This window comes from Phoxinus phoxinus (genome assembly GCF_949152265.1).
Source record: "Phoxinus phoxinus genome assembly, chromosome: 17".
NCBI classification, from domain to species: Eukaryota; Metazoa; Chordata; class Actinopteri; order Cypriniformes; family Leuciscidae; genus Phoxinus; species Phoxinus phoxinus.
This window is the reverse complement of record NC_136892.1, coordinates 20,191,547-20,477,327: the sequence shown is the minus strand read 5'-3', so window position 1 is coordinate 20,477,327 and position 285,781 is coordinate 20,191,547. Positions and strand designations below refer to the sequence as shown.

The 285,781-nt window shown below is 38.7% G+C and overlaps 20 protein-coding genes and 4 long non-coding RNA genes across 48 annotated transcripts in view; 12 read left to right on the top strand and 12 right to left on the bottom strand.

Moving 5' to 3' along the window:
• The window catches only part of rictorb (RPTOR independent companion of MTOR, complex 2b), a 23,969-nt gene extending 9,685 nt beyond the window's left edge, over positions 1–14,284 (top strand). The window contains exons 15-39 of one of the 4 annotated variants that reach the window (XM_079586237.1): positions 258–338; positions 431–531; positions 642–807; positions 888–989; positions 1,401–1,447; positions 1,540–1,675; positions 1,875–2,074; positions 2,161–2,287; positions 2,426–2,590; positions 2,887–2,963; positions 3,405–3,483; positions 3,669–3,778; positions 3,878–3,965; positions 4,035–4,127; positions 4,396–4,502; positions 5,230–5,495; positions 6,390–7,425; positions 7,893–7,964; positions 9,436–9,613; positions 9,894–9,978; positions 10,054–10,257; positions 10,479–10,622; positions 10,728–10,851; positions 11,082–11,220; positions 11,493–14,284. In XM_079586237.1, coding sequence (XP_079442363.1) covers positions 258–338; positions 431–531; positions 642–807; positions 888–989; positions 1,401–1,447; positions 1,540–1,675; positions 1,875–2,074; positions 2,161–2,287; positions 2,426–2,590; positions 2,887–2,963; positions 3,405–3,483; positions 3,669–3,778; positions 3,878–3,965; positions 4,035–4,127; positions 4,396–4,502; positions 5,230–5,495; positions 6,390–7,425; positions 7,893–7,964; positions 9,436–9,613; positions 9,894–9,978; positions 10,054–10,257; positions 10,479–10,622; positions 10,728–10,851; positions 11,082–11,220; positions 11,493–11,567 — 4,002 coding nt within the window. In that variant the 3' untranslated portion in view covers positions 11,568–14,284. Of the gene's footprint in view, positions 1–257; positions 339–430; positions 532–641; positions 808–887; positions 990–1,400; positions 1,448–1,539; positions 1,676–1,874; positions 2,075–2,160; positions 2,288–2,425; positions 2,591–2,886; positions 2,964–3,404; positions 3,484–3,668; positions 3,779–3,877; positions 3,966–4,034; positions 4,128–4,395; positions 4,503–5,229; positions 5,496–6,389; positions 7,426–7,892; positions 7,965–9,435; positions 9,614–9,893; positions 9,979–10,053; positions 10,258–10,478; positions 10,852–11,081; positions 11,221–11,492 lie in introns of all 4 variants that reach the window. The other 3 variants (XM_079586238.1, XM_079586235.1, XM_079586236.1) reach the window with 3 other exon arrangements.
• A 423-nt stretch (positions 14,285–14,707) lies between these two features.
• On the top strand, positions 14,708–22,426 carry lifrb (LIF receptor subunit alpha b). Of its 5 annotated transcripts, none has more exons than XM_079586247.1 (18): positions 14,708–14,931; positions 16,434–16,531; positions 16,657–16,832; positions 16,917–17,067; positions 17,177–17,425; positions 18,109–18,235; positions 18,351–18,472; positions 18,572–18,702; positions 18,817–18,970; positions 19,337–19,398; positions 19,489–19,696; positions 19,776–19,967; positions 20,131–20,232; positions 20,586–20,753; positions 20,847–20,960; positions 21,068–21,161; positions 21,276–21,339; positions 21,784–22,426. In XM_079586247.1, exons 2-18 carry the CDS (start codon positions 16,471–16,473, stop codon positions 22,177–22,179), a joined length of 2,571 nt encoding a protein of 856 aa, XP_079442373.1. In that variant the 5' UTR covers positions 14,708–14,931; positions 16,434–16,470; the 3' UTR covers positions 22,180–22,426. The 5 variants fall into 5 exon arrangements, with proteins under 5 accessions (XP_079442373.1, XP_079442374.1, XP_079442375.1 ...); XM_079586248.1 differs by having other exon boundaries at positions 14,711–14,931; positions 16,431–16,531; XM_079586249.1 differs by having other exon boundaries at positions 14,771–14,926.
• A 2,159-nt stretch (positions 22,427–24,585) lies between these two features.
• ccdc61 (coiled-coil domain containing 61) lies at positions 24,586–30,331 on the top strand. 5 transcript variants are annotated; one of them, XM_079585709.1, is made up of 14 exons: positions 24,643–24,861; positions 25,510–25,680; positions 25,780–25,862; positions 26,222–26,382; positions 26,474–26,626; positions 27,392–27,593; positions 27,724–27,806; positions 27,911–28,134; positions 28,245–28,323; positions 28,413–28,451; positions 28,680–28,886; positions 29,570–29,603; positions 29,700–29,766; positions 29,858–30,331. In XM_079585709.1, exons 2-14 carry the CDS (start codon positions 25,527–25,529, stop codon positions 29,950–29,952), a joined length of 1,581 nt encoding a protein of 526 aa, XP_079441835.1. In that variant the 5' UTR covers positions 24,643–24,861; positions 25,510–25,526; the 3' UTR covers positions 29,953–30,331. The 5 variants fall into 5 exon arrangements, 3 of the variants coding, with proteins under 3 accessions (XP_079441836.1, XP_079441835.1, XP_079441834.1); XR_013794531.1 differs by having other exon boundaries at positions 24,647–24,861; positions 28,621–28,886; XR_013794532.1 differs by having other exon boundaries at positions 24,647–24,861; positions 28,410–28,451; positions 28,621–28,886.
• A 4,043-nt stretch (positions 30,332–34,374) lies between these two features.
• itpkca (inositol-trisphosphate 3-kinase Ca) lies at positions 34,375–44,216 on the top strand. Its single transcript, XM_079585166.1, has 7 exons — positions 34,375–34,939; positions 37,789–37,888; positions 38,193–38,406; positions 41,162–41,366; positions 41,486–41,587; positions 42,121–42,192; positions 42,287–44,216. The coding sequence occupies exons 1-7, from the start codon at positions 34,580–34,582 to the stop codon at positions 42,491–42,493; spliced, it is 1,260 nt and encodes a 419-aa protein (XP_079441292.1). The 5' UTR covers positions 34,375–34,579; the 3' UTR covers positions 42,494–44,216.
• Positions 44,217–46,412: 2,196 nt separating this feature from the next.
• Positions 46,413–52,960, top strand: LOC306985005 (uncharacterized protein; the record flags this gene model as incomplete). Of its 2 annotated transcripts, none has more annotated exons than XM_079586847.1 (11): positions 46,413–46,703; positions 46,778–46,878; positions 46,981–47,090; positions 47,563–47,858; positions 48,390–48,923; positions 50,450–50,612; positions 50,765–50,903; positions 51,035–51,175; positions 52,384–52,504; positions 52,625–52,706; positions 52,814–52,960. In XM_079586847.1, exons 1-11 carry the CDS (start codon positions 46,606–46,608, stop codon positions 52,958–52,960), a joined length of 1,932 nt encoding a protein of 643 aa, XP_079442973.1. In that variant the 5' UTR covers positions 46,413–46,605. The 2 variants fall into 2 exon arrangements, with proteins under 2 accessions (XP_079442973.1, XP_079442972.1); XM_079586846.1 differs by having other exon boundaries at positions 51,035–51,184.
• A 34-nt stretch (positions 52,961–52,994) lies between these two features.
• meiosin (meiosis initiator) lies at positions 52,995–60,264 on the bottom strand. Its single transcript, XM_079586848.1, has 10 exons — positions 60,166–60,264; positions 59,168–59,273; positions 58,961–59,056; positions 58,633–58,851; positions 58,442–58,541; positions 57,821–58,038; positions 57,017–57,099; positions 55,873–56,105; positions 55,696–55,785; positions 52,995–55,615 (listed from the first exon to the last, which is right to left on the bottom strand). Exons 2-10 carry the CDS (start codon positions 59,256–59,258, stop codon positions 55,471–55,473), a joined length of 1,275 nt encoding a protein of 424 aa, XP_079442974.1. The 5' UTR covers positions 59,259–59,273; positions 60,166–60,264; the 3' UTR covers positions 52,995–55,470.
• Positions 60,265–60,395: 131 nt separating this feature from the next.
• Positions 60,396–74,067, top strand: qpctlb (glutaminyl-peptide cyclotransferase-like b). 4 transcript variants are annotated; one of them, XM_079586851.1, is made up of 13 exons: positions 60,397–60,601; positions 60,846–61,139; positions 61,407–61,656; positions 63,350–63,496; positions 63,688–63,981; positions 65,048–65,209; positions 65,546–65,645; positions 66,008–66,124; positions 66,228–67,743; positions 68,928–70,944; positions 71,057–71,102; positions 71,255–71,386; positions 73,576–74,067. In XM_079586851.1, exons 3-9 carry the CDS (start codon positions 61,444–61,446, stop codon positions 66,371–66,373), a joined length of 1,179 nt encoding a protein of 392 aa, XP_079442977.1. In that variant the 5' UTR covers positions 60,397–60,601; positions 60,846–61,139; positions 61,407–61,443; the 3' UTR covers positions 66,374–67,743; positions 68,928–70,944; positions 71,057–71,102; positions 71,255–71,386; positions 73,576–74,067. The 4 variants fall into 4 exon arrangements, with proteins under 4 accessions (XP_079442978.1, XP_079442977.1, XP_079442976.1 ...); XM_079586852.1 differs by having other exon boundaries at positions 60,396–60,601; positions 63,353–63,496; positions 68,928–71,102; XM_079586850.1 differs by having other exon boundaries at positions 66,228–67,657; positions 68,928–71,102.
• A 2,286-nt stretch (positions 74,068–76,353) lies between these two features.
• Positions 76,354–79,970, top strand: kcnk12l (potassium channel, subfamily K, member 12 like). Its single transcript, XM_079587207.1, has 3 exons — positions 76,354–76,527; positions 76,907–77,705; positions 78,701–79,970. Exons 2-3 carry the CDS (start codon positions 77,360–77,362, stop codon positions 79,708–79,710), a joined length of 1,356 nt encoding a protein of 451 aa, XP_079443333.1. The 5' UTR covers positions 76,354–76,527; positions 76,907–77,359; the 3' UTR covers positions 79,711–79,970.
• A 2,500-nt stretch (positions 79,971–82,470) lies between these two features.
• Positions 82,471–88,950, bottom strand: ppm1nb (protein phosphatase, Mg2+/Mn2+ dependent, 1Nb (putative)). Its single transcript, XM_079585903.1, has 6 exons — positions 88,025–88,950; positions 87,084–87,655; positions 85,909–86,026; positions 85,631–85,745; positions 83,640–83,703; positions 82,471–83,506 (listed from the first exon to the last, which is right to left on the bottom strand). The coding sequence occupies exons 1-6, from the start codon at positions 88,434–88,436 to the stop codon at positions 83,480–83,482; spliced, it is 1,308 nt and encodes a 435-aa protein (XP_079442029.1). The 5' UTR covers positions 88,437–88,950; the 3' UTR covers positions 82,471–83,479.
• A 3,178-nt stretch (positions 88,951–92,128) lies between these two features.
• Positions 92,129–101,649, top strand: rtn2b (reticulon 2b). Of its 2 annotated transcripts, XM_079585905.1 has the most exons (8): positions 92,138–92,226; positions 92,490–92,563; positions 94,440–94,647; positions 95,370–95,508; positions 95,934–96,003; positions 96,149–96,195; positions 100,046–100,104; positions 100,288–101,006. In XM_079585905.1, the coding sequence occupies exons 3-8, from the start codon at positions 94,502–94,504 to the stop codon at positions 100,376–100,378; spliced, it is 552 nt and encodes a 183-aa protein (XP_079442031.1). In that variant the 5' UTR covers positions 92,138–92,226; positions 92,490–92,563; positions 94,440–94,501; the 3' UTR covers positions 100,379–101,006. The 2 variants fall into 2 exon arrangements, with proteins under 2 accessions (XP_079442030.1, XP_079442031.1); XM_079585904.1 differs by lacking the exon at positions 92,490–92,563 and having other exon boundaries at positions 92,129–92,226; positions 100,288–101,649.
• An 8,276-nt stretch (positions 101,650–109,925) lies between these two features.
• nectin3b (nectin cell adhesion molecule 3b) lies at positions 109,926–162,181 on the bottom strand. 5 transcript variants are annotated; one of them, XM_079586666.1, is made up of 8 exons: positions 161,723–161,907; positions 136,808–137,158; positions 133,753–134,052; positions 131,887–132,004; positions 130,557–130,708; positions 117,141–117,285; positions 111,442–111,544; positions 109,926–110,875 (listed from the first exon to the last, which is right to left on the bottom strand). In XM_079586666.1, the coding sequence occupies exons 1-8, from the start codon at positions 161,814–161,816 to the stop codon at positions 110,708–110,710; spliced, it is 1,431 nt and encodes a 476-aa protein (XP_079442792.1). In that variant the 5' UTR covers positions 161,817–161,907; the 3' UTR covers positions 109,926–110,707. The 5 variants fall into 5 exon arrangements, with proteins under 5 accessions (XP_079442792.1, XP_079442789.1, XP_079442790.1 ...); XM_079586663.1 differs by lacking the exons at positions 109,926–110,875; positions 111,442–111,544; positions 117,141–117,285 and adding exons at positions 124,765–125,946; positions 126,739–127,441; XM_079586664.1 differs by lacking the exons at positions 109,926–110,875; positions 111,442–111,544; positions 117,141–117,285 and adding exons at positions 124,765–127,441; positions 141,887–142,066 and having other exon boundaries at positions 161,723–161,855.
• Positions 162,182–167,327: 5,146 nt separating this feature from the next.
• Positions 167,328–173,068, bottom strand: diablob (diablo, IAP-binding mitochondrial protein b). Its single transcript, XM_079587065.1, has 6 exons — positions 172,762–173,068; positions 172,285–172,417; positions 170,335–170,460; positions 170,129–170,239; positions 169,877–169,973; positions 167,328–168,166 (listed from the first exon to the last, which is right to left on the bottom strand). Exons 1-6 carry the CDS (start codon positions 172,800–172,802, stop codon positions 167,964–167,966), a joined length of 711 nt encoding a protein of 236 aa, XP_079443191.1. The 5' UTR covers positions 172,803–173,068; the 3' UTR covers positions 167,328–167,963.
• Positions 173,069–175,299: 2,231 nt separating this feature from the next.
• Positions 175,300–176,286, bottom strand: LOC306984501 (odorant receptor 131-2-like). The gene has a single exon (XM_079585946.1). It carries the CDS (start codon positions 176,267–176,269, stop codon positions 175,313–175,315), a length of 957 nt encoding a protein of 318 aa, XP_079442072.1. The 5' UTR covers positions 176,270–176,286; the 3' UTR covers positions 175,300–175,312.
• A 14,696-nt stretch (positions 176,287–190,982) lies between these two features.
• Positions 190,983–193,546, top strand: LOC306985040. Of its 2 annotated transcripts, none has more exons than XR_013794731.1 (4): positions 190,983–191,055; positions 191,820–191,945; positions 192,089–192,201; positions 193,151–193,546. It is a non-coding gene; the product is annotated as an uncharacterized lncRNA (long non-coding RNA). The 2 variants fall into 2 exon arrangements; XR_013794732.1 differs by having other exon boundaries at positions 192,086–192,201.
• Positions 193,547–195,862: 2,316 nt separating this feature from the next.
• Positions 195,863–198,927, bottom strand: LOC306984970. 2 transcript variants are annotated; one of them, XR_013794703.1, is made up of 4 exons: positions 198,457–198,927; positions 198,096–198,171; positions 197,299–197,402; positions 195,863–196,608 (listed from the first exon to the last, which is right to left on the bottom strand). It is a non-coding gene; the product is annotated as an uncharacterized lncRNA (long non-coding RNA). The 2 variants fall into 2 exon arrangements; XR_013794704.1 differs by lacking the exon at positions 198,457–198,927 and having other exon boundaries at positions 198,096–198,418.
• A 3,380-nt stretch (positions 198,928–202,307) lies between these two features.
• Positions 202,308–203,755, bottom strand: LOC306984839 (odorant receptor 131-2-like). The gene has a single exon (XM_079586544.1). The coding sequence runs from the start codon at positions 203,331–203,333 to the stop codon at positions 202,377–202,379; it is 957 nt and encodes a 318-aa protein (XP_079442670.1). The 5' UTR covers positions 203,334–203,755; the 3' UTR covers positions 202,308–202,376.
• An 8,012-nt stretch (positions 203,756–211,767) lies between these two features.
• Positions 211,768–215,224, bottom strand: LOC306985136 (odorant receptor 131-2-like). Its single transcript, XM_079587064.1, has 2 exons — positions 215,104–215,224; positions 211,768–213,475 (listed from the first exon to the last, which is right to left on the bottom strand). The coding sequence occupies exons 1-2, from the start codon at positions 215,107–215,109 to the stop codon at positions 212,543–212,545; spliced, it is 939 nt and encodes a 312-aa protein (XP_079443190.1). The 5' UTR covers positions 215,110–215,224; the 3' UTR covers positions 211,768–212,542.
• A 2,492-nt stretch (positions 215,225–217,716) lies between these two features.
• On the bottom strand, positions 217,717–218,829 carry LOC306985217 (odorant receptor 131-2-like; the record flags this gene model as incomplete). The annotated part of the gene is made up of 1 exon (XM_079587206.1): positions 217,717–218,829. One exon carries the CDS (start codon positions 218,827–218,829, stop codon positions 217,870–217,872), a length of 960 nt encoding a protein of 319 aa, XP_079443332.1. The 3' UTR covers positions 217,717–217,869.
• A 6,818-nt stretch (positions 218,830–225,647) lies between these two features.
• Positions 225,648–227,234, bottom strand: LOC306984473. The gene is made up of 3 exons (XR_013794549.1): positions 227,132–227,234; positions 226,246–226,417; positions 225,648–226,158 (listed from the first exon to the last, which is right to left on the bottom strand). It is a non-coding gene; the product is annotated as an uncharacterized lncRNA (long non-coding RNA).
• Positions 227,207–239,101, top strand: tgfb1b (transforming growth factor, beta 1b). 3 transcript variants are annotated; one of them, XM_079585902.1, is made up of 8 exons: positions 232,158–234,446; positions 234,529–235,031; positions 235,756–236,022; positions 237,106–237,177; positions 237,254–237,398; positions 237,511–237,661; positions 237,747–237,857; positions 237,937–239,101. In XM_079585902.1, exons 2-8 carry the CDS (start codon positions 234,689–234,691, stop codon positions 237,982–237,984), a joined length of 1,137 nt encoding a protein of 378 aa, XP_079442028.1. In that variant the 5' UTR covers positions 232,158–234,446; positions 234,529–234,688; the 3' UTR covers positions 237,985–239,101. The 3 variants fall into 3 exon arrangements, 1 of the variants encoding a protein (XP_079442028.1); XR_013794547.1 differs by lacking the exons at positions 235,756–236,022; positions 237,106–237,177; positions 237,254–237,398; ... (1 more) ...; positions 237,747–237,857; positions 237,937–239,101 and adding exons at positions 227,207–227,273; positions 228,177–228,201; positions 229,153–229,247; positions 229,438–229,563 and having other exon boundaries at positions 231,839–234,446; positions 234,529–234,688; XR_013794548.1 differs by lacking the exons at positions 235,756–236,022; positions 237,106–237,177; positions 237,254–237,398; ... (1 more) ...; positions 237,747–237,857; positions 237,937–239,101 and adding exons at positions 228,396–228,664; positions 229,153–229,247; positions 229,438–229,563 and having other exon boundaries at positions 231,839–234,446; positions 234,529–234,688.
• Positions 239,102–240,147: 1,046 nt separating this feature from the next.
• Positions 240,148–243,144, bottom strand: cbr1l (carbonyl reductase 1-like). The gene is made up of 4 exons (XM_079585752.1): positions 242,680–243,144; positions 241,837–242,017; positions 241,628–241,751; positions 240,148–241,017 (listed from the first exon to the last, which is right to left on the bottom strand). Exons 1-4 carry the CDS (start codon positions 242,966–242,968, stop codon positions 240,778–240,780), a joined length of 834 nt encoding a protein of 277 aa, XP_079441878.1. The 5' UTR covers positions 242,969–243,144; the 3' UTR covers positions 240,148–240,777.
• Positions 240,297–243,045, top strand: LOC306984416. The gene is made up of 2 exons (XR_013794539.1): positions 240,297–242,235; positions 242,301–243,045. It is a non-coding gene; the product is annotated as an uncharacterized lncRNA (long non-coding RNA).
• Positions 243,145–244,694: 1,550 nt separating the features above from the next.
• LOC306984531 (olfactory receptor 52Z1P-like) lies at positions 244,695–245,519 on the bottom strand (the record flags this gene model as incomplete). Its single annotated transcript, XM_079586005.1, has 1 exon — positions 244,695–245,519. One exon carries the CDS (start codon positions 245,517–245,519, stop codon positions 244,695–244,697), a length of 825 nt encoding a protein of 274 aa, XP_079442131.1.
• A 15,193-nt stretch (positions 245,520–260,712) lies between these two features.
• On the top strand, positions 260,713–261,636 carry LOC306984654 (olfactory receptor 2A12-like; the record flags this gene model as incomplete). Its single annotated transcript, XM_079586156.1, has 1 exon — positions 260,713–261,636. The coding sequence occupies one exon, from the start codon at positions 260,713–260,715 to the stop codon at positions 261,634–261,636; it is 924 nt and encodes a 307-aa protein (XP_079442282.1).
• Between the last annotated feature and the right edge of the window lie 24,145 nt (positions 261,637–285,781).

Sequence of the window (285,781 nt, the reverse complement as noted above, 5' to 3'; positions counted from 1 at the left end):
AAAACAGGCTTTTAAAGCAGTAGTCCATTTTATCAGTCGTTATTTATTCACCCTAATGTCTTAACTTAATTTCTGACATGTAACACAAAAGGAGATATTTTGAACAATGTTCATGCTGCTCTTTTCCATGCAATACAAGCATATATAACCAGAGACTGTCAGCCTCCGAAAAGGACTAAACAAAAAACCCTGAAAGTAGTCCATGTTGCACTTTTTGCAAGGCTTCTGAAGTCATAATGTTTTTATTTTTCTTCCAGGGCCTGGTTGAAGTGATCACTAGCAGTGATGATAGCATTTCAGTGCGTGCAACCATCCTCTTAGGGGAACTCCTGCATATGGTATTACTGAAATGAATGAAAGAAACACTAAATACAGCTTAATCTTGTACTATACCTCAAATGACCTTGAGTGATCTTCATTTTATTTTCAGGCAAACACCATTCTCCCTCACTCTCATAGTCACCACCTGCACTGCCTGCCCACACTTATGAACATGGCTGCTTCTTTTGACATTCCTCAGGAGAAAAGACTGTGAGTTAGCTGTCTTGTCCTTCATAGCCAACAGCACAAATAGTACAGTGTCAGAGTTACGTGATTATTATTTCTGCAGTTTGAGGGGGTTGTTTTTGGTTGTTCCTTAGGCGGGCCAGTGCTGCGATCAATTACTTGAAGCGATTTCATGAGAAGAAGAAACGAGGCCCCAAACCCAATAGTCTTTACTTGGACCTAATTATTCGCAAATCGCTGGCTGCCCATTGTAGTCGGGACCAGCACCTCAGGCCCCAGAGAGACATTTTTATCATTAAGGTATGTGCCGGTGACTGGAAGAAAGCAGTTCTTGGATATTTTGGCTTGGATGTGATCTACATATTTGTTGTGTTCTTTAGGACACTGAGGAGGCCCTGATGATGAACCTCAGAGACAGTCAGATACTTAATCATAAACAGAATTTGGACTGGAACTGGGTCCTGATCAGTACCATACTCAAGGTATGAGATTTTGGATTAAAATATTTATTTATTTATTTCTAAATGGACAAATGGCTTGACTTCATGGACTGAATTTTCAGCAGTCATTACTCCATGTCACATGGTTCTTCAGAAATCGTTCTAAAATGTTGCTTTGTGCCCAAGATTTTTTTTTTTTTTAATGAATAGAAAGTACCGCATTTATTTGAAAAAAACATTTTTTGTCTTTACCGTCACATTTGATCATTTAATGCATCTTTGCTGAATAACAAAACGAATTACCGGTACTTTCAACAAAAGAAATCTTACTGACCTCAAATCTTTGAATGGTAGTATATTATATTTTGTCAACTTGGCAAAAAGCATCTCTCACATTTTCTCAATTAAATACAGTGTGGTATCTCTTCTAATTTGTTTCTAATCACGATGCAGTGGCCAAATGTCAACCTTCGAAACAACAAAGATGAACAGATGCACAAGTAAGTAGAGTTTAGTTTACTATTCTTAGAAATTTTCTTAGGACTTTTTCGTCCACCATTCATTGCTGTAAATCCTACGTTTTCTTACTCAGGTTTGTACGAAGGCTGCTGTTCTTCTACAAGCCTAGCAGCAAGCTGTATGCTAGCCTGGAGCTGGACCACAGCAAGGCCAGGCAATTAACGGTGGTGGGCTGTCAGTTCATTGAGTTCCTGCTGGAGTCAGATGAAGTGAGAGAAAATTAAGTTACCAAAGAATTGAGCCTATTATCACCCATTATTTACTCACTATCATGTTGTTTCATAACTTTCTTCCTTCCTATTTCTCCTATTGTGTTTCACAGAAGAAAGAATGACATGATGATAGATGACAGTATTTTGAGCTATTCCTCTAACTTAACGTTCATTTTCCACATTGGTGTCTTCTCAGGATGGGCAGGGGTATCTTGAGGACCTGGTAAAGGATATTGTGCAGTGGTTGTCCTCATCCTCTGGGCTAAAACCAGATCGTAGTCTGCAGAGCAACGGCCTCCTCACCACCGTCAGCCAACACTACTTCCTCTTCCTTGGCACCCTCTCAGCCCACCCACAGGGTGTTAAGATGCTTGAGAAGTGCAGTGTCTTCCAATGGTTAGCCTAGAACTTATCAGCAAACTAGGGATATACAATATAAGGAATCTGCCAATGTTAACCTTCTTTTTTCGTCGTTTTGACAGCCTCCTGAACTTGTGCTCCCTGAAGAACCAGGACCATCTTCTCAAGCTGATCATTTCCACACTGGACTACAGCCGGGATGGTTTAGCTCGAGTCATCCTCTCAAAGATCCTCACTGCTGCCACTGACGTAAGAAAAAGACCTACTACCCTTTGAGCGTGTTTGTCTTGGTGCCATACATTTCAACTCGGCTGTGCTTAGCAAAGCATGCTGGTAAAAGCATTCCCCTATGGATCAGTAATATAATTCTTGAACGTTTTGGCACAGAACTGCAGGCTGTACGCCACCAAGCATCTGCGGGTGTTACTCCGAGCTAACGTAGAGTTCTTCAGCAACTGGGGTATTGAACTGCTGGTGACTCAGCTACATGACCGCAACAAGGCCATCTCGGTGGAGGCTTTGGACATACTCGATGAGGCCTGTGAGGACAAGGTGAAGTCTATTTACCCATAAGGGCATAAGGGAGAGATGTTCAACTTGGCAGAAAATTGTTTAGCTGAGGCTGATCTAGGTAAAATGATAAAACATGTATTGATGTTGGAGAGACTTGTGTGATTTGATTGGGCTGTGCCGGTGTAGCTTTGCTCCAGAAATCTGTCATGAAGATCTGTAAACAGTTAGCATATACAACAAGTTCTGTGCCAGAATATCAATGATGGACCGTTATATCATGGCTTGTGAATACATGCCTATTTTCATGCTGTTTTCTCATGATCGTGTTGTCTTAGGCAAACTTACACGCTCTGATTCAGATGAAGCCCGCACTAACTCACCTGGGAGACAAGGGTGTGCTGTTGCTGCTACGGTAAAGCTCAGATATTCCCTGTATAACTACACTATATAACCCAGAGGTCTGACTTTAAAGGTGCACTACATATTTGTTCCACATAAAATATGTACACCTAAATTGTTAGCATTTTTTCAGAAAAGTATGTAAAATTATGTGCTCTCAGATGAAGACATGAGTCTTTGTGTCTTAGAAAAAAACACATGATCCTTCAGAAATCATCAGTCTTCAGTAATCTGTATCTCAAATATACCATCTTTGACCAAACACAGAGATTTTAAAGATTTCCTGAAAATAGCATTGGTCAATGCATTATTGAATTGTTCCACTTTAATCTTTTGAAGCACATTGTGTATAAAAATGTATGTTTAATTGGCTTACAGTAATATTGAAAAGGGTCTATTTTGCATAAGAAACTAACTGCTTCTTTTCATGTGATGATGTGGCATCCATTTCCAGGTTCTTGTCCATTCCAAAAGGGTTCTCCTATCTAAATGAAAGGGGATATGTCACTAAACAGCTGGAAAAGTGGCAGAAGGTACTGTATCTTTACCATTGTTTTGCACTATTAAAAGTGTTGGATTGTTAGATACACCAAAAAATGATATTCTACATGTTATTTATTATTTGTCCATAGATTTGTAGTGTACTTGAATTAGAATAAAGTATTCAAACTCAAACTTACTTTAACCATTCTGTCAAACTACTTTTGTTCCCCTGAAGGAATACAACCTCAAGTATGTGGACCTCATAGAGGAACAGCTAAATGAAGCACTCACTACTTACCGTAAACCAGTGGATGGGGATAACTATGTGCGACGGAGCAACCAAAGGTTTCCTGGGAACTTTATCTTTTTTAATTTCAGTAGTTCATATCATGATTTAAAATGTCATCCATATCTTCTTCAGCCTCTAATACATTTTTCTTACAGGTTACAAAGACCAAATGTTTTTCTTCCTGTGCATTTGTATGGGCAACTTGTACATGATAAGACAGGCTGTCATTTGCTGGAAGCTCAGGTATGTGGTTTTTTTTTAAATAATTTATTGACACATTTCTTCATATAATGCCTTTTCTCTCTCTGACAGAATGTAGTTTCAGATCTGAGCTACACAGTGCGCTGCCCAGCTCTGGACAAATGGGAGGGCATCAAACAGCTTAAAGCTGCTCTTTGGGCCCTGGTGAGCTGCTGTGTGTGTATGTGTGGTCCTGGTAAACCCTACATTGTGTGGACCAAATGTAAAAAAATAAATGTATAATTTACAAAAAAATCATTACGTCTATGGAAAGTCCCCATAAAGCATGGAAACCCAACGTGTGTGTGAGGTTTTGGTATTTGTCTTGTGAGAATAAGACATGTTGAAGCTTGTTTTCACTACTGTCTTTGTAGTAATAATTGTCAATTAGTAAATATTATTTAAAGTCTAAACTCACTCTGTTTACTTCCAGGGAAACATTGGCACGTCTAACTGGGGACTGAACCTCTTACAGGAAGAGAATGTGATTCCAGATATCGTCGCTCTTGCCCATGACTGTGAGGTTCTGTCTATTAGGGGGTATGTATTCTTGATTACTGGATATGTCTGGCTGCATACTGCCAATAATGGCAAAATTAAGAAATGGCATTAAAGTCAGATGCACAATTGTGGATCTGTGCATCTGATCTAAAATTGCACAGTGTCTTCCAAAAACAGCTCAAAACAAAGGACATTCGGTTTAGCTCCAAGTTTCGTTTTGGGACTATTTGGTTCTGTAATTGCTTGGGAAAAACAAAAAAATAAACAAGTGGAGGAAAAGATGTCTGACAATATAATGCAAACATATTAAATAGCCAATGTTTCTTTTTTAGAAAGTGTTGTATTGGAGTGGAAATGGTGCATTTTTCATTGTATGTGTGGTTCCTGTTATCAGAAGTGAAATATACAAAAAAGACACTGGCATTGCAACATTCTCTTGTTGCTCGCTTGTGATTATGCAATAAAGTGAAGCTATTGCACAGCTTACCAATCTGGGTGAGAGTAGACGTGAGGTGACCGAAAGTTAACAGTGTACCCTTCCACATTTTTCCATAGTTTCAAAATGAACTTCTTAGAAACTATCATGAGAGGGTTTTTTGTGTGGAAGGGGGGGGGGGGGGAGGGGTGACTCATTGAATTGTCATTCTTCCTCCCCTACTATTTGGCAATCTTGCATTTTATTGTTTTTACACACTCTCTAGTCTTTTTGTTTCTTTTTTGCCTTACTCACAATCTTTGCCTCTCTTTTTTTTTTTTTTTTTCTCAGGACGTGTCTTTATGTTCTGGGACTCATTTGTAAAACTAAGCAGGGCTGTGAGCTGCTCAAACTGCAGGGTTGGGATGCAGTCAGACACAATCGCAGACAACTTTGGCCTGTGGTGCCGGATGAGGTTGATCAGCACCAGAACCTACAGCAGCAGCAGCAACAACAGCAACCCCTCATCCACCTGTCTTCAGCGCCCAGCACCCTTAGCCTGAACTCTGAGTCTACCAGTTCTAGACACAACAGCGAGAGTGACTCCACTCAGCCTAGTGAGTGCCGCTCCCATCCACTCATCCATGACTTATAATCTTTAGTGCAACACTGTGTTTTAACCACATTTCAGATGGGCTCCATTTCTGCTTATTTCAAGCCTGTTTATATCATTAGTGTTAGCTTGGAATCCACCTGCATTATGTTGTTGGATTGTGTCTTTAGACATGATTTCATTTTTAGATTTTTATTCATCTTTATTTCAACTATATTGATAGAATAAGTTAGTTCAATGTACCAAAACAGGATAGCACATACCACACATGGTGCTTACTTAGCACCACTAATGCTTTTCAATCATTTGTGCTACAAAATTGCTTCTTCCTTCCTGTTCTTGCCTTACGGGCAAAGTTGTGTCATTTCTTTCACATGCATTATTTCTTTTTTATGCTGACTTTTAGTCTGCTTTTCACTGAATTTGATTGGAAACCTGGTACAGATTAACTGCTCGTGATATGATTTATTTTGTATAAATTATTTTTTGAATGTAGGAGTGATTTACTTCAAATCATTAGTAATATCTTTAAAGACATTCCCAGACTTGTAGGCATCAACAAATTAGTACTCTTCTCAATTGCACTTTCTTATCTTAATATGCCAGATTGAGCTATAAAAGCTTTCTTTTTCTACTTAATGGAAAGGTTGGGCCTGCATTTATACACATTGGTGTTCCAAATACATCTTAGTAAGGCTTAGAAAGCCACAAATCATGATCTACCCTCAAGACTGGGTTTAGATGACTAAGCTCAGTCAGTAATTCTGACTCGCATAGAAACCGGTAAAGGGGATAAACAAACCACACACTATACTTGTGCACACACTGTGAAAATGTATTCAGTGGTTCCTTTAATAAACATCTAAAAGTAAAATTGCCTAAATGACTTACTTTTCAGGCATGTACATCCTGGATGATGATAAGTTGGAAAGTTCTGAGCTTTCAGAGGACCAGCCACTGTACTTCAGGCCCAAACTCCTAAAGGACCGCAGCCCCTTCACCATATTGGCCTCCAGCCGACTTGTCCGAAACCGCTTCCTCATTTCCCTCTCCGGAAAGAAAGTCCGCAGTACCAGTGACCCCAAAGGCACTGGCAGCAGCAGTAAACTCCATGGCGAGACCACGCTAGGAGGCCTCAGGAGGATACGCACAGTCACGGAGCCCTCTATATTCTCTCCAGGTCAGGGAGATGTTTTCAGTCCTGTATTTACCGACGGGCATTTGCCGAAAAGCCCAAGCATTAGTCTGGAGACCTCTTTTGTGGGCAGCAAAACTTCGGACACTCAGGGCAGTACATCTAGTATTGGGGAGCAGGAGGTACGTCAGAACAGAACTGCAGAACGGAGCTCAGGGGTTGGAGATACCCAACGAGAGCAGACCAGTCGGGAAAGGCTGGCCGGTGATGGCTCAACCTCTGGGGGTGGGTCCCAGTTTAAAAGCCGTAGCCAGAGTTTCAACACGGACACGACCACCAGCGGCATCAGCTCCATGAGTTCCAGCCCATCCCGAGAGACTGTGGGTGGCGTGGACTCGTCCACCATTGACACGGACTGCGTTAGCCTCAATACGGTCATTAGCACTCAAACTATCAAAACACTTAACTCTCTCACGCCCCAGTCTAACCACCTGCCCCTATCCAAATCAAACTCAGTACTGCTGATGCCCCCAGGTTCTTCTCATACTTTACCCCGCAGGGCTCAGTCTCTTAAATCGCCCTCTGTCACGACCATCTCAAGCCTGACTGACTGTAGCTTCATGTACACCAGCCCTCGGGATGCACTAGGCTACGCTACCCTCAAACGATTGCAGCAACAGCGCATCCATCCTTCACTTTCTCATAGCGAGGCGCTCTCCTCGCCTGCCAAAGACGTGCTCTTCACTGATGCCATCACCATGAAAACTGGCAGCCTGGACTCCAGACTCACACCACGCAGGTAAAGCAGATGGACCCTGAGATGTTGCGAATCTTTTCCCCTTTCCTGTCTTTACGTCACCTTTCTTTTACTGTTTCTTTTGCTTACAATTTTAGACTTTACACCACTTATGTGACACAACATTCACAGAATTCATCCACAGACGTTATCGTCCTGCTCCAAAGTTTCTAGGTTTGATGACTCGAAAATTTCTCCGAAAAATCATTAGGACTAAAGATATGACAGCGGAAGTTTATATTGTTCCTTTTTGTGATGCGGCTGTGAAGGATATCAGACTGATAGGATCATAATGTTATCAATTCTAGAAATATCTGTGTTAATCAGACAAAAAAATGAGCACTAGAATTCCCCATTAATGTTGTTGTGTTACCATCCATGTAATAGGGAAACGGCACCCCCAAAAGCCCATTTAATATCACTGCTCCCCTCTGGAAATAATGTGATCTGTTTCTGATGGTCCCTCTCAGGTTTACTAAAAAGCACTTCAGATGTCTGGGCCAAGGTTCGAGCAAGCCCCATCGCAGATCACTGCTTCCACGGTGCGTGGACCATCCCAAGCGCTAACGTTCCTCTCTTTCTGTTTGAGCGTCCACTTTTAAGCCTGGTTTATACTCTCCGCACGACGCAAATTATGTCGTCATGGAGTTTGCCAAAGTTGGTTTTGACTTCTCTAGTTCGCGCCGCGTTGTGCATGCCATTTTTTGTAACTTGAGCGAACAGTGCACGCAGCACGTATTCAGCAATGAACAACTCAAGGCAACATTTTCTTGTATTTTTAACATCATATGCTGTTTATACATTACTAAAAGAGTATGTATGGAAGTATATAAGCATTTCAAAGAATATTGCATATGCATTGATGTGAATTCCCTACACTACCTTAAATTTTGTACTTTTTAAGTGATGTGTTAAATATATACCATAGAAATATTTTTACTATTGGATGCTGATTCCAATAATAATCAAAACCTTTTATATGTTTTTATTATTCAGTCCCATTAGAATATTAAAATTGGTTTTGCAAGAGATAATAAACGTATAAATTGCAAAACCCGCTATATGTTCCTTAACATGTTTTTAGAGCTTTTATGCAAAATGTTTTACTTAAATTAAGCTTATATATTTTCTATCTTTAAAATAAAAAATATGAAACGCATATCATTTTATTAATACGTTTCAACATTCCTTCTAAAACAATCTTTAAATCTTTCCAAGAAATGTTTGACAAAAACAAAACCTAGATTGAAGTTTGATTGTTCAGCCAAACTACAACGCTACTTTTTTTGATGGTTTAGAGGATTTTTTTTCTCCAATATGCTCCCTTTCGTTTCAGTGACCGTGTTGACTATAAACCCCTCTGAAGTGCGCATGCAGTCAGTGGATGTTTGCGGTGCGGTGCAAGGCAAAAGTATAAACAAGGCTTTACAATACAAAAACCTAGCCTTTAGCCTTTTTTTCATCGTACTTTGCCCCCTTTTTTCCATTTCACATTAGCACTCCCACAGCCCATACCTTAACCCGATTCTCTTCAACCATGACTCCTCAGTCTTTGAAATGACCTTCCCACAGTAGGACAAATTAAACTCTCTTCATTCCCCATTGATGGTAGTTCTAAAAATACTTTCTAACCTATGCCCTGTCTCCATTGTCGCAGAATTCCCTCAAGTAGTTTGCTGATGTGAACAGACTAGTCGGTCAGACCGATTCCCACACTAGCCGCATTCCTGCATTTGTTCCAAGAAGCATGTAGAAGTTTTTGACCTACAGTACTTGCATGATGCAGCTAATGACAAACAGCTGCTCACTTTCTGAAGTGTGAATGCACTTCTTCACCAACCTGTTCCCACATTGACAAACCTACCAATCATCTGCTAGCAAGACTGCATTTTTGCAGAATCAGTACAAGTAGTTTCCAAAATGTCCAAACCTCCTTTCTCACTGTTCTCTCTGCCAATCTTGTGCTTCTTTCAAATGCTTCTCTCTAATTTCTTCCCTCCTGTATGAGTACAGGTTTCTCAAGGCTCTGAGTTTTGCATCCCTGGATAAAGAGGATCTTCTGAGCCCTATCAGTCAGACCTCCCTGCAGCGCTCCTCCTCAGTGCGCTCCATGGTGTCCAGTGCCACATATGGCAACTCCGATGACTACATTGGCCTTGCTCTGCCAATGGACATCAACAGCATGTTCCAGGTCACTAACTACTCTATGATCCTGTTTACACCTGGTACTAAAATCAATCTGGTTATCCGATCCCATTTTTTCAACTGGGGAAAATTGCTCTTTACACATGCCTATTAAATATGTCTCGGTCGAATGTCTCAAAGTGAAGTCTGCAAGTTCAAGCGTATGGCCATGTGAATCCTTTGACCACACGCAAAAGGTGGATCATCCGAGAAGGATGTTACTATACAAAAATATCTTTTAAACTCGTATCTGAAACTTGCTTCCCTTGTTTTTGGTTGCTACCTAGATTAAAGACATACCATACTTCCAGAAGAGGACGAGTCCACCATCAGAGGACCGATCAGCAAAGTTTTTCTTGGGAGATTCAGATGGTAAAGACATGGTTATGTTGTTTAATCAGCTCCCTTCACTACTCTTTCAGCTACTTAATGCTGTTCTTTTCTCAGGTTCCAGCGAAGGATCCAGGCACTCTGTTCTGCGGTCTCAGCTTAGCATCACAGAGCTGATTGCAGTGAGCCGTGCGGACCAGCATCAGCTGCTGGGTGCAGAGGAGACTGGCCTGCAGGAGCACAATGAGGAGAACTGCCTTTACTGTGCAGGGCTATGTGTGCTTGGCTGCAATTCAAACTCTCCCGCACAAAGCCGAACAGGTAAGCTGCATGTTCCTGTAGTTTATCCAAATTAATTTAGGAAATAGGCAACATCATTTTGGTGCCTCACTAACCCCATATAAGTGGTGACCAGACGTGATTTTACGAGACACGTCCCATTATTCATTGTAATCATGGTCGTCTGGTTACCATATATTAGTAAATAATTTGTTATTTATATGGTTTCCTCGTGTTCTTATACACCCTCAACCCCGTTTTAGACTATCCCGATGCTCCATTCACGGAATGGTCCATACACAACCTGGAAGTCATGCCTCAGTCGAAGTTCTCAGGAGTGTCTGGCTGCAGCGACGCCGTCTCTCAAGGCTCTGTTGGAAGCACACGCAGCACAGAGCTTGTTCTTGGTGAGAAATTCTTGCAAAAGTCAGATGAGAAATTCAATATTAAGCCTTTTGTATTGTACAAGTTGAGTTTATTTTTTTTGTCTGTGCATGCTGTATTTCTACCAGGGGTGAAAAACATTCCAGAGGATGCTCCAGCCTGCCGTGTTCTTCTGAGGAAGGAGGTGCTTCGGCTTGTCATCAACCTGAGCTCCTCAGTGGGGACTAAAGGGAATGAAACTGGACTCCTCACGTAAGGAGACTATTCATTCACAAGGATTTCAGTTTAACAAATGTTTTCCTAATTAATTTCCCAAAAAGGTCGCTGTAACTGTTTGGCTGAACATTTTTTTGATTTGATTCTTTTGATTATTTTCATGAGGCAATGTGAAGTGAAAAATGGGAAGGGAGAGAAAAGTAAAGCTGAGCTTAGTTTTTTTTTTCTTCCCTGTTCTCTGTCAAATGAACTTGTTTACCTCGCAGAATCAAGGAAAAGTTTCCTTATGCGTTTGATGACATCTGCCTGTATTCTGAAGTTTCTTACTTGCTGGGGCATTGCATGTTCAGACTGGCTTCACGACGCTTCATCCAGGAACTCTTCCAAGATGTTCAATTCATTCCGGTAAAGACATTTTTGTCTCAATAGACCAAACAGGATGTTTTTCTGACACTTAACAATCTAGTTTTTAACAATCTAGATTACACAAGTAAGGTGGAAAGGTTCCAGAACCTAGATTCTCTTTCTGTAATAATAATATTTTCTTGGTGATTTTCATTACAAATGGTCTGTCAATCAAAGCTGAAGTGTGTAACTTCTCTTCCAGTAGTGTAAACGGAATTGCTTTTATTCAGTACTGTTTTACTAAGCAGTCATGTAACCTTTTTTATTTGTAGATGTACGAGGAGGCCGAGAGCATTCTGGCAATGCCCAAGAAGTCTACCACCGTAGATCTTCCATCAGAGCCGTGATCCTCGACGTTTTTCAGCCAATTCTCTTCCCCAAGCAGCAAGCTGTCAATCCATTTCCTTGGCCTGACCATGCGCTTAAGATTAATACGCAATAATAACAGATTAGGGCTATGGGACAGACATGGGTGGATGTTTCCACAGAGAGAAAAGGCGGTACGTTAAGTGAACAAACTCTTTTTATCTGAACAAATACACTACACAGATGCTCTGTAGACATCTATATTGGATGTTGTAACCAAAAAAAACATGTGACTGAAGTTATAAACTGTATAGCATTGAACGGAAAGTGAAATGCGCAAATATTTGAACTGAGTGATGCAAATTGTATTTCAAACACAAGCGAGCAAAATCATTCAAGACTCTCCAGGAAGTTTATTAACTTCCCTCAATTCCGTTCAGTCAATATTGCCTTTTTTTTAAGGGCCAATGCGTCTGATTGCACGTACAAAAGCATTTTTTCCCTCAACACTACAACATTCCGGCTGTTTTTCTTTGAAATCCTCTGTTATTAATTCTGGTTGTTTAAAGAATATGAAGAAGTGGCTTTTGCAACTAGGATGAGCAAACACTCTGGTTTAGTCTTGGTGTGATTTGCTATGTAAGACAATCATCGTTAATAATAATGAGCAACTGCCAGTTTTTATTTCCCTTTTGTACTCATGAAAGAGTCGTTCCTGATTATTTGAATCAATTTCTAGAACATAGCAATCCCTGAGTAAATGTATGTAACATGTTTTTGATGGTGTTGTTACACAATCATGCAGTAGTGACTATTGTATTATTGTGTAACTTTGTTAACTGATCTCTGCAACATCATCCAAAAAAAATTCAATTTTAAAACAGTAAGATATTTATTTATTTATTTACTTATTTATTGTTTGGTCCAAGCAGTTTCTCGGTCCTTTTCACGCCATTTTAGCGCATTAGCCAGGATAAAACTCTCTGTATATTAATCATGTCTGACAGTCAATGTAAATGTAGACAATGGGCTCAAAAGAGGATGTTAAAGTGCATTTCACCACTGCTATTTTGAAATTGTATTTCTCTATTTCAAGTTATTCGTGATTAGAAGTAACTTTTTGCAGAGAATTAATAAATCTAAGACTCGCCAAACATATTTCACAAAATTTGTTATGAAAAAATACTTTTGTACTTGATTCTCTCATTGGGATTGCTATTAACGCTTTTTAACTTGAATGTGGTCAGGATATTTTAAACCGATAAGAAATGATTGATGCTGATCTTCAATCCATTGAGAAAATAACATTTGACATGTTCTGCTCAAATTCAAGTGGTCGGCACCCATAAAATACTATGCTTTATTATCATCAATATTTATAACAGAAATTCTTAGTTTTGTGCATTGCCTTTTTGGTTTAATGAGGTAACAAAATGTTGTTTAGGGTTTGGATGCATCTAGTTTAATATTGCATAAAAAAACATGACCAAAAATGGTCAGATCCCCATTTGTAAGTATCAATTGAGGTTCATATTTAAATTATTTCTATGCAATGTGCCTGTTAATTCTATATGCACAATTGACTTATTGATGATAGGACGATCAATTCATTCTCTTGGCTGGACCTTTTTTTATTTAGGCAGCTTTAATTATTTTGCCTTAATTGTATTAGCTTTAACCCTATTATAATGAATGAATTTGCCCTTTTTCTTTTTATATTTATTATAGAAACTAATAAATCTGCCTTTTTCTGCCTTGGATTTTGAATTGAGCATCAGGTTTCAAAATCCATTATTTTTTGTATTGAGTCTGTATTGAGTCTGATATGGCCAGCAATACTAGTAATTGTTACAGCATTTCCTTTTAGGCTTCTGGAGAAAACTTAAGTGCATGAGCATTCTAATCCTATCTGCAGTATAATGGAGAGAAATAAAAGAAATATGAGAGCTGCACTGAGAGCATTGAGTGGTACATATATATGATGCTGTTTAAGCTAAATAATAGGTTTTATACTATAGCCGGACATTAGACAAATATCACTGATAAAACAAGTCACTGATAAAAATATGCTTTCTGAACAAAAAACATCCCCTAATATATTCTGAACTGTTCTCAGAAAAATAATTTCAGCAAAGTCATTAGTATCAGAATGTGTGGTGAAAATATCCAGATTCTTTTCCACTTTTAAATTTTTGTAATTTTCTTGCTGCTTTTTTTTCACCATGTGACCAGAAGCCAGTGTTAAATTGTTTGTAAAAGAATTTTGAATTGGTAATGTACTGGTGTTTATAAAACCTTTGAGATGATAACAAAAGCGCCAGTTATTGCAACAATTTGTGGAACAAGTTTTTCAAGTATTTTAAAGGGGTTGTTTTTGTTTTTTCCATTACTATTAATGCTAAAAGTGTAAAGGAAATGCATATATTTTAAGTGTACATTTGTTCATTGTACAACTAAAATTAATTGCACCTTTCAGTGATTGTTTTCTTTTTCTCTTTTTTTTTAAAGTGCACTCATGATTTTGCAGAGCACTGTATGAAATGTAAGCACCATTTAATAATGAAATTGCAGAGACTGATGCAAGAAGTGTTATTTATATTTGTTTCCTGAGGGGAAAAACATCTAAAACTGTTGTACATATTTACAATATTTCTGTAATTATGAGCTATAATTTAATGTGTTGTGGGGGGCATTTATTGGCCTTGAAAATCTAATGGAAGGGATGCATCTGTGATAAAATGAACCTTGATTTTCTTGACTACGTCTTTCATTTATGTTGCTTTGTGTTCCTCCTGAGGTTTTTATCAATCCAAATCAGTAAGCATAAATAAAAAAAATTATAGGCTATACACATTTGCAGAATTCCACAGAAAAGTGTCTGGGGCTTTCCACAGAACTGCCGGTCATTGTATCTCTCTTGGCCGTTTTTATTTTTTTTATAAATCTACTTTCATCTACGAATGTATTCTCTTTTAACCACTAAATCCATGCTTAGGATGTGAAATGGGTAGTTTATTTCACATTAAAACAGTAGGCTACTTATCTTCTGTCTGGTGGTGATATTGGAAGTTGGCCTATACGCAGGAAAATATCGATTTTACAGTCTAAAAACTTCGGGATGGAACTGACAAAAAAAAAACTAGGGAATCGTTTTGCCGTGCATTAAGGGGTTAATAAACGTGTTATTCTTGATTCCTTCAAATGACGCTCGTAACTTCCAGCACGCTTCCACAGAGATCCTCCCACTAACGTTATGTTCTCACACTTCTGCTCATGTACTCCGGTGTGAACTACGAGTGAACTTTATTGCTCTAAATAACTCCGCTTTAAGTTTTCCCTGTTTGCTTTCGGATGAAAAAATATAAGGAAAACCGAAGCTGATTCTTCTGCCTACAGTGAGGTTAGGTGGGTGTTTATTCTCGTTTATAACTGCTCATGAAGAGGCTTACTTTTCTCAGTAACCATAATCAATAAGTAAGTTTGCCATGTTAACTAGTTGAATGTGTTTTATCGCGTAGCCTACCTGATTATTACTGAAACTGTTCATACTAATGGATGAGCAGTGCGCATGCGCAGTTTGTCTTTGCCTCACTTATGCGATTAGTTCTATTTTGTTTGATGTAGCCTATATATTCTTCAGCCCATTGGATCTGTAGCATATTCAACTCTTTCAAATATTCCTAAAATAAATTATTAATTATTAGTAATAATTAACGACACATGGTCCTGACCTAACTTCCAAGAGTCAACTGATTTAGCAACTCTCACCTGAGTGCAAATTATTTAAATGTTTAGATATTTAGTTTTGTTAAGATATGGTGTCTGAAATCCTCCAAATGTGAAAGCAAAAATATATAAAGAAAGTTATACAATACAATTGATCGAAAATATATATATATATTTTTTTAACATTAAATGATCTTGCCGTGATCTTTTCATTCCCTTTGTTATTTTTGTGTGCATTAATTTAATCCGAATGGGTGACATTTGCTTATAACTCTTCAAAATGAAACTTTTATCTTTTTTTCAACACTGAATCTAATACATACTTAACTATTCAAAATGTGTATTGGTCAATCTCTGGCAACTTTTATTAAAAAAAAAAAATGGCATGGTTTCTAAGCAGAAGATGGAAGCATGTTTTCTCAGTCCTGTTACCGAAACTCATGTGCCATTTAAAAAGCATGTTTAAAATGATGTCAATTTATTCCTTTGTTTTCCCCACAAGAAAGTGTTTATTTTGTTGGTTATATGTTCAAATAATTGATATTTACAAACTTTTTTTGTAGAAGAAAATAAATAGTAACAGGAATGAGCATTGGGTAACAGGAATGAGTGTCTGCATGTTTGTGCTTGTGTGTGTATGAGAGAGAGATGCATGACTGTGTGTGCATACGATTTCTGTGTAATGGACATACATTTGTGCCTGTTGTTCAGTCACCATCTGTGGTGTGTTTTCCGTTTACAAATTTTCATAGCTGCAGATCATATCTGATGATAATCTCATACAATAGACACTGAGCGTCTATAGCTTTCCAGTAGTAATGCACCAATGATCAGTATTGCTTCACTTAATGGCCGGATAAATTAGATGTTCGAATAGATAATTTATTCATTGCTTATCCATTTCTAGTCATATAAGGAAAACATTTTGTGGGTTATACTGTATAAACACACTATTTGTACCCACAAACGATTTGGAGGGTTAAAGTCCAAATAACTCTTTTATAAACTGCACTCTACAATCTACTGCACATATAATGCAGGTTTGTCATGTCATGATCACTCCATTTTCTGTCTCTCTCCAGTTTACATTCTCCCGTAAATGTCCTTTTTTTTATATACCTTTTTAGAAGATGTTATTCAGCCATGGTTAATTAATAAGAGCCATTTTGTTTCCTTAGCAGATTTGATTGCTAGCGGAGACGACACGTGAGTTCTAGTATGTCAGTCTGGCTTTTGTGTGCTTTGCTTTCTTCTTTGATTTGCCAAACGGAACAGGATGGTGAGTCTTAAATGCATTCAACTATCACTAAACTCTTAATAATACAATACCCTTCCATTTCAAATGTTATCTGAGACCCTTACTGGAAGAATCGAATAAATGATGTTCAAATTGTGTATCAACAGGGCATCCACTTTCTATAAAAGAGGTGAACGTGTATGCAGAAACAGACATCCCTGATAATGGTGCATGGGTGTTGAATGTTGAATGGAGAGATGAGTTTGCTGAGAATAATGAATCCAGGAAAGTCAGCTATGATGTGCAGGTTTTTCATACTGAACAGATGAGTCTTGTTCACAATGTAAGTTGATCTTTTGAGATTCTTTGCTGGAGCAATGGAAGATATGTCTAAGGCTATTTTTTCAATGAGAAATAACTGTTTTAGGAAACCGTACGTGTGACGCCAGACAATACAACCCATCATCACTGGAATTGGACCTCGCCAATACCATTGCAGTGCACTTCCCATTCGGTCAGACTTAGGCGTCGAGATCGGGATCACACTGGTGAATGGACACCATTATACACGTACAAAGGTTTGTAGCCACAGGTTGTTCTCGTCCATATGCACATATTATGCAAAAGAGAATTACAACTGAACGTCAGACTGAATTTAACTGAACTGTTTTGCCTTTAAAATAACAGGACAAGATCTTATTGCCACAAAAGTAGTTGTCTATCCTCGTGATCATGTTTTCATGGTTGGGAGTAACATCACATTTTGTTGCATCTTCAAGACCGTTCCATCGCCCGATTCTGAATTTCTAATTGGCATCAGCAACAGGACGTACATCACAAAACCAGTTCACTTTCTCATCCCCTCGAAAACAACTTCAGACATACCTTGTGTTGACAAAGGAGGCAATGAAGGAGGCTCTTCAGTATTTATTGGCTGTAAGTGTAAACATCCTACTCAATGTGAATTGATTAATTTAAATGCTACCCATCATTTTTTAATGTGTTATAGTGTTAGACAGCTAGACTTTGTTTTCCATTAGGTGAGGATTAGGCAGAGCTTCTTTGGATATTTTTTTCCCACATATGGGGTTATGGCCACAATCTGGGATCTTCCCACTATTTTAACTGCTGTAAAACTTGCATTCATAACATTATGAACAAAATGATGCCATTATATATTGCTTAGACCAGATCATTAGTGTCAGTAAACATAAACTAACACTTATATAATTCAAAAGTCTCTTACGATCACCAAGGCTGCATTTTATTTGATCAGAAAATACAGTAAAACCAGTGATATTGTGAAATATTATTATGATTTAAAATAACAGTTTTCTAGCTTAATATATTTCAAAATGTAATTTATTCCTGAGATGGCAAAAGAACAGCATTTATATTTGAAATATAAATTAGCTTTAACATGCTTTAATGTTTTTACTGTCACCTTTGATCAATTTAATTGAGTAAAAGTATTTTGCTAAATTAAAGTATTAATTTATTTGAAAAATAAAGAAAAATGACTGGCCCCAAACTTTTGAACTGTAGTGTATACCAAATTTGTTAATTGGCTTTTAAATTGAGTCCTGGCCTTAAATGTTTCGTTTCACTGGCCGCTGTAGATCCTCCAGATGACCAGAATCTTACATGTGTGACACGGGATCTCAGCTCTGTAGAATGTCACTGGAATCGTGGTCGAAAAACGTACCTGGACGGTAATAAAAAGACAATCTACACACTTAATGGAAGGTAAATATAGCCAACAATATATCATCCATCTTAATGTACAGTGCAAATCATGGTTACTCTTATCGTCCGATTCATACTGAGTCTTCACTGATTCGAAGTGTTTTGTATTTGTCAGAGATTGTGATTTCGATAACTGTGTCCTGCCTGCGGTGCCAAAGATGACAAACTGGACTCTAGTTGCCAAAAATCTCCTTGGTGTGAAGATTCTCACGGATACAGCTGACCCCACACATCGGGGTAAAACAGATTATTTATTTGAATATTGATGAATCTCTTATAATACTGCATGCCACAGTGTTTATTTATGAATTGAATCTTCTGTTTCTACTTCCATAGTATGGTTTAGAGCACCCAGTAACATATTCCATGCTGCTTATGCAAGAAATGTCACTCTGAGTTGGAACGTGACAAATTATACTTCATTTCCGATGATTTGTCAAGCGATGCTCAACGGAAGCATTTACAATGTTAGTGTCATCGGTTGTTATCTTGCATTAAAAATTGATAACTGTGCTGTTTTAGCTCTCGTGCTGTTAAACTGGCAAGGCCTTGCATTCTCACAAATGTCTACATATTTTCAGAAAACCTTCAATGGACTGGGACTTTCATCAATTGTCCTTGTCCATCTTCAGCCCTTTGCTAAATACACAGTGAAAGTGAGATGTGGGTCTGATGAACACTTCTACAAATGGGGTGACTGGAGTGAAATGACTGAGTTCTCCACTGAAGAGGACAGTAAGTATACAGAGAATGAACCTATTAGAAAATATAGTCATTAATTTATATAATATATATATATATGATTTTGGTTTTATAGTTCTACATAATTTTGTGAGTGTGATATTGCTTTTATACAACACTTCAATATGCAAGATCAGAAGTTCATATTGAGTAACTTACATTTAACTTCGTCAATTTTTTTTTTCTCCGCCAACGTGAATAGTTCCTTACGAAGCCACAGCAAATTACACCATTGCACTTTGAGCAACTGAGCAACACGCAGTTAAATTTCTGTTTTTTAACTAGTCGGGCGAGTGATGAGTCAATGACTGCCACTCGGCCAATCAAATTTGAGGAATCGCACTAATAATCTCTCTTCAGTTCCAGAAGCAGTAGATGTTTGGATTCAGTATTTTGAACAAAATGCATATGTTCTGTGGAAGGTATGTGCAGTTTATAGGATTTGGCTCTGTTGTCTTTGTCTTTAGGCTACAATCAAACAAATAAACAGAAGTCTTTTTCATGTTTTAAAGCCTCTAACTCGACAACAAAGCCATGGGATAATTACGCAATATAGCCTTACCAAAGGCAAGTGGAGAGAAATCATTGACATAACACCAAACACGCAGTGCTTCAATATCACCCCTGAGAATGAAAGAAGTGATCGAAAAATCACAGTCTCAGCAAAAAACTCTGCTGGTCTTTCTCCTCCTTCTACGATCATCGTCCCCGGTTATCCTGGTCAGTATTCAAAAGGCTGTTTAAATGGGTTGAAAAGACTGTGTTTAAATTAATGACGTTTTTAACATACTCTTCACAGACAATGCAGTCAATATAAGCCGAATCAGTGATGGTAATGGTGGCTTTGAAATGGCTTGGGACGGATACTTTAATTCCACTTGTGGCTATGTTGTTGAATGGTTTCCAACCTACTATGAGACTCAATGTGCTGTAGAATGGAAGAAGATCACAGAATGTGACCATGCCACCTTTTGCAACTGGAAACAGTATGGTCAGTTGGGAACATAAAGAGGAGTCATTTGTCTGTTGTTGTTTTGATGCAGAATTTGTGCACATTTGTAATTGTTCATCAGTGATAAAGAGCTGTAACCTGTGGCTATGTAATTAGATTTGTTGGTGTTGGTGAACAAATGATTTCAGTCTATCTTTCGCAGGTATTTTTGAGGCTGGAGTGAAATATACTGTCTCAGTCTATGCCTGCATTGATGATAAACCAATGCTTCTGCGCAGGAGGGAGGAATATGCTATAGAGCAACGTAAGCATTCTGTATTCAATAACTTGTGATGGATTAATTGCTCTTAAAAATAAAGGTTCCAAAAGGGGGTTTTCGCATCAATGCCATTTAAAAAGAACCATTTTTGGTTCCCTAAAGAACCTTTCAGTTCTTAATTCCTGTTGTGGAATGGAAAGGTTCCATGGATGTTAAAGTTTCTTCAAGGTAACATAGATGCTGATAAATAACTTGTATTTTCAAGAGTGTAGTTTCAAAATGCAGGAAATGTTATTAAGGTCTGTGCAAACTAAATGTTTATTGTAGTTTTGCTGACATTTATTTCATGTTTACCTCACATTGTCTCTCTTATTGTCCTTTCTGATATCTGTTCTCAGGACCATCGGGGACAGTTCAGAATTTGAGAGGTAAACCGAATGGCAGACACTTTGAACTTTCCTGGGACGAAGTGCCCTTACAACAGCAAAAAGGCTTCATAGAGGGCTACATGGTGATAGCGTTTCATCATGATTCCAAAACACCTATTAGCACATCAGTGACAAATGGTGAGTTCACTCCATAATAAGCATCCACTTTGTGCCCCTCCTTAAAACATTACACATTGTACATTGCAAATTAACTTTGTTTTTCCATTTTAGGGCCTAAAGTTAGTTTGCCCTTAGAACCAGGCTCCTACACCTTCAATGTTAGTGCCTTTACATCTGGAGGAGAAGGTGGTAACGCTACACTCAGAATGACCATCGAAAAAAACAGTATGGCTGAAGACATTTAATTATACAATATAATTGAAACCATTGATGATTGAACTATTTTATTTTGTATAGTAAGCATTGTGTGCAATGTGACAAATTCTTCATAGTTGAGCAGATGATTGTGGCCAGTGTTGTGGGTTTCAGTGCAGCTATTCTTGTCTTCATTATCGTCACAGTCCTTTGCTACAAGAAGAGAAAATGGTATGGAAGATTCTCCAGCATCACGTCATACATGTATTTCAAAAACCCAGTATTTTCTGTCGATTTTTAAAATTTTCAGCTGCAATTAAAATGTCACTCTTAAAAATCCTTCAGGTTAAAGAATTTATTGTATCCAGATATTCCTAAACCAAAACTTGAAGGGAAATGGAATTCAAAGGTGAGCTATCAGTGCTGATTATAATTTATAATTTTCCTGACAGACTTTGCGTCCTAATAAAATCCTATAATAAACTGCAACAAATATACATAGTCATCATAGCAAATTAAACGTCACTTGGTATAACAAAAAATTAGGCAGATCCAACATGAACAGGTTGCATGCCATGACCTTGACCTTATGCTCAAAAACTATGCAAGGTCAAACTAAATTATGACCCAGACCACATTCAATATTGGGTCACTTGCAATACAAAAACTTTTTTGTGGTACATTATTAGCTTAATAAATAGGCTGATTAATAATAAAAAATTGGAATGTCATTTATGTTTACTTTTATATGGAAAGCAGTTTACTGTGTTGATTGGCCACTTGATCCGTATCTGTGGCACACCAGTTAAAAATCATTGTCCTAAGACTTTTAACAAACGTTTGCTGTTTGCAGGGCTTTTACTGTCCCCAGATGACTGAGGGGTATATGAAGTGTGAGATCCAAGAAGTCCACAGTTCAGAGCGTCCTGCGACAGCGGAAAGTCTGCATGGCCTTGACCTGATCCGCTCCAACTCCACAGTGTTTCCTGCACAACATTCCTTTATGTCTAAATCTCCAGTTCTCTATCCTCCTCTATGGCGCTGTGCTGAGAAACTTACCTCAATTATTGAAAACCCTTCCTATAATATGTCCATTCTAGAACCAGTCGATGTTGCCCAGATATCTGAGCTTCCTCTGGAAATGGAGGATAGTTACATCCCTGCTCCTAACTGTTTTCAGGAAAATGTTGTTGTTACCGGTACCTCCCCAAGCTACAAGCCCCAGCATAGCCTACAAATGTATAGCTAATAGATAGACCTCAGTGTTGCACACCATGTATGTGAATTATGCCTAGTAAATGCCAGTGAATTGATGTGATATATATTGTATATGTTTTGTTTTCTCAGCAATGTCTCAACACTGTCTCTCAACACTGTAAAATGAGTAGTGAAAAGGCATTTATTTTACTGTGAGGGAAAAAAAGCTGTGACCTTCTTTAGAACTGCCTGTAAATTTTCATTGTATTTCACTATTATTAAAACTATATTACACACTCTTTTAAAGTATATGTGTGTCCCTTGTGAATTTAACCCATGACTATGTTGCTAGAGTTATGCTCCAATAGAGTAATAGTTCCCTCTTGTGGACTAAAGACTATCAATTTAAATTTTAGTTAGCTTTTAATTGGGATGAGAAATATTTGACAGTTTTTCCATCAAAATAACAATGAAAGTAATGCAACTTTACACAAATATAACAAGATTATATAGTGTAGATTACATAAAGAATGATGTTAAAGAATGGAAAAAGAAGTAATAAATAAATAGAAACAAGAACAATAGCAAAACTGTGATGGAGAAACAGGCCATATTTATGCCAAAACACTTTTAAAAAAAATATTAATGCAAATTTACACACAAGAAGAAATAAACAACACACTTATTCCTATATTTAACTATCAAAGACAAAGTACATGGGAAGAATTACATTAGAAATGAATAAGAGTAACAACAAGGTATTAATTTAAAGGGCACCTATTATGACATTTAAAATGTTCCTAATGTTGTTGTGGGAGTCCCCAACAACAGTTTTAAATGCATGCAATGACAAAAAACACTTTTGTTTTCGTATAATATGCATTTATTTTTACCTGATTTGCTCACCGACTCCCAAATGATTCGTTCAACGACTCGTTTTTCAAACCCCTCCTCTGCGCGACGCTAATCTGCATTGATTGGTCAGATGACCCAGCAGTGTTTACAGAGATAATACTTATTTTTAACACGGAGTGCAATGATGCTTTTATCAATTAAATTGTATTATAATAATGATTATAGTCCACTGCTTTAAAGTTTGTTGTAAAAAACGAAAAATAAGATAAATAATTTAATGTTATGTTAGCGAGCATAGCCCAGAGTTCATATTGTAAAAGCACAATCAGTCTTTGTTTGCGTTAGCCCGATGCATAAACGTTTTTACAAAAAAAAAAAAATGCAGTTATGTTACTAGTACGAGGTATTACTCTATTCTTTAAGACAACTCCGAAAACAACGACAAACACTTCACATAAGACCTAGAAGCTAAACGGTGCTTACACAACAAACAAAATAATTATTAAGCATGCTACATAAAACATAAAAGCAAAAATTATTAATAACACTTACAGGTTGTGATACGGAGGAGGAAGCTGATGCAAATACACTTGGAACTGAACCTTCCTTCAATATCAGCCGGCTCGCGAATCCAAGTTTGATTGCATTTAAAAAGCAATCGTCTTCAAAATGACGCGAACAAAGCACAAGGCTCGGACTACACTTCTGTGGTATAGTGAATTGTAGCCACTTATTCGTCTTCAAATGCTCCTCCTTGGGCAGATGAAAAAAGTTTGCTTTTGAGTCGCACTTCAGAACACAGCGTCTCGTCGCCATGATATTTTCCCTGGCCTTGGAGCGCAATAAGTGGGCGTATCGTATTCAAATAACTTGACAAGTTGACGTCATCTAGTCAGAGAAAAAGCTTCGGTCTTCTAACGATTCATAAAAATGACTCAGAGTCGACTCTCACTTTTGAAAGACAATAACTTTATATACGGTGCACTTTCATATTTCAAACTTTGCAGGATGTTTTTGTTCACTTAGATCTATGTTACACACTACATGAAAGGTAAATTTCAAAATTCCATAATAGGTGCCCTTTAACAAAAGATAAACATAAAGGGGGAAAGGGAGATCGGTACACAAGAAATCATGAAGATATATTAAGAATGTATGTCAATCATGGTAAATACGTTTTTTGGACTATTATATATTTTTTATTATTAATATGTTGAAATTGTTATAAAATACAAATGTATTTCTTGCTTAAAGAAAGTGTGTTTTACATTTAGTGTATTTATAATTATGACTTTAGAAATGTGTTGTCCCTATTTTTGTCATTAATGTAAAAACCCAAAAGAATATGTCCATAAGATAAAGAAAAGTCAGATAAAACATTCTTACTCCAAAAATATTGAACAAAAGGACAATCCCAAAGCTCCACAAAAATAACAGGATGTCAATGTTATTTTTTATTTATTTATTTGTATTTATTATTATTTTTTAAATGTTTGACAGTTTTTAATGTTTTATAAGCTATGCTTAAAAATATATTTTATGGGCGTTAAGAGTTATCCGAAGGCGTTGCCAAAATTAAACGTATCCTTTTTGATTGACAAGCAGAACACCCAATAGAATATCAACCTTCATACAAGTTGACCAATGTAAACAGTTGTGGGCGGGAGTTTTAAATTCCCGGTCATTGAGCCGCTGTTTTCAGTTGTTCGAGCTCTCAGCTCACTAACGAGTCAACGACCTGTTTTCTGAACATGCGCTAGCTAAATTAGCATAGAAAATATATTAATCTGCTTTCAGTTTTTTCCATTCATCGACGTTATAAATGTAGGGTTTTAATCGTATAGCTCGTCCCTGCTTAAAGCATTTCCATCAATAACGGGTATGTTGCTAATGTGCTAGTTGTGTGTGGACTAAGATGCATCTATCGTAACATGAACTTATGCACATTTATCATCCTATGTAGTCGCATGTTCCTCTGTAGCCTCCAAACCATGACGTATGATGTCTTTATTATTCCTGCGATTGATTTGATAGTGTTATTATTGTGCGACTAGCCCTACGTTGGTAACGTTAGTCTTTTGGTAAATCTTTAGGGTTAGCAAGTCCTCCGTCATTTTTAACTGACATGCTGAGTTATTTATTAGTTTGCAACTTATGTTGCGAAATAACTCTTGAATAAATGAGATTACAACCTCTATTTATCTAAGATACAAAGAAATTCAGTGAAGTGTAAAGATATAAGAGTGTCATTCATTGAAATGTTTCATGACCTAAATCCTGCCTGTCATGGCAGTGATGACGTTGACATTTGTAATGGACAGGTTGGTGTGTATTAGACATTAACAGCACTAATATGAAGAATTCTGACAATCTTAATGAAAACTGTATGCTTAATATGAATGTTTTCGTATAATAAGATCTATCTATCTTATCTATCTATCTATCTATCTATCTATAACTGTAATCAAGAAATTCTGATCAGAGCATTATTATGAACTCCAACGACCTTGTGCAATGATTCCTTTAGGCTGTCAGTGGCAAGCAATGGAGGTTGGCAGTGGCACAGTTGTGCAGGACGAAATGAAATTTCGGGGGGCTGAATTTGCTGTCAAGGTCGAGTTGGCGGAGCGGTTACTTATCGTAGAGATTTCAGATGTTGTTACATCGGACCAGTGGAGAGGAGAGTTCGATCCTGCCTGTAAGTTAAGCTTTTAATTAAAAACTGACAATCCCAGTTTGCTTGCTTGGAAATTTGTTTTATATCATTCTAAAAAATGATTTTTTCCCCTATAATTAGATATTGAGGATCTTACCCGGAAAACTGGGAATTTTAAACAGTTTCCAGTATTCTGTAGCATGCTTGAGTCTGCCGTCAACAAGGTGGGTCCATAAAAAAAAATAAAAAAAATCATATTTACTGTAATGGTGTCTTAATTCGTAATGCTTGTCATGACAGTAAATGCACTAGGGCTGCACAATTTGGGCTGCACAATTTGACAAGCATTTTTGCTCAACCTCAAAAAGTGACAACTTTTACATGCTATATAAAAATATCTGTGGGGTATTTTGAGCTAAAACTTCACATACACACTCTGGGGACATACATCTTGTGAAAAGGGCATTATACCAGCCCTTTATTGTGCCACCCTACGTTGCACTTATTGAATTATTGGCAACAGAAAACAATGGCTATGAAATTACTAAAAATAAATCTAATTTGCTTTAATTATCTTTTGCAGTCCAGTGAATCAGTGACCCTTGACCTCTTGACCTATTCCGACCTTGAGCTTTTGCGGAACAGAAAGGCAGGTGTTGTTGGCCGACCTCGTGCTCAGCCGCAGTCTCCTGCTCTCAGTGCAAAACGATACCTCATCCTCATCTACACTGTGGAGTTTGACAGGTCTGTGTAGTTGAATTACTCGGTCTACTTTGATCACTTTTCGTATCACTTTTAAAACAGAGCAGTTTTCAATTTATTTGTTTTCGTTTAGGATACACTATCCTCTTCCACTTCCATTTCTTGGCAAACCTGATCCTGCAGAGCTTCAGAAAGAGATAAGAGCTCTGAGGGCCGAGCTGAAAACACTGGGGCTGAGAGGAGACCACAAAGTGTCAGACCAAGAAACACGCAGGCTCCGTGCAGAGTCAGTTATTTATTTATGCATTATGTTAATTAAAACCCCTTGCGCACCTGGGTAGTTGCAGCCAGGTGCACAGGACAGAGTCAGCACAATATAAGATAAAATTCCTGTACACTGTTGTAGCTTGTAAATCTTTTAGTTAAAGACCTCAAAGTGGTATTTCAGTCATGACAACTCCCGGAGTGGATACATTTCAACCAGCATTTATTGGCATGGGGCATGAAATATACATGGGCTTGATTTTGGTGGATGAGATCTGCTACGCTGCTGCTGAGAAAATACAATACTTTGTTCAGTTTAGTAAAAAAAAAAGAAAAAAAAGTTAAGGCTGCTGCAAAAAATGATAGAGCCTCCATAGCAGATCTCTACAGGTGGTGCTGGGGAGGAGGAAGGTTTGAATTAACATGAGATTGAGTAGATGATTACATAATTTATATTTGGGTGAACTATCCTTTCAAAGCATCTTAAAATGTTACTTTAATATAAAGATTTTTTACTTTTTGCTTTTAAATGATTGTCACAAATAACATAATATCTAAAAAACTACATTTTAAACTACATTTCAAAACGTTCAGTTTAGTAAAATACTGGGAAAACAAAAACTATTAAAAATCTGCATAATTTAGCATTTTATATGTTTCAGTTAAACTAGGGTTTCTTCATTTAAACTCACAACCAAAAAAAAAGTATTTCAACATTTTACCCACAAACTGAATGTTGTGCTTACAATTCCTTTTCTCATGTTTTATGTGGTTTATGTTTTATCAGGTTGGCTTTGGTGAGAGACGAAAAGGAGGCCTTGGCCAAAGCTTTGGATCGTCTACAGATGGCAGGGGCCGGCTCCACTCCTGGGGCTCGTGGGTTCAGAGAGGCAGTGCACAGTCTGGAGGAACAGCTGCTGAAGGAAAGGGCAAAAAGCCAACGGTCTGCAAGCAAGAGGAGCCAGGAACAACGCCTCCTACTGGAACAGGTGTGTCTAATGAGATTATTATTGTTGTGTGCTAATGAGATAGACAAGCTGACAATATGAAACACTCATGCAAAGTCCCCACTCATGCATTAGCACCCACTTGTATATTCAAATTCATTCTCGTTGGTAGTTGGAGGAACTCAGGGCTTCCGAACGGTCTCTTCGGATACGTGTTAAAAGTTTGACAACTGAGTTGGCCTTGTTACGACGTGGGTAAGCTTAATCATTTGCCATCTGTGCCCTTTTTATTGCATATATTTTATTATAATTTTATTTTGTGGAGCACGTTAATCGTCTCACTCTTCCTATTTTGACAGTCGGGCGACTCCGGTCATGTCTGGTCGAAGTGGGCTCAGGGGTGATGGGGAGATTCATCGGTCTTTATCCAGAGAGCGCAGTTTGACCCGTGTAGGGTTAAGAGCGCGCTCAGGGTCGAGGGAGAGGATGGAGGACAGGGGTCGGAGGTCAGAGGAGAGAGTTAGGAGGGCAGACTCTTCAGGGGCTCGGAATTGTATCACAAGACCCTCACCATCTCCAACAGGTACATGTGTGAAGATGGACACAATATCCTTATGTTCAAAGTCTAGAAACAAATGTAGAGGCTCTTATCAGGCCCAATTTGATTTAAGTCTTGTTTTTTTTTCACGACAGGGTCGCGGGGGTCTCGGTTTGACCCTACAGCCTACATCCAGGACCGACAACGGCGCCAAAAAGAGTCCGATCTGAAGAAGTAAGACTCTTTCACCTTTTAATTTTAAAGTTTTTGCTATCTTTTCTGCTGTTTTGTGTTTTATTTGTCGTCTTTTTCCCTACAAGCAGTGCCCTGTCTGTGAGCAGGAATATGGTTTACTTTAAAAGGTGTGAACCGTAAACTCTTTTTGTCCCTTGCATGAATCCATTTTATCAAATTTTTATCCTCAGTCATGAATCTGGCACATCAATGCAAGAAAAAAAGTCTGTAGAATTTCATCAGAATCAGATCGGACTGATAAGAGAATGAAAGTTATCTGGTTGAATATTTTTGTAGGCAACTGAACCCGTTACCTACCTTTAAAGATCTACATGAGGAGATTTTGTTTCCTACAGTCAGAGGAAGATTAGAAGGGACATGTTGGCTTCACCGTCTCTGATGGAAAGAGGGCGTTCACGCTCCAGAGAGCCCGTTCCTCAGCTGATGCGAGCAGGAAGTGCTGGCAGGGGGAGGAGTGTGTCTGTGGAGAGCAGGAGGAGTCGGTGTTCTTCTGAAGGATCAGTAGCTGAGTTTGAAGAGCTTGCTAAGCCTCTAAATAGCAGGCAAGTCAATAAACAAAGCACGTTGCTTATCCAAGTACATGTTGGCCAGGTTAAATGTGACGTCAGCGATCAGGTCAAACAAGGTGCAGAGAGGCCTACACTTTTATTGCATTTTTTCCAGTTGGCCTATAATATTAGTCAAGATTATCTTCAAAATATAATTTTAAGTGACAAGTTTCTACCCTCTCTCTGAACCTAAGAGTATACCGTACATATTAAGACTAAGTAATGGGTCAGTAAGGCTTTTTGTGAGAGAAAAAAAAAATTCAGCAAGGATGCATTACATTTATTAAAAGTGATAGTAAAAACTTGTACATTTTCACAAAATGTTTTATTTCTAATAAATGCTGTTTTCTACTCGGAATCCTGCAAAAAATGTATCACAGTTTCTACGGAAATATTAAGCAGCACTACTGTTTTCAACTGATAAAAAAAGAGAAATGTTTCTTGAGCAGCAAATCGGCATATTAGAATAATTTCTGAAGATCATGTGACACTGAAGACTGGAGTAATGAGGCTGCTGAATAAATAAATAAACATTTTAAATGTAATTATATTTCACTATTACTGTTTTGATGTATTTTTAATCAAATAAAGCGTAAGTTTCCTTTTAAAAAAAAATCATAATGTATGATCATGTATAATGTTGTCTGATATTATTACTATTATTTTCTTTTTTGCAGAGGAAGGAAACTGGGGTATAATGGTCCAGCTGTGGTGAGTAACAATGTGAAATGTCTGTGTAAGATTGTGTAAAGATTAGGCCTCAAATAATTCTAATTGCTTTTTCTTTTTTTGCATTGCTTCATCTAGTCCAGAGGAAGACACACAAACAAAAAACCAATGTGTAGCACCCCTGCACAAAGGATGAGAGCGGCAGGTACCACATAATTTCCCCCTTTTTTTTCCATGTATATGCATCTATAGCCAATAGTATATACATGTAAGCCATTTATATTTTTCCTACTCAGACACTTCTATTGACACGGGTGCTGACTTGTCAGAGATTGACGCTCGACTCCAAGCCCTGCAGGACTACATGCGGGACCTTGACACAGGACACTAACTAATCCCAGTGGATTTAGATGTCAATCTAGGCATTTTGCACAAAGACTGAGACTGAAAACCTTGGACAATCATTTCTTTGAAACACTGTTTGTTTTTTAATCCCTGATGTAGCTTTTGGGCTTGACTCAAAATGCTGTTATACTGGCTTTGTCAAGGGGGTTCTTAACACTGTTGCCATATCAGACTTGTCCAGAAGTATGACCTCAGGATATACTGTTTTTTTAAAACACATTCCTGTGTACATTTTATGAATTAGTGATTGTTGACCATTGTTGTTTTTATATGATTACTGTGTATGTTTTTATGTCTGTTTTAGATGCTTTCACATTTTGTTTTTGTGAGATTCTGACAAACAAAGCTTTTTATATATAAAATGATTTTGCAGTTTGTCTATTCTTGAGAGACAGTCTGGAATTATATCTTACACATTAGAGCACAACAGAATGCGATATCCATTTTATTTATATTACATATATATATATTTATTAAGTTATTGTTCCCATAACTAATGCATGGCATGGCGCTAGCAACATTATGGTTATAGGTTTGATTCCCAGGAAACACATATAGTGATAAAATGTATGTCTTAAGGTGCGTTGCTTTAGATAAGCATCTGCCAAATGTATAAATGTAAAGATGTACATGCAGCAGATATTTTGTCTTTTGGCCTCTAATATGTTTGCTTCAATTGTGGCCATTTTTGCCATTTCTCCCAAAGTCATATTTTTAATTTGATTCCATCAAAATATTGTATGTAGAATAACAAAAAACATTAAATTTGTCTTTAGATGTGATCATGAGACCAGAATTTTTAAACCTTTCTTGATATAATAAAATGGCATGGTTGTCTACTACAGACCAATATCTGATCTGCTATGATGTACAGTCGATTTAAGCAGGTATAAAAGCTGTCATGAATATAGGCACAGCTAAACTAAGTATTTAGGGGCGTTGTGCTTCAGTCTGACTCAAATGAGTTAGTTCAGGAATCAAACTTGCATTCTCATAAATGCAGAGAGTAGAACTTGAGTGTATAGTATTTCAAGATCGTCATTGAATAACGACTTGCATTTCGGTCTGTTCTTCACACGGTTGACTCCAGAACACTGGACAACTGATTTTGCGTCCTTTTTATGTAGCTAATAATACGACAAAATGATTTTGAACTTCAATTGTGTAAATTGGAATTATTTACAAGTGTAATCTAACAAATTAGAATTTTATGTGGTATTTTAAATAGTTCTGACTTTGATTTCTTTAAAAGAATATCGAACATTTGAAATGTAACGAATTGAAATGTTTTTATGGCTGAATTTTATAGACGCATTGTCAAAAAGCAATTTTTTTGTACCACATAAAATTCAAATTTGTTAGATTACACTTGTAAATAATTCAAATTTACCCAATTCAAATTCAAATCATTTTATATTATTAGCTCCATACCTTTTTGAGGCTTGACATAAACATCCTAAAAAAAAGTTGATTTGAGTGAACTGTTCCTTTAAGTACTTTATTCTACTGCAAACGTGTCTTCTTTAAAAACATATTGTTCGAATGTGTTGAATGCCTTTTAATTTGACCAGAAACAAACTGTTTCATCCTGTACTGTGGACGTTACCTACCGCAGGTTAGGTGGCGCTGTAAATCTGATTTAATGTTTTTTGTTTTTTGCTCTGTTGCTTTAAAGAAAAGAGGGCGGGGCAAAGCAGTGCAGTCTGTTAAAGCGACGATTTGAGCATGAGCAAATAATACTATGACACTGTCGCTGAAATACGCATCTACGTTGTTTATACGTTAATACTTGTGTGTTCTTTAAATCTTTCAGGTGATTATTATTATTATTAATTTCCAGAGGCTAAAAGGATGTGATCACAGCCACTTTAACGTTAATAGTGGCCCAATATTGCTTTTATTGTGCAGCTGCGCGACGCGCCACACGCATAAAAGGTGCGGCAGCCCGTCAGCGCGAGCCGGTGTTACAATATATTCGGTTCCTGAAATATTTGGTTCCAATGGGTGGAGCTACCATGAATATTCACGAGACCATCGCGGGGGCGGGGTGACCAATTCAAGCGAGTGGAACAGAAATTATTAGCGTGAGCGCCTCTGATCGCGTTTTGCCCTAAACTACTCATAACTGTTCGTTTCTCACGAATGACTGAGATTAAGCTTTTTGAATGTGTATTATTGCATGTTTAAATAAATATTTACAAATATATTCTTGTGTTTTTATTCTGTCTCCCAAAGTTGTCTGTAGCCTATTTTAAATTAGATAGCTCAAGACAACATAATTGGAGTTGCATGCTTTGAATGCTGCTTTACACTCAACTGAAAATCTTTTTGATACACAACTGTCAAAGGTTATCATAAATGTTAAGTTTCAGTTGCTTTAACAGTTGTTTTCTCTAGTAATGCTTCAGAACGTTGGTCAAATCAAGTGATAATTATTTAAATTGTATTGATACAAAGCAAGGTCCAACTAAAGTATACTTAGTTTGTGCAATTTGTAGTTTTGATAGTAGCTAGTTTATTATTTGCATTTCCTGCTGTAGTAATGGTCTATTTCCCTCGTCTGACCTCAGTAACAGCCAAGTTTGGTGACAAAATGGTTACTATATGATGGGTCAGCATTTGCTCCATGAATGTAACTCTAAATTCAAACTGAGCTGTACATATTTCCCCATCTGGCTATATAGGAAGTTGTGGTTCAACATGTTTTCCAGGAGTCTGTGAGAGAAGTTCTTTACTCTGTACTTAATGCTCTGTGCATGAACAGCAATCAAAAACAAGGAAGAGCCCACTTTTATGTTTTAGGCTATAATTTAAAACAATATGTACCATTCCAAAGGTAAGTGCACTTAATTGTAATAAAACAGACAAAACTCTAGAAAATGTATTCATTTAATTTTGTTTTTATTTGGCACTGTCAAATTTCTAATTTTCTTTCATTGATATCATGCTGTGGGTGGGAGTAGCTACTAAATTAAGGGCCTTGGCACCTTGGGCAAATAAAAAGCTCACTGTATAATATAGTATAAGACCTCATCTAAAAGTAGAACATTTTGATCATGAAGAGACTATCAGAGAAATCACTCCCTCACCTCTGATTGTGAAGTTCTGTGCCCTTTATTTTTCATGTTTTAGAAACACCATGAGGAACCTTTCCAGATTTTATATACAGTATATTGACAGCCAAAATGACAAATTCAACAAAGATATTTATATGAATTGTGGTTGAGACTCATTATTCTTTTAAAACATCACCATAGTTAATTGGATGTTGAATGCTTCACAAACTATATGTAATGAACCAATACTTGATTGGCCAAAGCTGTGTACAATAGTAAATTGCATAGAAATGCAAGTCAGAAAATAAGTTTCTCAGGTGTGGTGGGTCATGGACATATTAAAAAGTATTTTCATTTAAAGAAGAGCATAGAAACCATTTTTACAATATAAAACAATATATATAAATTTACCTATCCATTTGATAAACAAAAGCATCTGCCTCAACATATTTCTGTGTGAAATTTATAGAGTTTTTTTTTTAAAGCATTCAATCATTAACTTGAAATTACTTTTATAGTAAGATAAAGTGTCTGAAAATGACATATTTTATTCATATTCATCTGTAAAAAATGTAATGTTAGACAAGAGAAAACATGGGATCAAGGACTAAATTACTACAGCAGGACTAATACAATTACAATAGTATTCAAATACGTATTTATAAATATATCTTTGCTTAATTTTTTGGTATACCCATGCCTTCTACACCAGTGTAATTTTGTGTTCACTTTTTAACAAAAAAGATTACATAAGAATGATAACATTACTAAACTGATAAGATGTAACTTAGGCCTAATTTTTATGATTAATGGTTAGTCATTATTATCAATTAATTTGACCAACGTTCTAAAGCATTGCTAGAGAAAACTTATAATTTATAATTTATGATAACCTTTGATAAAGTAAAGATTGTGTATCAAAAAGATTCAGTAGGCTATAAAGCAACATTCAAAGCATGCAACTCCAAGTATGTTGTCTTGAGCTATCAGCCTATAATTTAAAGGCTATTTTAATAATATGCAGACAACTTTGGGAGACAGAATAAAACACAAGAATATATTTGTAAATATTTATTTAAACAGCAATCATACACATTTAAAAAGCTTAATCTCAGCCATTCACGAGAAACGAACAGTTCTATCATAGAATGTCAACAACAACTAATCCGGGAGAGATTTGGAGAAATGCCTTTATTGTAGGTCTTCCAACGCTTACAAGATCAGGTCTGTAATAGTTCAGGTAAACTCAGAGTACTGAGTAAAAATATATATAGTTTAAGCTTAACTTCGTTCAACTTTATTACCTGTTTGAAATGAATAATCCATAAAGCAAAACTTGATCAGAGGCGCTCACGCTAATAATTTCTGTTCCACTCGCTTGTAATGGTCACCCCGCCCCCGCGATGGTCTCGTGAATATTCATGATAGCTCCACCCATTGGAACCAAATATTTCAGGAACCGAATATATTGTAACACCGGTTACGCGTTTGGGTTTGGCCCTAATCTGGATAAACCCATCAACAACCTCAATGATTTTATAGATCAGAAGCAGCGTGATGACTAAAACGCCCGATACCCCGGCACCCTGCGCGGGTATGGGTGACGTCCACCACAGCCACCCAGAGGAGCCCATGGAGCAGCTCTCCAGACGCGCTCGTGTTGCTGTCCCTGAGCTGGTTGTAACCTGCGAGTGTGACCAGAGCCCCCGCGGACCCTGCTCGGGCTCACATCAGCCCGACGAAGAGTCCATCTGCTCGGACAGCGGGCTCAGCGGCTCTCCTGCCTCGTCCCTGGCGCTGAGAAAGCTGTCCAACTCTTCCTCCACCGGCCTCTCGCCAGCCTCGTCTTTTGAGGAATGCGAAGAGGATTTAATGGGTTACAGTGACTATAATCAGTCTCCAGGTGAACCACTCACGGTAAGAATAAGTTTTGAACTTTTAATATTATAATATATGCATTAGTACGTATTTCATTGATAGTCAATGCTATCCCAATACACCAAATATTCCATTGTTACTGGTAACAAAGGTGTAAAGTAGGCTATACGAGTACTTAATTAGCCTACAATGCTTGAGTAGCCTATTATTTTGGCAATTTGTACTTTACTTTAGAGTTCTGTTTTCTGCTTTTACTCTTTTTATAAGGGGACAAAATACTTTTTACTTCACTACAATTTCATGTAAACTTTAATGTACAAAGTACGTTATACAATCTGGCCTTAAATGTTTCCTCAATGATAAAAAAAAAAAAAAATCAATATTGTCCACAAGTTTAATTTTCCTTTTTTTAAATAACAGCCTCTGGACTTTATTTGATTGTAAATACTACTAAAAGGGCAGTATTATTATTATATATAGATATATATATTTTTGTAAGAATAATTCACCAAAATATAAACATGTCATTATTGTCCCTCTGTCAGTGAGAGAATAGTGGCTTTTGACCGGGTTCCTTACAAAGTTTTTGCATCAAAAATACGAGAATAAGAAAATCGAATGTCTCTTGTCAAAAGTCAATTAAAAAAGCTAAAAAATGGTGTTTACCTTTGTACAATACTTGCAACTAGATACTATACTGTACTTCTCTGCTATCCTGATACAACTACAAACCATGGAACTTTTTGTAATTGTAAAATGTTTCCAAATAAAAAATTATTTGTATGACTAAGTTACATTTTATTAAACTATAGTTGTCATGGTAACTTTTTAAGTGCAGATGCATTGAATGCCAAGTGTACACAGGTGTATGCTGTAGATCAAAATATGCAGTTGTTGAGTAATTGTCATAACTCATTAACATCTTCAGGTCATGAGATCATGGTTGTAAATGGTGGAAAAAATTCCATGTGTATTACTTTTTTTGGGGGGGTAAATAAGTCCATTAGAGTATGACAAATGTCTCTTACGAAGGTATTCGTGTGACTGTAAAGCAGCCACCATCATTATAATCACATGATAACAATAAATCAAATGTAAACTTTGTGATTATTAAGTCAACAAGGATTCATCATTGCAACCATAAAGGTGTTTGAATATAATCTGCATTGTTCTGTTGTAGGAGCTGTACTGTCTCCAATCATTTTGATGGTGATATTGAATGGGATTTGTTTTTATGGATCATGAGGGGGGGGGAAGTGGCCCATTGAGAAACTCACAATAGTGAGTCAAATGCTCTATTGAAACTGAACTTCTAAGGTCAGCAAATGATGCACCTCCAGCTCTGTATGGTGGGCCTCTCTCGCTTTGTTCTGGAGAACGTCATTCTCGTCTGACTGGTTTTCCACTAGCCGAGAGTGAGTGAGCGTTTGAGCTTGGAGATCAGCGAGAACTGTACAGGTCAATTGGCTTCATTCGGAAGGCTGACGCTTGGAGGATAGATACACACGATAGAAAGATTTTCACATTGCCTACAGTCGTTACAGCGGCATAGGGTCCTGTATAGAGTAGGATAGAAAGGTTGATGGCACATCAGCTCAAAGGGATCTTGTAGACGGTTTTCTGACAACATCAAAACGGCGGAGAGGAAGGAATCAACAGATCAAGTCGGTCGGGAAGAGGTGTGGGTGAGCAGCAGAACGAAATACTTAAGAGTCAATGATGTGACACACTACTACTTTTTATTTTATTTTTTTATTATGTCCAGATCTTTTATTTATTAAAAATACGTCAAATAATTTCACACACATGCATTGACTTGAATACACCTCGTATGATGGGCATGTGATGCAACTGAGTGTCCTGGAATCAGGATTAAAAATAAAGGATTATGGCTAAGTTTTCAATAATTTTAAGTTCTAGTATTTTATATATATATTTATTTTTTAAATCAAAACTGCTACACTGCTTATTAATATTTGGAAAACAAATTGTCTGCCACAATAAAATTATGAGTGACCAACATGCAGGAAAAAGAAAAAACATTAAGGAATGTATTGACACTTAAGCAAAGGGTTTTCAAACTGGCGTCGCAAGGGAGTGCTTAAAAAAAGAATTAAAAAGTGTACAAATAAATAATTAAAATAAAATGTTATTTAAAATTTTAATTAAATTAATTAATAAATATTAAAATGTATTAAAATAAAGATATCATAAATAATACATCTAACAGTATTCTATTGAAAAAAATACATTATATTTACATTATTCATATTTGGTCCATGGCATCTAACAAAATAAAAACTTGCAATTACTTTAGGTTTTGAAATGTCACGTGCTGTGAATCCACAACTCAATGGCATATATTAATATTAATAACACTAAAATGCTTTTTTTTTTTTTTTTTTTACCTTAAACCCTTTTTATTTATTTAATCACTGACCTTCACAAGTTGTAAAGTAATGCTATTCTTGTTGGCACTGTCCACACTGGCTCCTCCATTTTATCTGGCAGCATAACAAGTGCCGTCTGTAAATGTTTTATGAACATCCTTCTAAGATTAGCTATTTCTTAATCACAGCCTCTTGGTATTGCTTGATGACTTTGTTTAGTTCGAGATTGTCGTCAATGATTTGCCACATGGGGAAAAACTCGACCTATGGTTAATGGAGGAGATTGAGTTGCACGTTGGAGCCTGAGGTCGACTGAATGCACTCAGTGCCCCAGAGCGGCTCGCTGTGTAAGAAAAAGAGAACCAGAGGCAAGAAAAGCCTCTATCAACAAATGACCCTTGTACAGATCCTTTGCGTACTGCTCAGTCGAAGTCGTAGGGTGTTAATGACATGTCAGTCTCATCTATGTTTGTTTCAATCATATCTTTTCGTTCAAAGGCTGATCTGTGGAAGAAGTCAAAGAATATGGTGAACTGGTCTCCCACTCCAGTGGCGGTGAAAAAGCGCTCTCCTTGGGTACAGGTGGTCGGCCATGCAGGTTTGCTTGTTCATCTATGTTCATAAGTGTTTTTTGCAATAAATGTTATTGTGTGTGTATATATTTTAATCTACAGGCTATATATATATCTCAATCTATCATAATCAAGAGACTTTAGCCGTCAAAGTAAATAAATAAATGTATATATGGCTAAAGTCTCTTGAAACTTTCATGTTTGAGCCTTGATTTTTGTTAGTTTTATGGTCATGTGAATTTGCTGTATAGCTAATGATTTTTTTTTTCTTGCTGTGTCCGGTGATTCCCTTTTTGTCTGACGTCTGCATGTTTTTGTTTGGTTCTCCAGGAAACTTTCAGATGGGCAGTGACGGAAGGCTGCTGAAGAAGTTCTGCGAGTGCGAGCAGCAGTGTTTTCTGCAGCTCATGAGCGACTCGCTGCATCCCTTCGTTCCTGGATACTACGGCGTGACTCAGCGTGACGAGCAGGATTACAACCTCATGGACGACCTGCTCGCTGACTTTGACTCTCCCTGCATCATGGACTGCAAAATGGGAAGCCGGTGAGGACGTTGTGCTTTGTAAATTCAGCACTTATCTTAGTAAACTGCAGCATATTCTAGAGAATAACCTTCACTTAAACCGGAAGAGACAATCTGACCAGCATGCAGTGACCAACCAAATTTCTTTAAATTGATGATTTATGGGTAGATGATGCCACAATAATGGACTGGCTCACAAATGAAATAATTTCATGGCTTTACGGATGACTACATGAAAACACCATTAAGAAATTAAGTGACGCTTCGAAATTAAGTTTCTTTTTCTTTCCTCCTCCTTTTTTTTATCGAAACTGAAATGAATGTTTTCATTTAGCCAAAAACTGAATCTTAAAATGAAGTTTGTGTAATTAAATGGATAATTCACCAAAAAATGATTACTCGCCTAATGTAGTTCCAAACCTTTCGTTCATCTCTGGAACACAAATTAAGATCTTTGTAATGAAATCCGAGAGCTTTCTGTCTCTCCAATAACAGCTTCACAACTACCACTTTGGCGCTTCAAAAAGGTCATAAAGAGACTGTAAAACTAATCCATATGAATGGAGCGGTTTAGTCCAAATTTTCTAACAAGACGTGCTTAATTTAATATAATGAAAATTTAGAATTTTAGTCTTTTATTTACATATAAACTCTGATCAGAAGCTCAACCGAACCTCTTGCAGAAGCTTAAACGTGGTGCGTAACACACAAGAACAAACCTCATTGGTTCTTGTGGAAGCTCAAACGTGCTGCGTAACACGAGAATGAACCTCATAGGTTCTTGCTGAAACTCAAACGTGCTGCGTAACACGTGAATGAACCTCATTGGTTCTTGCTGAACCTCAAACGTGATGCGTAACATGAGAATGAACATCATTGGTTCTTGCTGAAGCTCAACCGTGCTGCGTAACACGAGAATGAACATCATTGGTTCTTGCACGTCAAGCGAACATGCTTAAGCTTCCTTTTACCACAACTGATGTGAGAGTTGATGACTGTTTATATGTGAATAAAAGGCTAAATTCAATCATTTAAATCGATCAAGTCTCTTCAGTACATTTGGACTAAACCGCTCGATTCATACGGATTCGTTTTACGATCTCTTTATGAACTTTTTGAAGTGTCAAAGTGGTAATTGACTATCAATGGAGGGACAGAATTCCAAATTCCAATTTCATTCCAAAAATGAACAAAAATCGTACAGGTTTGGAGCGACGTGAGGGTAAGTAAATGATGACAGAATTTTCATTTTTGGGTGAACTAACCCTTTAAACACTTTATTCTCTTCATGCGGTCGTGTTCTGGCATTGTTTCTTCAGTAACGAGCCGTGTCTTGATATTTCAGTCAAACAAAATTGTCCATATTGCTACTCCAGCATAATTTTTGGTCACTGTGAAGTGTGTCCACACTGCTGACATGTTTAGCTTATCCACATCGTGTTAATGAAATAAGTGCTGATGCAGTCAAAATGCATCATCGGAAAAGCACAAATTAAACGTCACTATTCCGGTAGAGGATTCCGGCCCTGTCCAAACAGTTTTGTCCAAAATCGGAAATGCATGTTTCTGCTAAAGATCACTAGAAATTAAGCGCTTTTTCTTCCAAACTTGGTGACAAGTACTAATTATTAAACATATAGAAAACAAAGTGGGATCTACAGTTATGCTTTTGGGTATCTTTTAAAAAAAATTTTTTATCCAAAATTCAATTAGTAAGTACTAATTATTAAACAAATAGAAAACTAAGTGGGATTTACAGTTTTGCTTTTGGGTATCTAGTTGCATAACAACTTGTTCTTCCTCATAACCATGATTTATTGGTGTCATATCAGTTACTGGCTAATATTAGAGATTTGGTTAACGTATCAGTATCTGCTGATTATTGTATATTCAATTGTTCATGCTCTTTTCCCCTTTTTTTACATTTACTGTATATTTCCTTTGCTATCATCTAACACTCACTCAATCTATAAAATCTGCGTGAACTGAAAATTACACTATCCCTTTTTCAAATGCATTTTAGATGTTATTGTGAACAATTCATCCCTGCATTTGTTTAATTTAAAAATTTTTTTTTGACATTGTAGTGTTTAAACAAAATCAAAACTAACTCCTAACTGGACCCTCTAGTGAAAATAACCGACTTCTCCAATCATTTAGTCCACTCAAACCTGCCTCTGCAAGCTCACGTTCATCTGTCTCCACTTTTGAGTGCCACGGCCACATCGCAAAATCTAATCAACTGATGGATGGGACCAAATCCCATTTTTTTCTCTGATAATCTGTTACACTCAGATGTACGTCATAATTACACTGTTAAATCTTTAAAAACAGGAATATTGTTTTATTTCATGTTGTGATGTCTAAATACAAATGAATTAATATTGGATATTTATAAAGGGTCGTGTATTGTTTATCAGGCCACAACATGAGAATAGTTAGCAGTTTATCGATATCAGACAGCATTAAAAAATCGGACTATTTGTGTTGCTGTTAGGCAATGGGTTGGAGCTTGTGATGGTTTTTTTTTTCACTAGTGCTTCCCACTTACGCTGACAATTATATAGGGACTTGTACATGGGTGTGCCAGCTGAAGCCAAGACTGCAACACAGTAGATGGTGGTGTCCAAACAACAGGATGAAATATGATCATTGGTGGTCAGCATCTCTAAGAACTGGCATAATTCTGTTAGGCCAGTTCTCAAATACAAACGACAATGTTTCCATACTAAATAATTATTCCTGTGCTGATGTTGACCGGTATACATGCTTTTAGGACTTACCTGGAGGAAGAGTTGGAGAAGGCCCGGGAGTGTCCTCAGCCTCGCAGAGACATGTATTTAAAAATGATCGCAGTGGACCCGAACGCCCCCACTGCGGATGAGCGGGCCAGGCAAGCAGTACTCAAAACCAGATACATGCAGTGGAGAGAAACCCTCAGCTCAACGGCTACGCTGGGCTTTCGCATCGAGGGCATCAAGGTAGATGTGATTCAGGACCACTCTGAATTTATGTTTGGAAATGCTTAGTGTTTCTTGTGATGGCTTAGTTTTGTTTTAGTCTTCATTATATTGTCTTGACCAATTTGATCTGTCTTCAGAAATCGGATGGCACTTGTAACACTAACTTCAAGAGAACAAAGTACAAAGATGAGGTGATCCAAACCCTTGAGGACTTTGTGGACAGCAACATGCTAATTTTGGTATGAGTTTATGAATAAAATATTTACAATATATTCAATATTATGTATCAATTTATCAGTATATGTCAATGTATCTTTAATTGCTCGTTCTCATTTTCTGATTTTTACATTTGCCATCATCTAATGATCACTTAAAGTTCATTTGTTAGAACACTAATATTTTAATAACATTGTTAAATGTATTATTTTCATACTGTGCGCATGTACACTATCTACATATATGTGTGTATATATATATATGTGTGTGTGTGTGTACATGCGTACAGTATTCTTTTGAATAAAATGCATAGATTTTTTTCATGTTAAAATTATTTTGGTAAAAATATAAGCAGGTAAATGTAATTGTTATATTTGTGCATTTAAATTTAATTGTAGTATTTTACTTCTTGCTTTTAAACATTTCAAATCTAGTTTTTATCAATTATTGCTGTATGGTTAAAATAATGGTTCCTCTGCCTGTGGGTCTTTTAAACATTAATCCATTTAAAAAAACGTATGTAAACAAGTTCATTGTTAGGCTCTTCTGTTCACAGAGAAGCTACCAACAACGGTTGAAGGAACTACGAGGCGTGCTGGAAAAATCCGATTTCTTCAAAGCACACGAGGTGAGATGCATCTTCATTTGGCGGTTCTTCATTCTACTCTGCTGATGTAAAATACAGGCTCTAATACGGACGGTCTTGCTGTGTTTGCCTGTAGGTGGTGGGCAGCTCCTTGTTATTTGTCCATGACCTCACTGGCAAGGCTGGAATCTGGATGATAGACTTTGGAAAGACTGTGCCCTTGCCGCCCCCTCTCACCCTGGACCATCGCAGCCCGTGGGTGGAGGGCAACAGAGAGGACGGGTACCTCTGGGGCCTGGACAATTTTATTGACATTCTGACAAACATCCTTCCACAGAAATGAAGGGCATTGTGGATCTTCAGAATTGTCATTTTCTGCACAGACGGTCTAATTCCACTCTGTTTTGTCTACGTGGAGAATAGGTGAAGAGAATATAACGATGGACTGGCCTCAACATTTAATACAAGTCCTACACTAAAGAACATCTAAGCCTGTGAATTTACCTGCTGATGTTGTAAGCCCCTCGCTATTTAGTCGTTTTCACTATTTTGGAACCGCTGTACTGTATGTATTTTGACACTGTAAATAGTTTTATTTAAGCAGTTTGCCCTGACGGGTTGGTGAGTAAAAGATTAGCTTAGTTTTAGGAACATTAACCTTGCAGATGAAAATCATTACAGTAATGTTGTTTTGACAGGTGTGTGAAGATCCATAAAACAGGAGTGCTTTTGATTACTAATCAACCACCATAGTCTGTTTGTGATAGTTGCCAGATATTTTCCCTCCGTTTTATTTTATATCTGTGACCAAATGGCTCTATTTTGGGTTGGGGATGAACTGAATTTAAGTGCACACTACTAACAGTCTGATAAACTGAAGCTAAAACGAATCGCAGAACAACAAAGACCTCCTATGCATCGTTGCATAGCTCCCAAAGTAATGAACGTGTGGAAAAGTTTTTTATTTATTTCTTTGTCTTGATCAAACACTATTATAATTCACATCACGCACGGTGGGTTAAGCTAATGTTATGCCTCACATTCCAATGTTGTGTTTTATTTGCATGCACACATGAGCTGCAAAAGGGGAATACAGTATGTCATTCTTTAAGTGGCTAAATTGCCCATGTTAATATATCAAATAGATGACTGCCAATTCCACTTGAGAATGGTGTCTGGGATATTTGAGCCAGTACTCCTTATGCACAAATTCACTGTTTGCACTGTTCATTTGATCTCACGATATTGAGATTTTGTACTGTATAATAAGTACACGACTTGTTGTCATTATGTTGGGAGCTTTGTTAACTTGGCTGTATCGGTTTTGCAGTTCTGTTTTCTGGGTTGCTGTGATAACTACAGAATCTTTTTTTTTTTCCATGCCGGGTAATTTTGTAAAGGTTTTTAAATGTCAGCACAATAAACATGAACATGATTTGATTGTTTTTTTCCACCCTCATCTTTCAAAATCATACAAAATCCTTGATCAGATGACTCGTAATGTTGCGCCTATGCGCGCACACACACAATGATACATTTTAGTTAGGATTGTTTTTTGTTGCTTTTCTGGTTATTTTATCTATTATAGTTTATTACCTTTTATAGATGTTTGACTCCGCTGTGAAATGTTCCAATGGACTCCCAACCCTCCACAAATTGACAACTTTATGCTTTGTTTTATAGACCTGCTCTATTCCTAAGAATATTATGTGCCAACCTTTCAAATAGATGTTTACCTTGGCTGTTGTTGGTAGAGGACTTTTGGCAAACTTGGAGCAGAAACCATAGATGCGGATGGATTACTCTAACTAGAGATGCAGCACAGGACAATGCACCTCATGCTTTCTGGGTCTGCAGCAGCAATTATGCAATCCATACAGTGCATCCGAAATGTATTCACAGCGCTACACTTTTTCCCAAGTTTTTGTTATGTTACAGCCTTATTCCAAAATGGATTCAATTAGTTATTTTCCTCAAATCTACAAACAATACCCCATAATGAAAATGTGAAAAGTTTGTTTGAAATCTTTGCAAATTTTTAAATAAAAAATCACATGTACATAAGTATTCACAGCCTTTGCTCAATACTTTGCTGAAGCACCTTTGGCACTAATTACAGCCTCAAGTCTTTTTGAGTATGATGTTACAAGCTTGGCACACCTATTTTTGGTCAGTTTCTTCTTTGCAGAATTTCTCAAGCTCCATCAAGTTGGATGGGGATTGTCGGTGCACAGCCATTTTCAGAGACGTTCAAGTCTGGGCACTGGCTGGGTCCACTCAAGGACATTCACAGAGTTGCCCTGTAGCCACTCCTTTGTCATCTTGGCTGTGTGCTTAGGGTCGTTGTCCTGGTGGAAGATGAACCGTCGTCCTGGTGGAAGATGAACCGTCGCCCCAGTCTGATGTCCAGAACCCTCTAGAGCACGTTTTCATCAAGGATGTTTCTGTACATTGATGCGTTCATCTTTCCCTCGATCCTGACTAGTCAGTTCCTGCCTCTGAAAAACATCCCCACAGCATGCTGCTGCCACCACCATGCCTCACTGTTGGGATGATATTAACCAGGTGATGAGCGTTGCCTGGTTTCCTCCAGACATGATGCTTGCCATTCAGGCCAAAGCGTTCAATCTTTGTTTAATAAGAGCAGAGAATTATGTTTCTCATGGTCTAAGACTCCTTCAGGTGCCTTTTGGCAAACTCTAGGTGGGCTGTCATGTGCCTTTTACTGAGGATTGGCTTCCTTCTGGCCACTCGACCATACAGGCCTGATTGGTGGAGTGCTACAGAGATGGTTGTTCTCCTGGAAGGTTCTCCTCTCTCCACAGAGAAACACTGGAGCTCTGTCAGAGTGACCATCGGGTTCTTGGTCATCTCCCTGACTAAGGCCCTTCTCCCCCAATCGCTCAGTTTGGCCGGGCGGCCAGCTCTAGGAAGAGTCCTGGTGGTTCCAAACTTCTTCCATTTACGGATGATGGAAGCCACTGTGCTCATTGGGACTTTGAGCAGACAAAGGCTCATTGGGACCTTGTCTACAGACAATTCCTTGACTCATGTCATGGCAAAGGCTGTGAATACTTATGTACATGTGATTCTTTTTTCCGTTTATTTATTTATTTATAGGCTATAAATTTGCAAAGATTTCAAACAAACTTCTTTCACGTTGTCATTATGGGGTATTGCTTGTAGAATTTTGAGGAAAATAATTAATTTAATCCATTTTGGAATAAGGCTGTAATATAACAAAATGTGTAAAAAGTGAGGCGCTGTGAATACTTTCCAGATGCAGTGTACATGTACAGGCTACAAGGTAACTGGTACATGAGTCATTACGGTGAATGTAATTTCACCAAGTACAACATTCTCCTGGATCAACATTTCAACCAACCAATCAGATTTGAGGGACAAGTTTACAGTTTGTTAAGTTTAGGCCTACTCTGAAGTTTAGGCTTGTTTTCATAACTAAATTTAGGGGCCATTCACAGCAGCTTTTTCAACAAACGTTTTTTTTAAATCGTTTTGGCTGTTCATTTACACAACAATGGCGTTTTGGGGGCCTGAAAACGCAAGCTTTTGAAAACAATACCATTATCGTGCCCATGTAAACATCAAAAATGCGAAGTTGTGAAACCGGGGTGACGTCATGTGCATACATATTACATGTTCAGTCTACTTGCCCGGCATGAATATTTTTTGTCATTTTGACAACGTTGTCATCTGTACGCGAAAAACACAAACTTTTCATTTTAGTTTTTAGTATGTATAGTTGTAGTGTAAACCCTTAATATGCCTACGCGTGTCTAAATTGGCAAAATCATGGGCGACCGTAACTAAATTTAGTTATTTTTATTAAATATGCAAATGTTCATAGCAATTGTATTATTGAATCGTCTAAATGAGCAATTTCTGCTTGGACACTGATGCTGCGTACACATTTATTATTAATGTAAATAGGATAAAATGTTTATTAGGAAATAAGACACTTAACAAATACAGTGGGGCTCAAAAGTCTAGTAGGCCTAGTGAAATACTGCTATTTAGATTTTTTGTTTATTTAGATACGTGTTCAGTATGATTTGTATATGCTGGAGCTGAAGCCGCATACTGAATGTTAATCTTTTTTTCTTAATTTATTGCAGTGCACACAGCAGCATCATGTTGCCTGGAGCAAACAAGCACAGTGCTAACAACCAACAGACCAGGCAACACAATCCCATCCTCTGTTCCATTCAGCTGCTGAAGAGCCCACACAGCTCTTTCCCTGCTCTCTCCGCTAGCTCAGTTGAATTGGAGCGGTCTGTACCATCATTTGACCCTCCCAATCTATAAACACATTTCAGATGACTTCAGGAAGGGTGTCTTAAATGAAAATTATTATGTTTGGACATCATCTTGGCTGCTGCATATATCTTGGTTTCATTTATAAGAATAGTGAGGAAAAACTTGGAATCCAGGAAGATGGCTGCATTGTTCTGGGACTCCGATTGCACCACAACTCCTCCACAGACACCACCTCTACACTTCAGTTCTGAGTTCAGGCATACCAGCCTTGTGCGGTGAGATGTAATCTTTTACCATATTTGATAATCATTACACTTTGAACTGGTGAAAATGACCTCATCTTTTTCAGTTCCTATGATCGTTCACCCATGCAAAACAGCTTAGATTGGCCTTCAAGTGAGCAAGTGGAGTTCACAAGATTAAACCGCTCCAGAACTAAAGACAATACAGGTCTGATAGCTGGTTCTCAGTGCTTTTATTAGTGATAAGATTCAGTCAGTATTTCATTTCACTTAGGGCAACTTGCCTCTGCAATTTCATCATATATTTCAGAAGGAGAATGGCATATGGTAACAGCCACTCGCTCATTGCTTGGCAGGGAAAGAGGCCAGAGGGATTGTCTGCAGGACCAGCAGAAAGCCACTTACAACAGCTTGCCAAGAGTGAGTTTCAATTCGTTTTTTTTTTGTTATGTTATGTTGTTTTTTGTTATGCTATATGTTTGTTGTTTTATGTTATGTTTTTATTTTGTTAAATTGTTTTTGTTTTGTTTTATGTTGTTGTTTTTTGTTATATGTTGTTTGTTTTGTTATATGTAGTTGTGTTGTGTTATTTTATGTTTTTGTTGTTATGTTACGTTTTTGTTATGTTTTTTGTTTTATGTTGTGTTTTTTGTTATGTTATGTCATATGTTTTGGAATTAAGTAAAAATTCCCATAAAATGTAAATGTTATAAAGTAAAGATGACCTACTTGAAAAATGTGTGAGTGAAATTACTTTATTACTGTGTACCATTACTTTTGAATCTTGACAATCAAAGGAAACAGCACTTGAAATATAAGTAACAAATAAGTTCATTTGGGCCATTTTTTAATGGCAATTTATCATTGACAAATACTTTTTTTTGTTTCGTAGGCGCATTTTCTCCAGCCAAATAGAGAATCAAGTGCTTTTTCACCCTATGCTAATGACTTCTGGTTGAATGGTAAAGATGCCAAGAACAATGCTGAGCCCCTCAGAAACAGCCGTAAGCAGCACCCGCTGACACAGCCGGGCTTCTACAGTCCAAAAATCCAACGATCAAAGCACTGGGAAGCTGCACAATCCACAAAAAAGTCTTTAAAAGCATCTGCTTCTACAAACAACTTGAAGGACTTCTGTGCTCTCACGTTGCCTCTTCCATGCTCCAAAACTTCTATTCTCAAACCCAGGTGAGATGCATAAATCTTGTCAAAATTAATGATTATATAATGTTTTATACAATTCCTGATGAAAAGGCAAGAGTAAACCAGTATGAATTCCTATGATGGCTCACAATGGGTTTTTAATCCAGGACAGGACACAACTATTGATTCAATACTTGTATAATATTCGTGCGCCTCCGGACCCCTCCTTCCCAGCTTCCACCCATGAGATCCCACGGGGGAGGGGTGGGACAGTCAGTAAAAAGTGGGACATTCCCACCACATTGTATAGAGTTGTTCTCTGACCCTAAATTCAGTCTACACCTTCCAGTCACCATCTGTCAGTTTAGTTCTGAGTCTGATTTTCTGTAGAATGAACAATGTCACAGAGAAAAAAAGGACATTCGAAATAGAATGAAATGACTTTTACATTTTTAAAATGGCTCTGTCTTTATGCGTGCAGTCCTTTTGTAATGTATGCACCGCTTACCTCATTCTTTGTTTTTATGTTTCTACAATATGTGTGTGTCTGTGGTCTTTTTGTTTTATTTCTGCTAGCCCTTTGTTTTCCAAACCGCAAGAGGTTAAAACTTCCGTGGTGAAAAAGCCTCCTTTGATGAGAGCTGTGGTTTCTCAATCTTCACCGACCTCAAATCAACCCAGCAAAGAGCACTTCAGCCAACTCCAGCTAAGAGAGGACCATCTCATCAAGAACCAGGACTGCATTTTGTTCAATCTGCAGGAACCCAATATAAAACCTCCCGGAAATGACCAACTTGCGTGGAGGGAGAGCCAGAATTCATTCACTGAGGATACTAAGGATTATTATTCTATTAACACACTACATCTCTTCCCTGGACGACTGTCTAGAGACCAGCCTGCAACGTTTTTTCCAAAACTGAAAAAGCCAAGTCATGAGGGTGTTGACACTGGTATTAAAGCATCTCAAGGTGACCCTGACCGGTCATGTCAACTTCAAGCCAGCCAGACTCAACCTGACTGCAGCTCAAAACAAAAGAAGATACAGTACGAGTACACACTGCATAGAGAACCCGGTGGTGTCAGAAACGGTGACCACAACCATATAAAAAGGTAAGCAGGTATCTTTATGGGATATACTTAATATTTTATACCATTATCATAACAATAGCTTATAGTATTGTATAATAGTATAGCAATACGCTTTACAATAAGGTTTATTTCTCAACATACGCAGTTCAATTATTACACAGTTCTCTGAAATACTTGATTTTAATTGGTCAATCGCACCATACAGTGGTCAGATATTTCCCAATATCCATGCCGTCTGTGACAACCAGAGGTGGACCGTAACGAATAACATTTACTTGAGTTCCCTTTTTGAAGATCTGTACTTTACTTGAGTATTTTATCTGGAAACGTTTGACTTTAACTTCACTACATTTGAAAGACAAATATCATATTTTTCACTCCAATACATTTCTACCAAGGTCCTCCAAAGTCGTTATATGTAGCCGCTTTGAAAGTCAGTGGAGGATTTTTTGAACACTGATCGGTTGATGGCAAAAGGTAAGAAGACGGTTCCTCTGCGCAGTGCTATGCCATGGCCATACTTTAAAAAGTATGTTTCTGTTTTTTGAAAAGATTAAAGATTAATTTTGTTTAAAATGTCTGCTTTGCTTGCCTAAAACGAACCAAATCACAGCCTTCTGAGTATTTAAATCAGTTCAAGGTAGTCGTACGCTAGCATGTAAGATGGAGCATCACTGACTGGCTTAAACCAACATGATGGCACGGCGTGCATTTATACAAAAATGCAACAATATTAATATAAATATATACTTAACAAAAAGTTATATATACTTAACTTAAAAAGAACAACAACAAAAAAATCTGCACACCAAACCGTCTGATGAAGAGTCTGCGTGCTTGAAACAGTATCTGTGTGAGAGAGACATTATTAATTTTTTGCATTTTTGGAGCTCTCTGGTGTGCTGACTTCTCATCAAACATCCAGGGAGGCCCCAATAAATCTTATAATGATTTACATTTTGTTATATGAACATAATCTTAATTAAAATGCAAACAAATAAATAAACAATAAAAATAAAGATGCACAACATTAAACTGACATAATACTTTTATATGTATTTATTTTTGTGACAATGAATTGCCAGAGGTACATATCAGCTTTGCCAGGATCACTGGTCTAGAGGCACATTTTTTAAAAGTTACACTTATTTTCACTTGAGTGCTGCTTTTTTAGAACAATGTATCATGTGTGAGACTGCAAAATATGCAAGCACAATAGTCAAAGATGTCCACATGTGCGTGTTTACACAGAAAAAACTAAGAAAATGCAGCGCAGTGGAATGCAATAACAAATTCTGTGTGACTAGCCCCTTATTTTTAGACGTTGTATGGAAGATACACAGGTAAAATTATAAAATAATTTCAACTCAGATCAATATTTAATGTCCAAGGTGTGCATTATCTCTTAATTAATTAATGCTGTAAAAAAATGTATTGTACCTAATTCTTTGACTAATGATAAACCTTATTGTAAAGTGTTGCCCACAAAACAAAAAGAATCAATAATTATCTGAATTTTATTAGTTGGCTTAACATATATTTCTCAGTCAGGTGGATGTGAACTCAAAGAATGTGTTTGGTAAGCCTCGAGTGATCGCATCACTGCGAGCAGCATGTTCCCCGCGACCCGTTCGCAAGAGCACAGTGGTGGAGGACTTGAAAAAACTCATTGTGATGGATGACACAGAGGACAGCGCTCAGGGTGATTCAGTACGTGATGTATTCGACTCACATTCAGCAGTATGACCCTAAACAACCCGACAGCATAGGATAATAATGTGGAAAAAGCAGGTATTGTTCTGCTGAGCATTGGCATGTGAGCAGTGTTGTAATGTTGCAATGTGTTTACTGTCTCTTTCTAGTCATCACCTCAACAAAATGAGGCAGGGCTTTGCAGAAGCTTATGCGCCAGTCCGTCGCTATTCGGTCCTGCTCAGCGATCATACCCAGAAACTCCCACGCACACACCTGTCCATTTCCACCTGCAAACACATCAAACAGGCAAGATTAAAATAATATTTATTGTACTGTTGCGATTTATCAATTGCTCTTCAACTAGTATTACCTTGTCTTGACGGGATTTTTGGAGGATATTTATGGTATACACTAGCTCTCCCTGGTTGTCTTGTCAGAATGTGGGGAATTGCCTGAACAGACTGAAACTGACTTTTGGGACAGAGACCAACATCCTGATCCTCAACTCATGCCCCTGCCAAGCACGGCTTATGATCTTGACTGGAATAGTCTAGTTCAAGCAGCCCAAGAGTATGAGAGTAAGTATCGTAAGTAGGCTATATAAGTATACTTGAATATGTTGAGTTAAGATTGTTCAACATACAGTGGTCCCAAACGTTTTTTAAACTTATAAATGTATAAATGCCATTGCATTAGATATAAAAGATCAAATCACTTGTCATGTGCAAACAAATAATGCTAAAGCTTTTCTCAGTGTTAACTACTTTTTTGACTACACCCATAGCATTAGTGGATGTGTGAAGTAAGATTACTTCAAGTGATATTTTAATTTGTGATATTACTTCAATCCAACAGTTCAGTAAACAAGAAGTTAAATACGGAGTATTGTGATGTATATCGGCATGAAACGGCTTCTCGAACAAGAGAAAATGTATAGGGCGAGACTTGATTTTGTCCATCGGTAATTGATTAGATGGTTCCCACACAGCAACAGTGTCGCCCAGATCTAGCCCACATCTGGTACGCGTGGAATCCACATGTACCAGATGTGGCCCGGATCTGGGCCGACACTGTTGCTGTGTGGGTTGGATCATTGTGGTTTGCTAAAGAGTGCAACAGCCCTTTTTCAGCGGAGCTGGTTCCCGAAGTTCATTCATTTTTCCCCATAAGGATTTAAAAATAGTCTTTGCTAAAGAGTCAAACGCTATGAACCAAGCCAATCAGCTACGAGGTGAATCGCAACACTACAAACTTTGATTTGAAGCAAAAAAAGTTTTAAAAAATCCGACAAAAAGACAAGGGTACAAGACTGTGTACTTAACGGTGTTTAAGTGACGGAAAGAACTACAATCCCACGAATCACAGCATAATCGGATAAAAAATGATGGAGAAATATAAAACTAATCATTTACAATTGATATATATATATATATATAAACATTTGTAATAATGTAATAATGTGGGCTGACAGCTTCAGCAGAAGTAAATACAATGGATTAACAACCTATGGATTAACAACCAGAGAGAAGAGATAAGATGATGTCGTGGCAAGGGTGGGGAAAATATTTTGATTAAAGTTTACGATCAATAATTTATAATAAATACTGCACCATTCCTGCTCAAAACAAAATAATTATTTTAATTCATAATTATTATATATAATAATTATATATAATATAATAATAATTAATAACTCATAATTTTCATAATTTGTTTAATGCAATGACATGCTATTATTAGTATGTGCATTCAAATGAATGACCCCATTGTAATGATATTTTTACAGCACAAAGGATGGCAAGCCTTTTGTCAGAAATGAGTCCTGTATCAAGCAGGCCGGATACACCATCCAATGAAACCTACAAGATCCACCATTCCAGTGCTTATTGCAGTGGAGAAGATATGGAGTGAGTGGAGCATCTTTTCTAATCTTAATTTTAAAACCAGTTAACGGCTAATGACGTGTAAGTTCTTTCTTTGATTAATACACTGCATGAGTATTAATGGACTTGCATGGTTATTTTTAGCAGTGACGTATTCATTGACTTCCCCGACCAACTCTCTCACCTGGAAGGGATGCTTAGGCGCCTGAGTAGTGACCTGCTGAAGGTGAGGCTTATTTAGCGGTTAATAAATGAGAAATGTGTGAAATATGTGCTCTCATAGAGGACAAACTGGCTCATTAGCACGATGTGTTCCTCTGTCCTCTGATTCAGGAGAAGAGAGACAAGGTGGGACTACTGGCAGAAGTGTTGAAGCTTCGTATTAGCAACCAGCATCTGAGAGAAGAGTCCTTCAGTGCAGTTGCACAATTACACAAAATCAGCAATATTTTAAACACAACACCTGAAGAGGAGGAGTAATTCAGGGTTGGAAGCAAAGACTACAAATCTGGATATTGGCAGACTTTTTTTCTTATTGATTTCGGAGGTAAAATCTGCAGAATGAATTTAAAATGTTAAAATGCATTAAATGGAGCCACTGATAAGTTGATAACTCAGGGTTTCTGCCGGTTTTATGAATGCAAATTCAAGATCTTTTTAAGACTAAGTAAAGGAAATTTAAGAGAACACAAAACGTCAACATGAGAAACGCAATGATCAACACCTCTGAGTTTGAAAGACTATACATTACTTTTTTATTTCTTTTGCAAAAAAGGTAGTTTGAATACCATTGTTTTCAACCACTAGAATGGACATAACTTTTACTGTATCTTCTCATCACACTGCAAAAAAGTGGTGTTCTTCCTTAGTATATTTGTCTTGTTTTCCAGTGCAATTGTCTAAAGATTCTTAAATCATGATGCATTAACTGGAGACAGAAAATGAAGTCTTGTTTTCTGTCAAATGTATCAAATTAAGTGAGTTTTGCTTAAAACAAGAACACATATCTGCCAACGGGTTTAAAAAAAACAACTTAATTCAAAGGGAAACTCATTGACAGATATTTGTTCTTGGTTTAAGCACAATTTCAATTAAGTTTTTTCAAGACTTTCAAGACATTTTACATTTGCACCTCAAGTAAATGTATCAAAGATGTTTCGATATTTGTATTGGAAAACAGGACAAAAATTGAATATATAATCATTTTTGCAATGCATGCAACATTTAATGCCATAACTTAACACTGTAAAAGTGATTGCTGTGATTAATTATCATAACTTAATATTCAACATTAGAATAAGAAATAGGGTTATTTCAACTTAAAAAAGTATGTGTTCATGCTTGACTTAAAAAGTTAAGTTTAGTTAACTTTAGTTTGGTTAGGATATATAGTTATCTCAACACATTTTAAGTTGTTATATCTAATTGCAGCAACATTTTGTACAGTGTGAATTTTAGGGCCCTATCATACACCTGGTGCAATGCAGCGCCAAGCAAGTGTCTTTTGCTAGTTTCAGTCCGACGCAGTCCTGCGCCACGTTGTTTAAATAGCAAATGCATTTGCGCCCATGGGCTTGCTGGTCTGAAAATGAGGTGTGTTCAGGCGCATTGTTGGTGTGTTGCTATTTTGAGGCAACTGAAATAGACTTCGCCAATGACCAACAAAAACCTGGTCTATAGTCAATGGCACAATATTTTTTTGTTATTTAAAGACTGCGTTAGTAATGTGCACCTATGGGCGGGTGTACAACGTGTGTACACTCTGCTTATTACACACACAGGGACACGCAGCAGCACAAACACGTCAAATAAAAAGGATTACAACTTAAAATATGAATATTGTGTACATAAAGATATAGTGGAATCCGGCTTGTCCGGTAGATGGTCTGCTTGCACGCTTTAATCTTGCGCACGAGCAGATCCGTTTGCGCTCTGGAGACTTCAGTTTTTCCATGTAAATAGCAATCCGCCATGGCGTGAGCGCAACTGGCTTTTAAAGGGAATGGTAGATGAGATTCTGGTTGGTTTATTTTACGTTACTCCCAAGACACAGTAATTTCTCATTAAGAGAATAGGGACAATCCTTTTAGACCATGCGCCGCACGCGCTGACCATTTTTCCCGTCGTTAAACTAGCAAAAGTAGATTTGGACACGCGTCCTAAGTGCACTTGCGCCATGCGCTTAGATCCTTAAAATAGGGCCCTAAGTCTTTCTGCTCTGATTTAAGAACTTTTTAAGGCCTTAATTTGTGTAAAGGCGAATGAAGACCTGCAGAAATCCTGTAACTGAAAGCTTAATCAAATTAGCCAGAATATTTAATAAACACACACATTAAGGGGAGAGGTTATGTAGAAATGAACATTGAAGGACAATGTTCCAGTTCTTCTGATGCAGGTTTTATGAGTTTGAAAGCCACAGAAAAGCCAGACAAACTGAACTCAGTCCAGGTTTAATAACAGCACAGTATGTACAAACCAGAACAACTTTCATAAGGTTGATAACTCTCTTGGGAAACATTACAGCTCCCCTAAGGCTTCTTAGAGAATAATTAGTTTAAGGCTGTAAAAAAAAGCTATAAAACAGTTTGATATAAACATTATAATAAATATATAAATATATATATATACAAAGATAGATACTTAACAATTGTCATTTATTATAAATAAGTAATAAAAGTCAGAATATGCTTTATCAAACAATGTAAAGTCACAATGAAAAATGCTGAAAACAGCATATAAAAAATACTGAAAATGTAAATATGCTCTGTGATGGTTAAAAACATTAGAACAATAAAAAATATACTAAACACAATAAATAAGTTATTTTAAAATGCCTGAGATGTAATTGTGTTTAATCACAACAGTGATTAACCTTTAAAAAAACTGTATCGAACTATAAAACGCAGTTGTTTAAAGACCAGTTTGGCTTGCCTTTCTTAGACCGGTCAAGCATATTCTCAGTGCAGTAGCTAACTGAGGCGTGAAGACCTTCATTTGACAGCTTTATACACTTCTCTGTAGGCCAGTAACATGTGCAGTGGACTGGGCACAGAGCGCTCTGCCTTCATTTCGGTCTCGTGTTCTTGATCGCGCACATTGCGGTTCTGCTGCCGACTGAAGCTCCAGGCTTTCAGGCTAAAATGGATAGAGGTTTATATGAAATTGCAATGCAACAGATAAACCTGTAAGAAGTTTGGAGAATTCAGAGAGCCTACCAGTACAAGCGTCTCTCCCTCTTGGGCAAGATGTGCCAGAGATTGGCTAACTCTTTGGTGACTGTAGTGGATGGGATGCCAGGATAGGATCTGTTCCCCAATAATATCAACACTGTGTGTCATTAAAGGATTATATATTCAAATATATTTCGATTGGTCTAATAGTAGTATACACACCTGATATATAATTTTCTGTTCATTCGGCAGAACATAATGAAGCCATTCACACATTTCTTCTTAGGGATTGGCTGCGTTGTAACACGTCCTGCTCTTGAAGTGCGCCTGCGTGAACTTTCTTTTCTTGCTCTTTTCAGAGGAATGGGTTGTTCTGGGGTCTCATCTTCAGAACTTTTGTTCCCTTCCTCACACTTCAAGGACAGATAGTTGCCATTTCCAGCACTCATGAAAGTCTGCCAATTTGAAATACAGAGACGATACCATGAATAGAGAGCTCACTGTAAATCAATATCTCATTAAACTATCATACAATGGGGTCCAAAATTCCACTAGCAAAAATGCTTCTATTTAGCATTTTTTCTGATTACAACGGTGTCCAATTTTATCCTATTTTCAGCGTGAAGTTTTTGCAGCCTGTTCAAAGACAAATTATCAATGTCACAAAGTTGCTTATTTGTAGTGCAGAATCTTTTATGAATCTATTAATTTTTTTCATTTTTGCCACAACGTTTCTAGATCTTACACTTTTGAAAATTCTGTTTTCTGTGTGAAACTGTTTAACCCCCAGAGACCCTGTTCAGACATGTTCACAATGTATTATATATATATTTTTTTAACATTAAACATGTCTTGAGGATACCAATAGTTAACATACCATTGAAAAAATATTGCAGAATTGCCATTTCTCCACTATTTTTTTATACAGTTAGTGAAAGTTTTGATAAACTTATTTGATGTATTTCATCCAGATACAGTAATTAAAATGTAAAATAATTTCACTATTTACACACAACTATACCCATCTTGTAACAAGTTTTTGTACCCTTCTTTGAATAGGCTCCATTATATGAGAACAATATTAAAAAGTTTCACCCGTTATGCACAATGTTGCATTTTTGCTACACTTAGAATGGTCTCATATTTATGTACGTTCAAAATTGCAGGGCATGTTAGCCTTTTTGCATCACTACACACTGTTATGTGTAGTTTTTACCCATATAAAGTTATGTATTATTTAATTGCATTACATACATTTAGCAAATCTGCTATGCTGGGTTTCTGACCCCAGATTTTCATTGTGTTCTCAGACTTTTAGACCCCACTGTATATACAGGCAACAAAGGATCACAAAGTTTGGCCTTACTGAGTCATTTGCAAAACTGCCATGCAAACTGGGACTATTTAAGATGGTAGATTCTGGGGTGACCCACACGTCCTCGAATAATGCTGTTATGGTAAAAAAAATATTGGTCAGTCAGCATTCCAGCAACACTGTCTTGTTTGTAATTTCACACTGTCAGTAATGTGCACTTTTGGCTCTCAGTACGGTGGCCGAGAGAGCTCAACACGCAGCAACTGAAGAGAACACATGCAAATAGAAAAAACACCAGCAAATTAAGAAAACATCTTCATCAGTTTGACAATGCATGTGCTGCAAATACTCACAACCCAACCAAATATAAAAATGCGCCGCAAATAGCACAGACCACAATGCAAATATTTGAAGGAGACCCCAACAAGTGAGGAACCTGGTGGAACATGATTATTGCTCAATGTCTACTTGTCAGTGGTGTTGTCAATAACCTGAAAGGAGAGTTTATTGTTTATTTTAACATCCTGATCGAATGTGCATTGTATTTGCAGCGCGTTTCTGTATTTGGTTGCATTGTGAGTACTTGCAACACATGTGTTGTCAAACTGAAAAGATGTTTTCTTAATATGCTGGTGTTTTTCTATTTGCATTTGTTTTCTTCAGATGCAGTGCGTTGAGCTCCCTGGGCCACCGTATCTAAGCCTATTTAACTGTTTTTGTTCCATTATATTCTACAAAGTATTGTATTCGTAAAACAACTAATGCACCGATTTCATAAATAGTATACAAGTCTATAGTAGTATATATAATGTATATCTAATAATATGTGTGAAGGCCTGTGTGGCTCATCTTTACTTTGTAGCACTTCTCGCCCTTCGGGATGGAGAGAGCGGCTGAGACCTTGAGAAGGAGACGCGAGCAGAGAGGGGTTGAGGATCAGGCTGTCTGCTTCCCACAGGGGTGGCCGCAGAGGCAGTATTGGTGTTTTTGGCAGCGTGGGGCTGAAAGGAAAATGCATTTTCCAAGCAGCTGGAAAAGCTCCAAGCATGGGGTCTTTAAGAAGAATTCCTGATCTGGAGATTTAGTAAAACATAAAAATGAGTTACAAGCTTGCACACCGGTACATCTTAAATGGATAGTTCACACAAAAATGTAATTTACTCGCCCTCAAGTTGTTCCAAACCTGTATGAATTTCTTTCTTCTGCTGAACACAAAAGAAGATATTTTGAAGAATGTCGGATACAGTTGATGCCTCGTTGACTTCCAAAGTATTTTTTCCCCATACTATGGAAGTCATTTGGTTACCCATATTCTTCAAGATATATTCAAAGAAATACATATTGGCTTAAAACAACTTGAGGGTAAATAAAGAATTTTCGGAATTTTTGGTGATCTATCAATTTTAGATAGATATATAAAACATTTTTTATTTCTCTGCTATTCACAAATATAAATTAAATATCCAATATACAAACCCTGATGTAGGTGTATCCAACAACCCTCTCCCTGGGCTTCCATCCTCACTTCCTGTTTGGTCTTCACAGATACTACAGGTACATTCAGTCTCTGTGCTCCCTGATAACAAAAAATATCCCCAGGTATCATTTATGTTTAAGTATGTGGATTTAATTGATGTCTAACATCAAAAAGAAAAATATTTTTTCACCTGTATTGTAAGAGGAAGTTGTGGAGTTGGAGTCTATGGAGCTTTGTGATGGCTGGCTATCATCAACAGACCACGACTCTTTGTCCTCTGCAGTTAGGACCTCTGATGAATCGCTTTGTCCGTCACACACCAGCTGGAGTTCTTGCTCCTCAATTGCATTTATGATAAATCTCTCAGAGTCTTTGCTCTGAGGGCCGCTCTTTTTGTCACTCAATCGTACTGTTTATAAATTTAAACGTAGTGTAAGTTCAAATAAATACCATTTTGTATAATAAAATATACGATTTTTTCTTTCTTTAATATCTTATTCTTTAAAAACATACTTTACCTGTATACTTGTTTATGCCACTGTAGGTGTACATTTTCTTGGCTTTTAGGAAGTGTGGTGGTGTGCTCGATAACGGATTGTCCTCGTTCTCTGACTCTGCAGACACACGCAGGTCATAGACTTTAGTCAATATCACATGACCCCTTCCATATTTAAAAACAACTGCATACAATCCTTGAATTGAGCATAAATAATAAAGCAACTTACTTTTCTCATTGTTTTTGGGTAGACAGTGTGGGGGAACATGACTCTTCAGACTATGAATGTGGCTGTGGTGGAAGTCAACGCACTGCAGCATGTTTATCACGGTCTCCTGTGGACACAAAACAGAGTCAATAACATTGTTTTATCATTATGTTTAACTATATGTATTAAAGTTATTCGTGCCATGTAACAAATTGAAAAGTATATTTTATTATGTTTGACTGACTGGTTTTAATGCCTAGAAAAAGTATTATGCTCCAGATATAGTGCCTTACAATCAGTGTTGGCTGAAATGCATTACTATGTAATTAATAAATTTTCCCTTGAAAAAATAAATTACTCTTAATTTAATATAGAACAATTCTATTTAAACAATAGTGGATTTAACATCAAACTTTAAATGTTAAAATGTATGTTTTAATGTAACCTCCATTTAAATACTTTTGGTCAGTTCAAGAATAATTTATACAATTTTATATTATTTATTTGGAAAAATTAAAACAGCAGTTTGATGTCTATCCTTGTATTGTTCAACTGGTCGAGGTTGATATGGGATATAGAAAGTAATTAGCAATAATACAATAATTTAGAGAGTGAGTAATTAGTACAGTAATCTAGTTACAATGTTGAAGATGTAATTAGTAACTTACTACTAATTACTTTTTAGAGTAACTTACCCTACACTGCTTACAATAAGCACCATATCTTAATCTTAATTCTACATAATAATTCTCTAATAATAATATAGTTTTGAGAATTTAAAACAATTACATTTAAAATAATCGTTGGCATTTTATCACAGCTGACTGAATATCAATGTGTTTCGCGCTTTATTCAAAGCTATAAGTTATTACTTTAAAACACTTTAGAATAGACTCTAGATTCTGTTGGCTTTTAAATAGGTTCGCATAATTCTTTGATCACTGATACGTCTCTTTTGTTTTCATGTTTTATTCTTTTTAATGGATTCATATTTTCTTGTGTAGATGTAGTTGCCTTACCTGAATTATACTCTTCGGAGTCTAAAAATGCCACAGTATATTGCGGATATTCAGTAAATTAAATCTCCACCAACATAGCTTCTTAAAATGACATTGGAGAAGAAAAGAGCCAATCAGGTTCAGCGCTCACGCGGATTGGCTAACGAGAAGCATCAGGCTTTCTTCAATAGGTCCTTTACACAGACCTCGTGACAATTGGTTACTGGGCTGCTCAGAGCTCAGCAAAACACGCTTTTATAAACTTTAAAGCCTGAGAGTGTATATTTTTTAATGTTAAAATACCATTAAAATCAAGTCATGCTGATTTCCTCACAAAAACGTGAAAACCCTGACTCGGTGGCACTGGCTCTATCATCGGTGTTTGAGTACCAAGAAGACCACATAGCAACATCAATTGGAATTGGGGCGTGGCTACGTGTGCGAAGAAACTTTTCGGGTTTGTGTGCAATTCCTCTCGGTGACACTAGGCGTGCACGGTGCATAAATTACACATATCAGCTAACACGTGCAAATTATGTGCAAAATAAATAAAAATATAAAAAACATTTTCCTTTTTATTTTACAATGTTTTAATGAGAGGTTTAAATATTTTAATCTATTATTGAATATTGAAAACTTATACCTTCCTATTATGCTCGAGTCAAATGCATGAATATGAATAGGCTATGCCTATGTTACAGCCTATTTATTATCCTACATCACTGCCAAAAGTAACTGGGGACAGCGAGGACACCCTAGAGTGGGACGAGGAGCTACGCAGATTCATATGCCTCAGTAACACCGACTGCAGAACTGAGAATACTATCATTTACAGCCTGCATTGTCAAGATATCAAGGACGAATCAACCCGGCGTTGGTAATGAAATGTTCCTCAGACAGAATAAATCGTCTCGTGATTCAACACGATGTGCTATTCATTTCCTGCGACTGCAGTGGATTTGATAGAGCAGTGGTGTGCCATTCCCGGACTAGTGGTAAGTGTGTCAGCCCTGCAACCTGCTCTTCGGGGTCCGCACCTTTTGTGGGCACTAACAACTTAAGATGTGCTTCGTCATTTAATTAGCTATGATGTTCGCATGTGTTATTAATTGTTTATCTATATAATTATTTTATTACTTATTCTATAAGTGTGCACCAGATTATAAAAATGAGTTGGGAATCATGTTTCAAAGCTGAATATGTCAGTTTCGTGGTACGATTCGGGATTTTAACTGCTTTTTCTATATTCCCCTTCCATGCAGGTTTAATCCCTATTTTGGCATCTGTCTGAAACACAAGATGAGCCGCTTACGGTACAAAGCAGCGACTGTCAGGTGGAACTGTTCTGTCGCGCGCTGTGACCAGCAGCCACGCATCTGTCGCGTGCGTTTGTTGCTGCTGTGTTTGTGCGTAGTGGTGGCAATGACATTAACACTGGCATTATTAATATCGAACCACCAACCGATAGAGTATGACTTACCTCCCAGACCTCCCGACCTGTTCAAAGACAAGGTAAGACTTCACACATTTTTTCATTTATTTTCTTGTGCACTTTTCCATCATTTCTCTAGTCACAACCCTTTTGGGAAATCAATCTTTAATTTGTAGGTGTATTTTGGAACATGCCTTTTTAAGCTGGTAAAAGTATACTTTTATTAAGTACACTTAAGCAAAGTTAGTATATTTTAAGTATACTTTATACTAATATCAATGCACTAGAATACTTATGTGTACTGTTTTAAATACTACTTGGGACAATTGGCCCACTTTTTATTTGATAAAAGTATACTTTTAAGTATACTGTAAGAGTAACAGTAGTAAACTTTAAGTGCACAACTAGTTTACAACTATGTTTTTCGTTTGTACTGCATCTGTACTACAAGTGAACTGTACTGTACTTATAGGCCTACTGATAGTTTACTAGTCAAATACTTGTAGCACTTTTTTTTAGTTTATGAAAGTACACTGAAGTTTTTTAGTAGAAAGTACACTCTCTCAGTAAACTACCGGTACTAGTTTAGTTTATACTGCAAGTATACGTGTAAGTTTTCTTTAAGTGAACATAACAACAAACTTAGTTTACTATTTATATATTATTTTTGCATGTTAAGTATACTCTGTTCCTATCTAGGAATTAATTTTTTATTCTTGAAATATACCTTTAACTGTATTTTAATGCTTTACATTTTAAAAACATTGTATTCTAGTTTCATGCATCCTTTTTTTATCAACTCTTGAGGGTAAGTTTCATAAAAAAAGGGAATATTTTAAACAGAAAGCTGAGAAAATACAATTTTGTCAAAAACTACATACGGGCCGGATTCAAAACGATTATCAAAACATAAATAGAGTAGACTGAGCCCATCAACATCCCCAAAGCTTCACGGTTATTAACCCTTCGTAGGTCGAGGTTTCATTCTGTAACGTTAGGCAGTTTTGAACTTATGCTGTTGAATGTCTGATTATCGCATTGTTTTACATTTGTGTAAGCAATCTTCTATCACTTGTTTCTGCTTCTTCTTCACCTGTGTTTTGATCCGGAGATCCTGTACTATTTCAGAAGATGCGTAATAGCGCCCCCTACTGCAAAACAGTCTTCACTCACAAAACTTTTGCGTTCTCTCATAAAGATATTTGCGATCTCTTGCAAAACTTTGCGTTCCCTCGCAAAACTTTTGCGTTCTCTCAAAAAGATATTTGCGTTCACACAAAACATTGTTGTGAGCTCGGACAAACACTTCCTTTTTAATGTCCCGCTGGCAGTGTTTCAGACAGCACAGTAGTCCGTACGTTAGCAATGGAGCGGTTCATAGAGTTTGAACTTGGACTCAAATTTTAAGAAATGCAGTCAGCGCTTAGTTCAAGGAGTTCTCTCGTAACCGATTGCACAAAAGATTCTCTATTGTGGAAAAAGGTTCTTTAAATTATCAAAATGTTATTCACACTAAGAAAAAAAATATTTTAAGAACTGTTCATTAAAATGTTCTTTGGGGAACCCAGAATGGTTCTTCTGTTGCATCGCTGCAAAAAAAAAAAACTTTTGGTACCTATATTTTTAAAAGGGTGGACCAAAATGGATATCACAATCCAAAACCCATTTTTTTTCTAATTTCTCTGCAATTTTCCATGCATCCAAATGACTATGTTGCTCTTCATTCTGTGCATCCGATCAACTTACACGTTTACCATCTTTAACCTTTTAAAGCAGAATCACCAGCCAGGTAAGCCCACCGTTGGCCAGGTGAGGCGGCTCGTCTCGCAGGTGAATTGGGGAAGACTGCGGTATTCCCATCTCCGACCCATTCTCATTGAGCGACAGCCAGGAAGTCGTGGGAGTCGGACTGTTCGAAAAGTAAGACACGATCAATCTTGGACACAGTCACCTCTGATAACAGAGTCTGTAGATGCATACATTTTCTGTAAAGCTGCTTTGAAACGATATATATTGTGAAAAACACTATACAAATAAATGTGAAGTGAATTGAATCTCAGATCTAACCAAATGTGCTGTAATCTGATGTCTTCCATTTTCTGTGATCGTAGCACATCTTTTCTCAACTGGATTCTCTTTCAGCGGGCTGGTCTATAGATGTGGACTCCTTCATATCTGAAACCCCTCGTGGTCCTGTTAGCTTCTCTAACGTCCTGGCTGTTTTAGACCCGACGGCTCCTCGACGATTGCTTTTTGCTTGTCATTATGACTCAAAATTTCTACCGACAAATCCAAGTGACCCTCAGAAGGTGTTTGTGGGAGCTAGTGATTCAGCTGTTCCCTGTGCTATAATGCTGGAACTGGTCACAGCTTTGGACCCACACCTCAAAAAGCACAAGCAGATGGTGAGACAGTGTTACTCTTATCTCATTTTCAAGAAAAACGCTTTCAGAGGTCATTCATTTAAAAACTAAATTTGTATACAGTGTATATATATATAGCATAACTAGCCCATAAGTTCCTGCCGTCCTGAGATAAAGAGAGCGATACATGTCTCTGAGGAGGTCAGGCTTTTTCCAGACTTGTGAATAGCCACAGTGCGGTAGAATTCAGAGTCAGTTCTGTTGTTTAACTTGTGACAGAGCCAAGAGCTTCAAAACACTACAAGACTGGAAAGGGTTTTGATAAGTAGAGAATATATGGAAATATAGCCTACATATAAAGCAATATACTATATAATACATTACCATATATGGGAAACTAGTGCTTTTATTTTTCAATATATTGTAGTGTATGCATTGACCATGTATGGCTATATATTGATACATATAAAACATTGACAAAAGAGACAAAAACTGCACTACAGTATTACGTGTAATAGCTTTATTGATTACCGGTAATTTCTCTTTCGTGAGTTAACGTATGGGTTTACATAAAGCTAAACACATATTCATAAACTTTTATCTCACTTTAGTGTTTGCATTGTTACATATTTCATATATGGAAATATAAGAAAAATGTTTACTGCAAACAAATATTTAGGATATTTGGAGAATGGATGTCTTGTTAAAGTCATGGCAACATTGTGGGTGAACAAGATTTTACAAATATATAAATAAGAAAGTGTGGATATACTGTATATTAACTATGTATATTTTACTCATTATCTTGTACATATATTGCACATATATGTTCCATATAAATGTGAATACATAGTACATATATGTAGAATACATGGTTATTCGTTCATGGGGACTCGCTATTGATTTTTTTGCACAGCTTAGTATAATAAAGAAGCGTCTTCCTCTACAGGCCAGGTGGAAGAAATTATTTTATTTAATCTAAATCCTTAGTAAACAGAATCCCACTGCAACAAATGATTGAACCATGATTGAAAATTTGGGACATTTGATTGATTGTTTACTTTTATTTTACACACACAGTTTTTTTCGTGTGTGTGTGTGTGTGTAGATGTCCAGGGTAACCCTGCAGTTGGTCTTCTTTGATGGAGGAGAGGCTTTCGAGCAGTGGTCTCAGACAGACTCGCTATATGGTTCACGGCACCTCGCAGACTACATGTCCCGCACTCCTCACCCGCCGGGTTCTCAACAAACCACACTGCTGAACGCTGTGGTGAGACAAGATGCTTATGTATGTGTGTGTGTGTGCATTTGTTTTTAAAGGGGTATGAAATTGTTCTTCATTCACTAACCTCATGTCTTTCAAAACCTGTATGACTTTCTGTTTGTGGAACACAAAGAAGATGTTTTGAAACAAGTCAATGGGGTCCAAAACTGACTTTCATTGTATAGACCAAAACATTCTTCAAAATATATTCTATTATGTTCTGCAGAAGAAGAAGAAAATTCATACATGTTTGGAACAACATGAGGGTGAATAAATAAGGACAAATGTTCTTTCTGTTTAGTCTCTTTAATAAATATATTGAGTTATTGCTGATATTTGCAGGATCTCCTTGTTCTTTTGGACCTTATCGGTTCCCCTGATCCCATGTTTGTGAATCACTTTGAGAACACAGCTCGCTGGTTTGACCGCCTTATCGCTGCTGGTAAGACTGATTTGACTTTCCATTAATGCTAAAGTAATCCCGGTTAATCATTAATGGCCATAAAGACACTCAAAACTAATGTTTGATCCGCAATGGCTTAAATTAGAGTAAAAACTACCAGCCACTTACTTCAAAAGGAAATACCATTTATTGACATGTCTATGTCTATACAGTATGTGAAGATAAAAAGTTCAGTGAAGAATGTACCATATTGAACAGGATAATACAACGACCATGTCTTGATTGTTATGAAAATTATAATTATGAAATTTAGTCATAGACCCTACTATAGGTAGTGTATTTACACCATCTATATGGCCTTGTCCTTTAATCCCTCTAATTATATTTCTGCATTTTCTTAGAGAAAAGACTTCATAATTTAGGGCTCCTTACTTCTCATGCTAAAGAGCAGAGCTATTTCATTAAGGATTTGAACATGGGGCCGGTTGAAGATGATCATCTTCCTTTCCTTCAGAGAGGTAAGACAAAGCATCCGTCATAGCAGAAAAATAATACAAAATATGGCCAAAATATTTCTGTAAGATTAACTATACTGCATGGACCTTGCTTTTTTGAATGCAGGAGTTCCAGTGCTGCACATGATTGCTACGCCGTTCCCTTCCTTCCTGCACACGATGGAGGACACAGCAGACAAGGTTCACAGTCCCACCGTGGACAATCTCACCAAAGTCCTCGTGGTCTTTCTGGCGGAATATCTGCGGCTCTAGGATGCTATAATATTACATCCAACCACATCCGTCGTGAACCAGTCTATACCTCAGCTGCACTGCTTTAGGATATCTGATATCAGTGACTGTACTCAGAGATGCATAACATACTGTATATTCTCAGGCTGCCGTCCTATATTCTGACATATGCTTACCATTGAAGTTTCTGCCATGTTAATCAATCGGTATTGTGCCTTCAGATAGTTTTGCTATCTAGTAATGCACTGCATAGACAAAATTATATTATTATCTGTGCCAAAAAAAGCAGTTTACAAAATTTGATTCATATATTCAATAACTGTGCAATAAAATCAAAAGAATGGAAAGTAGATACGTCAAGCTCAGGAATGGATGCGAACCTGATGCTATATAAGAAATTATTACACTATGCACTACAATGAAGCTCGATAATGCTACAAAAATTCTGGTGAACTTATATTTAGTTTTGCAATAATTCTCTCAGATGAGCAGTCTATAATCTCTAAATGTTCAATATATGTTAGTCTAGATTATTTAATTTTATAACAGATTGAAACTCAAATATTGACTTGATACTTGAGATGGCAAGCAATTGACTTGAGAGACTTTGACTTGTACTCTAAATTAGAGACACTTCAGATTTACTGTACTGCTTTTTTTCCTTGTAATAATGCAAAAAATAATATAATAATAAAAGGGAATATTTAATTTAATGGGCATTTACAGTAAGGAAACCATATCCTATCTCTTATGATCAATAAAGTACAGTAAATGGTAAAAAAGACGACTTTGATTCAAGGAAATCAAACTTACTTTATTTTAGATAGGCATTATTTAATGTCCAAGAAAATCCCTACAAATATATTTAATTTAAAAAAAGAATAATTTTCCTGCTAAAAACTAACCTGCAGCATATAAAAAACTATTAAAACAAATAATTTAAGATTTGGTACAGTCTTCATTTAAACTTGACCTTGAAAGACTTGCATTAATGAATTGAATATGTGAATACGGTATGTCTGTTTTATAATAATTAATAAATATATTTTGCAGTTGCAAAGTTTCAACATGGACTTGCATAACTTGATATAGTCTGATCGTATAGTCGAATAGTCTATAGCTACTTGTATAAGATATAAAGGAGGAAGTGAGTCTCGTCACGTCTCGTCCTTGTATTTGTGCAGTGTGTTGCAATACAGCCTGGCCACTAGGTGGCAGTGTATCGGGCACTTGCAGCGTGTCGTGTCGTCACTGCATCAGTTAGGAAACAGGTCATTTCGGCAAATTCAGTTACAGTGTCATTGTGTAAGTAAGCGTTTTGGAACGTAAAGCTATGATGAGTCTGGTCGTTATACCAATTACCAATGAAATCTTGCGCTGTCACTGACAAGGTAGTGTTGCTGTTATTATTCTCCTGCCTGTTACTTTGAAATGTACTGAGATGAGTCGTGTATAAATGTCAGATCAGATCTCAAGCAGTTTTAGCAATGTCCAGTAGTGTGACATGCAATAAATCTAAAACGATGTAAACCTCACATTTTTCAATTATTGTGTTATAATTAAAAGTTTTTTTTAAAGAATAATAGCCCTACATATTTTAATACACATACATTTTTGACATTACAGAAATATTCCATGGAGTCAATTCATTTATGAGTTCATACTAGCTTACCGCATGTTTACAAACTTAAAACATTAAACAATCTTGTTAAAATACGCTTTAGAAAAACACTACAGGTCACTGCTTGAAATGTCACGTCAACTACCCATTTGCTGAACAACATTAGTAGTATAGCCTTCCTGTATTTCAAAGAGTAGAGTTGCCGCTTGTAACGCCAAGGTCATGGGTTCGATTCCCAGGGAATAGCAAGAACTGATAAGAATGTAAATGTGTTCCTTGGAATGCAATGTAAGTTGCTTTGGATAAAAGTGTCTGCCAAATGCATAAACGTAAAGCAGGGGTTTTCAATCTTGGACCCCAAAATACGACCATCCTCATAATGCGAGGGTCCCAAATTCAAAATTGAAAAGAAAGCTACATATTCTCATGTTTAAAGACTTAAATGTATATTATAAACGTTAAAATAAGCTATTTTTTGTTACATTAAGTTTTTTTTATAATCCGCATAAAAGTCTATACTGTAAAAATAATTTTCATGATTTATTGCAACTTTTTTCTTTTGTCAAATCACCTTAGATAATGAATGTGGATCAGATATAACATAATATTTTGAGTTTCTATTTATTAAACCAACCTCCATTGTATAAATAAAAATCAGTTTACTAAAATTAAGGCAACCAGGTCATTTACTTTTTTATCTTAACTATAATTTAACTGTATACTGTTAATGTATTGTTTTTTCCCTTTATTTGAGCAGTTTTTATTTAGTTATTTAAATCAACATTTTATTTATTTAAACCCATTTTATGACTTTTTTTTGTAAAAAATATATTTTTTACATAGTTTTTCCTCTGTTGACCCCTGTTGTACAGAACAAACTAACATAAGCAGCCACACACATCTGATGTTTTGAAACATAATGCAATGCATTGACAACATTACTACCCTTCGCAGGTTGAAGTCACCACTGTCAATCCCGTCAACAGCGCTGTCAGTTTATTGTCTAGCACACTATGGTGCGCCACAGCAAGCTACAGAAACAGGTGTTATCTCTGTATCGGCAGTTTCTGCGCTCGGCACAGGACAAGCCGGGCTTCTTACCGAGAATACGCGATGATTTCCGTGCCAACGCTGCCATCAAGAAGACTGACGTCATGCACATAGAATATCTTTATCGGCGAGGCCAACGCCAACTTGAACTGCTTAAAGATGTAAACACTAAACAGCTTGGATCATTCAGCAAATCTAAAGAGGACAGCTGACCACTCGTATAGCCTACCAACATAATCACTCATATAATCAGTACTGTATTCAAATATTTTACGAAATGTGACCCGAAAAGAACAACATTGTTTTTTGGGGTAAATCACCTCCCTTATTTAAATGGAATATCACTTTCACGTTTCTCAGGCTGCACAAGATTAACCCATTGCTGTTTTATTTTTATGGTGTTATTTATGTACATTATTTTGCAGATTAAAACTCATATTATTTGGTGTTATGTCAGAATTCTACTTATATCCATTTCTTCCACTTCAATTTATTATAGTTACTTCTGCATGAATACCACATTTCATAGACGTTGAAGTGTCTACTGGATGTATTATGTTCTGTTAGAGTCAATGTAACGGAGTGTTTAAGATCATATCTGATTCTTAAACGATTCAACACAAATATGCTTATTTTGTCTTTTGTTTACTGGTCATATTGCTAAATGCTGCTATAAATCTTTTGTCCTGTTGATACTGCTAGTAGATGTGTGTTACCAGTTATATTCATGTATTTGGGTTCAAATTATAAACGTAGAAAATGAACACAAAAGAAGATATTTAGAAGAATATGGGTAACCTAACAGTTGATGGACCCCATTGACTTTCATAGTATGGATAACAAATATATAGAATTCAATGGTGTCCATCAAAACTTTGATTTCTGACATTCTTCTTCAATATATTTTGTGTTTAGCAAAATAAAGAGATTCAAACAGGTTTGAAACAACATAAGGGTGAATAAATGATTATAGAATCTTTTATTTTGGGGTGGTTGCATGTTACATTTATAAAAAAATATATTTATGTTTTTGGTCTGAATCTATAGTTATGTCCTATAGTAAAAGAGATACATTCACTCAAAAGATTTACTTATCTACAATTTTTTTCTAAATTAATAATTAGATTCTGGGTAGAATGGCAGCCAGTCGCCATTCTCTTTCATCGTATGGAAAGAATTGCTTTGAAAGTGAATGGATACTGAGGCTGACTGTCCCTATCATTCCTCCATATGTTTCTCCAGACAAGTCTTGAAGGACATGAGGATGGGTAAATCCAACTTTTGGATGAACTATACCTATAGGCTAATGGATAAGTGGGTATGAAAGATTGAGGACTCTCTTTAACAATGAACAACACATACTTGTTCTTTGATCTATTTTATCTTTTCACAAGATTTATTTTTCCTCATCTATCGAAGGCTAAAGAGGTTCAGATTACATTTTCCATGTAATGAGTTCCTGAGACAGTTTTAATTTGGATTGTAATAGTGCACATTTTGTAAAGTCGGACAGTGTAATTGGAACATTTATTTATTCATGCAAATTTTGGCATGAATCTAGGAAGATGTGCATGTCTTTTAATTTTGAAATATGTAGTAACTGACTTTAACTTTTAAACAATAAAATATGCTTTCTCATTCTGAATTCTGATGTTAAAAATTTTAGGATAATAATCTATTGATTTTATACACACATACGTTTTTTTTATCTTTATGTATGATTATTTATTTAGAGTAGTTGTGTTTTTGCTCCTATTTAGAGTTGTTGAAATTATGTTTGTCATGTTTTGTATTTTATTCAAGCATTAGGTAGAACTACTCAGGTAATGACTTGCCCGTCCATAAGTGGGCGCAAGTGCGAAAATAAATCTGATTTCATTGGAGGAAGAAGAACACGCTGCGGTGTAAACAGGAAGATCATGTAAGTTGTGTCACAAAAGCAAGGAACGGAATTTTAGCTGTAGTTCATAGTTTACTGATTATTAATCGCATACATTAATATACCATATTGAACTTCTCAACAACAACAAAAGTATGGCGGAGTCAAACGGGATGACGGATGCTCAGTTGATTCAGCAGGTTGGTGTGTCAAACGTCAATTCTGTCACATTCAGCTTTTCTGTCAAATATGAATTCTTAATTAACACTACAGAGATCCACCACCGTGTTTTACTATGGTCTTAACTCAAATAACATTTTGGATTCTAACCAGTATTGTGTTCGGGTTGCAGCTGGCTCTACTGGGCTGGCTGAAGACCGACAGTGTACCGTGTAAAGATCTGCTCACTGCTGTCACTGGGATGCAGGTGTGCCGTGAGCTTCTGGACAGACTCTCTGGGCAAAACCAGATAGATGCATTCAGGGTAAGAATTTTTTTCTTCTTCTTTGGCATCTTTACAAAAAAACTGCGTTTGTACTATGTAGGCCTTGGCCCCTAGGGCAATTGTAACACTACATTTATTCAGTCACAAACAAGCCAGAGTGATGACACTTTTTTTCCCCATGCCCAGTAGTTTTCTCTCTGCATGAGAGTGGTGATACATAGGCCTACATTTTTTTTTAAATGCTCAATGTTCTTCTTCTGCTGTCTAATGTGTCGATGCCTCTAGTTTGTTGGTTAAAGGTAGGGCAGGACATCTTTCAGAGAGGCAAGCTATGTTTGAAAGCATATGATCCCACCCTCCCTTCAGAGCGTCTCCAACGCCACGGCTCCTTAAAAACACATGAACGCACAGCAGAGTTTGCAAATATATATATATATATATAATATATATATATATATATAATATACAGTCCCCTCCAAAAGTATTGGAACAGTGAGGCCAATTCATTTATTTGTTCTGTAGACTGAAACCATTTGGGTTAGACATAAAAAAATAAATATGAGACAAGAGATCAACATTTCAGCTTTTATTTCCAGGTATTTACATTTAGATCTGATACACAACTTAGAAGATATAACCTTTTGTTTAAACCCACCCATTGCTCATGCGACCAAAAGTATTGGAACATGTGACTGACAGGTATGTTTTGTTGCCCTGGTGTGTCCTGTTACATTGATTATTCAAACAATAAATAGCACTGAATGTCTGCGCTCAGTTTCAGATTTGGGTTTTGCCTGTGCAGACTACATTTATAATTAGACGTGTAACCAACACGAAAACCAGAGAGCTGTCTATGGGCGAAAAACAAGCAATTGTGAAGCTGAGAGAAAATGAAAAGACAATCAGAGCCATTGCACAAACATTGTCCATAGCCAGTACAACAGTTTGGAATGTCCTGAGGAAGAAAGAAACCACTGGTGTACTAAGTACCAGACCTCGAATGGGTAGACCAAGGAAAACATCAGCAGTTGATGACAGAATGATTGTGAGAGCTGTAAAGAAAGACCCTAAAACAACTGTTAGTGACATCAGCAACAACCTCCAGAGGGCAGGAGTGAAGGTATCTCAATCTACTGTTCACAGAAGACTTCATGAACAAAAGTACAGAGGCTTCAAGCTTATCTGTGAAACACGGTGGAGGTAATGTCATGGCTTGGGCTTGCATGGCTTCTTCTGGGACGGGCTCATTAATCTTTGTTGATGATGGAACACATGATGGCATCAGCAAAATGATATCAGAAGTGTACAGAAACATTTTGTCTGCCAATTTACAGAAAGATTCAACCAAACTGATTGGGAGATCCTTCATCATGCAACAAGATAATGACCCAAGACACAGTGCCAAAACAACAAAGGAGTTCATCAAGGGCAAGAAGTGGAAGGTTTTAGACTGGCCCAGTCAATCTTCAGACTTAAACCCTATAGAGCATGCATTTTACCAGCTAAAAAAGAGACTAAAGGTAGTAACCCCCCAAAACAAACAACAACTGAAAGAAGCTTGGAAAAGCATTACAAAAGAAGATTGCAAAAGTTTGGTGATGTCAATGGGTCACAGGCTTTATGCAGTTATTGCAAGCAAAAGATTTGCAACTAAATATTAAGTCTTATTCAATTTAATCTATTTTAAGTTAATCTGTTCCAATACTTTTGGTCGCATGAGCAATGGGTGGGTTTAAACAAAAGGTTATATCTTCTAAGTTGTGTATCAGATCCAGATGTAAATACCTGGAAATAAAAGCTGAAATGTTGATCTCTTGTCTCATATTCATTTTTTGATGTCTAACCCAAATGGTTTCAGTCTACAGAACAAATAAATGTATTGGCCTCACTGTTCCAATACTTTTGGAGGGGACTGTATATATAATATATATGTATGTGTGTGTGTGTGTTGTTGCTCTGAGTAAAGAAATGAAATTATGAAATTGGACAAATTGTTAATGATTAAATAATTTACAAATACCTATATTTGTTTTTTTTTCTTTATGATTTTAGGCCTAGGCACTTAACAGTTGTACTGTAAATTGTGTTTGTGTTTTGTACTGTATGCCTAATGAATACTAACACAGTCTAACCAATCTAATCCATTAAAGTCTAACATCCATTAAAGAACACAATACATCCATTATAAAGCAGACAAATGTTTGTGACGTGATGTTCTACTTCCTCAGAGGGAATGCATCCTGAGTATTGCTGACTTTGTGAAGAAGAATCCCAGGGCTTCGCAGCGCGAGCTCAATGCTGAGGTAGAGAAGAACGTGCTGGTGTTCGCCTCTAGAGTGCAGGCTCTATAGATGTACTCGGCACTGCAGCCGTGACCTTCACTGTTCTTTACTGACCAAAATATCTCTCCCCCTTTCGTCTTTCTCCCTCTATCGCTGTATTCTAATACAGTATCTAGCTGACTTTATATAAACTGCCATATATTAAATATGCTTGTTTTTTATAATCTTGAATAATTATTTATGAGGGCAACCTGTCAGCTTGTATCATTTTTTTTAAATGATATAAAATGCTGATTTTTACTGGTTATTTCTTTTGATTTCATATTTACTTTTACTGTGATATTCACTATACAGAAAGTCACTTATTATGAGTTTTTATATTTAAAAGAGGTGTTGTAGTCTTCTAGTTCAAACCTGAAATAAAGTGTTCATATCTGATCATGTGTTGTGTGTCATTAAACTAAAGTGCATAATGCATATATAATCAAACAAATGACTTATTCATTTACAGCAGTGTGAAGGCCAGTTTTGAGAGCACTGATTTTAACACATAGACGACAAAGAGAACCGTCAGGTGGATGAAGCGAAAAGAGAGAGGAAAAATAAGAGGTCAGAGACAGACTCCATAATGAGCTATACAGCACCTGTGATGAATTACATTATGCAGATCACACTTCTCAGATCTCTTGATGACTTTAAAGACAGTGTAGCACTCGGAGCCCAAACTGATGATTAGCGCTGCTGCTTTTGGAATAATACAAATGCAAGACGTGGCTTTTGCTGTTTTTTTTTTTTGGTTATGCGACGACAGTTGCCAAAACACTTGTCTTCCAATAAGGACAAAGTTTATGAATAAAATACCACACTCTCTTTTGATATAGCGCTTGTCTGTCTCCACTGCACCTGGGCACTTACAAGCAATGACCAGTACTCTAATGATGGGGGAATACAGTCTTGTGAGCTGGCAACCAAGATGAAAGGCAAGGGTGGGCTGGTCAGAGAGAACAAAGCAATGTCGTCTCAGCCATCTAAGCACATCTCACAATAGAAACAGAGTACCACGGCTATATTTTTGTCTGTCAACATCAAACAAAGCAATATTTTAATATCAGTAGCGCAACAAGCACATGGTGGTCTGTCAGCTTTTAAATTGTACTTGGATGTCCTTGAAGTTGCATTTTCAGAGAGATTGTAATGGCGTAGGGGTGATTTGTGAGCGTTTAGGTATTTATCATAACATCAGTCCTTAAAAACAAATTACCATGGTAAGCATGATTTGCATCAACATTCCATTAGGCTACTACTGTTGTCCCCCTTTTTTTAATGGCATTTATGTTATCAAAATATACATGAATATAAGGGAATAACATAAAATGCAAAGTGATAAGTCAGGGTGATTAAAAACGAAATCCATGCAGGCTACATTTGTATGTCGAAGATTTACAATTAACCTCTCTGTCAGCAACTGTTGATTGCTATAAGATAATTTTCGGTTTACAATGGAAATAAATGTAAATTAAGTCCGCCTTCCAATGTCCATGTTGCTGCCTCTCTGAAGATTATGTGATTGAGGGCTCGATACCTAAGATCTTAGTAGGGTAGGATGGGGGAATATGCCCCGAATGTGAACAATGTGGATTTACTTAATTTAAATGGTAACATATTTAGATACATTTTTAGCATGTGCAGGATGATGATGCATCAGCCAATGTGTTGTTACAGGAAATAAATAGAAACATTTGCTAATTTAGTGGTAAGGGCTACAGCACAAAATGTCAAATATAAAAAAGTGGTAAGATGGCCCCAGTGGGTAAGGTGCCAGAAAGGTCATCTTACCCCAAGAGTCAAATTGTATCTTTTTATATCTTTTAGTTTTACATTTTTCTCCTCAATTCTAAAAACATTAATGTGTCCACAAATCTCTCATGAGCAAATAGACACACACAAACTATGATATTTAATATAATACGATGTCATAGATCACTATTTAGATCCCTCAAAACTGTTTCTGACTAAATCTAACAAATGTTGATATTCAGAGAAAATGACGAAATTAAAAATAACGTAGCCATTCATCAAAAGTGCTGAGATGAGGTTGTTTCATCTACGGTCGGGAGAAAAAGATAATCTTACCCCAACCTACCATACATGTTTTTGTACAGCTAGTGCCCAAAATTGCTAGTAGTTTTTTGGTTGTTGTGTGAATTATGAAATGAAGATTCACTAAAGTAAGTCACGTGACATGGCTGAGTAGAAACGTTTTTTTATAACAGCTTATAAAGTTTAGTTTTTTTTTCAAGATATGGAAAAAAGACAAAATAGCAGTCTACATAAATAGTTCTAAATAGTAGGCTATTCGTTCAGTAGGTCCAACTGATGAAATTCTCTGCAGAGTGAGATCACTCACTTGTTTAGTAGACGTGCACGCCACGTGATGAAGAATCAAGAATCGGTTGAGTGAACGATTTAGTGATTGATTCATAATGTTCATAGCCTACACCAAAAGACTATTGCGTAGGCTAATGCAGAAAAGAACACAGTGAATCAGTGAAAGAACCTTTTCAGGATTTAAAGGATTCTCAGTGGAAAGAATAAAAATCCCACCAACTGATAACTAGATATGCTCAGCTCATTACTCCCCACCTCTCTCTCTCTCTCTCTCTCTCTCTCTCTCTCTCTCTCTCTCTCTCTCTCTTTTTGTCACTACTCCTCGGCTGCATCATTCAATCAGGCACTGCCAAGGATTCACACTTGCCACGAATAGACGGCGCCTTTTAAGTGTAACTTAACGTTTCCACCTCTTTCGATTCTTTTAAATCGCTCCATTGACACAGTGGTGTTTGAAGGACTTTGGTGACAACAACGGTGCTCTTAATAAAAAAATAAATATTAAATCAGGTAGGTAATTTTTTAATTTCACCACTTTAAAAGTTTATTTGCTATAACCAAGTTATTCCTGATCACTTAAATAAGGAAAATGAGACTGACATTTCCTAATAATTGCAGCCATGTTTGTTGTTGATAATCAGGGATCCAATTTAAATAGGTTTAGTCTTAATAATGGCCTTTAAAAAACAAATATACAATTAAAACATGTAGAATGTGTATACTAAAACATAATGTTATTCTGTAGTGTGTGTGCGCTTGATAATTTTTTTATTTACATTTTTAAATAGTCAGGAGTGATCTTGTAAATAGCCTGCACTTGGATTTTAAGGGAATTTCCTTCTAATACCTTTCACTAAAGTGGCAATATATGTTTTAATTTTTTTTTCAGCCTGCTTTGAAGGATGATTTCACATGAAGACCTCAACATTATTACTGACTGGTGTGGCACCAGCTATACTTGGATAGCGAGATGGGGAAAGATAACAATCTTGCGCTTGCCTGCCTACTGTTACCTGCTAACCCAAAAGGTGTATCTTGAGGTTTTATTTCCTGAGCCATGTGTCATTTTACCTGATAACCCTGCTTTTTACGATGGTCTCTGTCTCAGTGCCACTGGAGAAAGTGATGCGGTTATGAATCCAGCAGAATGCTAATGGACATGAACTTTGTCCAGTACACACTCGTCCTTCCTTTTTGAACTATATCTGCAAACATATGGTTTTCATGTGACTCTACACCTCTTCTAAAGCCCATTGTGGTGACGTTTATGTGTGCGTTTTGAAAGTGTTGTGTCTGTGTGCATGTTTGCCTGTTCTTGTCATTTCCTGCTGATGATCAAGTCATGCCACGTGGAAGAGATGTCAGCAACAGCTGTTGCCTCCCACTGCACCTGAATGAAGACAATGCCCGCTTTGGCTTGTTGGCAGCCCTCATCATCCTCTACCTGCTGTGCGGGGCGGTGGTGTTCTCCGCTCTCGAGCATCCCTCCGAGCTGCAGGCTCACAAGCGCTGGGATGAACAGTTGGCCAACTTCACAGAGCAAAACAGCATAAACCTGAAATCACTGCAGGTCCTGCTAAGGCAATATGAGGAGGCCTTTGTGGTTGGGATCCGTGTAGACAAACTTAGGCCCCGCTGGGATTTCTCAGGGGCCTTCTACTTTGTTGGTACAGTAATCTCCACTATTGGTGAGTTACTTTTTAATTAGTTCATGCATTCCCTGGTAATTGAACATAATCATGGTATTGTTAGCACCATGCTCTACTGTTTGAGCTACAGGCATGGTTATAATTGTTAACTAAAACCATAAAAAATAATCAAACTTAAATAAAGTATTAAAAACCTAAACTTATTATATTTCAACAAGTCGCCAAGGCAACATTTAATTTTTTTGTTCAAAGTTGAAGTACTAAAAATGAACTAAAACTATATACTGTATGGTAGACATATTTTAGAAAACAAAAACAAAGTTAAACACAATTAAATCTAATTCAAAAATTAAACAATTAAATCAAATTTAAAATATTAACAAAAATTATAATAATAAATCAATGGAAGTAAAATAAGTCTGCCTACTAGAATAATAATAAAAAAAGTATATTATAAATATGTCCACTGACCAAATCAACTTTGTTCACTTATTTAATAAGAATTTCAATATTTAATTTTTTACCATGCTTATCATTGAAGGAATAAAAAAAAGAAGCTAAATCTGTCATCCCTCGCCCTCGTAGCTCTGAGCCCATGTCATTTTCTTTTTTACGTGGCCCAAAAACAGAATTTTCTACAAAACATCCAAGCTGCTCCTTTACATAAAACAAAAGTAAAAAAGCAATGCACAACCACATTTGCATTTCTAACCTGAAATTCCCACTTGCCCTGCCTGGTTTGATGTGATTAATGTAAAATGTTATTGGCTGTTGTTGTTCTCATGTCCACTTGAAAAGTACTTAAATTGAATATCCACAACACTTGAAATATAGTGCCATATGGTGGATTTTTTTGGTCAGTTTCGAAGCTTAACAGCCTATATCTCTACATTCACTGTATTAAAAAGCAAGTGACACAAGGAGGACTAAATAATGAAACTTTTGTGTGTGTGTGTGTGCGTTATGTTTTTTTCTCCTAATAAATGTATTACAAATACATCTTAAAATACTTCCTGTTTCCTATTTCTCTCCAGGCTTTGGCATGACCACTCCCGTCACGGTTGCAGGTAAGATCTTTTTGATATTCTATGGACTCCTTGGCTGTGCAGGAACGATCCTCTTCTTCAACCTGTTCCTGGAGCGCATCATCACGATGTTGGCCTACATCATGCGCTGGTGTCACGAGCGGCAACTGCGGCGCTCCGGCGTGGGAGGAGAGGAGGCCAGGAGCGAGGATGACAGTCTGGAGGGCTGGAAACCATCGGTCTACTACGTAATGCTCATTCTGGGCATCGCAGCCCTGCTGGTTGCATGCTGCGCGTCTGCCTTGTACTCTGCCATGGAGGACTGGGACTACTTTGAGTCCTTCTACTTCTGCTTTGTGGCCTTCAGCACCATTGGCTTCGGGGATGTAGTGAGCAGCCAGCGGGAAAGTTATACAGCTCAGGAGGCCTACCGTCTCGGCAACTGCCTCTTCATCCTCATGGGTGTGTGTTGCATTTATTCCCTGTTCAATGTCATTTCCATCATCATCAAGCAGACGCTCAACTGGATCCTCGGCAAACTGGACTGCAACAGGCCTAAGTGTCCCTGCCGTTGCCGTCCGTACAGGCGTCGAGGTCGGGCCTGCTGTTGCTGCTGCTTCCCGCGCATTGCCAACCAACGGCACAACCACCACCCTCCACCGGGAAATTCCCGGCAGAGGGCTCAAAAACGCAATGCCGTGCACCCTGCCCCGGCCAACGAAGCGTCGGGAAAGCGCTTCACTAATGCATCAGTGGAAACAGTTTGTGATAGTGAGACTGACGCTGGCTTAGGACCAGATGGAGGTTATCTGACAGGGCGCAGACTGTCTGGAGAAATGATCTCAGTCAATGACTTTATGACCAACAAGGTATCTTTGGCAATTTTACAGAAGCAACTCTCAGAGACCGCTCACGGTAACCCAAGACAGAGCCATGTTCGCCAGAACGGCTTCTCTGGTGGAGTGGGCGCCTTTGCTATCATGAATAACCGCCTTCAGGAGACCAGTGTCGACAGGTAGCTCGGTTAGACAAAGATGATGTTGGATATTGCACATCTATCGCATAGAAAGATATACAGGATTTAATCATGACTTTCAGTTCAGGGTTGTGTACCATTTAAAACTGAATTAAGACTGGCTTTAAAATTTAAAATTGTAATTCACATATACATATAATTCAAATTATTTGAGATTCAAAATGTATAATGCTAATTTATATATATGACTAATTGTTTAACTTCAAAAGTATACTTTAGGTTTCTTAAAGGGTTAGTACATCCAAAAATGAAAATTCTGTTATTTACTCATCCTCGTCTTATGTTTACCGTGGTTTTTATGAACTTTTTAATTCATCAAAGTTTTGCTGACTTTCAATGGAGGAACGTAAATCTTTCAGGTTTTATTAAACACATCTTTATTTGTGTTTAAAAGATGAATGGAAGTCTTTTAGGGTTGGAATGACACAAGAGTGAGTAATGACAAAATTTTCTTCTTTTTTTTTTTGCGAACTAACCCTTTAAGACAAACATTGACAGTATATAATTTATATATTTTAACTTAAGTAAACCATTGAGGACATATTGAAAAACACTTAATTTCCCAAAATGTATTTGCTCTGTAGAATTTCTTTGATTGACAATTCCAAACCAAATTCCAGTTCAACTTCCAATGGAATTTTAGATAATTCAATTATAATTATACTGATAAAGGACAGGCAATTTTTCAGTTCTGAATTTTTCCCAACCCTGATCTCGTAGCCTACTGTTCGCTGGGAATTCCTTTCTCAGAGGTTTAAGCATTTATTGCATGCAATTAAAGATGTAAATTGTACATTTAGCCTACTATTGTAATATACAGTACAGAGCAAATTACATCAAATTAAAATAGCTAATTACCTCTGCATCACAAGGACGGTGAATGTAAGTCTTCATGAAAGGCTTCTTAAGAGGAGACGGCTTTCAATTTAAAAAAAAAAAAAATCATTATAAACAAATGTGATTTTAATGGTTAACATCGCTTCTCAGAGTCACTTTGATGCTGAAGTGATTGGCCGGTGTGGTGAGCAATCACACTGTGCTTCTGGAGAGATACTTTAACGGCTCTTCGCGAAAACAGACTGATTTTCAAGAGCCAGGCAGATGAAGCCACGGCACTTACGGAGAGACAGTCCCCGGAGCAAGAAATACAAGTGTCAAATCAAAGGCAGATGGTCAGTATTACTCATTGTTTGATCGTTTCTATCACGCCGCCGTGTCCAGAAACAAATGATCTAAAAGGAATACAATTATGTGCAAATAGACTTTTAGCAAAATGGATATAATGCGAAAGTATCATCAGTCTTTTAAAAGACAAAGTCATCTCAATTATTTTTTTCTGTTGTAGATAGACTGTATAGATTCTGTAGATATTGTATATTGTAAAGGCAATTTTTACTGCTTTGTTGAATATTTATTTTGGTATCAACATTTGTGTTTCAAAAGAAAGAACTACTCACACTTTTTACATCTGTGTTACAGCAGCCTCTTTTCATTCATAGAGGTTTATTTATTAAAAAAATATCTGTTTCTGAGTGACAGACAGCAACGTTGTTGGTATGGCACGCTGTTTTGACTTTTATTCTTTCTCAGGATATGAATGATGGCAACAATGGCAATGTTTGATATCAGGAATAACATTTCAACTAGTAAAACAATTCTTGATATCTGTAATTGTATTTTCACTAGTTAAATGTCACCATATAGGCTGCCATTCAAATTCAATTGTTGATATCAAAAATTTATTTCTTACACCAATTTCACAAATCAGAAATACAATTATTAGGCCTACTAGTAAATCCAATAAATCATATTTTATTATATAAATAATTACGTGGTTACTAGTGTGAATATAAATTCCTATCAAGAACTCAGTTTTCTCTAGTTTAAATGTTAATTCTTGATATGTAGCCTATTTCAACAGGTTGTTACATTTGTTATTTCTAATATGAAAATATATTTCTGATATCAATAATCAGGGGAGTAATTTCAGATAGCCCATCTAAAATGGCGTTCTTACTAGTAACAATCACATTCATGATATCAGAAATTAACAGTGACAATGAAATTTTTATCAATAGGCTAATGAACATTTTTACTAGTGGAAATGTAATTCCCGATATCAAAAATATCCATTGTTACTAGTAGAAATCTAATTCCTGATATCAATAATGAACATTTTAACTACTGAAAACTGATTTGTTGATATATCTAGAATACATATCCTGAATAAAAGTCAAAACGGCTTGCCACACTGGGTTTGCGGTCTCACAGTCCGAGTGTATTAAATGAGCGAGTCTCTACTGCCCCCCTGAGGATGACAGCGGTATACTCTTAGAAAAAAAGCTTCAATGGGGACATAGAACCCTAGGGTTTTTAACTCCATTTTAAAACACTTTATGCCAAGTAATATATGGAGAAATGTTAAGCATGAAAGTATTATGCAATTTTTTTTTCTAGTGATAAAATATGTTGACAGGCTTTTTAGTTCATAAAATGTTATTAATTAATTAAACCTAAATCCGTAAAATGTCCCATGATGGGAACCCCTAAAAGGTTTTATAGATGATGTGCCTGACCAAACCCTTTAAGTTTCTATATAGAACCTTTTCTTCTAAGATTGCTTACTGATATTGTAACTCCTGTGCTGAAATCTGAGATCAACCACACACACTCACAAAATGTATGACTAATTACCATAAAGCCATCTGGTTATGTAGCAGGACAGACATTAATAAACAGAAATACCACGAATGACTTGATCTGTTTATTATATTTTTTTTCTCAACCTTTATGCTAGCACAAATATTGCACAATATCTGTAAAATGTGCACAAAAATTATTACACAACATGATGATCAGTTCATTTGCTAGTCATTAGGAAAATCTCAGTAATATTAACACGTTGGCATAATTTCAAAGAGGTCAGTAAGGCAACACAGTACAGATCATGCAAACAGAGTAGAGAGATTTACAGGAAACAACTATTCAAAAACAGAAAAAAATGCACTCTGTGACCATATTATGGGCCTGTATATAATCCAAAATGTAAAAGTGCTTGTTTGAATTTTATTTGATAGAATTTGTTTCTTAAAATCTCATCATTTCACGTTTGCCTTATTTGAATTCTTAAAGGAATAGTTTACACAAAAATGAAAATATTGCCAATATTTACTCAAGATCATGTTACTCCGAACCTGTATGCTTTTTTCATTATATACACTTCACATGCTGTCAAGCTTCTAAAAAGGAGTAAGCACTAAAGGCAAGTAAATCATTTTTGGGTGACTTATTTCTTTGATACATCACTGATACACTTGTTGCTAATTTAATGTTAGAGAATAATCTACAATAAAGTTCTGACTTTTTTTATATCGGTTTAAAAAATGACCTGTTATAATGCAAAGACTGAAGAGAACTTTTAAAAGTTTGTCATCACTGTTTAAACACATTACCTGAGTATTGTTGATTGTAAGACTCATTGAATACATTTGGTAAGGAAAATACTGAACGTATCACAATCTAAAGAGTCAAAGTTATACACGGTCATTATTGTCCTGCATTGTGGCACAGCATTGCTTTTTGTAAGTTTCGTCATTCAAGAAACACACAAAAAGAAGGAAGTCAAATTTGTGTTGCTGTCCAAAAAGAAGATCTTTTCCATTTTAATGAGTTTAAAAGACAGAAAACTGATCACTTTTACTTCTTCCTCAATCTAGCACATCCATTTATAAAACATTTATAAAACACGGACTCTAATTGGCATCTGTAGGACGGAATTCCTGAAAAGATACGGAACTCAGATTAAAAATTCTTAGATATTAACTTTAGCATACAGGAATGACAAATACATGAGTCATTTTAACATGTTATTGTTACATATAAAATAGATTTAGTATCTGCACAGAAGCTTACCTGGGCTAATCTTGATCGCCGAGCGTCTTTCTGCTGATAGTAGGCAGAAATTATACAGTTCCGCCTGCAAATGTCCAAAAAAACATGTTATTTCAAAGTTCAGTCCTCTGTTCTTTTGTCAGTCATCCCACCTACATATAATTTGAGCTCTACTCGTGGAGTTGATTGGTGCTCTGGTGTCTGTACTGAGTAGACACTTGAATCTGAGAACATCTGCTGTGTACATGGGCATTGCTCTGCAGCACAAGGGTATATATATATATATATATATATGTCATCCTTGCAGCTTTAATCTCATAATTATGTACCATGTGTCACTATAGGCCTACATGAAATAGTACCATTTGATGAAGTGCAATAAACTCCCCCCTCCCCTACTAAAACAGTTTCACGAGTTCACACTTACATATAATTAGAGGGAGTAAAGTTGAATGCGTATTTGGCGTGCTGTCTGGGGGGAGGGCTCCGAGCTCGGAGTCCGGCCCGAACCCAGAGTACTCCCCCGTATGAGTGGTTAGGACTAGAAGTGTGGAGAAGGGGTGGTGGAGGGATGCTGCTAAACTGTCAATGGATTGAGGTGAGACTGCTGAGTCTATACCCTCTTATTGTTGATTGCTGTGCACTCCACTCGTGTTGATTATCTGAACGTGCTCCTCCCGAACTTTGTTAATAAAACATCATTTAGCATTTTGGAAGAATAGATTAACTTGATTAATTTTGTGAAATTGTTCTCTCATTCACTTGATCCAACATTGAAATAATTAATAAATTATCATTATTATTAATAATAAAAAACGATTCAAATAAATTATTACATTATTATAGGCCTATTAAATATACACTCGTCGGCCACTTTATTAAGTACACCTATTCAACTGCACATTAACGCACATATCGAATCAGCCAGTCACATGGGAGCAACTCAATTTATTTAGGCATGTAGACATGGTCGATACGATCTGCTGAAGTTCAAACTGAGCATCAAAATAGGGAAGAAAGATGATTTAAGGGACTTTGAACATGACATGGTTTTTGGTGCCAGAAGGGCAGGTCTGAGTAGAGACTGCTGATACTGGGATTTGCAGAGAATTGTTTGAAAAAGAGAAAATATCCAGTGAGTGGCAGTTCTGTGGGCGAAACCGGGAGATTCGCATCATGGATATGACGGTGACAAATCAGCAGCGTGATGATATCGTGGCTGCGTTCCAGTCCAAAATTGTCATGTCCTTCACTCGCTAACTTCCCTCCGTCTCGATCACTCGGATGTACGTCATTGCTTACGCTGCACGAGTGCCACTACTGGCGGAAACTGCGATGGGCTGAATTGGAACGTCCTACACTCTAAAAAAGGCTGGGTTGTTTTAACCCAATTTTGGGTGAAATATGTACAAACCCAGCCGTTGGGTTACATTTTTATAATGCATTTTTAATCCAAAGTTTGGGTTTGTCCATATTTGACCCAAAATTGGGTTAAAACAACCCAGCATTTTTTAAGAGTGTAAGCCCTTGATCACTTGGAATCAGCTATGGAGTTGATTTATTATTTTAAAATATTTCCCTTTAAGAATTTTTTTAATGCAGCATCCAAATGTATATAGGTGTGTTTGGGTTGTTTTACATTTAAAAAAGTATAATTAATATATCATAGAGTTGTTTGTTGTGATGGGGATTAGACGAGATATGTGGTGACGTCACAATCGTACTGCATTGTGGGACATATAGGTGCCTGAAGTGTACATATGAAGTAGACTCGCTCACTCGGTCAAAATCGAGGGAACAAGGGTCTGTCCATATAAACTTCCCTCGTCCACTTCACAAAGTGAAGAAAGATTAAAAAGAACGCTAATTGAAAGCTTAGCTTATAGATCTCGTATAGAAACCGTTGAAAAGTTCTTAAAGATGTCTGTGAAATAGGTTTTTACACTTCTCACAGTCACACATGCTGACTGCATTTTTGAGCAGCAGTAAAGCATGATATAAAACACACTCACTTGCTCTGAAGGCCGCCCCCTGGTGGAAGTCCAGGTATCACTGCTGAAGCCAGAACGGTCAGAACTGACAGCAGATCAGGCTCATCACCTCTTGCGCTCAGCTCTTCAAATATCTCTGCCAAAGAAACATGCATGACAATGGTTAAATTCCGTAAGCAGACCTAACCAGATTCTAACCATTACATCAATCCAAGATTTGAAAGGATTTTTATGTGACATAAATCATATAAATCTTAAAAGCAACATCAAAAGAAGCCAGATTCACTCAGATGATTTACCAGTTACTTTGGACTCCAGAAAGTCCTCCAGCTCAGCCTCCTGGTGCAGTGCTTCAGGTGACAGCTGGGGGGCGCCAGGGAAACAGACTAGAATAATGCTGATGTTATCAAGACTCCCCTGTTAGCAAACACATCCAAACAAAACAAATGGAAATGTAAGATGTGCAATTAATGTGTCCGCTATACGATTTCATCTCTAAACTGAGCAGCATTATTTCCCTCTGTTTCTTTAGATAAGGCAGGCAGTAGCATGACGCTCGCCAGTCTTGAGGCTTTTGTTTTAAGGACAACTTCCTCACGTTGATGGTTAAGTAGATTGGAATTGGTGACACTAATGCAGACCTTATCCTTCATTTCTTAGGGATGTTGTCGGTTGTCTATCCCTGCATGGCACAACGCTGGGCAGAATGCTGTAATCTCCTAACACCAAGGCTAAAAGTAGTTTATCCTATTGCAGCTTAGCAGCGGAATACAGCGGCCTCACTTTGAAATGGTGGATGAAAGCGCAGACCTGACAAAGCAGAGATCTGGCTCACTGCGGAGAGAAAGATGCTGACATTTTCAGGTCGGCACACATCCTTTTCTGCAGCCTAAAGCCCATTCTGTGTTTCTCTTATGTAATATAACAGCCTGGCTGAAGTCAGCTTGAGATGCCAATGCCATAGCCAACAGACTTCAGACTTCATATTATAAAATATACTTCATCTTTACAATCCTAAAAAACATTTTGGGCAACTGATTTTGGAAAATATATGTGTACAGTATATAAATAAAAATATTATGTCCAAACATTTGAGGAAATATAAGCAACTAAAACTTGTATATAATATAAATAACTTGAATATAAATGATACATTTGTATGATAAAATATATCTGAAAATATATTTTCAGACACATTTCTGAAAGCGGCTTGTCTCTGAAACTTTGGAGAGCAGTTTGCATGTGGAATCGCATCTTTTGCAATACATCCATGGCAGTCAAACGCGAGAGTTGGTCTATGCATATGCAAGTTTTGGTGGTAAATCCAATGTAACAAAACGTGAATAAAGAACTGAAGCTGCCATTTTCTCGCCACTGGTTCTCCTGCATGAGTGTGAGGAGAAATCAAACTTGGGTTTGGACCACACAATCGAAATCAGTGAGAACTGCCTAAAAATCTTCCATTCATACTAACCTTATAGAGGCAGAGGTCGATGACCTGGGAGCAGACCTCTCTCAGGTCTGTGCAGACACGCAGTCGGCTGTGTACGAAGGCACAGAGCTCTTCATTACTGACAGTGTCCCACACACCATCGCAGGCCAGAACCAGAAACTCATCTGCTGGCGAGCGCTCCACAGCCGACACTTCCGGCTCGGGCGAGACCATCTGTTCTGTGACCGGCCTCCACTCGGCTGTCTTGTAACTGAAGTCGCCCAACGCCCGAGAGACTGCCAGCGAGCCATTCACGCGCTGCAAATTCACAGATCCTCCAGCGCTCTCTATCCTCTCCCTCTCACCAGGGCTGAAGGGCTTGTGGTCCTCTGTCGAGAAGGCAACCCGTCCCGCACGGCACAAGACGGCCCGAGAGTCCCCGCAGTTCACAAAGTAGATGTGGTGCGGGGTGATAGCAGTGGAAACGACAGTGGTCCCTCCACGTTCCCAACCCTCACGGCAGGCCATGGCATGAAGGTGCTTGTCCATGAGAAAAAAGCCCTCCTTGATACCCTCAGTGACCCTTTCCACATTTGCATCTGCTCGGATCTTGCCTGAAAAGAAAAAGCTCATGTCACTAAATCACAAAGACGAATCTAAAGGCTTCATTAGTAAAGATTGCAACAAGCAGCCATTATGTGACTTTTAATTGCTTTTAAGTAATAAGTAATAATATTGATGTGGCTTTGGATGCACAGTAGGTTTAGAAATGAATCCAATCTGAGGAGATCGTCTCGGATCTATTCTAAAGAGATCAACAATATCACCCATGTGATGATCAAATGGGAATTCTGTTTCTCAACAAAATCCTCCCAGTCGTTACGTTTGCTGTGCTCTCAAATAACTGATGATGTACTGTCATCAGTATAAGCCAAAGAGATACAAGAAGTCCTTCCCTTTTTGTACAACAGCTTGTCGCTCACCTGTGCCCAGGATGTGGTCCAGCAGGTTCCGGGAGCAGTGTTGGGCCACCGCGCTCCCTGCGTGTCCATCGAACACGGTGAAGAACCCCCAATGGGACAGTTCCCCTCCTAGCTGAGGAAAGCAGTTGTGGAAATCCTCCATGTGGGCCCTCCAACCCTGCATGCTGGCCAGGGCGTAGGTAAGTCCCCAGGAGGCACATCCTTCTTGCATGTGCTTGTCCAGAACCGGTCGATCTAAGTAGGGGCTAGGGATGACCCCTTCCTCCTCTCCTGCCTCTTCGCCTTCGGACAGCTCCCCTGCACCTCCCCCTCGCCCCCCTTTAAAAAAGGAGGTGACCCTTTTCTCAGTTTCCTTCACCAGCTGCCTTACAAAAGCAGGCATTTCCACGCTTCCTTTCCTGGATGTCCTCATGGTGTCTTTTTTTCCGCACTCGTTTGAATCCGTTCACGGCCTCCACCCAGTGCTGTTGCTCGCTGGCTTTGGTTTGGCTGTGTGCAGCCTTTCTGTTTAGGGCCTTCACAGCATTATCTCCCAAGAGGCTGATTCTGCACCTTCAAGCATCCTTTAATGATCCACTGTAGAACGGTTGATTTCCCCTTCCGTCACTCTACCCATTGCTAGACATTCTCACTGTGATCTAATCTATCTGTAGGCATAGCTGCTCTTCCCAATTTGATCCACTTTTGTTGCCTTCCTCCTCTGTATGTCAGTGATATTCTCTCTCTCTAAGCTTTCTCTCTCTCTGAGCCTGTTATTTTCCTGTCATCACTCTGATTGGCTGAGCTATTTCTGTGTACCAATCATCTCGCAGTGTCCTCCCTCTTGTTGTACACACCAACAGGCAATCCTTTTGCAGAGTGGCTCTCTTTTTCACATGTTCAGTGCTTCTCTCTCTCCCTCCCTCCGCCTCTCCTCTTGAACTCCCTCTGTTAATCATCTGTGCTGAACATTTGATAATTTTGGATTACCTAACATGCACAGATTAATGTGCATAACAGATTTTCACAGTAGCCCAGTTAGAGAGAAAGACAGAGAGCGAGAGAGATAAAAAGAGAGCACACAGTAGCCTCTTTTTAAAAATGTTATGTGGGGTAGATTCAGTGATTCATATTAAAGAATATGGTTTGCCTTGAGCAGAATTCATGAATGGCATATTCAAACGTGAACTTAGGAGACTCTTACAAGGGATGATTAGGACAGATTAGTGGATTATGTTAATTTAAAAATGCTATTTTTGTCATTGTAACTCTTGTTGTGTGTCCATGAAATGACGCAAATAAAAATATGTCATGAATAAATGTGTTTGACAGCAGAACGATCATTGCATCAGATGCTGGTAGTACTGAGTCATCTGCTGGGTCAAGTAACATGAAAAAAAGTTTTTTTTAAGGATTTTTAACACTTTTAAACAGAAAGCAGTAATGGCACAATGAAGAACTAATACAAATAAATATAATAGTAGTAGTAGTATTGATTATTAGGGGTGTAACAATATATCGCAAATTAAAATGACTAAATGTATTGTGCATATGTATGATTCACCCAAAATAAAAATTTCTGTGAGAAATAAATTCAAGTTTAAAGAGTTTCAGTAACAGTACTACATTAAACTACAATATATATCATGTTGAATATAATGTATAATAATTCAATGGGGGATATTTGTGGGTCCTGATTATGCCAAATGTCTTATGTTACCAGTAAAAAGTGGTCTACATTATTTTAAATATATCTAGCCAGTGACAGAGTTCAAGAATGTTCGTCTAAAATAATTCTGTATTTTCAGCTTCAGAATCATGAATATTTTAATTCTGGTGTCACATGTACATTGGGTTACCAGCACCAAGTCCAAGCCTATTCATTTCCATCCCCGATGTGAAACCCAATTTAGCATTTTAATCAACAGTACTTTTTCTGTAATCCTTTTACCAGATGTCTTGGAGTAATAAAACTGTATTGTCAAGTCAAGTCACCTTTATTTATATAGCGCTTTTTACAATACAGATCGTATCAAAGCAGCTTCACAGTGATAACATGAAAATAATAATAAAAAATTCATCATCGTCCACATTTAAGGCAGATCTATAATATTGTTGAATATTAAATGTCCCCAACTAAGCAAGCCAGAAGGTAAGGCAACAGCGGCAAGGAACCAAAACTCCATCAGGTGACAGAATGGAGAAAAAAAACCTTGGGAGAACCCAGGCTCAGTCGGGGGCCAGTTCTCCTCTGGCCAACGAGCGAACAGTGAATGATTATGGTTCAGGAGCATTACAGGTCAGAAGTCAGAATGAATCAGAGTATTTGTCCAGTTCCGGTTGGTTGAAGTCGGAGTGGAGAGGAGGAGAGACTGGTTGACACTTCAGGTCAGCGGCGTCGTCGTGTCCTGGCGCTGGTCCTTCATCAGATCTGGATATCAAGGTCCCCCTGCTCGTGAGTTCAGTATCGTGATATGTATCGAATCATGACATAAAGTACAGTGGGGAGAACAAGTATTTGATACACTGCTGATTTTGCAGGTTTTCCTACTTACAAAGCATGTAGAGGTCTGTAATTTTTATAAATCCAGAAAATCACATTGTATGATTTTTAAATAATTAATTTGCATTTTATTGCATGACATAAGTATTTGATCACCTACCAACCAGTAAGAATTCCGGCTCTCACAGACCTGTTAGTTTTTCTTTAAGAAGCCCTCCTGTCCTCCACTCCTGTATTAACTGCACCTGTTTGAACCTGTATTAAAGACACCTGTCCACACACTCAATCAAACAGACTCCAGGCTCTCCACAATGGCCAAGACCAGAGAGCTGTGTAAGGACATCAGGGATAAAATTGTAGACCTGCACAAGGCTGGGATGGGATACAGGACAATAGGCAAGCAGCTTGGTGAGAAGGCAACAACTGTTGGCGCAATTATTAGAAAATGGAAGAAGTTCAAGATGACGGTCAATCTATCCCGTTCTGTGGCACCATGCAAGGTCTCACCTCGTGGGGCATCAATGATCACGAGGAAGGTGAGGGATCCGCCCAGAACTACACGGCAGGACCTGGTCAATGGCCTGAAGAGAGCTGGGACCACAGTCTCAAAGAAAACCATTAGTAACACACCACGCCATCATGGATTAAAATCCTGCAGCGCACGCAAGGTCCCCCTGCTCAAGCCAGCGCATGTCCGGGCCCGTTTGAAGTTTGCCAATGACCATCTGGATGATCCAGAGGAGGAATGGGAGAAGGTCATATGGTCTGATGAGACAAAAATAGAGCTTTTTGGTCTAAACTCCACTCGCCGTATTTGGAGGAAGAAGAAAGACGAGTACAACCCCAAGAACACCATCCCAACCGTGAAGCATGGAGGTGTAAACATCATTCTTTGGGGATACTTTTCTGCAAAGGGGACAGGATGACTGCACCGTATTGAGGGGAGGATGGATGGGGCCATGTATCGTGAGATCTTGGCCAACAACCTCCTTCCCTCAGTAAGAGCATTGAAGATGGGTCGTGGCTGGGTCTTCCAGCATGACAACGACCCGAAACACACAGCCGGGGCAACTAAGGAGTGGCTCCGTAAGAAGCATCTCAAGGTCCTGGAGTGGCCTAGCAGCAATCGGCAGTGTATCAAATACTTGTTCACCCCACTGTAAATGTAATTATTAATAAAATTATATATATATATATATTATTATTTATATTATAATTTATTAAATCATTATAATAATACTATTATTCATATAAAATGTAATATAATTTAAAATAAATGAATATATAATATTCATATATAAATCTGTACACACACACAATCATCAGAATAATCATTCACACAACATCTTCAGTTGAGTGTTAAAGGCCAGCACTTTTGCTGGCATGTGAGAAGAAAAAAAGCACAGGATTCCCTGAACAATCCCCGAGTAATTTGCCCGTATCTAAGGTTATCCATTTCCCATGAGATGAAGACTTGTCTACACACAGACATATGCTGACGTCTCAGGTTCCTTAAGCTCAGAACCGCCCATGAGGGATCATAGCTGTGTATGTGTGTGTTTGTAAAGATGGAGTGTCCAAGTGGTTGAGATATTATTAGGTCAGACCAACCCCTTCCTGCTGACAACGCTAGGATGGCCAAAAAAAGCCCACAGAGGGTTCGTGAAGTTCTGGGAGGAGAGGGGGTTTGGTGAGGAAGCAGCAGAAATGGCCAGCAAAGGTGAGAGTCTTCCGCAAAAACCGAACAGCACTAAAACTGAGGTCTCCTGAGCTATATTGTTTACATGTGTAATGTGCTGGAATGCGAAGAGCAAGTTGTAACTGAGGAAAGTGTGTGTGGTGTGTGTGCGTGCGTGTGTTTGTGTGTGGGTGGGGGGATCAGATTGAAGTTGAGTGGTTTACACTAGAGGTATAGTAATACTGACTAGTCAGCACATCACACATCACTTCTCAATGGGAATCTGATGGATGGACTGCTTTCAGGAGCGGACTGATGCATGACTCTAGGATTTTGAGGCAGAGGGAGAAAAGGAAGCATTGATGTCTGAAAGAAGGAGGTGAGATCTTCTCTCAGTCTTATTTTGGCTGTGCTGGCACATATGTCTCCCCGGAGAGATTCAATCTGACCCGGCCATGTTAGGCAGCAATAAAGAGGAGTGAATGCCTCGTGGAAGTTTTTTTTTTAGTAGAGAAGATTTCAGAGGGTTTGGATTGATCTGATAATGGCTCTTTCAGCTTTGCACCAGTGTGCGCCACGGCACAGATTTGCACCTGCGTTTGAAAGATAATCGGAATCAACAGCTGTTGGGGTCTATTGGCTTTACAGCGGAAAGGGCGTGAAAACGCACACTGCCATTAGCTGTTCCACTTGGGTTGTGTCCATGCACTCTCTCTGACACAAGGGCTTCTTGTCCATTTATCTCATATGTTTGTCTCAAAGAGCATTTGCACTCATTTATTGCGGTTGTAAAAAATAATGTGCAAATAAGTGATAGATGAGCTCATGGACAACTGGACAGTGGATGATTCTTCGCTTTGGATTCAGATTAGTCTGTTCATATGCAGACAAAATTGAATGCGTTTATAGACTTGCCGTGTTTGGCACAGCCTGGGGTGTATAATGTGATCAAGCTTGGCTGGACAATGACGTGGATTCATCAAGCGTTTCTGGTGGAGTCTGCCTTGATCACATGTCATGATAATCAATAATCAATGCTAAATGAAAATCTCTGACAGCCTAAAATGAAAACAAATAAATCTCTGTAAAGTCCTTGACAGCATTAAGGCCACTCCTTTATGTTTCTGTGAACTTTTTAATTCCACTAGTTATTTTGTGTTTCTCTCCACTGAGCCTTGTTTATCCTTTTATTGTGCTATTTAAAAGCTTTTACACTGCTTTACGTTGCCTGAAATTCACCACAAAGAAGGAGAACGTTTAGCCTGACAGAGTATTTTAATATTTTGTTTTTGGATACTCAATATGTACTCTACCCATCCCATTCCTAGTAGATCACTCATTTTACACAAACAAAGTTGGATACTTTGGTGGCTGAATGACGTTATCACTACAATGATAATACTGGCAATGATGACATGTTGCAATTTCAGTACATTACATACATCCAGTCTGGATGATCCAGATCTATTTTACTATTTTACTCTCAACAAATGACCACTCACTGCAAAAGCTTCCTGCTAGCTAATTAAAAAAAGGTTACAGATGTTTATGTGTTCACATATGGCATCAGTTTTTGCATTTTATATTTTCCTAAACCTAATTCATCATACATTACACATTAGGGAGAAAGAAAAAAATAAAAGAAAAAAAGAGAGAAACCTTCTTGACAGAGAGATGATTCATCTTCCTATGTATGATATCACTTCCATTATTTGACATAGGCTGACATTAAAATTAAGGGACATAAGGAAATTAGTTCTTTATTTAACAATTAATCTATCATTTTCTGGGGAATAAGATTCCAGTTAGTAAATTTGAGTCTTTTATCAAATTAAAAGTCCCACTAAATTTAAAAGGCCAGAGTGAAATATAGGCCAATTTGCTTAATTTCTTAATTCTCCAAAATAATAATAATAATTTGGTTTAAATTTAGAAGGGAAAAGACAGTTTTGAAAATGGAGAATTTCTTTAAAATGTTATCAATTATTCATTCTAAAGTGAATTAACTCAACTAAAGTTTGTGGAATGACTCAAAGAATGGATGAAAATCTGTAATATGATAGTCTGTTTTACCACACATTACCAGACACTGTGCAAACATGCACATCTGCATCCCTTTTTAGGGCCGACTTCAAAGCAGTATTGCATGGTCTTCACATTTCTCCCTCAGTCGCTTTCCATCTTTCTGCCTGGCTATGCCTCTTTATGTTTATTTCCCTGACGTTACACACATTAATTTTTCTTGTCCTCTCTAGTGTTGGATCTGTTATACTGGCGAGATCTGGGGACCACCGGGCTGGTGTTTACTGGTTTGGTTATGGGTTTGGCTTGTTTGTTCCAGCTCAGTGCCATCACAGTCCTGTCCAACCTCGGTTTGGGCATTATGGCCTTCACCCTCCCTGTACGCTTCCTTTACAAAGCTTCAACACTTGTCCGCCTCAGCGATGGATCTCATCCCTTCCAGTGAGTATGCTGTAAAACAATAACAGTTTAAACAGCCATAACCCCAAATGTGTAACTGACACTGCTGTTTACTGTAGCTCTGAAGAGTAAATGGAATAGTAACAGAAGTCTCATGTCACTCCACATCCGAGTGAGTTGATTCGTTCAAAAACCGATGTAATCATTCACTCAAACAATTTGTTCACAAACACTGTTGCTGAATCCCAGTTCTCTTACTATGCACTATTTTTGTGAAGTTTTTCATTTGTGTTTTTGGCGTACAGACGATATTGTTGTTAAAACGATCCCCGTTCGCATGGATCCGCAAAACAATTAAAAACACTGTATTATGAATGACAGGCCAGCAGTTAGCGATGTCACTTTGTAAAGAAACTCTACGCGCCTATAGACTGAACACGTAAGAATGCGCATGACGTCACCATTTACACAAATTTCTGTTTTTGTTTTACGCTATGGAAAAAACACTCTTGCTCATGTGATATTGCTTATAAATTTTGCCTGATTTGCAAGCTGTTTTGAATGGACCAGTTCACTCTGATACAGTCCATATCAAGTTGTTCATGGGTTAAAATGTTCATTCTTGAGATGCATAACAGTTGAGCAGATTTAAAACAAATATTGAGTGATTTGGCAGGAGCTTGACGGAGGGAAAAGCAACTCAAATAAGTTGGGATTAATGCATGTAATCTTTCTCAGCTGGTCCACTTTTCTTTATTAAAAAGGTCATATTTGGATGAGGACCGCACGCTGACAGATGAGGACACAGTCCGCATGGCGGAACAAATCGTTCTGCTGATTGCTACGGCTGTCACCGAGATAAAGAGGCTGTTCTTCATCGATAGCATCATGGACTCAGTGAAGGTCTCGCACACATCTTAAATATCTCACCTCAGCTACACTGAGCAGTTTTTATGCTTTTACTGTAATTTATGACCTACTTTCACTACATCAGGGGACACTGCTGACTTACGTAATTAGTCCTGATATTAAATATTACCATGCGCTTTCATTCCCAAAGGCAAAGGTGCTGGGAGAATAAGCATGTGAAGGTGAAGAAATTCATATTTGGAAAAAAGCTGAACTTTATTATTATAAGAACAAAAGGTTCCTGTAGCTCCTCTGGTTCAGCAAGGGAACACAGATATAAAATATATACCTTCATTGCACTGTTAATCTCTTCAGATAAAAGCATCTTGCAAATGAATAAATGTAAATCTAAAGTATAACCATTCAAAATGAAATATTATGCTTTTATCTGAATGACTGTATTTTATTTGTTTGTGTAGTTTGTTGTGTTCCTGTATTTGTTGACATATGTGGGGGTCCAAGCTAATGGTCTCACGCTGGTGATGACCGGTAAGGATATCCTGCTGAAATTTGTAATGTAAAGCAAATCATGACTGAAACTATTTTTTGAACTAATATTAGTCAGTAAACCGCTGAATTCTAAACAACTGTGTTGATGTTATGGCGTTAATGTAATCCTTTCACTTGTGAACAGGTGTGATATGTGCCTTCTCTCTGCCACTGTTATACAAACTTCAACAGGTAAGTGCATCCGTTGGATTTTACATATAGAGACCTATATTCAAAGTCTTGAAAAAAGCCTTAAGCCGTGTGTCCACCAAAGCGTTTTTTCACGCGGCTGGCTTTATTTTTCTATTGTTGTCAATGGGAACGCCGCGTTTTTAGAACGCCAGGAGCGTAACGAGGCGCTGAGCGAGTATTTAACGCTCAAGCAGTGTTGCCAGATTGGAAATGTCCAAGTATCGTACCAGAAGCTCAAAATTATCGTATTTTGAAGAGAATGATCGTACACGAGGAAAACATGCGCAGAATTCTCCACCGGGGGGGGGGGGGGGGGGGGGGGGGGGAGTCTGAATAATTCGCTTGGTTGGGTCCTGACCATAGACTGTAAAAAAAATAGGTCCTTACATGCGCTTCGTGAGGCACACACGCACACTAGCACACACACGCAAGGTCTCTCGCTCCCTTTATCTGCTGTGCGCGCGCTACACATGCGCGCTCTTGCTTGCTCGATCTAGATTTCGGGAGATTTTTTAACTAATTTGCAGGCAATTCTGAAATTATCGTACATTATGGGATTTTTTTCATTATTGATCGTACATCGTACAGAGGTCAAAATTATCGTACAAATACGATAATTATCGTACGTCTGGCAACACTGCGCTCAAGTGCTGAGCGCTCGGCGTTTTTTACAGGTCGCCGAGAGTTGAAGAATGTTCAACTTTAGGTAAAACGCACCGCTCATCACTGTCACTTTTTAGCCAACCGTCCAATCACAGTGGAGGAGGGGCGGGACTAATACCACACGGACCAACGGATATTCTGTATCATAGCAACGATGCGTCTCAACTGAAAAAAAAAACTGCGCTGCCAAAACGCTCTCAAGCGCCCGCAGCTCGGCGTTTTCAGCAGAGCGCCTAGCGTTTTCAGGTGGCTAAAAGCGCTTTGGTGGACACACGGCCTTAATATACATACACTCCAAATAAAGGCTATTTGTGGCATCAATGGTTCCATGAAGAACATCCATACTTTCCATTCCACAAAAAGGTCTTTAGATTTTTAAAATGTTCTTCACACCAATGGCCCGTTCACACCAAGGACGATAACTATAAAGATATAGTTCTAAAAATCATTCTCAATACTAAAGAATAGCAGAGTTCACGCCACAGCAATGATGATAACGGCACAGAGAAACAATAGTTGGAATCACGTTCAGAACGATTTTATTCAACTGATGAACAATAAAAACATTGACAGCCAATCAGAATCCATCCTACTTTAAAGCTGCAGTCCGGCACTTTTTTGGGTTTAAAAATATCAAAAAATACATTTTTGAAAAAAACGTAACCAGACAGTGTTCAAAACGATCTGCTTGCCTTACCTCGATTCAAAACGGTAAGCTTGTAATAATGATTTTAATTCTAGTGGTAGGCTACTGGTGGATTTCCGCGGGAATTTCGAGCATGTCTTTGCGTCATTACGTCACTTCTGTACACATAGAGAAGGAGTCTCGGCTAGTCGGCTATTATAGCGTGTGTGGATGATGGTGGAGATTTAGCTTAGCACTTGGTATGGCGGATCCCGAAAGTTTAAAGCGACAATCACCAGTGACAACTGGAGATTCACCAGTTGTAAAACCCAAAGACTTCGGACTTCAGAAAAAATATATTTTTCACGTTTTGACGTGATATAAGCAATCGTTAGATTTAATCAGCATGCTATAGCCTACTGCAATGCTTCCCCCCACCCCCCTAATTTGGTCAGAACAAAAGTGAATGTTACTTACTTGTTCAGATGACATTTTTCGATGAAAATTCTAATGTTGACACTTTCAAAAAGTATACTCTGAGATTGCTGATGACAGTACAGTATCCACAGCGACGCGGCAGCGACAGGTTCTCCTCAATACATTGTGTTCATCCGCGCTGTTTCATGCCGATTTACTACCCACGCACAGTTAATAATTCCGCGAATAACTGCAATTGCAGATTTCGAACAGAGATGGCGACAAAGAGGAAAAATGACGGACTGCAGCTTTAACAAGCTCGAGCATTTAAAGTGACAGACAAGCACGCGCTTAGAATAAACAGAAATATATTGTCCACTATTCACTGTAAACCTAAATAAGTTGGCAAAACTCAAAACATTTAAGGCAATCAATTGCAAAAGTAGCAAAATCAAAGTTATGAAATTCAAAGTTTAGCCTAAGTAAGCAGAACTGGCTGATTTTTATTTTGTACTTATACATTTTAATTGTTCTTAACTTGAAATGTTTGATTACACTTATTCATACAATTAACTTAAAACTTTCATGTAATCTCAATGTGAACACTTTTTTAGTATAAACTTTGCTAGCTTTAACAAGTTAATCTGCTAACATACTAATTTGTTAACATATTAGCAGTGGTACGTTATACAGAAGCATTAGCTGTATGAGTGCAAAAATATAAAGGTATAATTTGCTCTCAAATCAAGCTCATGCACCACTCGTCACCATGATGGTAACTATCCTAAAACCAACATTAACAGAAATTATTCTAAATTAGCAAAACAAAACATTAATCTACTAAATCTCCCACTTAACATTAATTAAAAAAACATTAAATTACACTTAATTTTAGCATTTATTCTCCCTTTCAAGTGCCATCGGCAAAGCATGCTGGGAAATAGACATCCCAGCCGTTACAGTTAAACTTAAGTTCGTCTAAATTAAAATAAATAATTTCATAAATCTCAAAACAATGAAACAGTTCAGTTTACTTAAAATATATCAGTTCTGTGAACTTGAAAGAAAAATAAAGTGCTAAATACTCATAAAAGTTCATTTGACTGAACTAATTAGTTTAATTTAAGTTTGTCCTACTCAAACCAATTAATTATTTTGAGTGTTAGGGTTTACAGTGATAGTGTGGACGCTGCACGATTAATCGCAATTTACATGTAATCGCACTTAAATCGATTTTGCTTATAACGATTTTGAAATCTTTTTTGAAATTATTTATACAGCTTGTCATTGATGTATGGCTCTGTAAACGCTGCTCCATCTGAAAGCACTGTGAGTTTGAGTCAGTTATAACATTTGCAAAAGCAACACGTGTCAAACATCTTTCCAAATATGAATAAGGCAGTCGTGTTTTTATTAGTCATCATGTTTAATCAATCAAAGCGTTTCAATCTTCTTTTTATTCAGCTACAGCGATGATGCCCATAGGGATTTCCTGGAATGATGTGTGTTATCTACTTCTGCGGTGGGGCATTTTTGGAGTTTCTGCATGTGACGCCCTCTGGTGTTCAGATGGAGCAGCATTTAGCCTACTACCGATCAGCCGCACTGCACTGACAAGCTGCGATTATAAAATAATCACAGCCTTTGCCAAATCGCGTGCAGTTTCATTGCGATTAATTGTGCAGCCCTAGGGCGCTTAATAAGTTTTAACAACATATGTTTTTACATGGCATAACTCATCAAAATAAGTTAAGCAATTTTCAAGTTATAAGATTTAACAATTTTTTTATGTCAGTTTAATGCTTTTTACAGTGCAGTTATCTTTAGTTTGTTCTTGGTGTGAACAGGCCTTAAAAAAAAAAAAAAACTTCTATCTATAAGAACTGTTCACTGAAAGGTTTTTTGGAGAACCCAAAGGGTTCTTCTATGGTACTGCTGCAGAAACACCCTTTTGGAACCCTTATTTTTAAGAGTGTAAAAAAAGTGTTTAGAAACGTGTTAGGTAACAGCAGGAATTTACCATTGCCCTCATTTTCCTAACCAGAAATGCACTTTTTATTAGATCTCACTAATTTATGCACATTGTTTCACACACCATAAGCTATTTCAAACTTGACACTTAAGTTTTATTTTAATTTTTAACAGGGGAGGATCGACAAGATTGTTAAAGCAATCAAAAAACTTGTGGATAAAATCACCGAAATGTAAGTAAGAAGAAAATAAAAAAAATCAAGCACCTTAAATTTACATTCCACATATTTAATTTCTCCTTGCAAAGAAACAAATGATGCTCAAAACACATTCAATATGACTTTAACAACCGTGGTTTATTTTCTTTCAATTGATCATGTTCTCTGTGCCACTTCTTTTACACGTTTCTTTTCTAGAGTTGATCTTGTGGTTTCCCTGGCCAAACCTTCACCAGCCCAAGCACCTTCCCCTACCCCCACACCAAAAAATAAACAGAAGACTAAATGAAGAGGAGGGAGAGAGAAATGTGGAGTACACTGAACAAAGAAAGTCTTACGTTGCAGCTGCAGCCCTGCGTGTTAGGCAGGGTCGGGGTTTGGGGGTTATGAACGAGCGCTATGTTTTACAGTACTTTTATTACGGTGCTAGGAGATTCCTCACCAGGTCTTCTCAAAAGAATTAAGCAAAAAGCTTCTTCAAGAAGCACACGTCAGTCAAGAGAAGTCTAGATGTACACCTATTGTATTCATTTATTTCATTCAAAAACTGTCTTTTATAACTAACTGTATAAAGCTGTGTAATATTTATAATTCTTGGTTCATTTAGCCTGACAGGGCTTTTCTACTGATTTTTATAGAACCAGCTGAACCTAGTGACAGTTGCAGTATGTTTCTCTCCACTAGAGGGTACAATGTGACCACACAATCACAAGTAGGTGACAGAAATTCTGTCATGTAAATTTGTTTAACATTTTTGGAGCTTACAATTAACACTGGGATTGTTCTCATAATTTGGTTTTGGTTACATGGTAATTCAAAACTAATTTATAAGTCACTATGAAACAAGTTGTTTTGCTTCCCTGTCTTTGTCCGTCTTTTGTGCAACACGACCCCCCAGTAAACGTGTTTTCAACGTTATTTGCCCCTTTTTTTGCATCTGACAACATACAAAACATCTCCTCATATATTTTGGACTTTGCACGGGAGTAAGCAGCTGCTGAGGATGCTGCTGATTTGAGATGACTACGGAGAGTCCAAAGGAACAGCGATTTCAAAACATTCAATTATATAATGGTTGCAGATGACATTCTGATGCTGAACAGAAACAAATATAGGATGTCTTTTGATGTTCAAATACTTCCATGCTAGGATTTCCATAAACAAAATATGGTTATTGTCTTCACAGACTTTTAAGAAAGATCTGTACCATCCGTAAAATGACAACATTCATGGGGACTGTTTAGAAAGCACGAGAAGAACAATCCGCACACGAGAAGACGACACTCAATGTAAGGAAGAATACCAATACTTATCTGTCGAAAACAATTGCACTCAAAGGAACATTTTGTATTCCATTTTATATAACCTAGCCTACTTCAGACTGACTTTAAATTGCGTGTGTCATTTTTTGTTAAATGGTAGTAGTGGGAAATCTCTAAATGAGGATATGAAGAAAACTGACATTTAGTTAAGTTAAGTTATTCACTTTATTAAGCTTTTCTAAATAGCGGTAGGCTATGTAATTAAATGCCCTGTCTGATTGAATGATGGCTGAATTGTCTGAATCTACTGACTCAATTTATTTTTCGACAGGCTTTGAAGTTTTGTACTTGTACTTTGATTAGTACTTGACCTGTTGATATTTACTGGTGCCATCACAATAAGAGATATATTCTATTTTTAGCAACAACTTTTTGTGTTAAAAAAAAGTTATATAAAATATTGTTTATTTTAGATGGAAATAAATACATACACACACACACACACACACACACACACACACACACACACACACACACACACACACTTTTACTCACAAAAATTGAAAACAAATAATTGTTTTGGCTATTAATTTTCAATAAATAGCTGGACATTATTGCTCCATGACAGGTTCACAAACATCCTTTTACTGGAAAAAAAATTAATATGATGAAATGACTATAATTACAATAACTTTCTGAAGCCATATAACCTGGTGACATATGTAAATAAGTAGTTTTCATAACAGTAATGTTCATTGTTCTACTGTATAAAAGCACATGAATAAGACCAACAAACAACGCAGAACACCCACGAAACCTTTTCACACCATCAAGCCGTTCTTATTGTTGAGCAATGTGTCAGTCTTTTTCATTGTTTTACTCTTCTTCTAACGAAACTTGTGGCTTAGATAAGTGATGTATAATAAATGGAACAATAGGGAAAACACAAAAGCTGAAGTTTGTAATTTAACACAGCATTTGGCAAGCAATGTTCATACACAATCTTGTACATAATGTGTGTTAAGATTAAAATGTCCCCAAACATTTTGATTTCCATTCTTCACTAACAGGGTCCAATTCTTCACAACCCCCCTGATCATAAAGCAAAGAAATAAGAAAGATAATAAGCTGTAATTTAGTCCGTGATGACATCCTCACAGATGATTCTGCCAACACGTTTTGGGATTGTGGTTGTATAAAAGCGGCAAAGGGAAATACTATCTCGAGCACGTCAGCACGAATGAGCTCGACTTCTCGCACTTGACCAGAAACATCTGCAATGAATTTAAATAAATAACTAAAGAGAAAATATCCCAAAATGCCTTAAAGTGACAAATGAAGAATCAATTGACCATGCAATTCATCAGCAGCCATCAGACACAAACACAAGATTCCAGCTGCATCAGACACGGATACATGCACCGTGAGTCAATTAAAGAAGGCTAAGTTGTGTATTCTCAACTGATAGAACATGATCCCACAGCAGGATTTGCCCAGTGGCATTATGGGAAAGGAGCAGAAGTACACTCTTAAAAATAAAGGTGCCAGGAAGAACCAAAAAGGAGGTTTCACAGCGATGCCATAGAAGAACCTTTATTGGTTCCTCAAAGAACTTTTCACTGAAAGGTTCCATGAAGAACCTATTTTTAAAATATATGCTGTAATCGTTTTGATGGTGATTGATGGTGAAGAACCCTTTAGCGCTACAAAGAACCTTTTTTGCAATGGAAAGGGTCCTTGGATGTTAAAGGTTCTTCATGGAACCATATACCCCAACAAAGAACCGTTTAAGAACCTTTATTTTTAAGAGTGTAGTGCACTACAGTTGAGTGCAGGTCATTCTCACAAGTCGTATACATGAGGCTGTCTGGCAAAGACGCGGTAATTGAGTTTTAGAGAAAGTGCTTTCACAGCAAGAACTGCGTCATGGAGAGAGATCATTGCAAGGTGAGTCACAGAGATCTCTTTTTATAGGTCAGAAAAGTCAGAATTGGACACATTTTTACCACAGTGGCTGGAATGAAGTGAATGACATAACTTTTCCAATTAATTTCATAAAAAGTACAATCATTCATTGCTGGTTTAATATTATAGATTGTCTAAATGCATCCTAGCTACAAATGTCTGTTCATTGATCATGCACTCCAATGTTTTTTTTCCTCTGTGTATTGATGTGCACTTTCTGCTGAGAGCTCTTGAACATTTACCCGCCTCCCTTAGACACACGTGAAACACAAATAGAGGTTTTCATAAAGTTCACAAACTACTGACCTTTATGACTTGTAATTTTATAGCGAGCCATTTCAACTAAGAGTTAAACTCTTTCTCTGGCCTTTGTGAAAGCCACTTGAATGATCTCATTCACTGAGGCGAAATGCCACAATGGCCCCAGATAATCACTAGGACAGACTAAGAGAGAATCCCTTTGTTCCTGAGAGAGGGAAATTATTCAAGGAAACTTCTGCGAGTGAGTCTGGATGGGTTGGGTATCTGGACAAGAGGAAGAGGTCTGGAGAAGCGAAGCACAGGGATACAACTAACATGGATAGGTTAGGTTCAGTAATGTTTTAATCATACTGCGGCTCTATGGGACAGCTGTTTTTCGTTATTTTTATCATTCAGAGTGTCGATATATATCATTTTCTTTGGGTTTGATATCCTTTTCTTTGCACTGAAGGTCAAATGAAGCACTATCACAGATATGCAATCCAGATCACTGAGGGAGCTGTGAAAATTGTTTTAGAGAAAAACGGCAAGAGAGGCCTGTGCAGTGCATGGCAACCTTCAGGGAATGGATGGACAAATGGAGAAATAGCAGGAAAATTGAGAGAGAGAGAGAGAGAGAGAGAGAGAGAGAGAGAGAGAGAGAGAGAGAGAGAGAGAGAGAGAGAGAGAGAGAGGGTGATGACGTATTGAGACATTGAGCAGAATCAATTGTTCACGTGACCATCCCCCTCTGTAGGGCACCTTGATCCCCCTGGTGTTAACAAAACACTTGCATACACATATTCTCCCTTATAACACCAGATGTATCCTCCACAATCTCTGTGTCTGAGCCTGAATTGCCTAGACATCCACTAATAAAGAAAAATGTAGGCTATTTTTGGGCTCCTATAAAAAAAGAGAAAAGAATAAAGCCTCTCTCTTCCAAAGGCCAGAACGGAACCAAGAAAAAAACTCATAAATAATGATTAGAAAGGAAGAGAAGTTGGTTGAAACAGTCTCACAGTTTCAATCCAATAAGGGTAGTGCAGGGAAATCACAAGGGTGTCTGGGAAAGCAAGACATAGCGCAGTGGTACAGTAAAGCGCAACATTTTGTATTGATTCGTATACAGCAAAGTCATATCATAATGCAGTGATTCTCGACAGATTTTGCTTTAGGTTTTTCCTCACATGTTATATTGTGCTTTTCTATTGGTATAATACTTTTTTATGCTGCCACTCTTGTGATCCTGGATGTATGTACCACATACTGTACATATCCATTTGTCTTGACCTTATATTGTGTTAAACAATAACCAGAAATATTTTTGAGAATATTGTTTTTACTTTAGTATATAATACCATATATTACCATTGTATTATGTTACGAATCTGTATCATTAAGTACACGTTGTCAACAGGATGTTAGTAATCTCGGTCAGTTAAGCGCACATGCACCCAACATGAAGTTTGCAAGACTATCCCCTCCAGGTCTGAAAAATGCCAAAGCTCAGTGCCCTTTCATGCTCACTATCCACAGTATCTCTAAAATCGCTTCAGAGCAAAGTGTATCCCATCATTCATCATAACGTGCCCGAAATTGTGAGATGTCAAATAAAACGTTACAATGTAAGTTAAATTAATTAGATATAGGCTATTACATTTAATTTGGTAATAAAGCATGAAGTGTTGCATATTTTATTGGTGCAGAGATGAGTACCGGTATGTGTATTTTGTAAAACATCTGCTTTTATCACTTGTTAGAAGTCATCTGTAACATAGGGACTACTGAACAGATATTTAAGTATTAAAAATATCCATTTGTAAATAAAGTTATGATGTGTGTCCCATCAGGCAATTAAAAGTTCTACTCAGACTCTGGCGTTCTTCACACCCATTTGAACACCTGAACCAAATACAATAGTAAGTGATTAAGTGTGTGTATTGGGACAGGGCCGCAGATTCCAACAACTGACTCTCACTAAAGTCACTACTAGCAAAACTGAGTCTGTATCGTGTATCGTTTTGATTAACTCGTTAAAATAACTAGTTCATACAGACGTTTGACTCATGACATTGTTGAGAACCTCTAGCCTGTACTGCCCTGCGCTTTATTAATAACTCACTCACTCACAGCCATGCATGAGCAGAATTATTGTGTCTCTCCATTATTGCATATTTATTGCTAAAAGACAACAGGCACTTACTGGTGACAGGCTTTATAAACAGATGGGTTTCATCTAGACGTGAGATAAATGTGGCTGATTTTAAGTTCTGCTGCAGCTCTCTGGTTCCTCTTTATAATCTCTTTAGGAAGTTATGATGAACCACAGTGTCCCATTTACTGACACAAATCAATGGGGGAATGAATGAATGACGCATCTTTCCATCTTTCTTCATTTGATATCTCATTAGACAACAGAAAATATGACTCAGCAAGTATGAGGAATGTTATTTCACTGTCCACTGAAATGTAGGGCTAGATGTGATTGATGAAGTCATACTGAATCAAGGAAGTAATGTAGGCCTACCTGGAGAAGGCCATCCATTAGCATTCACATGCATTTCTTAAGTTCCACGGTCATCTTCGCTTCAAGGGCTGTCAGTTCAGGTGTTGTGCAAAGATAATGCCAATTTAGGTCGAGGTGTGTTCGACTTCGGCTGCGGTTGGATTGAACCCATCGGCGAGATTTTTGTCTCTTGCATTCGTGGGAGGACGAGCTGAAAACGACACTTTGTGCTTCCCGTAGTACTAACACTCGCGCGGTGTTTTGCACAGAAAATACACAGACGTATCACACAGAACGGCTGTATTAAAAAAAAAAAGATTTACCACAGCATTTTAACGCCAATCAGGAGTCAGGACACATTTGATGTAGTCTTATGTTTTATAGCATATTAGCAATTACAAGAAAATTGTTTTTACAAAAAAAAAATAAAAAAAAAATAGGCCTAATAATAAAAAATAAAAAAATTATATTGAAAGTGTTATTTAATAAAAGTATTTTTGAATGACTAAGTTTTTTTTATATACAATTTTTTTCATATTAACAGTGTAGGTAATAAATTGGATTGGTTTGCTTTAAAACTTCTGAAGCAAAAGTCAATCCACCATGACCCCATGTAGTCTGAGTTTTTTTTTTTTTTTTTTTACCGAGCACATGAAGAAAGATTTAACGCCAATAAAGACACATTTGATGTTCCTTTATCTGACAATTTGTCTGTCAAGAACATTGCTTCCCTAACCTGTGCTCTCAGAGCTACCTTAGATATCCCTGTTCCTTACGTCAGCTTTGTCTCTTAAAGACATCAGGGTGACTTTTAGCTCTGAAGGAGAAAAGAGAAGAAAAGGAGGAGGCCTGTAGCACCTTCTGCCCCGCCGTCGTCATAAATCTGTAATGTTGGACTCTGTGCTAACCATCCCCCACTGTCCCCCTCTCCTCTTCTCCCTTGTCTCCTGTAGGGCTGTAAATCTGCGCTGGACGGTCACTCTGGGGCCGACTGACTTAATAGTTTAATGGCCGTACAGCGTGGCAGGTGTCCAATATGGCTGCCGTTGACTGCATCTCCATTACGTGTCAGCGTTGATGGTGGGTTCAGAATGCAAGAGAAGGAGAAATACAGACAGACAGACACCATGGCAGATTGTTCCACTATAATAAAGTTAACCAGTCTCCTGATAACAATTTCAGGACAGGATTTTGGGATGCACTTTGCTGTGTTAATTTTTTTTATGGCCCTACTTTATACTCCAGCACTGCGCTAGTGATGGTCCACGTTAATCTACAATGACAAATGACTTTTCATAGGCAACTAGAATTTTCCAGCATTCCCAGCTGATTTTTGGAATTCACAGAGATATTCAGGATTAGTAGGCTAATGTAATGCAGACGCTATATACACTGAAAGTGGTCTGTATAGTTTAAAGAGTTAATTAATTGCAATTATAATGATTGAAGCATTAAAGATAAAAAAACAACAGAAAAGCATCTTAAAACATTGGCTCTCAAATAAGGGGCCTCACCAAACCTCCAAAGTGGCCACATGATGACTTCAAGTTATTAAGATTGTTATTATTATTATTAGTATAATTAAAATTAATATTATTATTAATCAATTGAGATAAAATGTACTTAATTAAAATGCTAAAAATACACAAAATCAAGAAATCCTTTTTTATCCCCCCCTCGTCATCAGAGAAGCAAAGTCATTGCAAAAAGGGGAAGTTATTTTGATTTTAAGATTATGAGGGCACATGAATAAAAAATAATAATTATGCACAGATAAATCATTGATAATAATGCAATATTTATAAAAAGCAAGAATGGTCCATTTTGATTTCATGGTGACCCACTGCTTTAAAAGTGTCATAGAAGTCTACAGTATATACAGTGCTATGCATAAGTTTAGACACCCATGCTAAAGTTGACTAAAAAGAGGAATAAAAAAATCATATTTTGGAAATTAAACTTAATGCCTTAATTTAAAAAAATAGGAAAAATCCAACCTTTAAGGACACCAATTTTCTTTGTGAATGAATAATGTATCGTAAATAAATAAATGTTCTTCCTTAAAATACAGGGTGCATAAGTTTGGTTATGTTACATAAGTGCATATGTTAAATTCCCATAGAGGCAGGCAGATTTTTATTTTTAAAGGCCAGTTACTTCATGGATCCAGGATACTCTGCATCCTGATAAAGTTCCCTTGGCCTTTGGGATTAAAATAGCCCCACATCATCACATAGCCTTCACCATACCTAGAGATTTGCATGGTTTTATTTCAGTTAGCCTAATAGCTGGTTTGATTTGCATTGAGAGATGATCTTATGGAAAGTACTCCATGCCAATCTCTAGGTATGGTGAAGGCTATGTGATGATGTGGGGCTATTTTAATCCCAAAGGCCAAGGGAACTTTATCAGGATGCAGAGTATCCTGGATCCATGAAGTAACTGGCCTTTAAAAATAAAAATCTGCCTGCCTCTATGGGAATTTAACATAGGGGTGTCCAAACTTATGCACCCTGTATTTTAAGGAAGAACATTTATTTATTTACGATACATTATTCATTCACAAAGAAAATTGGTGTCCTTAAAGGTTGGATTTTTCCTATTTTTTTAAATTAAGGCATTAATTTCAATTTCCAAAATATGATTTTTTTATTCCTCTTTTTAGTCAACTTTAGCATGGGTGTCTAAACTTATGTATAGCACTGTAGCTCTTGCACAATATACCAAGTCTTTTGAATCTGTATGTTAGCATACACTTTCAGCTCAACTATTCATGTACAAATAATTCAGACCTTTGCGAGAAGCTCAATGTCTACATATTATATAGCTCCCAGAGGTTTCGTTCTCCGAAGATACTATTGCAAAAATATTTATGCAACATTCCACATTGTGCCTAGAGTCTCGCAAAACTGAGACCTTTGCTGGAACGACAGAACGTTTGCTCATCCAGAACAAATACGAAATCTCTCAGGTGAAAATTATAGACCTCAGCACCTCAAATCCCTCCGATGGCTTCTTAATGCGGTGAAATATCAGATCCACCGCAGGTCAGACACACAAACAAGAGATCAGGAGACAAAACATGAAAGGATATACAAGCTCTGTCAAGAAACAGTAGAAGAGTACATATATCAAAGCATGGCTCGTCTCTGGTTTGTATAAGGTGATGAGAGAGCTGTTATGTTATTGCACGCTCTGTAATAGATTTGGACTGAGAATCTTTATTAGTCTAAATGGATTTATCCTGGATGAGTCCAACCTTATACTTTATTGTGGGTCTGACACATTTTTATATAGCGATGGTGGATGCATTCCAGAGAGGTAACTCACTTATGCAATAAACAATGCTCTCATTGAGTGTTTGGGGGTCCACTGGCTGACATTTCCCCGAACGGTGAGGCCAGAATAGTGTAGATTGCTCCCTGGTGGCCGCCACCTCATTAAAAGCCTGCTGTTTAATGGCCTTGCCTATCCAGTTGCCCAGCAGATAACCAGTTTGTTTACCTACAACACAAGTCATAAGTTGACATGCAGACAGAAGTCTGTGCCGAAAAGCTTACAAGCACTCCCGCCGCCCCCATTCACTGTCTCTCGCGCCTTCCCAGAGAGCATTTTGCGGTCTGAAATTTTCCATCATCGACTGGGGGAAGTTTGTATAGCAGTCTTGATGACTATAGAACAGCATTTTAGGTATTCATCAGGTTTTACAACCTATATTTGACTCTCAAACCCTTCTAATAAGATTGTGTGCGGATTTGAGAAGTAGCACGGTAGTTATATTAGACGATGTTTTTTTGCAAACCAATGTGGAAAATGATGTCATTTTAAATGTGCTGCATAATAAAACAAGTCTCATATGTACAGGTTACATCGCTTTATTTGATTATCGGTATGCTGTAATTCAAAGATTGCTTTGGTTATAAGATTCAAAGTTCATGTTTAACTAAGCCGACTGGAAAAAAGAAAGTTAACAAAAATTATCTAATTGAGCTTAGACAAACAAAAAGCCACACTGATATTATGAGCTCAGATATTTACATGATACATAATACAGTATCTACACACATACTTGTAAGCAAGGGCAAAGTAGCTACATAAGAATGTGCCTTATGATGCCAATTCACATCTACTGTACATCACAGTGTAAACAAGAAAACTTATGGCAAAGGAACACTAGCAGTCACTATCTGTCATAAGCAAACAAATCTCAGTTTGTCAAAATCTCACCTAAAAATGACAACCAGTCTACAGTGAATAAAAATAGCATTTTACTGAGGAAAAAGTACTTGCGTAAAACAATCAAAGGGCAATGATCCCTATAGAAAACTTTGTACAGTCTTAATATTGTCAACCATAGTCACCCTTGACCGCTAGATTTGTAATATGAGTGAACAATGAGACTCATATAGACAGCCTAGGTAATTTATTTTATATTGGACTATACTGAAAATGTTAAACAAGCCAGACTAACATATATGCTGCCAGGGTTTTCATTGCGCATTATATAGACCTTGTATATACACCAGTAATAGTTCAATGTTCTAATTACTGTATGGCGGTGATTTTGTTTTGCTCTCAGTATTCTCGTAAACAGTTTTCACTTTGGGACTGGCAGTGCGCTGCAGTTGACACGAGGACGTCATCACACGTAGTGTTCTCTATGGTTGATGTAAACGCGGTCCTCCCCGTTCTGATGACAGATCCACTCCTGATAGGACAGTGAATGGTGAGTGGGGCTGTGGAAGTCTCTCCGAGTCATCCTGACAGGCATCCGTTCGGCCAGTTCGTAGTGCCTCTCCATCCGACGAGCCTATAAAATGACAACAGATATAATGCATATTATATCCAAAGTATTAGTAGCAGCTTCCCTGGGTGCTGATGCTGGTAGACAATGAAAGTTAATGTTTAATGTGATTAGATGGATAGAATGCAGTGTTTTTTTAGGGCTGTCAAAGGAATTTTGTTAAAAAATGAACAAATGAGAAAAAGCTGACCGTTTTTTTATTGTTTAAAGTTTTTTTTGGGCACTTTTCATCTGGTCAGACTGGAAAAACAGCTGCTGACCAGATAATAAAGCAACTTTGTTTGGCTGGGAGACCAGTTTAAGCCAGCTAAGACTAGCAAACCACCTGAGGATGGTGTATTTTTCAGCAGTGCTATGTGTTGGATGGGTAAAAACAACAGGAAAGACAAAAAGAGAAAAAAATCTGGAAAAAGTGAGCTAAAAGAGAGCATATAATCACTCCTTAAATAATAGGAAACATGCCAGTATAGTCATCTTTCGAATGCAGCTTTATTATAAAGTACCACAGAAGGAAAATAAATCAGATTATAGAGCCGGGACCCCCACAGTGTAAACAGTAGTGTGAGGTTTACCTGAGAGAACGAGGCCACCTGAGGGGCCTGAGAGGCCAGTGGGATGACAGGAGGTCTCTCTGTATATGGAGGAGGAGGCTTGTGAGTTGGAGGGAGGTCAATTCTGTAGAAGGACAAAAACCAACAACAGTTAGAATAAGTATATCACTGACATGTTGCATGATTCGCAATCTTATTTGCAGTGACACATAAGCCACAATAAAAAATATATGAATGTCATTGAATTACATCTATTGAATCTTGAATAAAAATCAAGCTAAGTGGCATTTATTTTGTAGAAATGTACTGTTTAGGCGTGTGTTTTCAGGCTAAACATTTCACAGAAGTTTGTACGATGATTAAACTTTCGGTCACTGTTTGTATTCTTGTCAGTAGATGGAGGAAATGGTGGTCAAGAGCCGAAAGCATGAAACGTGTTTAGTCTGAGGAACAATAACAACCACACCTTCTTTTAGTTCTGGGAACGGAATGGAACTTTTGTTCTGTTTTACATCCATGGCAATACTGCGAATTTCTCATTTTTAAGGCGAAAACAAATCTGAGAGTCTATGATTCCCATGCAAGGTGTCACTTCTGACTCAATCACCAGCCACTCAAAATGGCCTCCATGTTTTCAAGCCCCTACGGCCACACTGAGACATACTTTCTCATGCTCTCTGGACCTCTAAACCAAACACCAGCAGGCCACAATAGACTCCGTCTAGAGTAACTTTGTGTGGGTACACATGTGGGTGGAGGTGTATATTAGTGATATACATAAATACAACTGGGGCCCATTTTAAAACTCCAAACAAAACTGAGAGAAATGGAAACAAATGACTTTGTCTTCTTGTTTGACTTGTGAATCACAGCAATGACTCTCTAAGAACATACAGTATGCGAACAAACAATCATGTCATTTACATTTCCTTTAAACAATTCATCATGGTTTGATGTCCTAAACTTCTACAATATACTATATTTGATATATATAGTGCTGTCTCCAATGCATATAACAAAACTAAAACAAGCTTATTAAAATGATTTCTGATCTGATATTGATCACAACTACACTAGCAATTAAGAGGAGTGCTCTCACATCCCTATAACTTAGGCTCTGATGGACTAATGTCTATTTAGCTCCTGCTTTGTATCCTTATGCATTGGGAGGTCCCGAGGGTCACGCTGCCCTGACCTTGAATTCCCAGAATGCCTAATATATGGACAGATACCTGTCCTCGTTCCCTGGATTTAGATACTGCTGTGTGTGCCATAAAGGTCATCTACTGAATGTCATAAAGATAGCCTAGAGTCATCAGTGGACAAATAAGGAATCTTAAACCTTCACTGCTAGCTTTAAAAGCTCTGCACTGACAACCAATGAGAACAAGCTCTTAAAACACAGAGTTCGTTCACACCTCTAGGTTAAAAACCCTTTAGGGAAAGCATGTGAACTCTGACCTCTCATATATTTTCCCAATGTGCATCCATAAGCTCCGCATTCCTCAATGGATCTACTTTGTCTTTGTTTTCCTGTGGACATTAATCTCCAACCATTAGTAGAACATTGTTTTGTGTAATTGATTTTCAATGGACTATCAGTCTGTCTAATGTGTCCCCTGCCCTCCCCACATAAAGTCTAAATCAGACGGAGATGGAAAAGAGTACAACAGTGTTTTATGGCTCATTAAGTCTATATGGACTCACATTAGCATTTCCCATGAAAAGTTATGACCGAAATAGAGGATTAAAAGCAGGAGATGTCATCCATGAACTAGAAAGATGATATGGTGAGTGCATTTGTATAGCATGAGCAGGAAGAGACTCAGACAGGCCTGGATACTCTCACTGGTTCCACCTGGATGTCCAAAGAGACCAAACAAGGGCCAACATTTTGGACTTCGCATCAAAGAGGGAATGAGATTGCATTGTCCTCATATAGTTTTCTCTCTTTTCATCTCCTCTCATGTACTCAACGCACAGTTAAAGGTCAGATTCATTTGTTTTCCTCCTCAGAGAGCCTGGAACATTTTCCAATTGTCTTGATTTTAAGCCAAGACCTTGACATACAAACTATACTTTAAAACTTTAAAGGCTGCCACATCATCTAGTGAAGGATAAATTCAAGGTCACTTTAGATGAATGAGAGCAATCAAAACAAAATCAACACAAAATCAGCACGACTCAGAAATGAAAGTGGAAAGCTCACACAAACCTGATAAAAAAAAGAAAAATACCTCTTAAAGCATTTGAAGGAAGCATGTTTTTTTCTCATCTTTGACTACTGGGTGCAATAAGATCTAAATGTCAAGAGTTATATGGACATTTATGCTTCCATTCCTGCATAAGCAGGATGTGTGTGCATCCCAATGCTGCTTATCTCTCGCAGATTCCCTGCTGTCTCCAGCGCAGTGGCAGCGACATCCATCAGACCAAACCCAGCTGTCCCACCACACTGATCTGCATGCAGCCTGCAGCCAAAGTAAAGCTGAGCCAAGACACACAGAGGCTGAACAGGGATCAGCCGAAACAGATAAGAGTGCCTCTTGCACCTCTTCTGAGAGTGACGCTTCTGACAGCACCGCTGAGAAGTTTCAGAGAGGGCTCACTTCAAGATAGATGTGGATAAAGATAGCGCAGCAGAAAACAAGTAATAAATAAATAACAATTCAGCAAATTTGACACAGGATGCGTTATTTTAAACCTGTTTTTATTCAAATAGCCAATTAACGTCACAGTCTTGCTAGTTGCAGACGGTATTATATTTTAGTAATATTAGCAATATTTTAGTCAGAGAGAAAAATAACATTTTAAATGTGGACACTACTGTTAAGTTTGGGGTTGGTAAGATTTATTAACGTTTTTGATAGAATTCTTTTGCTCACTAAGACTGCATATATTTGATCAACAATACAGTAAAAACAATAATACCATGACATTTTATTACAACTTAAAATAACGATTTTCTATTTTATTATATTTTAAAATGTGACTTATTCCTTGGAAGGTGCAAAGCTGTATTGTCAGCTGTCATTACTTCAGTCTTCAGTGTCACTCACATCCTTCACAAATGATTCTAATAGTATCACTTTAATATATTGGGGAAAACCATGATACTTTTTTTGAATAGTGGTGTACATCTGCTAAAAGTTAATTTTGTGCATGTTCAACTAACCTAACAGCTAACTCCAGAATGTATCTATAGTGTGAAGGTCTCCTTAGCTGTCATGTTTGGATAACAAGCTCAGGTCATATTACAGCAGAAACTACAATGGAAGGTTTGAGAAAAAGAAAAATTCTGAAACAAATTTCAAGGTCCACAAATCATACGGAGGCCAGACGTTTGAGCGCTGAGAATTGTCTGCCTGCCGCATTTCCCCTGTTCCCCGATATAATTTTCCCTGTGAACAGCTGTATCACGCGAGGCTCCGCTGTGACCTCATCCTCATGAGAACTGCATCCATCACTATGGCTCTAGGAAACATATTTTTTTGCTATGTTTGCTTAACTATTTATATTCATTTATTTACACTAGCTCCTTCTTTTATAGAATACGAGAAGAACGTCACATATTCAGTATTATTTCTGCTGACACACACTGACAACCTGTGGCAAACTAACAATGTGGGTCCTTGACAGAATAAAAACATCTACAACAAATCGATGTGGTCTTATGTGGGCACAATACATTTGTAAACCTGGGTTAACATTTTCATTTGCATATTTATATGGGGAATAACATGAATTGGAAGAACTCATCTCAGTTTGTCAATCTTGACAAGAAAGACTTTCTAGCTATTTTAAGCCACTTCAAACCTTCAAAAGCAAAATTATGTAACAGTTTCTTTCCTCCAGTTAACACGTTTGCCATCACCGTTTGACCAATGTGTTTGACAGTCAACAGTCATTTTTCTACACGCTACTGAAACTAAACAGCGTGTGAATGCAAATGTACACCGTTTCAGCAAATGTACAGTGTTTTGCGTTCTCTCACAAAAGTATTGAGGTCAATTATACCATCACAATATCACTTTAGGAGCTCTGTACTATATTATGTTATTATTGGTTATATATTGCTAAACATCTCTCTGTAAGATGCTTGCAATTAATCATCACATTATACTTATACTATACCATAAAAGTGGTGCTTACCCAGGGGTTAAAAAGCAATGCTAACACTTTAAAAACTACAATTGTGAAATGCCAGCAATTAATTAGTGGCCTCAAACCAAGATCAAAAAGATGATAACCCGGGGTTAAGAGCAGCGTGAAGCTCTATGAGGAGCTGCTTTTTGGAGGCTGTGGGAAAAGGGAGACCTCCGGGCTGGCTGAAATAAGACGTCTGTGGGCTCACATCTATGACACTCTTGGTGACAGAACAATAAAGCGGCTCTTTTAGCATGAACCAAAAGAAAAAAACTGAAAAATCAACATGCTTTGTCAAAAAGGAGCTATCTGATGCTCTGTTACCCACACAAGTTCTGAAATGATGTATCGTGTGGTAGTCTCTGTATACTGCAAAAGCAAATACACAACTGTAGTCTATTGTGGCTATAGTATCTCTTTGTGATGACATGCAGTTGCCTCTTCAGGAAACAAAAGAAAACCATCTGATGTTGCTCCCACTAGAATAGACCATTTACAGTCTTGACTGCGTTTCTGGGCTCAGCAATAATTGACCAGACAAAATATATTACAGTTAAGGCATGAAGCAAAGGTTAAGCCATAAAAAGGCGCTGTAGCGTGAAATGCCTCGTTCTGACAGGCCAACAGGTGAGCCGGACAGAGCTGAAGCGGAGTGTAATGTACTTAATGATAGCCTGACTGGAAAAACAAACACCTCAATAAACTATTCACTTCAATAAACTCATTTTAAACATATGTGACTATGAGTAAATCGGTTTGGTATGTTAGACCGAAACTGTAACACAAGAGCACATCGATGAAACACTAGGCTACTAAGAAATCTGGAACAAGTCTGTAAGTTCACTGAAATGTAGGGTGGTGGTAGTTAAAGATTTATTCTGTCAGTCCAAGTTCAAAGGACGGTTAGGAAGTTGCTGAGGAAGCATGGTAATGATTAAATAATTCACCAGGTAAGTGCCATGTACTGCCTCAGCTGAAGGTCTACGTGTGGCAAGCAGGTGACTCCGAGTCAAAATATCGCAGAGTCTGACAACGTCTGTACCCATGCGAACAATGTTATGTTTTAAGAATGCGCTCCTATCAATGTCCCCTTCAAGTTATTAAAATCCAACTTCTGATCATTCTGGGAAAGTTAAAAACTAAATGTTTTAAGTGTTTGGGACAATTTTGGGACAATTCATTATATGTATGTCCTGTATTTGTTAATATATAAAATACTTATTAAGTGAGTGTCCACATATTACATGTGTAGTGTTTCTTAGTGACATCGCCAACTTTTCCATTTTTAGTAAATGGTTGCCGTGTAAAAATACCCTTAGTTATTTAAAACAATAATAAAACTGTTTAAGAAACGTTTAAATGTTACTCAAACAAACGATGCTTTCATGCTAAGGTTTAAATGTGTTTAGCAAGTCTTCGTACTGTTGAGAGAACCTTTACAAAACACAGAGTGCTTGTGTTGCTTACTGTGAGACATTGTGGCTGAAATGTATTTGAGATCTCATCCTGCATGTTGTTGGGTAAAAGTTAAAAGTCAGGTTATCTGTATAGGTGAAGATATTGCATGTACTCACACTTTATCTGAGTATGTGGTTGGGGGAGCCTTGCGTGCTGTGAAGAGGACGATGGTGAAGACGGTGATGAGGAAGAGTGCCAGCACAGCTCCCATCACGGCCCCAGCGATAGCCATGGAGGATGTCATCTGCTTCTGAGACATTTCTGAAAGGTGCCACAACACAGTGAGAAAAAGGAAAAGCTAATTAATAAATAAACAGGGCCAACGTTATTGGAGGTACATCAAGTTCCACTAAAATTATCCTCAGCGTGTTACAATTCAAGACAAAAACACTGCTGATCTTGGCACAGAACGGCTAAATGCCACAAATTATAACAAAAAGCACAAAACAGCAAAGCACAGCCTGTGAAAGCAACTAACAACTGTATAACACACTTAAGCTCAGCGTGTGTTGATGTAGATTGCAAAAGACAACCAACATAACAGCAAGAGACTAAGACAGCTCAGTTAAAGGATATGAATAAAAATGTGACAATCCCAATAGTGAGGTCAGAATAAGCAAAAATATTGAGTTCATACAGCCAGAAGAGTTTAGCAAATAAATAAATACATAAAAGTATCATTAAAACCAGATACATTTCCTTGAACAGCAAAATGAAGACAATAGCTTTCATCTGAAAATGCATAGCCAATTTCCCCACTATATATGTTAAATGTCACAGTATTCATAAAAGAGAGGGCAAAAAGTACCCAAGTGACCTACTATTTGCAATGAGATTCTCAAGTGTGCATCCAATGGACACTTTACTATCCCATCAGGCCATAGGAGAGAATTTGTGAATGACAGTAAAGTGACGCAACTGACAATGGTAGGTCACATGACGAATGTAGTACGTCCAGATTACAATCAATCATACACACATTCATACGGTAACACTTTAGTTTAGGGTCTCACTGTTAAGTTGCTTATTAGCATGCATTGATATAACAAGGATATTGGCTGTTTATTACTTATAAAACACATATTACCTTATTCTGTATGACCATATTCTACATCCATAATACCCAATACCTAAACTTACCTTACTAAACTATTAAAAGTGAGAATTAGACCCAATCTAAAGTGTGACCGAATATACTTTTTTAACAGTTGCAAGTACTTATTTAAAAGAAATGCCTACTCCGAGTATGTATTTCAGTATTGAGAAAATGTAGATTTAAGGTTTTGCCCCCAACCTTTATATGGAGATTTTGGTTACACTTTTACACTTTTATTTATACATTTAAGTAATATCAATTTTGCATCTGAAGTAAATTTGACTTGTTTTAATGTCTGCATGAAATAAAAAAAATGTCCCTACTACTTTGTTATTGCATGTTCCTGGTTTTATGTGATTCATCATTGAACATTATACCAATGTAAAAAAAATCTTTGTAATTTTCAGTGAAAATAATGGAAAAAGGTCATTTGATTATACATTTGCTTTTTTTTTTTTAAGCAAAGTTGCATCTTCTCAGCTCCATTCTTATAAAACCCACTTACCAAGACAGTCAGTTCCTGATGGATAAAATCAATTATAACCCTATTACTTTCTTATTTTTACTCTCAAATGTGCTAAAAAAGGAACAAAATGGGTTAAAAATAGCAATGCACATACACTTTAGGGATGTTTAATACAGAAAGTAAGACGATGCCAATGATTAAATTGCTATTTTACAGTGCATATCATCTGTCCTAGTGAATTTAATTGTTAATCAAGAGTGTATGTGAAGTAGCGGTTTGTTGTTACGGCGAGTCAGGTGGATGGGTGGGTTGTGCAGCGGTTGGCAGGGGCAAGCTGTAGCCAGCCATCTCTAAGGCTCAGTAATTAGGACCTCATGCTGCCCTCCTTTAAAGCCTGCTGTTACTGTCTCTCCCACCCCGCAGTGCTCTTATGCTTTGCTGCACTCCTTCCTCCAGCTTTCCCTTCCACTCTCTTTCTCTGTCATTACTACCTCGCTCGTACGCTTTTACGGTGAGTTTCACACTCTTGCGCAACTTCATTTAGCAAGTTCACCAAAATCAATGAGGTTGCTGAGATCACAAGCTCGTTATCCCCGCAACGGGACTCCAGTCAAAGGATTACATCCATTAATTAAGATTAATTAAACTCAAAGTGTGCCCCTTTGGATGATCAACACACTTCTTGGCCAAGAGTGTGGAACAGCGACACCATATTACCCAACTTTGCCACCTGACCTATAAAACGCCACAGTTTGAGGATGTTGGACATCCTGAAAAATAATCACAATGTTTTTTCCCCCCCCTAACACAAATCAATTGAACGTATTATCGAGCGTTTTCCCCTAAGGTGTTATGGCCGAGAACCCAATAATTACCACAGTGCTGTAACTGTCAGCTCACCTCTGCTCTCACAGGAGAGAGAGCCCTGCTGAGCACACGTCCGGCTCATGAGGGGGCTGAGAGAAGCTGGCACTGGAGGGATAAAGACAGTGAGAGCAGGAGGTCAAGGGCGTAAGGTGTCAGGAGATCGGGGAGGGAATATGAGGAGAGGGGATTGTGGCTATAGGGGACTGTAAGCACCAATGTGAGCTGGGATAGAGAATATTAGTAAAAAGTTTGGCACTGAATTGGAGGTTTGGCACAGTCGTGATTCAACCAGGCCCGTGACAGATTTTTGCACAGCAAGTCCATAAGGCAACATCAGAAGGGAGTGTAATAAAAATATGACTTCTGCAGCTTGTGAAGAGTTAAAAGTGAAGCGTATCATTTCTGTACCACTAGCATCACAAGGGCTGGGTGATATGGACAAAAATATTATCACAATATTTGTGAGGCCCAAAATCCTGCCTTTGTCCATTTATTGTCTATACACATTGAACTAGGATAGAAGCCATTTCACCATTTAAAAAAAAACTGCACACAACAAACAGAAGTCATCATAATTACAAAAAATTAGCCTTCATGTTAAGGTGTGATCACATTTATTTACCATTGCTCTGTTAAATTTCATGGGCGAAATCCAGTCATTTAGCATCCTAACGATAATAACAAGAAATGGCTATGGCCGATCATTTAATTTTTTTGTACAATATGCAAGAGATTGAGGATTAAGGATAAGAGAGGAACTTGATAAGTGAGAATGTTCCTAACATTAATTGCATTTTTTTTTAAATTCCCCCCTACCTTCCACAGTCTTCTATTACTAATTAGCACATAGCATCCAGTCCAGCATGTCTCCATTTATCTCTCTATACATGTTTTCTGAAGGTTTAACTTCATTTGGGATTATATGTGGTTCAGTGTACGGGAACAATGGTCAGGGATGGTAACAGGGCTCTGAGGGGGCAGGAGAGAGGCGATCATTCTACCGTCTGGCGTGTAATACCACAGATGGGCCCCCCACAGTGAGTCACAAGACCCCTTTTCAGTTCAATTCAGCAAGGGTTAAAGCTGTCTGTTTGCTGCACAACATTCACCTCACATTTTACAAGTAATAAAGCAACAGACAATTTGGTTTATTCACTCCAAATCCATATAAAGATATAATTTGTAGGATTTCCCTCATGAAAAAAGTTAACTTTAGAATACTTTTTAAAAGAGTGATTATTACAGATCTAATATACCTTAAAAAGAATAGCCTACTTAAGTGCACACTGAACAATGTTTTTGCACTTAACTGCATGTTAAGTGCAAAATCATTACAAAGTGCATTTTGATAAAAAATATTCAGTGTGGAAACAATCATACCCTGGTGTGGAAAAGTACTCAAGTGGCCTTTTTTAAAATTAGTTTTTCACAAGGGTTATTGGAATATACTGTAGCAAATTGTAAATAAATATAGAATTTTATGGTTTTTTTTTGTAGGGATGCCCCCTAATAGCCGACTAAACGTTATTATTCAGTTAGCAGAAAAAAGAAAAAAAAAACACTCCACAGGAAGTGGCAAAGTCACTGCAAGGGACAGATCGGTCCTTGTGGTAATTACAGTACGTTGGGCAGGAAGTCCAAATGATCGCCTATCATCCATTGACCTAAAATATGGCTAATCATTTGAAACGTACTTTAAGTAGCAGCAACTTTACATGTCCACCCACTCTAACATTAACCTAGATAAATGTGCGCTATTAGGCGCATATCCAAGAGTTTGTGTGGAGTGTGGAAGCTAAAGTATAGCGCTTTAACAGCACATTCATAATCATTACTTTTGCAGTAAGCTTTATGCCGCTTGAGCACGAGGCATACATTCCACCCGAGTATATATTCAAGTAATTAAATTAATATAAACGTGCGATTAGTCAACTAATGTCTTAAATGAACAACTACTAGTCGACTAGAAAAATCTTTATTCGGGGGCAGCCCTATTTGTCTGTGTCAATACAACTGCATAATCCCTTTTGAGTTTTTAATCCATTTCTCTCTACAACCCTCAACAAACATCTGCAATCTGTTGGTCCCTTTTCAATAGTTTTGTCCTGCTAAAGTGCCCTTTCCATAATTCAGGTGCCTTTTTGGCAGCTCACTTTAACCCCACTGGACTTAAGACCTTACACAGGTGAGCCCAGACTTGAACCGTATCCTTTGAAGGTGCTCTCATTCCTTCTAAAAGATGTTTACCAAGCAGATTTAATGTTTCTGGAGACTGACGGAGAAATTCACAGCTCAGAGCAGAGGTGATCCCAGAGGATTAAATGAGTTCACACTCGCTTAGAGCCGGTTCAGGGGTGGCAGGCATCTTTAAACCTGATTAAAGGGATCAGGTGTTTCTCTTAGACTGACTGTTATAGGTCTCAGATTGTCGTATTGGACACGGACAGCCCGTAACTCATTCAACACTCTCGGCGGGTATTTGATAACAGGAGCTAGGTTAGGAAGAAGCACCACAATGCATTCTGGTAAATGTTACATGGGGTATGCTGGACCTTCCCTGCTGGCTGACATATTGGAGTGCAGATAGGGAGTTTGTCTGTGTTGGACCGGAAAGGTTTCTGTTGAGTGTTTGCGACCCATGAGTCTTAATTACTGTCTGTGGGGCAATGGAAAGAACAAGAAACGTCCTTGAAAAGGGCAAATGTTTATGACACAGCTGACCAAAAGGGCTCAATGACTTCAATAGGGTAACTCGTCTCTCCTAATAGAGGCCACTAGACAAGAGAAAGCCCACCGCTCAAGTATTGTCGAGAGGGTTGTTCTGGCGAATGAAGATAGGTCAAGTGTCAGAGGTCATCTCCAGTTGTGGCGGCCATTGTTTAAACTGGCAGATTTTTATGAAGGTACTTTAGTGCGCACGACTGGAGAAGAGCAGCTGATTCTGGGTGGTCCTCAAATGCAATCTGAAGTGCTCACTGCAGAAATAAGACTTGAAGAGTATCTCCGATCTCTATCAGCATTTCCCCCTCAGCATTTTATTTGTCTTTTGGGTCAACATGTTTTCTTGAGAACCGACTGAAGGCAAATTAATATCACTATATTCGGTTACATATTTGTACACCCTAGTATATCTGTGACCGTGAAATAATAAAGTGCAGTAACGCTTTCCAGAGTTCAAGTTCTGATAAATGTGAGACTCTCTAAAAATGGAGCACTGAACATTTAATAACAGCCTACCACTGAGGGAATGACTTCATGACCACTGTGATGTATTAGTGGAAAAATATGCCATAAAAGATGGATATCTGAGAGGGAGGAGGAGTCACAAATGACAAATTTTCCAAAGGAAATATTCTCTCTGGAAGGAAAAAGGAAGAAAACGACTTGGTCACAATGACAGATCGCAGCCTTTTAAACTGACCATCTTTTCTAGAAGGAATTAATCTTTATCATTTATACTTCACACGTGCATTTTCGTTGTCATCCCGCAGTTCTCATTTTTAACCTTGGTCCATTTTTGGCTCCTCCCTTCTTCCTGTCTCAAGCTCCCCCCTTTTCTCCTGCAGAATTGCCCTCTTTTATCCACTCTCTTTTTTTTCTCTGTGATGAAGAGCGAGACGGGAAGCACAGGTATCCCTCAAGAGAACAAGCTCTCTGTCATGAGCCCGGGAAGAGTCTGTTGCCATGGGGACGGTGTCAATGGCCTGGAAGGGGGCTGTGGCAAACAAAACCATTCTACCGGTCTAATTTAACCAATCAGAAGCACTCATGGATCAGGGAGGGGGGTTATACTGCTCCTTAGAGAATCTATTCAAACAGTGCAGTAAGGGACACTGACCTCCTCACCCGTGATAAGGTGACTGCATGTATGACATTGTTATTTTCATGGGCTACCTCACTTTACAAGGAATTATACAGTAACCTGGACTTAAAATACCTGAGGGAATGAAAGCGTCTCTATTCTATATTCTCTAAGTTATAAAGAGCATGTTTGGGTCATTTCTTATCACTGACGTAAACAATTAATGGCATTGTTCAGAAGAAAGGCTTTATTGCGTCCTATCTACAAGTTGATTAGAATTACTTTTAAACTTAAGGAAAAGCACTAACTTTAAATTAATCAACAAACTAATGATTTTAACAAATGAACACTACTGTTCAAAAGTTTGAGGTCGGTAAAACGGAGATATTGTGAAATTTTTAATATTTTAAAAGTAAATTATTCCTGTGATGGCCACTCATTACTCCAGTTTTCAGTGTCAGATGATCAGAAATCATTCTGTGATGTTGTGTTCAAGGAACACTTATTATTATCATCATTAATTTGGCAATTACAGATTTAGCAAACAGTCGACTCAAATGTACAATAGCTAAAAGGCCCATTCTACTTAATTTAATATATTTAAAAGGAATTAAACATGAACAAAACAGTCAAAGTTTTGTACAATGTGAAAGTATCATATCAGTTTGCACCGAATATAGCCTAATGGATATTTAATTGTGCGTTTTGATTACTACCATCTTTTAAATTGAAATATTAGCCATTTTAAGATAAAAGTTATAAATTAAGGGTTATTTGTCTCAGCTAAAACAACAGATAATTACTTTGACACTACAAATCCATTTGCCCCAGATTTGGGGTTCAAGCTGGCCTAACACATGAAAATGTATGAGAACCACTGCTTTACTATACTAATTTTAGCCCTGATCTCATGGTCTTGGATTAAAGAGGCAAATTTCAAGAGCTGACTTTGGACATTGATTCATCGTGGAACTTCTGACAACTAATTACTAGCTTGTCCCACCACCAGCTGATTGGACAGGATGATAGACTCACCAACGGCTATGAAACAAAAACCACTCAAACAACATTTATTCCTACAGCTGTGCTTGATCTTCCCTTCGTCAACCAGCTCCCCCATCTCCTCTCACACAGATCGACAGAACAGCAGTGCAAACACAAGAATCAACAAGTCTATAATCCCATCCACTTTAAGGCTATCCTAGGTAAGTCCGAGAGGAAGTTCAGCCCCCATCCACAGGAAGCTTTTAGCCACAGGCTTTCCCACAAAATATGCATGAGGCTCAGAGCACGAGGGGATATTCGGAGATGAAGTAGGTTAACCACAGCAAAGGAAAAGAGGGCGTGAGGAATACATCCCTGGAGGCCTCCAGGAGAGTAGAAGAGACCCCCACAGGGAACACTTCTGCAGCTGAAGCAACCAGTCACACCCAAGACCTCAACATTCACCCCTCCAACCAACACGAAACAGAGCTGAGGCCAAGTTATAAAACAAAGAAACATGTCACAGAAAAAAGGTGCTTTATTTCAAAAACAAATGTATCCCAAAAATTTTTTTTTTTACAAAACAATGCTCAGTATCATCTATACATTGCAAATACATTTCTTCTCTGCTATTTTTCTTTACAACTATTTTTTTTATTTTTTTTTACAGTAGATCTTTGTAAAACAAAACAAAAAGTGGAAAAAATGTTCAGGAGAAGTGTATGTGTTATCCTCTCATCACAATCTGTGTAACGGTGGGTTTTCTAGTGCGTTCCACCGTTGAATCTCAGGCTTCCTAGAGGAACGATAAATTCAAACAAACTAACAAACAAAACAAGGTTCTCCAAACTGCCGGCATATATACATAACAACCTTGTTTACATTGAATTCGTCACCTTTGCATTACCCAAACCTGTACACATACATATTTTGTTTTACTTAACTCTTTGATGTGCACTGTAACTTGAGTGTCACATGTCATTTAATGCGAGCAAAACAATTAGTTATTGTCTGAAAATCTGCAAAAAGCAAATCATAGAAAATGGCAAACAAAACAAATGACAGTACAAGTGATGTTCTCAGGTCATCCTGACCATTATATGCCTCAAAAACTACTCGCATACTTCTTCTGAGAATGATACTCATTCGTTCGTAACTTCTGCATGCACATTATAATGCTTACAGGGCACGTCTTCAGTTTAAGGCACTATAATATCATCTCCAATATCTCAAAACCCAACCATATGCATCTGCTAGCTTATTAAGATCCAGCCAACACTAAAAATGAATGACCAATAACACGTGTGTTAGGCTATCGTCCTCTGCGTTCAATTATGTGCGTAAATGTGTGAGATTTGAGGCCAGAAATCTGAACACTATTGCACAGACAATGAGGAAATTCATCAAAACACTGTCGGTTAACACTAGCTGATTGGATTTACATATTACAGACAGACACACGAACACAGAAAACACACACAAAAACACAAGAGACAGGCACAGGACTTGATTTGTGACGTAATGCAAGCCGCTGAATGCAGTCGGACGTTGTTAACACTGGGCAGTGATGGTCTGACGAAGACAAGCCAGACAGCTACATTAATACGGGACAAGCTTTCATGTTGAACAATGGCAGTAGTTTTCGATGTTCAAGACATTGTCCAACCATCTCCTTTTGCAGACAGACTCACACAGCGGCAAACATTTCTGATGGCACAAACAAAAGAAATCCAGAGCTGACACAGTGGTATGCAAATAGAAGCCGAATTGATACAATAACAGCACCCCATTTTAGCAATCATCCTGTCTGGCTTTCTCTCATTGGACTTTATCAAATCCAGCACAGTCCTCCCCGTCTAGCACCTCCCTAAAGCACTCCAACTCTGAATGCCAGTAGAGAGGAAATAAATGTTGCCATGGAAACCGCCAGGCTGTTGACAGGAGCTAATTTCTGCCTCCATCGGAGTGACAGCATTGAAAGTTGACGTGACTCATCGAAACTCATCGCTTACATGTGTGCTGATCTGAAACACTTATCGACAGGTTATCTGAATACAAATTGCATTTGTTTGAACGCCTTTCTTTTTTTGTAGTGACTTTATTTTAAGCAAATCACACAGTACAACTTACTGTGCAAAGGAAAGGAGACTGGCTATTGATTTGGCAAGAAACCCCAACTTAAATCACCCTTTAAATCAACCCTGAACTGGTTTATTGGTGAAACATAAAGCAGATGTCTTTTTGCCTGACCTTAACAAATAAAGACAATAATTATACCCTCTCTTGGTCCCAAAACATCATTTAAACCAGCTAGCTATGAAGAGCTAACTAACGATTAGGCTAATGTACAAAAACAAATTGGTATGTGTAAACTACTAGAAAAGGTGCATTTCCTACTAATTTTCTTTACATAACTCTGTTCATCCTTGTATCATTTTGCAGTCTGAAGCATTTCAAGTGTCTATGCAGTCTTTTCCTGCTCATCCTTCTCAGACATACCACTCCCTCCGCGAGATCATTGAGCCATCGGTGTGCGACACGTAGTCATTGTCGTAGCAATCCTCTGGCATGTAGGGGGAGCCGTTGCTCATGACTTGCGGAGCGGCGTACCTGCGGGGCTCTGGCTGCAACGAGCTCCTCTGGATGTGATGGGCTGGACTTAAGGTCTGCGGATGGTCGGGGTGATGGTTGTTGTGGTAGACGTGCTCATGGTTGTGATGGTTATGGTGGTTGAGTTGACCGCCTGCTTCCCTCAAAGCTCTACTGCGTCCATTGGGTGATCGCTCTCGGTCGAAATCACCCCACTCTTCTCTATCCTTATCCGGGTAGATGGAGCCGTTGTCCTGGTTGGATTTGAGCTTGGTGTCAGGGCTTCCTTTGCTGTAGACTTGCTGCAACTCATGGGGCTGGGGAGCCTTCTGCATGTCAGAGGGGCCGTGATACTGCTTTGTGTAGTAGTCGCCGCGGAAAGTCCGCCGCTGACGCTGGTAATAAACTCCACCCAGAATGAGCAGCAACAGCAGGAAGAGGGCTCCACCCACTGCCCCGCCCACAATTGAGCCTAGGCTTCCCTCCGGCAGAGGCGCCAGGGTTGGAGAGGTGATGAGGGCTCGCTGTTTATTGCCAGGTGCAGTGGCAGAGATGTCGGCGGTTAGGAGGCGCACGGGGGTGGTGGGGGGCATGGTGGTGGTTGAGGGAGGATCTAATGGAGGGAAGGAGGGAAAGGCAAGAGGGAAGGGGGCAGGAGGAAGGGATGGACAGACAAAGAAAAGTAGATAATGTCAATGCCAACTACATCCGCATATCATTAACAGTCATATGAATCCGTTTCCAAGATTGTAACATCTTCTAGCATAACATCTAGAATGACCAACAGTTGCCATGGACGAGACAGTTTCAGGTTTTGGATCAGATCTTTTATTGAAAGGAAGTGATCGCAAACCTTCCGACAGCATCAAAACCTAAAACTGTTGTCCAGAGCAAAGACTAAAAAAACAAAAACATGAAAGTGAAAGAAGAGTTGAGATTTTCATGATAAGGGATTCATGAGGAGCTACATACTAACATCTCCAGCTAACAACGTAGTACAGTCGTCAGCAACAATGAAACCTAATGAGCAACATTTGTGTTAGCTGAGAGAGGGAGTATGGATGACCACATAGCTGAGTGATTAGAAAAAAAACAAAATGGAAGGAAGGGGTCAGTGAAAGGGTACGAGCTACTGGGGGAGGGGAGGGAACAGACATCGAGAATACCCTGCTAACATGACTTGACTGGTGCAAGGACAGGAGATAGAGCTAACGCCATTACCATGCATTGATCGCTTGATTGTGTTAGGGAGCCGCGTGTTGCGTTTCATCGCATTCTGGAGCATGCATCTGTACTATGCAAGCAGCGTTCTCTGAGGCTGGGAGCTGAAAGTCAAACTATCCCATTACGGAGTGTCCTGTTCCCGGCGCAATGAGAACTATTTGGCTGGCTGTGAAGTGTGTGAATGCATCGAGTGCAAACGTGCGAGTCGCAGGAGTCAGGGCTGCAAGCTCTTCAGGGTTACATGGTTCAAATGCTCCAGCTAAAGTGGGGAATAATTTGCTCATCCTCACTGGAATGAATAATAAACGTAGCATACATAAAGCATTCCTGGACTGTATTGTTACCGCAAGGTCAAATGTAATTTGGATGCATCTGCGGGTCTGGTGAGAGAATGTATATGTATGTAGGAAAGAGCAGCTATATGGTTCAGAAAAAACTGAAATGTCCCATTCATTCTTTTGGAAACATTTTTGATACAAAAAGTTCTGAAATATTTTTGCACTCCCACAGTATTCTCAGCGCAAACATTTGTTGCATATATGACACCACAGGGATAGTTCACCCAAAAATCTAAGTTGTTACCCAAGGCCTCCCTAACATGGTACGGGGCCCAGTACAAGTTAGAGGATGCGGGGCCTAAGTGCAAACCACCCGGATGGTTGTCATTAATTACTCACCTTCGTACCAAGCCTGTATGTGGTTATTTCTTTGAGTGCAATACAAAAAACGAAATTCTGAAGAAAATTCACACAGATATTTTCCATGACTTTTCAATTAACTACATCTGAATGATTAATTAAATAATCTGAATGGTTTGTTCATTAACCAGGACTTCAATTCATCGACTCAAAGATTCTGTAGTTCTCAAATAAACTGTATGGGGAATTAATTAATTAATATATATATTTATATCATTTTTTTATATAATATATATATATATATATATATATATATATATATATATATATATATATATGAACCACAGTTTAAAAAAAATAAAAATAAATATTGGCACGAACATTCTTCAAAATATCTTTGATCCACAGACGAAATAAAGTCATACAAGTTTGCAACAACATTACGATGAGTAAATATTGACAGAATTTACATTTTTGTGTGAACTATCCCCTTAAACCACAAGGACATGGATAATGTCAATTTATTTTAATTTATTCAATTTAGCCCAGCGGGTTAAAGAATAATTTGTTTTTCAATCAATAAACACTAGAGCTTCTCGCCTCAGCACGTCAATGTCCAGAAAGGAAGAGAACAGGACATAAAGAGAGGGCAAGTCACGGAGAGGTCAGAAATCCCTCCCCCTTTCATTCTTCTCTGTGCCTCCATAAAATCCAGATTTATCACAAATTATGTACAGTATGTGTTAACCCATGCCTGTCTGTACACTGTACATATTCAAACCTAAATGTGATTGGTCCGTCTGCAGGGAGTGTGTGGGTGTGTATCTGGGGGGGTGACTGGTGACCACACAGGTAGTGGCAGGGTGTTTAACATGCAGGACAGGTTCTGCCCACCCATACTCATGCACAAAGATCAGTGACTAACAGCAGACACCCACAATCACTCAGTCAATACGCAAACAGTAGCAGTAGGCATTCTAGTAGAAACATCACGACTCAAACAATTGACGCAAAGGGACTCTTAAAAAAAAGATATAGGCAGACAACTTTGACATAAAATAGCCACACGCAAACAACAAACAGAAACACATAGCTTCATGCACGCATATGCTGAATCTTTCTCAAGGGTAGAGCATTAAAAAAAAAAAAGTTAAAAAAAAAGGAAGAAAAGAAAATACATAATTAATGGCGGTTGAAAAGAGCTGGTGAATGTTTCATGAATCTAGGACATCTCTCAGTCAAGGTTGCTTCCGCTCTATTCTCCACTTGTATAACTGCGTGACAGTCTCAGAGACATAAGTGTGCACGAGGGAGGGAGAAATAAGGGGGGGGGGGGGTAATGTGTGTCTCTATCACAGAATCTAATTAAACAGCAGGATTCAATCTTTAATGTTTACACAAAAATGATAGGAGATAAACACCATGGAGTTTGACAGCGGATACCTGTCTCAGAGGTCAATTAGATAATGACTCATGAGACCCAATAAAAACCAAATCAAACTTTTTTAAAAGAGCCAAAGCTGAACTTAATGGAGGGCCAATGCCCTTCAGGCAAAGGCCTCATGTGAAGGAACATGATTGGGAGCTTCTGTGCCTAAAAAAAATATGGATCAGGATCTGTGTAATTCTGAGTAATGTGAGATAGGTGGGTTCTAGAGAAGAAAACATTAAGAAACCGCTTGCTTGAAATGAGTACCGTAAATGAAAGAATTAATGCGAGAAGTAAATTTTTGGGGGGGATTTAAGGCAACATTTCAATAAATTTGACTGTTTAAGTTGTGTTGTTTGCTTATTATCGTTTCTCCACCTTCACATGGGAAACATATTGATAAGATGGGTATGGCAAGTTTCAAGTCTCTCACTCACCCTGAATGCGTATTCTAATGTCTCGACTGCGCAGTCCGATATCGTTTGCCACCTCACACCTGTAAACGCCAGAGTCGTTCTTCTGCAGGGGCCTCATAAAAACCAAAGAGTTATTCAGCACCTCTGCTCCATCTGGCATCTCTCCATCCAACCTACAACATACAAAACATGTCAAATTGCTTCCAAATAGCAAGATCTTTCATCTGCCCCGACACTGTAAATCACTACTGCTACTGACATTTTCCACAGTCAAAAGTTGGACTTATGATCTAAATGTGTATGGTTAAATGCTTAAAAAAGTAAGCTTGGATGAGAAATGGATGAGTTGGACCAGATAAGGAAACATCCAACAAGTGCCCAGCATACATGGGAACTCCAAGACGCATAGTTTAGGAAGTCGCCAAATAAAAGATGACTTGTTAAACATCTTTTTGTTTGCTCATAACTACCATATGTCATTTCATAGCTGTAAAGGGGACCAATTATGCAGAATTTCCTTTTATATTGTTTTTTTAACATAACTGTATGTCTGCAGTGTGTGTACACCACCCTTTAGTTGTAAAAATCCTTCCACTCCGTTTGTCATTTTGCCCATAAATGCTCATTTGAAGATACTTTCAGATTTGAGTAAGATATGTATTAAAGCTACTAAAGTTATTTAATCAAGACCAATGAGTGATTTTCTGTTTTTCTTCTGTTGTTTGATTCATATTTACAGCATACAGCAGTAGATATTGCATATTATGCTGCGGTTACTTAAATACACAGATCTAATATACACATGCAATTTCTTTCCCCGCTGTTTACGTTCACGGACATAACTGACTGTGTATGTGAACTTTGTGTGTTTTTGACAAAACCTTGTGTTTGACAGTTTACAGTAAGATCAAATAAGACAGGAAAGAGATCTTAGTTTAAAACTCACGCACCAGTCAGTTTTCTTAATTAATTACGCCTATTTTCTACAAAGAATGAGTTGGAATGTCCCAAATTTTAACATATGACTCTTTGAGGCAGATTTAATCACAATTAATACATGTTTAAGCACACGATTGACTTTCAATCTTTCAAATGAGCAAACAATACTGACGAACATAAATATATTAGTGGGAGAGAACAGATTTGCTTTGAATCTGTATAATGTTTGGGCATTCACTCATGAAACTGGTTCATTTGCATTGAAACCTGACAGTTCGAAAGAAACTATTAGTGTTGTGAATCATAGAGATCATCTGCTGATTGAGAGGAGTTCAGGAAACCGGCATTAACACTCTTGAACCCCTTCCAGACATGGTGTGCTGTGGCTATTGTGAGTGTAGTGGTTACACACCTGATCCATCTGAAGTGCTGGGCAGCCGGGTTGGCCTTGGCTCGACACTTTAGTTGCACATTCTCCCTGCCCACATACCAGTCGCCGTCATAGCCCAGCACCAGGATGTCTGGAGCAACTGCACACACACACACACAATGCACAAAGGGATCATTCAGAGTAGTGTAAGAAAGGTAAGGTAAGGCTGTGCCTTGTTAAAGACCCTATGAAATGACATAACGAGAGCAGTTTTCTGGTCCGGTGTCGACGCATCTCCTATTGGAAGATTTGGCAGGACATATCAGAGGTCCCTGTTTTTTAAATACCCAATAGGTTTTAGTTACATCACAGCCATAGATCATGATTTGCTACCTGCTACAGTAGGTGTTATGTATTAGGGGGCAGGGCATTCTCATGCTAGAGAGCATTTGATTGGATTAAAATGTAAAAAATGTATGACGGGCGGAAGGACAGACAGACAGACAGACAGATAGAAATAAAGTAGTAATTTATGACACAACAACATTATTAATGCTAATTGATCATAAAGAAACAATTCACCATTAGGACTCTGTGTCTGACCAGAAAAATACAAGACCACTTACAAAGACTATGAGCACTGTATTGATTTGTGCCTTTAGAAAAGCTCTTTAAAGTTCTTTAAGTGAGCGTGCTGAATTAAGATGTCTTGTAGACCAAATGAGATGAAAAAGACTGATGGAAAATGAATGAAAGAAGCTTTCTTGACTATAGCCTTGTCCCATGACTGATGTGACCTCTCCCTTCCCATACTCCCTACATCGGCTGCTTCCTGTACCTGCCCCTCACCACTATATCTATATTTCATTTAAGAGACATCTGCGCTTACGCACTCACTGCAGACACACACTTACACGCCTTCCTCACTGCTCAATGGTGCTTAGAAGTCTGTGTGTAGAAATCGTTAAATGACGCTGACAAATCTTTCGTCTGAAGCATCAATACCCTTATTCACTAGAAGTCCATGAAACCTTAAGCACTAGTGAAAGAGCTTTTAGCTCCATCACGCACAAGACAGCGTCAAGACATCATGTCATGTGGATAGTTACCGCACTGAGGTGATTTGGAAAACAGATGTAGGCTCTGGACATAAATCTCACTGCTTTGACTTGGTACATAAAAAAACACACAAGTTACTGTGAAATCTTCATGGAGAAGCTACTTTGGGTTTGTTGTTCTACATCAAGCAAACAAAAACAGGCTTGCGTGCACACAGGAGCGAGTACCAAATGAGTGTAACATTTCGATTTGGTGAGTAAATAAGTTTAGCCAATTTATCAAGGCTACATGGATTCACAGGTTTTTTTAATCTGATGCAAGCAAATGAAAAAAGATATGCTCTAATGCTGAGTGTCCATACAGAATTCCAGATATTTACATTTATTAATTTAGCAGACATTAGCAGATTAGCAGACATTCATTTAGATATGATCTCACTCTGATTCACAATATTTCAGTTTGATTTCATTTAGATATAGAGTATTAAAGTTATAAAGACCACTTTCCTTACTTATAACAGACAATCATTCTCAGGCAATGCTTACACATTAAATAATAAATATTAAACTTTAGTTTTTAACTGAAATTTTATTTTTCAAAAACTGACAGGAAAATTTTGAAAGTGTATAATAAAATATAAATTAAAACATTCAATGAACAAACTTTAATTTAAAACATTTTCCATGAGGTTCTTTGAAAATAATACACACAATAATGCTCAATAATCAAAAACTGATTATTCTATTCCATTCCTTTTAAAAAAAAACAAAGCTGCAAGTAAGGATTACTTATGTCTGGTAAATTTGCTCAATTCAAACCTTTAAAGAAACCTAAAGATCTGATACTCACACTGTACATTGACAATATAGGGTATCCTGAAGTCGCTCTGCAGGGCGGGATGTTTCACCACACATGTTAGCGTGTCCCCTTGGGAGTGACGGGAGGGCTGCCAGGTGTAGTGCACCTGGGTCGTAGTGGTGCCGTTGGCATCGTCCTGCATGTGGGCCTCAGACGTGCCGTACAGATTAGTCTCCCAGGAGACCTCGGCAGGGGGGCGAGCCCTCTCAGCGATGCATGTGGCCACCGCGGTGTCATTGCCACCGTCGATCAGAGCGGAAGATCCGGCCGAGACATACACCTTCGGCTCCACTAAGACAGACAGAGACACACGAGTTAAATGGAGCTTGCGTTTAATTCTGCACTTTAATGCGAGGAGACATCCTCACACGATTACTCGAAAGATGTATCAAGATAATGAACCGAGCTAAAGGAAATCCATTCAGACGAGAGTACAAAGCTAAATAAAAGCTCATTCTTTCAGCATCAAGAATCACTCTGCTACCACAGACAATAAATTCATAAACTGATAAGCATGACTGAGAATAATTAGATTTTCTTTGAGAAGAAATAAAAGACTTATCAGACTGAAAAAATAAAAATAAATCCTCTATGGCAACTACCGGCTGAGGGCGGCCTCGGTTTCTCATCAGAGAGCACTAAGTGCTTTTCCAGAGAAGATGAAATTATTTGTTTTAATGGCTTATCCAGTTTACATGGCAGAAGGGGCGGGGCTTGGGCGTGTGTGAGCCGTTATGAATCCAGCAGTGTTCGGGGCTGGAAAACTGAGCTTTGCGGAGGCTGACAGCGGCTGACAGAAACTTAACATGTGGGGCGCTCTCCCCTTCCGTTCCTCCGCTCAGTGTCATCAAAGGTGGGAGATGAATGGGAACGTTCTCCTGGGCTCTGTGACAAGGGAGGCCCACTAAGTCAAGAAGGACTGTGATAATACAATTCATATATTGATATACAATTCCATTCAAAAGTTTGGAGTCGGTAAGATTCTTTTGTAGGTTTCTTATGCTCACCAAAGATGCATTTATTTGATAAAAACTAGAGTAATACTGTGAAATAATATTAAAATTTAATAACTATTTTCTATTTGAATATATATTAAAATGTAATTTATTCCTGTGATGACAAAGCTGAATTGTCCGCATCATTACTCCTGTCTTCAGTTTTCACATGATCATTTAGAAATCATTCTAATATCCTGATTTGTTGCTCAAGAAACATTTTTCTATTATCATTAATGTTTAATTAACGTTAATTAAATTATTTTAATATGAAAAATTTTCATAAAATTCATAATTCATATTCATAAAACATGTAATGAAAACCAGCTCAGTAAAATTTAAGTTAGTTTGGACTTATACCATCATTTAGCATCAAAATGCATCATATTATGAGGTAGTTGGCGATACTCTGCCCTATTTTATTATAAATATTAATTTGCAGAAGTCAATGGACAGGTACCGAATGCATCAATACTCATTGACAAGCCTTTGTTTCTCCCTCCCTCTTTCTCTGCCATGAGTTTCTCTTACCATCTTGTGAAGTATTAACATTGGCAGCTGACCTTCAGAGACAACGGTAGAAGCTGTGGTCGTCGTACCTTCAACGGTCCACTGGTGAGTGGTGAGTGACACGTCATAAGTGCCTGTGTTCGTATGTGCTCTATGCCCATTTGTGCAGCAAATCTCGTGTCACTTGAAACAACAAATTCAACAGGACTTCGCAATGACATCCTTGACCCTAAAGTGCAGTGAATCCCAAAAGCAGCAGGCATCTTTCCCACACTCATGCACTCCTGTCTCTGCGCACGCGCACACACACACACCCTCCTGATCTAATTATAGCTCCGGTGCGTGTTCTCTTCCTCCCTCAATCCTGCTCTCTCACTTCACCACCACTTTCCATCCTCCTGCACCCCCCCCCCAATCTCTCCTTTCATTAAAGCACTCAGTCCCTGTTCGTCTCTGCTCTCATTTACGTTCCGATTTTCCTCCAATTGCAAAGCTCATTTTATCTATGACATCATCTTTTTCACTTTATCTTTTGCTTGTGCTTTATGAACCTTCACTCAACTTGTCTGTCTGCTTGTCATTTATTACTCTAACAAGAAGTCTACACTGGATGAGTGGCATAAATCAAAACTAGATTGTCATTTTAAATAACAGTTTTCTATTTTAATATATTTTAAAATGTAATTTGTTCCTGTGATGACAAAGCTGCATTTTCAGCATCATTACTCCAGTCTTCAGTGTCACAAGATCCTTCAGAAATCATCCTAATATGCTGATTTGCTTCTCAATAAACATTTATTAATATTATGATTATCATTGTTGAAAACAGTTTTTGCTACTTAACATTTTTGTGGTAATGGTGATGCTTGGATTAATAGAAAGTTCAATAAACAGCATTTAGAAAATGTAATCATTCTAAAACAACACATTCAGGGTTAATTTTCATATCAATGGGTTTCATTTGAAAATAAAGTATTTTATTTTCATTTCATTGTCGCTGAAGTCTATTCTTGTTCACTGTGTATCCTTCATCTTCAGCTAACAGAGGAAACAGTGACTCCTCATGCCTCTATAGTGCAATACATAATTGATATACCTAACATAAAGCACTGTGCTTGTAAGCTTCCTTGTTGTCTCTTTGTACACCCAGATAACAAAAGCACACAGCTTCGTTCAGTTGTATCCGTGTTCAGCAGAGCATGTGGCTCTGGGGGTTTGGTGGAGGAAGAGAGTTTAAACATCACCATGTTCTCTGAAAGAGCTGGACGGTCTCCCAAAACACTGCTTTCATTCCTGCCCTGGAGTTGCTCTTAATGTTTTTCCACCCTTTCGCACACACGCCGCATACTTGCCCACTTACACAAATCAGCAGCTGCGATGCACATCCACTCGCACGCCTTTCTTTGTTTGTCGACCACGCACATGCAGAAGGTTTGTCACGGCACTTTAGCATTAAAACACAAGCACCACGCTATGAGCGCATAATCGAACTTAATCACACTGCAAAAACACACCAATACAGACACACCGTCTCGAGTTACCTAGCACGCTGACAGTGGTGGAGGCCTGTGTGTTACCCAGCGGAAAGGTGGCAACCTTGCAGGTGTACACGCCGATGTCAGCGAAACCCACGTCTTCCAGCAGGATGGTGGCGTCATGCATAGAGGGCGAGCGGAAGGACAGGCGTCGCTCATATTCAGGAGGGACGGAGATGCCAAACATGGGGTTGTACACGGCCATAGTCACCCATCCAGTGGGCAGCTTCCTCTCCCAGGAGCTCTGCGTCAGGCTGAGGTTTGTGTCCACCTGCACCCTGCAGCTGAGGGTGACGTTCTTTCCCAACACAGCATTCACCTTAGGGGGGACAACCACCTGACTGCCATACACCAACCCTAGGGGACAGAAAAGACGACATCGTTAGTCAGGACAATTGAGCAGCTGCAGAAAAGAACTCTCGAGCACTTGTCCACCATCTCCACTGACAAATCCGTTTTTATCCCATTCAAGCTCCAATCAATCAGACGCCAAGGTCTCTAAGCACAGCTCCTAATTCCAAATGAGAAAAGTTCCCTTTTGCTTAGATGTCTGACAAGGAGACGGATACTACACCGGTTAGCTGGTGTAATTTGCTGTGCTGTAGAAGGAGCAAATGAAATGCGTTTTATTGTGCTGGAGGGAGGCTAAAATTATCCCTAACATTTGACTCGATGCAAAAACCCTGATTTCTAAAAATGCCAAAACCCTGATTTCTAAAAATGGGTCAGGAACAATGGAATCAGAGCACACTACAGAGAGAAATTAAAACTAAAGCCAGGCTGAAAAATAAAAAATAAATTACACATAATAAGAATTTAAATTAAATGTAAGAAATAAAACTAAACATTTTATTAAACTGGCCAAATGTGTTTTTTCCTGCAATGCAAATGACTATATACTACAAATTAATATTAATTGTATTTAATATTAATACAAGTATACTATTAAATAAATGTAGAAAAATATGAAATAAAATTATGTTGTCTTTAATTATGTAGTACTACATTATATCTGCAGCTGTGGCAAAACATATGTAGGTGTCCATAATTTTAAAATAACCCATACAGGGATATATTTTTTTACCCATGAATTTGTTTCATTTAGTTTTTTTTAAAACTCTAACCTCAAGTTGAACAATGGAGCCAGAGCAGAGAAAAAGAACAACTAAAGTCAGGCTGATTCGATGGTGCGCAGAACAATGGCTGACGGCTAAAGCACCGGTCTGTGCAGCCATTGGGCCCATAGGGCTTTAAAATAGGAACAACATGGGCATTCACCACAAAAACTCTAAATGTTCTCCTCCCTACCTCCTTCTCTTCCTTTCCGTTTGCCTACCTTCCATCACTCAGCCCGTCATCATTTTTTCCTTTTTCCATTTGCTGAACAAAAGCTTAATTATGTTTGAAAGAGGGTGTGCGTGTGTGAAATGAGTGCAAAAGGGGAGTGTGCGGATAAGACTGCGAGACGAGACCAAGGGAGAGACGAGAGCTAAAAGATGCCAAAGAAACAACAAAGGCCACTCGAGGACAACCTGTGTGTCTTATTACACCCAGACAGCTGTGCCCGCAGCCTCTGAAACCACGTAGCACACAGACACGCGAACACGCTGCGCAGTCGCACGCGTTCTCTAACATGTGGCGACTGAGGCAAATCAATGTGTTCTGCTGGGAGATGATGGAATTAAAATCATCTGGGAGGATCTTCTCTGGATTCCCACATCAACAGCACATCAATCATCTGCTGGAGTGTACAGTGATACCACAGTACCAACAATTTACTACAGTACAATATCATTTTGCACATTTCGGTACAATGTGCTGCTATCCTGCAAAATTTGGAAGGTCAGACAGCATTAAATTAATTATATTACTTAAAAGAATAGTTACCCCCAAAATGAATAGTCTTTCATCATTTACTAACTCTCATGTTGTTGAATTACTTTCTTCAGTGAAAAAATAAATAAAAAATGTTTAAATTTTTTTTTTCTTCTTCATACAATGAGTTAATCGGGTCCAAAACAATTAACGATTAATCTCCTGGTTTCGTATTTAACATTATTTTATTTACAGACAACCAGTTTATTTTCAATGTTGCCTGAAGGTAATCCGTTTACTGGCGTATCGATTTAGCATTGATACAATCAATCTGATCCTATCAGGAGTTTTCAAAGAATAAGATGTACAGTAAGTTTCATCTTAGGTTGACGCCAAACTGAACAGTGTTATTTAGGGTTGTTTCCTAGTGAACAAAGCTTTAGCATCATAAACACATTATGATCTGTCAGAGATTCCTTTAACAAAGGAACCCCAAGTTTTAGCTGAAGAAGACCCTTAAAGCAGCCATCTTAGAGTATGAGCTTCACCACACAAACATATTCATGCATGATGGCTGGCCGATAGCTGACCTGAATCTGAGAATTAAAACCAGCCCCTCATGCAACCGCGTCGCTTTGGTCCAGTCAGAGCAACACTTCAAACAAAACTAAATATCTGGATTTAATCTGCAGAAGACCATCCATGTTATACAGTGACCAGCTCAGAGGAAGACATGGAATCTGTAATCGATAGAAAGGAAAAGAAAAGTTTAAAAAAAGAGGGTACAGATGAATGTTAAATGCAACAGGCGGTGTGAAAGATCAGTGAAGATCTTGTGAAGAGAATACTGGAGCATTTTCAGTCAAATAAACAGAAAAACTGTACGCACACACCCACCCGCTCACTCACTCGGCCTCTCAAACGACAACGCTAATTGCAACAAGCTGCCGGTCGGAAGATGTAATCGTAAATCAAACCCCGCCGTATTGCTTGGCAACAGACTCCAAACATTCCGCCGGAGAGTTTGTCTTGCCAGCAACGTCCCTCCCTCTTTTGTCTCGACGGTACATCCTCGCTGTGACTGCAAGGAGGAATAAGAGAAGTGACAAAAATAAGAATCATAAAGGAAGTTTGGAAGTAGTTACTGTACATCATCAACGCCAGTAGGTTAGCGAAGCCAAAAGATGACCTCACAGGAATGGATGAGCAAGAGAGGAAATGATCTGGAGAATTTCAGGCTGTAAATGTTAACTAACTTCATGCCGTCAGCATTCAAACAAAGGCATTTTAGGCCACTGAGTCACAGGGAATGCCAAAATGCAGACCTCTCCATCCTTAAATCACTGGATTCATAACAAACAAGCCACAAGGTTCCTGCTCGAATCAAATACAGTGTCACTTATATGACTGATGGGTACATAAGCATTGAAAAAAAGAAGATGCAGACCACCTTAAAGGTGCAGTAAGCGATTTCTGAGAATCACTTTTGATATTTGAAAATCAACCCAAACAAACAACCCCATCCCATCATTGCTCCGCCCACAAAATGCACAAACATGTAATGTAAGAGTGGATGTCTCTATTATAGCCGAAGCGAACCAAAAAAAAGCCTTAAATAAAGCGAAGATGACAAACAAAAGACAAGGAAGAACAAAACATAAACATTCAGTACACTAGTATACAAGCAATACTTTGTTGTTAAGTTGCCAGCAGCACACCAATGTAACTCGCATATGAAGCAGAAACAACGCAACCTCTGTATAATTTTCAGGCCTTCCCGCTTAAGTCTCTCCAGCACTGGAAAGATTTTCTAATATTAACGTGGGTCCTAAAGCTCTTGCCTGATCATAACCCTTCTTTTTCCAGTGACCTTTTCTCTTTTGTAATGTCTCTCAGCCATCTTTCTTTCTAAGTCACTCTTCAAATCTACCTTTTGCTCACTCTTTCCACCCCAATCATGAGTGCATTCGCCCCCCTACTGCTGATTGGCTACAAGTGTGTGGCCAGAAATCGCTTACTGTACCTTTAAGATCAAAACAATATAGATAGTAGTATCAAATGTTCTGCCAAGCTATTAATTAAGTTTTTACTTTTAATTCAGCCTGATCCGATTTACACACAGTCTTCATTTGAGCTTTGTTTTAATATTTATGCCTAAAATATAAACTTAAACATTCTATTGCAGCCTTGCAAACCATATTTTATTAAGTAAATAATGTAGTTATTGCAATTACAATTCTGTGTGGTGCCACTATTGGAGCAAAAGTACACACTTTTGGGTTTAACACTTTGGCCCATCTGTGATGAAAGAAGCAATAAACAGACTGACATGAGAAAGAATTGTCTGACTAAACATTTCTTGATGTTTTTTGTAAGATTCACTCTTCTAAGTTGCTTAGAACTTGAAGTAGCTATTATATAGACTTTCTAAAGAATATAGATGAATAGATATTACACAGGGAAAGCTCAATACATTTATTAATTGTTTTTACCTAATTTACCCCAAAAAAATCCTTGTATTCATTTATAATTTAATTTAATCATTACATACTAATACTTAATATATTTAATATTTATTTTATTAACATTATCTTTTAATATATATATATTATTTTACATTTTAATAAGAGATTTTTGTTCCATTTAAAAGTCCCAAAATAAATTATTGTGCCCCTCTCTTCATTTTTTTTCCAGAGGTTTAAGCTAAAAATAAGAATTTCTGATAATGTTTAAGAGTAGTTTCGGCATGCTTAGCCACATACTCCACAGAGAAGACAATTTTACCAACATGTGTCATGTGCCAAACAAAACGTTCCCAAATGCACTAATGACTAACGTGTTTCATTAACAAAATTGCTTCAGAGTCTGAGAATGAAATTCAGTAGAAACAAAATGGTGTAAACACACACACACACACACACACACACACACACACACACACACACACACACACACACACACACACACACACACACACACACACACACACACACACACACACACACACACACACACACACACACACACACACACACACACACACACACACACACACACACACACACACACACACACACACACACACACACACACACACACACACACACACACACACACACACACACACACACACACACACACACACACACACACACACACACACACACACACACACACACACACACGTCCTGACAGCAAGGACACCAAGCTCCCAGAAGGGTTCGCTCTATATTCTGCCACAGTCAGCTATTCTCCCACAAGCACAACTACCTGCAAGGTGTGTTGGTGCATGTGAGGGTGTCTGCGGGAGAAGCTGCACGTCTGTGTCCTGTGAGGTGACGGGGTTCAATTTTCCCTCTCAAAGACAGTTTGTATTCATCGCACATGGCAGGTCGCAATGGAGCTATCACCTCTGCCATGACTCAGCAGATGGGCTTAACTTTGCCACATCTCCTTCACCGAAATGAATATCCATGCATGAAGTGGAAGAGAAGGCCGGAAGGAGCGAGAAATATGAAGAAAGAAATTAGTTTGCATTAAACATCCTCACATTCCCTTTATATACATTCCCTCCTGAGGCTAAAACAACAACAAAATTAATCTCCATAAACAATTCCTACCACGATCAACTCTCACTAACAACATCAGCTCAGATTCACATTCTGTTGTGAAATAAACGCTATGTAATAATCCACAATCATAGAGATTCTCCTGATTTGACCTGGGGATTGGCTGATGAAATAACTAAAAATGTTATATTCCCTTCTTCAGATGAGAAGAAAAATTATAATAAATCAGATAAATAAATAGCCTACATGAACTGTAATGCTTATTTTTCAGACAGACAGACATACCAACAACAGTTGTTACTATATTATTATTATGAAATGTATCGTTATACAAATTATTCATCTATTTTGTTAGTACATTTTTATTTTGCACAGATAAGCAGGAACTGGCGTAAATTGCATTTTAACCTTTTACTGCCTTTTCATTACATGAATGACAAAATACTTTACCAACTTCTGACCTTTTTGGAGAAACTACTTTCAAAATATGACAACGATGATAAATGACCATACAGTGACTGTAGAGGAGGAGCCTGTACAAGGGAACAGGTGTTCTGGACAGAGACAGTGAGTGAGCTTAACAGGACTGTATCTGCACACGCCAGACACAGACGCACGAAAGAGGGCCGGAGATGCTGAATGAAAATAGACCTGGGTGATTGAAGAGCTCAAGGTCGTGTAAAGAAAAGGGCAGGCGTGCAGGATGGGGCTAAAGGTCATATGACAATTGTGTTGTGTGTGTGAATCTGAATCTGTACAATGACAGGCACTGACGTTAAGGGTTACACCATTTTTGTATGTAGCAGCAACAACAGCAGAAGTGGCTTCAGGTTTCACATAAATGTGGTCACTGCATCTCCAGCGGCCTGAGCACTCAGCAGGAACGCACCAGGGACCTCAAATAAGTCTCCGCTTCCCTGAAAAAGACAAATAGCCGGACCAAGCTCTACATAAAAGTACAATATAAGGGCATATCCATATGAATTTTGTTCACATTTTGAAGGTGAAGCTCTATTCCAATAGTCCTACAAATCAACTTCTAACTCAGACATTTGCTACTGAGCTAAGGAGTCCCAGTTTAGCTGGTTTGTATGAGCAAATACATTTCATGGTAAACCTTAAACGACAATACTGAAGGGGAACGGGAGAGCTTCACTCCGACGAGGCGAGTGAAGATTAGCTGTACTACGGAGAGTATAAAGGTTCGCTGTTTGTTTAAAACAGCAAAAGTTAAACGTGCTCTGTGGGGGCCCCATTGGGCAATACTGGTGTAAGACACCACCCCAGCAGAGGACATCCCTGGATTGTAGGTCCAGTGGCACCGCAAACCTGCTCAAATAGCTTCTCACACAAAGCTATTTTATGGCTTTAAAAGTTACTTGTAATATTGCACACAATTAATTTAGAGTGTGTTCACACTTGGCACGTTTGGTTGGATTAAAACGAACCTTGGTGAGATTGTTCGGTTAGTGCTGAACGCTAGAAATTAAATATATAGTTTCATCTTTGTTAAAGCTGTATTTTGCTGTTTTATTAACATTAATGACACAGACAACAGTAGGAATATTAGGTTTCTGCTCAGACCGAGAAAAAAAAAAGACAAACATCTGGTTTCTTTTTCAACTATGACATAACCGTGAGAATACTGATGAAGCGCAAGTCCCAATTTTCTTCTTCTGCATTTAAAATTGTTTGAAAGTTTATCATTTGGACGTGTTTTGTCTTGCCAATTTACACATTCAGTCTATGATGGTTAAATTTAGTAGGTAATCCGCGAATCACATGCGTGCCGAACAGTGGGGGAGCTGGTCCGTACGGATCACAGATCCACTGCGATCCGAACAGGAGGAAATTAACTTGAGTTCGATTCAATCGAACCAAACAAGTCAGATGTGAATATACCCTAAATGTTGTGTGTAAATGTCAATAACCAAACAAACCAAGCAAACTGAACTATAAGTGTGAAGTGTGAACACACCCTTAGACTACTTTTATGGTTTCCCTTTTGGAGCTTGATGAACACAATCAGCAATTCACCGGCTGTCAGCAGTATGGTTTCTCAAAGAACAGACAACAACTAATGACAGAAAACAGAGCCACCTCACAGCATCCTGGTGCACGTACCGAAAACGTGTGAGAAAGCCTGTGTTGTGACAGTTCGAGCGGTGATGTCTTCAGGGCAGCAGAGAAGCCTATGCTCTCACACAGAGATGGTGGTTTTGGGAAGAGTGACTCATGGGGCTCCCAGCTCCACAGCACACTAGCTCCAGTCTAGACCACAGAGAGGCCAGGAGACTGCCAGAATCTACCCAATATTAGCACAAACAGCCAGTGAGAGGGGGACGTGGATGCACCCGAGGATTCTGAGAGTGTGACGGAAGTCAAATATAGCATGAGGAACCCCCACAAATTCTTACACATGCACACTAATACATTTGTCAGGGACTATACAAGACTATAATCTTGTCAATTAATTGGTTTAAATTATAGTTACAAGGAAGCTTGTCAAATTTGACAAATCAGAAAAAGTCAGAATAGCAAATATGCTACAAAGCCAAAAAAATAAAAGAAAAAAATAAATCTATGTTATGAGTGATGTTAGAGGAAAGTCTGATGGTTGTGTGAAGATTTTATTGATGACATTGCCAAAACAAAGTGAGATTATGAAAGCTTCACAAACCAGTCATTGTGGTTTGACAGCACAAAAATCAACTATTTGCTGTAAAAATCCCTGATTGTAACATGTGACTGAAAAGCTGCAACAGCACAATGGCTAGCGCAACAGCCTAGGTCATATTCTAATGCTGAGTCACCGTGTCTCTCTTCCTCAGGCTTCTAATCAGTCAACCTCACACAGAGCTGCAATTCACAAGCCACTGTTTTCTAATGGTCAAAACAGCGATGGAAAAATAGCCGTTTCTCATCTCCTACGTCAAAACCTTAACACTCTCCTTTTGCTCCAGCAGAACTAACCAATGTTTTCATTTTATTTTGGTTGTATTTTCCATCTCTCTGAGGCTAATATCATTCCATATGCCTGGTTAAAATGAGACCAGAGTGAAAGGAATATATAGGGTGAGAAAAAAAGCAGCATAGGAGAAGAAAAAGATAGATAGGTTTCAAATGCTTTTGACTAGTTCAATATATTCTGGCAAATTTATTCAAACAAACTTCATCATCATCTTCAAAAAAAAAAAAAAAAAAAAAAAAAAAAACTTTATTTGACCTCATGTCATTTTTTTTTCATGGAACATAAGGATTTTTTTTTTTACAATAATCTTTAAGCAGCACTTTTCCATAAAACAGCAATTCATTTTTATTCATGTTAGTCGTTAAAACAAACAAACATAAAATGAATTAATATAAAAAATGATTAAATACAAAATAAAATAATGTAAATATAAAATCATACAATACACAATAAGTATATAAAATAAATTAAAAATACATAAAAATAAATTAAATAATATTAATAATTAAATAAACAAAATTAATCACAACATAAGAAAATTTGTAAAGTGTTGTATGGAAAAGCTGCGTAAAGACAACTTTTTGCGTTTCACCAAAAAAAAAGACGCATATGGGTTTGGAACAACATGACCGTCCGTGAGTAAATCATGAACTATTCCTTTAACTGTACAACATTAAGATGTGACATCAAAGCTGACGCTGTCTGAATAAAAACCAGCCCTTCATTTCTCCTGGGCCAAATTACAGAGCACCCCATGTGCGCTCAACCCCAACACTCCCTGAGAGACCCCCTTTTTCCACATGATAACATAAGAGGTCTCTGAACAGAGATTTCCTTCCTTCTCCACTTCAAAACACTGCTAATCACACCATTAACTATCGCAATTTAATGCTGTTCCCTCGGCTCTCGGCACACCATTCAACAAGCAGCAGCACCAAGAAGATAAATGAAACATGGCTTTAATGTGTGCTGCTAATAGAGGGAGAAATGCTTTTCTTATGGGAAAGTCCCAGTTGTTTCCGCTGTCCAGCCAACTTGTTTCCTCATTCCCTGTAACTTCTCACAGAGGCTACACACTGGGCAATGATACATTTCGTAGCCGCACTGCATGTTTAGGCAGCACACTAACAGACACGAAACCTCATTAGTGACCGATTTTGAAAGCTCTACACAACACATACAGCAACTCCGTGCAGCACATAAATAAAGTGATTTCAATAGTGTTTGATGTTAGCATGTCGCTACACTAATGGTGTGATAAAAAACAACAGTGCACTAAGGAGTTAAACTATCTGGTAACACTTTAGCTCAGGGACCCATTCTCATTATTAACTACCGGTAGTTGCTTTTAGCTTGCATATTGGTTGTTTATTAGTACTTATAAAGCACATATTAATGCCTTATTCTGCATGACCATAATCCTACCCTATGCCTTCCTTACTAACTATTAATAAGCAGTAAATTAGTTTATTGAGGCAAAAGTCATAGTTAGTGAATCTGTTCCCCAAACTTCTATTTGTGACCCTGGACCACAAATCCAGTCACATGGACACATTTTCTGAAATTGAGACGTATGCAGCATTTGAAAGCAGAATAAATAAGCTTTCCATTGATGCATGGTTTGTTAGGATAAGACAATATTTGGCAGAGATACAACTATTTGAAAATCTGGAATCTGAGGGTGCAAAAAAAAAAAAAAAAAAAAATCTAAACATTGAGAAAATCACCTATAAAAGTTATCCATTTATGTTCGCGATTGTGCTGCATTCACTCACAAAAATAAATGTTTTATATATTTACGGTAGGAAATTTACAAAATATCTTCATGGAGCATGATCTTTACTTAATATTCTAATGATTTTTGGCATAAAAGAAAAAGTAATAATTTTGACCCATACAATGTATTTTTGGCTATTGGCACAAATATGCCTGTCCTACTTATGACTGGTTTTGTGATCCAGGGTCACATTTTAATTAGACTGAACATTTCTTTTTCTTAAAATCCTGAGTTTGTTTGACCTTATAAGGCAACAGTTTAGTTGCCTATACACCTTCTAAGCCTTTGAGTCTGAAGTGTGCCTGCTATGATGCATTCAAATGCTGCCTAGGTAGACAGCTCAAGGTTTTGAAATCAAACAGTTGTCAAAACAAGGAAATGCCGAAATGCCAAATGAGAGCGCTGTGATTTCAATATTATGATCAGACTAGTTAGGTCATTTGTTTCTACATAGTTCATCCAGATCTGATATAAAGGGCTGGTTCCAATCTCAAGCTCAAATCCCGCTCTGTGATACATTAGCGTGGTGAGGACAGATTCAAATACACAAAGCAAAGCAGGTCTCAAGGATCTGTCTGACCACAAGTCTCTGAAGGGACAGATGGACTCTTGCTTCAAAACAGTCTGCTTTCAGGTCGGCCCAGCAAGTTTGCGCTGCGACAGGGAGGGACTGAGAAATGAGCGGTTTGGGGGCCGATTCAGTGTTTGAGCGTGGGAGATGCAAGCTCCTCGCTGTGGTAGGTGCAGCAGAGCTCCAATAAGGCCTCCTAAACAAACAGAGGTTTGAACCTATGGGAGATTTTCTGACATCTAGGATATTTGCCCAGCGTATCATCCTAAAAAATCCCTTTTCAGAGTCCACATCCTAGGAAAACAAGAGAGAGGGTGGGTACATGCGCGCATAGACAAATTCAACTCAGCTTTGCCAATGCGGAGGATGTTGGAATACAAAAAGTTTACTTGAATGATGAAAAGAGAGAACGAGCCAGTTTGATCTCACTGAGTCTTTCTGTCGAAGACTCCCTGAAAGAAAAGCGATGACTCAGAGGTATAGGGCCTATTTCTATCAACTGAAATGTGGATTCATTTTAGACCACATAACTTATGCAAAACATGCCAATGGGAAACAATGCTGCACATTGATAACAAAAGCATTCATTGAAATTGCTAAATTATTAAATGAATGCAATTAAAATACTGTAGCAAATGTGTTTCTTCATGGTGTCATATAAGAATCAGATGCTTAATTTTCCCAAACCATAGTACACAAAATAGATAAGTTGTTACTTCAGTAAAGGTGCTGACGAATCTGGGAAAGTGCCAAAAATCTAATCGATTCAAGGATGGCACCAATAATAATGAACTTCTAGCCAGTACAGAATTATTAGTTTAAATTTCATGTTATAAAAATATATACACTACAACTAATCTATGTTATCTAAAAAAACACTAGAAATGAAAACAATAAATTTAAAGGGGCTATATGTAAGAATTTTCATGTATTAATTGCCAATGTGTGAACAACTTGTAACAAAAAAAAAAAAAAAAGACCTTCCCAGACTGTCTATGAAAGCCTGCAGACTGGACTGATTTCTATGTGAAGGACTTGGGATGTTTTTGACAGGAAAATCAAAAGGACGTGATGGTTAGGCACACTCAAGAGAGCCTCTCTTCCATTCTATGATACAAGAAATTAATGCTTATACAGTGTTCAGGATAAGACAGAAATTCTGTACTGCAAATTTGTGTCATGCAACGAAAAGGGATCAATTCAAACTAATATACTCTATAATCAAAATATCATAGTGTCAATTTAATAACACGATACAGACAAATGAAGTGTTCAACTTTTCCATATAGATATGAATTTTGCAAACATATCCACATTGCGACGATCAGATGCATTTTAACTGCCATTTTCTCACCGCTGTAATTTTTGTTGGGTTTATTTTGTTATTGAGAGGAAAGCAAAGCACCCAACACATATTTACATATTCATCTAAATGTCGCTCTCAGCACGGTGTTGGGTATTTTCATCAAAAGTATAATGCTGCAAATGGATTTCCAACTTCTTTTTACTACTAAGCGAAGAATGAACAAGAACTTCGCCATGAATAGGCTATATCGGGGCCTGCAGTTCACTTATAGGCCACTGGTGTCGCTAATAACAAGAGTTTCTGGAATTCTAAATATAGCCCCTTTAAATAAATAAATAAATAAATAAATAAATAAATAAATAAATAAATATATATATATATATACACACACACACACACATATACTATAGGTGGAAATGAGCATGCATGATTAAACTAATCAGCAATATTTTCAAGTAAGCGGTATGCTAATATAGTGCATCTGTAATTAGCCTATAAATCAATTTCTTTTTTTATCAATTCAGACAGCATGCTCATAATAATAAATAAATAAATAAAAACAAGTTATGAGCATGCTGTCTGAATTGATCACACCACATGTCCGTATTAAAGCCCAAAAGACACTTTCATAAGCTCCAATTTAACAGCACTGAGGGACTATCTAATTAAAGAGAGAGGAGACGGATGCACTTGGGTGGGATGCAGCAGTCAGAGTCTCTGCACATGATTACAGATGAAAAACATATGAAAATAAAATAGATGAGTTCTTCAATTCAAGTTAATAATGTCAGTCTTTCAATCACGAGCCCTTCACAAAATCAAAAGACTTCCGGTGCTACAGACCCAGATGTTAAAATGTCTTCTGGAGACATTCATTGGCAATGCATTCACATCAAGGAATCAGGAGAGGAATGTTAAACTATAAGCTCCAAGAACTTCAAAGTCCCTTATGTGTATGATATGACAACAATGGTATGCAACGATGAGGATGATGACAACAGTATGTGAAGACACATGTAGAGTTTCACATTTGCCTGCAATCATGACAGAAAATGCTGTGCCACATCAGAACGGAGCCATTCAGTGACGTCAGCAGGAGCTCAGCAGTCTTTCTAATCACAGTCACAGTCGTATTGCGTTTTAGTGCATTTGAAAGAAAGGGAACACAATTACAGCAATCCTCATCTGGCGTGGCTGCCAGAATTGCATTTCAGAGTGCATGCATTCCAGAGTGACAAAATGAGAAAACCATGAAGGCCTCCATCATTGGAACACTATTAAAAAAAAGAAGAGACGTCAGCCAACTAAGATACTGAGGAGTTTGAGTGCTCCAACCAGGCAGAGCGGAAATCTAGATATTTCCATGAATGATTAAAGCACGTGTTCATCACACTGGAAGGATTTTAAGTGAATCGTTTCCAAAAAAGGTGGATAGACTTATTCTGGTTGAGCTGGGACACGTCGTTCAATCACACCAGTACATTTTATTTTATTTTATTATCTTTTTCATAAACAAAATCTTATTTAATTCTTTCAATTTCATGTAAATCTATGTGATATACCGGCCATTAAATGTAAGGGATAAAAGTTTTTTTTTTTTTTTTTTTTTTTTTTTTTTTGCATAAATCTCTTTACAAATAGATTACGGGTGTATCAATGCACCCAATAGTCCTGCCAATTGTGAATCATTTGTTTTGGATTGGCCAAATTTAAAATAAGAAATCGAGAGAGTGAGTGAGTACAAGTATATCAAATCAAATGCATAACTCTGAATTAGCAAAAATCTAATGAAATTGATTCACTTTCCAATAATTATCAGCTCTACATTTAGAAATAGATGTCTTGAGATTTAAAAGTTTTTGCGAAAAAAAGAAAAGAAAAAAAAACCTTATCGGCTGACCACTAGTTAAACCCACCACTTTTGATAATTCATAGAAGATCCAATGATGTCAAACAAGACACTATGACTTCAAGTAGTGAAGAGGGCTGCTTAAAAAAAACAAGTCAGCCAGCCCTAGTTCACACCCAAAAATGCTGATAAGTGAGGGTGGATTAGACAATACTTGCATGGGAACTGAGTGACCACTTCACGGCCCCAGCGTGCCTGTGAAGGCTTGCTGAAAACCAGGAAGGAAAGAAGGACTGGTGTTTACTTACAGCATTTAAAAGTGAATCAGAACAGAAGGTCGTAACAAAGCTCTGGTTTTCAGAGTCAAAAGTAACAACAACAACAACAAAAGGCTCCACCTAAAATAATCAACACCAAATTCTTATCAACGTAATGCGTGACGATGACCTCAGCATCAGGTCAAATCCGCTGTGGTTCTCGGGTTAGTGAGGAGAATGTTCTTAGATCAGAGTCTAATCCGCTGCATTCCAGGCATTTTAAAACAGGCTTAAAAAGCTTTCAATGCACCTCGACCAAACACTGCACTACCTTGAAAAGCAGCGGAATTATGAATATGTCAGCGAACATATGCTTTCGTGAGGCGTGTGAGCCCCTTACTGGATTATGCATTAAGCTTATTCCAGAGTCTCTACCATGATGCCTTTAGGTTATTTTAACGATAACATCAATGTTGTCCCACAAACAATGCAAGTGTTATACTGAAATCCAGTGGCCATATGACAACACGCACACCATTACTAAATGAATTCTAAACTGAGTAAACTTGTCAAACACGCATACATAAACTTAACAGGCCTCTCATTAAAACCTTCCAGTGCTGCGGGCACACACAAAAAGAGGGTTGAAATGACAACACACCACATACAAACAGTCTTTTGTAAGGAGTGCTGTGGGCCCTCTGAGAGACCCCAGGGATTTCCATGGGTCCCGGGACGATCTGAAAAATATCTGAAACCTCCATACAATGCAGCAAATGTGCTAAACTGGGCCAGAATACATCAATGTAATATGAGATTAAAGATACAGATTCAAACCGCTTTGAGAGGAGAGGTGGGGAACTGTGGGAGAGAAAGACGCCATGGCAACAAAACACTTAAGCAAAGAAACAACTCAGGATGGATTACATTTTTGTATGAAATCTATATGCTTTCCCTCCATGTCATAATATCACGCAACAAAATGACTTGCAGGTGTTTTGCTATGCTTAAATGGTGCCTCCTGGGCAAGTATCACGTACAGAGACAACTGTAAGCAAACCATTAGTTAAAGCTGCAGTCCGGCACTTTTTTGGGTTTAAAAATATAAAAAAATACATTTTTGAAAAAAAACTTAACCAGCCAGTGTTCAAAACGATCTGCTTGCCTTACCTCGATTCAAAACGGTAAGCTTGTAATAATGATTTTAATTCCAGTGGTACTGGTGGATTTCCGCGGGAATTTCGAGCATGTCTTTGCGTCATTACGTCACTTCTGTAGGCTACACATAGAGAAGGAGTCCCCGGCTAGCGTGTGTGGATGATGGAGGAGATTTAGCTTAGCACTTGGTATGGTGGATCCCGAAAGTTTAAAGCGACAATCACCAGTGACAACTGGAGATTCACCAGTTGTAAAACCCAAAGACTTCGGACTTCAGAGTGGCTACAGAAAATATATATTTTTCACGTTTTGACGTGATATAAGCAATCGTTAGATTTAATCAGCATGATATAGCTACTGCAATGCTTCCCCCACCCCCCGAATTTGGTCAGAACAAAAGTGAATGTTACTTACTTGTTCAGATGACATTTTCCGATGAAAATTCTAATGTTGACACTTTCAAAAAGTATACTCTGAGATTGCTGATGACAGTAGTACAGTATCCACAGCGACGCGGCAGCCTCAATACATTGTGTTCATCCGCGCTGTTTCATGCCGATTTACTACCCACGCACAGTTAATAATTCCGCGAATAACTGCAATTGCAGATTTCTAACAGAGATGGCGACAAAGAGGAAAAACGACGGACTGCAGCTTTAAAATGTAGTATATGGTTTAATTAATTAACATTAATTCATTAATATACAATTCATTAACATGCGTTAGGTAGTTCATGTATCAGGTATGATGAACTAATAATAATGAACATTACCATGTAATGACCTTTTATCCTAGAGCATGATTTGTAAACTAATACATTTCGGCCCCGTTTACATCTGAATTTAAGATGCGGTTTTGTCGATCGGATCACAAGTAGACGGGTGGAGACACATACCCCGTTTACACCTGGTGTTTTAATCCATCTCTTTTGTCCAATTTACTATCCTGATTTCTTCGAGGGGAGGGTCTATAGGCAGGTAAATGTATGGGCTTTTTCAGATTATTTGATCTAATGGATGAAATAAGCACTTGCAATTTACATTTGAACACACTCTGAGTCAACAGAAAAATGCACGAAGAGCAGAAGCTTTCATTTCTGCTCTGATAACCACAAGACGACGCCGAATGCTGTGTGTGTGTTAGAAATCAGGACATTGTGCTTGGTACGTTTTTCATCTTCAAACCAAACTTTGGTCTCAGTCAAAAAAAGTTTAAATCCCGTCTATCTAGCACGCTTCACATTATTACACATCAAGTCAGTAGGCGGATAAGCATGTGGTCTTTTGTGGCTGTTTCGAACGCATTTGACCACATGAGCGTGAATCTACACTACAAATCTACAATCTGGTCAAATGCGTTTTCAACTACCTCTGGAAGTGGTCGAAAGTGGACAAGCTCAAAACAGGGCCTTTGACATTGCATCACATAACCAGCTCCATACGTATGACTTTTCTGAGCTCAAAAACTTGCTCTCAATCTCACCTGTACAGCATTGCACTTTAGATGCAGAGACATTGGGAGTGAGTTCCGTGAAACACGAGTCACGACACTCGATAATAAATACAGATCAAAGACTTGTAGAAGCAAATGAAAATGACATGGTTGCCACAGCAAATTTGCTTTTATTTGCTAATACTATGGGTTATTCTATATAAAGGGGAGTGTAGGTGGTGTGCTATTTTCAAACATGATCAAGCACCACTCACTAGGCATTTCATTTATTAATTTAGCAGACACTTACTCAAAGCCGCTTACAATTAAGGAATACAACAAGTGATTAATCTAAAGAGGCTATAAACATAAGATGTGCAATTAATACAAAGTTTCAGTTATCGTTCAGGAAAAAGCTAGAATAGCGAGGGATTAATGAATAGTGAGAGCATAAGTGAAAATGGTGAAATATTTAATGTTATTATTATTATTCAGCAGGATGGAGACAAGTGCTCACAGATGAGATGAGTTTTCAGTTGTTTCTTGAAAATTGTTAAGGATTTGGCGGTCCAGAAGTTCGGAAGATCGTTCCACCAGCAAGGAACAGTGAACGAAAACGTTCTTGAGAGTGATTTTTTTGTGCCTCTCTTTAGTTTGATGGAACAACAGGACACCGCTCACTTACAGACCGAAAGCTCCTTGAGGGCACGGTGGAGGTGAGAGGGTGCAGAGCTCGTGGCCGTCCTGTAAGCAAGCACCAATGTCTTGGACTTGACGAGAGCCGCAACCAGGAGCCAGTGCAAAGACATAGGCTCTCTTGGGTTCGTTGAAGACCACCGCTACATACTTGATCATCTGTAAAGGGTTTGATTGCACACGTTGGAAGTCCAGCCTAGAAAAGACAAGGGCCTGGACGAGAAGCTGTGTTGCAGGCTCAGTTAGGAAGGGCCTGATCTTCCTGAGAGTTGTTGTACAGTGTAAACCTGCATGATCATGGTCTTTGAAAGTCAGCTTTCATCATGTTTAAATCCATAGTTGTGTATTCGAGCTTTGATTTTTCTCCCAAAATCAGTGTAGAAAATGCAAATCCTTAAGGAATCAGATCACACTCAAGTCATAACCAGCAGCACAGCAAATATAAAGTAATATATATGACTGGCATCCTCCAGTGACAGCTGCAGAAAGTAATCAAGCCATAGAGTGAAGTTAGAAACTACATAAGGGGTGAAAATGTCAGTGTTAACCACAGGCTCGTAGAAGACACACGGCTCGTCTCCCCACCCACAGAGAGACAGCTGCTTGATGAAGAGGTCACTGGAACTCGGCTGCCCTTCATGCTCCGGCAAAAAGCTGGGCTGGTCATCTCAGAGATTAATACTGGGGAGAACTGCACAGAGATCACTGACTGTCTGTCTGTTTGTTTCTCTCTCATGTTAACAACAGCACCATCGCAACGCAACACACACACACACACACAGATAGCATCCTAAGCTGGCCTCTCCATTATTACTTGGGCTTAATCCTCTTTTGCAACAGAGGGACAGATGAATGAATCCCAATTCTCTACAGCACTGACATCTCATCGACCCCCTCTTTAAATGTCACAATTTTAAATCGATCTGTGTTGGCTATTAAATCTCTCTGTGGCCCTTAATTTCAGAAAAACCTGCCTATTTTTGATCTTCTGCACAAAGCACATTTCCGTACCTCAGTTTGGGACATCGCAGGCAGTGCTCTGTTCTCTGACGATGCAGCTCATCACAAGCTATAAAGAGTCAGCCAGACTGAAGACCATGTTTATTGTCGGTTTACAATATTACAGTTAATACAGGAAACAAAAACGACGCCTTTGCACTAATGTCTTATTCTGGAGGGGACAATAAGAGAAAACTTTTTGTAGGGACGCAATATGCGGTCGAGTACCTCCTATGCACGAGTAAAAACAATATTCGAACTTCACAAACTGATTTTCCTCTTGTCTGTAGTAGACACCAAAGGAAAAACTAAATGAATAAAGAAAATTATTTTTTAAATGTTTAGGGCTGTGAAAAGTTCTTTGAATGTTTGAATGTTTGTGAAAACATTGAATGAAACATAAATACTTTAACATTGATCAAATTTAATATTAGACATGCATTCATTATGCTTTTTTAAAAGACAGGTTGGAATCAAATTGGCTGCAAATCTACCTAAACAGGTGAATTAATCTCTTCATAAGTTTGGTGTCGGTAAGATTTTTTTAATGTTTTTTTTTTAAGAAGTCTGCAAAAATATTTGATCTCCAGTGTCACATGATCCTTCAGAGATCATTCTAATATGCTGATTTGCTGCTCAAGAAACAGTTCTTATTATCAATGTTGAAAACAGTTGTGCTGCTCAACATTTTTGTGGAAACCATAAAAAAAATTATTCAGGACTTTTTGATATAGAGTACGAACCGTATGTACATTATTTGAAATCTAAAATAAATTTTTGAAATAAATGTCTTAACTGTTACTTTTGATACATTTAATGTGCCCTGGCTGAATAAAAAATAAAAAAATAAAATAAAATAAATCTTACTGACCCCAAATGTAAAAATAATCTGGTCATTAAGCTCAGGGTGAGTGTAAAGGGCGACATTAGAATCACAACCGGTACAGAAGGTGAGCTTACTGTACGCCTCTGCACCAACAGGCTCTCAAAAGCACAGATGAAAGGTTCTAAATAAAGAGGTCATTCATTATTCAACCCTGCTCCAAAGCAGTGTGACCCGGAGTGCCAAAGTGTGGAAATCTCTACTCCAACTATACCACAGAACATGCATGTTTCTCGTAGGTTATTCATGAATAAACAATGAATAAAGAACCTTGCTAAGACTTCTCAACATGTACAATGCATTGATACCTTAATGGTCTTGTGGACGGACACTTTGTTTTACCACGGCTCACATATTCCATGTCACAAGCATTACAAGATCAATAACATCATGCTCCAGATGGATCTTTCTTGCAGATGCACTGTCAGCCTTGACGGCCCTGTTTACACCTGGTATTAAAGGGATAGTTCACCCAAAAATGAAAGTCAGCCCATGATTTACTCACCCTGAAGTCATCCTAGGAATATATGACATTCTTCTTTCAGATTAATACAATCGGAGTTATATAAAAAATTCCTGGCTCTTCCAAGCTTGATAGTGGCAGTGAATGGCTGGATGACTCGGAAGTCCATCAAAGCGCATCCATTCATGAAGTGCTCCACGTGTCTCTGAGGTTAATAAAGGCCTTCTGAAGTGACACGATGCGTTCGTGTAAGAAAAATATCCATATTTAAAACTTTATCGACTAAAATAACTAGCTTCTGGCAGACGCATCGATTTATGCCAAAAGAGTAACACTTGAACTTGATGCACGACGTAATGACGAACGCGGTTGCCCAGTCCTGTGTGTTTGAACCGCAAGAGGCATCAATTGCCGTCATTACGCTGCGCGTCAAGTTCAAGGGTTACTCTTTTGGCGCAAGTCGATGCATACGGCCTCTCTGCCGGAAGCTAGTTATTTTAGTCAATAAAGTTTTAAATATGGATATTTTTCTTACACAAACGCATCGCTTCACTTCAGAAGGCCTTTATTAACCCCCTGAGACACTTTAATCATGAATAGATGCGCTTTAATGGACTTCCAAAGTCATCCAACCATTCACTGCCATTATCAAGCTTGGAAGAGCCAGGATTTTTTAAATTGAACTCCGATTGTATTCGTCTGAAAGAAGAATGTTATATACACCTAGGATGACTTCAGGGTGAGTAAATCAAGGGCTAATTTTCATTTTTGGGTGATCCCTTTGAGATGTGTTTTGGTCGATTGGTTCAAAAGTAGATGCCAAAGAAAGGTAAAAAAATGGGGTCGAAAACGTCCACTTTCGAACACTTGGGTAGTCGAAAACGTATTCGACCAGATTTTAGACTCAGTCTAGACGCTCACGTGGTCAAATGCGTTTGAACAGCCACAAAAGACCACCTACTCTCCGCCTACTGACTTAATACGTAAACATTATGGGAAGTGCGCTAGATGGGATTTAAACTTTGTTGGCTGGATACCCAAGTATGGTTTGAAGACAAAAAACGTACCACGCACATTGTTCTCTCACCATTCCTGATTTCTAACATGCACTCACAGCGTTCAGCGTCGTCTTGTGGCTATCAGAGCAGAAACGAAAGTTACTGCTCTCCGTGTTTTTTTCCATCCACCACAAAAAAAAACAAAAAAAACAACAACAAAAAAAACATACATTTACCCACCCATTGACCCTCTCCTCGAATAAATCAGGACAGAAGTGGTTAAAAGTGGACAAATTATTAAATTTGTCCGTAAAAACGGATTAAAACACCAGGTGTAAACGGGTATTCATCTCCCTTGTCTGCTTGTGATCTGATCGACCAAAATGCATCTTAATACCAGGTGTAAACAGGGCCGATAAGAGTGAGCACTCAGGGGGCCGGTGCAGCTGTGATTTAAGCTCTAGAGAAATACACCACAGAGATTGAGAGTGTTGAAAGGATTGGGTTTAATACCACTAATGCTTCAATTTCCACATCACCTTTTAGTCCGTTTATCGATCATATTGAAGAGAGTCAAGAGAAAGAGTAAAAAAAAATTTTTTTATATAATTTACTCATATATTACTGAGAATACTATTAACCTCTGATGTTAGTGGTGTCTGGTCCAGGACCAATATGAATTTAGGACCGAGGACAGTGCTGATTTTCGGTGTTGGAAACTGCACCTCCAGCCTATTGGTGGAAAACGGATTTGGCTGACACAGTAGGATAAAATACTAAATTATTATTTTTCCATGTCCACAGTATTCATTAATTCATTATTTCCACTATTTATAGTTGTTCAGGTCTAGCAAGTAGTGTGATACAATGATATAGTGTGATACAATGATAACATTATAACACTCAAAGCAGTGTTCGTGCAGAATTTATGGTACTTTTCAGTTCACGAGAAAAAACCCTGGAAATGTACCCTATTTTCTAAATGCATGGTAATTAATCTTATTGTGAATCCATGCACACATTTGATTTAGGCAAAAAAATAAATAATTAAACGTTATTTTTAATCATACACGATTAAACATGATAACTCTGTCTTTCTGTGAAATGCCAGGCTTCTCTCTAGTGATGTATGCCGGACTTCTCCAATCATCTCATCCACATAAACCACACCCCTTTTCTACATCTGCCTGCCTCCATCCAATCAACAATTGATGAATTGAAATAAGTCCCCGTTCCACTCGGATGTACATCACAATATGGAAGAAATGATCTGTCGCTACTTCCATTTAAACACAACTTTAACCTTTGCAACCTCAGGAGTTTTCAGGAATATGTAACTTTTATTGCTTTCACTACAATTAATTAAATATAAATTTAACACATCAAAATGATAAATTGCGAGCAGTTGTGGCCTAATGGTTAGAGAGTCAGACTGGTAACCAGAAGGTTGCAATTCAAAGGTTGCAAGTTCAAGTCTCAATACCGTCAGGAAATGACTAAGGTGCAAAGCAAGGCACCTAACCCCAAATCACTCCCCACGCAGCACAGAAAAAATGGCTGCCCCTGCCCATTGCTCCGGGTGTGTGTCCACGGTTTGTTTGCAGTCTGTGTTTGTGTTCACTACTCACTACTCCTAATGTGTGTGTACTGACTTGGATGGCTTAAATGCAGAGGACAAATTCTGAGTGTGGGTTATCATACTTGGCCTTCACATGTCACTTTTACCTTTTTTTTTTAATTATAACACTGCTACATGCTTTTAGTTGAATATGTTGGGGAAGGTCAAGACCCCTTATGACACAAACATTTTGTTATTACTGACATTTGAAACTCTTCAAACTTGTTGATCTTATGTTGGATAATACTTTAGGAAATTGAATAGTCCTCTACAAAAACATAGAATGTGTAACTCATGTTCAGTAATGGACACCAAAGTGTGACATACTCATAGAAAGTACCATGATATCTATACAAAAAGTCTAGATGCTGATATCACCTGGATGAAATATCAAGACACATGGAGAAAATATGTCTTTAACAAAGAAAAAGGCCTGAGAGAAAATTTAGAGTCTAAGTTATTAACCAGCCAATTTGATTCAGGGATAAAAATGGAACACGGCGACAGAGACAGAGAAAGAAAAGCAATTAAGACGACATGAATAAGATGGAGTGAAGAGGAGTTCGAGAGAGAGGTAGAGAAAGAACGGGAGCGAGGGAGGGAGGGATGGAGCGGGGGATATACAGAGTGGAATGCCAGGGCTAATCCCCTGCTCCTGTGTGGTATTTTAACTGTTATTCTTTCCTCCTTCCCCTGCCGCCATCACTCACTGCAGTGCAGCTAACAACCACACCATGTCTGGACAAACCTGAGGACAGGAGACGCAGTGGCCGACCCTGCTGGACACAGGGTCTTGGCGTCAGCAGGACGTCTGGCATTATATTTGTCTCCTTCCAATAAACAGGATCATTTAAAATGTTTATAAATCACAAAACACTAAGGAAAAGTCATCACAACCTTTGCTCTTAGACCAATAAAAATGCTAAGTCCAAACTAAGTTAGTACATAAAAGTAGACATGTAAAGCTTTAAAACATCCCACCTCACCTCAGTCGAAATATTTACTTTAAAGTAGGCATGAAACGAAGTTAGTCATCTTTTCTTCCCTATTGTGACCTACATCTAAGATGAACAAGATTCTTGAAGAAATCATATAATGTAGGGAAGGACTTGATTTTGTCCATCGGGATTTGATTGGATCGTTGTTTGCTGAGATGTTGTGATGCGAGTGACAGCTTGTCCCGCCCTCGCGCCAGTAAACACGTCATCAGAGAGTCATGAATTGAATGATGTGTGCGGATAAATCATTTATAATAAATACTGAAATATTCGATTAAACTTGTTTTGATATCATGGTGACTAACATTTAAATGCATGCCACAGACAAAAACGGAAATTCTTCCCAAGTCAAGACAAATACGGCGCGACATGGGAATACAAGGAAAGAAAACGATTGAATCCGCTGAGTGAGTGAGAGAGTGGAGTGAGTGAGAGATCGATCGGTCGGTCGCGAGGACGCTGTCTCTTGCAGACAAACCGGTCACTATGGATACCGCCCAACAGAGCACGAGTTGTGGTCTGACCTCTGCCTGCATGTGTCCCCTACAGCTGCAAAATGATACAACACAGCTGAAGCCCGTTGCTAAAAGAAGTCAAATGCGGTCGCGACAGGTGTGCTCGTAGCACCCGGACAGAGACACGATAAGTTTAACTGTCAATGAGCATTGTTCCTGTAGGAAAATCCATCTTAACATTGCCAGGTAGGTATGACCATCTTAGAGCAGCTAGAAACCAGGTAACGTTACCGTGCTTAAATGGGATTTTCCAGCAGATAGGGCTTTCCTACAGTCATTAACCAGCAAAGTGCAAAACCAAATAAGCGCCAAACAATGGAAATGTCACTTTGGATTAACGTTAACGTTACATAACATACTTCTGATCAAGTTAACTTACTAGAAACTGGGAATTGCTCGTCTGATTTGGGTCCCAAACGCATGGCTCTATACAGTTTAATTTTCAGTCAACAAACGAAGAAAATCTCAGCGAGGTCTATTTTTCTGCTACGGCCACAATTGTACGCTAAACAAACAAACAAAGAGCGCAACATTTGGCATGGATTACCAGCTGGCAAACAATAACTAGCATTCCACAGCCAACATAAATGTCAGGGGGTTACTTCGAGTATCCGACTGTTCTTTAAAGATTTGAGGCTAGAAATCAATGTTTATTTATATATTAAAACACAGCGAATGTTTGTTTCTCAGTTTCTACTCGGATGTTTCCATGGCAGCTGAATCTCAGTCCTCGTGCGAGATTTCTGCGTTCACAGAATCAGCGTAGTTTGAGGGGAAAATAACGGTCTTGGATAATTACGACGGAAAGATTGGGTTCCAGGGTAAATATTTGAAAGGCATCCGAAATGTAATTGGCTAAAGGGAAGTTTTAGAAACTTTTCGTGGCACAAACGCCGTTGCAAAGTGACGTTTTGAAGGACTGTCCACGAGCCTGGACGGCATCATGTTCACGCGCTCAATACTTTCCACGGACCGCTGGATTCCCCCAAACTTTGCCAAGGGCATACGCTCTCACGACACAAGCAAATAAGGCATGATCAAACCTACCTGACACAAATGACAGCATGAGCAGGACTCTAAAATTCAGTCCCGGATGAATCGGGTTATTCCTGAGATAATGGGCAGTCATTGTCAGCGCCATATCGCCGCCCGCGCTCTCGTTTCTCTCGTTCTCCCCGAAACTCAGTCTGAAAGCTCCTCAGCAACAACTCCATAGGGAAAAGGCTGAGTCTGGACCGTACCACTCTGCCTCTCCGTTATGGGGGTGTGTGTCTCACCTGAAGCGCAGTCCATGCAAACCATTTGCAAAACAAGATGTTGATAAAAGTGGATGGTCAAATATAGCTGCAGGTATAATGATCGGAGTTTTAATAGATTGTTCATATTCTAAAACAGTAACTGTTTTGTTTTACCGAGCTTTGTTAACACAAATTCTTGCACATTTACTATATTTGCAGAGTAGCAAAGCAACCGCATGCATGCATTTTCACTGTCCAATCGGAATGAAAAATGCATGCAAATACGTTGATAGACTTGGCAATGCATGAAATTAAAATTCACCCTACTTTGTAAATTAATTGTATTAATCTTACTGTGAGTGAACCATGTTGCCATGTTTCTTTGTTTAACTTTGGATTGACCTCGTAATTTTTGATCAAAACATTAACTCGATCGTTCGGCTGTGAAACGACAGACTTCTCTGGTGACCTTGTGGAGTAATTTACAGGAGTGAATTGTTAATTACCACAAGATTAGTGGTGTGCACTAACAGAGAAAATAGGGTCAATTTTGATTTCTTGCCGAATTTAATTTTCCTCATATTGCCAAAAGCCTTTGCCAGAATTCAGAATGAGTATTCTAGTATGCTATTCCCAATTCAGTGTGTCAAATAGACATACAATGCGTATGAAAAAATCAAACCAGTCATAGGCCCTACAATTATCACGATGGCAGCATTTGAAATAGCATAGGCTACAGGACAAGGAACATTTTGAACAAGTAATTCACAACCGCTTAAAAGTAGGCTATGTTCAATATAGTATGATGAATGTATGTATGACTGTAATCTTGACGTATACATTAGCCATGTTGCTCTTATCACGTGACCTGCACCTTCAGTTGCGTCGCTTCACCGCCGTTCACAAATCCTCTCCCGTGGCCTCATGGGATAGTAAAGTGTCCATCATATGCATTTCAGAATCTCTCTGGAAGTAGGTCATCCTTTTGCCTAGTAGTACTGTGATTTCGGACATATATCTTTTGTCACATAGACTACTTTTTTTTGCCTATTATATAGTAGGGAAGTAACGTTATGTGATTTTGGATGCAGGCAGCCATAACGCCATTTTAAAGTGTATTTTTGTTATAGCGAAACCAACTGGCCGTGCTCATTCAAATTTGTAAAGTGTATTCACTTTTCTGTTATACAAATTGATAGGAATTTAGACTAATTTAATTGTAATTAAAATCGTGTGTATTGTGAGTATAAAACAGAACATTAAAAGACAAATTCTATTTTAATTATTTTAATACTTATGCTAGGATCGTCATCAGAAATTTTCCCACTTGTTGGTTCAGTCCCACAAATAGGCACTAATTTTCTGTTAGCTTCAGGCTTAATCCCTGTACCCCCTGCTAATCCACCCTGACCCCCTCCCCCCTACCCCTCCCTTTAAGTTTTCATCTCCAATCTGTGTTTTTCTTGCCTCAAAGCCCCAAGAAAACCCCTCACCCCATTGCTTTTACCCCTTGGTCTGAGTCAAATTGAGACATAGAAATTAACAAGGTAATCCTGAATCCTATACCAAACAACAAATGAACTGGGCGGCTACAAGCTCCACCCCATTTATGCCAGATCAGCAATTTGTCGACTTTCTGTCTTGTCTCAATCCAACCAGGGTAAGCTTTAGCTCAACCATTTATTTGGATGGTAGCTGGAATACAAAGAAAGAAGTGAAGTTATGCCACCCCTTTCCCCCCTACTGTTACTTTGATTTATTGGACAGAGAATTTTTTTTTCTCTCCAGGGCATTGTTGATCACAGCATGCAAGGAAATAACTCAAAAAGAGGTTGATCACGGAAAATATAATAATATACTAAATAAAATACTGTCTTTACAGTAGATTTCCCATTTATAAAGTTGTCTAAATGATTTCCCAGGAGTCGCAATGCACCATCAACAAAGTCTGCTCACTCTGTTACTGATATCTCCTCCATGAAAACAGTACATCAAAGACAGAGATCCCCAGACTCTCCCACAACCTCTCTGAACGAAGCAGTGAGCCTCGTTCCTTGAGGATCTTTTTTTTTCCAGCAGCCTAGATTAACCAAGAGACTCCTTCCATTCAGCAGTAGTTGTGTCCTTCTGCACCCAGAAGGTTTGGTTTACAAAGAATCTGGCCCATCATCATCGTTCCTCCAGCTAAACCCTACATCCCTTTTTGTTGTTTGTTGACACATTTTTTCTAAAACAATCCATAAACCAAGCAATGAATCCTCTCTTATTGTTAGACGCATGCGAGTTTATTGGAAAATAATGTTCTGTTAAGACTCTGGAAATTTATGAACATCTTTATTGAATGTTTTATTCGTCTGCTGTGTGCCAGTGTTTTACCTTACTATCTGGACTAGAATTATTCTAAAAGCAAATTTTCCTTCTAACTCATTCTTTCACCATTTGTTAATTTGGAAAAACATTGAAGGAAAACTGGGCACACAGTCTCACCTGACAGTGAGAGAGGGAGGGACTATTTATGAGGTACGCAAAGTGATTAAAAAATTCAAGAAGAACTTACTTACCGGGTGACTGACAACTTTATGATGATGAATAACTTAATTCTGATGTATATCCCACAGTTCTTTCTGATGTGTGACAGGGGATCAATGCAGTTAAATTGTTTTTCTCTGTCTGGAAGTTTGTCTTTGTATTAAAGTGAGACCCCAAAGTGAGTGCAAGGCAGGTTCTGACTATAGCCTATATAGAGATTCTTTAAAAAAAAATCTACTTGTTTTGTAGATTTATCTGTACTTTATGGCATTAAGATTGAGATTTAAACAGCCTTGTTTAAAGCAAAGTTTATATATATACCGATATACATACACACACACATACTTATTTTGCCAAAAAAAGATAAAAAACTAAAATAACATGAATTAATGTATATTCATAAATTATTACTAAAATAATATTTTTATGTTTCATGACTTAAAATGATAAGATGGATATAAAAAGCAGAGCATCACAAGATAAGGCATAATTTAGAGATATTGGTATTTGCAACACTTCTTGTGACCTTTGACTTTGCCTATGAATAAAATGTAAGCGGGAGGAAAACATCAGTGTCTTGGAAATAATAGCCTAATTAAGAAATTAAAAAGTATAATTTACTGACATTTTCGTTAGATAGCAACAAAAGCCTTTAAACTTGTCACTGGGAAAGCTTCCCTCAAAGAGGTTTAGTGTCTCTAATGATGTGATGCCATGGCAACATTCAAATGGTAATGTATCCTGAACTGAAGTGATAATCTAGTCCTCATCTTGCTCCAGAGGTTGTCCTGGAATCAGAACAAATGGACATACTTTCAAACACTTGAGATGTAATTGCTCAAACCTGTCCTTTCAAACTCTGTAAAGTGCTTTGCCATTTATCAAGTATTACGTGCCTGAAAGATTTTTCTAAACACTTTAATGTTCAGTATATTTTACACCCTGAAAAATATATTTTTCACCCTTGTGCTTTCTAAAACCGGGAAGCACATTGAGGGTGTTGCCTGCTCCGGAATGTTGCATGAGTCCTCAAGGACCCTTAAAAGAGGAGGCTTGGTGCACTCAGTCTCTTTTGTACCAACACGTCCTGACTTAACTCCCTCATTGCAGAACACTCTATAGTTTATTAAAGTAAATACACTATGTATTTCATAAGCTGCCTTTTTTAAACATTTCCTAGACAAGTAACGTAGAACAGCCCCGCTCAGAAAATAAATCATGTGTCTAACTTCATCATACAGCATGGCAGTAACCACTTACACATAGAAGAGTTGCAGGGAATGAAGGGTGTCTAATGCCGGCTGGGAGGACCGAGGAGCTGTTTACGCATTTGTTTTCATTCATGCTCTCAGTCTCATTTTTGTGTTCAACCTCATCACTCAATGTGAAGTATTCTTTTTATTCTCATTCTTTTATTTTGGATTCAATAAACAAGTCTTTTACTTTATAAATACAGAGTGCAAGATCAAAAACTACATGTTTGCTGTCTGGGCCGACTATGGGTTTCCTTTGATTAGTCCAGCAAACCCCAAATTACTTCAGTCTTCAGTCAACACTGGCATGTTAGTGAAGTCCTGAAGTGGGATCCAGTGTCCAAATCCATGTAGTCATAGATGAATTTCCATTAGGCCTACAATGGTTGCAGAGGGCAGACATTGATAGGATAAAACCAAACCAATATAAACTGTGGCCGAGTTTACTTTGTCCATTTAGCAAGCTGTTTCCCATGAAGATGTCAGAGTCTTTGGAATGACGACTTGGAAGGAACAGTGTTTTTGACTCTTCTATTGTCTTCATGTCACTTTGACCAATGTTTGGTAAAGAATACACTATAAATACCACATTGTTTTTGATGCTGAAACCAGGCTTTGCCACATTGTCCAGAATAGCTAAACAAACATAATAAATGCTAATTTTCAGTTCATTTGTTTGTTTAAAAAAAGAAATACTTCATAATTGAGTTGGTCATATTTGATCTGTATTTGAAAACATATTTGATCTTTCACTTTTGGCCTTTCAGCATATTTCTATTAATCATATCTCTACAAATGTGTACATTTTCTCCAATTTTGAATATTCTTTAATGATTTTGCAAATTTAGGTCAGAAGAGAGGTCTCCACAAATCACATTAAAAAAGTATAATGTGCATAAATTAATAGCAGAAGGAATTGACTTAAAATAAACCATATTAAGAAAAGTTGTTTCCCACAGTTCTTCAATATTTTTTACCCAAATGGTCTCTTCTCTAACCAACCAACCAGTCAGTCAGTCAGTCAGTCAGTCAGTCAGTCAGTCAGTCAGTCTTTGAAATCGATCAATCAATCAATCAAGACTGGAACATGAGGTTAACACTACATGCTACAGACAAGTGTTACATCCATTATGATGAGAAGACCATGTCAACTGTATATTGTCCTATATTGCCTCCTTCTGGCCGTTACTCTTGGGAAGATACTCCCTTCTCAAAAAGAGAAAACCAGACATACAAAGATTTGAAAACATGAAAACATAAGGACAACAATGAATCTTAAGTATCTTTGTCTTTTTCAGAACCCAAGCCATTTGATTAATATTAAAAAGCCTTTCCTTAATTTTTTTTTTGCAGCAGCAGCATTATGAAGTTATATTCCATGAATCAAACAATCAGTTTGGATTAAGATCTGAAAGGACGGAGGAATGACATATGACCGTGGCTCCGGAGAGCTGACTAAAAAAGTGAAAAGAGAAAACTCTGAACGGCAGGCAGACAACATCTCTACTAACATGATGGATGTGCAGGTAATGAGCCCTTCAGCCCACAACACTGGAAACAACAGGTGGAGAGATAAATACGAGTGTTTGGATGGTGTGAAAAACAGATGATAGATTCATTACTGTTTTTGTTGAGAATGGCAAGAGAAAATGAATGGGACAAACAAGTCTAGAAGGGAGGTCTTTACACATTGCATTTTAATAGATGGTTAAAAAAGTTAAAAGCCTATAAAAATATCATATAAGAAACATACAGACAGAAATTCACATCAAAACAAACAATTGCCACTTTTTATTTTAAGAATTATTAAGAAATCACAAGGATAGAATGTCTGTAATTGTAGATCACACATATTGTACATGCAGTAAAAAGAGAGATGTTTTAATAAAATTTATGAAACAGCTGTTTTTAAATCTAAAACTAGTTTAAATTTAAATCCATTCAATTAAACTGTAATTGCACTTATCAATTACTAACAAATGTGAATCACCTGATCTGGAAAGTGAGTCTTTATATATCAAGTCCCATTTCTTACCCTCATCGTTTGTATTTAATACTTATATTCATTTATATAAATTATCTTGGTTGCATCACAGATTTGTAACACACTACACAGCATTTGTCCTGAGCCACTTCTAAACAAATAAATAACTTGCAGATGGGAGTATTAATCATGTACAAATTCAATTCTGTTCTTCAATAATGGTAGAGGTATTTGTATCAGAGTGTCCAAGATACTTTAAAGCTGTGCTTAAGGTCTTTATTTGACTAGTCCTCTCGTAGATATGCATCTGGGATGTCCTCGTCCTCATCCTCCATCCCGGGGCTGAGATTTTGAATCCTTTCACTGTTCTCAGCTTTAGAGTCTTTGAGTTCTCTCTCAGCCTTCAGCATTAGCTGCCGAAAATGTTCCGCCTGGGACTGTGCGACCTGCAGACTGCTCTGTGCTGTCACAGAAGCTTGGTCAGCCCCTGGAAAGGACAAACAGGGCTAGGATATTACAACATGTGGCTAAAAGCGCAATCCAACAAATGACCACTAAGGGGCAGTAGGTGCCAAATGTCAATGAGTCTCTACACAAAAGCTGGGTTCACACACAGTATGATTTTGGTCACGATTTGGCCGTCTAAAACAAATTTTGCGAATCCTAAAAGATTCCTCTAAACCCAGGCTAAAATCTGAAGTCTCTGATCATTAGTTTGACATGTTCACCGACAGCCGTGTCAGAAGATTTGACTCATAGTCCTGCAGTCTGACTTCTCCTACAAAGGCCATCAAATTGTCATTGGTTTTCAAGACAAGCCATGACCAAAATTAACACTGGAGCTTTTTTGTAGCCACCACTTGTAATGCAGCACACTGTCACCGAACGCGCCATGGATTGATTGATTGATGTAAAACTCCAGACGAGTTTTCTTCTGTGCTTCCGTTTTAAAAAAAAGTCAATGTAAATTGCACAAGTGAAGGTAAAAATGGTATTAAAAGGATTACCAAATACAGCAAACATACACATTTTTATATAATATAATAATAAAAAATAATAAAATAAAACAGCATATTAAAATGATTTCAGAAGGACCATGCCTGGAGTAATGGGTGCTAAAAATGCAGCTGTCAGCACAGGAATATATGACATTATAAAATATATTAAAATAGTAAATATTTATTTGTCGCATCGAATTATATTTATATTAAAAATTATAATTGTAATATTATTACTTTTTTTTTTTTTACTGTATTTTTAATCAAATAAGTAGGCTACAGCCTAACACTAAAAAGTCGTAACCTGCAATTGGTACCTTAAAGAGCTGTTTTTTACTTGATTTAAATGTAATTTGTTGGTATAAAATAAATTAATGTGTATATATATATAAATAATTAATATAATATAAAAAATTAAATATATATTATACAATAACAACATATTATATAATAGTTTTATTTTTTTTATTCATTTAAATATTACCCAAACATCCTGATGTTCATAAAGAATTGTTAACAAAAAAAGGTTGTGTAAAGCAGTGTTAACTTAATAGCCTTAAAGGGTTTAGTTCACCCAAAAAAGAAAATTCTGTCATTAATTACTCACCCTCATGTTGTTCCAAACCTGTAAGACTGAATGAAGATCTCTTTGATGAAATCTGAGAGCTTTTTGTCTGCACGTTTTGCAGAAGGATAGTAAAGACATCATTAAAGTAATCCATGTGACTCCAGTAGTTTAACCTCAATTTTATAAAGTGACACGGGTGCTTTGTTTGCGCAAAAAAACAACATAATTTACCACTTTATTTACAAAATATGGTGTGTTCACGCAACAATGTCTGCCCTCACACATCGTGGTGCTCTCATGAACGCTTGTTGGAGATTCATATTTTGTAAATAGTGGCAAATTCTGTTAGTTCTCGCATCTCACGTCGCTTCATAAAACGGAGGTTAAACCTGTCCTCTGGTCACATGGGTTTATGGACTTTTTTAAGCACCAAAGTGGTAGATGTGTAGACTGTTAATGGAGGGACAGAAAGCTCTCAGATTTCATTAAAAATATCTTCATTAGTGTTCCGAAGATCAAGGAAAGCCTTACGGATTTGGAACGACATGATGAGGGTGAGCAAATCATGACAGAATATTAATTTTTGGGTGAACTAACCCTTTAAACACCTACTCCAGAAAATGAGCACTACCTGCATTGAAAGCTGCCTCTGCTGCCAGCTCTGAGAGATTGATGGCAGTCATCCAGCAGGATTCAAATCGTTTGTAATCCTTTCTCCTGTCAATTACCTAATTAAATAAGAAAAACTTGCAATAAATTTCATTAAAAAGAAGGTTTATTAATATACCATAATGTCAGAAAAACAAATACAATTGAATACTGTAGGCATAAATCTAATTTGAAAGCTTGTGAACATTAACTCTGTGTTTTTCCAAGTCATTACCTCCTGACGTTGGCCAAGGATGACCTGCCAGATAGCATTCTCCTCCGCAGGAGTAAGTTTGCTGATGGAAGCCACATAGCGCTTGTGTAATGTCACAAGACTGTTTATAGCCTTAACAAGACAAGCATGTTGGATGTTGTTTTTGCAAACATTTTTTAATCATGAAAACGAAAGCATCAATCCACTGTTCTAATAGTTGTGATTACCTTAACATAACCTGTGAGGGTGTCGAGCAGCGCTAAAGTAGTTTGTGAGAGGAAAGTATTAGCGCTGTCAGTGACCAGAGATGATGCTCTCCGAACCAGATCTCCATGAGACAGACCTTCTGGTCTCTAAACGAGACAAAGAGAACAGAGTGAGAGGTTTTTCAGATACCAATTTAGTAACACTAAACAAGTTTTAAAAGCAGACTGTAATGTCATTATATGGTGAAGAAGACTGAGCTTATAAAAATGTATTAGATGTGTTGACATTACTAGGTCATATTTGTTCTAATATTTTCAACATGAAATACAATTCTGATTGAATTTCCATATTAAAGGCCTACTGATGTGCCTTGGAAAGCTCAGCTTTGTATGATGCGAAACAGGAAGCTAAGGCCGCGGCCCACGGGATATATTGAATGGCTCCTCCCCCTTTTCAAATAGTCAATAGGGTTTAGTTTACCTCACAGACTGCAAGTCGTACTTGACTACGCCATTTAATTCTTGGACAACGTCCAATTGGAAAACGGAATAAAACTTGAGCGTTTGAGCAACTGAACACACATCTCCAACCCATATTGCTCCGTGACGTGCCAACATCTTTTTGGCCAGGTGGTATATATAGAGAGCCTAAGTCCCGCCCCTCCGCTTCCAGCTCATGGGACCTTATTTCGGAAAAAATACGTATGGTAGTCAATGGCGAGAGACAACTTATCTTTTTATTCCGTCCGAACTGTGCCCTGAATTACACATATGATGTTTGTCAATTTAAAAGATAATTATGAAAGTCGAGAAAGTCTGTTTGTCATAAAACAGAAGAGTAACATTTAGTTTTATGTGAAAATCGCTCAATGAACTACATCTCTCGTCTCGCACTATATGTCACCGTTGCTCGTATGTGTGCAGTCTGGTACAAAACACTCAGGCATGACGGCGTAACGTTACGATTATAACGTAAGACTATAGAAAAAATGACAGACGTTAGCTTCCGTAAAGTTAGCTTCATTCATTGAGTGAAAAGGTATGACGTCACATGTGCGCCTTTTGGGTTTGTAGTCTTTGTAATTACGTATTTTCACAGTCTTATACCTCAACAGTTTTACATCAAACTGCGACTTTCTTGACTTTAAAATGTATCTTTTAAATTGACAAACATCATATGTGTAATTCAGGGCACAATTCAAACGAGATCAAAATATTTGTTGTCTCTCGCCATTGACTACTAGGGCTGTAAACGATTAATCGCGATTAATCACATCTTTCTTTCTATATTAGTTCATATTAGCTATATATGCAGTATATAAATGCAAATATTTCTCAAATATATACATGCATGTGTGTGTATTTATATATACAAAATAATTATACACAATACACACACATATATTATGTAAACACAAACTTTTATTTTGGATGCGATTAATCGAGATGAATGGTTTACAGCCCTATTGACTACCATACAATATTTTTCCAAAATAAGGTCCCATGGTGGTCCACCGGAAGGGGAGGGACTATAGGAGAGCATTCTAGAGAGCATTTGATTGGACAGAAGATATGATGAGAATCTGAAGTCCGTGGTGATGTCTTAAAAAGCCGTGATCCATTTTAGCGGAAGTGAGAGATTGTACGTTTTGAATGCTTATATCTCCTAAATGCGAATTTTGTCATTGGTTTGGAACACACCAGTAAAAGCTAAAAAAAATAAAAAAATTTATTTCAGGTGGCCTTTAAAAGATGTCAAACCTGAAATGTCAACATTTTGACATTGGCATAAAAAGAAAGCTGGCATAAAATGAAGTTGCAATTGTTTTTTCTTCCCTATTGTGACATATCTGAGTGATCAGATCATATCAGAAATTACGACATCTATTGAACTCTGTACTTGTTTATTAAATATTAGCAGCTACAACAATCACACAGTGAATGTTCCAGTCACATTGTGATGGTGCAGACCTGGATGAAGGGAACAGCACACAGAGCACCTGTGACACTCAGCGTCTTCCAGTTCTTCCTGATGAGTGTGGGCAGAAGAGCCAGTCTGGGAATTCCCTGACAGGAGCTTCTGTTCATCAAGGAAGCTGCACAGCTACACAAAACATAATGGCAAAGTTCAGGCCAGGAACAGTCAATTCAATTTAATTCAGTTCAACACTTCATATACACAACAGATTGAACACGTCAGGCTAAAATAAAACGGAAAGTAAGCTATTAAATATTAGCTCTCTTAGAAAGTTAAAATAAGAAATATGGGCAGCAATGTATTACACAGCCAAAACATCTGATCGAATTTACACAACATATGCTTATGTAACGGCAACTGCTGTTCTATTATTGACGATTGTACAGAAATCACAAATACACTAAGACTAGGCTACGTTTCATGAAATTAAACAATCTTGAATAATGAGACAGCTAAAAACGATATACAACCTCAATCCAACAGCGAACAATTTCCTTCTGTACGCCGCCATACTTGTTGAGATGAAGGATGACGATCTCCCTCTGTCGGTGTTGACAGAGAATTGCACCCTGTGGTCCAAGACAAGCCTTGTGAATATTTAAGATGAGTTGTCAAAACCTTAGCGAATGACGCACTTTAGACACGTTTTAAGATTACCGAATCTTTAGCGAATGACGCTCTTTATACACAAATCTTCTGCCAGCCTCGTTATTAAATGATTTGTCAATTATTACACCTAATGGTTTACCATTTCTACATAGGTAACCATTAAACAAGAACCAATATCTGATAGTGATCTATATGCCTATTTTAGCCCATTTAGTTTCATTTTCTCTATCACTTTGGCAGTCATAACCGCCACACCCAGGTCTGCAAGCTGACTTCTTTCCCCATAGCTAAACTGTCATGACATTTAAACCTATATTTAAGCTTGATCCTGTTTTACAGGTATGCATAGGCTAGGGCCTACGTGTTTGATCATTGTAACCTTATCAGCCCTCTCATATGACATGAATAACATTGACATGACAAAATGTTGTTTATTTTTTTCTCTTTTATCCTTAAAATAGTTTCTACATAGGCTACAGTTTTATGATTTGGGCTTCAGATAATTAGGCAGCGGGCACCTTGATATCAATTTGACGTCAAAAGTTAGTCAAGACTTGATCAATATTGCATATAATTTTAAGGTCAGTTGGAAAGGCAATGTCTTCCAGTGGTAATTAGGTGAAAAGAGAAAGTTAATACCCACCCTGCAATTGGTTTATGTATATTTAGGTCAATATGTTTGACATTCAGTTTACATCAAATCAATGTCGATTGGTTTTGACGTCAATTTGATTAGCATATTTTACCTGCTTTTTGACGTTGATTTTGACATCAATTTGATGTTTTTTCAACATCAATTGCCCACTGACAAAATAAAGACAAAATATTTACAAAATTAATATATACATATATAATACATATATACATAAAGTTTTAGTTAATGATTCAAAGCTGAAGGTAGACACACATGTTTTTTTTTGTTTATGGAGTTATCAAATTGATTTCCAAAAGTTAGGCCCTACTGTATATGAGCGAGTCTTGTCCAGATGTCATTGATCATGAGTGCTGAAGACTCAAGAGTCCTGTACGACTAACCTCTCATTAAGAAAAGTTTTTGTGTTTGTGAAGGATTCAGTCACTGAAGACTTTTAGTGAACCTTTAGTTGTCTCTGTTATTCTTAATGGAAATACCTATTCCCAAACAATTATATAAAGAAAAACATATTTGTCAGTCTGAAAAGTCAATGTAAATAATTAATGCGATCACTAACTTTAAAAGTGCAGGGGAGTTGGGCTTTCAAGTCACGAAAGATGCACTTCCTTTTCTAAAAACTCACAGAAGGAAAAATATAATGATGTTGTTTGAATTTGATGCAATCTTTTAAATGTCATCATGATTTATTTTGCAATATCTTACCTAACATTTTTGGCAGTTTTATTCACATAAAAAAAGGACCATTAAAAACCTGTTCAAAACTTTTATAATGCTTAAGTGCTAATTATGGTACTCTTCAAAGCTCTGCATTGTTTATTTTAATTAATTTATTATATTCTAATGAATGTACTGTTAATTAAAAATAGGCCACAAAAGGTTGATACAACAAACAGATTAATAAAGGTTTTCTTTTTTTTTAATCCAGTTGTCACCATCACGCAATTAATATTTAAATAGGCTAGGCAACAAAGGATCCACTCGTTCGATCCTTCACGGCCCGGGGAAAGATGGGCACATTTGTAGTCCGTATACGAAAAAGCACCGCGATGACACTCGGCCTTTGAATGATGGCCTGAAGGATGAGACCTCTGAATGCAGCTAGGTAATGTTTTACCTCTAATGCATAAATGCAAAATACATCGCATTTATGCAATAAAATGTATGTTCAGTTGTTCAGTTGCAATGTGATTGGACACTGCTTGGAGTCTTGTTTTAATCCTTTGCTTTCCCTTTAATGGTCACATTAAATATTCCTACCTTGGCTTCTTCCTTGGCGTCAGTGATTTAAAAATGGCAACGTTTAAAGCATTTCATTCCACATAAACACTTTGTTTTGTTCCTCACGTTTACAAACAAGTTATTCAGTGAATTAACAGGCTATTACTCACAGTTCATTTAGATGTTAATTTTGTTCAAAACAGTATAAAATACTATAATCTAAATGACAACTGATAATCTTCAGCACATAACCAGAAAGAGTGTAAAAACATAGTCCTTTACAAAAAAATAGCAATTACAAAACAATTTTGCCATATCTACGGGCACATTTTACTATGGGAAAATAATACAAACAGATTGTCAAAAAGGTTATAACATGTCAAAATGCTTGCATATTTAATCCGATTTTAGTTTGATTCAACGTACATCTTCAAAACAAATTACAAAACATTTTTATCTCATATTATTATCTCAATGTCCAGGAACATCCATATTTAAATATGGTACCATATTAGGTGCACATTTTTTAACCATTGCTACTAAACGTTTTGCTTTATTATAACTGGTTTGACTTTACCTTTACCGAAGGTGAAGTAGTATTTAAATAAACAGCTAAAGGCCTGGTCTCTCATACCATATATAAGAGGACTTAGACATTTAGGGAAAATTATAAACACTATAAAGCAAAAATACATCACATTCATTGAAGTAATATAGTCAGTATAAACATAAATAGCTTCTTGGATAACTCCAACTAAAATGGATGATGCCCCAAGACCCAGCTGTATTAGATGCAACAGAACAGTCTTGTTGGCTTTTTTGGCTGACATTTTATCACAAGAGGCTGTTTTAGCCACAGCAGCTATAGAAACATAAGAAAATATAATAACAAAACATACTAACACAAAAAATATACACGTGAAAGCTATATCAAGTTTCTTATATATCTGCAGTCTGAAGAGAGTAGTTCTTGAGCAGAACAAATTCATTGCAATGTTTGTGGAATCAATGGAATAGAAAATAATCAACTCAGACAGGGACTTAATCAAACCCAAGATCAAAACAACACCGAAAGCTATGTGAGTTTTTTCAAAATTTGTGATTTCTGCATGTCTGAGAGGGATGCAGATGGCCACATATCTCTCCAGTGACATCAATGCCAGATTTAAGTTAGAGACATGATAGAGAACTGTTGCAGCCATGAGAAGAACAAGACAGACATTTTTCATAATTAAAATCCTACTGATAGCACACATAAACAACACTACACTCATAATGAGATTCAGTGTATCGACCCAAAGCATGTGACCAAAGAGAATATAGCGAGATGTCTCCTGAAAAACAGTCTTTTTTCTCAAAGTGAAGAGCATGACCCCGTTGACATAGAGGAAAATGACACATGGGGTCACAAGCAAAAACGCCTTCATTGGTGCATCTCGATCCAACACCAACAGAGTCTGAGTGAGGTTAGATTTAGATTCATTAAAATTAGACATTTTCAAAAGTGTATAACCACAGATTCTGTTATAGAACACTGAATAGAGTAACACCGCAATACCGCAACAATCCTTGTAACTGCAAATCTACAGTACACGCTTCCCTCACATGGGTTGTTAAAGGTACAGAGGTCAGAGCATCACATTTTATGTACCATCAAACAGAATCCCAGGGGCTGGTTTGTGTGTGTGCATCACAAATCATACCACAATAGCACACAATAATATAGAAGATTATAATAACTGCTTGACTATAAATAGCATACACAAGTTGTGTTGTAATGGGCAAAAGGGCTGGGCATTTCAACTCGTTTTTTTATTTTATGTAAATGACTGTCATGACGGATCCATTTAAACATACATTAAAATATTGAAGTAGCCTGCAGGTTAAGTAGAAATACAATGAATATGCAATATATTTATCAAAATGCTCATCTCTAATAAATTTTTTTTTCTAGCTGAATAAGTTAGTTCCCCTTCAGTCAGTCACTTTCTATGTACGTCAGAGATGATCTAACACAGGGCTATTCAATTAATTTGTAATTGGGGCCAGTTTATGAAACTTATAAAAACAGAAATGCAGCTAAATGGTAACTGAATACAACTCACACTTTTTTTTTATCAAAGTGAAAACTTTTATCAAGGCAAAACATTTCAAACTGCATTCAACATTAATATTGATATATTACTGAATATGAATAGAGTTTAGTGAATGAACAAAATGAACTAAATATGAATAGCCTAATATTCAACAATAATACCACATCAAGAAAAACATGAAGTGCATAGGCGTCGATTTCGGTGGGGACGGTGGGGACGCGTACCCACCAGATTTCGTCATGAGTCATTTTGTACCCACCACTTTTTAGGGTTGCTAGTAGGGCTGTAACGATACACCAAACCCACGATTCGGTTCGTATCACAATGTTTGACCGGACCCACGATTCAGTTCGTATCACGATTTTTTGGGGGATTTAAAAATAATAATAAAAAAAAAAAATCGGTGCTGCTGATGCAGTGGTTACCCGTTCATGTAACATATAGGCCTATAAGGGTGGCGCTGCCAATAAAGCACCTAAAAGCTGCCACAAAGAACTGGCAAAAGTAATCTGAATATGTCAAATATAGCAAGGAGACATTTTTTATTAATAAACAAGTGTTTTCTGTGTCGCTGCAAAGATGAAGTTGACGATGAACGCGGCAGAGAGAAATGCACATTTCATACGGATTACATAGTTTTCTTTCGTTTTGAATTGTTCTGTTTAAAAGTATGATTTCAAGCGTTCTGTAGATGTATTTCTCAGGTCTGTGAGGCAAGTAGGCTGAGTTTCGGTTCATTTATGAGACGAGCTCCAGTTCATGCGCAGGCGCCTCCGTGTCGTCGTGATATCTATTATCTGCTTTACTTATTATTTATTAAATCCAGGCAATTGGTTGATGAAACATTGATTAAAATTAAGATACAATTAATACAAAACGAAATTCACTTTAAAGAAAGGCTTTGTGCTTTCTGATTGAAGTCTGTGAATGTTTTAAAGCATATTTTAGTGCCGATTTCAGAGCGGTCACCCGTAACATTGTTTTTTCCTCATAGATGCGAACTAAATAAAATTATTAATACAATTAATATTTTATGTTCTGTGGAGCAAGTTTTATTTTTTTTCCTCACGTTTATATTAATTTCTGCTTAAATAATGAGTGTATGGAGGAATATAGCTTATTCCGCGCTCAAGCGCATGCATAGGCCTACATCTTGCTGCAAAGCAACGGCAAAAGCAGGCTAATGATATATGTGTGAAAAATAATGAGGCATTTTTATTGTTTATTAATAAAATATATATTTCTAAATCAGTGTCGGCTCCAAACATATCTATATACACCTCCACTGTAAAGTGGATGCGCCTTTAGATAGAAATGCACCTTATATGGATTACAGCCTATAATCAGCCGGTATTTGCTTTCGATTAAATTTTTTTTCGTTTAAAAGTGGATATTTCGAGCTTTCTATAGAAATATTCATCACGTTTTTGATACACTGCATTTCAGTTCATTATCGAGACGCGCTCCAGTTCACGCCATTACTATAGCGCGCCCTGTGTGTTTTATTTTATTTTACAAAAGCACAACGTTTTTTTCTTGTAATTGTGAGTTTACCCAAATAAAATAGGCTACTTGCGACTGATGCGTTATTCCTTTTGGACCTCAAAAAAGATTGAGTACTTGAGAATAGCGAATCTCCACAACAGATTGAAGCGTGCGTCCGAGTGAAGACTGAGAGCCACAAGAGAATAGAGCGCAGCGAGCACTTTCATCACTTGATTTTAAAAAACAACACATTTCAGCGATAGATCGCCTCTTATTTAACAAACGAACGAAATTAATGCTCTGCTAGTTAACTGGAGATTTTTTTGTTTTTTTTGTACATTCGTGCCGCGAGATGTTTCAAAAGTGTGTCCCACCCACGGACCGCCCACCCGCAAATTACGCATAAAGGGCCGGTACAAAATCCCTCAGGGGCCGGACCCGGCCCTGGGGCCGCCAATTGAATAGCCCTGATCTAACAGATCATGATGCTTGCGAGATGCTTGAGAGACCAATCCACTTTGAGTGTTAACTAAACGCGAGGCATGCAATAATTTGCAACAGCTGCTCTGCCTCGCAGTGCGAGCATAATGAGCAGCAGGTAATAAGCAGCTTTGTCTTTAGCTTCAGAGTCAGACGATGAATGCTGTTCCTCCTCTGCAAAGGATCTGTCCTTGAGTAGACTGCTGGATGAGTCTCTCTTTGGAAAGAAGCCTCTGCGAACTGGTGTCGATGTGATAACGCGAGCAGGTGCTGGTCGTGATCTCTCCAAGTGGGCGCCTTCAATGAGTTACTGTTTATTCAGCTGTGGGTCTCGGTGTTGCGTTTCCCAATGAGTGAGTGCTCACACAGGCTTGCACTTTCGCCCTGTTGTGCCTCATTTTTAAAGAGCGTGTGTTTCTGGATGTGGTCGATGTTGGACTCTGATGGTCATGATCGCTGTATCACGTACTTGGGCTATAGGCACGCTGAGATAGCGTTTATGGATGACTCATGTTCCTACTGCAGGGGCCCATCACTCCTCTGTAACGCCCCCAAACCGTGGAGCTTCCAAGAGAGTGCGTTGGTCCTTCCCCGGGGGTGCCAGTCGTTTCTTTTGGGGCTCCTCCGGATGATCAAATGTCATTTGCTGCATCGGAGGGAGAGCTAATGTCCTCAGGCGATGAATGTGCCGCTGACGGGCTCGAGTGGAACCCTCCACCGTGTCCCGAACCCTCGCGGCTGGACGATTGGTATCTCGGGGCGGCCCATGCTGGTTCACAGCTCCCACCCCAGTGCCTTTCTTTCTGGAAGTGCATTACAAGGTTACTAGATCGTGGAGGGCACCTTTTTCTGCCGGAAATAGGTCTAGTGCCTTTTCCTCCCTCACTACCCTCAATGGCGGAGCAGCTAAGGGGTACGTGGATATGTGTGAGCCCGACAAGGTGTGGTTCCTCAACGCCCCTGTCTGCCAGCCCGGCCTTTTCTGCGACGCTGTGGAAAACTTTGCCCAGCAGATGTAGGCCATAAAACATATCCTGTCCCGACGACCAGCTGCTGCCTCAACCCGGTCGTCGGCTGCAGCGACCTCTGCCTGCTCGTTGCCGAGGACGGCCCCTTCGCCCGCCTCCGCCACTGCTCAGCCTCCACTAAGCAGCAGCACGCACCCAGGCAGCAGGCGGCCTGACGCAAGAGGAGCACCCAGCCCGTCCAGGTCCCCACCAAACCAGGCAGGAAGCGCCGGATGGAGAATCTTTTGTTTCAGTTTGTTTCTGTTCCGCCGCTGACTCTTTAAAGTTCAGCAGTACCCACATTTTCAATAAAAGAGCAATTTCCTCTATCACTGGGTCACAAGAAGTGCGTTTCCATGCCTTGCCACTCCCATCCCCTTCTTTCATCGCCAGCGAGCAGCAGTGTGCGGCTTGGGGACGACACCAGGCCTTCCCACGCACCCTCTACCCCACGCTGGAACCAGGTAGGTGTTGCACAGTACACTCAGACTCCACTTCGAGTCGCCCTAATGCCTCCCGAGTAGAATCCCTGAGTCGAGTCTCCCCGGCAACTCACTCCAGCGCCTCGATGAATGTGGAACATTCATGGCGCATTCACCATGGTGCTGGACTCTGCTCAGCCAGGATCGATGGCACCATGGATTCCCCACAGCGGCAAGGGCTCTTTGACAGCGCGCTCCTCCTTCTTCCCGGGTTTCGGCACCAGTGTAACGCGATTAGATGTTGTGGAAGAAGGAGGTGGGAACCGGCGAACGTTGACAAACTTTTAATAATAAATAAATAAATAAATAACAAAAAGAAAGTAAAGACAGCAGCCCCCTCACGGTCAACTGGCGGCACACATAATAAAACAAAACATCAGTTGTCACTAATCATCAATCACACCACCAGCCTCGCGCTGTTCTCCTACGGCATTTGGCCTCGTCCTGCTCGCCACTTATAGATAATCTGGGGAATAGATTTCCACTAAATATTTACGCGCTACTGGGCACTTGGTGCGCCCAGCCCACAGCTCTACAAATATCTGTCAGCGAGGCACCTTCAGCCTACACCAAAGAGGAAGCCACACCCCTAGTAGAGTGTGCACTCAACTCGAACAGGCAAGGCACGTCTCGGGACTGGTACGCCACGACAATAGAATCCACTATCCAGTGGGCTAACCTCTGCTTGGAGACAGCCTTTCCCTTCTGCTGGCCTCCATAACAGACCAAGGGCGGGTCTGAGGTAATAAAGCTTCACGCTCGGTCCACACACAGGTGCAGAGCGCAGACGGGACAGAGCAAAGCTAGGGCTGGGTCTGCCTCCTCCGAGGGCAGCACTTGGAGGTTCACCACCTGGACCCTGAAGGGAGTGGTAAGAATCTTGGTCACATATCCAGGCCGGGGTCTCAGGATGACGTGAGAGTTAGCCGGCCCGAACTCCAGGCAAGATTCGCCGACAGAAAATGCTTGCAGGTCCCCTACCCTCTTGATGGAAGCCAATGTAGTCAGAAGTACTGCCTTCAACGACAGGACAAGTTCGAAGGGTATTCTCTGATAAGATCGAGGTAGGGTGAGGAGGATTTAACCTTCTTGCCCCTCACAGGAACGATCAGGTCATGCTTCCCTATGGACCAGTGGTGTAGTCTAGTTTTTTTGTACGAGTATACTGTGATTTACTTATTGTCTATAATTTTTTTAAATTGAATTCTAAATCCTTTTATATATTTTTTGGAAAGTTTGTTTAAATTCAAATATGCATGAAAACTTGTGTGATGTTCCTTTCAAATATTGTTTTAATATATTTTATTATTATTGTTATTATTAGGGCTACTTAAAGTATTCTCTATTGTGCAATAGTAATATATTTCTGTTATAATTTCTTCAAGTTATACCGAACTTTTATTTTGACGGCTTGTCTTAAATGAAGTTTTATGTAACAAAGTTCGGGAGGAGCATGTTCAGGTAATCAACCAATCAACTCAAGAGGAAGTCGGTATAAATAAAGCTTTTCCTCACTGTTAAAAATCCCAATTAGTCAATTAGTCATTCTACTGGGAGACACGCCCCCTTCCTGGAAACTTTCCTCACCTGAGGATATAATTACCTTACCAATCAACCTCACTAGTGTGTCTCTCTTTGTGCTGACTGTTCGCTCCTCTGCTTGCTGCATGTGTTTGCTGCGTCTAAGACTTTACACCAGCAATATGCAGCAATTGTGAAGCCATAGTAAGGAAATGGGATAATGGAGAAAGAAAGCAAATGGCAATAAATCAATTGAGAATTAACTTCTGGACTCATCCCTGTGTTCTAATCGACACACCATTCTGGTAGCACTCATCCTTAACCTGCCAAACACAGAATATTAAACATGGTCCTTCGAGCCGGAGAGGCTGCTGGAATGGAGTCAGAAGATAACCCTGGGAAACTGAAGTGTTCAACTAGGCATGTGAGGTCTCCTGTGTGGCATCAGGATTATGAAATGGTACATCCCCACTCTTCTGCTACAAATGTTCGAGGTCAATTACAAGGAGGAGTGAATCCAGAAGCCCTGCTACCATCTGGAAACACTGACGTGAAGGCTCTGACCGAGGAGGTCAAACAGATGAAAAGCATGTTGATGAATTTGGGAGAAATGATGAAGAACATGCAAGACCAAGGTGAATGTTCTTCCTCTAATTCTGATTCACAAAGCTTGTGTGCTGCATCTCCTGAGAGACGGGCAGGCGAGAGAGATCCATCAGTGGACTTTAGGACATCCTTTGTGCAGGAGCTAGGAGAATGTCTGCGTCAGCATCAGGAAATGAGACAAAGCCTGCCTCCTCCCTCACCACCAAGGTCGAGTAGACCAAGCACGCTTCCATCTCCACCGGCCTCTATGCTTCCCACACCCTCTGCCCGATCTAGTGGAGAACCACCGGACATGCATGTAGGCCTAAATGTTCATGCACGTCCTGAGCCACCAGTCGTCTGTCAGGGGAACTCAACTTTACAACACCCAATGAATGTGAATCCGATTCCACATTACCTGAATCGGCCACAAGGTGTCAATCAAGACTTATCTCAACTCTACAATTCTGGTCATCCAGGACTTTATCCCAGTGACCCTCAGTTAGCGAGGAGTGATGCCCACCAATATAGTCAAATGCCAGAAAATGCTTTCTACTTTCCAGGTCCTTTATGCCCTCCATGGATGCCGCCGCTAATGTCAACTTACCCAGCTTATGTTCAAAACGGTGGAGCATTTAGGCCTCCGTATTTCCCTTATCCTTTTCCTGATCTGCCATATGCCCCACCTGTCCATCCAGAGTATGTGGCTCCAATAGCTGCCGCACGACAATTTCCTCAGGCTCCCCACGGGTCTGTACCAGCTCCACCGATTAGAGTGACAGCTTCTGCTACTAATCCCCTAGTCATGCCTGCTTGCAGTTCTCACCATTTGCCTCTGGGCCCAGCACTAGCCGACCCTGGTAGGCACCTAGAAGAGTATGCAGCCAGTCACCCTAGAAATGTTCAGTGCCATTCTGTTGCTGATATGATTCCCACAGTCTCGGCGTCCCAGTCTCATGGAGCACCTGCTGATTGGGTGCATTCTCCCCGTAGGGTTCATTCTACGACAGCTGCTCACTCCTGTCTTCCAGCCCAGTCATCAGTTCCTGTGTCCTACACATCAGTGCCCCCTGTTCAGCTCGGAAGGTCAGCATATGAGAGGCCTTCATTTCCGTTTTTTAGAAGAGAAGACCCTAATGAGTTTGCAATGCTAAATATGGCTTTGGAGAACTTATTGCCACTTGAGGAAAATGAGCTGTATAAATATCATATCCTTCTTGATCACTTGAAATTGGATTCAGCCCGTCATCTTGCCCTCGCTTATGCTCATCATCCACAGCCTTACACTACTTCTTTAACAGCTCTTCGGAAGAGGTATGGCCAACCACACCATCTGGTGTTAAGAGAAATTACTTCTGTCCAGAGCCTCCCAAATGTTCGCTCTGGAGATTCTCGAGGATTCAGTCAGTTTGCCGTACGTATTAGAGCTTTGGTAGGCATGCTTCAGTCCTGGGGCCATGACGAAGGTGCAAGGGAGCTGGCCTGTGCGTCCCATGTCCATCAGCTGCTTAGTAAGCTCCCCGCTGACCAGGTTGCCAGTTTTGCCAGACAAACCCGATTATTAAGACCAGATGTGCCGTATAATCTGATAGACTTTGCCAACTGGCTAGAGGAGGAAGCAGAATGTCAAAGTTTGGCTGTTCAAGTGAGTGAGTCATCACGGAAGGTCACAGGGCCACTGGCCAGAGATCATTCCACCGCCACTTTCTTTCAGGGTGTAAGTCAGGAAGAGAGTGCTAGAGATCACATCCAGAATCAAAGCACTAATCCTCGTGTGAAATTCTCCAGTGAATCTGCATCCCCATCCTGTGCTTTCTGTAACAGTCAAGCTCACCATCTTAGTCGGTGTCCGGAATTCCAAGAATTCGATGCAGCAGCCAAGGGAAAGTGGATTACGGACAATGGCCGCTGCTGGAAGTGTGGACGTTCTCATCGTTCATCTAACTGCAACTTAAAGAAACGCTGCCCCCAATGCAAAGTTCGGCATTTAGGAATCCTGCATGAAGTAAATACCCGTAAAAGTGAGCAAAAAATTATCTATCTGAGTAGGCCCAGTGGATTCAATTCGGTACTCCTGAAAGTGGTAAGAGTTGTCTTGACTCATAACGGGAAATCTCTGGAGACCTATGCCATTCTGGACGATGGTTCAGAAAGAACCATGCTGCTGTCATCTGCTGCGGAGAGTTTAGGCCTCCATGGGGCGGCTGAGACCTTAATCTTGCGCACAATCAGACAAGGCACAGAGAAAATTGCGGGTGCTACAGTGTCATTTTCAATTTCATCAGCTTCTCAACAGCAGAGGAAATATGAAATCAAAAATGCTTTCACTGCTAAGCAACTAGATCTACCTGAGCAGACTTACCCTATCACCACTCTGCAGAGACGTTATCAGCACCTCCAAGGCCTGCCGTTGCAGGAGTTTCATAAGATCAGACCATTGTTGTTGGTGGGTGCAGACCATTCTCATCTCTTGTGCTCTATGGAATGTGTGAGATTTGGCCCCCCTGGAAGTCCAGCTGCCCTGCACACTTGCTTAGGATGGACGTTGCATGGTCCGACCTCTCTGGTGCAGGAATCCGGCTCTGCTATCCAGTGTCTTCTCACTTCGCTTGACAAAGACCAGTTACAGAGTGATGTGGAACGATTGTGGCAGATCGACATATTTCCATGTTCTAAGAATCCTAAAGATGTTATCAGGTCCAAGCAGGATCAGCAAGCCTTTGAGTGCCTAGAGCAACAAACAGAGCACCATGAGATTAATGGAATACAGAGATATGCCACTCCTTTGCTCAGAGTCAAAATTTCCCCCTTATTACATGTGCCTGAGCCTGAACCGAAGCCTGCAGCAGAACTCCCGAAGCCTCCAGTGAAGCCTGCAGCCGAATTCCCGAAGCCTCCAGTGAAGCCTGCAGCCGAATTCCCGAAGCCTCCAGTGAAGCCTGCAGCCGAATTCCCGAAGCCTCCAGTGAAGCCTGCAGCCGGACCCCCGAAGCCTGCAGCCGAACCCCAGCAGCCTCCAGTGAAGCCTGCAGCCGAACCCCTTGGCTACTTGTCATCGAACATCTCGGACACGGATCCGATAACGCCAAATATTCTTCTGATGGGGCGGCGAGACGCGTCCCTTCCACAAGTAATGTATGCCGACTCTGAGCTCTTGACCCATAGGAAGTGGAGACACAGTCAGATCCTTGCTGACAGGTTTTGGGTTAGATTTATCAAGGATTATCTCCCAAGCCTTCAGTCCCGTCAGAAGTGGAAAACGGATGGTCCCGCTATCTCAACTTCTGCTGTGGTCATGGTGATGGGTCCTCAGCTCTCTCATAGTTCCTGGCCCATGAGGACAGTCGCTAAGGTCCTGCCCAGTTTTGATGGCCACATTCGGCCTTTCAGGATGATCCTTTCACACTGATCCTACTGTATGAGTGGGATTTCCTTGGTAAAATATGTTGTCATATTTGAGGGCGGCTGTTAAAAATCCCAATTAGTCAATTAGTCATTCTACTGGGAGACACGCCCCCTTCCTGGAAACTTTCCTCACCTGAGGATATAATTACCTTACCAATCAACCTCACTAGTGTGTCTCTCTTTGTGCTGACTGTTCGCTCCTCTGCTTGCTGCATGTGTTTGCTGCGTCTAAGACTTTACACCAGCAATATGCAGCAATTGTGAAGCCATAGTAAGGAAATGGGATAATGGAGAAAGAAAGCAAATGGCAATAAATCAATTGAGAATTAACTTCTGGACTCATCCCTGTGTTCTATTCGACACACCATTCTGGTAGCACTCATCCTTAACCAGCCAAACACAGAATATTAAACACTCACCTTCTGTCTCACGACAAGTTTCTCAGCATCCCTTCACCACCCCATCACCTCACACTCGGCTGGGTCTACCCCAGTATAGGGGGAGTACTCTGGGTTCGGGCAAAATTCCGAGCTCGGAGCCCTCCCCTGGACAGCAAGCCAAATACGCATAATACTACATTAGATTTCATGTACGTGTGAACTTGTGAAACACCTTAAGGCTGGTTCACACGGCAGGATAATTAGGCCGATTTTAGCCCTGATTCACCTCTTCCGACAATCTTAAGGATGCTCTGATTATCGTAAAATAATCTGGTCAGATATTCCTGCCGTGTGTGGTGTGTTAAGACTGCTCTCGTTGTCTCGGAAGGACGTCGGGACCGCTCCGTTCTCAAATCGGGGATATCCAACATGTTGGATTTTTTTGGCCCGATTTCTCCCCGTGTGTGGTGTCCCCCGGGGACAAACGAGCACGCAGCCTGTGGACTGTGGCGTGTACACAATCAGAAAGTAAGGTGACGAGGTGGCGAGGAAGCACCGGGAAACAAAATCAAAACAGCCAGCGGCGTGGCGCACCAGAAAGTCCGGTGGACGTCGGAGATGGAGGATAAAGTTTTTTTTTTCTCGGTTAAAAACAAACTATAAACTATCGCCACTGCATCCTCTTCGTCCGCCATGATTCTTTACTCTGAAGTCTCGCTTGATCTCGAGGGATTTTGCGAGATTACCCGTCTGACCTGGGAATGCTCGGGAGTCAAATCGGTTCGTGTGTGATGTGTTGATTTTGCCGTGTGGTTGCGCACCTCACCACACACTGCACGACCAACATTTTTAGACCCGTGATTTTTTATCGCCGTGTGTGCGGTCTGTCAGGTTTGGAAAATCGGCCGACAATTTTAAAATCGTCCCGTGTGAACCAGGTTTTGGAGTTTCTGTGTGTATATGATGAATGTATGACGGTAGTTTTATCCAGAGCCTTTACGGATCTGGTTTTATGAAATTAAATGCTCGTGATGTGACTCTCATAGCAGCTCTGCGATGAAGTTCACATGTGTTCATGTCTTAGTGTGACGCTGAAAATGCCACGAGCGGCATGCATGCTTCAGTATGTGTGTAGTAGACGAAACTGTGTCGCTCATTCACAGAGACGCGCAGAACATGCAGACTTCTGATTTCAATGGCAGTCTTTTTGAGCTTTAATGTTCACAGACACTAGTCCATATAGAGATTTGATTAACATGTGATAGAGTACAAAATCACAGATGAGACTACTGAGAGTTCTGACTCTCTTAAATTTAATTGTACCGCTTTCTGAGGAAGTCTACTAAAATCAACCACTATTTCCTTTGTCTTACTAGCATTTAGCCTGAGACCGTTTTTTATCACACCAGTCCACAAATCTCTTTATTAGCTCCCTATATTCACTCTCATCTTGGTGCTTTATACAGCCAACTATTACAGAATCATCTGAAAATTTCTGGAGATGACAAGATTTAGATTTATACTGAAAATCTGATGTATAAAAAGTGAACAAAAATGGTGCTAAAACCGTTCCATGTAATTCTAACTGTGCTGTCCGGGGTCTCTAAATGACTTAAGGATTTATGCAAAAGGTAAATAAGTGCACCATCCACACCAACACCAGTTTTGTAAGCGAACTGTAATTTATCGTCAGCATCACACAATACTGACTTTAAATGGTTTAAAACCAATCTCTCAAAAACCTTCATTAACTGTGCTGTCAATGCAATAGGCCTATAGTGCGAGAACTCAGTGGGATTTGTTAATTTAGGTACGGGTACTACACATGATGTCTTCCATAAAACAGGTAATTTTTCTAAACGCAAACTCAAGTTAAAAATATAATGAACCACCCTGCAAATTTTATCAGCACAGGCCTTTAAAACTCTAGAATTAATACCATCTGGACCCGGGGATTTCTTCGTCTTAATTTTCGTCTTAAAGTTGTATGTCATACACATGTAATCTCTGTATGTTTTGCAAGAAGTGAATGATACAGTGAATTCTTAGTGAATGATACAGTGGCAGAGAGAGCTCAACGTGCTGCAACTGAAGAAAACACATGCTAAAACACCCGCAAATTAAGAAAACATCTTAATCAGTTTTACAACACACGTGTGCTCCAAATACTCACAACCAAATACAGAAATGCGCTGCAAAAGTTCACAACACAACTAAATACAAAAACGGGCAGATTTTGCACTGACCACAACAGAAATGTTTCCAGAAGACCCCAATAAGTGACAAAACATGCTGGGACCAAGCTTATTGCTCAATGTCTTCTTTTTAATTTTTTTTTTTCTTTCTTGCAAAACATACAGAGATTACATGTGTATGACATACAACTTTGTATACAATATACAAAATGTATTTAAGGTGTAATATGTTCGATTTTTGTAATGAATATAAAAAAATCACTTGCACAGTGATCTATTTCCTGTAATTGTGTACTTACAAAATCCCAAAAGTTCCCAAAGATTTTTAATTTCAGAGAAATTCCCATTTTAAATAATGGCTTGTCCCTGGTCATTGTCGCCTGTCAATAACGTAATATTCCTGGTTTCCGCTTGTACTGCCATAGTAACCATGGCAACAGACGTGGACAACTGTGTTACGTCTAGCGGCACGCTCACACTGTTGTTGTTTCGTTCAAACATTATGGACCATGGCAAACAGACTTTGGGACAAAAGGAGAACTTAAACGTGGATCAATATCAGCGCGCCGTTTTCGAGATGCCGAGAGCTAACTTCGACTTGACAGAGACGTCGCTCTTGCATGTACTTTATTTGACAGGTGAGCAAATGTACATAAAACTAATCAATGTTATAGCTCAACATGATGAAATGTTAGAATATGATCAGTATGTTATTATAATGTTGATCTAGCTTATATAGATAGCTTATAGAACCTTTGCAATAGGCTAAATTGGAACGTGCTAAGCCCTTGATCACTTAAAATCCACTAGTTTTTCCTTACTAAATTGTTTAATGCAGCATTATATATGTATATATGTGTGTTTGATTTGTTTAAATAAATAAAAAATAAAAATATATATATCATAGAGTTGTTTGTGTCAGGATTGTTGGTTTCTGTGTCCTGTTTTATTTTGGTAGTCTGGTTTTCTGTCTTGTCTTATACTTCCTATCTTTGAGTTTTCCCGCCCTTGTGATTGTCTCAACCCTGTATCACACGAAATACGTTCTGGGGAAACTATTTTGCAAATCGCAATTACGTTACATGCCAACATATAAGCAGTGCTATTACGTTGCTCCTTAACCTAATATAAGCAGTGCTATTACGTTTGTCCTTAACCTAATATAGCCAATCTATTGCAGTGCTATTACGTTTGTCCTGAACATAATACATCCAAAGCAGGTTTCTTTTCACACGTAGCAGCTAATGCTGTTCATTTTGTTTTAATTATTTACTTACTTTTTTCTCATTGGGCTACAAAATATTATCTATTCCAGGGCGTGTCAAATGGCGGCACTCAGATAATTTTTATCTGGCCCTCCAACTGGTTTTTGATGTTTAAAACCCCTCGCAATCTGATATCAAAGTCCCCGCAAAGGTTTAGCGCGTTCAGCGGTGAGTTTAACAACGCACGTGATCATTCAGCGGTGAGTTTAACAACGCACGTGATCATTCAGCGGTGAGTTAACAACGCAACGTGACACGGGCACGTTTATTTCGTTATTTTCGTGATATCAGCACGTTTTTTAAACTAATGTATTTCAATGGGAAGCATCTTTCGTGATCACAGCACGATTATTTCTGCCTTTCGGGCTGCAGCAGAGAAGCTGTTTAATCAACATTTATTCACGAGATCTTATCATGGTTTATGTATTTATTTTAATTATATTATTTCTGTCTTATTGCCAGGGAAGCTGGATTGCTTTGCTGTTATTTGATATTTATAAAAGTATATTTTATCAGTAGGAAATCGCGCTGAAGAAGTCTCATTCCGAACACATCGCGATATTTGGCATCAGTTCACGTGTGCCAGATGTTGGTAAGTAACGTTAGACGTAAATACGCTGTCCTAATAATGTTTGATATAATGTATTTTCTGTTTGTCGAAATTAATCAGATTAGCTCAAGTTCAGTCGCTGCATTATATCTGGCTTTGAGTTTCATTGCTTTCTATGAAAATGGTTTATATGGTGATTAAACACTGTCTGTCACGTGATATGCTATAGGCCTAGAGTAGACCTTCAGTCAGTTAATCATATTCATATCAGGTTTTTAAGTAGTACAATTACAAATTATGTAGGCCTACAGTAAAACCAACACCATGCTTTTACCACAGTAACATTAGTTTTACTGTGATAAGTGTAGTAAAAAGACAGTAATCACACAACTTACCATGCTTTTACCACACTATTGGTAGTTTTAATGTGGTACTTATTGTAAATGCACAGTAACCACAACACTAACCATGCTTTTACCTCAGTAACCTCAGTTTTACTGTGATGGGTGTAGTAAAGGACAGCAATCACAAAACTTACCATGCTTTTACCTCAGTATTGGTAGTTTTAAAGTGATAATTGTTGTAAATTATGCATATTAACCACAACACCTTCCATGCTTTTAATGCTTAATAATGCAACATCCAATATTTGTAAGGAAAATCTGTACTTTTTCCTTTAAATAATCCTATATTATGCATAATGATATTTTTTTCTCTCTTTTTTCAGCTGAAAAGACCAAAAAGGCCTTTCCGACTCAGTCAGCCAATTATTTTTGAGGACAAGTAAACGGAGGAGACGGCGGACAGCTGCAAAGGCAAATATTCGCAATGGTATGTATGTGTTGGTTTTAACCCTAAATCAAACATTTTATCAAGCATTTGTTGTTTCTTAAACCTGTTCTTACAAAACCCATAGCCCAATCAGTATGAACAGTCTCAAAGTCTTAATAATTCACAAGATTTAACAAGTTGTCAAATTCGTACGATACTAGTACATATTTGTATACTCGTACATAATCCTGCAGCTTTTACTCCTAGTGCTGTCATTGGCTACTTCCCTGTACATATTTATCGCAATATTTGTATCGCAAATATAAAAAAAAAACAGTTGCGCCCCTTCTTGAAAAGTAGTCTGATGTCCCATACACTGTCAGAAAGTTTATATTAATTGCATTGTATTCATTAAAATTATTACAAATTGGTCCCTGTCTGTTGTGTTCATGTTCCAATGTCCAATGATACATGATGTCTCTCCAAACCTCATAACCTACCTCTGTTTGCAAGAGTGGAAAAGCACTTGTCACATGACATCAGATACTCGATTATTTTGTCGTAATCAGATCAGTTACACTGCTGATAACTGTCCCGTTTGCATGTAAATCATGTTATTTTTAAATGAGTTCATATGATTATTGCTTGCTATTAAAGACATACTTTTATTCATAGAAATGCCCACATATCAGTGAACAACGTATTACATAAACATGCTTTTAACATTTAATTATGCTACACTCTTTACAGAAATATATCCCACAGTTGTATAACTGACTGCTTGAATGTAATGTAATAAAATTACCTTCCTTTCTGTATTGCAGGATTACGTAGTCCTTTTTTTTTTTTAGATCTCTACAACATCAAACTCAACAGCTCTTTTAAGAGCCAACCCTCACAAGAGCTACTAATGAGTCGCAGCGGATCTTGCCGTGATCAGCCCTTCCCAGGTAAAGTTTCTAGAATATTTCAATCAGTATTTACTCATCAAATGCTCTCTCCTGAATCGTAAGGTAAATTATAACTGTCTTATATTTCAAGAACAATAGTAATTGCACATAGAGTAAGTGGAGACTTTCTTGTTTTACAGCAGAGAAGGAAGACCAGTCCTTATATCAACACAAGCTAATCGAGTAAGTCCTTTGTTTCGGGTGAGGAAGGAACATCTGGTACCCAAAGAAGACAGAAAGGTGCGCGAGTCCATTGGTATGTCTTGTATTGAAACAATGCTGTAATATGTAGTACATAATTTGATGTTGACAATTTTACATTGTACAGGTTATCACTGACCAAGTGAAGCTCTTGAAACTAGTGACAGAAGAGTTTGTTGTCTTGAAAAAAATCACTTGCAAAGGCAAAAGAGACCATTTAAAGTAAAGATCTTTTAAAGTAGGTTGCTGTTGATATGGGTAAAACAGTTTTTGTTCAGTACTTAGCTTATATCATGTGCTGAAATATTATATATATATATATATATAATACTTCAATGTGTATATTAAAGTACTGACTGCTGCTTTGTAAATTTAAATCAGGAACGGGCAACTCTGGCCCTTTTGCGTTCTCCTTTTTGAGGTTGAGAGTTTACCTCCAACCCTAATTGAGCACATATGAAAATCTTCAGCTTTACTTATAGACAATAGGCAGGAGGGTTTGAGGTTGGAGCCAAATCTGCAGGACAGTGGACGCTAAGGGCCAGAGTAGCCCATCACTGCTTAATATATCGCAGAACATAGGCCCCGTTTACACGAAGTGAAGACACAGATATTTCCCTGCGGTTTGGCCTCTCATTTACACGAAAACCCAGTTTTTATCACAGAAAACGATTATTTCTAAGAACTCGGGCCAAAGTGGAGATTTTGGAAAACTTTGTTTGCACGTTTGCATGTAAACTGACGTCACAGTATGTGACTATTTTCGGGATTCTGACTAGCTAACATGGGCTTCAGCTTCTCGTTACACTGCCACCTACAGGTTTGGCATGCTCTGGACGGCATATACACGGGTTCGTGTGCACAATGTTATTTTTGAAAACGAAGAGGGGTGAAATGTCCGTTTATGAAAATAGCCTTCCACGTGTAAACGTAGCCATAAGCTGACCTGACTGTCCATTAAACAACTTAATTTGTATTGTTTGTGTTTTTTGCTTTACTTTCAGAGAACTGGAGAACACCTGGCAATGGGATGTTGAGACTTCTTCCTCTGGTTGAGAAAAAGCTACACCACATCAGTGATCACATCTTCTGTTCATCTGTTGTACTACAGGGTACACCTGAACAAACTGTTTAGACGAGGAAGAACAACATGAACATGATAGAGACATTTACAGGGAAGAGCAAGAAACCAGTTTAGCTGTGATAATGAATCATTATTTTCCAACATAATATCAAATCTGTTTTCTGTATAGGTGACTGAATGTGATTCTCTGGCACTCATTTTTTGGCTTCAGCAGCTGTGAATGGATTAATATGATGTTAATGTATTTTTGAAGACACATTTTTATTTATCTTGAATCTCATTGTCTTTATTCTACTTTATCAACTTTATGCTGTGTCCTCCAAAAGTGTTGTGTAATAAAGTATGGTGAATATTGTGTATTGAAAGTGCTGTTTGGTACAGTAAATAAAACAAATATTTGAGAAATTTTAATTTCTTATTTCTTTAGTTTAGTTCATAATTTAAAAACAATATAATGAATTACCATGATTCTTTTTCTTAGGACATACACATTTAGATCTGGTTAATGATATTTGGGACAACAGTGCAACAAAAGTTGCACATACTTGCATGTATAAGCAGTTTGCAGTGAAATAAAGGGAAGCTATGTGAATAACAAGAGGCTGCAGTAGCTATCTTGCTATAAACCAGGGATGTTCAACTTCAGTCCTGGAGGGCCACTGTCCTGCAGAGTTTAGCTCCAACCCTAATTAAACACACCTGAACAAGCTAATCAATGTTTTCAGGATTACTAGAAAAGAGCTTTTGTCAGGGTTGAAGCTAAACTCTGTAGGACAGTGGCCCTCCAGGACCGAAGTTGAACATCCCTGCAACACTTCAAGCATAATTGAAGATGATCCATGTTGATCATTCTAGATTCTAGAACATCTACTAGCCTACTGCATTTAAAATGAAAGCATAGACATGAATGATGTCAGGCATATAAGCAGCAATCAGAAGGGGTGAAAAGGAAATGTTGGGACTGGGTTTTTTTTTGTTTGTTTTACTGAATGGAGTATTATCCCTGTGTAATAGTGTGTGTAGATATGTGTAGATTGTACTGCACTTCCACCCCAAGGGCCCAGCGGCCCCCAGAAGAGCAAAAAACTGCACATTTCAAATGGCTGTAACTCACAGTCCGGTTAGTGTATCAAAGAGAAAATCGGCAGGACAACTGCTTATGCTATGTTTACTAAATAATGTTGGGCAAAGTTTTCTGACATATACGGAAAGCTGGCATAAAGGTTATTTTTAAAGTGCTCACAGTAAATTATCAAATTTCAGCCTGTCCCTCATATATGTCATAAAGGTTTGCACAATGAACAAATTTAGATATCCAGTTGTCCATTAAAGATATTATTTATTTAACATTTATTGTTTCATTACTAAACGTTTTAAACTACATTACCCACATATCTCTGTCATTCTATCAATGGAACAGGAAACATTGTCCTGTAGTTCATTAAAATGTGCAGACATGCTTAGGGTTAGGGTGGGGATCTCAGTAAAGGAGCAATTTCTCACAACATAGAGACACTTTATAGTTAACTTTATGTATAACTAACGCAATAATAACACCAAAACATACTTTGTAACATGAAGAGCCGTTTTATATGAGTTAAACGATAGTCCAATCACAGCGAGTTCTGCGATAAAGTCACAGCCAATAACAATCCAGCTGAACAGATGCGTCACACTTACTTGCCCATTTATGGAAAATAATGACAGATCTCTTCTGGTTCCGGCTGAAGGGATAGATACCTTAAATATTTAATATTTAATACCAAACAATATTTGAGCTGTAATGTATTCATTCTAATTAAATTACAAAACTCACATTTAAAAACAAAAGACTCCTTTATGTGGTTACCATCCAAAAACGAGATCACATGATCAATGACACAAATGTGCTTATTTGATTAGACTGATTCATAAACACATTTGAAAGAGAAACTTTTTTCTAAGCAATGGCCTACAGCAGGGGTAGTTTTGCAGTATTTTAATTAAAGATAATTACATGTACTAAAGTGCTTCTAACATTTACAGTGTATGTATAGTATATCAAAGGTATATCAATTATATTCAAATAAATGTAACAAAATCACAATGAATGCACACAATTTTGAAAGCATATTCCAATATTTAATGTCAAACGGTTTAAAGACAAATGTAGTGCCAAACCTACTGCACAACAGTATAAAAATCAGTTAATTATATATAAAATACAGGTATAAGATACAGGGGCAATCTATTATAGGGACATATACAGTAACGTTAAAAAAAATGCTATGATGAAGTTATATTTTTACAAACCAAGAGATGAGATTCAACTTTGTTATGTGAAAATATATTTGTTTCTTCGCTTTAAAGAACAAATAGGCAAAAATGTAAGCACAACATTTTAGATTCTCAACTTTAATTCTATATCCTTGTGATTATTGGTCACTTTTATTGTAACTAAATGAAAGGCAACTTAAAATAGTTAATGATTATAAACGTCAGTAAGAAAATGCTTCAATAAAATACACCCACAGGTATATTACATTTACATTAATCAGGTAGTGATGTAATGATACCATAGATGTGGACATTTACTATAGTGACCACTGTAATAAAAGGTTTAATGAAGCTAAAAGTAAGACATTAAGTCCATCTAAATGTAAAAGTAACAAACTCAGAATAATGTCCAGTATGTCAAGTGTGTCATTTCTGTAATATTCTTTCAGCACCAATAAGATTTCCATAAATATTGATTGTTTTCTAAAGGTTTTCCTGAACACTCTCACTTCAATTGTTCGGACAAACACCTGCTATATACACTTGCAGAAATATACATTTGTCTATTGCATCAGGAAGTCACTGCATGACTAGAACTAATGGATGGCAATGAATATGTCCTTTAGGAAAACACCTGATGAGCACTGACGCTTCTTTGATGAAGGCATTAGGCAGACATCAAGCACAGTTTATGAAGCTGAAAAGAGAAAACACAATGCTTTAACAATATGGAAAAAAGATAAATCACTATTTTCAATATTGGTTCTGCATATATCAAAGAGATCCTGAGGAGGAGTGGGACTTCACATGAAGACTTTCAGAAACTGTGACAGAGCAAAGGGTGCACCTCGCTGGACACATCCGACACATGCCCAAACAACAACACCCAAAGACAGTGATGAAGTGTCATCCACCACCAGGAGGATGCAGGAGACCGGGAAGACCAAGGAAGACATGGAGACAGATGTTTCACGAAGAGCTGAAGAATGTCAGTGTCCCATGGGAAGATGCGGAGAACTTGGCCACGGATCGAATACGTTGGAGGACACTTGTTGCCCAATGTGCCCAGCACAGGACTTGATGATGATGTTGGGAGTTTATCCATAACTGTGGGATATATTTCTGTAAAGAGTGTAGCATAATTAAATGTTAAAAGCATGTTTATGTAATACGTCGTTCACTGATATGTGGGCATTTCTATGAATAAAAGTATGTCTTTAATAGCAAGCAATAATCATATGAACTCGTTTAAAAATAACATGATTTACATGCAAACGGGACAGTTATCAGCAGTGTAACTGATCTGATTACGACAAAATAATCGAGTATCTGATGTCATGTGACAAGTGCTTTTCCACTCTTGCAAACAGAGGTAGGTTATGAGGTTTGGAGAGACATCATGTATCATTGGACATTGGAACATGAACACAACAGACAGGGACCAATTTGTAATAATTTTAATGAATACAATGCAATTAATATAAACTTTCTGACAGTGTGTGGGACATCAGACTACTTTTCAAGAAGGGGCGCAACTGTTTTTTTTTTATATTTGCGATACAAATATCGCAATAAATATGTACAGGGAAGTAGCCAATGACACCACTAGGAGTAAAAGCTGCAGGATTATGTACGAGTATACAAATATGTACTAGTATCGTACGAATTTGACAACTTGTTAAATCTTGTGAATTATTAAGACTTTGAGACTGTTCATACTGATTGGGCTATGGGTTTTGTAAGAACAGGTTTAAGAAACAACAAATGCTTGATAAAATGTTTGATTTAGGGTTAAAACCAACACATACATACCATTGCGAATATTTGCCTTTGCAGCTGTCCGCCGTCTCCTCCGTTTACTTGTCCTCAAAAATAATTGGCTGACTGAGTCAGAAAGGCCCTTTTGGTCTTTTCAGCTGAAAAAAGAGAGAAAAAAATATCATTATGCATAATATAGGATTATTTAAAGGAAAAAGTACAGATTTTCCTTACAAATATTGGATGTTGCATTATTAAGCATTAAAAGCATGGAAGGTGTTGTGGTTAATATGCATAATTTACAACAATTATCACTTTAAAACTACCAATACTGAGGTAAAAGCATGGTAAGTTTTGTGATTGCTGTCCTTTACTACACCCATCACAGTAAAACTGAGGTTACTGAGGTAAAAGCATGGTTAGTGTTGTGGTTACTGTGCATTTACAATAAGTACCACATTAAAACTACCAATAGTGTGGTAAAAGCATGGTAACTTGTGTGATTACTGTCTTTTTACTACACTTATCACAGTAAAACTAATGTTACTGTGGTAAAAGCATGGTGTTAGTTTTACTATAGGCCTACTTCTACTACACATACAAATTTGTAATTGTACTACTTAAAAACCTGATATGAATATGATTAACTGACTGAAGGTCTACTCTAGGCATATAGCATATCACGTGACAGACAGTGCTTAATCACCATATAAACCATTTTCATAGAAAGCAATGAAACTCAAAGCTAGATATAATGCAGTGACTGAACTTGAGCTAATCTGATTAATTTCGACAAACAGAAAATACATTATATCAAACATTATTAGGACAGCGTATTTACGACTACTTACCAACATCTGGCACACGTGAACTGATGCCAAATATCGCGATGTGTTCGGAATGAGACTTCTTCAGCGCGATTTCCTACTGATAAAATATACTTTTATAAATATCAAATAACAGCAAAGCAATCCAGCTTCCCTGGCAATAAGACAGAAATAATATAATTAAAATAAATACATAAACCATGATAAGATCTCGTGAATAAATGTTGATTAAACAGCTTCTCTGCTGCAGCCCGATAGGCAGAAATAATCGTGCTGTGATCACGAAAGATGCTTCCCATTGAAATACATTAGTTTAAAAAACGTGCTGATATCACGAAAATAACGAAATAAACGTGCCCGTGCCACGTTGCGTTGTTAAACTCACCGCTGAATGATCACGTGCGTTGTTAAACTCACCGCTGAATGATCACGTGCGTTGTTAAACTCACCGCTGAACGCGCTAAACCTTTGCGGGGACTTTGATATCAGATTGCAAGGGGTTTTAAACATCAAAAACCAGTTGGAGGGCCAGATAAAAATTATCTGAGTGCCGCCATTTGACACGCCCTGGAATAGATAATATTTTGTAGCCCAATGAGAAAAAAGTAAGTAAATAATTAAAACAAAATGAACAGCATTAGCTGCTACGTGTGAAAAGAAACCTGCTTTGGATGTATTATGTTCAGGACAAACGTAATAGCACTGCAATAGATTGGCTATATTAGGTTAAGGACAAACGTAATAGCACTGCTTATATTAGGTTAAGGAGCAACGTAATAGCACTGCTTATATGTTGGCATGTAACGTAATTGCGATTTGCAAAATAGTTTCCCCAGAACGTATTTCGTGTGATACAGGGTTGGATTGTCTAATGTGTTTCACCTGTTCCTTGTTTTCTCAATACCCTGTGTATTTAATCTCTGTATTTTGTCTGTTGTCAGGTCATTTTATTTTCTGTGTCGGAGTGCTGTGTATAAGTCTGTTTTTGTCTCCGTGTTACTTATTTCCACGGTTCCTGTGTTACTTAGTTTTTTGGATAACCTTGCCTGCTGTTTTTGGAAACCTTTTGTTGTATGGATTTTTGTTTAATAAATATTCAAGCTCATCACATCGCCTGCCATCTCTGCATTTGGGTCCGCATTCTCTGAAACCGTGACAGAGTGGTGGGGTAAATTAAACACAATATGCGTTGACGTAACAATCGTGTTGCATTGTGGTACACTTCAGGCGAGCTGCCTGAAGAGAACATATGAAGTAGACTCGCTCACTCTGTCAAAATCGAGGGAGCGAGGGTCTCTCCATATAAACTTCCTTCTTCCACTTCACGAAGTGGAACGCACTTCAAAATGGCGGCAGGGATTCCCCCGAGGGGAAGTGCTTAGGGAAGTTTGCAAGTGCGTGTCTAAAAGTGGACTGGAACGCAGCTCAATAAGCATGTGCCAGTCGGGTTTGTCACTTATTGGGGTCCCCTGGAAACATTTTCCGTTGTGGTCAGTGCTATTTGCAGCGCGTTTCTGTGTTTGGTTGTGTTGTGAACTTTTGCCGTGCGTTTCTGATTTGATCATTGGAACCTTATCAGCCCTCTCAAATAACCTGAATAACATTGACATGACAATATGTTGTTTCTCTTTTTTTCTATTTTATCCTTAAAAAAGTTTCTACATATAGTTTTATGACTTAGGCTTCAGATAATATATATTTTTTAAAACTGATGAAATAAAACACCAAAAGGAGAAAGTGTCATTTTAAGTGATGTATTTTTTAAGTTTTACTTAATGATAATAACCTTGAAGGGAGACTGATGTTTTTAGTCATCCCCCACCCCCTCCCCTCCCCTCTGATGAATCTGTTGAAAACTCACAGGGCCATATTTCTAATGATTAAGTGCTGAATAAGACTCGAGTCGTGTAAGACTAACCTCTCATTAAGAAAATTGTTTGTGTTTGGGATGGATTGAGGCCCTGAAGACTATTAGTGAATCTCTGATGAAATTTAGTTGTCTCTGTTATTCTTTATGGAAATACCTATTCCCAAACAATCGTATGAAGAAAAACATGTTTGTCAGTCTGAAAAGTCGATGTAAATAATTAATGCGATCACTAACTTTAAAGTGCAGGGGAGTTCCAGTGGGGGTGTTTTGCTGTGATACTCGAGAGCTTTCAAGTCACGAAAGACGCACTTCCTTTTCTAAAAACTCACAGAAGGGAAATAATGATGTTGTTTGAATATGGTGCAATGACATCCCTTAAATGTCATCATGATCTTACCTAAACTTTCTGGCAATGTTTTTCACATAAAAAAAGGGAAATTAAAAAGTCTGTTCAAAACTTTTACAATGCTTAAGTGCTAATTATGTTATACTCCAATGCTCTGCATTGTTTATTTTATTTTATTTATTTAATCCTTCCCTCAGGCCATTTTTACCCGGAAATCTTTATTTTATTTTATTTTTTGAGTGTTCATTAAAGGGGTCCAAGACCCCAGGACTTTTGTAGCACTTGAAACACGAATACACACACACGATTTAATGGATTCGAGTTTTATGGCTGAACTTTACAAAAGTAAATCGCATCAAGACGTTGGGTCTGGGAACACACCATTGGCAGGGCTCAATCCGAGGGGCGGTATAAACGGTTGTCTTTCAAATTCAAATTGCAAGCAATAGGATAGCACTACAACCAACCAGAGCAACGAAGAAGGTGACGTAGTCCGAACACATCTTCCTTTTTTAAGAATGACTTCAGTGTCGTTCTTTGTTCCTTTCTCAAAGAGAAGCTTAACACCAAGTCTTCCATAGTCGCGGCCAAAGCCGATTCGAAAGACCGCTGTTCGCCAGCAGCAGCAGCCATCTTCTTTTTTTTCAAGGAGCAGGGAATTCACGCAGAACCGTCGCAACTCTGCCGTCATTATGTTAAGCCCGCCCACCGACTCTATACACGGTGTGATTGGCCTGACTAGAGTTTGGTTTTTCCAGCTCGCAAGCCAACGGACGGTAGGCAAGTTTCGGTCCTAGAGAGCCGCTGTCCTGCAGAGTTTGGCTCCAACACTGAAAAAAAACTCACCAGGCTATAGCCTTAGTTATCCTGAAGACATTGATTAGCTTGTTCAGGTGATTAGGGTTGGAACTAAATTCTGCAGGACAGCGGCTCTCTAGGACCGAACTTGTCTACCCCTGTACAATCCTGGCTGCAAATTACATTTGCTGCCGCTAGGGTGGGTCTACATTTCTGTTATGATTTCTTGTTATCAAAATAAAAGAAAATAAGGTTTCTGGACCCAAAAAAATTAAGTAATTTTAGGGCTTCGGGTCATTTTGACCCGCGAGAGAAGGATTTGTTACAAAACGAGAGGGAAGGATGAGGGTTAAAAAATTATATTCTAATGAATGTCCATGTACTGTTACGGCTTCACGGCTCACGGCTCAGGGGAAAGATGGGCGCATTTTTAGGACGTATTTGAAAAAGGGACAGTCTTCGTTGCACCGCGATGACACCTGGCCTTTGAATGCATGTGAAGGATGAGACCTCTGAATTAGGATGCTGCTATAGGTAATGTTTTACCTATAATGCATACATGCAAAATACATCGCTTTAATGCAATACAATGTAGGCTCAGTTATTAATTTGAACATGGTTGGACACTACTGAGTCAGTCTAAATCCTTTGGTTTCCCTTTATTAGTCACATTAAAAATTCATACCTTGGCTTGTATTGTTAATTATGATGTTTGACAAACAGGGTTTCTCAAGGTTCATGTTAGGGCTGCTATAACATGTTGAATATTTTAGTCATCGGTGTCAAACATTGAAGAATATCTCCTGCAAAACAATCTGTCAGTGATTTAGAATGGCAAATAACAAAAAGACAGAAAGAGAATAATTTAATTTCACATAAACACTTAAATTTTGTTCCTCGCATGTTTTTTCCCCCTCACTTTAGTAGTGAATCAGTGAATGAACAGGCCATTACTCACAGTTCATTTAGATGTTAATATTATCCAAACCGTATTAAAATTAAACGTAATCAAAATGACAACTGTAATAACCAGTCCTTTACAAAAAAATTGGAATTGCAAAACATTTTTTGCCATATCCTTACATTGTGCTTACAAACATTGTCAAAAAGGTTTAACATGTCTAAATGCTTGCATATTTCATCTGATTTTAGTGTGATACAACGTTAAAACTAATTACACAACATTTTATCTCAGATTATTATTTCAATGTCCAGGAACATATCAAATATATTTAAATATGGTAAATTAGGTGCTTTAAAAAACAACCCGCAAAAAACAACAACATTGCTACTAAATGTTTTGCTCTATTATAACTGGTTTGGCTTTACCTTTACCGAATGTAAAGTAGTATTTAAATAAAGATTTAAAGGCCTGGTCTCTCATGCCATATATAAGAGGACTTAGACATTTAGGGAAAATTATAAACATTAAAAAGCAAAAATACATTACATGTAATGCAATCGCAGGGTCAGTATTAACATAAATAGCTTCTTGGATAACTCCAACTAAAATGGATGATGCCCCAAGACCCAGCTGTATTAGATGCAGCAGAACAGTCTTGTTGGCTTTTTTGGCTGACATTTTATCACAGGAGGCTGTTTTAGCCACAGCAGCTATAGAGACATAAGTAAAGATAATAACACAAGTCACTAAAACAAAAAATATACATGTGCAAGCTATATCAAGTTTCTTATATATCTGCAGTCTGAAGAGAGTAGTTCTTGAGCAGAACAAATTCATTGCTGTGTTTGTGGAATCAATGGAATAGAAAATAATCAACTCAGACAGGGACTGAATCAAACCCATCATCCAAACAACACCAAAAGCTATGTGAGTTCTTTCTAAATTTGTGATTTCTACATGTCTGAGAGGGATGCAGATGGCCACATATCTCTCCAGTGACATCAAAGCCAGATTTAAGGTAGAAACCTGAAAGAAAGCTGTTGCAGCCATGAGAAGAACAAGACAGACATTTTTCGTAATTAAAATCCTACTGACAGCACATATATACAACACTACACTCATCGAGAGATTCAGTGTATCGACCCAAAGCATGTGACCAAAGAGAATATAGCGGCATGTCTCCTGAAAAACAGTCTTTTTCCTCAAAGTGAAGATCATGACTCCATTGACATAGAGGAAAATGACACATGGGGTCACAAACAAAAACGCCTTCATTTGTGCATCTCGATCCAACACCAACAGAGTCTGAGTGAGGTTAGATTTAGATTCATTAAAATTAGACATTTTCAAAAGTGTATAACCACAGATTCTGTTATAGAAAACTGAGTCAATACTACAAAATCCTTGTTAATCTACAGTACACGCTTCCCCAACATGTGTTGTTAAAGGCACAGATGTCAGAGCATCAGATTTTAAATACCATCAAACGAAATCCCAGTGGCTGGTTTGGGTGTGTGCGTCACAAGCATGTCACAATAGCAAACAATAATATTGAAGATTGTGCATTTTATAATAACTGCCGAACTATAAATAACACAGCACAAACAGTTGCCTTGTAATGGAGAAAAGGGCTGTGCATTTTTACTCATTTAAAAAATACATAAACATTTAAATTGTGGCTGTAATAAAAACATGCCAGATCTTTTCAAACATACATTAAAATATTGAAGTAGCCTACAGGTTCATATTTCACAGTAAAATACATTATTACCACTTCATCGGCTTTAACTGTGATATTTCACAATATAATATCGTATTTAGACTTTTACTGTGAAAATAATGCAGGCGGGGCTATTACAAGAAACTACTGTGAATTCCGTCTTTTTCGTGTTGCAACTGCATCATCTGAGCTCTCTCATCTCCTCCGTGGTCTCATTCGATGACAGTATTACAGTAATACGATAGACACTAACTGTAATTTCACAGTTAAATACAGTAATTCTACAGCAGCTTACTGCTAAATCAATCAATCAGTAATATGATGGCATAATTACTGTGAAGTCACAGTATACAGCTGTCATTTCACAATTATTTACTGTAATTGTCATGCAACTGGTAGCCTGAAATTTACTGTAAATTTACTGGCAGTGTGAATGAACCAAAATCAAACAATCCCGGGACAGATCCCGGGTCACATTATCCATGTATTTTATGGAATCACTGTGTGAAAGGGGCTTTGAAGGATTCACCTGTATCATGACTTTTCTCACAGTGGCCAGGGTTACCCAACCGCTGTTCACTTGTGACCATATTGCACAAATTATCGTACGTCTGGCAACACTGGTGATCATAGGTAACTAAACCTATGCGCGTGAACTCGACAATCGACTACTTTGGACTTCGACCGAAAACAGGATGTAAATACAGGTATTTGCGCTGGTTGAAATAACATAATTTTTATTCATATCTTTCACATCCACTGCAGTCAGATTCACCCGTGTTAACTCTAAAATAATCACCCACCCACACTTTTAATCACTCTAGATCTGATCAATGGTATTCACCAGATGTCGTGTCATACATACAGTACAAGTTATACTTTTTTTGCTTAAAGGTGAAGACCCAACTTTATGCATATTTTTCCCCTTTCTATTAAACTTATTTTATTTGGACTGTCATTTTATTGGAAGTTATTTCACCTAACAAGGTTTTGGATTTTTTATCATTATGTTAATTTAAAAAAACTTTGTATAGGATAATATGACTTCTTGTGTTTGTTTGCTTGCTTGGTTTTATGGTATGTATATGATTTGTATTTGTATTTGAGCAATGGAATTTTTGCCAATTGAAATGTAAAAATAGCCTTAGATGCTGGTATAGCATTAAATAAAACATTCTATCTATCTATCTATCTATCTATCTATCTATCTATCTATCTATCTATCTATCTATCTATCTATCTATCTATCTATCTATCTATCTATCTATCTATCTATCTATCTATCTATCTATCTATCTATCTATCTATCTATCTATCTTATTTAGATATTTAGAAAGGCAACCTGATAGAGAGAGCATTTTTCATATTAATCCTATACAAACAGTAGATAAACAACATTGAACTCATAAAGAGATCAAGCCAAAGCAGTATTGTGAGATAAAAAGTCACAATTACTTTTCATATTTTAATTCCGTGGCAGAAACATGATGTATGTGAGTATTAACGAAAACGTACTCGGTTACTAACGTAACCTCGGTTCTCTCTAGAGAGAGGAACGAGTACTGCGTTGTCGTAGCAACGCATTGGGGAAAATCCTTTTCCACGAGAATACTGAAGCAAAAATTATCCTTAATTTTGTATCTATGTAAAACGCATTGCCACAGCATACAGACCTAGGCGAGACAGCTCGCGCGCCTATTGGCTGCTGTGCGGCAAATGCTTAAGCCAATCGAGCGAGCCCTAGAGTGACGTCACACCCAATGAGGGCACTTCGTGCCCTCCTGCGTCACGTCCCGCCGAAACGGGCGTGGCTTAGGGCTATATATTTCGCTCACAGGCTTATGAACTCTGATTTTTAAAGCGAAACAACCAGAGCGCATACACGGCAGGAAACGCAGTACTCGTTCCTCTCTCTAGAGAGAACCGAGGTTACGTTAGTAACAGAGTACGTTCTCTTACGAGAGATACTCTCGTACTGCGTTGTCGTAGCAACGCATTGGGGAACACCCTGTAAGACGCCGTGTGTGCAGTGATCCGACACCATAGACCCAGAGCACTGAGCTGGGGTTCATATAGTACATAATCACCTGTAGGACTCACAGAGAATCCTGAAAGAGGTGGGCTCTAACCACCATCTCTCGCAAAATGACTGCCTTAGCAGATCAGTATAGAATTGACTGCGCTTAGCAGATCAGTACAGAATAGACTGCGCTTAGCAGATCAGTACAGAATAGACTGCGCTTAGCAGATCAGTACAGAATTAACTGTTAGCAGTTCAGCATAATAATGCCATAACTGACGACTGAAATGTCAGTCTAAAAAATACGGTTATTTAAACCGATAATATCTTGGCCTGTAAGGCGGGTACCTCGAGGTTATAAAACCTGATAAATGTAGACGGTGAGGCCCAGCCTGCCGCCATACAAATATCCTGTAAGGCAATCCCACTCGACCAAGCCCACGAAGAAGCCATACTTCTCGTGGAGTGCGCCCTAACACCAAAAGGGCACTGAATGCCCTTGGATGCGTACGCTAGAGCTATAGCGTCCACTATCCATCTGGATAGGCTCTGTTTCGAAGTGGCCAGTCCCTTGAGACGCCCACTGAACGAAACGAAAAGCTGCTCTGTCTGTCTGAAAGCAGACGAGCGCGACACGTAAGCTCTCAATGCCCTCACTGGGCAGATGAAATTTTTGTCCATATTATCCCCGATGACCGGAAGGGCAGACAGGGAAATAACCTGCGCCCTAAACGGTGTGTTTAGGGATTTTGGAACGTAACCATGCTTAGGTTTGAGCATGACTCTGGAGTCATTAAGCCCAAATTCCATGCACGACGCGCTCACTGAGAGCGCGTGCAAGTCCCCAACGCGCTTCACTGAAGCGAGAGCCAGGAGAAACACCGTCTTGAGCGACAAGTGTTTCATATCAATCTCCTGAAGAGGCTCGAAAGGAGGACCCTTCATGGCGTCCAGCACCGTGGAAAGGTCCCAAATGGGAACTGTGGGAGGTCTGGGTGGATTAAGTCTCCTAGCTCCTTTAAGGAACCAAATGACTAAATCGTTCCTTCCTATGGACTGGCCGTGTGCGGTTTCAGAAAAAGCCGCTATAGCCGCCACATATACCTTGAGTGTGGAAGGGGATCTCCCGCTATCCTACATCTCTTGTAAGAAGGACAAAACCTCTGTCACTCCGCAGTCTGGGGGTGACACGCCGCGAGACGTGCACCAGCCAGAAAAAACAGACCATTTAGACGCATAGAGCCGTCGCCGACGGAGCTCTAGCTTGTGTGATCGTGTTTAACACTCCCTGAGGGAGGTCAGCGGATACCCGTTGATGGCCCACACATGAAGGGACCATAGCTCTGGGTGAGGATGCCAAATCGAACCATTTGCTTGAGAGAGGAGATCCCTCCTCAGAGGCACTGGCCACGGGACGGTGCTGGCTAACTGCATCACAGCTGGGAACCAGGGTTGATTCGACCAGAGCGGCGCTACTAGCAGCACTGAGCATCCTTCCTCCCTGATCCTCTCCACCACCTGGGTCAGGAGGGAGACAGGGGGAAAAGCATACAGCAGGCGGCGCGGCCACTGATGAGCCAGCGCGTCCTTGCTTTTTGAGAAAAATTCTAGACAGTGAGCGTTCTCTGGAGACGCGAAGAGGTCCACTTCCGCTCTGCCGAATTTCTTCCACAACAGTTGTACTGTGTGTGGGTGTAACGACCATTCTCCTGCAGGAACGCGGTTCCTGGACAGTACGTCTGGTCCAATATTCAGGTGCCCCGGCACGTGCGCCGCCCTTAGTGAAAGGAGATTGCAGCGCGCCCATATCAGAAGGCGTTTGGTCAGCCTGTATAACGACAGGGACCTGAGGCCGCCCTGGCGATTTAGTATGACACCACTGACATGCTGTCTGAACGTATCAGTACATGGCAGCCCATAATCAGGGGACGAAAGCGAGTGAGTGCTTGCACACTGCTAACATCTCGAGGCAGTTTATGTGGAAGAGCTTTTCTCGCTCTGACCAAAGGCCAAACAGCGGTCTGCCCTCGAGCAGCGCTCCCCATCCTGCGTTGGATGCGTCCGTAGACACCACCCTCAGACTCGAGGAAGTCCCTAGGCTTACACCTGACAGGTACCAGTCTTTTGACCTCCATGGTTTCAAAGCTGCAACGCAAGCTTGATTGACCTTGAGGCGAAGCCGACCGGTGGCCCATGCTTTGCATGGCACCCTCCCTTTGAGCCATATCTGCAGCGGGCGCATGCGCAGCAGACCCAGCTGCAGTACTGCAGATGCTGAGGCCATCAGACCTAGCATTTTCTGAAAGCTCTTTAGAGGGAGAACAGCGCCGCAGCGAAATGAGCTGACTGTGCGTTGGATGCGCAGCGCGCGCTGTTGTGACAGCTGCGCTGTCATTGACAGTGAGTTCAGTTCCAGTCCCAGAAAAGAAATATTCTGACTGGGGGATAGCGAACTCTTTTCCCAGTTTACTGTGAGACCGAGATTCTCGAGGTGACTCAGCAGCAGGGCTCTGTGCGCCACTATCTCTGAATGAGATTGGGCTAGAATGAGCCAATCGTCCAAATAGTTCAGCACTCGAACACCCTGCAGTTTGAGGGGAGCGAGTGCTGCGTCCATGCACTTCGTAAATGTACGGGGTGCTAGAGACAAGCCGAGCGGCAGGACTTTGTACTGGTATGCCTGGCCCTCGAAGGCGAATCTCAAAAATCGCCTGTGACGTGACGCAATCTGTATTTGAAAATACGCGTCCTTTAGATCTACTGACACGAACCAGTCTCTTTGGCGAACGTGCGCGAGGATTTTTCTGGTCGTTAGCATTCTGAACTGGCGTTTCACAAGCGCTCTGTTCAGTTGCCTCAGATCTAGTATGGGTCTGAGACCCCCGTCTTTCTTGGGTACCAGGAAGTATCTGCTGTAAAGCCCCCCTTCGCTCTGAGCCTGAGATAAAGGTTCGATAACCCCTTTTCTCAGAAGTTTCTGAATTTCGGCTCGAAGTAGATGTGCTACATTCGAATCTACCGAAGTCTCAACGCGCGCCGTGTGGCGGCGAGGGCGTCTGCGAAAGTGTAGCGAATAGCCTTCTTTTATGATGTTTATCACCCATTTTGAAACCCCGGGAAGCTTTTCCCATGCATCTGCACGTGTAGCTAGGGGCTGAGTGAAAAGCGCGCTCTGACCGACTCGCGATACAGCGGCTTTCATGAGCTGCGACAGAAATGTCTTGCTCGCAACATCTGAGGCCGGGGCCACGCTTATGAAAGCGGGCAGAATGTCCGCGCTCGACCCCTCGACAGCCTTCAGGCGGGAGAGGGAGGGCTGGACGGGCTCCGTAGGAACCGTGATGCTTGTGTGGGAACGCGGGCACTGGGGACCGGGCACGTTGACCACCTTTATTGCATCGCTCGCCGGAGCGGAGCGCCTGCACGCAGGTTTCGTTCAAGCGCCATGCTCGTAACATCTGAGGCGGGGACCGCGCCGATGACAGCAGGCAGAATGTCCGCGCTCGACCCCTCTACGGTGGTTATCCGGGAGGGGGAGGGCTGGAGGAGTTCCACTGGAACTGTAATGCTGAGGGCAGCCCGCGCGCCCTCAGCTCTCAGCTGAGAGGGAGCACGCGGGGCGAGTCCCGTAGGGCTCGGCATGTCAGTGAATAAATGTAGGTGCGTGAACGCGGGTACATTTATAGCACTGGTAGTACTGTCTATTAGAACTGACTGACCGTGCATCGGTTTTGTTTTACAGAAACCGTGTGACATGTAGCCTTTAGTGATTGTGGGCACTGAAAGCGGGCACGCTCACTACATATGATGCACAATCGAGTCGAATCGAGTCGATATTAAGTGCGCAAGCCCTGTATTGTGTAGGGCTGTGCTTGTGTGTACGAATGGGCACTGAGTAGTGGGCATTACAGTCACACACGTTACACCATCGGCCGTGGCCGGGACACCACGTAGCACAGAGAGTACTGTCTATCAGAACTGACTGACCGTGCATTTGTTTCGTTTTTACAGAAACCGTGGGACATGCAGTGTGTAGTGATTGTGGGCACTGAAAAGCGGGCACGTTCACTAACTTACATGTGATGCACAATCGACATGAGTCGATTTATGTGTGCAAGCCCTGTATTGTGTAGGGCTGTGCTTGTGTGTACGAATGGGCACTGAGTAGTGGGCATTACAGTCACACACGTTACACCATCGGCCGTGGCCGGGACACCACGTAGCACAGAGAGTACTGTCTATCAGAACTGACTGACCGTGCATTTGTTTCGTTTTTACAGAAACCGTGGGACATGCAGTGTGTAGTGATTGTGGGCACTGAAAAGCGGGCACGTTCACTAACTTACATGTGATGCACAATCGACATGAGTCGATTTATGTGTGCAAGCCCTGTACTGTGTAGGGCTGTGCTTGTGTGTACGAATGAGCACTGAGTCGTGGGCATTACAGTTACACACAAAACACCATCGGCCGTGGCCGGGACACCAGAAAATACATTTTTAGATTTACCTGGGACGTCGTGAAAACGGCGTTTATGTGCAGGCAAACGGGCCTTGATGCCGGTTTGCTGACTGCAGAATACACTGGCACGGTCACGTGTGTTGGGACCGTGCGAGCGAAAAGTTTTGGTGAAAATCCGGCCGCAGCGGGATTTGAACACCGTCGCTTTCCTAGGCTGGCTAGGGAACCTGGTCGAAATGGGGCTTTCCCGGACTCTGCAACCTCTTCGTGAAACTCAGGAAGAGAAGCGCGAGTCGTGAGGACGGTAACGTACATCCTCCTGCAGAAAGCAGCCATCCAGCCAGTAAGCGCAGGCTCCACGGGCGCCGATCACTCGAGGCCTGCGTGAGCGATGCCGTCCTTTCTTCTTCGACGCTCGCGAGCGGCGGGGGTGGGGAGATCCTCGGAGCTCGCCCATCCCTCGCTACCCGAAGCGAGGAGAGAACAGCAGTCGTCCTCCACAGACGCGGCTTCAGCTTCCTCGTCCATGACTGACGCGGCGGCATACAGCGGCCTTTGTCCGTCAGTCAGAGAGTCCAGCGAAGCGGGCGGAGAAGCTGGCGGCAGCAGCGGCGAGCTCCTCGTGGTGGAGGGAGTTTCCGGGATCCGCTGAGCACGGCGCTTTTACGGCGCGGCACTGCAGCGGGCGGTATGGAGGCAGGCATCTTGAAAAAGACGCTGCTCTTTTAGATACAAAGTGTGAGTCGCGCCGGCGAACTCACACACACACAAATACAGTTTAGTTTGCAAGTGAAAGGATATAAGCGCCGGAACGCGCAGCTGGAAGGCGAAGAAGGCGGCGGTGCCAGCAGCTTCACGTCTCTCCCGCTGATGTGCTCTCTCGACGGCGCAGCTTCCAACTCGGATCAGCGATGAGGTGTCTTCGCTGAAGGATTAAAAATCAGAGTTCATAAGCCTGTGAGCGAAATATATAGCCCTAAGCCACGCCCGTTTCGGCGGGACGTGACGCAGAAGGGCGCGAAGTGCCCTCATTGGGTGTGACGTCACTCTAGGGCTCGCTCGATTGGCTTAAGCATTTGCCGCACAGCAGCCAATAGGCGCGCGAGCTGTCTCGCCTAGGTCTGTATGCTGTGGCAATGCGTTTTACATAGATACAAAATTAAGGATAATTTTTGCTTCAGTATTCTCCTGGAAAAGGATTTTCCCCAATGCGTTGCTACGACAACGCAGTACGAGAGTATCTCTCGTAAGAGAACTGTCTATAGGCCTATACCCTTCAGGGCTAGACATTATTTGTAGTCAAGGAACAATATAAAATAGAAATTCAGAAGATGTATTCTGTAATGTCCGCTATGTGATGCATTATAGAAACACAAGATGAAACGAGATGAATATACAAACTCACTTCAGACTTTATTCAACAGAAGCTTCTGAGCAAAACAGACATAGCAAAACAAACCCAGAGCATGGATTCGAAAACAGACCTCAATAATAGAACAAAGAATGTCTGCTATGCTGATGTACAAGTTCCTGTACATTGGTAAACAACCTCAACAAATTACATCTCAGCTGTGCATTATAAGAGAATATCATCAATTCTTACATTCAGCGAGGTTAAATATATATGATTTTAATACATTTATCATATGCATGTGTCGATGTGTGCATGCAGGGTCTTGATGAAATCACAATACAGTATGTCCACCTCTTAAACCACTACAAATAATTTTAATTAAAACAAATCATAAGGCCATTTAAAAAGACGAATTGATCAATTTAACTGATAGACAAATCAATTGCACAGATGCATTGGAAAGGACAGAGCAGTCAAACAGTAGGCCTATGGATAAACTCTATAAGACGCTTGGACAAGAGAAAATATGAATTCAAAAACTGTACATGTACAGTTACAGACCACTGAGCAATAATCAACTCTAGAATTTAAGACAATAAAATTAAAAGCTGTCAAAGATTGCCCATACACATCATATGAGTTTTTTGTTCATGAACAAATTATCTGACATAATGCTACATAAAATGCTTTAGCTGTTGCACATATTAATCTGTTTTTATAGATTTCCAGAAGGATTAGAGGCTTAAAGTCTCATATTTTAACTATTGTACATTATTGACAGTGTGATAAAAGCAGTAGTCATAAGATTAAATGGACAAAAAACATTTTACATCCCATAGGCCTATAGGTATGTGTGGTTACTGCACTGTGTGTGGTTGATCTCATCTCATCATCGAACACAAACTCATATTTTATAAACTATATATTTTTGTATCCTAATAATGAAATAATATGATCAACTAAAGCCTTTTAGATAACATTTACATAGTTTTTTTCCATCAGTTAGTATCTATTTTTCCTCCTCTCGCTGTATTACATCTATTTTGCATTTTGAGACCAAATGTAAAGTAGTATTTAAACAAAGAGCTAAAGGCCTGGTCTCTCATGCCATAAATAAGAGAACTTAGGCATTTGGGGAAAATCATAAACACTACAAAGCAAAAATACATTACATGTAATGATGTCATATAGTTAGTATAAACATAAATGACTTCTTGGATAACTCCAACTAAAATGGATGCAGCACAGAGACCCAGCTGTATTAGATGCAACAGAACAGTCTTGTTAGCTTTTTTGGCTGATATTTTATCACAAGAGGCTGTTTTAGCCACAGCAGCTATTGAGACATAAGTAAAGATAATAACAAAAGTCACTAAGACAAAAAATACACATGTAAAAGCTATTTCAAGTTTCTTATATATCTGCAGTCTGAAGAGAGTAGTTCTTGAGCAGAACAAATTCATTACTGTGTTTGTTGTATCAATGGAATAGAAGATAATAATCTCAGACAAGCACTGAATCAAACCCATCATCCAAATAACACCAATGGCCATGTTAGTTCTTCTGTAACTGGTAATTTCTGCATGTCTGAGAGGGATGCAGATGGCCACATATCTCTCCAGTGACATCAACGCCAGATTTAGTACGGCAACCTGATAGAGGGATTGTGCAGCCGCAAGAAGAATGATACAGACATTTTTCAAAATAAAAATCCTGCTTACAGCACACACAAACAACACTACACTCATAAAGAGATTGAGCGTATCGACCCACAGCATGTGACCAAACAAAATGTAGCGAGATGTCTCCTGAAAAACAGTCTTTTTCCTCAAAGTGAAGATCATGACTCCATTGACATACAGGAAAATAACACATGTGGTCACACACAAGAATGTTTTCACCGGTGCATCTTGATCTACCAGGAATGGACTCTGAGTGAGGTTAGATGTAGAACCATTAAAAGCAGACATATTCAGAAAAAATAAAACATGAAGATGTTAACCTCAGATGCTGGTATAGCACACTGACTAATAATGCAATCTACAATGTCCTTGGATTGCGTACAAATCTCCAGGCTTGTGTGCTGTTGATGGCACAGAGTGAGAAAGATCAGAGCGGCGCACTTTAAATATTGTTAAATTCATGATTATGTTACGTACGTGTTGAATCCCAGTGGTTGTTTCGTGTATGTGGGGGAGGTCTGTGTGTGTTTACTTTGTTTACCTTGTAATCTGGCAAAACCTCCCTAGGAGGTTTGTTGGAAGCTAGTTATTATAGCTAATAAAGTTTTAAATATGGATATTTTTCTTACACAAATACATCACGTTGTTCAGAATGCATTTATTAAACCCCTGGAGACGTATGGATTACTTTTATGATGGATGGGTGCATTTTTTTGGGCTTCAAAATCTCGCCCCCCATTCACTCCCATTATAAAGCTTGGAAGAGCCAGGATCTTTTTTTTAAGGCTAAATATATCTCCGATTGTGTTCGTCTGAAAGAAGATAGTCATATACACCTAGGATGTCTTGAGGGTGAATAAATCATGGGGTAATTTTCATTTGTGGGTGAACTATCCCTTTAAGCTCTGTGAATTACTGCTATTTAAACTTTTAAAGTCAGCATGTAATCAAAGGTTAACCAGATTTCGCACATTAATAATCTTGTGGTGAACAATTAATTCCTGCAAATTAATCTAAACATTTTTTGTCTTCATAATTTTTTATCAAAATCTGAAATTTGGAATGGTGTTCCTTCTCTGATGATGTCAGTTTGACGGCTTAGGGCAAAACAACCTTAAAGTCACCATGAAATCAAAAAAGATATATCTAATTCTTGTTTTTTTTAATGTAATATTGCAGTATTATAAATTATTTTTCATTTACATTTTCGAAATAATTTCCCCTCCCTCTTGCAATGTATGTAGCCTAGTCTCTTCTCTGATGATGTGTTTTTGGCGTGAGGGTGGGACAACCTGTCACTCATATGAGATCACAGCAATAGCAAACCACAATGATATAACGATCCAATCAATTCCCAATGGACAAAATTAAGTCCCGCCCTACATTTTTTAGTTTGAGACGCCGCTTCACTCAGTCAGACACGGTGGGTCTGAAATCACATACTGTCTGAGTAGAATTTGAATTTACTTCACGACCGTTAAAAAAGTATGCTCTATATGATACTGCATGGGAGAACGGCGCGAGGCCGGTGGCGTGATTGATAATGAGCGACACCTGCCCGACGCACCGGTCTCGTATCTCTCACGGAGGAGCCGAAGAGGAGGAGCAACGACAGTGAAGATCGAGAGAGGAACAGGCCTGAACTTGTGTTTTGTGTGGCCTGCAGTCGTCCGCGAGGGGCTGCTGGCTTATACTTTCATTTTTGTATTTGTTTATTTATTTATTAAAATATTTGAATGTAAAAAAAAATTACAATTAAAGTACAAGCCAGTTACAACTGAGAAGGGTCTGGTGTCAACCAGGCTAATGATTATGGGTAGTATGAATTAAATTCGTACGTACTAAATCTTCCATGTTGTTACTGTCATGTGACCTACCAGCATCAGTTGCTTCCATTCACTGCCATTCACAAATCCTCTCCTGTGGCCTCATGGGATAGTAAAGTGTCCACCATTGAATTCGCACTTCAGAATCTCGGAGGAAGTAGTAGGTCTTTAACCTACTGTTTTTCGAATCCATAGTGAAGGAACCGTGACAGCTTTGAGAAACAAAGACAACACATAATAAAGATAGGATTAAACCGAGGCCTTGTCCACATGGAGACGCGTTTAGCTGTATACGTAATTTTTTTTATTATCCTATTGGCGTTTCGTCCAGAAGGATCCGGCGTTTTGGGAGCCTGAAACCAATTTTTTTTAAACCAGGTCCCAAAGTGGATAAATCTCAAAACAACACTCTTGCATTTTTGTGAGTCCAGCAAATCCATATATTTTGTGAAACGATGATGTCATCACCCCACGTCTCAACCCTAGTTAGACACTTTGCTTGTCTGTTGTCTGATTAAGACATTTCATATTTTGTACCAGGCCATTTATGGTTGTTCAATAAAGTTCTTGGTAAAAAAAAAGAAGAAGAAGAAGAAAAAGCTACTGAGCCCATTCTGTCCCAAATGGCGCACTTGATGTGGACTTTCGGTCTCGTGGACTTAAATTGCGCGTGCTCGCTGAGTCTACGAGTCCGTAGGCCGTCCCATTCATCATGTTAACGCTCTGAAGTGTGCTCAGCAGCGCCCCCTTTGTACCCTTGAAGCGGTCTTCCGCGAAGCCCGCATAGATGCAGGCTTCACGCACTTTAACTACCCAGGAATCCTTGCGAATTTGCGAAAGGCCAATCAGACAACGAATGGGAGGAGCTTTCGCTCACGTTAACATGGATGAGAAGAAAATATTTAAGTGTAAATATCATTATGGTTTTTATGACCTATGTGTACATTTTACCAGTTATTACCTACAGTTTATACAAACATTATGATCATCAACCAGTGGTTGATGTCTCAAACATAAATATAAATATATATTTATATTTTATAAACATAAATAGCTTGCTGAATAATAGGCTACGATCGCATTATGATTCATTAAATAAATAGAACCGAATGGCAGGGCTTTACTGAGTCATATATAAATGTAGAAATATAATATTTAAACAACAACCGGACCGTCTTCCTATTTCCGGCGTGACGATCGAGTCTGTCCCAAAAATACCTCTCAATGCGCCCTCGTGGACTCGCGCCAAGGGCCCTTTAGGTCTGCACTACATGACGTCAGCAAAGTGTGGACTCTGAGGAAGTCCACAAGTCCGGAGTGTGCCATTTGGGACAGGGCCTATACAGCGCACAAGGGCTCATGCTCCAAGTCTTCTTCTCTGTTTTTATTGTATCTCTGTGGCAGAATTACAGCGTCACATTCTGGTCTGGAATGTATACTACATCGTTTTGAGTCGGATTCAATGGTTTAGTGTGTGCACAGATATTTCTTGAGACGGCACCGTGTTAACATAAATTATTTAAGAACGAGGGGAAAAAAAGATTGGATAGGGAAAGCTCTGGCTTCATGTGGATGTGGCCTGAGGGTATGCCTATATAAATACACAAGATAAGGAGAACTAAACAAGAAACAGGTGGTGGACATAATCAGTAACCAAGGGAACAAATGAGAACATAATTAGAAACCATAACAACCAAGAAAACAGGAACTAAACAGGAAAAGGTAAACCTAGTCTCCAAATACAAAGAAACAAAACCGTGACACCATGTTAATTATTTTTAATGTTTAAGCAAAACTCACTCAAGTCGGCATGAAACCGAAGTTTTGATCGTCTTTTCTTTACTAGTAATGTAGAATGTGCCCGAAGCCGAATACTATGTTCTGAAATGAAATTAAGCATTTTACGGAGCCCATAAAGGGACATGGTGAAGAAATATGAGATGTGAATATGAGAAAAAAATATATTTGCTTTTGCGTTCTCTTGCTATTATAAAGTTGGGTAATTAAATTGTATGTAATTTGCAGGCATCAGGGAGTCGCTATCAATATGTGTATGCAGGGTATATTAATTCGCTTTTGATGCTCTCTTTTTACTTTCACTTTCCAATTCGCGATCACGCATACTGTGTAGCCGCAGTACTGACTCAAAAAATCAAGTAATTCACAAGCTGATGATGACCACTGAGTTTTGCGCAGAGAGCACTTTGACCTTTGAATGTATTTTTGAATGTAAACAAACAAACAAACACACTCAGTGTTGTCTGCTTTCCAGATTATGTGCATGCAACCGTTTATATTATTTTTGTATGATCAAATGAGAGAAATATGTTACATATAAATCTAATACATAATCTACATAATCATGTTAGCAACAAAGAAATGCCTGATAAGCAGTCAGTACTAATTTACACTGAATTTTATTTTTCTCATTGTTTCATATTCAAGTACATTTTGATGTCACACATGTTCCATAAAACAGTATATGACTAAAGAAAATGAACCTGTATAGTAACTGTAATTATGTTTATGTCATATGGCTGGAAAGAGTGCAAAACATGGACAAATAAAACAACCATTAGAAAACACCTTCTCATATATGTGGTTACTGCACTGCCAAAAATTGTTTGTTAAATACATGGTTGCATATTTTGCCAAAGGTCAGCTATTTTTGTGAGGATCATCTCCAAAATCTCATTGTATAAAGACACAATTTCATATGTTGCAATTTAAGAGAAATTTCTGTTTGTATCTTAATAATGAAATAACATTATCTAAGCCTTGTAGATAATATTTCAATAGGTTTTAAACCATGACTTCTCAGCCTCCTCCTGTTAAATGCATCTCTGTATTACAACTGTTTTTCCTTTTGAGACCAAATGTAAAGTAGTATTTAAATAAAGATCTAAAGGCCTGGTCTCTCATGCCATATATTAGAGGACTTAGACATCTTGGAAAAATCATAAACACTACAAAGCAAAAATACATCACATTCATTGAAGTCATATAGTCTGTATAAATATAAATGACTTCTTGGATAACTCCAACTAAAATGGATGCAGCACAGAGACCCAGCTGTATTAGATGCAACAGAACAGTCTTGTTAGCTTTTTTGGCTGATATTTTATCACAAGAGGCTGTTTTAGCCACAGCAGCTATAGAGACATAAGTAAAGATAATAACACAAGTCACTAAGACAAAAAATATACATGTGAAAGCTATATCAAGTTTCTTATATATCTGCAGTCTGAAGAGAGTAGTTCTTGAGCAGAACAAATTCATTGCTACATTTGTATCATTGGAATAAAAGATAATAATCTCAGACATGGATTGAATCCAGCTTAACATCCAAATAACACCAATGGCCATGTTAGTTCTTCCGTAGGTGGTGATTTCTGCATGTCTGAGAGGGATGCAGATGGCCACATACCTCTCCAGTGACATCAACGCCAGATTTAATGTAGAGACCTGATAGAGAGCTGTTGCAGCAACGAGAAGGATGAGGCAGGCAATTTTCATAACAAAAAGCCTACAAACAGCACACACAAACAACACTACACTCATTAGGAGATTGAGCGTATCCACCCAAAGCATGTGACCAAACAAAATGTAGCGAGATGTCTCCTGAAAAACAATCTTTTTCCTCAAAGTGAAGATCATGACTCCATTGACATACAGGAAAATAACACATGAGGACACAGACAAAAATGATTTCAAATCTCGATCCACCAGTGATATAGTCTGAGTGATGTTAGATTTAGACTCATTCAAATTAGACATATTCAGGACAGGAGCATAAAATATACCAAAAATGCTGTAATAAAACACTGAATAATACTGCAATCTATAAAGTCTTTGTAACTGCAAATCTCCAGGCTTGTGTCACCTTTGTTGTTGAAGGTACAGAGAATGATCAGAGAGCATCACACTTTAAATATCAATGTAAAGTATCTGTCATGAACTACGTATGGAATCCCAGTGGCTGGTTTGGGTGTCAAAATGACTGTGAAAAACAACAACAACAACAGTAACACGGTGTGTATTTCACCAATAAGTGAAGCTTATCCGGCATCAAGCTTATACAGCATCAAGTATAGTCTTTAGTTCTTGAAGCTATAAGACAGTCTGTAAATTTACCTCTCTGTACTAACTATTTTTAAAAACACAGTTAGGCAAAAGATTTATCTGATCTCACAGTTAAAAGCTGATTGTGTGGACAGATGGTCAGTTAATGAAATTAATATATTTAATATCTTTAACTCCTTCAATTTGTGTATTAATGGAGTTTAAAGAGTTTAATGGAGTGTTTAAATCATTCTTCGGTATTACACAGCTCTCTGGGATACTTGGTCAATCATGGGATTCAGCGATTAGATATTGTCCAAGCGAAGTCGTCTAAGTTTATAGTGGTGAATGACAGATCAGGGGTGTGTTTCCCAAAGCATTGTTAGCCAACTATGGTCGCAAGTTCCATTGTTATTATCAGCATAGTTCAACGAGTCGGTGTTTCTCGAAACCATATTTCCGATGAACATTTGCAAACAGCATCGCAAAGTTGTGTGGTTAACGACAGCTCTCGACCTGTGGTTGGCATTAGTTTCTTGTTTGTATTAGGCTAAATATGAATAAAGTTTTAATGTATTACATTTAATACTTATCATGAGCAAAATAAACAAGCTGATATTCAGTAAAATCTATCTCTTTCATTTCTAATATATACAAATTTCATTTACGTTTTTACTTAAAAGATACTTCTACTTTTTAAGTTCAGTAGATTAAAAGCACTGTTTTTCAAGAGTGTGCATGTGCGTATATACTCTAGTACGTAAGAATGAGTAATTGAATCTGGCGGAGTGTGTAAAAGTGCAAATACGCCTTTTTTGCAGAGGCTATTTACACTAACTCCGCCCACTGACGTCTGGCCAGACAAAATTACGGAAGATGATAAATTGTCCACAGTAGCGATAAAGTTGGTGTAATGCAAATCGACCTACTGTAAGTTCGAATCCTTCTTTTGCCGAACTTGCTCTACTCCCTTTCCCCATCACATATCAGATTGGAAAGGCATTTTGGGAAATAAAGTGACTAACGTGTGTTTAATAATAAAGTTTTTAGGGTTAGGTGTGGAGGGCTCTATTGTCCCAATAAGGTGGGGTCCAATTTGAATATAATCATTTACACTCTGTGTTATTATTGCGTACAGTTTAATGTACAACAACACTAAGTCGTAAATAACATCTGTCACTATTTATAAGTATAAATATCCTCCAATTTACACTTATAGCTAAGGAAATAGGCCTACTGCTTACATTGTGTATCGCTATTTTCACTTAGTTGTAAATACCTGTAGTAAGTAAGTAAGTAAGTAAACTTTATTTATATAGTACCCATCACAGAAAGAATCACAGAGTGCTTTACAAGTAGCAAGTATAGGCTACCATTTAAAAAACATCATACTAACATAAAAACATAAAACAAAAAGCACAATCAAATAAAAGCTTGTCTAAATAGTAGTGTCTTCAGCTGCTTTTAAAAAGAAACAATAGAATCGGCCACACGCAACGACAAGGGCAGGGCATTCCACAATTTTGGAGCAGTCGCCTGGAAGGAACGATCTTCCCTAGTTTTAAGGCGGGTTTTAGGTACCATCAGGAGATTCTGACCTGAGGAGCGAAGAATACGAGACGAAGAGTAAGGGGTCAACATGTCAGTGATGTATTGAGGCGTCTGTCCATGTAGTGCTTTAAAGTCAGTGGAGAGTAAATAAAATAGGAGTAATGTGTGCCCTTCTGTTTGTTCCTGTTAAAAGCCTGGCTGCAGCATTTTGAACCAGTTGAAGACGCCTCAGAGAACAATTGTTAAAACAAGTAAAAGAGAATTACAATAATCTAACCGTGAAGAAATAAAAGCATGAATGATCATCTCCATGTTAGTTTTGGGCAGTATTGTTCTTAATTTAGAGATATTTCTCAATTGATAAAAACAGTTTGTAGCATATCGCCAAGAAAATGCTGCTGTTTTCACATAGTGTAAAAAGAATCTATTGCTACTAAAACTTAGTGTAAATATAGCTCCAATCGCTATTTGTACTTAAAAAGCATCTATCTAAGAAAATATGCTTTTTTCACTTATAGTGCAAATAGCCGCTGTACGGTAATTTCAACATGGCATGAACGTACCTTCATTTACCATCTTGAAAATAACTTCAGAGGACTAAAGTACTGTATTAATAGTACGTCAAATTATAGCAGTGCTAGTTTTGTTGCTTGGCCGAATATTTTGTATATTTTTTTAGATTCACAGCGTATACAGTTAAAAGACAATATAGGTAAAATAATATAATTTTGTGCTACTTCTTTACTTTCATATAAAAAATTATCTATAATATCCTACTATTATAATTAGTATTAGTAGTAGAAGTAGAAGCAAAGTATGGATTCCCACCTGCTGTGTGAAAGAAAAAAAAGAATGTCTCTTATTTATTTATTTTATTATGTGCATTAAAATAGGATATGCACGTACTGTGTTTATCTGAACCCTCATAATCACATCATGTCAATCTTGAGGGTTACATCAGAATCTACTTGCACACAGTCCCTTGTGTTTCCATTATTAATCACATTAAATATTTAGTATTTGTCTGTGTGTTTGTACAAAGAGGCCTCTGGGGGTATAAAATGAGGTGTTGATGTCTACCTGAGGTGGTTACTTTGGGCCACAGGGAGAAGAAAACCTTATGTTTGGCACATGCTGTTCTCTAGATGTGTGCCCTTATTATCGAGTGTGCTATGTAAACATTTAAGTATAAAATAAACATAAAATCTTCAGGGGATATTCTAAGAAGTTGTCATGTAGTGACAGGCATGCTGATGAAACTTACTCTCCATTTGTCTAAGAATTAAAAATGTAAAGAGCTAATTAGAAAGTTTCCATAAATATGATCTATCATGGCTATAAGACTCAAATCATCCAGTCTTCTTCATGAAAAAAAAAATATTATACTAAAAATAAACAAAGAACATAGCATATATAGCTACTTGTATATAGAATGCATTACTTCTTAAAGGGGGGGGGGGGGGGGGGGTAAAATACTTAGTTTCAGTCAATCTCATGTTAATCTTGAGTACCTATAGAGTAATAGTGCGTCCTTCATATCTCCAAAAAGTCTTTAGTTTCATCATATTTATAAAATAAAAATACAGCTTTCCGATTCTGTTCCAGTAACACTGGGTTCATTGGGAAGCTGAACAAGGTAAACTTTCCCTCACATCCCAAAACACACTTTTTTTTGGAGACATTCTTGACATCAACCATTCCTATTTAGCGCTGCTGATGATGATGATTTCCGGTAGTAGCGCGTCGATGAGCGCGGTCTTTAGGCTTGTTTGAGATGAGCAAAATCTGCGCAGAACCGATCACCGGTGATCAGCGCGAGATGCATGCCGGTTAGAAATGTGTCCGACTGCGTTCCGCCTGGCTCTGATGTCATGCTGACGTATGTCAAAACACTATCGCGAGCGCAAGCCGCACGTGTCGGATTCTGCAGTTGCGCGCAGTTGCTCTCCACCGACTGCGCTGATCAAAAGCATGATGGGAAACGACTTGCTGATGACACAGCTTCATGCTCATTGGTTTAAATAACCATGATGTATTGTTCTCTTTTAAAATGTTTGATTTTAAAACTCTGATATCATGGTTTATGTGTATAAATTATGTGTGAATATTCCCAAACTCTCTGACAGTGCGACCTCTATATGGATTATGTGATTATGTATTTTTTTTTATAAAAACACATGTCTGTATTAAAGAACAAAATGATTATAAACACGTATTTGGAATGGGATTAAATAACAAGTGCTTTGGGTGTCTTGTTCATTATATTTATTTTATTATAAAAGCAACAGAACTTAAATTACATCCAGTTTATTAGCAACACTGTGCACGAGCGTGAATCCCGCGATATCCATCTTTGATCTCACAGGTGTCAGATCCACTACGAGAAGAGAGAACTGTCCGGCTTGCCTGCGCTTTTTTCACTCCTCCCATCACTGCAGCCGCCTACTCTCGCATACAATTCAGGCGAGGCAAGGCGCATCTCAAACAAGCCTATTCTCTCCTCTGGTCGACGTGTGCGTGAACGCGCTTTTCCGAGAGCAATGCTCATATAAGGAGTTCCACTCTGGTCTACATCATTAGATCTACGATAGAAAAAAAACAGCCGAAACGTGTTGCAATCCGGAAGTATGATTTTCAGCACAGAAATTCTCTGTTATTCGTTCAAAATAACTTTTCAAACTTTGGCCATTATTAGCATGAGAATCCATCTCTTTAACACTGTAAACAACTCTGAATACATGAAACACCATTGTACCCCCCCCCCCCCCCCCCCTTTAAGTATACAGAATACTTTTTCAATTCTATTTTAATTTAGACAAATACAGTTACGATGTAGCAAATCATGCAAAACAAGCATTGTTATTGAATATAACTTCAGTGGAGCTTTCATATAGATTTTATGGACTATTATACACCATTGAATAATATTTTTTGACACGTTTTTATATTAGTTGTGTAAAAATTGAAAGCCATTTTCAGACAATTAATAAAATGGTTTATGCTTTCAAAAACGTATGTATTATTTCACTATTTGTTTAGATTATCATAACAACACTCAAAAAGTAAAGGCAATTTGAGCAAAAATAACCGATGGAGGCATGATAAAAATTCAATACTGTTGTAATGTGACATAAATAATAGCAACAAAAAACAAACAAACCAATACACTGCGACAAAGTGACACGAGATATACATAATAAAGGCTAGATGTCTTACGGCGGAGTCTCTAACTTCATCACCTGGTGGCCATCTTGTCACAGGCAAGCTTTCTGGCGGGCTCTGTGGTACCTGATGTAAGGTGAGTGCAAATCTTGCTGAAATCTTGACGGATTTACAAACGGTTTGGTTTCTTACAAATGTTATTAACATGGCTCATAAGTATGCAGTGTCATAACTACATCTCTGACGTTTATAACAAACCAACCCGTTTGAAAATCGGTTGAAAATTTAGCAAGTTATGGTTATTTAAAAAGTACATGCACTATTAAAACACAATGTTACGAGTGAGCGAGCTGACTGTGACAAGATGGCCGCCAAGTGCGGACGTCGACCTCCATTGGCCATAGATGTAGGCTATACACTAGATGTCGCCTTGGCTACGGCAGTTCATTGGAACGAATACGTCAATAGAGCCGCCATCATGGAACAGGGGAGCGGGAGCTCCTCCTCTTTAATGCATCAGTATCAGAGAGCCTAAGTCCATCCCCTCCGCTTCCGGCTGTGGTAGTCAATGGCGAGAGACAACTTATCTTTTTATTCCTTCTGAACTGTGCCCTGAATTACACATATGATGTTTGTCAATTTAAAAGATAATTATGAAAGTCAAGAAAGTCGTAGTTTGTCATAAAACAGAAGAGTAACATTTAGTTTTATGTGAAAATCGCTCAATGAACTACATCTCTCGTCTCGCACTATGGGAAGCGAAACAATGAGCAAGATCCGTTGCTCGTATGTGTGCAGTCTGGTGCAAAACACTCAGGCATGACGGCGTAACGTTACGATTATAACGTAAAACTATAGAAAAAATGACAGACGTTAGCTTCCGTAAAGTTAGCTTCATTCATTGAGAGAAAAGGTATGATGTCACATGTGCGTTTTTCGGTTTGTAGTCTTTTTAATTACGTATTTTCACAGTCTTATACCTCAACAGTTTTACATCAAACTGCGACTTTCTTGACTTTGAAATGTATCTTTTAAATTGACAAACATCATATGTGTAATTCAGGGCACAATTCAAACGAGATCAAAATATTTGTTGTCTCTCGCCATTGACTACCATATAATATTTTTCTGAAATAAGGTCCCATGGTGGTCCACCGGAAGGGGAGGGACTTAGGCTCTCTATGTAGGCAAAGGTCTAACGGAAATAAAATCACCCTAAATCGTCATGAATGCGATTTTCTAGTTTTTTTGGTTCGTTCCAACGGTCAGACATGTATTTATCATTGAGTCCAGAGAAAATTATTATTATTATTATTTTTTTTTAACATTCTTCCTAGTTCAGATTTCGTTTGTGTGAACATCCATACACAGCACAAAAGTCCGGCATCATCCATGAATTCGAAGTACAGGTGGAGATAGCAGCGTTACCTAGCTACTTCCTATGACAAGACCCCTGTTCCAAGATGGCGGCGGTTTTGAGCATGCTTAGAACCCCAAGGCGACATCTAGTGTATTATTCCATGTCCATTGGCCAGCAGCGCGGACGAGATTTCAAGCCTTTATTATGTACATCTATGGACACGATCCCATTCATTTCAATAGAGCGTTGGCGACTTCCGGCAACACGAGCGACAGTGACCGTTGGCGACAGAATATGGGCGTGTCAAGCGACGCGAGACACGCGACAAAAGTCAACATTATTAAGCTGCAGACTCGGAGCCTGCTGCATCTACAGATGATATTATATTGCTACAATGTTTTAGTTTGTTTTTGTACAATGTTTCAAATTCCATTTTTTCTTTCAGTTCAACATATAATGGTCTAATTAACATTATACCATGCTAACATTACAAAACCTGTTTTTTGATATTTTGAATGTGAAGCAAAACTCAAATAATAGACAAAACACCAATAATAAACAATTCTGTACTTTATTTAACGATCACCTTAATCACTGTCATCTTGCTGTAAATAGGACAAAGCAAAGAAAAAAGGAAGAAAGAATTGTGTTAGTGACTTTATTTTTGTCTTCAATTGCATTCAAAAAACCTCCTCATTTATAAGTCGCTTTGGATAAAAGAGTCTGCTAAATGAATAAATGTAAAATGTAATGTAATTGCATAAGGTAAAATAATTACTTTCTGGTAGGCAAATGTTGCTTCTTTTCTCATTCTTTTTGCAATCACCCGGTCAAATTCCTCAACTTCACTAAAATTAAAGATGAATGCCTTTGAAATGAATCTGGCTTTCTTAAAATTGTGGACTGGCAATACAAGCAATGGTAATGTTGCTGGGTTCGGCAGGGGCGACTGCATCGATGTATGGTGTACACTGGAATACAACAGCATACAATTGCACTGTCACACACAGTCTTATGATCTTTCAAAAAGCAAAAAAAAAGATGTTTGCAAATGTTACCTTCATGTTGCACTGCTCTGTTGAACTGTCCCTTAACATGTTTCTGAACTTTGGACAACTTTGTCGTTTTGAAATATATCGGGTCACAGAATGGGCAGTGAAAATCACTGCAGCATTTATTACATTTCTGTATTTCTGGAAGTGAATTCCCCGTTTGAATTGTTATATCCATCTTTAAAAAAAAAGAGAGTCAAACTCAAATTCAAAATTTAAGACCACCCCACAGAGCCCATACAGTCATATTTCAGTCAATACAAATTAAAGGAACCCTCAAAAAAGGCCAAATGACACATTCTAGCTCACATGTTAATACCATAGACTGGTTAATAGAATACATAGTGAAGGCATAGCAAATTTGATTATTAGGCAACTGTAGCCTATGAGTTGTAAATGGCTGGCAACAACTTCATATCACAGTAAAATTAATATTGATCCATTTTAATACTTACGTTTTATAAGAACTAATTTAAGTAGTCTACATAAATTATATAAAGTAAAATAATTACTCCGGCATTAATTAATTCAATAGTTTTAGGAGAAAAGTTCCGATAATTAAAAAAAAGGTAAATCTGATTAAATAATTAATGATGACATTATTTGATATTAACACATATAATGTATTTAATTGGTCTACTTTAATGTCAACTAATTTTAATCAAATTTTTTACAATGGCTTGTCTACAAAAAGTCCATGGTTAAAGGCTAACGTTAGCTATCAAAATATTTTCGGGGGAAAAAGGCGAAAAAACATACATTAACCGGCTCACATTTTGTTACAAACTATCATTACAAATATTAAATAGACTGTTCATATGTTGGTGTATCGATCAGCTATAAAGTAGTTTGATTAAAAAAGAAATCATTGAATAAAATTGACGATACTCACGTTTCGGTTCTTCGCGTGTTTATCCATGTGTTTAACCGATCCAATTTGATAGGTGGCGCTGTCTCGAAAAACGAGGGGTCTGAGAATGCGGGACTGTAGATGCAGCAGGCTCCGAGTCTGCAGCTTCATACTACGAGAGAATAGCCGTTTCTCAATGTCAAGGAAGGATCCTCGGAAGCCGGAATTTCGAGGATGCTACGTCATCGACATCCGTCGAAGGACTGTTCCAATGTCGAGGATCCTCAGAATTTCAACCAAGGGCGGAGTCCTTCGTTCGGAAAATATCCCATATACAGGAAAGTGTGCATATGTGTAGACTTCGCGCTCTTCGCGCTATCAAATCGCCCACAATCCTATGCGCGCAGCTTTGCTATCTTGTTTTAAAAAAAAATACAAAATGTCGGATGTTAGCGGAGTCGGAGCAATATGCTTTTAAATGCAAGTAGGCTATATTTACGTTACCATACATTTGTTATAACCGTCATATAAGTAAAGTTTAACGTTTAAATGCCAGTACAAATTACTACCGTATTGATAGCCTATTACAAATTATACAAATTACGTTATGGCTAACCTGTCATTTTAACAATTGTTAGCTTGTTTGCCGTCACCGGCATTTCACATATTTTACCATTGCATGTGTTTTAACAGCTAGAATGTTGCTATGGACGCAGTTCTGTTCACTCAGGCAATACAATCATTTTTAAATCAATAAACTCCTTTTGAAATCAATATTTTGTCTCAAATTATTGATTTATTATTATTGATTTATTTTGTTAGGTAGGCAGCCATGTAATAAGCGGGATAATGTATAGCGAGCCAGTTTTTACAGCGAATACAACCCTTTTAGGTTTATTCAAGACCCCTCCGCTTCGCGTTAGAGTTCGCGGGGTTTCACTGACGGACGCAACGTGCACTTGCTAGAATGTTCCATTTACGTGTTCTCTCGAATCCTAAAGAGGATCCTCGCCTAGCCTCTGAAGGAAATGACTTGGAAGGACGCGTCCTGCCAAGGAAGTATCCTTGACATTGAGAAACACCTAATGTCTGGGCCTTTCACACAGGACGCGGTATGCGCGGCGCTGCGCTATAAAACCATGTATAAAATAATGCAGAGAAAATGTATTATTTGTAAAATTCGAATGACATTTTAGTAATTTATGACAGTATGAGTGAGTTTAATATGTTGATTGATCGATCGGTAATCTAAACGATTTAATCAACTGAACACTGCTGTGGTAAAATAAAAACACTCTCCCATACACACATCTGTCATTGAAGTGCAACGGCTCTCCTCCGCTTTGCTTGCAATGTAACGCAAGCTCATGCATGCCGCAAGATGGCAGTAACTAACCTTGTCAAATCAAAACACAGAACATGAGGAAGTGGGTTGCTAAGGAAATCAAATCAAGCCTGAAGGCGCTGTAAACAGTAAACGAACGCTTAACGTTACTGGACTAATATCAATGCTCGCTTTACAATATTACCAGCTTTGCTGATCAATGAATGATTGGGGTGATTGTGTAAATCGTGGTACGCGTGCTAATTATAACTATTCTGCTTTGTTTTATGGTGTTGTGAAACCGGAAAAAGGAACGTAGATAGTCAGGTCGCTAGTTAGCTAACGTTAGCTGTTCAGCTAGTTTTAATTTACCCTAGTTACAAGATGGATAGATATCTGTAGCAAGACTTAACTAAAAACGAAAACTTGTTATATAAACCTGTTTTAGTGCACCTAAATAACCTGTAATGGTCTAAAAGTGTATTTATAGCCTAGATTATTATAGATGTTTATGAAAGTTTATCAATGCAAACAACAATGATACAGTATAAAATAAGCACAATTATGTAAACAGATAGTAAATATATGTTGGAGAAAAAAGAACAATTAAACAGAAAATATATATGAATCTAAAAACAGATATAATAGTGGAATATGCTAATGCAGTGTATGAAATTGGTTATATGACCATTTGAACAGATGAATGTGATAACCAACACACTGCATAATGTAATTTCAGGACTCTTATGGCAGAATTGCATATAATTGGGCAGATCATTGGGGCCACGGGTTTCCCACAGAACAGCCTCTTCTGCAAATGGGGTGTACACACAGGTGTCTTTTTTGTTTTATTGTTTACTATTTTATACTGTGTTAAAAACTGAAGTTTACACTTCAGTTGTAAACAAAAATGTGTTTTCCTTACATTTTTTAAAGGTGTAAAGATTGTTTTAATGCTTATTTGATGTACCAAATTTTATATAAAATATAAACTACAAAAACGTTTTCACTTTGTGCCATTCAGGAGGAGCATGGAGGCTTCTTGCTGGTCTGAAGGAAGGTCAAACTCAAGTAGACATGCCTCAAACAGGGGACATGGCATACTGGAGCCACCCCATTGATTTGCACTACACTACTAAGGGCCTACAAGGTATTTGTATTAGAGTTCGACCTATAGTAGATTTTACCAATACCAATAACTAGGTTGGACTGCACTAGCCGATAACCGATTAATCAACTGATAGTTTTTAAAATGGATTTACTGAATTAAAACTAAAATAGTGCTAAATTTTATTAACCAGAAAAACATAAAAACAAACAATACTGAATTATGAAAATGTACCATACTTTGTAAATGGAATAAAATTATACATATGAATTACACATTGATAATTAATGTTATTTCAATGTGCCTTAACTAATTTTTAACAGATGCATGAATGTTTAAAGGGATACTTCACCGTCCGTGCTTCCCTCCCTCATGTCCTCCTGAGATGAGAGATTTATGTATTTTTTGTCTAGAAAAAATCCTCTGATGATGCATCGGAGGCTTTCCTGGCCAGTGGCAAAAAACTACAGCCAGCAGTAGGAGCTAGTTCCGCATGTTTTTAACCCGCCCATAGTGGGTGGGATCTCACTGAATGTACAAATAGTGTCAGCCATCTTTTTTTTTAAGCTAAGCTAACAGGCTCTTGCTCTGTAGGAGGGGTGACCATACGTCCTCTTTTTCCCCGGACATGTTCGGCCGGGATTGCCCGGGCTCTTTCTCCCGACCGCCAAGCAGGTCTCGCTCCTCCGCTGCAGCAGCTTCTCCGGCCGTGTCCCGCTCCCCCACCATCCGCAACTGCTCCCCGCTGTACTGCGGCCCGCACAGGCAGCCACGAGCATCGGACCTGCGCACCAGACCTCGAGATCGCCCAAAATGTCTGGGACTAAAATGTTCACTACGCCTACATTATTACATTATTTGACACTGACACGTACGTGCATTCTGCTTCACACGGATCCCGACTGAGACCGAATCCGATGCTCGTGGCCACCCGCACGAGCCGCAACACAGCGAGGAACAGCCGCGGACGATGGAGGAACCCGAGGCGGCCGGAGCAGCCTCTGCAGCAGAGGAGCGAGATCCGCCCGGTGATCAGGAGGAAGAGCCCGGGCAGACTCGTCACAGATATTTACGATAAAACGGCGTCTTTTCAGTTTCGAGTCAACTAGTAGCCTATTTGTATTCGATACTGGCCTGACACAGCGAAGCAAGTGTATTCTGGGAGTTGTTGTCTTTCATCCACATGAGCCAAAAATTAATTTTCTGTCTTTTCTCAGTCTAGAAGGCACCAACTTCTAAAATAATTTAATTTCTACTACATAAATGATCCAATTTAAATACACATTCATCTTTCCAGCGGTGAAGTATCCCTTTAACTGTTTTACAGACTTAAAAATTTGAAAATGTATTGCTAAAAGTTGAAATTAACACTCTAACAAAGGCCAAAGGATTGAAATTACACACATGTATGTATACTCTCACACTTTATTTGCTTCTATTTTAGAACACTTGGTGATTATCTAATCAAAATGACAAAATATGGAGGTCACACACCGGATGTAGCGTAGTGGCTAGGACAACTCACAGATATCGCACTCCGGATGTAGCGTAGTGGCTAGGACAACTCACAGATATCGCACTCCGGATACGTCTCGTTCAATTCAAGCTGCGGTCCAAAACAGTTTAATTACCAAACATGCAAAAGTTCACTTCAAGAATGAACAAAGTGGCATAGATGAGTTTGATTTGTTTATGTTTCTGTCAGCTGCATGAACATATCAATTTGCTTTTTCCCGTCACTATCTTTAAATATGCAAATTCGCTGGCTAACGAATGCACAAAAGTGACCAGCTGGACATAAACTAAGGCAAATAGATGGTAACTATCATGACATCAAACATTTGGGTCATCGTGGGTTTTTGTCACATTATTTTAACTGCTTGATGTAATGTTAACGTCCTCTGAAATCTCAATGGCAAACATACTGCTGTTCTCCACTAATGCAGCATCTAGTCAACAAATGAATAACTTTAATGATATGAAAGCATGTGCTGTAGTTTACCGTGTACACCGTTTCTTTGTCAATGTTTTAAATCCTCATCTGAAGTGTCCTGCTCACGTCTGTCTCACGTGTCAAAACAAACGAGGTCAGTTGCGGCAGTTATTCCAACTCTAGAGGCCGCTCTGTATAATGGCAGCGCACCCTTCTCAGCCACTCCAACAATGGACGCAATTCAGAAAGATTATCGGATTTTTGCCAATAACCGATTGTTCCAGCAATCGGCTATCAGTGCCGATTAATCGACCTTAAATTTGTATTATGTTTTAGTGCCACTTAAACATGATTTAATATATAGGATGTGTTTTCTACTTCTAGGATGGCCAAAGCTTCACCTCCAAGTGTGGCATCAGGACTCTTTTGGGCGATGCCAGCTGTATGGTTATGGTTATATCCACGTACCATCAAGCCCAGGACAGCATCGCCTGCAATGCGCTACATGGCGACCGCTGGGATCCTGGCAGGATCAACTTGCCGAGATGTTTGTCGGAGGAGGACCACAACTGCGCTCGCCAGATCTCATTTACAGTGGCGCAGATCGATACAGACTCCACACGGTTGGCATGGGCACAGTTGAACTAGAGCTGTGCGTTATTCTACGCCACTTTGACAGATATGGTGTGGAGAGCTGAGAATGGACTGTGGACTGACACACATTTCAGATCAGAGATATGAGGAGTGAAAAGAAGGTAAAATATTTTGTTATTGGACAGGAGTTTTTAACATAATGTAATGTGTGAATGTAAAGGTGAATAGTTAAGTATGTAATACAATGAGTTGAGTGCAATGGCAAGGATGGATTTACGTCTACAGATTGATAATGTTTTTGTGCTTTACAATACTTTTTTAATTTAATTTTTCTACCTTTTTTGTACACTTTGTATGTTTTATAGAATTGTATTTTGTTTTGATGCAATTAAATTTGGCAGTTTTCAAAGGTGAATCATATCTGAATCAAAATTTTTTAAGTTGTTCATCATCAATGCTCGAAGGGAAAGACCTTTCAAAGAAAAAAAACTGACGTTCAGTTGTACGAGTGCATAGTTCTAGTTGGTTTTTTATCTTTATGTTACAGGCTTTTTGTAGCAGGCTCTGTGTTTTGTAGATAGTGAGATACAACTCTGTCACATTTTGCTCATTTCCTGTGTGGAGTTTTAATGAGACTAAAAAAGACAAAAGAGCAAGTTAGATCACAGCTCATATTTGGTATACTGTGTGTTTCATGTAATATTGAGGAAGGTTAAAACTTTACAACTCAAGGTTTTCGAAAACACTACTTTGTTCTCTGAATGGGCATGGAAACAATAATGAAAAAAAAAAAAACAGTTGACACCATCCTGTTTCAGAAATGGAAACATTGGCTGTTAGAAGTATTTTAATGCACTGTTTCATGTCCTGCTTATACTGAAGTGAATCAGTTCCTCTCTAAAATCTTAGACAAACAGAGAGCTGGGGGAGGGTTGTTTTTTTTTACGTTGAGGAGTGTGTGCAGTTGTCATCATTTGGTGGCTCTGCTAATTCGCTGTTAAAATCTGTCTGCTTTCTTCGAAGAGTTCTCAAGTTTGAAAGTAGGAGACCCTCTGTGGGAATTACGTCTGCATTCTGTAAACACAAGCTGCGGAAGATATTTCAACAGATAAACTGCTGTGCTAGCATACTTTCTGTGTTGTGTGATTTAACTGTTCCCTTAACATACCCAGCTAACCTATTTAAAAGTGCACTCATTTGTTTCTTACTCATTAAAAATGATTTACATTCAAATAAATGAAGGATACTTTTGAAAAATGTATTTCAAATCATGTATACACACACATGAGATAGGCTTTCGGTAGTCTAAAGGTCACGATAACTGCCATCAAAGTTTAGCACAACAACGTAATTTCCACATGAAAGTAGGTAGAGCCCCAGAGCACAGCTACCTTTTACGTAATTGTCATGTTGTCAATTGTTTTCCAAAACGTTTGCACTGGCGAGCACATTTGTTTGGCCAAATTGTGTTAAAAATGACATCATACCCATTTGTTCTTCGATTTTGCAATGGAGATTGGAAATTTCCCCATGTGGGCTGCCATTTTGAGATCACCTGACCAGGTAAACTACTCACTTTATCCTGGTTACCCCCTTTAGTATTTAACACTTTTGCTCACGTAATAAATGGCTGACTGGGATTTGCTTTTTTGTGTGATGTCCAACCCGACTATTATATCCTGTTCTCACAAATGTGAATACATTTTTTTTTATAATCATTCTAATTTTATGAAAGTTCACACTACAACTATAACAATAATGACACAGAGGAACAATATCGCTGGAATGGATTCACTTTCAGAATAATTTTTTCACCAGCTGTTGAACGATAAAACCGATGACCACCTATAAGAATCAATCCTCGTTCTTGGTATGAACAGGCCTAAGAAGGCTTTAATGTAGTATAAGTAGGTTGTTAAGGATTATTTCCTGAATACTTGTTTAATTAAGGAGAGAATTCATAACATCTTGTTTAATTCTCAATGTTTAATTCTTTGTTGAGTGGATGGCAATAGCCAGCTGACTCCAGGCATGTGAATGCCACCATGAGTCGAACTAAACACATTGCCTCACATATATTGTACACAGTGCGGGGTAAATGTTCAGGGGAAACTACTGTGCTGAAAAGGAAGTGTTGTGTCATTTGGTTAAACTGTGCTGCTTCCTTTTCCTCTTTTGTCATTCCTTGAGTTGAGAGCGAACTGTTCAGAACAAGAGGATGGCACGCGAAAATAACTGATATTACTTTGAAGCTCCAATACGTGTATTTGTTTTTTTCTGTTGAGCGGGACACAATAAACCGTTGAGGTTATCGAGAGGAAACTATGTACTGTAAATTAAGCATGGTGGCTTGTGAGGACATCTATTGCGTACGTTCATTGGACCTCTGACTTCGTTGGTGAGTTTTGTTAGTTTTTTTCCAGATCCATTGTGTGTTGTGCCAGCATCCACATCTCAGTAATGTTTGATTTCTGAATCAGGCCGTTGGGTTTGAAGCGAAGAAGACAACACCAGCTAATGCTGTAGCAATGCTAAAGTGACGACAGCATTATATCGTGAAGTGCTCGAGACCCTTTAACCATCCTGTAACCATCCATTGCCACACTCAAAGACTGAAGATAAATTCCAGCAACGCTGACCATGAGAGCGGAGAGCTTATTTATAGTATTGCAATGCCTATTGGGATTTGTGCACTATAGCAAAGCATTGTCAACATGCAATCCTTTAGACCTGGAACTGATAAAGAGAAAGCGCATTGAAGCCATTAGAGGACAGATACTCAGCAAGCTACGTCTGCCTAAGGAACCAGAAGTAGACGAGGAAAAGGAGTTAGAAAACATCCCAGCAGAACTGATCTCAGTGTATAACAGCACTGTAGAGCTAAACCAGGAGCAGGCGGCAGATCCTGTACACCAGCCTATGGAAGATCCTAATGAGGGGGGATACTATGCTAAAGAGGTTCACAAGTTCACAATGAAAACGAGTGAGTGGGTCTGTCCTTTCTCTGTCTAGCCTGTTGATTATTAAATGATTATTACATTGCCTTTTTTTAGTGTTAGAGATTGAGATGCCATGTGCCTGCCGATTTCCTCAGAGAGCTGAGGGTGTGTGCAAATTTTCTGACCACAAACAGGAAAGAAGGCTGCTAAGAGAATACTAATGAAGTGACTCAGATCCTGGATTTAATCTCTCTTGGTAAACTACAGTATCACTCATCCAATCATCCCTTGATCTATTATTGTCTCCTAAATCCATATTTGGACTATTATATGACAACACTGGTTTGGAGATGTTTTAGTGTTGGTTGCAAAGACAATGATAACAGTCACTCGTTTTGAGGTTTCCTATGCTTTTCACAAATATTATATATATTTATTTATTTGTGGTCAGTGATATTTTTTATTTATTTTTAGAAAACAAAAACAAAAAAAAGTATCACTCAGCTCCAAAATCCCTTGATCTATTATTCTATAGATTGTATTTGTATGAGTTTATTCAGATGATTATGACTAATTTGAGTTTGATTGCATTTTGTAAACTAATTATGGCTATTTTATTGGTACACATGGAGCCCTGTTGTCATTCTCATAAAACACATCCTTTGTTCTCTGCTTTTCTTTTGGCATTCCATTCTTGTCAAATATAAAAAATACATGCTTATTTCTAGACATATTTCCAATCAGTTTTGCTGTCTGTCTAATCACCAGTGAAGGAAAACCCAGAAAAGTTGATGTGGTTCAACATCACAGATATAAAGCACAAAATGGGTTCGAACTCCATGCTCTCCCAGGCGGAGCTCCGTTTGCGCATCAAGGAGCCTAACATGCCTAACTCAGAGCAGAGATTGGAGCTGTACCAGGACACGATGGAAAAGGCTCGCTACCTGAATTCACGCTTCATTTCCAATCAAATGTCTGGCAAGTGGGTGTCGTTTGATGTGACGTCGACCTTAAAGGACTGGCTGCAGAACACGGGTGAGAATCTGCTCCCTGCCACAAGCTACAGTACACCTTGCTGTATTTTAGAGCTATAAATCCATAAGCCATGTGTTTGGCAGAAACTACTGTATTATCTAACATCATAAAATTAACATAGCATGAAAAGTAGCTCATTTAGCAAAACACATCAAAAGACCCTCTCGACTGTATCAATCCTGGCAGTCTAAAAAAAAAAACCCCACTAAAATAGTTTAAAAACGTTGTAAAAAAAAAAACTTTTTAATTTACTAAATATAATAACTATAGCTGTCCCACATTTTGCACGCAAACTTGTTGCCACGTGATTTGTGACCCCCCCCCCCCCTCCTTTACACACACACACACACACACACACACAAAATAAAGATAAAAAGATACACAAAAAATCCTTAAATTTGTGACATTCCAATTGAATTGACTGCATATGAGTTAAGATATATGCAAACACGTTTTTTATTTGTTTGAAATAAGTTAATTAATAACTACAAAGTGGTGTCGGCATTGAACTAAAACTAAAATTTAAAAAATAATTGGTAATTGAAATAAAATGAAATATAAAAATAGAAAGATTAGATGGAAAAAATATGTTACTTTATTTAAAACAAATATTAGAAGTGTTGCCTTGGCAGATAACTAAAATAAACAAAACAACTAAAATAAAAACAAATGAAAGCTAAATGGAAATATATTTATAAAAAAATAATAATGAAATGACAAAAGCACATAACAAAATGACTGAAACTTAAACTAAAAAATAAAATTAGAACTGATCATAAAAATAAAAGCTAATTCAAAATTTGAATATATATTTGATTAGTACATAAATAACCTGAAATTAACACTGATACGAACCAAAATTTGCAAACCTGTCACATTCTAAACCTGTTACCCTTTCTGGTGCAGTTCTTTTTGCAGTTACATTTTAATTTGATAGATTTTTTTCTATTCAAGTTTGATGTTGACAATGTTTATTTTTACATTACTGAAAACACGGACACTGTGGTTTGTAAAGAAGGGTTTATTACATTAAATGAAATGTATGCACGAGAAATTAAACTGTCTCTAAAATGTGATTCATAGAGGCGGAGCAAGGATTTCAGTTGAAGGTGGCCTGTAATTGTAAATCTGAGGATTTTCAATTCAAAATAGCAGGTTTGTGAGTTCAAATTCAAATCCTGTATGTCTTGAGGTTGAAAGGACAAGCTAATATTGCTATTTGTGTATGCAGGTTTATCTTTATCACCAAGAGGTGACAAAGGCCCCTTAGCCGAACAAGAGCCAAAGCCCCACATTTTGGTAATGTCTCTTCCAGCTGACGGCCACAGCACATCAAAATCTCGCCAAAAACGGCAAACTGATGCAGTTTGTACCGAGTGAGCCTTTTTATGATTCAGCATGAAAGAAAACTGACATTCCTTTTATATATATGATGTTTATGTATTATATCAAAAGCCTCACAGTGTGTCACCTTCATGCTTAATGCAGAAATTCTGAGGGCTGCTGTGTGAGGAGCCTGTACATTGACTTCCGCAAAGACCTGGGCTGGAAGTGGATACATGAACCTTCTGGTTACAATGCCAACTATTGCACTGGCTCTTGCTCTTACGTCTGGACTTCAGAAAACAAGTACTCACAGGTACCAATCGGGACTAACAGATGTTTCATAACTGGACCGTTTAGCACTGATGTGTCTGATGTGGTGTGGTTTTGTTTGCCTACAGGTTCTTGCACTGTATAGGCATCATAATCCTGGTGCATCTGCTCAACCCTGCTGCGTTCCTCAGGTTCTAGAGCCACTGACCATCCTTTACTATGTGGGGCGACTACATAAGGTCAGAATTGTTCTTTATCACTTTCATCAGTGCTCAACAGAAACTTAATCTAATTCATGCTCAATGTAACTTTTCTCAGGTAGAACAGCTGTCAAATATGATTGTGAAGACCTGCAAGTGTTGCTGAAAGTGTCGTTTCTGTTTGGTCCTGATCTCGAGGCCCAGTATTTTCTGATGGGAACTATTTTATTCCTGTTCTTTTTGTTGTTGTCAACTTGTCCTTTTTGTTTTACTTGTCTCCACTGTATTACACTTAGATATTGTAGTATTGCTTGTTTTGTACTGTACATTTATGTTGTGAATAACATTCATGCTGTATACATGTTGTCATAGAAGTGGACTTATTCGTTGTTTGAAATAAAAATGCCCAAAATGTTTAATATTATTTGGCAGATACATCATATTGTGTCTTCAAAACTTTTTCACCACAGTTCAGGTGTTTTAAATTGTTTTATTTTAATATTAAAACACCTCTCTTTTTTTTCAGAAACATCTGAATAAAATTTTCCAAATGAAAACGGTTGGACAAAAGTGGACAATTATATTTCTCTCAGCTCTGTTTTCAGACAATTCTGTACTTCCGGATCAACAATAAGCATTGCTTTAACTCGTTGTTCTGATGCCTGGACTCAATTTATGCTAGTTAATACTGTTGGCAGCGAAAAAAACATATTTGTTTTTAAATACGTGCTTGCAAATTATTTTTTCATTATTTTAAAACGTACTTATTAATTAATCCTTTTAAAACACTGCTTTAATATAAATAGCTCCAATACTAAGCAATGTAGCTAAGATGTAGTAGAATTACGTTTTTTAGAGCCAGAGCTCTTGGTAACTTTATTGCTGTATAATTGTGACCACCCTTCAATGTTTTTAATGTGTGTTGAGCTGTTTTTCCCCGTCTCCACATTTGTTACAGGTGTTCAGGAAAGGCAATTTCCTGCCAGCTATTTTTTTGTGGCTTCAGAGCTGGCAAGGCTTTTGTTGTTCGATTTTATAAAGGAAGTGAATTAAAAGTGGTATGTTTGTATGCTGTATATAATACGCTGGTATGTTTGTACACAACATTTTATTTAATGATCTTACTAAAATAGCATAGAATAACAGTTAGTTAACTACAATGAATTATCCTATTTGTTAGGTGAGAAAATAATAAACTGTACAGTAGTGGCCAAAAGTGATGTGCTGGAGGGAATTTTTGTTTTAATGACCATGCAAGTTTGATTAAATCATTGAAATATGAGAATTTTTTTTATATTGTTTTTCAATATTCTAAATATAAGAGCAGAACAAAACACTAAACTTGGTTAAGGTTTTATATATATATATATATATATATATATATATATATAGGCTATATATCTCTATGATTTATCCATGGGGCTCCTTGGCCTCAAAAGCTCACAAACATGCTACAACTAAATGTGTGAATAATAAATAAATAAAACGCATACTTAATAAAAAAAAAAAAGCATAATAGACTTTAAACATGGTAACGGCATACTTTAAATCAAATTAATCTAAATATACAACCATGTGAATACAACAGGAGAGAGGCAATGAATGAGTCGAGTTTGAGGAATGAGGATTCTTTAGATTTGTGTCCTATGCTGCCATCTAGTGACACTACTGGGGTGAAGATAAATTAATGTTACTTGCACTTTTGACAAATGAATAGAAAATTAATACTGATATATTTTGGAAAATCCATCTACAGTGATTAGATTTTTGTTGATGAAAGGTATTTTGGCAATCTGAGTTTTCAGTATAATGAAGGAATTGTGTTGCAATTGAGAGCTTTTCCAGCCCTCATGTTAATTCATTTACACAATGTAAATCTTTGGCGCCCTCTAGTGGTTACACATCTACTATACTTTCCCTACGATTCAGAACTGGTTTAAAAGTGCCTATCCAGTTACAGGGTGTGACAAAGTAAATACATAAGGAAACATTTAGGTATTTATTTAAAACAAAAGTAGTGAATGAAATAAAATATTCTTGCTTTTGCTTGACTTCAGTGTTGTAATATTGTGATCATGACCCAGACAAGGTGGTTTCCTGTTTATTGAAACTGAGGGTGGGAAGTTGATTACAGTGTTTTATCACTTTTAATCCGCTAATAAACTTTCATCTTTTAGCTGGCAGAGATATAATTAATCCTCTGCAATGAAAACTGCTTTCTGTTGGCCAATAAGGTTAAGATACCGCCAAATATTACCAGTTTATAAGGCTTTGTTTTCTCAAACGCAGAGTCTGAGCCAATAAAAGCTTGCATCATATCAGTGTTGTTCTACTTCATGTAATAGTGAGTGATAAGGCGGGTATGTATGACTGTGTATGAATTGCAGGGCACAAAAGTCAATCTTGTATAATACAGTTAATATTTCTCTAACGAATGCTTCAAGTATCCTAAAACAAGCACATGACACCAGCAGAAATAACATTTGCGCATGAAGAATGTCATTTTAATCATTTTAATTGTTACTTACAATTCAAGATCACAAGTTGACAAATATTTTGGCAAACAAAATATTCATTTAGCTTCACAAATTAGGAATGTATACAGAGATATCAGTTTGTGCAGATAGTAAAATCTGCTCTGTGGAAGAAGGATTTGAGGCCAAAATCTGTTTATCTTCTATTTATCTTAGTGAGATAAACAAAATGACCCAAGAATCTGAAAAGATACTGAACATCTGATATGGAGAACTCATAAACCATACAATTTACTTTCAAGGAAACTGTGCCAAGTACATACCAGAGCTTTCTAAAATGTAATTTCATGTACAGTAGTAGAAGTACAATTTTACAGTATGCCTCATAATGCCAACATGTCAGTATGTTTTGGAAAAGTCAGATGTAATCATGACATAATTTTTTTAGATGGAATGAACTGATGTTGATGACTGTTTTCTTCACTCTACCATTCCTGTACAGTCTTGTCCCACACTAGCTGTCCATGCGGCTCTTTGGCTCCTTCAGGCAGCATGGCCAGATACACAGGAGTTTCTGCTCCTTCCTCTGGACTCTTGGTAGCATTTTGTCCGGCCATGTCAGTCCGCACCCATCCTGGACAGCAAGCATTCAGGAGGATACCATCACCTGGCCTCGTCTCGCTGAGTACTCGAGCCTGGATCTTTGATAGCACAGTCGCACCAATCTAAAAAAGAAGACAAAACAAAAACAATTCCTTTTCTGACAGATTTGTGGGCCTGCTTATTGCAAAAATACACAACCTAGCATATCATGCTCTTGGGATGTTAGGGGCTGCATCCGAAAGCTTAGGCAGCTGAATTGTTGCCTTGCTGGCACTGCCCTATCAGCAAATGACTTTGCAGGCTGCGTTTGTGCATGAAGGGACCACACAAAAACGGATTTTGGACAGAATTCTAAGGCAATACACCGGTTTAATGATCTACAACAAAATAAAGGGAGCTTTGGTGATAACTAAGTGAATATATATATATATATTTCTACTAATTTCTTGCTAAATGGAAAAGGTTGGTCAAAAACATATACATTTATACACAAACTGACCACCAACTGCAACTTTCAGATATTTTTTAGCTCAACTGTCATGGAATGGAATGTGCAGGATTGTGGGATATCATAAGGAAATCAATCAGATTAAGGTATCTCAGTAGACAGGATCATAACATGATCATTGGATTCGGACATGCCTTGTTACCTTTCTACCTCCGTATGCTGCTAGGGAGGCAATTTCCCCCCCTTTTCGGATGCAGCCAGGGACAAATAAGGATGCTTGTTACCTTGGTGGTACCATAGGCAGTGTTTGGCCAGCCCTGAGCCGTATGATCCCCTGTCTGTGCAGCATGAACAAACTCTCCCATCAGCAGGCACAACTCCTCCTCTGACAAATCTTTATTTCTGAATCTGTCCAAAACATAAAACAAACAAAAAAAACTTGATTTGCTGTTTACTTTACCTTATCACTTATTATAAACATTGATTCACACACTTTGCCTGTAGTTCAGGATTGCACTGGTCAAGGGATTTCTTGCTAACAAAGCTGGACACATTGGCCACTCGAGCATTGGGTCGAAGTATCGGCAGAAGAGCATGACACACCCACAGTGTTCCCCAAAAGTTGGTGCGCATGGTCACTTCAGCCTGTTCTCCAAATGGCTCTGTTGCTGACTCTAGATAAGAGAAGAGTTTCAAATAGATGTAAATGGATGCAGAATGCTTTTGCATTTTTGCAACAAAATAAAAAATGTTGAATGGAGAAAAAAAGGTCTAGAGACATTTTGTACATTTTGAAATGAATGTTTACATAAAAATATATATATTAAAAATGACAATGGAATGCAATGTGGAATGCAAAAAAAAAAAAACACAAAACAAAAAACCATTTAATGTCTGATGTTTAAATGTATGTTTTTAATGTAACCTTCTCCCTTTAAATACTTTGGTCAGTTCAAGAAGAATGTATGCAATTTGATTTACGTTGAAAGAATTAAAAGAACATTTTTATGTCTATCCTTGTATTGGTTAGGAATTGTGTTTATATGGGATTTAGAAAGTAATTAGTAATAAGTAATGCAATAATTTTTTTTTTTTTAGAAATTAGCCTTCTTAGTACAGTAATGTTATTACACTGCTGAGGATGTAATTAGTAGAAAGGTAGGCCTACTTTTTAGAGTAACTTACCCAACACTGAATAGGCCTAATATAGGCTAATATAATATAGGCTATAGAATGTTTTAATTGTTCTTTGACACTTTTTTTTTTTAAACAGAGCATTTAAGGCTTAAATATATACGCAGGTCTGCGTTGAAAAACAGAACATTTCAAAACTGACGTTTGAAGGCCATTCCCGCGTTGTTAATAAGAACATCCAGGCCGCCGTACTTCTCCTCCAGAAACTTCTTGAGTTTTAGAGAGCTTCCTTGGTCACAAACATCAAGTTGATGGAAGATTACGTTTTTGCACCCCTCCGCTTGCAGTCCAGCAACAGCCTCTTGTCCCAGTTTCTCATTCCGTGCAGTAAGGAGAATATCTCCTTTGAAACCTGCCTTGCACAGCCCTTTAACAATTGCCAGTCCGATGCCCTTATTTGCCCCTGTAACTACAGCCACTTTTTTGGACATTGTGGGTTTCTATTGTCTGCCGTTAAGCAAAGAAATGAAGTCACGAAGAATCTGCACTCTGGTGTTTAATGTTGAAATGCTAGTTTCTGAAATGTTCCGCACTTGCGAAGCGCATGCTCCTCCTCTAAAACGGTCAAGCTCAAAAGAAAGTGCAAGTCATGCTTACTTTTGCTTTCATTGATAACATGATTGATAGCTTTTTTATTGCCTACGCTACGGGTAACTTAAATGCATTATGTTATAAAAAAATATTATATATGATATTGAATGTTATAAAATAGTGTTGTTTTAATAGTGTTCTAACCCCCCCACCCCTCTAAATATTTTTTTGGTGAATAGCCTGTCTATGGTGGAACTTTAAGATAAGTTACCAATCTAGGTGCAAAGGAATGCTTAATATCTTGGGTAAAAGCAAACAAATGTAACAAAACATTTAAAATTGGACAGGTTTAAATATATATAGGCTATATATATATATATATATATATATATATATATATATATATATATATATATATATATATATATATATATATATAATCTTGATAATAGTGTGGGTCAAGAGGACATGTAGAGAAAGCCTTAAAGACACAATATGTCTTGTTCAATTGTGATTTTTGTTAATTTGCTGCTATCTGCTGTTTAAATAATGCAAATTATTTTGCATGTGGAATCTCAGGGCAGCAGGTGCTGTAAAAGTATTTAATTTGTAATTAATTTAATTAAAGCTACTGTGGTAAAGCATTGAAAAGGATGGCCATTTGCATTTTGTTCTATTTTGTCTGTCTTTGTTGCTTATCTGCATGTTATGTGATTTAAATGCAGGGGGACATTAAACAAATACATAAACAATCCAGATCTTTCCACATTTAATATGGATTTTCTGATTCCATCAGCTTTAAGTCTTTCAAGAAATGCTATAAAACTAGGCTGTAACAAGTAATAAGTAAAAGTATAATGCAATGAAAAACAGTTCATCAGTCAGTATCAACAGTTGTTATTGTAAAGCCTGACACATGAAATAGTCAGATGGAACAGTTTATTGAATCTTTAGTAAAAACACAAAAATAATAAAAAAGTTTGTAGGCCTAGGCTATATGTGTTTTTTTGTTGAGTATCATATTTGATATTTCAGGATTTTATGGCTAATATAGCATATACGAGAATATTAAGCTTGAAACAACACCTAAGTTTTATTCAAAGGCCCAAACTGTGTACCATGACCTGAAGGTGCACATTTTTAGAATTATACTGAAAAGCAGACAGCATGTATTGTGTGCTACAGATGTCGATCTGTTGATCTGTCGAATGTTGATAATTTAGAGACCTTAGAAATTAGAAATCAAATATATTTCAGTAGGCTATGGTAACATTTGAAAAATAATTATTTTGACATTTGTGCATGAGATAAGACCTATGTGTGTTGCTCTATTTTTAATATGTTGTTAAAATCTATCAACCCATACCCATGGACTCTCACACTGCTCAGTAAAAAGAGTAACAGAACATTTAAGTATTGCTTGTTTGCTTGAATGGTGACAATCAGTGTGTTCATTACACTTTTTTGTCACATACACTGACTACTGCATTTCAGAGGGCAACACATCGTCTGGCATGTGACTTAAACATGATTCATGCTTACAAATGTTGGGTATGTCAGCTGTTTATTGACATGATGAAATATTTGAAAACATGCACATTTCTCATCTAGAAAATAACAAAGATCCTATTTCACAGCCAAAGGCAATAACTTATTCCTAGAGCTGAAAAGTCTAAAAATATTGTCTCTTAGAGCCTGAACACTCAGCCCATAAATGGCTGGATTCAGAATAGGAGGAAATATCAAGAAATAAAGTGACATAACTGTTTGTGTTTCAAAGGGAAGATAACTTGTGTCAAAGCGACTTTGTACAATTTCAATAAAACAGCCCACACTATAGTTCAATATTGCAAATAAGTGTGGCATGCAGGTCTTCAGTGCTTTTATTTTAGACTTTTTAGTGGCAGTAAAGCATATTTTCAGAATATGTCCATATGAGTAGAGGGTCATCGCAAGCTGAGGAAAAGTATATACAACAACAGAAAACAATCCAATAGCACTCACAACATTTGTGTCATCACAGGACAGTTTGACAAGAGAATAGTTGGAACAGTACACTCGCCCAATTATGTTTCTACAGATTGTCAAACGCAGAGTCAGAATAAAAAACAAAGCGAATGCCACTAAAGGATAACCCCATGAGAAAGCAATTAGTTTATACACCCTTGAGATTGTCATAATACTGTGATACTGTAGCGGAAAGCATATGGCCACATAGCGATCATAGCACATCACTGAAAGAATGGTGAATTCTATGATAGCATATGTGTGCAGGAAATAGGTTTGAGCCTGACAACATGCCAAAGATACCTCATGAGAAGGAGACATTAAAGTACCCATCAAGGCCGGAAGCAAAGCCGTGCCACCATAGATGCCATTTACAGCCAAGTTACATAGAAAGACGTACATAGGTTTGTGAAGCGCTCTGTCAGTAATTATGATAAAAATCATAATGGTGTTAGCAAAGAGTACAAACATGTACAACATAAAAAAGACCATTAAGTAAAGGTATTTAAGATCCTCCATTCTGTAAAGGACCTCCAGTATGACTGAAGAAATAATCGATGAGTTTTTCATCTTCTTTAAATTGTTCAGCACAGTGTAGTAAAAAAAGAAAAAGAAAAGGTACATTACATTCTTTTCAAGTAGTTGTGTTGTATAGGCAGGGAAGCTATAAGCAGTTGGACATGTTCTCCTTGTATAGGGAAACTGTAAATATCAGAGACAGGAAAAATATTCATAATTCATTTCAAAACAAAGATCACAAATGTTTTTCAGGTCAGCTGGATAATAGGTGAATGATGAGCCATGACTCAAATATAAAGAATGGACTCTCCTCCTCTCCTTTTCTGTTTATATTTAGGCTAAAGTGTAACCTGAAAATTGTCCAGTGTATTCAGATCACATGGTCTTTTCATTGTGATTATGTAAATAGCCTAATCTCTTATGGATGTTTGAATTAATACTAAGCGTACAAGTCAATGGTAAAAATATTATGTGTTTATACAGATTAGAGTTTGTTGGTATAACTGTTAAACGATGGCATTAAAATAAAAATATAGCCTACTTGATTATCTCATCAGGGAAAGCACCATAGACAAACAACAGTATAAATGTGTTACAATAATAAATACAAATTACAAAATTAAAACCTTGTATAAAATGTTGATTAGAAAGTTGTTTCCGTCCAGGTTGCCGTTACTACAAATAGGCTATAGAGACTTGTTACATGCGACCTGTAGGCCTATCAATGAAAGTACAGGCTCTGTTTTATGTTCTCAGTGTTGTTTGCTATAGACCTTTTGCGCCAGAGAAAAGCACGCAGACATCTTTAGAATTTTGTGCTTGAAATTACATATTGAACTGTATATTTCTATGGCATTGCTGTCGAAGAGTAATTAGGTGGGGAAGTGGATTTACTTACTGTAGAGTTGACGAAAGTTATTATGACATGATCATTGTAATGTTTGAAGCGGATGTCAGAACAAATGTCAGTAGACCGGGAAAATTTAAAAACGAGCGGTTCATTCATAAATCTGTAAGATCTTACCTTCATGCTGTAGAAATACAAACCGTTTTTTCCGTGGTGAATTTGATTTTCTTCTTATTTTTTCTTGTAAATTTATGATCGAAACTTTTTTTTTTTCAAACATTAATACTATTTTAACCCTTGAAGGACAAGACAAGGGAGGCTCCGTTTCTGAACTTATAATCGGAACGCAAGGAACACTAATGCCTGGCTCACACTACAGGAGTTTTAGGCCGACTTATGCCCGATTTTCCCCTCCCGAGAATCGGAGAAAAAATATTGTTGAGGACCTCGATCGGTTCCGATGTTCGGCGCAGATTATTTGGTAATGTGAGGCGTTCACAGATCGAACCTTGCCCCTCCCGGTCTTCTCACAACCAGGTCCGGTACCTGACCTAGAGCTAGCACTATAAGGACTTAGTGCTTGTGCTCTACAGGGGCTCGATGCGAGCTGGGCCGGCCAGGTTTTCCACACGGCGGGGTTTTTATTGTTTCCCATACGTAATGTCGAGAGACCGACTCGATAATGCTTGGCTCACACTACAGGAGTTTTAGGCCGATTTATGCCCGATTTCCCCCTCCCGAGAATCGGAGAAAAAAATCTTGTCGAGGACCTCGATCGGTTGCGATGTTCGGCACAGATTATCTGGTAATGTGAGGCGTTCACAGATCGAATTTTGCCCCACCCGATCTGCTCTCACACAAATCGGGCTCGCCCCGATCATATCAAACATGTTTGATATTTATCGGGATGAGCAAGATTGTGATTACGTCAGTACTGTCACAACAGCCAATAGGAAACAAGTCTACGACGAGACGGAAGTGACAGACATTTCTTACCTGCATTTCTCGCTGAAGAACTGACAATCCATGTTCAGTCCGTCTCCCCAACCATTTTCTCATCCACACTCGTTTATTCTTCCGCTTTTTCTCTTATTTGAGGTAAGAAAATCTGCAAAGATTCTCCTAAAGTGTGTGCTGCAACCAGATTTAAAAATCGGTTAGGATTTCAAAACTCCTGTAGTGTGAGCCAGGCATGAGGGAACATCTCTGGTTACTCACGTAACCGTAGTTCCCTGAGAGGAGGGAACGAGACATTGCGTAACCTGCCGTGCGGAAAGCCTCTCAGCCTCATAGCTCTCGTTCAGTCGAAAGATTTTTGAGGTTTTTGGCGCCATTGGCTATTTGCAAGCAAATGAGTCATTCAAATCAGACTTCATAATTTCGAGGAAAATGGATTTCCCCATACGTAATGTCTCGTTCCCTCCTCTCAGGGAGACGATATTGTTTACATCTGCTTTTCGCTTCAGATCTCCTCCTGCATGAGATTACGTGAGGTGCTTCCTCTGGCACGATAATCGTAATAACTTTTTGTAGTGTGTGATGTGCTGCGATTTTCAAATCTTGTAGTGTGAGCATGTTTAAGATTTAAGGGAAGACAATTTGCAAAGATTTTCCTTAAGTGTGTGCTGCAACCAAATTCACAATCGGTTAGGATTTTAAAACTTCTGTAGTGTGAGCCAGGCTTAACACAAGCCAAACTCACTCGCTCGTTTCTCTCTACCCGGCCTTTTCCGAACTCACCGTATTGACCCATTACCTGCCGGTGGAAAATAAAAACATACATTTCACAACAATTAGAGAGTCCGTGCGCTACACTATTAAAAGTTATTAATTCAGGTAGGACACCACTGAAGGCCTTGGTGTGAAATGCACGGCCGCCACTGGTGAATTCTTATTGGCTCAATATCGAGCTCCGCATAACTGTAGATTAAAGCTGCGTTCACTTCATGTCGAAACCACTGTAAATTAAGCTCCATATGCTTTTGAAACGTTCTTGCTGTACTGTATATTTTGTTACTGCATATATATGAAGACCTCCGATGCAAAAGCCTCTAAAAGCCACCTCTGTCAAAAATTAGATAATAATATTGAGTGAATGCTCTCCGCACATAGCATAATCTACGCTCATCAAATACTTTCACTTCAAACTCACAAAATCCCAGCCTCAGCCCATTCAGAAATGCCGGTACTTGGGTAGAAACCTATACATAGGAGCCTGATAGAAATGTTAATATTAAACAAAAACTTTAGACGGACTTAGAGAGGATTTAGCATCTGACGTCTTCATATATATATATATATATATATATATATATATATATATATATATATATATATATATATATATATATATATATATGAGAGAATATGGAAAAAAACACCTACATTTTATTTAGGGGCCCAAATTGATAAAAAATTATGCAACTTTGTGCAGTTGCTGATATTTATATGACAAAAAGTAAGATGAAATCCTATGTAAATCAATGAGATCTTTATAACAGTATATCAGACTACTTGCTTATAAATGTAATTCGTCACGTTATATCTCCAAATAATATCTTAGTAAGATGATATTGCTTAATTTTATGATCAAAGCACAACATTTTTTTTTTTGGGGGGCCAAACATATAATACGCTATGGTAATTGAGGAATTGTACAAATAAACATTCCTCAAAAGCCGGATGTATCACATTTTGATACTCACATTTTAACACAATTTTTCTAAAAAAAATGTAAAGATAACCTGGTACACCTATAGTATATTGTATTATTTAGGAAACACCGCGACATTCATATTTGTTTGTCCACTCACATGTCATGGTGCATGCATAACATTCTGGTAACCTTGCAGGCCTATTTTAAAGTTAACCTGAAATGAAAATTCTCCTATTTTCTAAATGCATGCTATAGATCTTATTATGAACTAATGTGAAAAATAATGTTGTTTTGATTGCATCAGTGTTTGCATGCATTATTTGCATATTACAATAACCGACCCTCTTTAGGGAGGTCATTATGGCCTTACGGTGTGATATTTGTCTCTAGCACTGTCCATTGGGCTCAGTTTGTTGACCTTGTACTTCAGTGGTTTCTTTAAATTGCCTCCCTGGGATTTTGTGTGTTTTGAGAAATAATGACCCCTAATTAACATGTTTATCTAGTTTCAAATTCGTCTTTGTTTTTCTCAAAGGAATTAAACATGACCACAGATGTTTGTGAGCAACTGTTGCTGGCCATTTTAATAAGTCTTTAATCAGCCATTAAGTAATTGTCTACTGTATTACACACATTCAACATTTCTGTAATAACAAATATTAGAATTTTAGCCTTGTTTCCTAATTTCAGCTGTATGTCTTTAATAATATATCATAATATATTTTTTAATAATATTTTTCTGCTATTCCAAGAATATTCATTGAAGATTACATGCATCTAGGCCTGAGCCAACAATTATCCTATTATTAATATTATTATTCACGTTTCAAAGTCCTGCTTATCAAATTATTAACCAAATTCCAAACATTTGTGTTAAGATTACTTAAATGATTGACTTTAAACCAGAACTTGACAGGACAAAAGGAACTCCCCAACTACATCAAAAAGCTTGATGTTATTATGGTAGACTTTTTTTTAAGCTCTTTGTTGATTGTGAGAATTAATGGCTTCATCTGTTCACAAAGGTTTATTGAAAAGCCTACAGTGCGAGAAAATATCACAGCAAGGATTTTTTATGCTGTAATTATACCTAATGAGTCGTAACATATGCCAATACAATATGCTTCTGCCTGACTGTGTCTGCCACTCTGCCAGAAGAGCATCAGTTTTCATTCAGCTGAATTCATGACCTCAAGACCACCAGAGCATGACTTCAAATGTGTGATGAAATTGATGTGTTCTGAAAGGTTCAGTACTTTTGCCTATATATACAGTGATTTCCAGTTTATCCAGAGTCCACAATATAGTTGATACTAAAGTACACTGAACAAAATTATAAACGCAACACTTTTGTTTTTGACCTTGAAGACTAAAATTTTACTGTTAAATGTTATTTTTTTTTTGTATTACTTTTGTGATGTATAAGCTCAATCTTACTGTACCACCGCAGATAAACATAAAGGCATGATGACAGGTTGAGAGGAAGGAAAACTAAGGCATAAGGGGGTGAGGGAGAAGAAACACCAAGAAACCAAGAAACCTTTTACAGCTGGCATGATAGAGTGAGAGGATAGAGAAATGGGGAACAAACAAATCTGGAATGAAGGCCACCTCACCTATAGCCTTATTCTTATGCCTGTTTCTCTCTGTCTGACTAGTATAAACATAATAAATAGGAATCTCCTGGCAAAATATCTGGTGTAGTTTCCGTGATTCAACAATAATGGGAGGAAGCATGATTTTCAAATCTACACCCCCATTTTTCATGAGCTGAACTCAAAGATCTAAGACTTTTTCTATGTACACAAAATGACTATTTCTCTCAAATATTGATCACAAATCTGTCTAAATCTGTGTAAGTGAGCACTTCTCCTTTGTCAAGATAATCCATCCACCATCAAGATGCTGATTAGACAGCATGATTATTGCACAGGTGTGCCTTAGGCTGGCCACATAAAAGGCCAATCTAAAATGTGCAGTTTTATCACACAGCACAATGCCACAGATTGCACAAGTTTTGAGGGAGCGTGCAATTGGCATGCTGACTGCAGGAATGTCCACCAGAGCTGTTGCCCGTGAATTCAACGTGAATACACCTAACCGGCCTTACTACCGCAGACCACGTGTAACCACACCAGCCCAGGACCTCCACATCCAGCATCTTCACCTCAAGATCTTCTGAGACCAGCCACCCGGACAGCTGCTGCAAAAATCAGTTTGCCATACCAAAGAATTTCTGCACAAACTGTCAGAAACCGTCTCAGTGAAGCTCATCTGCATGCTCGTCGTCCTCATCAGGGTCTCGACCTGACTGCAGTTCGCCTTCGTAACCGACTTGAGTGGGCAAATGCTCACATTCGATGGCATCTGGCACTTAAAGGTGTTCTCTTCACGGATGAATCCCGGTTTTCACTGTAGGGCAGATGTATGGTCAGCGTGTATGGCGTCGTGTGGGTGAGCGGTTTGGTGATGTCAACGTTGTGGATCGAGTGGCCCATGGTGGCGGTGGGGTTATGGTATGGATAGGTGTATGTTATGGACAACGAACACAGGTGCATTTTATTGATGTCATTTTGAATGCACAGAGATACTGTGACGAGATCCTGAGGCCCATTGTTGTGCCATTCATCACGACCATCACCTCATGTTGCAGCATGATAATGCACGGCCCCATGTTGCAAATTCGTGGAAACGGAAAACATCCCAGTTCTTGCATGGCCAGCATACTCACTGGACATGTCACCCATTGAGCATGTTTGCGGTGCTCTGGATCGGCATATACAACAGTATATTCACATATTAGTATATACACAGTATATTCATAATTAACTTATTTTACAATTTACAATGTTGATCTGATTGAAACTGACTTAAGCTGAATAATGACACTATTGTCGTCTGTAGAGCTGCTTTATTTGAATTTGTCTCATATTTGATGGAGTTTGCATGATTGTTATTTTCCTGTTTATCACTGGGAAGCTGCTTTCAAAATCTTTAAAGCATTACACAAATAAAGGTTACTTGACTAGATTTTTTTTACTATTGACATTGTAATAAGATAGAACTATGAAATTAATGTGGAAAACAGCTCAGAAAATTTTGTCTTAGAATTTAATGAGAACTGTTGCTTTTTTATATTTTAGTTTCGTTACAGACTTTGTACCTGCAAATCAGCAGAAGTGTCCATTTTCATATACTGTTGTCAGGTAAATTAGGAAAATCCCAATTGAAAATAAAGTTACAAAAAGAAAGAAAGATGCATATGGTTTTATAGACCTGTTAATGCCAGATTTTGCGTTGGTTTCTGAGAGGAAATGAGAGAAGAAGATTCGCTTTTGTAGAGGAAATGTGAAGTAAAAGTGAAGGAAAATACCATATGTCTCCCTTAAATACAAAATTAGCAACATTTTAGCAACATTTTCTAAAAATTATAATGAGGATGGTCAGAGATTGTTGCCTGACTGTCATCACTAGGACTGTGGTTTGTCCATGGCTCTCACATATGGGACCAGTCAGAGAAATTATGGCCCAAGGGGGACAATCATCAAACTCATGATAGTTAATGACCTCTGGATCTCTTTATTATCCTCTCAGGCCAGTTTAATTCCTGATAAACAGTGTCTAATTCTGTGAGACAAACAACTTATGTTTGTGAAAGTATCCCTGGCCTTGAACCAGTAGGCCTGAAAAAGATGGTGGTTTGTCTGTATGTGTCTGATGATTGAGTTGTGCAGATTAAGCCAAGCAGACAGAGCAAACTGATTATACAAGGTACATTAATTTTCTTAAAATATCTGGTTCTTTTTTAAGGGAACTCAACGTTCCATCAGTTGCTGACGCTATTGGGGTGCGCCCTTATGGAACCCTATGTCTGAGACACGTGTAGTCACGCCAATAATTTGCCAAGCAGTACGATGACTGTGCACCTGAGCATATAAAAAGGGCATCTGCAAAGACGTCTTCAGGAAGCCGCTTGTGTGTGTGCTTTGTGAAAGAAAGAAAAATACCGCATTTCAAAATAGCAATGGACCTGACATGTTTGTTATCTGTCTGGGAGCAATGCATACACGTTTAGTCCTCGAGGTGGTTGGATGCGTGCTCTGCGACAAGTGCTCAGTAAGAAAGCTCCATTCCCGACTGGCTTTCTTTACAATCGCTTGCCTCTGGTTCTGCTAAAATATATCAAAAATATCTCCTGCTCCACTCATCAAAGCCCTGCATACAATGAGTTATTAGAACTTATAAATAGTGCCAAGGCCCGACTAAGTCTGAACTGGTCCTTTCCGAAACGCGAGATCGCATATGGATGAGCAAATACTCTGCTTGCATGGTTCTTTCGACTTTGAGTTATTCTACAGTGTAGAGGCCGTGTGAGCAGTATTATGGGAGGATACCTCGGGTAGAAGGGAATTTAGCAAGCTATCTCTCCCCGGGGACATCCTCATCCCTGAAGGCTCACGTTTTGCCCTCTAAGCCATCTTAGACAACGGCTGCGTTCCAGTCTAAAATGGTCATGCCCTTCACTCGCTAACTTCCATCCGTCTCGTTCACTCGGATGTACGTCATTGCTTACGTTGCACGAGTGCCACTACTGGGGGAAACTGCAATGGGCTGAATTGGAACGTCCTAAGCCCTTGATCACTTGGAATCAGCTGGAGTTGATTTATTATTAATATTTTTAAATTCCTTTAAGAATTTGTTTAATGCAGCATCCAAATGTATAAAGGTGTGTTTGGGTTGTTTTAAATAAAAAATATATAACTAATATATCATAAAGTTGTTTGTTGTGGTGGTGATTAGACGTGATCTGTGGTGACATCACAATCGTACTGCATTGTGGGACATGTAGGTGCCTGAAGTGTACATATGAAGTAGACTCGCTCCCTCGGTCAAAATCGAGGGAACAAGGGTCTGTCCATATAAACTTCCCTCGTCCACTTCGCGAAGTGGAACGCACTTCAAAATGGCTGCAGGGATTCCCCCGAGGGGAAGTGCTTAGGGAAGTTTGCAAGTGCCCGTCTAAAAGTGGACTGGAATGCAGCCAACATCTAGGCTTGTGGACAAAGAATAGGCAGCGGCCGGTCAGTCTGGTGGGGCTTTGCACCCTAAAGCTGTCATGCAGACCTACCAGTGAGACCTGCTCAAAGACCTAGACCTGGGTGAGGGTTTATCCCCTGAGGTGGTCTCCAAACTGCAAATGACCACAGATTTGCTCTTCGTGCCACTAAGCAGGCAGCCCGCTCCATTGGCCTACTCTGAATTTTGAATACTATGCATCTCAAAATGTCTGGCCAATACAGGAAAAAAAGATTTGTTAAAGAGTCATGTAAACTGACTCGAAATGGTTACTATTATGCACTATTAAGTAACTCGATCAAATATAAAATAATAAATAATAAAATAAAGTGTTAGATGAGAAAATGGGGAGACTTGTTTGGGCAAATCACATAGAAAATGTTTTTGTAATTCAAGAGTTCACACTTACAAATAATCTGAGTAAAAGAGTAGGCCTATACAAATGCGTATTTGATGCAACAGGAGTTCCCACGGGACTTCAGCGCGAGACTACAGCTAGCCGTCTAAAACACTATTTAGGTGAATTTAAACAATGGCTAAGTTGCTAAACGCATCTTGTTGTCATCTAAGGACCCTGTCCATGTTGGACAGACATTTTAATTGCCTTTTGTGTCTGTTAAGAGGCACAAAAACACTCTTTATCAATATGCCCCCATAACTGCCGTTTTAGCTGAGTGGGAGCTCTGGGCATTAGCGGTAGCAGCTCCGTGTTGCAAGCACCAATCTGGTTCTGTCACGGTTCATGGATTCATTGACTCGCCCTCGCTGTGTGTGTGTGTGTGTGTGTGTGTGTGTGTGGGAATAGTGGGCGCGGCTCATCAGCGGCTTGCTGTTCTCCGCTAATGAGCTGATCAGCGTCAGCTGTTTTGAATGAGAGATGTTCTATATATTGTTTGTCACCTCGTCCTGTCTTTGTCAGATGGTTGTGGAGGTTCTCGCGCCCGGCTCACTGTCTTCTCTCCCTTGCTCCAGTTTCCTGATTCGGAGGTTCGTCTGCCTGTTCTAGATTCGTCTGCCTGTTCCGATATTATCTGCCTGTTCTGAGGATCGTCTGGGGTTTCCCTTGCGCTGTCTGCCCACGGGGTCCTGCGTTGCCGAGCCTGAAAACTGCTGCCTGCCTGACTTCTGTATCTGCTCTACTTCTACTCCTTGTGTTATTAAACACCAGTATTCACTTGCTATTGAATCCTTGACTTTTCCTTCGAGCCATGACAGAACCATCTGACCAGATCATGGATTCAGCGAGTGCAATCAGCTTTGAGCAGATGTATGCCGGTAACCACGCCCGCATGGACCGTCAGGATGAACAGATCGGTGCCTCGGGTCGGGCGATACAGGCTCTGGTAGCGCAGGTGTCCGAGCTCACCTCTCAACTACAACATCTGAGAGGTCCCACTGCGCCAGCACCGCCCCCGCCTGTTCCCCCGGAAAATCCCAACATCAACCGATCGGAGCCGCGCATCCCCACCCCCGAGAGGTATTCAGGAGAACCTAATATGTGTCGAACTTTTTTAACCAAATGCTCGATTTACTTCTCTCTTCAGCCTGTGGCGTTTTCCTCGGAGGAGAGTAAAGTGGCGCTGGTAATGACGCTGTTGTCGGGACGCGCGGCTCTGTGGGGAACAGCGGTGTGGAAGAATCAACACGCCTGCTGCTCCTCGTTCCAAGCACTCGAGCAGGAGATGGGTCGTGTGTTCGATCGCGCGGTCGCAGGACGCGAGGCGGCCCGCCAACTTGCCGATCTCCGACAGAACAACAACTCTGTTTCTGACTATTCCATCCAGTTCTGGACGTTGGCCGCCGAGTGCAAATGGAACGAGGAGGCGCAGTGGGACATGTTCCTGCATGGGTTGGCTGACCGTGTTCAAAAGGAGATTTATACGTTGGATTTACCCAAGACACTTGATGAACTGGTTGAACTGGCACTACGAATCGATGCACGATTACAACAGAGAGAGAATCGACAGTTCCAGACTCCAGTGGGGTTTTTCGCTGAGTTTCCCAGTCTCAGAGGAGTGAACACGGTCAGCCCCTCGAACGATCCTGAACCCATGCAGGTAGGTCGAGCTCGGCTCTCCCAAGAGGAGAGAGAACACCGCCGTTCGAGAGGTCTGTGTCTCTACTGTGGAGAGCCCGGCCACTTTGTCTCCACCTGTCCTTTAAAAGGCCAAGCCCGACGGTAGGAGGGAGGCTACTGTCGGGCGGGATATCCATGGCCAGACCCTCGAACGCCACCCTCCTTCCGGTGAGACTCCAGTGGGTAGGCCGCGCCTTCAACGGCCAGGCGCTGGTGGACTCGGGAGCTTCACCTCCCTGTCACACCTCTGGAGCACAGTATCACCATCCACGCACTAAATGGACAGAGACTTCCGGGCATCATTCACACCACGGGACCCATCACACTTATCACTTCGGGTAACCACACTGAGAGGATCTCACTTTACCTCACTCAGTCACCTCACGCTCCCATTGTCCTGGGTCATCCGTGGTTGGTGAAACACGGACCCAGGATAGAGTGGGGACAGAATTCTGTGTCCAGCTGGAGTAATCAATGTTATGCCTCATGTCTTTCGTCTGCTGTTCCGTCCGTTTCTTGTTCTGTGTTGCAGGAGGAGCCAGTGAATCTGTCTAACGTGCCACCAGAGTATCTCGACCTGAAGGAAGTGTTCAGTAAGTCCCGTGCTGCTTCTCTTCCTCCGCATCGTCCCTATGACTGTGCTGTAGATCTACTGCCAGGTACGTCTCCGCCTAAGGGCAAGTTATATTCGCTTTCTGTTCCAGAAAAGGAGGCTATGGAGAAATATATTTCTGATTCTCTAGCAACTGGGTTCATCCGCCCTTCCTCTTCTCCAGCGGGGGCGGGATTCTTTTTTGTGGGGAAGAAGGATGGCTCTCTGCGACCTTGTATTGATTACCGGGGGTTGAACAGCATCACGGTAAAGAATACTTATCCTTTGCCGTTGATGTCTTCAGCCTTCGAGAGGTTGCAGGGAGCATCAATCTTCACAAAGTTGGATTTACGTAATGCATATCATTTGGTTCGCATCAGGAAGGGGGATGAATGGAAGACCGCGTTCAACACCCCCAGGGGGCACTTTGAATATTTGGTTATGCCGTTCGGGCTGTCCAACTCCCCAGCGGTCTTCCAGGCACTCGTCAATGACGTGTTGAGAGACATGGTAGATCAGTTCATATATGTTTACCTGGATGACATATTGATTTTTTCTTCGTCTCTCCAGGAGCACGTTCAACACGTCAGACGAGTGCTTCAGAGGTTGCTAGAGAATGGGCTTTTTGTCAAGGCGGAGAAATGCGCTTTTCATGCATAGTCTGTTCCTTTCTTAGGGTACATAATTTCGTCTGAGGGAGTACGAATGGATCCTGAGAAGGTTAAGGCTGTGGTGGAGTGGCCAAGCCCAGATTCCCGTAAGGCCCTACAGAGGTTTCTGGGGTTTGCCAATTTCTACCGGCGTTTTATTCGCAACTTCAGCCAACTAGCCGCACCTCTGACTGCCTTGACCTCCCCCAGAACGACGTTCAGGTGGTCAGACACAGCCGAGGCTGTGTTTGTCAAACTGAAAGGCTGCTTCGTTTCAGCTCCCATCCTTATAGCCCCTGATCCATCACGTCAGTTCGTGGTGGAGGTCGATGCGTCAGAGGTGGGGGTAGGAGCAGTGCTATCCCAGCGTTCTCCAACAGACGACAAGATGCATCCATGCGCGTTTTTGTCCCGTCGTTTATCGCCTGCCGAACGTAACTACGAGATTGGTAACAGGGAGTTGTTGGCAGTTAAGTTAGCGTTGGAAGAATGGCGTCATTGGTTAGAAGGGTCAGGGGTACCTTTTATCGTCTGGACCGATCACAAGAACCTGGAATATATCAGAACCGCCAAAAGATTGAACTCCAGGCAGGCTCGGTGGGCACTTTTTTTCGGACGTTTTGATTTTTCTCTCTCGTACCGCCCGGGTTCCAAAAACATCAAACCCGACTCTTTATCACGGATTTTTGACCATTCCGATCGCCCGTCTACTCCCGAGTGCATTTTACCCGAGACCCTATTTGTCTCCACACTCACATGGGAGGTCGAGTCGAAGGTCAAATCGGCCTTAGAAGGGGTAACGCCTCCGCCCGGTTGCCCACCGAATCATTTGTTTGTGCCGGAGGGATTACGGTCCGACGTTATTCAGTGGGGTCATTGTTCCAACGTAGCTTGCCATCCAGGAGTTATTCGCACTAGTTTTTTAGTCAAGCAACGGTTCTGGTGGCCACTGATGGCTCGTGACATTCACAGTTTTGTTTTGGCTTGCTCGGTTTGTGCCACTGGTAAGACTTCCAATCGACCCCCAGATGGGTTACTTTAACCGCTGCATGTCCCTTCGAGACCCTGGTCCCACATAGCGCTAGATTTTATCACCGCCCTCCCGCCCTCTCAGGGCAATACGGTCGTTTTGACTGTGGTGGACCGGTTCTCGAAGGCGGCTCATTTTATTCCCTTGCCCAAATTACCCTCAGCCAAGGAGACAGCGTTGACCGTTGTTGATCACGTCTTTCGCTTACATGGCCTCCCGATAGACGTGGTTTCTGACAGAGGACCCCAGTTTGTGTCCAAATTTTGGCGAGAGTTTTGTAAGTTAATGGGAGCGACTGTCAGTCTGTCCTCAGGGTTTCACCCCCAGAGCAATGGTCAAACCGAGAGAGCCAACCAAGATTTGGAGAGGGTGTTACGATGTTTGGTCTCCAAGAATCCTTCCTCTTGGAGTCAGCAACTTTCAATGGTGGAGAACGCACACAATACGTTGCCAGTGTCGTCCACGGGCCTATCTCCGTTTGAATGTAGTGTAGGTTACTAGCCACCAATTTTTCCCAGTCTGGAATCCGAAGTTGCGGTCCCCTCCGCTCACGCCTTTGTCCAGAGGTGTCACCGCACGTGGACTAGAGCCCGTGAGACTCTACTCCAGGTGGGGGCGCACACCAAGGCTAAAGCCGATCGCCACCGGTCTAAGCCTCCCGTATACGTCGTTGGTCAAAAGGTGTGGCTTTCAACCAGGAACATTCCTCTCCGCTCCGTTTCCAATAAACTTGCTCCCAAATTCATTGGCCCGTTTACTGTCACCAAGATCATTAGTCCGGTGGCAGTCCGCCTCAACCTTCCTCCAGTGTACAGGAGAATTCATCCCGTCTTTCATGTGTCTAAAATAAAGCCCGTTTTTCGTTCTTACATTAATCCGCCTGCCCCGGTTCCCCCCCCACCGCGACTCGTAGATGGGGAGCCTACTTATTCGGTTCATCGTATACTGGACTCAAGACGGAGGGGACGCGGTTTCCAGTACTTGGTGGACTGGGAAGGTTACGGTCCGGAGGAGAGAAGTTGGGTTCCTGCTAGGGACATCCTGGACCACTCCCTTATCGATGATTACAATCGACAGGTAAGGGTGTCTGGGAACGCCAGGCATGGATTCATTGACTCGCCCTCGCTATGTGTGTGTGTGTGTGTGTGGGAATAGTGGGCGCGGCTCATCAGCGGCTCGCTGTTCTCCACTAATGAGCTGATCAGCGTCAGCTGTTTTGAATGAGAGATGTTCTATATATTGTTTGTCACCTCGTCCTGTCTTTGTCAGATGGTTGTGGAGGTTCTCGCGCCCGGCTCACTGTCTTCTCTCCCTCGCTCCAGTTTCCTGATTCGGAGGTTCGTCTGCCTGTTCTAGATTCGTCTGCCTGTTCCGAGATTATCTGCCTGTTCTGAGGATCGTCTGGGGTTTCCCTTGCGCTGTCTGCCCACGGGGTCCTGCATTGCCGAGCCTGAAAACTGCTGCCTGCCTGACTTCTGTATCTGCTCTACTTCTACTCCTTGTGTTATTAAACACCAGTATTCACTTGCTATTGAATCCTTGACTTTTCCTTCGAGCCATGACAGGTTAGTTTTTTTATTTCTATAGACAGTACTCACAAAGGTATAACGATCAAGATTAATTTAAAAATTGCCCAGAGTTCTCCTTTAAGCCTAATTGCTCCACTAAGGTGTCGGCCATCTTGAAAAATGGCCGCCATCTTGAAATTTCAAGTGGCTCGGACAATTTTCTTGTCAAGTGACCCATGGAGACTGCTCATGCCAATTTTCACGCTTGTATCATACACTGAACGATTCTGCCAAACATAAGCACTTAGCCGCTCCACTAATATATTTTTATTGAAAGAATATTTTATTAAAAGCACAGAGCACAACGACTGTCAAAGTTTATTAAACCCATGGGGTTTATTTCCTTGAGCGTCAGAGCTTTTCTCCGAAGCACAAAACTTATTTATAGGCACATCAGTGATCCTTAACACCTCCATTTCATGATTCTCAACATGCAAGGTAACAACTCAACAGCAATGAGCAATTGATTGGTGTTAGGAGGACTAATTGTGTTCAAAGAGAATGCATGCCTTTTTTGGTGTCATATTTTCAAGCTAGAACATTGCTGTCATTGTTGATCAATTACTTGTGGTCAAATCAAATCATCATGATTTTTGTATAGGGACACATTTTCGGATTATAAATGGACAACAAAACTTATGTCACAGTTTACACTCTGATGGAACCTAAAGGCTCCAAATCATATAGGCATGTATATTTCACATGTTTTTTGGTTCTCTATGCTTTGATACTGTTTGTGAACATTTGGCTCAGTGTGGTTATTATTTTGGAGAGAGCCCTTCATGAACCAATGTATATTTTTCTGTGCAATCTATGTGTAAATTATTTATATGGAGCAACAGGATTTTATCCTAAATTCCTGCATGATTTAATACTGGATTCATATGAGATTCCTTCTTTTATGTGCAGACTCCAAGCTTTTGTGATCTACAGTTCAGCTATGTGTGAATGTACTACATTAACAGTGATGGCATATGACAGACATGTGGCCATATGCCGACCTTTAGACTATCACTCAAAGATGAACAGAAATACATGTGGCATGTTGCTCCTAATCTGTTGGATTGTACCATTTATTTCTATGTTCATTGGAGTTATGTTGTTAAACAGGTTGGCAGTGTGTAAATATCATATTGACAAATTATACTGTGACAGCTGGTCAATGGTAAAGCTCTCATGTGAATCAGTGGTTATTAATAACATCATGGCATTGGTTGTTTTATTATTTTATATTTGTCTTACTACTTTAATTATTGTGTCTTATATTAAACTTATAGTAGCATGTAAAGCATCATTAGAAAACAGAAGAAAGTTTTGGCAGACATGTTTTCCACATATATTTTCACTGATAAATTGTAGTTTTACTGTGTTTTTTGATTCAATGTGTAGCAGATATGGCTCAAGCAATACCCCAGAGAACATAATTGTTGTTTTTGCCTTACTGGTGGTTATTGTGCCACCTCTATTCAATCCTTTAATCTATGGCTTAAAACTCAAAGAGGTTCGTAAAAGAAGCTTTAAATTATGTCTAAATGTCATTAAATAAATCATTAATTATGCTCAGTCATGGTTGCTAAGTGAAACAACAAATATACTAAAATGTATTTGAAAAACATTTATTTTATGCTAAGTATACTATAAATACATTGTACTGTACTGTTAGTATACTAAATTGGTATACTTAAAATGTGCTAAATTGGAACAACTAATTTTGTACTTAATGCACTTTAGATATCAAGAAATAGTGGTCCAACTAAAGATATACTTAAGTATATTTGATTGTGCTAAAGTGGAACTATTGCATGTATACTTTAGGTACACTTTAAATATCTTGCATTAAATACTAAAGATATTATACAGTGATCATACTATCTTTACTAATAGTGATATTAAAACACATTTTAGGCTTAATATTAAGAAATTTGCATTGTGCAATAGAGAATTAAATCAAGTTTAATTATAATATTTTTATCAGTAAGTCTCAAGCGAATGTCAGTAAATATGTTAATGGTTTGTACTATATTTAGTATGAAATACATTTTTTTTTAAATACATTTTAGTATGTTTTTTTTTTTAAAGTTTCACCATGTATTTCAAATATGAGAATGGCAAAATTATTTTAGGATGGTGCTATGTAATTATTTTAAATGAAAACTTTTTGAATTTTCTTCAAACCAAAGAAAATGTGAGGTATGAACTGAAACATCTAGTTTGTTTCTGCTAACGGGTGCTGTAAGGGCAGAATCTCCAAACACAACCTTTACCTAGCGCAAATGTGAGCAATTTCCAAATAAAACAATTTAATTGGTTAAATATATAAGTACAATTTCAGCCATTTATTTTTGTTGAATCTGTTGACCTGTTATGATTAAATGTACAATACAATGAACTGTATTTGAGTTGAGTATTACTCATATTAACTGTATTACTTGTTGAGTATAAAAATAGTACAGATAAAAGTTTACAGGAAATGTTTGTTAAGTTGCAAAAAAATAATAATTCATAATCACATGTAGTAAGTTTTTTTAATTATGACCTACCTTTTCAATAATTTAACCACACTTTGAATATCATGTATTGTTTAATTCAATTCAAATTTATTTCTATAGCAATTTTTTTGCCTTTTATCATAATTAGACAGTACGTAAATAAGAAGCAAAATGGGAGAGAAAGAGGAGGACGGGATTAGCAAAAGCTACACAAATTGGGATTCGAACTCTGGTCACCCAAAGCAGCCCTGTACTTTAAGTCAGCAGGCTGCCCACGGGGCCATAGGGGGCCATGTAGCTGTTTTCAGGTGTGTACATATTAGAACCTTATTGTGTCAGAATCATGGGGGGGAACATAATCTGACGACAAATAATCCAGCTGTCGGAATCCGTTCCCCCACCCATATGTGAGAGATGTTGATGTAGTGGCTTGTGGCGTCTGGACCAATAAGACCCTGTATGACCTATATATTTTATATATATAACCACTTGAGAAATGTATAAACGTGTATTTAATTTTCCCATCTCATGATTTTCCTTTAATGAGGTTTGGCCTATGTTTTCTTGTAAACTCTAATGGGTTAATGTTTCAGACTTTGCATAACCAAAATCATATGTGTAGCATGTTTGGTCTCTACAAATCCCAATCTTCGTCCCCCATTTGTTAATTTACATTACATTTTGCTAACTTTGTGACGCATTAGTATAATATCAGAATCTTTACGATTCTTTTCTTAAACACCCAATGAAATTACATATTCAAATGCCCTGCTAGGACACAATGGGTCGTAAAAATTTTCCTCCAAAGGAAACACTTCGTATTGGCTCACACACCTCCAGAGAGTGTGACATATTCACGCTTTAAAAATCACAGATCACAAGATCAGCTCTCTCTTAGCCTCTTGGCTCTCTTACTCTTTTGGTCCTTCCTGAGAAGCCCCAATGTGAAGATGATGATGAACTAGAAGTCCCCCAAGGCTTGTGCCAGGCTTGATCCTCTGACTCTCACTGGTTCTCTCTCATCAAGACAACATCAGCGAAGATCAACTGGAGCCTCAACAAATTGCATCAGGACAGTTTAATTCAAATGGGCGAGACATGCTTACTTAGTCTCATTATTTAATACATTAAAGGTGCTCTAAGCGATGCTAGGTGACATCACTTCTTGTTGACTTTCGAAGTATTGTCAAACAAAACTGAGGCTAGCTAGACCCTCCCTCCTCCCCAAATCATTCTTGTCGGTAATTGGCTGGAACACTGTTTGTTATGTTACGTGGTGCGGCCGAGCTCAGTTTGTTTTTGTTGCTGTTTGTGGAGCCTGGAGTGTCTACAGAGACCGCGTTTTTGGTAAACTGTATGCATGTATGTATGTGTATGTTAGAGTAGTTTAAATGTTTAGTCTAGTTAATAAAGTCTTGTTCATATCACACGTAAAGTTGTCCATATCTCAAGCTCATATCTGGAGTCACTAATCATATCGATTTTGACTACTTGCTCTTAGTAGTACTACGTAAGAAAGACATTTCCCATGCCCCGGAAATGTACATTTCTTAAAGGTAATAACCAATATTGAGGGTTCACTGGATAAAATGAAGCCTAGCGCTAGTTCTGCCAGGAAGACTCAATCGTTCAATTCACTTATTACCTTCTCATCTATCCAATCATATCCTAATAGCCAGTCAAGTCAAGTCAAGTCATCTTCATTTATATAGCGCTTTTAACAATGTAGATTGTTTCAAAGCTGCTTTACAGAGATAAACATATAATTTAAGGTAACAGATTGTTTTGGCTTTATAGCGGTTCTTGAATAATGTTACTTTCCAGCTAAAGTTAGTTTTGATTGATTCACTTCCGTCGAAAGGATAATTTGTTATTAAATTAGGGGCCGCTAAGACGACACCGTTCTCTCTACACAGACTTTAAACGTGAACCTGTGATAAACACTGATGGCGCTCACGTGCGCATCAAGAATTAATTCTATAGTTATGTGTGTTTGAATATATGTGCGCATGTTTGTGATTCTCTACAAACCAAACCTATACAAACTACTTGTCCTGCCTATAAATTTGATACAGAATTTTATTTTATCACTACGGGGTAGAATTTTCAACAATGCTTTATCTGTAGAGTGGTAAAGGGATCCTACAAAGGGAGATACTAGTTGACACTAGCCAGCATAAAAGGGTGGTACTTACACTTGTCTGAGTTCGCAGATGCTGTCGCTTCAACCACCTCCATCCTCCCTAACCACCACTAAGTCGGGACCTTACTCCACCCCCCCAACGCCCATCCTGAAGACGCCAGGATGTCCTCTTCCTCCTTCCACCCCCACACAGATGGCCCCTTCCTTACTCCGCAGGGGATCGGCTGCGCCCCTGCCTTCGTCTTCAGGCAGGATATGCAGATTCTGTACCCTCGGAATGCGAGCTACGGACGGGGCCTACGCCAAAGAACTTGATTGTTTGCTGAGCTCTTAAATAAATATTCATTGTCACAGTATTAATTCTCCCGAGTCTTTCTGGTAGAACTGAGTATTTGGTTGTAATGTTAATGTAGCTACATCAAGTTAATCCGATTAACTGATCCAAATATTCATAATCAATTATAACAAATTATGATTGACTATTCATATTTCATATAGCTAATTTGCTACATATTTGGTGGAAAATGCATAGGGCATGATTCAACTAAGGTTATGAGTTTAAACCACTGTCAACCTAAAAGTGTGTATTTGATCATTTCCCGTCAGAATAGGACATGCGAAACGGCCTTTAGTTAGTTGCTGGCATGTTTGGATGGAGATAAAGTGATCGCTTGAAATGACATCTCTACTGTAATTGAAAGAGTCTTAACACATTTAAGCATATTTTCAAATGGTATCAGTGTTCGGTTAATATGATTTTAACGAAGAAACCCTAATTTCTGTATTAAAGCATAAGTCTGTTTTGACGAAGCGCCATGTAAACTGTACCAGAATTGATTATTCTGCTTTGGTTAAAGAAATTACAATTGCAGTACTGCTTGACATGTTTCTGATGGAGAAATCTCAGTACAGTGTTATATAAATGTAGATTTGTGCGATGCTCCCCTTTTTACAGTGTAAAGGCCTTACAAATTATAGTTAGATTGATGTCATTCATCTAAACATTATCTGTGCATCTAAAAAGCATAACTACCTGGTGATCAAAACTGTGTTTCACTCACTGAAACTCTGAAGTGCATTGGTTACCATGACAACGACTTGTCACAGGAATTGCTAACTCCCATTATGAGACGTGTTGATGTAGTTGCTTAAAAATGCTCATTCTATGTGGATGGAGCTTACCTGGCACCAGTTTAAATAAATATGATTTTGGAGTTTTTGATTTTTATTTTGATAGGAAAATATGGAATCAAAAAAAGTCCACGAGCTGGGACTTGAACTTGTGTCACCCAAAAATCCTAGGCTCTTATTGTCAGTGCACTGACCACTAAGCTGTGGGGGCCTGATATTTAACAGCAATTTGATAGATATTAGAAGATCCTCCTTGTGTAAAAAATACAGGGGGAACGGATTCCGACGGCTGTTTTTTGCCGTCGGATTCTGTTCCCCCTGTAAAAAAAACTGCTGGCGGAATCCGTTCCCCCACTCCCATTATGAGAGGTGTTGATGTAGAGGCTTAAAGGGGGGGTACAATGGTGTTTCATGTATTCAGAGTTGTTTACAGTGTTAAAGAGATGGATTATCATGCTAATAATGGCCAAAGTTTGAAAAGTTATTTTTAACGAATAACAGAGAATTTCTGTGCTGAAAATCATACTTCCGGGTTGCAACACGTTTCGGCTGGTTTTTTTCTATCGTAGATCTAATGACGTAGACCAGAGTGGAACTCCTTATATGAGCATTGCTCTCGGAAAAGCGCGTTCACGCACACGTCGACCAGAGGAGAGAAAGACCGCGCTCATCGACGCGCTGCGGAAATCATCATCAGCAGCGCTAAATAGGAATGGTTGATGTCAAGAATGTCTCCAAAAAAGTGTGTTTTGGGATGTGAGGGAGGGAAGTTTACCTTGTTCAGCTTCCCAAAGAACGCAGTGTTACTGGAACAGTGGATGCAGTTTGTATTTCCGGGACAGCAAAGGAGTGTGGCAAGTGCGGTTTTGTGTTCTGGTCATTTCAGTGACGAATGTTTTATTAACAAGGCCCAGGTCGTAAACCTGGTCAAAACCTGGCGCGGTCCCAGTGATAAAACATCCCATTCATGTAAGTACAACGGTATCAGATTTATTTCTTGTGCTGGAAATCCCCGCTTGACTCTATAGCTCCGCCCACGCCCAGAATCAAGGTCCTCGGCTTTTTCCGGATAGAATCGGAAAGCTGTATTTTTATTTTATGAATATGATGAAACTAAATACTTTTTGGAGATATGAAGGACGCACTATTACTCTATAGGTACTCAAGATTAACATGAGATTGACTGAAACTAAGTATTTTACCCCCCCTTTAAAAAATGCATATTTTATTTTGTGTGGGGATGGAGCTTACCTAGCACCAGTTCAAAGAAATATATTTTTGAGTTTTTGCCTTTAATTGTAATAGGAAAATATGGGATCAAAAAAAGTCTGCGAGCCGGGACTTGAACTTGTGTCACATAAAAATCATCAGATCTTAATGTCAGTGCACTGACCACTAGGCTGTGGGGGCCTAACCAGTAGCACTTTGATAGATATTAGAAGATCCTCCTTGTGTAAAAAATACAGGGGGAACGGATCTTGACGGCTGTTTTTTTGCCGTCGGATTCTGTTCCCCCTGTAAAAAAAAACAGCTGTCGTAATCCGTTCCCCCACTCCCATTATGAGAGGTGTTGATGTAGTGGCTTAAAAAATGCTTATTTTTTTGTGTGGGGAGCTTACCTGGCACCAGTTTAAAGAAATATATTTTTGAGTTTTTGCCTTTTATTGTAATAGGAATATATGGGATCCAAAAAAGTCTGGAATCCGTTCCCCCACTCCCATTATGAGAGGTGTTGATGTAGTGGCTTAAAAAAAGGCTGAGTATATTTGGATGGAGTTTAACTGTAATCGGTTACATTTAAAAATTTGACAGATTTTTTTTTATCCAGGGAGTCATACAATGCATTTTGTGGTACACATTTTGATCAATTTTTGCTTTCCCTGGGAAGCGAACCCATGACCTTAGCATTACAACCGCAAATGCTCTACTGTTTGAGCTACAGGCAAGCTCATTAATCAAGTGCATCTGTTTAAAGAATAATTTAATTGAGTTTTTGCCGTTTATTATGATAGCAGAGTTCAGGATCAAGAAAAATAACTGGGACTTGAACCCGGGTCACCCAAAGCCCTACAGTGTTTAACACCAGTGCACTGACCAGTAGACTATGAGGGTCAAAAAATGCACACCAGTTTTATAAATATTAGAACCTCATTGTGTAAGAAAAACAGGGTGAACAGAATCCAATGGCAAAAAAACAGCTGTTAGAATCCGTTCCCCCACTCCCATTATGAGAGGTGTTGGTGTAGTGGCTTAAAAAGTGCATATTTTATTTTGTGTGGGGATGGAGCTTACCTGGCACCAGTTTAAAGAAATATGATTTTGGAGTTTTTGATTTTTATTTTGATAGGAAAATATGGGATTAAAAAAAGTCCACGAGCCTGGACTTGAACTTTAGTCACCTAATATCATCCACTCTAGAAGTTAATGCACTGACCACTAGGCTACGGGGGCGTAAGAATTAGCAGCACTTTGATAGATATTAGAAAATCCTCTTGTGTAAGAAATACAGGGGGAAAAGAATCCGACGGCAAAAAAACAGATGTCGGAATCCGTTCCCCCACTCCCATTATGAGAGGTGTCGATGTATAAAAAAAGGCTGATTGTGTGTGGATAGAGGTTAACTGTCATTGTTTACATTTAAGCATTTGGCAGATTTTTGATCCAGCGCGATGTAGATTGAATTTCATGGTACACATTTTGTATTCTTGTCAGATTTCGCTTTTCCTGGGAATCGAACCTATGACCTTGGCATTGCAAGCACCAAATGCTCTACTGTTTGAGATACAGGAAAGCTATTTAAATTATTGCATCAGTTTAAGGAATAATTTTATGGAGTTTTTGCTGTTTATTATGATAGCAGAGTACAGGATCAAGAAAAATCTCAAACTGGGATTTGAACTCGTGTCACCCAAAGGCTTAGTGTCCTTAACACCTGAGCACTGACCACTAGGCTATAGGGGTCAATATATAAGCAGCAGTTTAATATAATTAGAAATATATTTAGGAGTTTTTTACTTTTATTATGATAGGAAAATATGGGATTAAAAAAAGTCCAAGAGCCGGGACTTGAACTTGTGTCACCTAATAATCACCAGCTCTATTTGTCAGTGAATTGACCACTAGGCTGTGGAGCCTAATAATTTGCAGCACTTTGATAGATTTTAGAAGATCCTCCTTGTGTAAAAAATACAGGGGGAACGGATCTCGACGGCAGTTTTTTTGCCGTCGGATTCTGTTCCCCCTGTAAAAAAAAACATCTGTCGGAATCCGTTCCCCCACTCCCAATATGAGAGGTGTTAATGTAGTGGCTTAAAAAGGCTTATTTTATTTTGTGTGGGTATGGAGCTTACCTGGCACCAGTCTATAGAAATATATTTAGGAGTTTTTTACTTTTATTATGATAGGAAAATATGGTATTAAAAAAAGTCCACGAGCCAGGACTTGAACTTGTGTCACCTACAAATCACCAGCTCTATATGTCAGTGAATTGACCACTAGGCTATGTGGGCCTAAGAATTATCAGCACTTTGATAGATATTAGAATATCCTCCTTGTAGTGTTGGGTCCGAGTCCACCTTTGTCGAGTCCGAGTCGAGTCCAAGTCCTTAACAACCGAGTACAAGTCCAAGTCCGAGTCCAAAAAGGGCCGAGTCGGACTTGAGTCCGAGTCCTTAACATCCGAGTCCGAGTCGAGTCCGGCCGAGTCCACAAAGATTTAAATTATTTGAAATTGACCTTTCACAAAGATCCGCCCCTCTTGGTTACTGTTGCTACGTCCGACAAGCCATTCCTCTTTCACTCCACATGTTCTCGGTCGGAGAAATGTGCCAACAGACAAGACAGAGCAGGGTACTTTTGGTATGAAATAAAGTCTCAGCTTTCAAATTTTGTATGATTTTATGAATATCAAACAATAAATACTGTTTTGTGGTGTTTTAATGTGTAGGCCTCAGTTCAAGCAGCACGTGAACTGATAATCTCTTCTAGTTATAGCACAAACTAAACATAAATGAACATCAGAACTGCAAAAAGAAATCAATACACAGCATTTTTCAAGTTCAAGTCCACTGACTTTAATCTACTAACTGGTTTGGTTTGTCTGTCGAACAAAAATGGCGTGTATCTGCATTATAATTGGTCAGATCACCTGTCAATCAAATTCCGGCGAAAGGTCTCAACACTGAGCTCTTAAATTAATATTTTAAACCTTACAAAATGATTGCAATGTGTTGCAAAAGTTTGTTTATTGTACATTACCTATTGTACATATTTTAGAATCTGCAAGGTAATGCTTAATAATGCAACACGATAAGAGTCAGGGGCAAGACTTTTGAGCAAGATGATGTTTACATTTTTCTTATTTTGTTTTACATGCTAATATCTTATTTATCCTCTGAAGGGTTGGACTAAATTAATGAATGCATTTTTAAACAAATAAGAACAATTTACACCAATGATCCAGTTCAAAAGTTTACAACCATTGGCTCTTAATGGATGCTTCCTTCTTGTGCATCACTAAATGTTTGCAGGGTTTGTAATAGTTGTGTATGAGTCCCTAAGTGTCACCAGTGTGGAAATATGGATCTTACAATCATAGTCACTGCTAGTAAGGAGTCAAATATGCAGAAGATGCTGGAAAAGCAAAGAATGTAAGGAGCTGGAGGATTTTTCCTCATGAACAACCATAAAAAAAAGTTGTGGATCATTCAGGTAATGACACAATATTAATATTAATATGTAATCTGTCTTTATTTTGTGTTTGTATTTTATTTAGGCTATTAAACATCTGTTATGTGAAAAAGATTTTTCAGGGCAGTAGGCTACTAAATAGAAACAATGTGTGTATGATCCGTCTTATTAAAAAAAGTATACAAATAATATTTAGGAGATTCTGCAAGGTGTAAACTTATGACTAAAGTGAAAATGTAAAAACAATTACAACATTATTAGACGCCAAAATGTTGCTATGGTTATCAAGTTTCTTATGTTGCTATGTGTCAAATCATCGCAATTTCATGACTCAAACGACACAAATTAAGTGGATTAAATCCCACATTTAAATGCAGATATCACTCTTTATAATTTACAGTGTGAACGTAACCAGTGGTCCTCTAGAAGTGTGAAAAAAAAAACTATTTAGATTGTCAACAGCGCTCCCTTTAAGCCATCACTTACCGCGTTCTGCACTCTCCCTAAAACTCTCGTCATAAACACTGACTGAAGTTGTCCACACTGCACAGTGAATATCTTATATTGCGTCTAGAGAGACTTTGTCTTTTATGAGGGGATTTGCGAAAGGATAAAGCTCGTGCTGATTCTGAACATACATTTTGAGCGAATTCTTCGCATGCTGACTCTAAAACGCCTCTGATTTGCCACTGTGTTTATGCACTTAACTGTGATTGGCTACAATATGCTCAACGCTGAAACAACGTCGTTTCGTTTCGTTTTTGAATAATATTGTGTCATCCAGTGCCCGGACTCGACTGGACTCGGACATTTTTCCGAGTCTAAAATGTCTCGAGTCCGTGTCAAGTCCGAGTACAAATTCATCCGAGTGCGTGACAAGTCCGAGTTCATTCAAAATTGGACTCGAGACCGGACTCGAGTCCGAGTCCGAGTTCGAGTACCCCAACTCTACCTCCTTGTGTAAAAAATACAGGGGGAGCGGATCTCGACGGCTGTTTTTTTGCTGTCGGATTCTGTTCCCCCTGTAAAAAAAATATCTGTTGGAATCCGTTCCCCCACTCCCATTATGAGAGGTGTTGATGTAGTGGCCTAAAAAATGCTTATTTTATTTCGTGTGGGGATGGAGCTTACCTGGGACCAGTCTAAAGAAATATATTTAGGAGTTTTTTTTACTTTTATTATGATGGGAAAATATGGGATTAAAAAAAGTCCACAAGCCAGGACTTGAACTTGTGTCACCTACAAATCACCAGCTCTATATGACAGTGAATTGACCACTAGGCTATGGGGGCCTAAGAATTAGCAGCACTTTGATAGATATTAGTAGATCCTCCTTGTGTAAAAAATACAGGGGGAACGGATCTCGACAGCAGTTTTTTTGCCGTCGGATTCTGTTCCCCCTGTAAAAAAAAACATCTGTCGGAATCCGTTCCCCCACTCCCATTATGAAAGGTTTTGATGTAGTGGCGTTTAAAAATACATATTTTATTTTGTGTGGGTATGGATCTTACCTGGCACTAGTCTATAGAAATATATTTAGGAGTTTTTTACTTTTATTATGATAGGAAAATATGGGATTAAAAAAAGTCCACGAGCCAGGACTTGAACTTGTGTCACCTACAAATCACCAACTCTATATGTCAGTGAATTGACCACTAGGCTATGGGGGCCTAACAATTATCATCACTTTGATAGATATTAGAAGATCCTCCTTGTGTAAAAAATACAGGGGGAACGGATCTAGACTGCAGTTTTTTTGCCGTCGGATTCTGTTCCCCTGTAAAAAAAAACATCTGTCGGAATCCGTTCCCCCACTCCCATTATGAGAGGTGTTGATGTAGTGGCCTAAAAAAATGCATATTTTATTTTGTGTGGGGATGAGGCTTATCTGGCACCAGTGTAAAATACATATATTTTAGAGTTTTTGCCTTTTATTGTAATAGGAAAATATGGGATCAAAAAAAGTCCACAAGTCGGGACTTGAACTTGTGTCACCTAAAAATCATCCACTCTTGAAGTCAGTGCACTGACCACTAGGCTGTGGGGGCCTATAATTTAATAGCACTTTGATAGATATTAGAAGATCCTCATTGTGTAAGAAATAAGGGGGAAAAGAATCCTACGGCAAAAAAATATATGTCGGAATCCGTTCCCATTATTAGAGGTGTTGATGTAGTGGCTTGAATAAAGGTTGATAGTGTTTTGTTTTTGGTTTTGGTTTGAGGTTAACTGTCATCGTTTACTTTTCAGCATTTGGCATTTTCGAGAGTGACGTAGATTGAATTTCATTGTACACATTTTGTATTCTTATCAGTTTCTGCTTTCCCTGGGAATCGAACCTATGACCTTGGCATTGCAAGTACCAGCGCTCTACTGTTTGAGCTACAGGAAAGCTCTTTAAATAAGTGCATCAGTTTAAGGGATCATTTTTATGGAGTTTTTGCTGTTTATTATGATAGCAGAGTACAGGATCAAGAAAAATCACAAACTGGGACTTGAACTCGGGTCACCCAAAGCCCTAAATTTCTTAACACCAGTGCACTGACAACTAGGCTATAGGGGTCAATACATCAGCAACAGTTTAATAAATATTAGAACCTCATTGTGTTTGAAATACAGGGGGAACAGAATCCGACAGCAAAGTACAGCTGTCGGAATCCGTTCCCCCACTCCAACTATGAGAGGTGTTGGTGTAGTGGCTTAATAAATGCTGATTATATATTTGTTTTGTGTGGGGATGGGGCTTACCTGGCACCAGTGTAAAATAAATATAATTTAGAGTTTTTGCCTTTTATTGTGATAGGAAAATATGGAATCAGAAAAAGTCAGCAAACCGGGACTTGAACTTGTTTCACCCAAAAATCATCAGCTCTTAAAGTCAGTGCATTGACCACTAGGCTGTGGAAGCCAAACCATTTTCAGCACTTTGATAGATATTAGAAGATCCTCCTCGTGTAAGAAATACAGGGGGAACGGATCTCGACGGCTGTTTTTTTGCCGTAGGATTCTGTTCCCCCTGTAAAAAAAAATCTGTCGGAATCCGTTCCCCCACTCCCATTATGAAAGGTTTTGATGTAGTGGCGTTTAAAAATACATATTTTATTTTGTGTGGGTATGGAGCTTACCTGGCACCAGTCTATAGAAATATATTTAGGAGTTTTTTACTTTTATTATGATAGTAAAATATGGGATTAAAAAATCACCTCAAACCGGGACTTGAACTTGTGTCATATACAAATCACCAGCTCTATATGTCAGTGAGTTGACCACTAGGCTATGGGGGCCTAAGAATTAGCAGCACTTTGATAGATATTAGAAGATCCTCCTTTTGTAAAAAAATACAGGGGGAACGGATTTCGACGGCAGTTTTTTTGCCGTCGGATTCTGTTCCCCCTGTAAAAAAAAACATCTGTCGGAATCCGTTCCCCCACTCCCATTATGAGAGGTGTTGATGTAGTGGCCTAAAAAGGCTTATTTTATTTTGTGTGGGTATGGAGCTTACCTGGCACCAGTATATAGAAATATATTTAGGAGTTTTTTTACTTTTATTATGATAGGAAAATATGGAATCAGAAAAAGTCAGCAAACCGGGACTTGAACTTGTTTCACCCAAAAATCATCAGCTCTTAAAGCCAGTGCATTGACCACTAGGCTGTGGAAGCCTAATCATTTTCAGCACTTTGATAGATATTAGAAGATCCTCCTCGTGTAAGAAATACAGGGGGAACGGATCTCGACGGCTGTTTTTTTGCCGTCGGATTCTGTTCCCCCTGTAAAAAAAAATCTGTCGGAATCCGTTCCCCCACTCCCATTATGAAAGGTTTTGATGTAGTGGCGTTTAAAAATACATATTTTATTTTGTGTGGGTATGGAGCTTACCTGGCACCAGTCTATAGAAATATATTTAGGAGTTTTTTACTTTTATTATGATAGTAAAATATGGGATTAAAAAATCTCCTCAAGACGGGACTTGAACTTGTTTCACCTAAAAATCACCAGCTCTATACGTCAGTGAATTGACCACTAGGCTATGGGGGCCTAATAATTAACAGCACTTTGATAGATATTAGAAGATCCTCCTTGTGTAAAAAATACAGGGCGAACGGATCTCGACGGCTGTTTTTTTGCCATCGGATTCTGTTCCCCCTGTAAAAAAAAATCTGTCGCAATCCGTTCCCCCACTCCCATTATGAAAGGTTTTGATGTAGTGGCTTTTAAAAATACATATTTTATTTTGTGTGGGTATGGAGCTTACCTGGCACCAGTCTATATAAATATATTTAGGAGTTTTTTACTTTTATTATGATAGGAAAATATGGGATTAAAAAAAGTCCAAGAGCCAGGACTTGAACTTGTGTCAACTTCAAATCACCAGCTCTATATGTCAGTGAATTGACCACTAGGCTATGAGGGCCTAAGAATTAGCAGCACTTTGATAGATATTAGAAGATCCTCCTTGTGTAAAAAAATACAGGGGGAACGAATCTCGACGGCAGTTTTTTTGCCGTCGGATTCTGTTCCCCCTGTAAAAAAAAACATCTGTCGGAATCCGTTCCCCCACTCCCAATATGAGAGGTGTTGATGTAGTGGCCTAAAAAAATGCTTATTTTATTTTGTGTAGGGATGGAGCTTACCTGGGACCAGTCTAAAGAAATATATTTAGGAGTTTTTTACTTTTATTATGATAGGAAAATATGGGATTAAAAAAAGTCCACCAGCCAGGACTTGAACTTGTGTCACCTACAAATCACCAGCTCTATATGTCAGTGAATTGACCACTAGGCTATGGGGGCATGCGATTTAGCAGCACTTTGATAGATATTAGAAGATCCTCCTTGTGTAAAAAAATACAGGGGGAACGAATCTCGACGGCTGTTTTTTTTTGCCGTCGGATTCTGTTCCCCCTGTAAAAAAAAGCATCTGTCGGAATCCGTTCCCCCACTCCCATTTTGAGAGGTGTTGATGTAGTGGCCTAAAAAATGCTTATTTTATTTTGTGTGGGTATGGAGCTTACCTGGCACCAGTCTATAGAAATATATTTAGGAGTTTTTTACTTTTATTATGATAGGAAAATATGGTATTAAAAAAAGTCCACGAGCCAGGACTTGAACTTGTGTCACCTGCAAATCACCATCTCTATATGTCAGTGAATTGACCACTAGGCTATGGGGGCCTAAGAATCATCAGTACTTTGATAGATATTAGAAGATCCTCCTTGTGTAAAAGATACAGGGGGAACGGATCTCGACGGCTGTTTTTTTGCTGTCGGATTCTGTTCCCCCTGTAAAAAAAATATCTGTCGGAATCCGTTCCCCCACTCCCATTATGAGAGGTGTTGATGTAGTTGTCACAGGTCGAGGTGGGCCAAGCCAGACTGCACCCACCCCTAGACCAGGATCACCCTGAGGAGCGTGTCAAAAGAGGAGGCAGGAGACAGGAATAAAAAGAATGACAGGCTTTATTAAACAATTTGAAAATCCTAATCTAAAATTCCTCTTCCTTCCTCTTCCCAGGAATCCAAGGCAAGTGGGGGTCAGGCTCACTTCCTTCTGGCGCTGGTGCCAACTCGCCGTGGTAGGTACTGAACAGGTGGGTATCGCAGGTAAGTAAATGAGTCAGGCTTACTTCCTTCTGGCGCTGGTGCCAACTCACAGTGGTAGGTACTGCACGGGTGGGAATCGCAGGTAAGTAAATGAGTCAGGCTCACTTCCTTCTGGCGCTGGTGCCAACTCACAGTGGTAGGTACTGCACGGGTGGGAATCGCAGGCGAGTAGGTGGATCAGGGCTCACAGGAGTTGTAAGGGCGGGCACTTCGCACCATACAGGTGGGTTTCAGGGCTACAGCAGACTCAAGTCGCAAGCGGAGCGGGGCTTTGGCTGGCCCAGACAGAATCAACACTTCAAATAGAGGTGAATAGCTCTCACATGGGTGGCAGGAGACAGTCAATAGCTGAACAGGGCTTTCACTGGAGCAGACAGCACACAAACTTCAAGCAGAGGTAAACAGTTCTCACGTGTGTTGTAGGGGACAAAGTCACAAGCTGAGTGACGTTCGCTGGAACAGACGGAATCAACACTTCAAATAGAGGTGAACAGCTCTCACATTGGTGGTAGGAGACAGAGTCATAAGCTGAGCAGGGCTTTCACTGGGGCAGACAACACACAAACTTCAAGCAGAGGTAAACAGTTCTCACGTGTGTTGTAGGGGACAAAGTCACAAGCTGAGCGACGTTCGCTGGAACAGACGGAATCAACACTTCAAATAGAGGTGAACAGCTCTCACATTGGTGGTAGGAGACAGAGTCATAAGCTGAGCAGGGCTTTCACTGGAACAGACAGCACACAAACTTCAAGCAGAGGTAAACAGTTCTCACGTGGGTTGCAGGGGACAAAGTCACAAGCTGAGCGACGTTCACTGGAACAGACGGAATCAACACTTCAAATAGAGGTGAACAGCTCTCACATTGGTGGTAGGAGACAGAGTCATAAGCTGAGCAGGGCTTTCACTGGAACAGACAGCACACAAACTTCAAGCAGAGGTAAACAGTTCTCACGTGGGTTGCAGGGGACAAAGTCACAAGCTGAGCGACGTTCACTGGAACAGACGGAATCAACACTTCAAATAGAGGTGAACAGCTCTCACATTGGTGGTAGGAGACAGAGTCATAAGCTGAGCAGGGCTTTCACTGGAACAGACAGCACACAAACTTCAAGCAGAGGTAAACAGTTCTCACGTGGGTTGCAGGGGACAAAGTCACAAGCTGAGCGACGTTCACTGGAACAGACGGAATCAACACTTCAAATAGAGGTGAACAGCTCTCACATGGGTGGCAGGAGACAAAGTCATAAGCTGAGCAGGGCTCTCACTGGGACAGACAGCATAAACTTCAAGCAGAGGTAAACAGTTCTCACGTGTGTTGCAGGGGACAGAGTCATAAGCTGAGCAGGGCTTTCACTGGGACAGACAGCATACAAACTTCAAGCAGAGGTAACCAGTTCTCACGTGTAGTGTGCACACGGGGGCTTTTCCTTCTGACATCCAACAGGTGACTGCAATCGATCTTGCTAGACTCTTATGATGGACGGTAGACCAGCATAACACATGGGGAGTGCCCGGCGATAAAAGGTAAATCTTCCCCACACACACGACAGTCCAATTCCAAACATGCAACGTGATGGGAAACGTCAATTTCAGCACTACAAATCCACTCTTCAAGTGTAAAGTAAGGCCAACACTCACCCAGAGGTCTCGATCTGAAGAGCCGATGATAGTCAGAGTTGGGACAGATGCGGTGAATAATTTCCTCACCACTACAAGCGGCTTCACTTCGCTGGTTTCAATGGCCGAGGGGGAGGCTAGAGATCGACAAGGAATCAGTCTATTTCACTCAGTGCGATGTATACCACGTGATCCAAGCACTTCAAACCAGTATCCAATTTAGTGTAGAAAACATGCGTTTATGAGATTCAATTTGTCAATCACTCATCTCACTCTTTCCCAGTCCAGACGACGAATTCCACTCTTCAAAACTGCCCTCGGATCCCACAAGCAACACTCCGCTTCTTTCACGATGGTCCTTCAGCTGCAACACTCCACAAACATTTCCCAACAGGAGAGAACCACACCAGATCGCCGGGGGAAGACAAAGAAACAACCACACAACGCGGAGGGAGAACACACAGGAAGAATCGACAACTTTGCTATGGCCTCTGTACTTCCTTTTTAAAGGGTTGCCCCGCCTCCATAATCCTCTCACAGATCGCCACATCAGACCCTCCGCACCAGATGTCAATCGGCCAATCAGTGCCGTTATGGAAACATACCGCGCAACCCGGAAGTGGGCCGGTGTTACAGTAACACCGTTCCGGGCGGAACACAATTCCAGCGGGAACTCAGTTCCGCTTTGCTTTCGTCACCTCGTGACATAGTGGCTTAAAAAATGCTTATTTTATTTTGTGTGGGTATGGAGCTTACCTGGGACCAGTCTAAAAAAATATATTTAGGAGTTTTTTACTTTTATTATGATAGGAAAATATGGGATTAAAAAAAGTCCACGAGCCAGGACTTGAACTTGTGTCACCTACAAATCACCAGCTCTATATGTCAGTGAATTGACCACTAGGCTATGGGGGCATGAGATTTAGCAGCACTTTGATAGATATTAGAAGATCCTCTTTGTGTAAAAAAATACAGGGGGAACGGATCTCGACGGCTGTTTTTTTGCTGTCGGATTCTGTTCCCCCTGTAAAAAAAAATCTGTCGGAATCCGTTCCCCCACTCCCATTATGAAAGGTTTTGATGTAGTGGCGTTTAAAAATACATATTTTATTTTGTGTGGGTATGGAGCTTACCTGGCACCAGTCTATATAAATATATTTAGGAGTTTTTTACTTTTATTATGATAGGAAAATATGGGATTAAAAAAAGTCCACGAGGAAGGACTTGAACTTGTGTTACCTACAAATCACCAGCTCAGTGAATGTCAGTGAATTGACCACTAGGCTATGGGGGCATGAGATTTTGCAGCACTTTGATAGATATTAGAAGATCCTCTTTGTGAAAAAAAATACAGGGGGAACGGATCTCGACGGCTGTTTTTTTGCCGTCGGATTCTGTTCCCCCTGTAAAAAAAACATCTGTCGGAATCCGTTCCCCCACTTCCATTATGAGAGGTGTTGATGTAGTGGCCTAAAAAATGCATATTTTATTTTGTGTGGGGATGGAGCTTACCTGGCACCAGTGTAAAATACATATATTTTAGGGTTTTTGCCTTTTATTGTAATAGGAAAATATGGGATCAATAAAAGTCCACAAGCCGGGACTTGAACTTGTGTCACCTAAAAATCCTCCATTCTTGAAGTCAGTGCACTGACCACTAGGCTATGGGGGCCTATAAATTAACAGCACTTTGATAGATATTAGAAGATCCTCATTGTGTAAGAAATACAGGGGGAAAAGAATCCGACGGCAAAAAAACACATGTCGGAATCCGTTCCCATTATTAGAGGTGTTGATGTAGTGGCTTGAATAAAGGTTGATAGTGTTTTGTTTGTGGTTTGAGGTTAACTGTCATCGTTTACATTTCAGCATTTGGCATTTTCCAGAGTGACGTAGATTGAATTTCATTGTACACATTTTGTATTCTTATCAGTTTCTGCTTTCCCTGGGAATCGAACCTATGACCTTGGCATTGCAAGTACCAGCGCTCTACTGTTTGAGCTACAGGAAAGCTCTTTAAATAAATGCATCAGTTTAAGGGATAATTTTTATGGAGTATTTGCTGTTTATTATGATAGCAGAGTACAGGATCAAGAAAAATCACAAACTGGGACTTGAACTCGGGTCACCCAAAGCCCTAAATTTCTTAACACCAGTGCACTGACAACTAGGCTATAGGGGTCAATACATCAGCAACAGTTTAATAAATATTAGAACCTCATTGTGTATGAAATACAGGGGGAACAGAATCCGACAGCAAAGTACAGCTGTCGGAATCCGTTCCCCCACTCCAACTATGAGAGGTGTTGGTGTAGTGGCTTAATAAATGCTGATTATATATTTGTTTTGTGTGGGGATGGGGCTTACCTGGCACCAGTGTAAAATAAATATAATTTAGAGTTTTTGCCTTTTATTGTGATAGGAAAATATGGAATCAGAAAAAGTCAGCAAACCGGGACTTGAACTTATTTCACCCAAAAATCATCAGCTCTTAAAGTCAGTGCATTGACCACTAGGCTGTGGAAGCCTAATCATTTTCAGCACTTTGATAGATATTAGAAGATCCTCCTCGTGTAAGAAATACAGGGCGAACGGATCTCGACGGCTGTTTTTTTGCCGTCGGATTCTGTTCCCCCTGTAAAAAAAAATCTGTCGGAATCCGTTCCCCCACTCCCATTATGAAAGGTTTTGATGTAGTGGCGTTTAAAAATACATATTTTATTTTGTGTGGGTATGGAGCTTACCTGGCACCAGTCTATATAAATATATTTAGGAGTTTTTTACTTTTATTATGATAGGAAAATATGGTATTAAAAAAAGTCCACGAGACAGGACTTGAACTTGTGTCACCTACAAATCACCAGCTCTATATGTCAGTGAATTGACCAATAGGCTATGGGGGCCTAAGAATTATCAGCACTTTGATAGATATTAGAAGATCCTCCTTGTGTTATAAATACAGGGGGAACGGATCTCGACGGCTTTTTTTTTGCTGTCGGATTCTGTTCCCCCTGTAAAAAAAAATATCTGTCGGAATCCGTTCCTCCACTCCCATTATGAGAGGTGTTTATGTAGTGGCCTAAAAAATGCATATTTTATTTTGTGTGGGGATGGAGCTTACCTGGCACCAGTGTAAAATACATATATTTTAGAGTTTTTGAATTTTATTGTAATAGGAAAATATGGGATCAAAAAAAGTCCACAAGCCGGGACTTGAACTTGTGTCACCTAAAAATCACCCGCTCTTGAAGTCAGTGCACTGACCACTAGGCTGTGGGGGCCTGTAAATTAAGAGCACTTTGATAGATATTAGAAGATCTTTCTTGTGTAAAAAATACAGGGGGAACGGATCTCGACGGCTGTTTTTTTGCTGTCAGATTCTGTTCCCCCTTTGAGAAAAAAATATCTGTCGGAATCCGTTCCCCCACTCCCATTATGAAAGGTTTTGATGTAGTGCCGTTTAAAAATACATATTTTATTTTGTGTGGGTATGGAGCTTACCTGGCACCAGTCTATAGAAATATATTTAGGAGTTTTTTACTTTTATTATGATAGGAAAATATGGGATTAAAAAAAGTCCACGAGCCAGGACTTGAACTTGTGTCACCTACAAATCACCAGATCTATATGTCAGTGAAATGACCACTAGGCTATGAGGGCCTAAGAATTAGCAGCACTTTGATAGATATTAGAAGATCCTCCTTGTGTAAAAAAATACAGGGGGAACGGATCTCGACAGCAGTTTTTGCCGTCGGACTCTGTTCCCCCTGTAAAAAAAAACATCTGTCGGAATCCGTTCCCCCACTCCCATTATGAGAGGTGTTGATGTAGTGGTCTAAAAAATGCTTATTTTATTTTGTGTGGGGATGGAGCTTACCTGGGACCAGTCTATAAAAATATATTTAGGAGTTTTTTACTTTTATTATGATAGGAAAATATGGGATTAAAAAAAGTCCATGAGCCAGGACTTGAACTTGTGTCACCTACAAATGACCAGCTCTATATGTCAGTGAATTGACCACTAGGCTATGGGGGCATGAGATTTAGCAGCCCTTTGATAGATATTAGAAGATCCTCCTTGTGTAAAAAAATACAGGGGGAACGGATCTTGACGGCTGTTTTTTTGCCGTCGGATTCTGTTCCCCCTGTAAAAAAAATATCTGTCGGAATCCGTTCCCCCACTCACATTATGAGAGGTGTTGATGTAGTGGCCTAAAAAATGCTTATTTTATTTTGTGTGGGGATGGAGCTTACCTGGGACCAGTCTAAAGAAATATATTTAGGAGTTTTTTACTTTTATTATGATAGTAAAATATGGGATTAAAAAACCTCCTCAAGCCGGGACTTGAACTTGTTTCACCTAAAAATCACCAGCTCTATATGTCAGTGAATTGACCACTAGGCTATGGGGGCCTAATAATTATCAGCACTTTGATAGATATTAGAAGATCCTCCTTGTGTAAAAAATACATGGGGAACGGATCTCGACGGCAGTTTTTTTGCCGTCGGATTCTGTTCCCCCTGTAAAAAAAAACATCTGTCGGAATCCGTTCCCCCACTCCCATTATGAGAGGTGTTGATGTAGTGGCCTAAAAAATGCATATTTTATTTTGTGTGGGGATGGAGCTTACCTGGCACCAGTGTAAAATACATATATTTTAGAGTTTTTGCCTTTTATTGTAATAGGAAAATATGGGATCAAAAAAAGTCCACAAGCCGGGACTTGAACTTGTGTCACCTAAAAATCATCCACTCTTGAAGTCAGTGCACTGACCACTAGGCTGCGGGGGCCTATAAATTAACAGCCCTTTGATAGATATTAGAAGATCCTCATTGTGTAAGAAATACAGGGGGAAAAGAATCCGACGGCAAAAAAATATATGTCGGAATCCGTTCCCATTATTAGAGGTGTTGATGTAGTGGCTTGAATAAAGGTTGATAGTGTTTTGTTTGTGGTTTGAGGTTAACTTTCATCGTTTACATTTCAGCATTTGGCATTTTCCAGAGTGACGTAGATTGAATTTCATTGTACACATTTTGTATCCTTATCAGTTTCTGCTTTCCCTGGGAATCGAACCTATGACCTTGGCATTGCAAGTACCAGCGCTCTACTGTTTGAGCTACAGGAAAGCTCTTTAAATAAGTGCATCAGTTTAAGGGATCATTTTTATGGAGTTTTTGCTGTTTATTATGATAGCAGAGTACAGGATCAAGAAAAATCACAAACTGGGACTTGAACTCGGGTCACCCAAAGCCCTAAATTTCTTAACACCAGTGCACTGACAACTAGGCTATAGGGGTCAATACATCAGCAACAGTTTAATAAATATTAGAACCTCATTGTGTATGAAATACAGGGGGAACAGAATCCGACAGCAAAGTACAGCTGTCGGAATCCATTCCCCCACTCCAACTATGAGAGGTGTTGGTGTAGTGGCTTAATAAATGCTGATTATATATTTGTTTTTTGTGGGGATGGGGCTTACCTGGCACCAGTGTAAAATAAATATAATTTAGAGTTTTTGCCTTTTATTGTGATAGGAAAATATGGAATCAGAAAAAGTCAGCAAACCGAGACTTGAACTTGTTTCACCCAAAAATCATCAGCTCTTAAAGTCAGTGCATTGACCACTAGGCTGTGGAAGCCTAATCATTTTCAGCACTTTGATAGATATTAGAAGATCCTCCTCGTGTAAGAAATACAGGGGGAACGGATCTCGACGGCTGTTTTTTTGCCGTCGGATTCTGTTCCCCCTGTAAAAAAAAATCTGTCGGAATCCGTTCCCCCACTCCCATTATGAAAGGTTTTGATGTAGTGGCGTTTAAAAATACATATTTTATTTTGTGTGGGAATGGAGCTTACCTGGCACCAGTCTATAGAAATATATTTAGGAGTTTTTTACTTTTATTATGATAGTAAAATATGGGATTAAAAAATCTCCTCAAGCCGGGACTTGAAATTGTTTCACCTAAAAATCACCAGCTCTATATGTCAGTGAATTGACCACTAGGCTATGGGGGCCTAATAATTAACAGCACTTTGATAGATATTAGAAGATCCTCCTTGTGTAAAAAATACAGGGGGAACGGATCTCGACAGCAGTTTTTTTGCCATCGGATTCTGTTCCCCCTGTAAAAAAAAACGTCTGTCGGAATCCGTTCCCCCACTCCCATTATGAGAGGTGTTGATGTAGTGGCTTAAAAAAATGCTGATTCTATTTTGTGTGTGGATGTAGTTACCTGGCACCAGTTCAAAGAAATATATTTTGGAGGTTTTGCCTTTTATTATGATAGGAAATTATGGGATAAAAAACAAACAAAAAAAGTGCCCTAGCCGGGACTTGAAGTTGTTTCTCCTAAAAATCATCAGCTCTTAAAAGTCATGGCACTGAACACTAGGCTATAGGGGTACACAAACCAAGACCATTGAGATAGATATTAGAAGATCCTCTTTGTTTGAGAAAAACAGGGGGAACGGAATCCGACGGCAAAAATACAGCTGTCGGAATCCGTTCCCCCTCTCCCATTATGAGAGGTGTTGATGTAGTGGCTTAAAAAATGCTGATTCTATTTTGTGTGTGGATGTAGTTACCTGGCACCAGTTCAAATAAATATATATTTTGGAGGTTTTGCCTTTTAATATGATAGGAAAATATGGGATAAAAAAAAAAAAAAAAAGTGCCCTAGCCGGGACTTGAAGTTGTTTCTCCTAAAAATCATCAGCTCTTAAAAGTCATGGCACTGACCACTAGGCTATAGGGGTACACAAACCAAGATCTTTGAGATAGATATTAGAAGATCCTTTTTGTTTGAGAAAAACAGGGGGAACGGAATCCGACGGCAAAAAAACAGCTGTCGGAAACCGTTCCCCCTCTCCCATTATGAGAGGTGTTGATGTAGTGGCTTAAAAAATGCTGATTCTATTTTGTGTGTGGATGTAGTTACCTGGCACCAGTTCAAAGAAATATATTTTGGAGGTTTTGCCTTTTATTATGATAGGAAAATATGGGATAAAAAACAACAAAAAAAGTGCCCTAGCCGGGACTTGAACTTGTTTCTCCTAAAAATCATCAGCTCTTTAAAGTCATTGCACTGACCACTAGGCTATAGGGGTACACAAACCAAGACCATTGAGATAGATATTAGAAGATCCTTTTTGTTTGAGAAAAACAGGGGGAACGGAATCCGACGGCAAAAAAACAGCTGTCGGAATCCGTTCCCCCTCTCCCATTATGAGAGGTGTTGATGTAGTGGCTTAAAAAATGCTGATTCTATTTTGTGTGTGGATGTAGTTACCTGGCACCAGTTCAAAGAAATATATTTTGGAGGTTTTGCCTTTTATTATGATAGGAAAATATGGGATAAAAAAAAAAAAAAAAAAGTGCCCTAGCCGGGACTTGAGTCTCCTAAAAATCATCAGCTCTAAAAAGTCATTGCACTGACCACTAGGCTATAGGCGTACACAAACCAAGACCATTGAGATAGATATTAGAAGATCCTTTTTGTTTGAGAAAAACAGGGGGAACGGAATCCGACGGCAAAAAAACAGCTGTCGGAATCCGTTCCCCCTCTCCCATTATGAGAGGTGTTGATGTAGTGGCTTAAAAAATGCTGATTCTATTTTGTGTGTGGATGTAGTTACCTGGCACCAGTTCAAATAAATATATATTTTGGAGGTTTTGCCTTTTATTATGATAGGAAAATATGGGATAAAAAAAAACAAAAAAAGTGCCCTAGCCGGGACTTGAAGTTGTTTCTCCTAAAAATCATAAGCTCTTAAAAGTCATGGCACTGACCACTAGGCTATAGGGGTACACAAACCAAGATCATTGAGATAGATATTAGAAGATCCTTTTTGTTTGAGAAAAACAGGGGGAACGGAATCCGACGGCAAAAAAACAGCTGTCGGAAACCGTTCCCCCTCTCCCATTATGAGAGGTTTTGATGTAGTGGCTTAAAAAAGGCTGATTCTATTTTGTGTGTGGATGTAGTTACCTGGCACCAGTTCAAAGAAATATAT

What these genes read in the sequence shown, in the direction of transcription:
- lifrb (XM_079586247.1), top strand. Translation starts at nt 16,471, where the DNA reads ATGTCAGTCTGGCTTTTGTGTGCTTTGCTTTCTTCTTTGATTTGCCAA. An exon ending in CATCGTCCCCGGTTATCCTG is followed by an intron (nt 19,697 to 19,775) that starts GTCAGTATTCAA and finishes TACTCTTCACAG; the next exon opens with ACAATGCAGTCAATATAAGC. An exon ending in TGCTACAAGAAGAGAAAATG is followed by an intron (nt 21,162 to 21,275) that starts GTATGGAAGATT and finishes AAAATCCTTCAG; the next exon opens with GTTAAAGAATTTATTGTATC.
- ccdc61 (XM_079585708.1), top strand. Translation starts at nt 25,527, where the DNA reads ATGGAGGTTGGCAGTGGCACAGTTGTGCAGGACGAAATGAAATTTCGG. An exon ending in AGGAGAGTTCGATCCTGCCT is followed by an intron (nt 25,681 to 25,779) that starts GTAAGTTAAGCT and finishes CCCTATAATTAG; the next exon opens with ATATTGAGGATCTTACCCGG. An exon ending in TTGAGTCTGCCGTCAACAAG is followed by an intron (nt 25,863 to 26,221) that starts GTGGGTCCATAA and finishes TATCTTTTGCAG; the next exon opens with TCCAGTGAATCAGTGACCCT.
- itpkca (XM_079585166.1), top strand. Translation starts at nt 34,580, where the DNA reads ATGACTAAAACGCCCGATACCCCGGCACCCTGCGCGGGTATGGGTGAC. An exon ending in ACAGGTGGTCGGCCATGCAG is followed by an intron (nt 37,889 to 38,192) that starts GTTTGCTTGTTC and finishes TTGGTTCTCCAG; the next exon opens with GAAACTTTCAGATGGGCAGT. An exon ending in GACTGCAAAATGGGAAGCCG is followed by an intron (nt 38,407 to 41,161) that starts GTGAGGACGTTG and finishes ACATGCTTTTAG; the next exon opens with GACTTACCTGGAGGAAGAGT.
- meiosin (XM_079586848.1), bottom strand. Translation starts at nt 59,258, where the DNA reads ATGCTGCAGTGCGTTGACTTCCACCACAGCCACATTCATAGTCTGAAG. An exon ending in TGGCATAAACAAGTATACAG is followed by an intron (nt 58,852 to 58,960) that starts GTAAAGTATGTT and finishes ATTTATAAACAG; the next exon opens with TACGATTGAGTGACAAAAAG. An exon ending in AGGGCGAGAAGTGCTACAAA is followed by an intron (nt 57,100 to 57,820) that starts GTAAAGATGAGC and finishes TTACCATAACAG; the next exon opens with CATTATTCGAGGACGTGTGG.
- qpctlb (XM_079586850.1), top strand. Translation starts at nt 61,444, where the DNA reads ATGAGCCGCTTACGGTACAAAGCAGCGACTGTCAGGTGGAACTGTTCT. An exon ending in CCGACCTGTTCAAAGACAAG is followed by an intron (nt 61,657 to 63,349) that starts GTAAGACTTCAC and finishes AACCTTTTAAAG; the next exon opens with CAGAATCACCAGCCAGGTAA. An exon ending in CCACACTGCTGAACGCTGTG is followed by an intron (nt 65,210 to 65,545) that starts GTGAGACAAGAT and finishes TGATATTTGCAG; the next exon opens with GATCTCCTTGTTCTTTTGGA.
- kcnk12l (XM_079587207.1), top strand. Translation starts at nt 77,360, where the DNA reads ATGCCACGTGGAAGAGATGTCAGCAACAGCTGTTGCCTCCCACTGCAC. An exon ending in TACAGTAATCTCCACTATTG is followed by an intron (nt 77,706 to 78,700) that starts GTGAGTTACTTT and finishes ATTTCTCTCCAG; the next exon opens with GCTTTGGCATGACCACTCCC.
- ppm1nb (XM_079585903.1), bottom strand. Translation starts at nt 88,436, where the DNA reads ATGAGGACATCCAGGAAAGGAAGCGTGGAAATGCCTGCTTTTGTAAGG. An exon ending in GGGGGCGGCCTTCAGAGCAA is followed by an intron (nt 83,704 to 85,630) that starts GTGAGTGTGTTT and finishes GGACATTTGCAG; the next exon opens with GCGGAACTGTATAATTTCTG. An exon ending in GGCGATCAAGATTAGCCCAG is followed by an intron (nt 83,507 to 83,639) that starts GTAAGCTTCTGT and finishes GTATCTTTTCAG; the next exon opens with GAATTCCGTCCTACAGATGC.
- rtn2b (XM_079585904.1), top strand. An exon ending in GATGGATCTCATCCCTTCCA is followed by an intron (nt 94,648 to 95,369) that starts GTGAGTATGCTG and finishes TTTATTAAAAAG; the next exon opens with GTCATATTTGGATGAGGACC. An exon ending in GCATCATGGACTCAGTGAAG is followed by an intron (nt 95,509 to 95,933) that starts GTCTCGCACACA and finishes TTGTTTGTGTAG; the next exon opens with TTTGTTGTGTTCCTGTATTT.
- nectin3b (XM_079586662.1), bottom strand. Translation starts at nt 161,816, where the DNA reads ATGGCGCTGACAATGACTGCCCATTATCTCAGGAATAACCCGATTCAT. An exon ending in CTATATTGTCAATGTACAGT is followed by an intron (nt 132,005 to 133,752) that starts GTGAGTATCAGA and finishes GTGTGTGTGCAG; the next exon opens with TTGCTCCAGACATCCTGGTG. An exon ending in CAGCACTTCAGATGGATCAG is followed by an intron (nt 130,709 to 131,886) that starts GTGTGTAACCAC and finishes TGTATGTTGTAG; the next exon opens with GTTGGATGGAGAGATGCCAG.
- diablob (XM_079587065.1), bottom strand. Translation starts at nt 172,802, where the DNA reads ATGGCGGCGTACAGAAGGAAATTGTTCGCTGTTGGATTGAG. An exon ending in TTGTTCGCTGTTGGATTGAG is followed by an intron (nt 172,418 to 172,761) that starts GTTGTATATCGT and finishes TGTTTTGTGTAG; the next exon opens with CTGTGCAGCTTCCTTGATGA. An exon ending in CCCTCACAGGTTATGTTAAG is followed by an intron (nt 170,240 to 170,334) that starts GTAATCACAACT and finishes TGTCTTGTTAAG; the next exon opens with GCTATAAACAGTCTTGTGAC.
- LOC306984501 (XM_079585946.1), bottom strand. Translation starts at nt 176,269, where the DNA reads ATGTCTAATTTTAATGAATCTAAATCTAACCTCACTCAGACTCTGTTG.
- LOC306984839 (XM_079586544.1), bottom strand. Translation starts at nt 203,333, where the DNA reads ATGTCTAATTTTAATGAATCTAAATCTAACCTCACTCAGACTCTGTTG.
- tgfb1b (XM_079585902.1), top strand. Translation starts at nt 234,689, where the DNA reads ATGAGAGCGGAGAGCTTATTTATAGTATTGCAATGCCTATTGGGATTT. An exon ending in GGACTGGCTGCAGAACACGG is followed by an intron (nt 236,023 to 237,105) that starts GTGAGAATCTGC and finishes TGTGATTCATAG; the next exon opens with AGGCGGAGCAAGGATTTCAG. An exon ending in ATGTGGGGCGACTACATAAG is followed by an intron (nt 237,858 to 237,936) that starts GTCAGAATTGTT and finishes AACTTTTCTCAG; the next exon opens with GTAGAACAGCTGTCAAATAT.
- cbr1l (XM_079585752.1), bottom strand. Translation starts at nt 242,968, where the DNA reads ATGTCCAAAAAAGTGGCTGTAGTTACAGGGGCAAATAAGGGCATCGGA. An exon ending in AATCCTGAACTACAGGCAAA is followed by an intron (nt 241,752 to 241,836) that starts GTGTGTGAATCA and finishes TGTTTTGGACAG; the next exon opens with ATTCAGAAATAAAGATTTGT. An exon ending in CTGCCTATGGTACCACCAAG is followed by an intron (nt 241,018 to 241,627) that starts GTAACAAGCATC and finishes CTTCTTTTTTAG; the next exon opens with ATTGGTGCGACTGTGCTATC.